General features: G+C 54.0%; 2 protein-coding genes and 1 pseudogene across 2 annotated transcripts; 2 read left to right on the top strand and 1 right to left on the bottom strand.

Moving 5' to 3' along the window:
* Positions 1 to 105,608: 105,608 nt before the first annotated feature.
* On the top strand, positions 105,609 to 225,144 carry ANO1 (anoctamin 1). The gene is made up of 27 exons (XM_068978801.1): positions 105,609 to 105,697; positions 127,953 to 128,125; positions 134,040 to 134,372; positions 151,198 to 151,296; positions 152,045 to 152,196; positions 153,701 to 153,755; positions 156,776 to 156,827; positions 159,892 to 159,947; positions 163,456 to 163,497; positions 169,718 to 169,782; positions 170,585 to 170,719; positions 175,515 to 175,675; positions 190,092 to 190,174; positions 192,537 to 192,548; positions 193,142 to 193,213; positions 195,473 to 195,550; positions 196,528 to 196,602; positions 199,809 to 200,010; positions 200,154 to 200,265; positions 201,284 to 201,341; positions 203,202 to 203,302; positions 204,245 to 204,390; positions 206,971 to 207,123; positions 214,099 to 214,151; positions 216,420 to 216,604; positions 221,269 to 221,374; positions 223,238 to 225,144. Exons 2-27 carry the CDS (start codon positions 128,018 to 128,020, stop codon positions 223,499 to 223,501), a joined length of 2,958 nt encoding a protein of 985 aa, XP_068834902.1. The 5' UTR covers positions 105,609 to 105,697; positions 127,953 to 128,017; the 3' UTR covers positions 223,502 to 225,144.
* A 14,837-nt stretch (positions 225,145 to 239,981) lies between these two features.
* On the top strand, positions 239,982 to 242,425 carry FADD (Fas associated via death domain). The gene is made up of 2 exons (XM_068978216.1): positions 239,982 to 240,366; positions 241,873 to 242,425. The coding sequence occupies exons 1-2, from the start codon at positions 240,081 to 240,083 to the stop codon at positions 242,214 to 242,216; spliced, it is 630 nt and encodes a 209-aa protein (XP_068834317.1). The 5' UTR covers positions 239,982 to 240,080; the 3' UTR covers positions 242,217 to 242,425.
* A 34,374-nt stretch (positions 242,426 to 276,799) lies between these two features.
* On the bottom strand, positions 276,800 to 278,513 carry LOC138084242 (adenylosuccinate lyase-like; annotated as a pseudogene).
* Between the last annotated feature and the right edge of the window lie 5,716 nt (positions 278,514 to 284,229).

Below are 284,229 nucleotides of genomic sequence, written 5' to 3'. Positions count from 1 at the left end.
TTTATGACCGAGTTTATTTAAAGGAGGAAGCGACAGTCAAGTACGACACCCAGGAAGTGATGAGCTGAGAGCTCCGCGGCAGACACTAAGCAGGTACCGACAAACGCAGGATGCGGTATTTACAACTCCCCCAGCTGACGGATCGGATGGCCAGCGGGCCAGACGCCGCTCAGAAGGGATGAAAAGAGCTTATTTCCTTCCTCCCGATAAACACGCCTGCAGCCAGATCCTTCCGGGATGATAAACGGTTTCTTCTGCCATCAGTGCGGGGGGTCACGCCTCTTGACTGGCCAGAACCTGTGATCCGGCAGAGGCCCCGGAAAGGGCAGCGGCAGGAAGACGCTCCTGCATCAGAATTCCCAGAAGCCTGGCCTGTCTCCAGGCACCCGGATGCCGCCTTGCTCTGTCCAGAGCCCCCACAATTCCCAAAACACCGGAAGATGCAGGGGGACGGCGGGGGGCAGGGGGGAGTGAGGCTGCGGCTCTGACATCCTGCCCGGGGCCAGGACTGTGGGATCGAAGGGCCTCCAAGCACAAGATTCTAGAAGGAAAGGCGCTGCGGGGCAGGGAGGCCACCTCCTTCGCTCCACGGATAGGGGGGCGCTCTGGGCCGTCCTTTGGGAAGCAAGAAGCCAGCTGTGACTCCCCAGGGCCAGGGACCCGCTTTGGCTGGAGTCTGAGTGCCCTGTCTGAGGGGTCGGGAAGCAGATGAGGCCGTCACCCTACAGCAGACGGGCATTGCGGCCCCCACTGGGGCTGTTTCAGGAGGAAACTGGCAGGAAGGCTTAGCAGAACATGGAGCAACCCCGCCTCCGCCTCCCCGCCCCACATGGTGCTTTCAAACAAAAATCCAACAAGGTTATTTAGAAAAGGCCAAATTGCTGGCAGATGGACCGCCTCCTGGGGCCGGAGGCGAGGGAGGGGGCGTCGGCCTCCTGGGCACCGGAGAAGCCTCTGTGCTTTCCGGTTCCCTGGGCTCACCTGGGGGTGGGCAGGAGGCAGGCCAGACCCCTGGGTCTTAAGAACATTCCCTTCCCCCGGGGACGGTGCCCTGCCTGCCAGCCCGGATCCCCAGGACGGCTTCTTGCCCTGCAGTGGGAGGAAGCGGGGGCGTGTATGAGAAGGGGTGGAACACCTTTCCGCTCAGTGCAAGCCGGCCTCCAAGGGCCTCACACCGCTCGATCCCGTTTATGTGAAACTTCCAGAATCTGCAGATCCATAGAGACAGAACGCCGGCTGATGGTTGTCCCTAAAGTTTGGGGTTAGAGAAAGTGGGGAGGGATTACTTAGTGGGTGCAGGGCTTCCTTTTGGGATGATAAAAATATTTTGAACTTGATAGAGGTGGCGGTCACACCACACTGGAAACAGATGACATGCCACTGAATTGTTCACCCGAAAATGATTACTTTTATGTTATGTGAATTTGACCTCCGTTTTTTTTCTTTAATGCAGGTGCGGGTCAGTGTGGCCTCTGGAGGCACCTGCATGGGGCTCGGACAGGGAGCCTCGCGTGCAGCCGTGGAGCAGAGGACACACAGAGACCACCTTTCCTGGCGGCCCCTCACTCATCGGACGGTCCGAGTTCTAGGCCCGAGAGACGGTGGTGCCTCTGTACTCAAAGCCAGCTCCGCTGCTGCTGGGAAACTGGGCCAGATGACCGGACTTCCGGAATTCTGTCTTCACGTCTGTAAAGTAGAATCCGCAAAGACGCAACGCCAGAAAGCCCAGGGCCCCGGGTCCGGTGTGAAGCTGGCTTCTGCTCACAGCTGTGAGTGAGGCCCTTGCTGTTAGCTAGCCTCTCCCCCAGGGGGTGCTTCTGACTGGGGTGTAGACGAAGAGTGTCACCTGCCAGATCCGTAAACAAAGGACGCTGCAGCCAGCAAGCTGCAGCCACTGTGGTCACCTCACTCCGACACACAGACCCTGTGCCCCCAAAAGGGCCCCGCATGGAGAAAAGCAGGCCGCTGGCCCCAGACAGCGAGGCGCACATCAGATGAGTAATTTCAGGGACCCCAGACCCTTGCCTCTTCCCGTACATAGACAAGCGCTAATTCATTAACGTGAGATGTCTGGTTTCTCTTTAATTTACTGTACTCTTTTGATGTACCAACTACCTGGGTTTTGTTGCAAAAAAAACCCCTCTATATCCCAGCTCCTCCCTTGTCTCTTCCCAGCAGTCCCTCTGAACTGAGAGGCTGCCTTGAGTTCTGTCTGAATAAAACATAAACAACTTTTAGGTTGTGCTATTTTTTTTTTTTTTTCAGGCGGCAAGGGTCCTGTCTTACCTTCCTTGCCAGACAGCCACAGTCCCAGAGACAGGGCAATGTCTGGTTCATCTCACTGTCCCCCACAGCCTGGGTTCCCAAATTCCAGGCTACGGACAGGCAGACTGTGTCAGCATTTCCCGGACTCCTGCTGAAAGCTCAGATTCCTCTCCTGCTTGACGGTCAGCCGCAGGGCCGCTGGGGTGGGGCCTGCGATCTACAGGTGAGCAAGTATCTCTGCACAACCAGGTTCAGGAAGCTTCTGTAACTGGGTGGGAAGGGGGACTAGAGGGTGCAACGCGTCCCCTAGGGCTTCAGCTGTGTGGACAGCTCTGTCCCCTGGCCGGCAGCGAGTGGGCCAGAAGAGGCCTCCAGGAACCCTGTTAGAAACGCTCTCACTTGCTTGGCCCTCAGCAGGGCCCCATCCTTGGCCCCAACAGGAAACGATCTTCCCGGAGACTGAGGGTTAAAAAAAAAAAGAAGAAGAAGAATTCTGTTTAAGAAACCTGTCAGGCAATTAAAAAAAAAAAAAAATACAAAAGGAATGTTCAGAGCCTTCCCGCCAAGGAATAATAAGATTAAGGGATTTAAGAGGTGGCTGGGATACATACACAATCCTCCTGGGAGGAGCCGCCGGGGGCCCCAGGGAGGGCCCAGCTCCCTCCTGCAGCCTCTCTCGGGGGTGGCAAAGCCGGCTGGGCTGTAACCAGAAGGACGATTCGCATGGTCGTCTGCCAGGCCCTTGCAGGCCCTTCCTACCCCTCACCTTTCTTGGCGCTCCAGCTGTTGCAGGACGAGGTAAGAGCAATAACAGCTGAGACAGACTGAGCTCCTTCCTCCTGGACACAGAGCCAGTGCCCGTGTCCCGGCCTCCCTGTGGTTAGCGTGGCCTCTGCCTGTGCGTGGAGACGGCCCAGGCCTGGCCCAGAGGGACTTCCCAGGGGTCCCCCATCCGCAGACGATCCTACAGAAAGACTCTGAAGCCCCAAGAGGACCACGAGCTGGAAGGAGCCTGGATCCCAGAGTGACTTCCTGGAACAGGCCCCTCCCCTCCCCCTTCCTGTACTGGGTTGTGACTTGAGAGAGAGAGAAACCGTCATTGTATTAAGCCCTCCACATCTGGGCTTGCAATGCCAGAGGCAGTGGCTCTCTCACCCTGTGAACTGGTACTCATAGCTACAAGCCGTCAAGCTCTTACCACCAAACACAGTCCGAGCACGTCTGGTGTTTATTAATACAAACTGTAAAAGATTCTTTTCCACTGTGGTTTTGCACAGGATGTTGAAGACAGCCCCCTGTGCTACACAGTATGGCCTTGTCTATCCATTCTGCGTATAATGGCTTCTGTCTCCCGTTCCAAACTCCCAGTCCTTCCCTTCCCACCCCCACCCCACCCCCTGCCCCCTGCAACCACGTGTCCACTTCATGGGTAAGTGCATTCGCGCCATATTTTAGGCTCCACACACAAGTGGCGTCATGGGGTATTTTGTCTTTCTCTTTCTGACTTACTTCACTTAATGTGATCATCTCTAGTGCGTTCATCTCTGCTGATGCAAATGGCATTATTTCATTCTTTCTCATGGCTGAGTGATATTCCACTGCGTGTGTGTGTGTGTGTGTGTGTGTGTGTGTATCTCACATCTTTTTTATCCATTCATCTGTTGATGGACATTTAGGTTGCTTCCATACCTTAGCTATTGTTAATAGTGCTGTTGTGAACAAGGGGGTCAGTGCTCTTGGTATACTGATGCATTCAATACCCACCCAAGGAAACAAAGCCCCGGAGGCTGGAGAGAAATAGGAGGCCTTGTAAACGGCCCAAAGCCACAGCGCTGGGAGCCAGGGAGGCTAGCCTGTGAGCTCCACCTTTGACCCCTCAGCTTCTCCAGTAGCGGAGAAAAGCAAGATTCAGCAAGATCGAAGGAGCTCCCCCAGGTTGCCAGCTGGTCATTCTTGGGGAGCAGAGGGCAGAGCCCCTGACCACTGGCTGTACTGCTGAGGGAGATGGGAGCTGCAGCCTGAGCTCCCCCCGCCCTGCTGTGCAACCTGGGGAGGGGTCTCAGAGCCGGAGGTACCAGCCCCCACCTTGCCACGGTCAGCTAAGGGTCTCTTTGGGAATGATCGACTCCCAATGGGGACAGGGTCCCAGAGAGCCAGGCCCCTTCCCATGGCACCTTTGGCTCCATGGGTGCCCCCCACCCTGTGCCCACAGAGCCACACGCTGAGGGCACAGCCAGCTTCTTCCTGAGTCCACGGCCTGGCCAGGGGAAGGGACTCGCCACTGGCCCAAACTCCTGGGGAGTGCCGCCCCTCCCCTCCCCCTGCCCCAGTCCGGCTCACCTCAGCTCAGACAGCAGTAGGGCCACCTTAAGGAAAGGGGACTTTTGCTGGGTGGAGGCTCAGCCTCCTCTGGGCCCGCTCTCAGGGGCCACTCTCTCTGCTTCCCCTGCGTGCCGCCCACCTCGCCTCCCTCCACGTGGTGGCCGCTCGCATCCCACTCCAACCTCACAGCATCCCTGCCTGGAATGTTCTGACGGTCCCCCTGGATGCCGCAGACGCCTGCTATGTCACCTGCGAGAAGCCTCCTGACCCCCGCGCAGCGGCCTGTCACCCAGCTCTCTCCCCCCAGGCCCGCTCTCTCCCCGCAGGTTCTCTGGATGCCACAGGTGCCCGCTCTGTCACCTGCGCGAGGCCTCCTGACCCCCGCGCAGCGGCCTGTCACCCAGTTCTCTCCCCCCAGGCCTGCTCTCTCCCCGCGGGTTCTCCAGTCATTGGTCTACTGTCCCCCTTCCGTGAGCCCCTCAACACCAGGAGCTTCATGTGTCTCTCATTGTGATGTGGCCACAGGACCCGGTCCTGCAGCAAAGGAGCACGTGCCAAGCGTCTCCCGTCTAAGAACCTGTTGAAATCGCCATGGCTTTCGTTACCCTGTTAGCGTCGCCCTCTGCGGTGCCAGGACCCAGGACCAGGGCTCTGGACACACCTCGTACTCGGAGGGCTCCTGCCGTGCCTGGCAGGATGGCCCGGTGGTCAGGGGACAAAGGAACAGGGAGCACCCTGGCCAGGCTCCAGGGCCGCCAGGTGTGGCCTGCAATCCAGCAGACGCCCCCACGAGACTGCGTCTTGAGCCACATGGAGCAGGCGGCCGTGCCTCTGATGATGGTTTCTGATGCCTTAAAAGCTTCATCAAACACCCCATAAAGCTGCCTGGCTTCATGCATTGCTTTATGCAACTGTCACCAGAGTTCCAGGCAGCTGGAGGGGGGCCCTGCCTGGCCCTCCCAGGACATCTGATTCCCCTGGTCCCCACATCTAGTAAGGACAAGGCCCAGTGATCAGACCTAGGCAGGGGGGGTATCCAGGGTCACAAGGCCACAGGCCGACCTCCCCAACACAGGATCTCGTCCCCAGAAACGCCCCTCCTGGCCTCCCAGTGTCTGATGGCCTGCCGCTTCCTCTGCAGGATGGTCTGAGCTGGCCAGGCCACAGCCTTCCCCGCCGTCCACGCCCTGCCTAATTCCGCTCCACCCACCTCCACCCTCCAGGCTCGCCGGGCCCTCAGCTCTCACACCAGGGCCCCTCTGCTTCCCAGTCTCATCTCCATGGGGTGGGCCCTTCTCAGCCGTCCAGTCCATAAGGAGTTAGGGTTAGGAGTTAGTTAGGCCACAGCCGTTCCCCCTCTCCCCGCTGGGGCCTGGGCCTGAGTCTGGGAAAGAAGACTTGAGCTGCCTGTGAGACTGGACTTTTTCTGTGGACCAGACTGGAAACTTCCATCTCTGAAAGGCAGTCATCATGGGTGAAGGAAGACAGTTCCTATGACCGAAAGGCACCAGAAAGCTACGGCCTCAAGGATTCTATGGAGATGAAGCGTACACTGTTGGCAGGGGAGAACTCTAGAAGGAAAAGAACATATGAGGGCAAGGGCGTGACTCATTAGGACCCCCTCAGCCACCCCTGGTCACCTTACAGCGTGTCCATCACATAAAAATTGCTTATTTTTGGCAAGCTTTAAGTCCTTCCTGGGCCCTCGGAAGCTCCCAGCAAGGAAGATGACCTGAAATTGAAGTTGCATTAGCTTCATGAAAAAGGTCAGGGAGGGGACATCTGACGGGGCTGTGTGAAGCCAAGAGCTGGGGAGAATTAAGTCCTTTCCTGGGGCCCTAAACTGGAGGCCAGTCTGTTCACCAGGCTGGTTTCTGTGGCTGTCTCCTTGCTGGTCCCCAGGACCCAGGATGTAGAAAGAGCCCAGGAGATGCCTCCTGTGTGTGAGCACACCCCAGGGCACCCCAGCATTTGGGGGGACTCACTGCTATGATGTATGCTCGGTTTTCAGCTTTGGCTGGCCCCATATCGTGGGCACATTCACCCAGAAACCCAGCAGGCAGCTCAGGCCACCTGGAGAGTGAATGCAGGACAATGGAAAAAGGAAAAGGAGGGGCTGGTCAGAAACCAGGGGTGGGATGGGCCCTCAGGGCAGGCGGGTCTCCCCAGGAGGAGTCCTGTGGGGCCCCTGGCCACCAGATTAGGGCCACCCACCTGAACTGCTCCCCAAGTCCTGAAAGGGATACAGAGTTACGCACATGGCACTTGCCTGCAATGAGCCCAACCTCTCTGGCTTAACTTCAGCCGGGGGCAAGGCACACCTGGTGAGCTTAACACCTTGGGCAGGTACGCAGCTGCTCGATGAGCTGAGCCTGCTTTCAGGGCAGGAGCCACACCTGAGCCTGCACACCTGCGCTTGTGTACCTTGGCTGGGGGCAGGTGAGGTGGTGAGGCGGGACACGGAGCTTCCCAGCTCAGCCTTGCACTTGCTTCCAGATCTCAGACAGCCCCTCGCTTTTCTTATCTGCACAATGCAGGGTATGAAAGCAGTGTGTAGACCCGGAGCTCTTGGGTCCAAGCACAATCTGGGGAGGGCGTCTAATGGAGAACATGAATGAATTTGGAGTTGCTGGGGGGAAGGTCCTGAGCAGCCGGAAGACCCACCACCTGGCCTCCTCCGTTCCCTTTTCTGCTAAAATGATCTCTGAAGCCTCCTGTCACCAGAACAGTCTATTTCCTAACAGAGGAAATGTATAATATGCTCCCCCAGCAAAAGACTGGCAGCACAAAACCCACCTGAAAAGTGCCCAGGTTTGCTTGACTTTTCCTTCTTTTAGCATCTGGGGGAGAAGGTGGGCTTCTGACCACCAGCCCTCCCTGGTCGCCTCCTGGGCAGGGCCAGACCTTATCAGAGCTGGCCAGACCCCGTGCTGCGTCCACGGCCGAGGACAGTTGCCCCCACCCCCCAGCCTCTGCGTGCAGGGCCAGGAGCAGGGCCAGCCAGGGTCCTGGCCCCTCCAGGCTCTTTAGTAACCTTTGCTTGTCCCCTTTAGAACCATGTCTCTTTCTTTCTCATGCAAGATCTTGAGATCCAGTGAGGGGTGGGGGTTAAGGCTAAGTTGAGAGATTGTGAATAAACATTTCAACTCTGCCTTCAGATTTGTAGCTTTATCTGATTCTTATGGTCCTGGGAAGGAATGTTGAAAGCAATAAATGGTGAAATGTTAACTATGCAGTTATATGCCCAAGTCCCGTTGATCTCAAACAGCTCATAGACCCATCCCTTACTGTACACCCCCTCCCACTCCCCACTTTCTGAGATGAGACCAAGGTCCTCTCTTGCTCCCAGACCACTGCAGCAGGCAGGCAGATCGGCTTTACCTCCCTTCCCATCCCTTCTAGGGCATTCTCCACACTGCAGCCAGGGAATGCCTGGGGCTTGTTTGGGTCTGCTGACAGCCAGATGCAAAGATGCAGTTTGACACAGAAGAGGTTTATTGATGGCGCCAGCGGGAGACAGAGCAAAGAGCCTTCGGAACACAGTGCAGGCCCGCTGCCTCTGAAAGGACAGAGAAGCACCAGGGTGGGTCCCCCCTGCAGCCTCGTTCCAAGAAAGGGGCAACCAAGCTGACTTTTTGGAGGGAAAAAGGCAATTAAAACCAGAAAAATTAGGAAAAAGAGAGAATACATACATACATGTACAGAATGCATACATGCTAAGCTGCTTTAGCCGCGTCTGATTCTTTGTGACCCCGTGGACTGTAGGCCCCCAGGCTCCTCTGTCCATGGGGTTCTCCAGGCAAGAGTACTGGAGGGGGCTGCCATGCCCTCCTTCAGGGGATCTTCCCAACCCAAGGACTGAACCCATGTCTCTAACGTCTGCTGCACAGGTAGGCAGGTTCTCTACCACTAGTGCCACCTGGGAAGCCCCATGTACAGAATGCCGCTAAGTCGCTTCAGTCGTGGCCGACTCTGTGCGACCCCATGGACTGCAATCCACCAGGCTCCTCTGTCCATGAGATTTTCCAGGCAAGGATACTGGAGTGGGTTGCCATTTAAGACAATACAAATAGAGAAACGAGAACAGAGAAAATGGAAAGAACCACAAAAGAATGCTTTGATCAACTTTATGCCAATAAATCTGTAGACTTGGATGAAACAGATTCTTTCTAAGAAACTGTAAATTAGAAGACTTAACCCCAGAAGCGACAGAAAAGAGGAAATGACCCAACTAATATAAAAAAATAACATTCTTAAATAGATAGTTCTAGCTCATGCCAAAACTGCACCAGGCTGTGTGGTTCCACATGGGAATTCTAACACAATTTTAAGGAACAGATTATTCCAATACCATTTAAACCGCTCCAGGGCACAGAAAAGGTAGAAAAGTCTCAAAAAACCTTTAGAAAAAGCTAGTGTAACACTAGTACCAAATTCAATAAAGATAGAAGAAAATTTTGAAAACCATTGACCATGCAAGAATCTGAAATAGAATATTACCAAACACTACAAATCCTAATATAGGGACAAAAACCCTCAGTGAAATACTGAATCAAATTGAGAAACATATAAAATGATTATACAGTATGACCACATGGCATTTATCCCAGGAATGCAGGGTTGGTTTGACATATGAAAATCGATCAACATAACATAAATATTGTTAGAATAAAAGATAAAACCACAAATTCACCTTGATAGATGTGGGGAAAATGTTTAACAAAACATTTTCATAATGAAATCACTCAACACACTAGCAATGGAGCTTCTTCAACATGTTAAGAGCATCTATGAAAAACTCACATCTAACAGCAACTTAATCTTGAGATCAGAAAAAAGACAAAGACTCTGACTCAACACAGTACTGGAGGTTTTAGCCAGAACAATAAGGCAAGAAAAAGAAATAAAATGGTTTCAGGTAAAGAGAGAAAGGACTCAGTCACACATACACATGTATCCATTTTCCCCCAAACTTCCCTCCCACCCAGGCTGCCACACAACACTGAGCAGAGTTCTCTGTGCTATGCAGCAGGTCCTTGTCGGTTCTCCAGTTTAAATATAGTGGTGTGTACGTGTCCATCCCTAACTCCCTAGCTATCCCCTCCCCACAGGGGATGGCTTAAATTAAAAAAAAAAAAAAACAGACAATGATATATACATAATGGAATATTATTCAACCATAAAAGGCATGAAATGTTGCCATCTACAGCAACGTGGATGACTTGGAGGGCTAAGAGAAGCAAGTCAGACAGAGAAGGACAAATACAGTGTGATATTGCTTATCAGCCAGTTCAGTCACTCAGTTGTGTCCAACTGTTTGCGACACCATGAATCACAGCACGCCAGGCCTCCCTGTCCATCACCAATTCCCGGACTTCACTCAGACTCACGTCCATCGAGTCAGTGATATTGCTTATAGGTGGACCTAAAACATGCAACAAACTGGTGACTATAACAAAAAGGAAACCGACCCATAGGTATAGAGAACGAACTAGTGGTTACCAGTGGGAAGAGGGAAGCGGACAAGACAGGCATAGAGGATTAAGAGATACACGCTACTGTGTATAAAACAAACAAGCTACGAGGATGTACTGTATAGCCAGTATCTTCTAATAAATATAAATGAAACATAACCTTTTAAAATTGTGAATCACTCTGCTGTACACCCGAAACACATATACATCAATTATTTCTCAATTAAAAAAAAAGAGACAGTAACAAATTTTTCGGAATCTTTGGCTTCTTTTTCCGACCTAACCCCAGGCACGCCCCACTCCCTGACGTGCACACACACACATTTCCCAGCAATACCCCAGCAGCCAGCAGCCTGACACCTACAGCTCAGGCAGAAGGAGCTGGTGGCCTCCCCCAACTGGAGATGAGGCTCTACAGACAAGACGCAGGCTCCCCCTGCCCAGCAGCCTCCAAACTCCCAGGGGTGAGCGGAGAGTTTAGATTTCACGTTCCTGAAAAGTCAGCCCATGCGTTTTCAGGCCCTGCTGCCCCAGGATCAACTTTTGGAAGCTCTGAACAACCATCTTCCCAGCTTTGAAATCGCTAAGTTCCCTCAAATGCCATAAAACTCAATGTAAACAGCTTTGCAACCCTAACCACGAGTGTGTCCCGGTCACCCCGAGAGGTTGCTAGGATATTATCTCGGGCGGGAAGTCTCTCCGCCAAGTCTGAAGACCAACAGCGTGGTTTCACAGCACAGAAAGTGGATGGATCTGCACGGAACAAATGTCCTGTCCTCCAGCCAGCCCTCCCGGGGCGTCTGGCCCTTCTGGGTGCCCACAGGACGACGCAGCAGGGCTCGGCTTCCCTGAATACCAGGGTGGGCTTAGCTGTGGGTCCCTGGGGGAAAGGCCCCCAAGCTGTTCCCTCGCACTGCCCCCTCCCAGCCCCTCCACCCAAGCAGCGAGCACAGGTCACTCAGTCCTGGGAGGGACTGCGGGGTGGCTGTGGTCAGGCTGCTGGGCAGACCCCAAGGCTTCTGAGTGCAGCCACCTCGGGCTGTTTCTGGCCACAGGGCGAGAGTGGGGGTTGTCCTCCCCACGCCGTGGGGCAGCGATCCCAGGATTTGCCATTTCTCATGTTGATGATCCGACTCCATCAGTGTTCTTCCCCCAGAGACAGACGAGGAAAAAGGCAAGATGAACGTGTGCTGGGGAGTAAGGGTGCCCCCGGGGGAGTGGGGGGACAAAGCTGCCTGGCAGGGCCGTCTGCGCGCGTGGGAGGGGGCTTTTTCCTCTTCCGTATTCGCAGCTCAGACACGTGGGTGTTCACCCATCCAGCAGGGACTCCCCAGGGCCTCTGCATACGCTGTGCCCTCTGCCCTGGTTGTCCTGGCCCACCCCAGAGCCACTTCCTGGGGTGATCCAGGTCAGGAGGCTGCCCTCTGAGACCCCCCAGGGCAGCAGGGGCCACGTCAGGATGTCACTGTCCAGGGCTTGGCTCTGTCCCCAGCGACAGGAACGCTTCCTGCCTGGCCTTCAGTTCTTACTCTGCCTTCTTTCTGCGGAGGCAGTCCGTATGCGGGTTGGAAAGGAATTTCCAGACAGAGAGCATTTCAGATGCGAGTGAGTTTATTAAGAACAAAGAGCAGAGATAATGTGGGCACTGCGAGCACAGCAGGCTGACCTCCTGAACGGCCAAGGGAAGCTGACAGTTTTCGTGGATTAGAAGCCAATTTTTATAGCCTCAAGACAAAGAATATTCCTGCTGGAAGGGTGGTGTTAGGTGATTGGTTGGGGCACTACAGGGTGTTTAGTGGAGTGGGCATCTTTGTCTAATTAGGAGTCAGGGAGCTTGTTGGTGATGACCAGGGGGGCTTTTGGCAATGGTTACAAAGAGGCTCAGTCAGTCTTGGAGGTGAGCTGGGTTCTGTGGCCTTGGTGCAAGGCCTGCAGCCTGGGAGGCAGGACTCAGCACTTTCCAAAACTGGAGCCCAGTGCCCACAGCAAATCTTTATTAAGGACGAGGGGGAAAAAATATTAAAGACGGCCAGTTCTCTCAGCCCCAGAGGACTAGAGAGAGTGCCACCGGGGCCCCAACTCCACGAACCAGTGAGGCTGAGGTGAGCTTCCCCCGGGGGAGGATCCTCACATCTGGGGCTGGGACAGCCTTTGTTGTGGGTTCTGTCCTGTGTCCTGAAGGAAGGTGAGCAGCACCTGTGGCCTTGCCCCCCGCTAGACCCCAGTATCACCCCCATTCCCAGTAAAATGCCTCCAGACATCGCCAAGTGTCCCTGGGGGATAAAATCACCAGGCTCCCCACCCCGCTGAGAACCACAGCCCCAGGGTGGCCAACCTGCCCCTGCCCCTCGGGAGGCCCACGGGGAAGGGGAAGGGAGAGAATGAGGGTCCCTCCTGAGGTCAAGCTCCCCTGCCCACGCCCGGCTGGCCGCGTGTTACTGTCCACTCCGCTCGACACGGCAGGGCCGCCCAGAAGCAAGTGGGGTGGGGTGGGGCCGGGCCGGGCTTGCCGTGCTGGGAGCAGCTGTGAATCCCGCCCTTGACCCCACCCACCTGTGACCTCCTTCCACGGGCCTGTGAAGGGTCAACTCAGACCGGACCATCCAGGGAATAAGAGAGCTTCACTGCACAGAGGCTCACGAAAGCCAGCTGCAGGAGGGCGGGCTTGGGAAACAAAGCCCCAGCGGGTGCCAGGCTCCCTGGCCTACCCAGAGGGCAGTGCCAGTGGGCATGAGACCGAAGAACAGCGATTTATCCCAGGTCCAAACCCGCACAGGCAGAGGCCCGGGGGGAGCCAGCAGGGCAAAGGCCAGGGCGACGAGGAGTGGGAGGCCAGCGGCCGGGCCCAGGCAGCGCTTAGGCTGGAGACCGGAGCTCAGGAGCGGCCCGCCATGACCTGGTCTACCTTGGAAAGGACAGCGACCTCCAGAGGCTGCAGGTGTGTCCTTTCCTGCCCTCTGCTCGCACACCGCCCCAGGGGACATCACCTCTCATCTGGACAGCCTCCCTGGCTTCCTACCTGCTCTCCCCACCTCCACTGGACATGCCCCCCCTCAGTCTTCACTCCACCTAAAAAGCAAACCAGCCACACCCTGGGCCAAAGCCCTGGGTGGCTTGTCTCCCATTCTTCCAGGCAGCCTTCAGATCTCAGCTCGAGCAGAAGGTCTCTGGGAGGTGTTCCTCAGCCTCCCTGGCAAGGACCAGTGCCGTGTGGCTCATCCTTCTGACTCCAGGGGCCTTGCCATCGCCGCAAGTCCCAGACGACGATGTTCCCTGGTCTCTGTGCTTTTCTCAACATCCATCTCTCCTATCAATCCCCAAGAGGCCAAGGCTGCGGGGCTTGGGCACATGTATAGCTCCTAAAGGATGGCTCAGATGGTAAAAAAAAAAAAAAATCTGCCTGCAATGCAGAAGACCCCTGAGTCAGGCGTTCAATCCCTGAGTCAGGAAGATCCCCTAACGGAGGGCACGGCAACCCACTCCAGTATCCCTGCCTGAAGAATCCCCGTGGACAGAGGAGCCTGGCAGGCTACAGTCCATGGGGTCGCAAAGAGTCAGACACGACTGAGTGAGTTTTTCACTAACCAATAGATGAATGAATGAAATTGATACAGATGAGGGCGGTCTATCTTCTAGAGGCAGAGAGAGATTCCAGACTACGGTGGCTATCGAGGCACTGCCCAGCCTGGCCACTGACCCCCCTACCCCAAGCAGCCTCTATTCTGGACAGTGAAGCCGGACCTGCCAGTTACACCTGGTGACCTCCGAAGGCTGGGCCTGGCAAACGAGGACCAGTGGGCAGGCCGGCAAGGTCCAGGAGTGTTGAGGACACACAGGACCCGCCCCAGAGAAGGGCAGCCACTGCTGGCCGTCGGGACGCCAGGTGAGCCCAGTCACTGCTCAGACCCAGGGGACGTGGGTGAGGCTGGTCTTGCAGGCAGGATGCAGGTCCTTGAAAGGATCCCAAAGAGTAGAACTTTGCAAGCAGAGTTCCTAAGGAGAGCGGGGTGCGGAGGAGCCCGGGAGGACGATGCCCATGGCCACGGGGAGTGGACAGTCCCACCCAGCACTTGATGGATACAGAGGACAGAAGGTTTGCTCGGCCCCCACGGCCCTCCCCCCTCCCCCCGGGGACCAGGCTGCAGGGGAGCGGGAGTCCATATCAGCGCGTCGGCCGTTTCCCACGCTGCCTCCTGCAATGAAGAGACCAGGTCCCCAGGGGAGGCTATTACAGGGACTGACCCAGGCCAGACCCAGAAGCCAGCACTGGGAGTCTCTCCAGGACCGGCCCCGACGAGCAGAAAACTCCCCCTGAGAGGCTTGGGTCGGCCACTTAGGTCACCGTGTGCCCCAGGCTGGTGGGGAGGGTAGGGGACCCTGCCCCGGGTGGGCCCACCAGGGCTCGTGGACCCTGGACAGCCCCTCCTAGTTCCTCACCTTTGGGCTTGTCACTAAAAAAACTTGAGACCTTCTTTCCCCACCACCCAGGCCCACCGTTTGAAGGTGGATCCAGGCAAGAGGCCTTCTGGATTCTCCAGCATCAGCAAAGGGGTCAGTGACCTCGTGGAAACATGGTGTTCTTCTCGCATGAGCGGGGGCAGGTTACAATCCATCTTGGTAGAAAGGAATCTAACCTTGCCCTGTTGTGCAGACTCCCGGTGAAGACACTGGGAACGTGTCCACCGCCTGACGAGGAAGCGTTTTCCTGGGAATCGCTGACTCCCTGTTGACACAGTCGCCAGCACCTGGGGAGAAAACACAGTCCCACGTTTGAATTCGCCGCGGGGGCCTGACATGGGTGGACCGGGCGGGGCCTGGGGTGCAAAGTGCTGGCATGAGGACCCTAGGTCCCCGCGTGGCTGGACAGGGCCCAAGGGGCTCCCAGCCCAGGTGGGAGGAGAAGCTGGAACTCGGGGGAAGCTGAGGCAGAACGGGCCGGCGCGGGCTGGGGAGTCGCAGTAAGGCTGCGCTTCTCCGTGGCTGGGGGCGGCCGAAGTTCCGCCTGTGCCAATTCAAGGCAGCGCGGGGCAGGCCACCCCCAACTGTGGCCAGGGCTGTAGGCCTGGCCTCCCCGGTCAGAGGGGCCTGGAGCTGGGAGAAGACAGAGGCCCCCAGACCAGCGGCCTCCAGCCTTTTTGGCGCCAGGAACGGGTTTCGTGGAACACAGTTTTTCCCTGGACCAGGAGCGGGGGGATGGTTTTGGGATGGTCGAAGTGCGTCACGTCTCTTTTGTTGCTGTTTAGTCGCTGAGTCTGACTCTTCTGAGACTCCATGGACCGGAGTCCACGGGCTCCTCCGTCTTGCATTTATTGACTTCATTCACGTCACATTCACTTTGTTTATACTCTCATTACATCAGCTCCATCACACGCCATCAGGCATTAGATTCCAGAGGCTGGGGACCCGTGCCCCAGACCAGGGAGGAATCTGCTCTCAAGACCCCCGCCTGCTCCTCTGGGGGTGTCCTGCTCCGGAGCCAAGCGGCAGGACCTCCTGGGGCACAATGAAGCGTCTTCCTTGGCACCCACCCACACCCTCTCCTGGGCCACCTCCTCCCACCTTCTTCAGGCGTCACCTCCGGTCGGGGATCAGGCTGGCTGTACCCACCGGCTTTCGGGCCTCACTTGGCAGAAGCCGAGTAGCCAATGAAACCTCAACTCACCACAGCTTAGATGGCTAAGACTCCCAGCGAGGCTGGCTCTTGCCCCAAAGAACCCAAAGTATGAGGCCACACAGCAAACATGAGCCACAGGAAGGCAATTCCAAATCGGAATCTGCGGAGGTCATAGGACTGGGGGCCGGCTCATGCTGTTCACCATTTCCCGCAGGCTGGTCCCTGGGAGGCAGGCCGCTGGCCTCAAGGGGCCTCAATCAGGAAAGACTCATTCCCTTGTGGAAGCTAATCAGGGTTGGTAGAGATGGCACCTGCCATCTAAGTAGCTCAGCAGCTACTTAGTGGACAGGAGGAAAGGAGGCGAGAAGGGCAGGAGATGATGAAGGGAGAAAGCGGGGAGGAAGGGAGGCTGGATTGCAGATGGATAGCTAAATGGATGGAAGGAATGGTGAAAGGAGGCAGAGAGCGAGGAAGAGTGATGGGTGGATGGATATGGGGTGGATGGAAGGATGATGGATGATGGATGGATGGATGGAGGGATGGATGGGTGGATGGATGAATGGATGGATGGGTGGATATGTGGGTGAATGGATGGATGATGGATGATGGATGGATGGATATGTGGGTGGGTGGATGGATGATGGATGGGTGGATGGATGAATGGATGGATGAATGGATGGATGGGTGGATATGTAGGTGAATGGATGGATGATGGATGATGGATGGATGGATGGACGCATATGTGGGTGGTTGGATAAGTGAGTGGATGAGTGAACCTCCAGAGAGGGGAAACCCAATACTACGGAAAGATGTTTCACGACAACGATGAACAAAAGGCTAATCAAAGTGGCCTTCAGGCGGCAAGATTGTGGGTGGTTTGATCTTCCCCTCTGAACTCTTCCATGTGTAACAAGACGGGACCCCAGGAGTAGGCTGAGGATTAGCACAGCTGCTCACCGCCCTGCTGGGCTGGAGGCCTTTATCTGTGCTAAGAGGGGAGAAGAGGCTCCAGTTGGGAGGCGGGCAGATGAGGGGGAGCTCAGCTCACGGCCCCGATATGAGCAGCTCAACAAGAGCATCTGGCAGAGAAAAGACATGTCTCATGGGATGCTGGAGGCTGTCTGCTCTGGGTGAGTGAGGCCCTGCCCTCATGACCTCCCGTAAACCTAATCTTGTCCCAGAGGTCCCAGCATCATCCCACTGGGGGTCAGGCTCCGACATGTGAATTTGAGGGGACACGGGGGTGTCTCTCCTCTGTTCCCTGTTGAAATTGTCCCAATAGCCTAGAAATAAAGCCACCAAGTTCGGAGTTCTCCTGGCCTTCCCTGGCAGCCCCGAGCCCACATCGAACGCCGTCCATGTGCTGCACACGGGCCTCATCCATGGTGTGGGCATCGTAGGTCTGCATGTTGCTAGGCTCTGACGGTGGATGGGGCACCTTCACCTGACCTGGAGGCCCCCACCGCCGCACCCCACAGCTGGACGAAAGGACACACATCCAGACTCAAGCATTTCCATGTTCTACGATTACAAAAAGAGATGAAATCCCAAGGAGGTTTGTGGTCCCCGCCTGGCATGCTGAACATTCTGGAACATTCCGGAATGTTCCAGAAACCCCAGTCGCTGATGTTCCAAGCATCACAATTCATGGAAATATCCCCAGGCTTCAGCTTGTACTTCTCAGTAAGCCCAGCTGACCTAGGTGTTCCCACCCCATCCCACCGTCCTCCCTAAGCTGACCCCGGGCACCTGTACTTTTAAAATCTCTCCAGATGACTCTGATTCACAGCCTGACTGATTCCCAAGTGAGGCTGCAGTTTCTCCCAACTGTCAGGCCAGCCTCCTTCTCACATGGTGGGCTGTGTATCACAGCTGAGCGGGGAATTCCAAGTCGACAGAGGAAGTCTCAGCAAGCACCTCTCCCCACCAACCTCCAGACAGTCAGGGTAGAAAGGCCTCCAGATTTTGCTCCCCTCCCCTCCACGAAAAAGTGGAGAGGAGGGCCCACCCCAGCCCTGCCCTGGCCTGTTCGGTTCCCAGCCCCGGGCTCTCTCTGCGCACATGAGCCCCGCCATCAGAGCAGCAGAGTGATACAAGTCCATGCCTGGGCCTGGCCACTGAGGGGCCCCTGAGTCACCGGTGTGCTTGGAGAACAAGGGCCTGAACCTCCAGGAGGCTGGAGGGATGGAGACACAGGGTGGATTGGGGTGGGGGTGGCGCTGGGGGCTGGATGGCTCTCTGGCATCTGCATGGCTGAGTCACCACGGGGAGAGTCGAGCGGGCTAGACTGACGGCAGGACAAGGAGTGGCTGTGATAAGGGACAGATTTCAAACAGAGAAAGCGCCGCCTCATGCCTGCGCCGCCCAGCCACGTCTCCAAAGGCTGAGACCCCTTCCATGGTCAGAGTGGACACGGCCCACGTGAAAGGGGGATCTGAGCACATTTAATGAAGGAAACTGTTGTGGTAGGTGTGAGCTGACACCAGAGGGGCTCGGGGAGCTGCCCAAGGCCCCCAGGGTGGGCATCAGTGGGTGGGGAGCCCGTATCCTCAGACCGAAGAGGTCAGGGAGGCACTGGAGCAGTGGGATGGGCCACGTGGGGAGAGGAACTCGGCCGCGGCCAGCAAGGAGCCGGGACTGACTCCTCGGCCTCTCCCGCCAGCTTCCGTCAGCCGCCAACGGTTCAACCTGACCAGAGGCAAGGGTGGGATGTGGGGGCCCGTGCCGCCCCTGCAGGTCAGCCCCCCAGACACGGGGCCGAGAGCGGTGCAGAGAGGCACTGGGGGACCCTGGGGAGTCTGACCACGCCCACCTAGCGTTCAGGACGGAGCCCCCTGCCCCCAGGAGGGTGCTGGTCCCTGTGACCTGCCGTGTCCTCTGGTGGAGGAGTAGGGGCCTGCTGAGTCCTGCTCCCTGAGACGTGGGATGCCAGGGTCCCCGCACAGGACCCGGTCCCGTGGGTGCATACAAGTCTGGTCCATCGGGCAATCTGCCATTAGCGCTCGCAGGCTGGGTCAGACTTGTTACACGGCAGCGGTCCCGAGGGTCGGGGGTCAGACACCCCACTGGGGCCTCAGACAGACCACCCCTCTCCTGCAGAGGGACCACAGGTCTATGGAGGATAGACTAGGGCAGGACAGCCAGACGCTGGGGGCTGGCATTCTTGAGAACAGATGGATTTCCCCTCCAAGTGTGAGGCGAGGCAAGTCCTTGCCTTGACCACAAATGGACTCCAGTCTGGGTGTTGCAGAGCTGGGAGGTTAGGGGAGACACCCATCATGGTCCCCAGGAGAGCCGGTGGAGGCCAGGTGTCAGGCTGCCGTTCAGCGCAGTGAGGCAGGTGAGTGACTGAGGTGTCTCGTAGGGCTCTTTGGAAGGTCAGGAGCCCTGGAGGGGGCTGGCTGAGCTCCACTGGGAGAGGGCTGTTTGCGCCAGAAGGAAATTCCATCTCTGTTGCTGTGCTAAACAGTTTGGGAGTTGCCAGGCCAGGCCCATACACGTGTCCCCTGAGAGGATATGACCAGCACCCACCTAGATACCGAAACTCACTTCCTTTGTAGTTTCCAGTTCTTTGTCCTGTCGTCCCCCATCTTAGCCAGAAGCCTAGAATCTTCCGCTCGAATCCTCCTCCACCAACGTGAAAGTCCAAGAACCTCACAAGCCCAAAGTGTTGCGTCTTACTCGGCATGCAGAGCCCACGTTACACCCAAATTGCCAATGACTGCAGCCATGAAATTAACAGACACTTGCTCATTGGAAGGAAAGCTTTGACAAACCTAAACAGTATATTAAAAAGCAGAAACATCACTTTGCCAATCAAGATCAGTATAACAAACCTATGGTTTTTCCAGTAGTCATGTACAGATGTGAGAGTCGGACCATAAAGAAGGTTGAGTGTTGAAGAATTGATGCTTTCAGATTGGGGTGCTGGGGAAGGCTCTTGTCCCTTGGACAGCAAGGTGACCAAACCAGTCAATCCTAAAGATCAGTCCTGAATATTCATTGGAAGGACTGATGCTGAAACTGAAGTTCCAATACTTTGGCCACTTGCTATGAAGAACCAACCCATTGAAAAAGACCCTGATGCTGGGAAAAGTTGGAGATAAAAGGAGAAGGGGGGCGGCAGAGGATAAAAGAACTAGATATAGTCACTAACTCAGTGGACATGAGTTTGAGCAAACTCTGGGAGACAGTGAAGGACAGAGGAGCCTGGTGGGCGGCAGTCCACGGACTCGCGTAGAGTTGGATGCGACTGAACAACAGCCTCTTCTGCTGCCACATGGCGTCGCTGTTGAGCACAGTCCCAGAGCGTCCCTGCTGCTTGCCTGGGCTGGGGTCCCCCTGCTTGGGTCCTGGCGGGTCTGGCACTCAGGAGCCCATGGAGTCAAGGGCTTGTCACTTCTCCCCAGCAGGAGCCCCACTGTGGCAGCCCCAGCTCCCTTAACCCTCAGGTCAGCTAGGGAGAATGCAGATGGGGGTCCCTTTGACAACTGGGTCGGGGGGGGGGCAGTCCTTGGTCCCTCTGTTGCCAGTGACCTCGGTTGGAACCAACCCCATCCACCTAAGAGCATCTTCAAGGGGGGAGGGCTTCCATTTCTCCCCTAGGAGGCTCCGGCGCCCTGGACATGTCTGCCCACCTTCCCTTCAGCACCACTCCTCGGGGCACTGGCGAGAGAGATGGCCCAGCCTCCCCATCCACTCCAGAGCCCACTCACAGAACGCTTATCTATACTGCTTCCCTCTTTATCCACATGGTCAGAGAAACAAGTGGCACTTTCCTCGCCTTAATAGCAATAAAAAGTGGCATTTCACCCCACTTGACACCCTGAACTCTCCAGTGCAGAATGTAATTGTTTGAATTCCAGGTACTGAGGGGGGGCTCTGAGTGTGGGGCAGAGTTGGGGGTAAGCATTGTGGTGGGGGGAGAGGAAGATGGCTTTTTCCTCATCTGTCTTCCAGTCAGGACTGGCCCATCAGGATCATTTGAAATGGGAGAAATGGAACCTGCGTTGGCAGGCAGGTTCTTTCCCGCTGGCACCACCTGGGAAGCCCTGGGCAGCCTCATCTCTCCCAATGCCCTCTTGCTCCACCCTCCCCAGGGCTGTGGGATCCCCTAGAGACCCTGTCCTCTCAGTGCTTTGGGGTGTTAGAAGGAAAGCATGCTGAACAAACTAATTTATACTATAGTGATAGTGGCTGATAGATCACAAAGGTAGGAGGGAGGGTTCAGGATGGGGAACACATGTACACCCGTGGCACATTCGTGTCAATGTATGGCAAAACCAACCCAATATTGTAAAGTAAAAAAATAAATTAATTAATTAAAAAGTAATAATAATAAAAGCATGTTTCCTGAGCCTAAGAGCTCACTAACTAGAGGGCATCACACCTGGGCCAAGTCACAGGCACAGCTCAGCGGTGACAGCGCAGGAAGAGGCGAGAGGAGAGAGACAGAGACGGAGAGACGGTGAGAGAGACGGAGAGATGGTGAGAGAGAGACGGAGAGATGCTGAGACAGAGATGGAGAGACGGTAAGAGAGAGATGGAGAGACAGAGAGATGGAGAGACGGTGAGAGAGATGGAGAGACGGTGAGACAGAGATGGAGAGACGGTGAGAGAGAGACAGAGAGATGGCGAAACAGAGACGGAGAGACGGTGAGAGAGACAGAGAGACAGAGAGACGGTGAGAGAAAGATGGAGAGACGGTGAGACAGAGACGGAGAGACAGTGAGAGAGATGGAGAGACGGTGAGACAGAGACGGAGAGACGGTGAGAGAGATGGAGAGACGGTGAGACAGAGACGGAGAGACGGTGAGAGAGATGGAGAGACGGTGAGAGAGACGGAGAGACGGGGAGAGAGAGACGGAGAGATGGCGAGAGAGACGGAGAGATGGCGAGAGAGATGTAGAGACGGCGAGAGAGAGACAGAGAGATGGTGAAACAGAGACGGAGAGACGGTGAGAGAGACAGAGAGACAGAGAGACGGTGAGAGAGAGATGGAGAGACGGTGAGACAGAGACGGAGAGATGGTGAGACAGAGATGGTGAGACAGAGACAGAGAGATGGTGAGGCAGAGAAGGAGAGACGGTGAGACAGAGAAGGAGAGACGGTGAGACAGAGACGGAGAGACGGTGAGACAGAGACAGAGAGAGCTGGTGAGCTGTGGAAGCCCAGGGCCAGAGCAGAGGTGGCTTCCTAGATGGGTTTCAGGCAGGAGAGGTGTTCTCTCTGAGAATCTCTGGTTGCAAAGGAGCAGGCCAGTGAGGAGGCAGGAAGGTCTTCGGGGCCGAGGGAGCAGCGCAAACAAAGCCCAGAGGGTGTGTTCCGATGGCAAGGGGTACCCAGTGGGAGAGAGAGGGGGTTAGCCCCAAAGAGGTCAGAGATGAGGCTGGAGTTGGGGGTGGAGGGGTGGAGGGACCTGGAGCCTGTCCAGGAGGGTGAGTTCAATCCCACAAATAGTGGGGAGGCACTGAAGCTGTGAGGGCTTCCCAGAGGGCGCTCGTGGTAAAGAACCCGCCTGCCAATGCAGAAGGCATAAGAGACCCAGGTTTGATCCCTGGGTGGGGAAGATCCCCTGGAGTAGGGGCAACCCACTCCAGTATTCTTGCCTGGAGAACCCCATGGACAGAGGAGCCTGGTGGGCTGCAGTCCCTAGTGGGGTGGGGGGGGTGACACGGAGTCAGACATGACTGAAGTGACTTAGCATGCAGCAGCACTGAGGCTGTGGGCAGGGGGAGCCTTTGGCAGGGACCAGCCCACAGCTGGGAGCAGTGGCCCTGCAGCCGGACAGATTCTAGAGACCACAGCGACCACCAGGGCCAGAGATGCGGCAGGAACCTGGCCCCAGGGCGAGGAAGGGGACTGAGTCTTGGAGGGTAAAGGCCATGAGCCCAGGGTGCCGGAGAGGTGGGGGCAGCAGAGGCCTCAGTGTTCCTGCCTGTGCGAGGGGCACCCATGGGCAAAGTGGCCTCAGCATCGTGGCAGGAGTGAACACATGCTGTCCCTACAGAGCTAGCCACCAGGGAAACGGACGTGAAATCAGCCAGGCACTGGAGCTGCAGGTGCTGGTCAAAAAGCAGGGGACAGGCTCACGGAAGCACCAAGCCACAAAGCCGTGTCTTTCCTCCGCAGTGTCTTTCTCTGCTTGTCGTGTTTTCCCCTTGCTCTTTAATGTTGTTGTGAAGTAGAGTTAGAATTTTTAATCATGAGCATGTATTTTACTGTGCGATCTTGTGTGGGGCCAGATTTGAATTCAGATATAAGAGCCTGTGACACGAAGACCCTCTGTGCATCACAGGGCTTCCCTGATGGCTCAGCGGTAAAGAATCAGCCTGCAGACAAGGGCTGATCCCCTGGGGTCGGGAAGATCTCCTAAAGCAGGAAGTGGCAAGCCCCTCCAGGATTCTTGCCTGGGAAATTCCGTGGACAGAGGAGCCTGGCAGGCTACAGTCCACAGGGTCACAAAGAGTCGGACACGACTTAGCAACTACACAGCTGTATAGCGTAGGGAACTCTAGTCAGTACTGTGTAGTAACCTCTCTGGGAAAAGAATCTGAAAAATCACAGACACATGTATATATACAACTGAATCACTGTGATATATACCTGAAGCTAACACAACATTGTTAAGCAAATATGCTCCAATATAAAGTTAAAAGACTTAAATACACATATATACATTATGAGCACCAAGGACCTACTGTTTAACACAGGGAACTATAATAGTCAATATCTTGTAATAACCTATAATAGAAAAGAATCTAAAAAAGCAATTCATGTATGTATCTGAATCACTTTGGTGCACAACTGAAACATTGTAAATCAACTGTACTCCAATAAAAACATGTATTGGGAGGGGAAGTGTATGTTAACATGTGCACAGAATCACGGAAACGACACAATTCGCGTCTCACAGCTCGTGCACGCGTGTGTATTTTTGTCCTCACCCGAGCAGTGGAAACTCTGCTCACACTGTCTGAAGTGTTCCTTTCCCCGTCTCCCCGCCTCCTACATCCAGGGTGTCGGAGTGAGCTGGGCTGACACGGGCGGTGGCTGGTGGAGGAAGCGGGCGACGGGCCTTGGCAGGGTGTGTTTCCTGTGGCTGGATGGAAGTTGTGCTCCCGGGGCCGTGAGGGTCCCACTTGCTCACAACAGGGTGGCCCCAAGCTCACGGGGGCCTCGCCTGCCTCCCTGTTGAGACACCCCACGGCTCAGGCTGCTGTGTGTTCACATGGAAGGCGAGCCTGCATCTGGGGCCTCTGCGCGAGCACATGCTCCACCAGACTTCACCTAAAAGCCCAGATTCAATAAGAGAAGAAGAATCGGAAGATAGAGGCCGCAGAGCCGAGACCGAGCTCGGGCTCTCCGAGCTGGCGGCTCCAGGGGACTGTGGGGCCCCACACCCCGAAGCCGGCTGTGACATCAGGCCCCGCTCCGCACCGTCTCTGGGAACCCTTGTCCTGCGCTCAGTGCTTGAGGCCGGAAGCCCCTGGGTTCTATCTGGGTCAGAAATCCTATAAACGGTCCACTGCCTGGTTAATGAGTGCAGCTCCTTCCCAAAGGGGCAAAATCAGGGGCACAGATTTAATTTAACATCTTCCTTTTTTTTCTTTTTTAACATCAAGATTTCTAGATCTAACTAGGTCTTATTTTAATTCAAATTTGCCTTTATCCAAATCCCCAAAGATGTCAGCCTCCTTCAGTTTTCTGTGCCCCCTCCAGCAGCCACCTGGGCAAAGATAATGGGGCCGGGTGGGATCTATAGGAGCTTCAGGGTAACTGAAGCAGAGGGTGGGCAGGGAGGGAGGAGAGAGTGAGGAGGGGCCACCACAGGGGTCCTGGTGCAGGAGGGAGGGTCATGGAGGGTCTGCACAGCCCCACACTCGCCCAGGGTCAGGCCGGGTCAGGCCAGAGCCCGCTCCCAGCAGGACAGATGAGGGGAACCGCCAGAGCCCCTGCTGGGCCTCCTGCACACTCCATTTTTAATGAGCCTGGGCGGGGTCGGGGTGGGGGGGTACTTGTGTTTGCAGAGGCCTTCATCAGCAGCGGGCAAGGCTTGAGACATTTATTTATCTTTTCAGCCATAATGCATGAGCTCCCGGAGAAGAGACTGAAGGTCTGGGCATTCCTGGACGCTGGCATCACTGCTAAGGAGCAGGCAAGGGCTGCAGGCACGGCTGTCACCAGGCGATAAATGGGGCCCCTCTGGGGGCAGGCCAGCTCCAGCCACCTCTGACTCCTGGAATGGCTTGGGAAGGAGAGTGCAGAGGGGGGCCCCCATTAGCAGGCACCTCTATGCCCTTGCCAGGCTCTTCGTGTCCTTACCACAGCCCTGTTAAGGACCAGTGACAGCTCATGTTCTCCCAGGTGCCGTTTTGAGCACTGACAAAGTCATCTGCTGTGCAGTCGCCCTGGGAAGGAGGCACCCTTATTATCCCAGTTTATAGATGGGCAAACTGAGGCAGGCAGGGCCAATAAGTAGTGGGACACCTGACACCCAGGGGGCACTCAGGGCCACGTGCCTGGGGTTGGACAACATGGCCCCTGCCTTACAGGTGAGCACACTGAGGCCTCAAGGCCACGAGTCCAGCCCAAGGTCACAGGTGGAGCTGCACCCTCGGCTGGCGGCTGCCAAGGGTGGGACTGCCCACTGGCCAGTAGAGAGGGCTTGCCCTTCAAAGAGGTGTGAACCCCTCGGCCACAGGGCAGAGGAGCACGACCCTGCTCTGCCCTCTCAGGGACCCCCACATGCTTTCTCTTAGCGGACAGACCCAATCTCCCCTTCCTCCCTGTCCATCAGCTGCTGCTAATTCAAACAGCTCCCACCCTGGCCCACAGCGCAGCTAAAATCTCCAACAGCCTTGCCATCTTCGGGTGCTTCTGATTGCAAGCAACAGAAACTTAACCAAATCTTAGAGACGAGAACCACCAGGTCAGATTGCTGTGGAGGCGAGGGCATCCACTAAGCCCCGCCCCGCTGGACCTGGTTAGGAAGTTGTATCTCTCTTCTCGGCCAACCCCTGCTCATCCCCAAGGGGCAGGTGACAAAGATACACCAGCATCTCCAGTCTGTGTCTCATCCAGGCTCCCAGCAACACTCCCAGGGCCAACTCACCCTGGATCAGTACGGGCCACCTGGCTTCCCTGGGCCTGCCGCTGTAGTTGCAGACAGCCACAGCTCGAGGCCGCCTAGGGGGCCGGCCCCTCCAAAGCAGGAGAGAGAAACTGGCCCCACCTGGGCCTCATGATCAGAGTGAGGAGACTGGAAGAAAGCTGGAACCTAAGAAGCAAAAGCCGTGCCTACATTCCCGAGAGTGCACACATGGTCTCTGCCCGCCGTGGGCCTGGGCGGACGTGGAAGGACAAGGAGTGACCGCTGCCCGTGACGAGGGGTTTGAAAATCCTTCACTGCCGGCTGTTACTGAAGCTCTGCAGGGCACAGACCAGAGGGGGCAAGGTTCCCAGCCACACCTGCTGACGTCACCCGCTTCTCCTCCGCGCCAGCCTTGACCTCAAAATCCTGCTATCTTACTCCTCATGACAAGACCGCTTGCATCAGAGAATCTGCAGAGGGAACCTTCTGTGGAAGGTTTCTCAGGACAGATGGAGAGGGTGTTTACTTCTCACACCCGGGGTGTTTCCCGCCAAGTCCAGCGAAGACGCGTGTCTGCATCCCAGGCTTCTCGCCCACAGCCCACCGCCTCCTCGCCAGCCTTCCCCATCCTCCCCCAAGACTGCTGCTGGTGTGGGACCCAGCCTCAGGCTCCTCACGCCTCCGAGGGATTTCCTAACTTGTGGCAAAGACCACCACACATAAAATTCAGCTTTTCCATTTGGACAATGCAGCGTCATTTGATGAATCCATGATGTTGTTCAACCGATTCACCATCTTGTTCCAGAATATCTCCATCTCTCCAAAGGGAAACCTTGAACCCATGGCAGCCAGCCCATTCCCCCTCGTCCTGAACCCTGGCACTCACCAGTTGGCTTTCGGTCTCCCCAGCTCTGGAATTTCTGGAATTTCACAGAAACGAAATGGTACCGTCTGCAGCCTGTGGTGATCACCTTCTCTCCCTGGGAGTCGTGTCCTCGCCGTTCACGGATGGTGTAGCCCATGTCAGAATGTCAGCCCTCTTTATGGATGAAGAGTCTTCCGTGTCATGGAGATATCACAGTCTGTTCATTCATTCCTCTGTTTTGGACACTTGCGTTGTCTCCATGATTTGGTATTGTAAGTAAGGCTGCAGTGAACCTTTATCTAAGATCTTTTGTTTGAACACGTTTAGCTTTGGGCCAACTAAACCCTGGACCAGATTGTGTGCAGGGTCTCAGGGGTGTAGGCACGGCTTGTGCTTCTTGGTCCCAGCTTTTTTCCCAGTCTCCCCACTCCGGTCATGAGGTCCAGGTGGGGCCAGTTTCTCTCTTCAGCTTTGCACGGGGCCGGCCCCCTAGGCGGCCTCGAGCCGTAGCTGTCTGGAACTACAGCGGCAGGCCCAGGGAAGCCAGGTGGCCTGAACTGGTCCAAGATGAGTTGGCCCTGGGTTTTTGGTGGTTAGCAACACCCTAGAAGTGGAATTGCTGGGTCGTGTGTAATTCCATGTTTAACTTATGGAGGAAGCAAACTTTTTTCAAGGAGATCAAGCCAGCCAATCCTAAAGGAAATCAATCCTGAATATTCATTGGAAGGACTGATGCTGAAGCTGAAGCTCCAATACTTTGGCCACCTGATGCAAAGAGCCAACTCATTGGAAAAGACCCTGATGCTGGGAAAGATTGAGGGCAGGCGGAGAAGGGGGCGGCAGAGGATGAGATGGTTGAATGGCATCACTAATTCAAATGGGCATAAACTTGAGTGAACTCTGGGAGATGGTGAGGGACAGGGAGGCCTGGCGTGCTGCAGTCCATGGGGTCACAAAGAGAAAGACACAACTTAGCGACTGAACAAAAACCTTTTTTCTATAGCGGCTACAACATTTTACAACCCTAGAAAGGGGTTTTGAAAAGCTGGCTTGTAAGGTTACAAGTCCCTGGCACTTGTAAGCATCCACTGGACAGTAAAAAGGGAGGGACATCCCTGGCGGTCCAGAGGTTAAGACTCTGCCTTCCGATGAAGGGGGTGCAGGTTCGATCCCTGATCAGGGATCCCACACGCCTTATTTTCAGGGCCAAAAAACCAGAAACATAAACCAGAAGCAATGATGTAACAAATTCAATAAAGACTTTAAAAGTGGTCCACATCAAAAATCTTTAAAAAAAATAAATAAAAGAGAGGTGGTCAGAAGTACAATCTGCACAGACACCGATCTACTTGCAAACTCTGGCAGGACTACTTGCAGGCTGTGTGCCCTTGAGAGAGTTACTCAAAGTCTCTGAGCTTCCCTTTCCTGATCCGTCCAACCAGGCTGTTTCGAGGGCTGGACGAACATGGCAGTGTCCAGGTTGGCTCCGGGTGCACAGCTAGTGCTCGGCAAGCCTCAGAGGTCTGTTCTCAGCTCACACATCTCATCTCAGCAGGAGGGGAGGTGGCCCAGAGAGGCTGAGGCGCCCGCAAGCAGCCATATCTGCCGGCTTCTCCCCAGCCACGTGCAACCTCCCCACTGCAGAAACGGAACCTTAGCCACCGTGCCGAGAGCAAGTCTTTAATGCTCATAAAATTCAAGGAACTCAATAATCCCAAATATGGTCTCCTATGCGTTTCTCCAGGAACCCAGCCCAGAAGCAGAATCGAAACACAACTTAGAAGGGGGAAAAAAGTGCCAGTCTCTATTCCTCGGGTCTCTCTTGATAAGACCACCGCGATCATATCTCGGGGCCCAAACAAGAGCACTTACAGGACGCCCGCCAACTCCTGCAGCTCAGAGCCCCTTGCTGACAACTCAAAATAACCCCATAACACATCAGAAAATGATAAGTGGGGTTCAGGTTTAACGGGCAGAAGGAAACCCACTATTCTTGGTTATCGGAAGGACTTGTGGAGAAGAAACTGCTCTCGGATCAGATGTCTGCATGGTGCCTGCCCCTCCACTTAATCGTCTAATAATGAGGATTGTTTTTAAGTTTCCAAAGAGATGTTTCTGGAAGGAGACCAGCCGGGCCGGGCCGGGTGCCCTCGGCCTCCCTAGCTTTGACTCTCCACCACATCTCAGCGCTACGACCAGCCTGGGAGACCCACCTGCAGGTCTCAGCACCCCCTTTGACCCATGGGGTGACTTCTGCCAAACTGCTTCATTTCTTCAGGTGTCAGCTTTCTCACCAGCCAAATTGGTGCAAGTGGGTTTCACCCTTGAATGAGAAAATGAGATTCTAAGAGGGCTGAGTACACGGGGAGCTCGCGGAGAATCGTCACCCTTTATCTTTGCCGTCATCCGGGCTGCTTCGACACATACAGAGGTCCCGCAAGCAGGTCTCTGTGCAAATCTCACGCAGCCAGTCCAGACCGCACGGCGGCGGAAGGGGCAGCTACCTGCAGGCCACTCTGCCCCCCTCCACGCTTCACCTGGCCCCAGCTCTGCACCCAGCTGCGTCCTAAGGTACTTTGTTCATTTTGTCCTGACTGCGTCCCTAGAAATAAGGACCATCACGTCACTTGGTACTGCAGAGAAAACCCGTGTCTAGGGAGGAGAAGCCTGTCCTTGGGCTATGGTGGAGGGTGTGCCCAGTAGCAGGGCTGCTCCCTGAAGGGCCTCGAGAGCCAAGCTCCACCTGCGGTGGAGGACAGCAGGGGCCAGGACCAGAGGCAGATGGCCCAGGCAGCTCTGTCTCCTTACCCAGGTTCATGCATTGTGGCCCAGTGCCTGGGGAGCTGAGAAAGCGGCCCCGGCTTGGGCACGGAAGCAGCCATCCTGGCACATGGACAGCTGGTCACTGCTGTCGCTTGCCAGGGCTCCCCTTCCCACCTGCAGAGAAGCGCCCGCGCCCTCCCATGGCCTGCACAGCCCTGCCTGGGCTCCTCGGTGCTGTGTCCTTTTCCCCCTGCTCCAGTCACGCTGGGCTTCCTTCAGACAAATTCCTTCACGTGTCGGCTCCTCCTGGCCGCAGGGCCTCTGCACATGCCTTTTCTGCGGGCTGGAATTCCTCTTGTCATCACCTCTTCACCTAGTTAAGTCACGTCTGGCCTTCTAGTGCCAGCATCAACTCCATTCCTTGGTGTAGGATGTTGAATAAGTAAGTAAGTGAAAGCCACTCAGTCATGTCCACCTCTTTGTGACCCCCTGGACTATAGCCTGCCAGGTTCCTCTGGCCATGGGATTCTCCAGACAAGAATACTGCAGAGGGGAGCCATTCCCTTCTCCAGGGGGGTCTTCCCAACCCAGGGATCGAACCCACATCCACTTCATTGCAGGCAGGTTCTTTACTGTCTGGGCCACCAGGGAAGTCCCAGATGCTGAATGGTGTCCCCCGAAAGACATGTCCAGGGCTAACCCCCATATCTGTGAATGCGAACTTATTCAGCAACTGGGTTTTTCAATAAGGGATTTTTTTATTGTTTATTTGTTTATTTTTGACTGTGCAGTCCTCGTTGCTGTGCAGGCTGTTCCCTAGTTGCAGCGAGTGGCAGCTACTCTTTACTTGTGGCGCATGAGTTTCTCCTTGCGGAGGCTGATCTTGTTGCAGAGCGCTGGCTTTAAGGTGCTCGGGCTTCAGTAGTTGCAGCCCCCCCGACTCTAGAGCTCAGGCCCAGTAGCTGCGGTGCACAGGCTTTGTTGCCCTGCAGCAGGTGGGATCTGCCCAGACCGGGGATCTAACCCGCGTCTCCTGCATTGACAGGTGGATTCTTTACCACTGAGCCACCAGGGAAGCCCAGCAATTGGGTTTTTGCAGTCGTAATCGAGATAAGGATCGGAAGATGAGCTCATTCTAGATTCAGGATGGATCAGGCCCTAAATCCAACAACAAGTGGCCTTTTAAGAAATAGAAAAGAAGTCACAGAAAGACACAGAGAGGAAGGGGACAAGAAGATGGAAGAGAGACTGGAGGGACGCGGCCACAAGCTGAGAACACCAAGGCTTGCCGGCAGCCCCCAGAAACTGGGACAGAGGCCTGGAAGAGCTTCTCACTCAGATGAGATCAGGTGTGTTCGGGGGGGTGCGGAGTGTGGCCGTAGACAGCTTCTCACTCAGAGCTGCCAGAAATGGCCAACCCTGTCCACACTTGATCTGAGACTCCTGGCCGCCAGACTGTGAAAGGACCCGTTTCTGCTGTTTTAATGCACCCAGTTTGTGGTCATTCGTTACAGCAGCCCTGGGAAATGAATGCACTTGGAAAGCCTGCCCTACGGGGACAAGCAACTCAGTTTACCCAGAGTGGAGGGCTTCTGGAGGTTTGAGATTGCAGGGCCAAAGCCGGGACAGTCCCAGGTGCGTGGGGAAGCCCCAGGGCATACAGTCGGTGCTCAGTTCTGAGAGATGCTTCTTGGCATGAAGACCTGGCCAGTAATGATCAGGCTGCATGTGAGGTGACCATCAGCTTGTCCCTGGGAGCATTCAAGCAGGGAGGCTGGAGGGAGGGGTGTGGTGGGGCCAGCCTACGCTGGGTAAGAGCTGCAATCAACAGTTTAAGATCCCCTGAGCCCCAGGGTTCTATAAGCGTCCCATTCTGCACACGAAGACCATCAGCCTAGGTGGAAAGGGTACAGTGCAGGGTTGGCGTGGGGAAGGCAGGCATCCGGGAGTATGGAGTATTGAATGGTGACAGTGAGCTCAAAGGAATGATTGCAGGGTTAGAGCAAAACGAAGGCCAATCATCAAAATAATAATAAAAGCTGGACCCATTTTAAAGGTGAAAAGGCAGCAGAAAGTTAATTAACTTGTCCTTGACTCTGGATAATGGAGCTCGGGGTCTTCATAGAGGATGAGATGGTTGGATGGCATCACCAACTCGGTAGGACATGAGGTTGAGCAAACGCTGGGAGATAGTGAAGGACAGGGAAGCCTGGCGCAGTGCAGTTCATGGAGTCTCAAAGAGCTGGACAGGACTTAGCGACTGAACAACAGCAACAATCTTTATAGTTCGCAAAATACTTTCTTAAATAAAATGGAAATGTGTTATTTTTCATATAAAAGTCCTGTGTATGTGATAAGAAACCATGCTCCTTGCTTTCCATGACCCAGGCTTCTTACATTTGGTGCCCTACTATGTGAAGGCTCCATTCCCCAAGCCACTTCATAGTCTAAAATAGCTGCTTTCACTCCAGCCATCACAGTTGTATCCCAGCTAGTAGGAGTGGGAGAGGAAAGGGAAAGGGCCTCCTCTCTGTAGGATGCTTCCCGACTGTTGCATTCTTGCGCACCATCATAATAAATAGTAGGTGCAATAATGATATTTTGGAATCTTGAGTAACATTTTCTCATTCAGTTATTTCATTAATCCCACCAACATCGTTTTATCACCTACCCTGTACCACTGGCGTCTCTACATACATCCATCGTATGTATTTCTCCCAACAGTCCTCTAAGGCAGGTCCCAGCAAGCCTGTTTCACAGATGGGGAAACCGAGGCTCAGAGGGAACCGACTTGCCCGCAGCACTCCCCCTCCCCAGAAGACACAGCAAGGCTGGAGCCAGAGCTCAGGGCCTTCTGATGCCAGGCCCGGCTCCACCACCCCACCCATCACACCAGGCACCAGAGCTTCCTTCCTGCTCCGGGCCACCCTCTGAGTCATCACCGCCCCTTGGTGTTTCCTCTTCGTTTCCTTGTGATTCACACTGTCAGGCCCACCCCAGGTCACTCCTTGGAAGGAACACCCAGGTGTGGAGAGCGGGGACTGAGCAGATGGCCTCCAGTGATGGCCGCCTTTTCCGTGGAGGCTAGACTTCCACGGAGGGACCATGGGGGCCACCCCCTGCACCAGGGGATGAGACAGCCGGTTCTGCAGGGGGACTTTCGCCAGGCTGCTCCTGGCGGAAGTCCCCTGTGTGGCTGTCACCAGGCTCTTGGTTCAAGGCCAGGACCCCAGCCAGCCATGCCCCAACAGACCAGCCTGCGGTCCAGCCCCTCCTCTGTGAGCACAAGGGCCACCCCACTTCAGCGTCCAGGATGTGTGGCCGTGCTGAGCCCATCAGCGTCCAGGACGTGCGGCCGTGCTGAGCCCAAGCCTGGCGCCCCAGCGACGTTGGCCGTAGCCAACAGCTCACTCTTTTCCTGCCACCCTGCATTTGGTGCACTCCCTGCATTTGGGGCGAGTGGTGAAGAACCCGCCTGCCAATGCAGGAGACATAAGGGATGTGGGTTCCATCCCTGGGTGGGGAAGATCCCCTGGAGGAGGGCCTGGCAACCCACTCCAGTATTATTGCCTAGAGAATCCCATGGACAGAGGAGCCTGGTGGGCTATAGTCCATGGGGTCGCCAAGAGTCAGACACGGCTGAAGTGATTTAGCACGCAGCACACACTGGACACCCCAGATACCCAGGACATCCAGCCTTCCTGAATCCTGCTCGGCAACAATCCATTTTCTTGTTTCAAATCTGTGCGTCTGTTTTGCTGTGCAGTCGCTCAGCCGTGCCCGACTCTTTGCGACCCCATGGACCGCAGCCCACCAGGCTTCCCTGTCCTTCGCTATCTCCCGGAGTTTGCTCAGTCTCATGTCCACTGAATCAATGATGCCATCCACCCACATCGATATAGACCTCAGAGACACGGGCAGTTCTTCTGACACCTGGTCCCGTGCACCTAGACACCTAGCCTGCTGCAAGCCCAGGGGGCCCCAGATTTGGGGAGCACGTCCCCTGACTCAGGAAGCAGCTCTGAAAGCTACACCAGAAGCCCATCAGGGCCAGACCCCGGAGTGGGGGTTCTGAGGCCCACAGGTGGACCAAGCCGGCACCTCCATCCAGGGCCAGATGGAACGAGGACTTCGATTCTCACACAGTCAAAGGCAAAGAGGCCTCTGCAGCCAATTCCTTGGCTCTGTGACCAAATAAGGCAATATTACATTTCACTGTTTACAGCGGCGGGAAGCGGGCGGCTCAGAGGGCATGGGGAGAAGCTGTCCGCCCCGTCCCTCCATCCTCATCATCCAATAACTCTGTCCAAAGCCAGTTCTAAGTTCCTTATAGAAACAACCATTTGTCATTTTTAAAATACACTAACAAACTCCAGAGGTGACCCCGTCTCGCCTCCAGGCAGCCGGGTGGCGGAACCCTGCTTTGAACCACCACGCGCATGATTTAAAGGTCCTCTAAAAATTTTATTCCAGGGTCTGAGCGAAAACAGAGACTCTTCTTAAAGAGCCAGCTTCAGAGCGTCATGTGTAAGGTGCCTTTTGGGCCCTGATAATTTATTTCAGACTTTCTTTTGCCAGTAAGACCGCAGCTGCAGCAAAGAGCCATGAGTGGCCTCCTTGTCCCGACAGTATTTATAAAAGGAGACACACGGTTGGCAGGGTTGACTCTTAGTAATTGGTATTAATAATAAGACAAGTGTAAATGTTGAAAACCCATTAGGAGGCTTTAAGTGCTAAACAAAGCTTCAGCGTGTTGGCATTTGCACCCTGCGTGTGGACCAATCTGACCTACAGCTGAGAAAATTGGACCCCTGGGGGGTTCTGCAGTGTCTCTGTGACCCGGCTCTGTCCTCGTAGAGTACATTTAGAGCCCAGGATGGGGGCATGGCTCTGGCAAAACGGGGAACAACAGAAGAGCACCAATCTCACCTCCCAAAGGGAAGTTTTGAACCTGATGTTCTCCCAACGAGACCCCCTGCACTGCCCCCACGCCCTGCTTGCTGTCAGGAACAAGGTTACTTTCATCTCTTTTCTCTACCCCAAAGTAGCCTTTCTGGACGCAGAAGGAAATGTTTCCTGGAAGGAAGAATGAATGAGTGAATGAATGAATGGGTGAGCGAGTGAACGAGGAATGAATGAGTGAAGTTTACTATTGCATCTCTCGCCAGTGGCAGCCTCTGATTTTCTGCCCTTGAGTCTCACGCGAGCTAGTACTGGATGGGTTTCCAGCGGCCAGGCGAGCCGGGACCAGCTTTGTGATAAAATTCTTGAGCCCAGAGTTGATTTCTGGGGAAACCAACAGCAAATCGGTCCTCAGCTTCCTGCCCTGCCGCCCCCGAGATTGCCCCTGTTGTCCCAGTCCCCCCCACCCCCACGTCGCCCGCCTGCCTCCCCCACCGTCCACACCCTCACGCCCGTCCTCCACTTAGGACAGCGACCGTCCCCCGGCCCCGGCTCTGAGTGAGGTCTGCGCTGACGGGGAGCTGGGACACCGGGCAGCTGGCCTGGGCCCGTGGGGGGAGCCCACTGGCACCCCCATGTACCGCTGCTTTCAAACCCGCCCTCCTAAAGCAAGTGTAACTCCCCCTCCCAGATGGTGAGTGCATTCTCAGGGGCCAAATCCAGTCTTTTTAGAGCTCTCATCCCTGGGAGTCAGACCCACCTGGGTGGAGACCGGCCGGCACCGTGCCTTTGGCCGAGTCACGCGACATCAGCGCTCCTCCAAAACGGCCGTGTACAGACGCGCCAGACACGCCGGCCAGCAAGCCAGGTGAGGATCCTTGGCCTTGAGACGTGAGAGGCAGCCAGCACTTACTGAGTGCTTACTGGGTGCTCAGAATTTTTCCTGCTCTGCCCCTCTTAACCCTCACCACGCCCTGCACTGCCGAGACAGCCCGGGGAAACAGAGGCACCACCAGCAGAAACAGTTCCTCCCGCTCTCATCCAGACCTGTCACTGGACAGCCACCTGCCTGGACCTCGCCCCCTCCCCCGTGAAACAGAGACACACAGCCTCCATTTGCAGGGCTGGTGAGAATGTTCACAGAGGGTGTGCACATCGCTGGTGATTGCCTGGCACAGTGTGGGGAACAGAGCAGACGCTCAGGGAAGCACAGCTGGGTGACCCGGAGGCGCCGCTGCTGGCCAGGGTTAGTGTTCACTGCGAGACAGGACCATTCTCCTTCAACAACCTTGCCTCTTCAGAGCTGAAAATGAATGGATGAAGGGGCAGGATCCCTGGGCACCAGTCCTCCCCTTGAGCAGATAATCAGACCAAGAGGACCCTGATGGGTGGGTCACCCAGGACCACGGGCAGTCAGGGCTGGTGGAGGCCGTGCGGCAGGGGTCCGTTGGGATCCCGGGGACACGTCTGAGCTGCCTGTTAATGATTAACCCACGCGCTCTGAGCCCTCTCACCAGCTGACTCATTTTGCAAACTCTGCTGGCCTGCTGGAGCGGCCTCTACCCCCTCACCTGAGATTCCAGGGCACAGGTGTCCCGACCTGCCGTGGGGAACAAGCACCCACCTGAGGCCCGCGCCCAGGACGCGCTCCGATGGAGGAGACGGCGGTGGACCTCCTGCTAGCGAGTAAGGAGTGGGCCCCCCATGGGATGGGGGGCTAGGGAACACTACTCCCTGCCCGACCCAGGCTGGACACCCTGTCTTGCCCTCTGAGACCCTGCGCAGGTCCAGGGAGGTCCCACAGACTCCAGCGTCCTGTGGTGCCCAGCCCAGCCGGACTCGGTTGCGGGGGGTGGTGCGCCTCCAGGGTGGGCAGGCAACAGTGGGAATGTTCATGCAAGACCCTCTTTTGGCGGGAAGCCCCTTCTTAAGAACAGGGAGCAGAGACCTGGCTTCTCCACCTGGCACTGTTGACACTCGGGGCTGAGTCACTCGGGCCGTGGGGGCTGCCCTGAGCCTTGCTGGGCGTTGAGAGGCACCCCGCCTCCACCCCCTGGAGGCCAGCAGCATTTGCCTCTGTGGTGATGCCTCCAAAACGTCCCCAGACGTGGCCTGGCGTCCCCATTGAGCCACTGCGCCGCCGGTATGAAGCGCTAACCGAGCACCCAAGGTTCTGCTGAGCACTCAGGCCCTCAGGGTTGGCTCCGATGCGAACTGTCTGACCCTCTGTGCCTTGGTTTTCTCATCAGTAAAATGGCCCAACAGGAACAGACACCCCACGGCACCCTGGGGTGGGAAACACTAGAGCTGAGATGTGCAAAGGGGGCTAAGCACGGGACCTGGTCCCCACCACGTGCTGTCGTGACCCCCTTTCACACGAGAGGGTAAGGCTGGGCCCAGAGAGGTGAAGTCGCTGGCCTGTGGGTCACACAGCTCATGGCCTCGGGGCTGGGAGGGACCTTCTCCGAGGCCTCGTGTGCTTGGAGGGGCTCCGTCTGCCTGGCGAGGCCCCACCTGGTGGGCAAAGACCAAGGATGGTTTGCCCCACCCTCTCAAGCCATTGGCATCCTTCCAGCGATCCTTAGGGAGGGCCTGCTTGGTGGGGCCAGGGCGCTGAGGCCTTCCTGGCAACCAGGGATTAGCCAGATGGCTTTGGGGAGGGCCTCTCTGAAGAGAGAGTGCTCTTCTTGCTGTATATGAAATCAGCCAGTGAAACCAAGCCTTGGATCTGTCTGACCCCTCTCCATCTTTGGATTAGTGAATGAATGAATGAATGGCATCACTCTGTCTTGAGTGAATGAATGGAGGTAAAGATGAGGAATGAGGAGGTGGACTCACTGCCCCCCCACCCTCAGAGGGAGCCCCAGGACCCCAGCTGGGGCAGCCTCTCCTGCAGGACAGACGGCACAGAAGCAGCTCTCAGTGGCCCCCATTCTGTGCTTCCATGTGGACGTCAGAGGTCAGAATCTATAGGGATTCCTTGGCCAAAGCTAAAACACCACCCCTCCCCAGGAATGGCTCTCTGGCCTCCTGTGGGAGACAAGTTGCAAGGGCAGAGGGGGACGGAGTGAGGTTTTGCAAAAATGAGCAAGTTAGCTGGAAAAGGATGAATTTTTATTTTTGGTTTGTTCTCAAAGTGTCTGAGAATCAAGCCAGAGGGAAGAGGAATGTGAGTTGAGCAATCGGATGTTCAGAGGGGCCCTCAGCTTGCTGCCAAGGGTCACCAGGCCTTGGAGATCCCTGCCCTGAGGTTGACCCGAGACCCACTTCCTCCTCAGTGGCCCCCATGGGGGCATTGCTCTGCCCTCCTGGTGGGAGAAGCCGGCCTGATGCCCACAGAGGAGCAGGGAGAGCCTGCTCCAGGAACTGTGGGAAGTGCCGATTCTCAGAGCAAGCACAGGAGACTTTGAGAGAGAAAGAAGAAAGAATTAGTCACTCAGTCGTGTCCAACTCTTTCCTACCTCATGGACCGTCGCCCACCAGGCTCCTCTGTCCATGGGATTCTCCAGACAGGAAGACTGCAGTGGGTTGCCATTCCCTTCTCCAGAGGATCTTCCTGACTCAGGGATCAAACCTGGGTCTCCCGCTTCTCAGGTGGACTCCTTACCATCTGAGCCACCAGGGAAGCCCCAGAAGCCTGGTATTCCCAGGGGGTCTCCCATCCAAGTACTAACCGGGCCCAGCCCTGCTCAGCTTCCAAGGTCAGACAAGGTCAGGCGTGTTCAGGGTGGAATGGCCAGATGAGATCACGGATGACACCAAAGGCAGGAAGGAGGGTCCTTTCAGGAGGGGTGCTTTCAGGAAAGGGCTGAGATGTGGTGGTCTGCTCCATCTATGTCTAGCGAAGACGAGCTCACTAGGGGCGCCTCCACTCTGCCAGGAGCACTTCTTCGGCAGAATTTCTGTCCAGGAGCTGCTTAGTGAGTAATACTCCTATGTTAACTACACAACCCATGGATTTGTGACCTGGCCTTATGTTTATCTTCCTGCTGACAGCACAGGGCTGTAACTTGAAAGGGTTCCCTGGGAAGACTTCTTGTCATGCTTTGGAAGCCGCATCCTTCCATCTCCATTCCTTTGTCACTAAGCTCTAGGTCCTCAGAGACCTTTATCAGAAAGCGGGTATCTCCAAAGGAGAACAGTCAGACATATATCAGTCAGTCACACCCTAGTATAAACAAAGTTAGCACCAGCCTTTCTTGGTAACTACTGGCTGTGTGGAAATGGGCATCACTGCAGGATATTAGACAGCTGAGGGACAATCTTGCTGGCTGGTGTGGGGGCTGTGGGGAGGGTCCCAGGCAAGGGGTGGAGGTGCATGACCAGCAGTGAGAAACTTTCCTTCTCCAGCTGTCACCAAAGACCCCGGGTTTCCCTTTCAGGACTGCATGTGCTGACTTCCTCCCAGGGTGGAGGCTGGGAAGGGCCGCAGGGGACCTGGTCTGAGTCAGGGCTGAATCCTACTGCCAGGACTGCCTAGCTGGCGTGACCTGGGGCTTCCCAGGGGCCGCGAGTGGTAAAGAACCCACTTGCCAATGCAGGAGACATAAGAGATGCCAGTTTTGACCCCTGGGTCGGGAAGATCCCCTGGAGAAGAAATGGCAGCCCACTCCGGTATATTTGCCAGGAGAATCTCATGGACAGAGGAGCCTGGCGGGCTCCAGTCCATTCAGTCACATGAAGTTGGACATCACTGAAGCCACTTAGCATGCACGGGTCAAACTCTCAGCTCCCAGCATCCTCGTCTGTGAATCGGGCACGTCCTCCCGCAGAGGCCTCCTCGAAGGACAGGACGTCAATGGCAGCATTCTCCCTGGTGATGTTCATCATCTGATACTGGACCCAGGAAGAACCACACTGGGTGGTTCTTCAGGGCCCCTATTTCGTCTCCGGAGTGAGGCCCTGAGCATCTGACTCTACTGGGATATCGTGTCCCTCTTTCCACTAAGTGGAGACGTCGTGAAATGCTGTTGTGGGGTCGTAGGGCAAGGACAAAGACAGCTAGGAAGCTCTGGGAGACACCGAGGCAGGAATATGACCAGGCTGAATGACGTCACTCCTCAGCAATCAGAGGAGGGGTCTCTGTGAGGAGGGAGGAGTCGCTGAAGGTCAGAGGCGATTATGGCGAGGGGGGTGCGCTCTAGCACCTTTAGGGTCTCAAAGAAAATCTATGCCAACAGGAAATGCAGACAAGGGAAGGCGGGAGGTGGTGACAGAAGGAGAGCGTAAAGGACCTTCTTGCTCCTGGGGAGCAAGCTTCATAGCAGAAGCCGGGCCAGAGCGTGTTGAATCTGTCTCCAGCTGCCCCAGAGGCTGGCCCTCCAGGGAAGTGTTTTCTCAGAGCCAGTAGGTCCCCTTCCGGCCCTACAGCGTGTCCCCGGGGAGTGGGGCGCAGAGCTGGGCTGACAGCAGCACAGTGGCAGAGGCCTTCAGAGTGTCACCAGCCTCATCGATCTGCGGTCACGTGAACACCCTGTCGGGAAATGTTCTTCAGGCCACGGTTTTGGCCGCCGCTCTGGAGGCAGGGCCTATTTGCTTTAGCAATCATCCTGTGCAGGTCTGAAGTGAGTGTTTATATAAGAGAAGCTCTGTGACCTCGCACAGTTCATGCCCCCTCTCTTGGGGTTGTTCTTCATCTTGATCATGATGAGAGAGTTGCACAAACAGCCACATGGCTTGGGGAGGAGAGCCAGGGAAAGTCTCTGTTGGTTCAACAGCAAGGGACTAAAAAAGTTCTCTATAAAAAGTGACTCTCCTATAAGAGAAGTCTGGAAGGGTTGGTAGGGAGCTTCATAAACTCATCAGAGACCCTGGGTCCCTCTCTCAGACCACTCTGCCATGCTCAGCAAAGGCATCCTCCTCATGGCCCAAGATGACTGCCTGAGTTCAAGCCATCAAATCTGCATTCCAGTACAGGAAAGAGAAATGGCAGAGAAGGGTACTTTCCCTCCATGGAAGTTACCCACACACTTTGACTCATTCCCATTAGTCATACCAAGCTGTAAGGGAAGCCTAGCTATGCCATCTTTTTCCCTGGGTAAACACACGCCAGTTAAAAAAAACTAGGAATTTGCTTATGGAGAAAAAGGCTAGGAATAAATATTGGGAGGCAAATGGGAGTCTGTGACGAGGTTCAGGGTGAATCCCTAGTCCTAGTGACAGGCCGTCAGCTGGCAAGGGACCTTGGTGTCCTCTCCTCACTCTGAGCCTTGGTCTCTCATCTGCAACACGGGACAGCTGGTCCCAGATGGCTTCTGCTTAGGATAAGTGACTCTGTTTGAAACAAAAGTGAGGGTGGATTCAGAGAAACGCTGGAATATTTGACTGATAGGCTGTGTTTGGAAATGCCAGCTTATCTCGGTCTCCAATGCAGAGTGAGTGAGCATGCCTAGGCTTTTTTTAAAGTGAGTACATAGCAATTTGGACACATATTTTCCAGTTTTGGCAAAATATGAGTGTTATTCCAAATGCACGGGCAGTAGGCACTGAATCAATTATGAGACAACTTCACAAACGGCTGAAGTACCTCATTTCCTGGGTAGGAGCACACACACTTGTGTTTCTCTCTGCTTTGGAAACTGTAAAACTCTGTCATTTTACTGCCACACATCACACGTGTCTTCATCCTGAACCTGTATGACAAGTCGTGTGCCTGCTGGATTTTCCTCTCGCGTTCACCCTGTTTTGTGATCAGATATTTCCATGTAACTATGCAGTATGAACTCTGACCTGCAGTATGCCTGAGGACGTGGCTCATAAATGCAGGAGGATTCCATGTCCTTATTCCTCATCAGAACTCCTGAGAGTCAGGCCAGTTGTGAGAATAAGGCGAGCTGCCCATGGGGCCTTTGGACGGCTGTTCTGGGCCCCGAATTGTTATTGTTGTTCAGTTGCCAAGTCATGTCCGACTCTGCGACCCCATAGGCTGCAGCACGCCAGGCCTCCGTGATCCTCACCGTCTCTCAGAGTCTGCCCAAGTTCATGTCCATTGAATCGGTGATACCATCCAACCATCTCATCCTCTGTTGCCCTCTTCTCCAGAATATTCTTCCTTAAATACCTGCACAATTTCCCCCCTCTTAGCTCAGGCCTCGTGCAAACACCCCTGCCTGTCCCCTGCCTATGGCATCTTGTCATCCTCACTCCCCTCCCTTCACTTCATTTTTCTTCAAAACCCCTCCCTCTCCAGCATAGCATCATTTGCTTATTCTCTCTCTCCTGCATAAGAGTGAGATTCCATAGCAGCAAGGACTTTCTCAAAGCCCTCTATCCTCAGCAGCTAGACTTGTGCCTGGGAAATACAGATTCTCAACGAATATTTATCACCTCACGTCATCTGCTTTTCTAAATATTTTTCTGTTAGTCCTTAGAGAGAGACTCTACTAAAGATGAAAATAGTTGTTTGGGGGTATCTACTTTTTAATTTATTTTATGGAAGTATAGTTGATTTACAATGTTGTATTAATTTCTGCCTACAACAAAGTGATTGGGTTACACATGTATTTTTTTTCATATTCTTTCCCATTATGGTTTATCACATATAGTTCCCTGTGCTACACAGGAGGCCCTTGCTGCTCATCCATCCCATAAAATGGTTTGCCTCTGCTGACCCCAGACTCCCAGTCCATCCACCCTCTTCACCCTCGGCAGCCACAGGCCTGTGCTCCGTGTCTGTTCATCTGGGTTGTATTTTGGAGTCTATGTGTAAGGGACATCATACGGCATTTGTCTTTCTCTCTGACGGACGTCATTTAGTAGGACACTCTCTAGGTCCATCCATGTTGCCGCAAAGCGGCTTTATTTCATTCTTCGTTGCGGCTCAGCAGTCTCCCACTGGGTACACAGGCACCTCCTCTTCTTTATCCTCTCATCTGCCCATAGACATCTACGTTGTTTCCATGTCTCGGCAAGTGTGAGAAGTGCTGCTATGACCGTAGGAGTGTATGTATCTTTTCCGGTTAGAGTTCTGTCTGGATATGTGCTCAAGAGTGGGCTGGCTGGCTCAAACGGCAACTTTATTTTTTAGCTTTTTTTAAGGAACCTCCGTACTGTTTTCCATAGTGGCTACACCAACGTCCATTTCCACCGAGAGTGTAGAAGGGTTCCCTTCTCTCCACACCCTCTCCAGGATTTGTGATTCACAGACGTTTTGATGATGGCCATTCTGACCGGTGCGAGGTGGTACCTCATTACAGTATTGACTTGCGCTTCCCTAATGATCAGTGATGAGCAGCATCTTGAAGATGAAAACGCTTTTGGCCCTCCAGCTAGCAGCGGTGGGGCATGGCTCTTCTTGGCTGCTACAGATTCTTCTCATGCTGGGTCTACCTGAGCGTAAGCTTTTAAGATTCCATCTTGTCCCAAAAAGATTTTAAGGTAGCTTACCAAGATCTGTAAAGTTTCTCAGAAATAAGATAACTTGAAAGTTTGCAAAGGAAAATGAAGCACAGGGAAAATAAGGTTGTGGAAGTACGATAATTAAAGATAACCTTCAGCTCTTCCTGAACAGCGTCTGTGAGCAAGACACGGCTTTCTGAGCTCTGGCTCGCTTGTGCTCCACGATGATGCTGATGTGTCCCATTTCACAGATAAGGAAACTGAGGCCCAGAAGGATGAAGGCTTTTGCCCAAGATCGCTGCGCTGGCAAAAGGCAGGAAGTGGGAGTCCACAGTCTCTCAGCACGTGGGAGCCCCCTCCCCCGCCCTATGCTTTTGGCCCCAAAGCCTGGATTGAGCAATGTGGGACCACCTCTGGGTGGGGGAGCCCTAAACGCCCGCTAGGGGGACCTCAAGATGAACTGCTTCTGGGCACAAGTGAAAGCTCCGCTTTCCGTGGGTCAGGATTCCCAGCTGCAAGCAACAGAGGCTGCGTCTGGTTCTCCATCTGGGACAAAGCATGATGCAAGGCCCTGTGGGGACAGACTGAGGGCCGCCTGGGAGGCCACGCGTGGGAAAGCCCGTGTCTTTCCCCAGCCCCCGCCCCTGCCACCAGGGTGTCCTGCCACAGCCCCTGGACAACTGCGCCGCAGCCTTCCGAGAGAATCCTAACCCTGCCTCTCTGGTCCACAGGCCAGACTGCACACGGGCATGTCTGATTGGCCAAGCCCGGGTCACCTGAGCATGGCCCAGTTGCCAGGGAGACAGACCCGGAGGACTTCCCACCCGCTTCCATAGGGGTGGCTTTTTATCCATCAACACCACACGCAGAAGATCTCCCAACAGGAAGGGAGGCTGGGTGCTGAGCAGCCCCTCCCTCAAATGACCAAAACCACCACATCCTCTCTGAGGAGTTCCCCAGAACAGCCTCCCACGGGGGTCCACTGAGAACCACAAGCTCTAACTGCTGGAAAAGCCAGAAGTGAGGGGCTGGTGCCTTTCTGGGTCAAGGAAGCCCCTGAGTTAAGGGGTAGGAAAACTGAGCAGACCCGGGGTGGCCCAGGACCCCTGTTCAGGTGCAATTTGGGCCCCTTTGTCACAGAGGCTTGTGGGTGCTTGGGGATCCTTCGGTCCTCGGCGGTTGCAAAAGCACCTTTATGGAATTTATCAAGAACTCAGCATCCTTAGGGTGCTGCCTGTGGACCCCCCCAACCCCCGCTGCTCTCCAGGACCAACTGCCCCAAACAGCCTGTCTGGTCCCAGAACCAAAGTCACCCCCCAGGCCAGCGCGAAGCTGGAGTTGTCTACCACGTGGGGTGACTTGCATTTTAGATTGTTCACTCCAGACCCACTGGCTGGCAGGGACGGAGCCACTGACCGGTTTGTTTGTTTGAGTTCATTTGGCTTTGTTTGGTTTGTTAAGCTGTCCACGTGGTTGGGGTCAAAGCGCTCATACAGGGTGCGCTGCGAGCCTCTGTCCGTCTGCCTCCCTCACTGCCCTGCTCCGCTGTGTGCCCAGAGAGGACGGCAGGGGCCAGGAGACCGTGTCCACTTGCCCCTGTCACCCTCTGGATTCTGGACGCAGCAGGCCACAGGGACCAGAGGACAGGAGAAGAACACTGATGTCTGTTCTCCCGGCCACTCCCGCCAGGCTGGGCTCACTGCTGAGGCCACAGTGCCCAGAGGCAACCCGTTCCCCCAGCCCAACCCCGAGGCTGGGCCCTCCCCTTCTCTCATCTCTGGGTATCTGCCTGTTACGAGCATCCAAGTGCCTCTCCAGCCCTTATGATTTACTCTAGCCTGACCACGCCTCTGCAAACTGTTCTTTCATTAAACTTGTTTTGGGCTGATCTGTGACTGCCCGCCTCCAAATTCATAAATGGGTACCCTGAGGCCCAGCCCCTCTGAATGTGGCTGTATTTGGAGACGGGGCCTTTAAAGAAATAAATAAGGTGAAATGGGATCACTAGGGTGGGCCCTAATCCCACAGGACTGGGGTCCTGATAAGAAGAGGTCAGGGCACGGATGCACATGGAGGGATGACACTGTAAGGACACGGGGAGGAGACGGCCGTCTGCACACCCACCCAGGAGAGAGGCCCCGGGAGGACCGGCCCCACCCACACCTGGGTCTCGGATTCCAGCCTCCAGGACTGGAGACAGCGAATCCTGTTGTTTAAGCAAAGCCCCATGTCTCACTGGAAGGAGCTGGCTGTTGGCTACCAGGCCCTAAATGGTATTAATACATATCACAGCAATTTCATATCAAGGGCTTAGAAGGTGCTGGGCTGGGTTCTTCCTACATGGATTCCCTTATCCTTGTCCCCACCCTCAAAGATGGGCACATTGGTGCCCCTGTTACCCCAAACCACAGAGCAGATACCCAGGCAGAGTCTGAGAAGGCTCCAGAGGGTGCGCGGCTGGGACCAATGCCCGCTGGACTCATCCACACCGCACTTCTCTGACCACGAAAGGATGGGTTGCCCAGAGTGAAAACATAGCCACCACATTCGCCCAAAATGGTCCTACATTCTTTAGACTGAAATTAAAAGAAGGGGCCAGAACACACCTCTGGGTACTTCTTCCTGACCTGTCTCACCATCCCTGGCACAGGTGATGACTTGAGGGTCCTGCCCGTGTGCATGGAAACGGCTAGAAGATGTCCTCCCATCCCCAAATACTTCAGCCGAGGTGATCAAAGGCCGCAAAACTGGTCAACATGCTGCCAACAGCTGGATGTTGTTCCAGACCCTGCACTGTGGCCGTCCGAGGGCTCGCCCTGCCCCCAGCACCCCACTCACCATGCAGGGCGCTGAGGGCCAGACCTGCCGCTCACCAGCAAGGCCACCTGTGCTGTGGGCAGGAGCTCGCTGACAGCTGCAGTGGGGGCGGGGTGGGTGGCAGGGCTGCCTTTTCAAAGGGGGACACAGGAACTTCCCTGGTGGCCCAGGGGCTGGGACTCCACGCTGCCAATGAGGGGGGCCTGGGTTTGATCCCTGGTCAGGGAAGTTAGATCCCATGCGCCACAACGAAAGATCCCGCACGCTACAGCCACAAGCAAGGATTCCGAGTGCTTTGACTAGGACCTGGCACAGCCAAACAGATTTTTTTAAAAAGCAGCCTGCGCGGCGGGCCCAACCGGCAGGCCAGGCCTCCATCCGACGCCCTCCTTCCAGTCAGCACGGCCCCAAGTCTCAAAGGCTGACCTCGGTTGATTTTTAAATCAAATGTTTTGTAACGGGGAGCATGGGGGCGGCCTGGGGACATGACTTACTCTGCTTTTCAAGGACAAAGGAGGCCGGCTCCCCATCGGCCTGGCCCCCAGATGACCGGCCCTGTGTGCCGTCGCCAGGCCATCGTGGGCGGAGTGTCGTCAAGGCCCTGAGCCCTTTGGAGATAGCTGGGGTCAGAGTTTCGCTTTTCCTTCTCAGATTCCCTCCCAACTCTGGGAAAGCGTTATCTTGAGGGTCTGTGAACAGTCCTCTCTCTGAGTGGCTGTCGTTTGCATATGTGGCTGAAAGAGGGGGAAGAAAATCCCCCCAGGGGCCTCAAGGAGCCCTGCTCTGGGAGGAGGTGGCCGGTGTCCCCAGGGTCAATGCCGCTGACGCTTTCTTTGGGAATCATCATCTCCCAGGCAACTCTGAAGAAGGGGCTGTCCTTTGGGAGATATCTGTCCCCTTGTGCGGAAGACCCCGCGCGACACCAGGGCTGCCCTGCGGTTCTGCGGAGGGGGGGCCAGTCCTCCAGCCATCGGACACGCTAACTTGCCCACAAGTACCAATATCAGATGGTGGATTTTATGCTTTCGCAGTCCAAGTACCTGAAAACAGCTGAGCCTTAAGAAACAGATCCCCTGGGAAATGACAGATGCCTTCTTGATTGTTTTATTTTTAAAATAAACTCTATGGGAAGCGATCCTTCTCTGGAGACCGTTTTACCCTGGACTCCTGAGTAAAGCTTGATGTCTCAACTGGGGTGTGTGTGTGTGTGTGTGCGCGTGCACAATAGTCACCCACTCATATGCGATTCTTTGCAACCCCATGGACCTTAGCCCACGAGGCTCCTCTGTCCATGGGATTCTCCAGGCAAGAATAATGAGTGGGATGCCATCTGCTTCTTCACTTTACTGAGGACTCACTGGATAGTCCTGGGGCGAGAAAGCACCAGGTGTGTTGAATCACAGCTACATCTACCATCCTCAGATAACTCCGAAATCATCTGGAACCTGTCATCTCCCTACCATCACCGATACTCCCCACCTCCAGTTTATAGCCAAGAGCCTTGGCATTGATACTCTTTACTCTGAAAAAAAAAGGCTGTTTTCTTTGATGGGGCATTGAGCGTAAATATTTGCACCATTAATTAGAGTCCGTTTAATTCCCCAAACTCAAACAATATGGGCAGCCTTTAAGGGTAAACAGACACAAGATGTTAGTCATACCTGGAAGATCACTGGCTGAGTGTCTTCCCTCCGGCCCTTCACCAACTTCATTCTGCAAGCAAACAAATAGACTAAGACTGAGGAGAGGCCAAGGAGGCCCCAGCGTGAACTCTGGATGTAGGAAATAAAAAGGGCTGATTATGGGTTCTTTTCTTTTGTTTCCATGGCCTTCTCAACCCATAATAATGTGTTGCAAGGAGCGTGGCGGGTCCATCCATGCAAATTCCAAATTCTAGGGAAATAAACGGGAGTTTGGTACGGGGCACTGGAAAGAGTTCTGGAGTTGACTAGAAATTTCTGGAACACATTGGACCTGGATATGACTCCCAGTTCTGCCACTTACTTGCTGTGAGGACTTGGGCAAGCCTTGGTCCCCCCTGAGAGTCAGCTTCCTTAGCCATGAGTGGGAAGCATAACTCAGACCTCATGTGGTTGAGGTCACATGGGTAAAGATAACTGTTGTTGTTTAGTTGCTAAGTTGTGTCTGACTCTTTGCGAACCCATGGACTGCAGCACGCCAGGCCTCCCTGCCCATCACCAACTTCCAGAGCTTGCTCAGACTCATGTCCATTGAGTCAGTGATGCCATGCAACCATCTCATCCTGTCACTCCCTTCTCCTCCTGCCTTCAATCTTTCCCAGCATCAGGGTGTTTTCCAATGAGTCAGCTATTCACATTAGGTGGCCAAAGGATTGGAGTTTCAGCTTCAGCATCAGTCCTTCCAATGAATATTTAGGACTGATTTCCTTTAGGATTGAGTGGTTTGATCTCCTTGCCATCCAAGGGACTCACAAGAGTCTTCTCCAGCACCACAGTTTGAAAGCATCAATTCTTTGGCGCTCAGCCTTCTTCACGGTCCAGCTCTCACATCCATACATGACCACTGAAAAGACCATAGCTTTAACTATGAGTGAATATTTAATCCCAGTGACTTGTGTTGCCTGAAATCTCTGAGGCCAAGGCTACTCTCCTGCGTCTGAGGGGGAAGATGGACAGCGTGGGTTCACAAAGCCTGTGTAATGCCCAGAAGCCATCAGTGTTATTTCTGGTATTTCCCCAGAGGCAGCCCCTGGGCCATAAGTCCTCTACAGACCTGCCTGAGTGCCAAGGGGACATGGGGAGAGGCCATGGGGAGAACGCAGTGTGGTCTTCACTCCCCTGGCATGTACTTGGGGCATGTCAGGGAGGAAATCTCAGTCTGGTGCCTGGAGCTCCATGCCCTCTTTACCAGGTGGTCTCCCGGGGACTGGCACCATGTCAGGCTCAGGGTCCCCGGGGCACAGACCCCAGGTCGACCTGAACATGGTTGTACTTTTATTGTCCTTTGTCAAACTGTCACCTTCTGTTCATGGCTGGTGAGTCTGATTTTCCATTTCCAATCACAGTATCGAGTTCTTTAAAAATACATTTGATAAGTCTCTAAGAAGGAAGCGTTTGAGTTCCAGCTCTTACCGTGGCATGACCTCAGGCAAGGGACTGCTCCTCTCTGAGCCTCAGTTTCCTGAACTGTAAAGTGGGGCGACAATAGAGTGGACAGCATAGAGCTAATAACTGTGAAGTGCTTGGAACAGGGCCTGACACACAGTAAATGCCATGTGAATGCTTGTTAAATAAACAGACACCCAAGGGGAAGCGCCAGGCCGGTGGCTGCCTCTGTCGGCAGGCCCCGGCACGGGTTAAGGCCTCAGACACGGACCCGCTTCAGCTGTAGTCCTCTGCATCCACGCAGGTGCGCAGGCTCACTCCAGCGACTACGTGCCACAATCGGGAGCCCCTGATATCAGCGGCAAGCAGCTGCCTCCAGTCCCCAGCTGCCCAGAAGGCTGGGCTGGTTTCTCCCAGCTCACCGTCCCCTCTCGAGTCCTCCTCCTCCTCCGGCTCCACTCTCCCCCTCCTCCCTCTCCCCCTGATCCCTCCTCCTCTTAGCCACTGAACTCTGCTCAGCCTTGCCCAGGGCCTTGGGCCATCTTGGGACCCCCTCAGTCCTTGCAGGCACTTTTGTGAGACACTTCAGTTCCCTTTCGTTCATTTATTTGTTTATTTTTGTCTGCATCAGGTCTTAGAGTCTTCACTGTGGCATTCGTTGTGACAAACGGGCTTCTCTGTAGTTGTGGGGCTTAGGCTTAGTCGCCCCAGAGAATGTGAGATCTCAGTCCCCCAGTCAGGGATCAAACCCATGTCCCCTGCATTAGAAGGCAGATTCTAAACCGCTTGACCGCCAGGGAAGCTCCCCTTCTCAAGTCCTTTCAAAAGGCTTCTTGGAAACAGCCCAGAGGACCATCAATGGATGAATATATAAACAAATGTGACCTCGCCAGACCGCAGGATATCATTCAATCACAAAAAGAAATGACATTCTGAAATGTGCTATAACGTGGATGAGCCTCAAAAACATCATGGATTTTTTTAAAAAAAGAAAATTATGAGAAAAGAAAGCCACTGTGGAAGGGATGAGACACAAAAGACCATGTGTGGAGCAGACCCGCTGATGTGAGGGTCACGGATGGATCCTCCAGAGAGGACTGGTGAGCTGACGGTGCCAGGGGCTGGGAGGGGCAGTGGCCCTCCAGGGTCCTGGGTTGTGCTCACAGTGATGGGCATGTTCTCGAACTACCAGGAAAGTCCCAAACGCCACTGAACTGGACTGTAAAATGGCTGATCTTATATTATGTGAAATGCACCCTGATGCTACATTTCCGCCCAAAAAAGGACTTGCTTGCTCAGGTCAGGGCAGCCGCCTGAGCACACAGTCGGCGGGCCCTGCCTTCAGACCCCTCCCGGCCCCCGACCCCATCACCTGCCAGGCCAACCTGTTAGTCACTTCTGTTCCTTTCCCGGGCCTCTCCCCTAAAGCCGCCCTTAACCCCCAGAAACCCCACCCACCCCAGTTGGCTCCCATGTCAGGGGCCGCTGGGGCTCCAAGATGCCCCCAGGAGCTGCCTCCCCTGCCTTAAAGCGCCGGCAACGTGGCCCTGCCCGCTCATCTGGGGACACAAACACCACCCTCTAATCCAGGGCTTGGGACGCGCCAGGTTCTGGGCTGGAAGTGTCTCTCTCCAGCTTCCCCAAACCCTCGAGAGGCAGCTCCTGCCAAGGCCCTGTTCACCGATACACACTGAGGGGCCAAGAAGCGGCTTGTCCATGGCTGGGTGGGCCCCTCTCCTTCCCTGTGAGGCCCGGGGCTTAGCGCCTCTGCCAGCTTGCTTATCTCCTCAGACTGTACCGGAGCTCGGGGGGTGGGAGACACCCCTTGCACCCTCACCTGCTACCAGCCCTGAGTAGGGGCCCTGGTCCCTGAGAGAGCGATGCTCAGAGAATCGGACTGGAAACAGACTTCTCGAGACTCAGAAGAGAGCATTCCGGCGCCCTGTGACCCCGGACGTGTTCCAGGGATGAGTGACAGTGGAGGCAGGGTGTATGTGACAGGCTGGGCACCTCCCGGTCTCTTGAGGGGCCTGGGTGACTGCAGGGGACACACAGGGGGATCTGCAGTTGGGGGGGGGGGTTGGCTGTAGGCCCCATAACACTGTCCATCCAGGCAGCTCTGGCCTCTGACCCGCCCCCAAGCAGAATTGGGGGCAGTGGAGACCTTGACTGGAGTCTGATAAGGTCTGGGGAGGGCTGAGCCTGTCCCAGCCGGGCCCTGGCCTTACCCTGCAAAGCCTATTTAAAACCAGCCCAGGGCCTGAGTGCTGGCCTTCGCTGCAAACTGCCTTCTCCCCCGCCCCCCCCTCCCATCCCCGCTTTGCCGAAAAGGGAAACCATTTTCCATAATTACAAGCATTGTGCTTCTTGATTACTGTATTCCGAAATGATGGCTGTGACAGCAGGCGCACCCCCTCCCCGGGACAGTCCACTTGCCCCACTCTGCTTTTGACATCAACATCTCCCTGACTGCGCAGGGGGTGGGCGGTGGGGCTCCCCAGAAGGAAAAGGAGTTGGGACCCAGGGCACCCCTTCTTCTAGGGCACTCACTCCCTGTCCAGGCCACAGGGGAGCCCAGCCTGGCAACATTTACCAAAATAGCAGCCGAAACCAATCTTTGTAAAAACGAGCCGGTTTGGGTACTTACTGAAATATCTTTTAAAACTTGATAGGATGAAATATCTTTTTTAAAAGGGTTTGGATCTCCGACGGGCTCTTTTGCATATGTTGGACGCAGCTGAAGGGTTTCATCAGAACGCAGCTTAATTGGAGCCAAGAAATGAAAAGAAGAAAACTGGCTTCGATCAGAATGAATCAACATCTATTAATGGCTGTTTAACATATTTCGGCTAATAATAATACGTTAAATAATGTGCGCTTTAAACCTGGCTAACTAGACAATAGCTCTTCTCTGCCCTCAAAAGGTAAACAATGATGGCTAAAAATAGCCCCAGGACCTATTTACATTTTTTTTCCTCCTGAGCGTTTTTTGGTTTATAGTTCATCATTCCAGGGGTTAGAATTCTAAAATTTTCTCTGTGTATTTACACAACGGAGCTATTGCTATGTATCACGTTGGCTATCAGACCTTTCCAAGAAAAATGAGTTCGTATCTGGACTCCCACACAACAGTGGTTTGGGTCAGCTGGAAGGGCTCTGGGAAATTCACGTGGCCCCAGCAAGGGCCCGGGCAGTGCCTTTTCTCCCCTGCCCTCCTGGGTATACATCTGGGGTACACAGCCTCTGGGCAGCCTCTGCACAGAGTGACCCTCCACAGCGGCCTTCCAGGTGCCTCAACGCCCAGTTTTTCAGTCCAGAGCAAAACTAGTTAAATACCAAGGACAATCCCAGGTCACCTCTCTCCCTGACCCCCTGAGAGGAAGGAGGCCTGAGTCCCCTCTCTGTACACAGCCCTTGGCGTAGGGAGCAGGGGAGAACTTTCCGGCAGGAAGCACTTCTTTGTGGTTTTGCTGCTACTAGAGCGTACACATGGGTACCAATCCCAGCAGGCCTGGCAGGGTTGGGGCGGTCGTCGGGGAGGACTGGTCATTTATTCTCAAGGAGGCATAGACGGTTTTCTAATGGATGTGGTCTGATCCCAAAGAGGGGTCAGATCCAGTCTCCTTCCCGAGCCAGCCAAAGCCGGGGGGGCTCACGGAGTGCTTACTTGGCAGGGGAGCTAGGGGTCCCCAGCCTGGGTGTGTGGGCTCTCAGCACCAGCCTGGCTCCTCCTCGGGGTGCAGAAAGTGGGAGGCGGCCTTTCAAAAGGTGAAGCAGTGTGCTCCTGTCCCACCACTGCCCTGCAGTGATCAGGGAGCAGCTTAAGTGAACGTTTTGTTTAAGGCAGTTCTGCCTCAGAATTGATGGTATTTATCCAGAGATGTCAGGGGTGTGAGGTCTGCAAAGACACAGGAGGCGCCTTGCCTGAGGCGCTCTGCGCACTCCTGGCGCCCACATCACCGCCGCCGGGGAGGATGCTGGCGTGTCCAGACCTCACCTTCTAAACAGGAACAGGGCTAGCGAGTGGTACCTCCGGCTCCCAGCCCTGGGCCAGCCTGCAGGACGTGGGGGAAGCCCCTGCCGGCACCCCTGGCTGAGTCCTCTTAGCCTCGCAGGCTAGAATCCTCAAATAACAGGAGTTTTCTCCTATTCGGGAACAGTTCTCACATTATTCAGACTCCCAAGTTCTGCATAGGTGAGGGTTCAAGTTCAAGCCAGCACTTGCGCTGTAACATCCTGGTCGCCTTAGCTTCGCTAGGCTGCACGACCTCCGGCCTCTGACAAGTTGAGTGATGACCTGGGGTCCCGCAGCCTGGGGGAGGGGGTAGCGCGCTCTCCGCTGACGCCCCACGCTGTGCGGGTCTCTCCGCACTGGGTCGTTGCCTCCTGTCCGCCACCCCCCACCCCCTACCCCACCCCCCCCTCAGTCAGCACCCCTTCCCGGGGCCCTATCTGGGGGCCCGCCGAGCACAGCGGCTCAGGGCTCCACTGTTCACCCCGACTGATAAGCGGGTCAGACAGCGGGTGGAGACGCTCCCCGCAGAGCGGGAGGCCGGGGCGGGCGGGACCCGCGGCGGATCGCCGCCGTGGCTGCTGGTCTCCAGCGTCCCGCGCGCTCCCTCGGTGTCCGGTGGCCGCGGGGGCAGTCGCGCTGCGCGCTGGGCGGGGCGAGGGCGGTGTCCGCAGGTGGCCCCGCGGGAGGGTGGGGGGCAGGGAGCGGGCCGGGACCCCCTGCCCGGAAAGCCGAGGGGGAGGAGCGGCTCGGCCGTGCGCGAGGGCGGCCAAGTTTGGCTCCGGCGCGCGCGGCTTCGTGTCCTGCGTCTGGGGAGGCGGAGGGGGACCGTCCCCTCCCGAGTTGGTTTCGGACCCCGGCGCTCAGAGCCGCTTCAGACCTCTGGGGGGCACTTTTGGTCGCCGCTCCTCTGCCGGATCCCGTGGTCCGGGGCGCACCGGAGCCGGGCAGTGAGCCGCGCCATGCTGGAGGACGACATCAGCCTCGAGGCACTGACCCCCAAGGAAGCCCCCGCAGCTGGTGAGTATCCAGGGCCGGTGCGAGGGACGGAGGACCCGGGTGTGGCTGCAGCGGCATGGGGTCTTTCGGGGACAGTGGCTTCCCAGGGACTGAGGGGCGTGCAGGGAGCGGGAGACAGAGACCCCTGTCTCCGGTGGCGCGGACGTCTTTCGCGAGCTTTTGGGTGGGGGCACTTTGTCGGACTCGGGTCACTGAGGGCACTCACAAACGGACAGCGGACAGACAGACCGCGAGCTGGGCGGGGTTGGGGGCGGCCGCGGCCCCCGGGCCGGCATCGGCGGCCGTGCGGTTTCCCATTCCCGGGACAGAATCGTCCAAGCCCTAGGCGGATGGAAGGTTTTCGGATGTTTTTACAGGCGCTATTAATACACATAATATTTCCGTGCTGTTCCGGAGATTTATTTGCGATATAAAGTAACTACTATGACTTGAAGTCATAATGGAAACTGCGTCGAAACTTGGAGGGGGGAGACAAGTGAGACTTGGACGGCAATTGGGAGGGGGAGTCCCTGACTTCCTCCGCCCCTCCCTGCGCATAAATCACGACCCTGGCTATTTTTGTACCAATAATTTTAAAATAAATGACCCAAGCCATGTTTCCTGGATGATTTTTTCCCCTCCCAGTTCAGAGGTTATTAAATAAATCTCGGAGAGGGACATTGACAAGGGGCTACAGCGGGCACTTGGCTTTAATTACACAGCCGAATTCCAACCGGGGGCGCCCTGGTTGGTATGCTGTGCCCGGTGGTCAAAGCCACCTGCAACCAGGAGCCGCTAAGGAGGAAGCCCTCCTCCTTGTTCCCTGGTGGCTCCTCCTTCCCCCAGCCTTCACCTCTTCTGGGGCTGGGGGATGCCCATGGAGAAGCTTATCCTGGTGTCTGCTTCTTAAACAGCCCCAACTGGACTTCTTTCTAGAAATGACACCGTACCCATCAAAGTCTTTCCAGGAGCAACAGAGAAGGCACTGCCAGCCAGAGTGGGGAGGCCAGACCTGGGAACTGGGAGGCTTGAGAAAGTCAGCCAGGAGGGCCTGGCTGTGCTGGCGCAAGGGGCCACCTCCAGCTCCCTGTGGACATAATGCGTTCATGAGTTCCGAACTCAGCATCTGTGAGTGGCTAAGCAAGCTCTTGCCTCCTGCTGGGCACCGAACTAAGCACTTCACATGTTTAACCCTCAGCCTAGCCCTGCAAGCTGGGAGCAGAATCATCCCCATTGTGCAGACAAAGAAACTGAGAGCACACAGGTAGCTCACGGGGCTACTGAGACTGGAGCCCAGGATGACGCCGGGGTCCAGCTCCCATGAGATTTCTGGTCCTTCCATACCCCCCACCAGGCAGAATCGCCCAGTGGTGCAGCTGGAGCTGCAATTGCTGCACACAGGAGTGTACTACCTGGGGGGAGGGGGGGCAGGGGGCGGGGCTTGCTCTTTGGTTTTGAGAGCCTTTAAATTGGGGGGCGGGCCGTATCGCTGGTGTGAGGATCCCTGCGGATGCTCTCAGGACGGTCTGGTTCAGACAGGCTCCACCCCTAGAGGAGGCTTTCTGCTCCTTTCACTTGCGTCCCCGCTCTGTGTGATGGGCAGGGGTCTCGCCCCTCTTCTCCTGCTCTGGGCTTCAGCAACGACAGGTCTAAGACCCTAGGACTAGGGCTCCAGCCTCCATTCCTGGGTTTGCCACAGGCACCCGGTTCTGCCACAGCCAGCATGCAAGAATGTGGGCGAAGTCAGCCTTCCTCTCTAGCTGCCTCAGTAAAGTTAAGGCCCAGAGGCCGCATTGGCATGCTCAGGTCCATAGGAAGTAATGAAGCCGCGGAGGTGGGGGATGGAAAGAGGCCTTAGCCCCCTCTTTTGTCTCCGAGCCAGGCGCTGAGGCCCTGACCGCAGACGTCCTCACGGGGGATGCAGCTGTGGAGAGGCTGATTCTGAATCCCAGCTTTGCTGCGTGCGGCTCTGTGACCTTGCTCAACCTACCCAACCTCTCTGTGCCTTAGCTGTCCACCTGGAGGGTTTGAGTCTACAGCCTTTTTTCTATTCCTGCTCTGCTGTGTGCCTGAGTACTGCCCCTCCCCCTTCATCACTACACGCATCAGTCCACAGCCCCAGGCGTGACGTCCTACCCAGCGTCCTGAGACATCCCAGGACCAGCTCAGCCTTGCTTCCCTGCAACAATCGCTACAGATGCTGCCTCCTTCTCTGCCTTCTTTATAAGCTCCCTCGTCGTTTATTAATAAGGTATTTATTCACAGGCCCATGGTCTGCACCTCCCACAAGGGCAGGTGGAGTTAGGGCGAGGTGGACACAGGCACCCCTCCCCCAGGACATGTCTGCCCAACTCACTCTTGCTCATCCCTCAAAACCCTGCTGGGATATCCCCTCCTCTTGGAAACCAGCCCATGTGCCTCTCTCCACTGATGGCTCCCTGGGCCTGGGGAGCAGGAGGGAGGGCTGGTGGGTAAAGATGGTTGTTGGTTGAGCAGTTTGCTGTGGGCCTGGCATCATCGCAGTGATCCTCACCCACTCTGTGAGATGGGCCCTGTTGTCTCCCCATTGGTGGATGAGAAAACCGAGGCATGGAGAGATTTCTGAAGGTCACAGAGCTGAGAAGCGGCAGATGCAAGATCCGAACCCCAGGCAGCCTGGCTGTGCCTGGTCACCACACGCTGCTCCCCACTCAGAGAGGATAGGAGGGCTGGTCCCCTGAAATTTTCACTTGCCTGTTCAGCAGACAGCTATGCAAGGGCTGCAGGGTGTCTGGCACTACACCCTCTGGGCTTGGGACACAGCAGGGGACAAAGCAGACGCAGTCCTGGCCTTCGCAAAGCTTTCTTGACCACATAGAAGAATTTGGCATCTCATATGCTGGCTGGTGATGACTCCAAGAAGAAAAGTGGAACAAAATCGGGGGCGACTTTCGAAAGGGTGGCCATATGCCCGCTTGGGCAGTGCATATACTAGAGAAGGTGGCCGGAGAAGCCCTCATCGGGAGGCAGCGAGGGACTGCGCACCTCAAAGAGCTGGAAGAGGGCGAGCTGGGCAGAGGGAAGAGCCAGTGCAAAGCCTCACGCCTGGAGTGCCCGAAACACCAGGTGGGCTCATGGAGTCCAGAGGGAGTGCGAGAGGCAGTCTGGATGGTCATGGGCCCCTGGAGCCTCTGGAAGGGTCTGGAGTGGATCCAGGTTTGGGCAGGATCCCTCTGGCCGCTCTGAAGGGGAAAGAGGGGAAGGCTGAGGCGGGGAAGGCAGAAGCCGGTCCGGAGGCTCTTGCAGTAATCCAGGCGTGAGTCGCTGGTGACAAGCGGAGGGCAGTCTCCGGGCGTGTTTTGAGAGTAGAGCAGACAAGAATTGGCCATGCATCACATGGAGGGTCTGAGAGTAAGAGAAAATTTAAACAGCAGCTGCAAGATTTTTGGATTGAGCAGGAGAAACAGGTGTGGGTTAGGGTAGGTGTGGGGCTCACCTTTTTGGGTTTTTTTTTAGTTGACATTAAACAGAGATACCATTTTCATCATTTTTAAGAATACAAATCAGTGGCATTCAAGTCCTTTTCGAATGTTGTGCAGCCATCACCACCATCTATTTCTAAAACTCTTCTTATCATCCCCAAATAGAACCTGTGTGCTCATTAGGCAATAACTCTCCATTTTCCTCCCCCCACCACCAGGCCAGGGTAACATCTCCCCTACTTTCTGTCTCTACGAATTTGACTATTCTAGGTACTTCAGAAGAGCGAAATCACACAATATCTGTTCTTTTGTGGCTGGCATATTCCATTTTACATGCTTTCAAGGTTCAGGGTATCAGAATTTCATTCCCTTCTATGACTGAATAACACTGCATTGAATGTGAGACCACATATTTCTTATCCATTCATTCAATGGACACTTGAGTTATTTCCCCCTTTCGGCTATTGTGGTTAAAGCTGCAACAAAAATTTGCATTCAAGTGTCTGTTTGAGTCCGTGTGTGTGGATGCTGAGTCGCTTCAATAGTATCTGACTCTTTGTGACCCCATGGACTGTAGCCCGCCAGGCTCCTCTGTCCATGGGATCCTCCAGGCAAGAATACTGGAGTGGGTTGCCATGCCCTCCTCCAAAGAATCTTCCAGGCCCAGGGATCAAACCCATGTTTATTAAGTCTCCTGCATTGGCAGGCGGGTTCTTCACCAGTAGCGCCACCTAGGAAGCCTTATTTGAATCCAGTTTTCAGTTTTTTTGAATATGTACTCTGAAGCAGAATAGCCGGATCATATCCTTAACTTTTTGAAAAACCACAGCTGTGGCACCATTTTACATTCCTCCCAGCAAATAAGAGGGCTCCTCTTTCTTTCCATCCTCAGTGCATGCTTAGTCACTCACTCGTGTCCGACTCTTGGCAACCCCATGGACTGTAGCCCGCCAGGCTCCTCTGTCCATGGGATCCTCCAGGCAAGAATACTGGAGTGGGTTGCCATGCCCTCCTCCAGGGGATCTTCCTGACCCAGGGACTGAACCCAGGTCTCCTGCATTGCAGGCAGATTCTTTACCGTCTGAGCCACGAGGGAAGCCCATATAGCCTTTGTTTATGTGTTCAATTTCTTTGCCCAGTTTTTAGGGGTTGTTTGTCTTCTTGTTGTTGAATTGTAGGAGCTCTTTATATATTCTGAATATTAAATCCTCGCCGTTATAAGATACGCAGATATTTTCACTCCTCCTCCAGCTGGCCTTTCCCCTCTGAACCGTGTCCTCCAACACACTTTACGCACAGTGAGTGTCTCTTCTCTGCTGTCACGTGACTCACGGAGGAAGCTGCCTGGCACCTGCAGTCTGATGCATAATTCAACTTAGAGGCAGATGGTGCTCCGTTTGGGGGCCATCTACAGTGCCGGGAGCTGGAGATACAGGGTAGCCATGGTCCTGCTGTCATGGAGTTTGCAGCCTGTGTTGATTTACGTTGTGATGTTCATTGTGGAAGGCGCTGATTCAGGCTGAGTAAGCCCTGTGTGCTGAGGACCCGCCCACCCAACTGTCCCACCACCTGCCTCACCTGAGCTGTCCCTTCCATCAGACACTCGACGGGTGGCATGGGTCACGTCTGCCTCACTCGATGGGCCCATTCTGTAGCCCCAGCACAGGGCTTGGTGGAGGGAATGGAGGATAACTGACGGTTCCTGACCACTCATCCTGTTTTAGGCACTGTTCCAAGCCCTTTACGTGCATCACTTCCTTTAATATTCACTTGATGAGTTGGTAACGCATTAGTAATATCACAAGCCCCTTGTGACAGATGAGGAAACCAAGGCACAGAGAAGTAACGTCCCCAAGCTCACATAGCCGAGGGCGCCCTGGGTGTCAGCGTGGCTGGAGGTGGGGGGGATCCTGAGACTCAGGTCAGTGCTGGGGCCGCTGGATGAGGATCTGATCTGGGTCCCCAGCTCCAGACGTGGGGTCCTCCCCAACTCGCTGATGCCTCCCCAGCCCTCTGACCAGGAGTCAGTCCTCGGGGTTGGGGGCTGGGAGCCCCGCTGCTGCTGGAACCCCCGCTGGGAGCCAGGTGTCTCTCAGCAGCTCTTCCTCTCCCGAGCCTGGCTTTGCCTGGCGTGGGCGCCCCCAGCAGCCGGCAGGGTCCTCTACCTCCAGTGCCGGGCACACGTGTCAGGGTTTTCACGCTGCGTAATGAAATATCAAAAGCTTTCCGACCTTCAGAAATCCATTTGACCGTGGTCACGTGGCCACTGGGTAGACAAATTACTAGGCTCATGCACTCAGCCCTCGGAGGGCCTGTGTGTACAGTAGACGTCTTGCCTGGTAAGCCAGGCTGCTCATTTGCAACCCAGGGGTCCCCTCACCTGCCTAGGGGTTTTGCACCTCAATGCAGCCCCGCTGGGCTCCGGGTTCCCACATGCACAGAGGAACCCCCAGGCGCCACCCCTGCCGGGCAGCCGGAAACTCCTCCCTCCGGCTGTCCCCCTGTTTGCCTCTCGGCATGGAGGGCAAACGTTCCCCTTGACACCCAAGGTTTAATCCTTTCCTTTTCACACTAAACCACAGTGATTGCTGCCCACGTACGGCCTCAAGCGTATAATGACTTTTTAATGCATTTACATGGCACTTCGTTGGAGAAGTCTGAACGCTCTGTTTGGGATGGAAATGGAGCTACTGATGTGAGCTGTTAGAATAAGGCATAATTGAGCATGCTTTTTTTTTTTTGAGCATACTTTTTATTACATTGTTTCCTGGTCAGAGAACGGCTGGGGACTGGGGGTTCCAGGGGAAGGAGAGTGAGTGAAAGTCTGGTCTGTCCGCGGGTTCCCATTGCAAACTCTGCTACTGAGGACATCGGGCTCCGGGCTAGAGTGGGGCCCGCAGAGTATTCCTTCCTAAGCCCAGCCCTGTCCTCAGTCCGGGGGGCTCAGATCGCTCCCCCTGGCTCTGCGTGGTGCTATCATTCTTCCGCTCGGCCCGCCTCCCACCCTCCCTTTACCTGGTCCGGTTGATACCAGTTCCCACGCACCCCTCAAAGCCTCCCCAGCTCCCCGCGTCTGTGCTACCCACTCCTCAATTCCCCTGTTGCCTCCAGGTTGGCCCCTCCTCCCCACTGCGCTGGACCCCTCCAGCCCTCACCTGGCCCACAGGTGAAGCTCACTGCCTCTCAAGGTTCCCTCTCACTCCCAGCCCTTCCCCTCGCTGTTCAGCTTCACTGACCTTCTTCTGGCCCTTCATCCCCTCTTTCCTGCTCCCTGGGCTCTTGGCCATTTCTCCCTCCAAGCTCCATCACCTCCTCCCGGAGGCCTTCCCTGACTGTGATGGCCAGTGGCGTCTCAGCACCTCTCCCCTGACCACTCACCCAGTCATCCCTGTACCCGCTGCTAGGGGTATCCTATCAGCATGGCTCTGCCTGCACTCTGCAGAGTTCCAGAAGGCCAGGCCTGAGCTGGGTTTTGCCAATTTGGTTTTACACACCCTGTTTGTCCTTAAACCCCTAAGACCAGAACTTGGAGGAGGCTGGGAGTGGGCAGGTGCCCAGGCCAGCTCAGGACACCTTTGCACATTGTTCATGGTCTCAGATGACCTCCTGGGAGTTAGGTGTATTTCACTTGTGTGCTCTATGAAGAAGGAGTGATTTTAAGCAAAAAACACTCCACTGTGGACACTGGTATAGCATGGGAAGATTTCCCTTTAATAATCTTATTAATTTATTCAATTCTGGCTCTGCTGGGTCTTTGATGCTGCATGAGCTTTTCTCTAGTTGTGGTACGCGGGTTTCTCTTTGCGGCGGCTCCTCTTGTTGCAGAGCTCGGGTGCTGAGGCATGTGAGCGTCAGTAGTTGCGGCTCCCAGGCTCTAGAGCACAGACTCAATAGTTGTGGCGCACAGGCTTAGCTGCCTCAAGGCCTGTGGGATCTTCCTGGACCAGGGATCAAGCCTGCATCTGGGTGCACCGGCAGGTGGATTCTTTACCACTGAGCCACCACGGAAGCCCCGGGAAGGTTTCCCTTTAATTAATTGAAAGGCAGCTGGATGATAGATGCATATAGTCAGGCAGATGATACAGAGATCACTCTACATAATGTGTTTTGTATAACATATACAATTTCTTTATATTGCTGTTGTTCAGTCACTTCCCTGCTGGTTCAGCTGGTAAAGAATCTCCCTGCAACATGGGAGACCCGGGTTTGATCCCTGGGTCAGGAAGATCCCCTGGAGAAGGAAATGGCAACTCACTCCAGTACTCTTGCCTGGAAAATCCCATGGACGGAGGAGTCCAGTGGGCTACAGTCCACGGGGTCGCAAAGAGTCGGACACGACTGAGTGACTTCACTTTCTATTCAGTCATTAAGTTGTGTCCGGCTCTTTGTGACACCGTGAGCTGCAGCACCCCAGGCTTCCTTGTCCTTCACCATCTCAGAGTTTGCTCAAACTCATGTCCATCGAGTTGGTGATGCTATAGATTTTATTTATTTTTTGAAATATTTCTTTATTTGGGTGCACCAGGTCTTAGTTTTGGCACTTGAGATCTCACTCTTCATCGCAGGACGTAGGACCTTTAGTTGCAACATGTGGGTCTAGTTCCCTGACTGGGGAATCAAACCCAGGCCTCCTGCATCAGGAGCACAGAGTCTTAGCCACGGGACCGCCAGTGAAATCCCCTGGGCTATAGATTTTAGATCGTAGCCATCAACCTATGAAACCATCTTAAGCTGAATTTACCACATTTTATCATATGCAGACTCTTTCTTAATTCGTATTTTAACATCAGCATGCCTTACACCACCGACAGTTGGTTGTGGTTATAAATTAAACAGTATGTGACTAAGAATACAAACAATTTAAACCTCTCTCTCGGCCAAAGCTCCAAGAGTTGTTATAAGTGTCCAGCTGAGCCATAACTTGAGTCTTGACCTCAGCTGACCACCTCATTCACACAGAGAGGCTCTCCAACTTCCATCTCGAAGGGGAAATCTTTAAGTAATTATGTCTTTGATTTTAGTAAATAGTCATCAGAACAGGTGTTCTTCTGCCCTCAAAGAGGCTAACAAATGCCCTGGATCCCCTCCAGGGACCCTGGAATGAGAAAGCCAAGAAACAGGGACTCAGAGAGGTTGCGTGATTTTCCTGAAGTCACACAGCAGTTTGGTGACAGAGGTGGGACCAGAGCTCCTGTTAGCTTACTCCAAGTCCAGCGCTTTCTCCCCTCTTCCCAAACCTAAGGAGGAGGTTAGAGTCGACAGATAATTAGCCTTGAAAGTCCTTTAGGGAGGCTGCACTGGGGACCAGACTTTAAGAAAGGCCTGGCGTCACCTGTGTCTCCGGCCGCTTTGGAAAGGACACCGTGTCTTTGGCTGGTGCCAGGCGAAGTTCAGCCTCTACGGTGCAGCGACTCTGGAGAATGCGCTTGGCTCCTCTGGGGCTGGGGTCCTGGGCGGGGGAGGGTGGGTGATGCCCGCGCGCTGAAAAGCACGAGGGCACGAGAGCTGAACAAAGAACAGCGGGTTCACCTCCCTGGACTCGGGCTCCCTGGGAGGCAGGTGGTGGGTGGAACGGCCTGCAGTCTTTGAACGTTTGCTCTTATCGCTGTTCTTTCGGGTGGGGAGGAGGGGATAGCCGTCGCAGTTGCAAACCCACCAGGAGAGCGGGGATGGCCCCCACATTCTGTTGCTTCACATTCTACCCTTAATCCTGCCTTTTGGAAAAAACACTCTCCTCTGTCCTCCCATCCCTCAAACAAAAGATTATCGCCAGTTTAAGGACATCCCTGGTGGCTCAGCAGTAAAGAATCTGCCTGCAATGCAGGAGCTGCTGGAGACACAGGTTCGATCCCTGGGTCGGGAAGATTCCCCTGGAGGAGGAAAGGGTAGTCCACTCCAGTATTCTTGCCTGGAGAATCCCATGGACAGAGGGCGCTGATGGGCTCCAGTCCATAGGGTCGCAGAGTCAGACACAATTTAGCGACTAAACAGCAACGACTACATAGAGTAAGATGCCCAGATCTCAAGTGCTATTGGTTTTAACAGAGCTTCCTACACCTGTGTAACCCATACCCGTTAAGATATGAAATATTCAGCGGCTTCCCTGGTGGCCCAGTGGCTAAGAGTTTGCCTTTCAGTCCAGGCGATGCAGGCTCGATCTCTGGTCGGGGAACTGGGCTTCCACTTGCCGCAGGACAACTAAGCCCGCCTGTCACCACAACTAAGACTCGACATAGTGAAATTTAAAAAACAAACATGAAATATTCCTATTGCCCCCAGACAGTGACCTCACACTCGCCTCCCATCAACTGCCCATCCCACCCCCACCATGGACGAATTCTGCCTGCTCTAAACTTCTTATAAATGAGGGCACAGGGTGAGAACTCCCCCACGCCCAGCTTCCGGCGCTCAGTACGATGCTTTGTGCAGGGCAGTAGCAGTTCTACTGCTGGGTCCGTCCTGTCATGTGGATGGACTGAAGGCTACTGTCCGTCCTCCTTGAAAGATTGGTTGTTTCCAGTTTGAAGCCTTTACGAATGGAGCTTCAAGGAACAGTGCTTTTTATGGTCATGCCTTCATTTCTCCAATAAATGCCTCCAACTGAAATACAGGGGTCGTAAGATAAATGTGTTTAACTATTTAAGAAACTGCCAGTGTTGCTTCGTCACTCAGTAGTGTCCAACTCTTTGCAACCCCATGGACTATGTAGCCCGCCAGGCTCCTCTGTCCATAGGATTCTCCAGGCAAGAATACTGGAGTGAGTTGCCGTTCCCTTTTCCAGGGGATCTATCTTCCCCACCCAAGGATGGAACCCCCGTCTTCTGCATTGCAGGCAAATCCTTTACTGTCTGAGCCACCAGGAAAGCCTAAGACGGGAAGCACCAGGGAAGCAAGAAAATGCCAGCTGGTTGGCTAGGGTGCTTCCCATCCCCCCAAGCAGGGGCTGAGAACTGTAATTGGATCTGATTTATTGGACTGACTTACTATGTGCCCAAACTCTGGGAGATGGTGAAAGGCAGGGAAGCCTGGGGTGCTGCAGTCCATGGGGTCACAAAGAGTTGGACAAGACTTAGTAACTGAACAGCAGCTATCTTCCCCTCCTCCTCCACTGATGTAAATGCCGGGTGGTCCAGGAGAGCATCTCTTGTGTGTCCTGAATCCTCAGCACACCCGCACACAGTCGGTGCTCAGTAAACCTTTGCCGAACGCACGCATTCCCACTTTTTCTCTGCTGCTGGTTGCCCAGGACCCGTGTGGCTCACTGAGGATCAAGTGGACCCGAGTCCCCATCCTTTTGTGAAAGAATCTGAGCGAGGGCACTCCCACATCCACTTGGATACACCTGGGTGGGGGAGGGTGTCTGATAACAGTGCAAAGGGTTTCCTCGAGGACAGAGAGCAGGGAGCCCCAAGTGTCCTGCATACAGCATAGCCCCCATTGTTGTGTTCTGAAAAGGCCCGGGGGCCGGGTGTAACCAGATGCTCACCTCTGCCAAAGCGAAGTCTCAGGAAGGCACTTAACAGGGAACTCCCGGCAGGCTCTCCATGACCCAACCTTTGTAACTGTAGCCCAGCCCAGCCAGGCTGGACGGGGATATTCAGTGGGGTCAGAGCAATGCACAATGAGTGCTTGGGGAGAAAGTGGATTGGCACAAGCCGCTCCAAGTCCTGTCTGTGTGTTTGGGCTAGACTTGAAGGAAGAAAATGAAACGTGCGCCGTTCCTGGGGGAAAGCTTATCAGTGTGTTCTCAGGAGAGAGGCTTGCTTCCCAAGAACCCAGAATCAGATCGGGTGACTGACGAGCATCTTCAAAGAAAGGGCCCAGTAAGCACATGAAAAAGCCCACAAGTTCATTAGTCATCAGGAAGTGCAAAGTGAAACCACAATTCGATACCATCCTACGCCCACCAGAGGGGCTAAAATGCAAAACGCAGACAATGCCAAGCTCAGGCCAGAGCACGGGGCCACGGCGCTCTCACAGGCTGCCCGCGGGGGTGGGAGCTGAGGCCGGAAACTGGAGAGCTGCAAGTCACTGAGCCAAGCAGACTGGGTGCTCTCCCCTTGAGACGCCCGGCCTTGGTCGTCAAGAGACACACACATGCAGATTCCTTGCAGCGGTGCACATGGCGGCCCCCAAACGGGAGCCCCTGGATGCCGACCAGCCCTGGGCCAGATGCTTACATGTGGTCCCTGCCCACCCCAGAGCCCTCTGTAGCCCTGGGGTGAACTGCTCACAGCTGCTCCCAACGTCGGGGAGGAATCACCAAGGTCGCGATGAACAAAGGACGCTGGACGCAAAAAGAACACACGCTGTGGAATGCTGTTTGTAGAACAAGCAGGACGGCCTCTGACCCCAGTTACAGAACGTACAATAGCGAAATGCATCTGAGCAGACAAGAACTGGGGTAGTGTTTTCCCCTTGGGGGTCAGGAAGGGGGCTCCTGGGTGCTGGCCGCGTGCGAGCACTTCGTTACCAAAAATGCATCGTGTGTGCCTGTCTCTGGCATGTGTGCGATGCTCCTATGAGATGGTTTTAAGACATCAGGAGAGGGCAGTGCAGGAACCCACCCCTGCTTCAAGCTGCCTCAGCGTTCTCGCTGACCATGTAATCCCACTGTGGAATGATGCCTGGCATGGCTTCTCTCTACACGGGGTACCCTGTGTTGAGCTTGCCGCCAATCCCTACACAAGGGTGAGAGACCAACGGCAGGGCGGTTAGGACAGATTTCAGGCAGCTTCTGGGGGCTTCTCCTGCAGAGGGTCATAGGAGAGCCTTGGTCAGAGACCTGCTTCTCAGGTACAACGCCAGTCTCAGAAACCCAAGCTCACTCCTTTCAAGCAAAGAGTTGGCACACTTTTTAAGTAGGGTATCCAGTAAACTAAGAGGTCTCTGCTAGTGGGATCTTAGAACGGAGAATACTGTGCCAGAGCCTTGAGTCCGTGAGAGAGAATAAGTCAACACAGATGGACTCACCTCCCAAAGCCACCATAAGAAGTACATTAGTTACCTTGCGCTGTGTGACAAACAACCTCAGAGCCTAGTGGCTTGAAATAACGCATATTTATTACTTCAGATTCTTTTGGCGGGGTCAGAAATTCAGAGATGGCTTAGCTGAGCGGTTCAAGCTTGGGAGTCCCTCATGAGGTTGTCGTCACGATGTCATCCAGGGCTGCAGGTATCAGAAGGTTGCCCTGGGGCTGGAAGATCAGCCTCCAAGACAGCGCACTCACAGGGCTGTTGGCGGAGCCTCAGCTCCTCAGCGCAGGAACATCTCCCCAGGCTGCGTGAGCATCCTCACAGCATGGCGGCTGGCTTCACCGGCAGCAGGAGGTGCAAGAGAGAGTGAGGAAGTGTCTGAAATGCCTCTGACGGCCAGCTCTCAGTTACATGCTGCCATTTCTACCTTATTCTATTCATTCGAAGCAACCCACTAGGCTCGGTCCATACTTAAGGGGAGGGAGATTGGGCTCCCTTCTGAGCAGAGAAACATCCCAAACTTTGAGGACGTAATTTAAAACCACCACAGTAAGACCCCAGAGACAGCAGTATTCTGGGAGCTTCTTTTGGCTTAAACTCTATGACCAACTACGAGATGGTACCAGCTGTCTCTAGCACCCCTCCCCCTCCCCAGTCAGAAAGTGGCCTCAGCTGGCTGTGTCTACAGGGCCTTAGACCTCTGGGTGTCGGCCACCATGTCCTCACTCTGGAGATCATACTCATTCTCCTCTAAGCATCACATGCCCGGAACCCAGCATCCTGAGCAACCCAGGGACCACACCCATCCTCGCCCACAAGCTGACTGCAGCACCAGTTTTTGAATATTAATTTATTTGGCCACACTGGGTCTTTGCTGCATCGTGCTGGGTTTTTTATCGCAGCATATGGGATCTTTGGTCATGACATGTGGGATCTAATTCCCTGAGCAGGAATCAAACCCAGGCCCTCTGCATTGGGAACATGGGGTCTTAGCCACAGGAGCATCAGGGAAATCCCAGTAGCATCATTTTTCGAAGCAATAGGACAAAAAGAGCCTTTGATTTTACAAAGTCTCAGCTAATTCTGATAAAGAGTGTCTGGTCACATTTGCTGAGTTTTTGGCAACTCGGCAGCATGTCGAAAAAATGGGCCCAATCTCACATACAGGCTCATTCTATGATTTCCAGGACACAATAGTAACAATCAGTTCATGTTCAATAGGCCAAAAGAGAACAGCCACTGTGTGGTTATCCACTGTTGCACAGTGAACCTCCCAGAACAGTGGCTGCAAACAGCCACCTGTTATCTCCCATCAGGCTGTGCATTGGGGGGCTGATTGGGGCCAGAAGTGTGGTCAGTCTCCAGTGGGGACACTCCTGCAGCCACAGTCAGCTGGTGGGTCAGCTGAGCTTAGCTGCTCAAGGGTAGCCGTGGTTCACGATGGACAAGCTGGCTGTTAGCTGGGATGGTGATGGGAGTCTCATCCTCCAGCAGGCTGGCCTGGGCTTGTTCACAGGGCAGTGGCCAGATCCAGGACAGAACGCAGTGCTCTCAAGGCCTGTGAGGCTTGTCACTTTGCCGCTTTCTGTTGGCCAAACCAAGTCACAAGTTCAGCCCAGAAGCTGCAGAGACACACTCTGCCTCTTGACGAGAAGCATCGCCAAGCAGCGTGGCAAAGGGGGCAGCCGCTGGCCAGGGCAGAAGAAGCATGGCCTCCTACAATCCATGACACGTGTCGTCTTCTTGACTTCCTGCTGAAGAAGACATTGGATAGAACTCAGCATTTTCCCACTGTTGTTATTGTTCTCTTGCTAAGTCATGTCTTACTCCTTGCAACCCCATGAACTGCAGCACCCCAGGCTTCCCAGTCCTTCACTGTCTCCTGGAGTTTGCTCAAACTCATGTCCATGGAGTCGGTAATGCCATCCAACCATCTCATCCTCTGTTGCCCACTTCATTGGATAGAACTCAACGTCTTCCCACTTGACCAGACTCTTTACCAACTGAGCTGTGAGAGAAACCCATCTTCCCACTAAAAACTCTTAAAAACCCAAAAAGCACAGCTTTGAAACAGGGTTAGGAACATCTATTTCAAGCTAAGAGCCAAAATCACACTGAATAGTGACGTGTTACAAGTGGTTTCATTAAAATCAGGAGCAAGTCAAGGATGCTGTGATCACCTCTGTCAATTATCAATGCTCTGAAAGTTCTAGAATGTGCTATCAGACAAGAAAATTCAGTAATAATTGTGGTTGTTGAGAGAGGGAAATGAAACGGCCACTTACTGAAGACGATATGACGGCCTATCTGAAAAACCCAGAAGTATCAGCTGAAACACGGCGATAATTAGCAGGACAGCTCTGTCAGGGAGTCAGATGCTAACAACTCTCCAGAGTCACTGTGTGGCCAAAGGAATCCGTGTAACTGCTGGAAACTGCAGTGGAGAAGGGATGCAATCCAGAAAAGCAGGGGGCAGGAGGGGAATAGAAATACCCTGTGAATAAACTTAAAAGGGTAAAATACCAACAGGCGCAAAAATGTAGAGTTCTCCTGAGGAACAAAGGAAGGGAGGGATGGTGGGGAGGGAACTCCGTATAGATGGGTGGATGGATGAAAGAACAGATGGATGGATTAATGAGTGGGTGGGTGGATGGATGGATGGACTGATGGACAGATGGATCGGGGATGGATGGATGGGGGGATGAGTGGATTAGTGAGTAGGTGGATGGGTGGACAGATGGCTGGCTGGCTGGATTGACAGGTAGATGGATAGATGGGTGGATGGATGAATGGATGGAGTAGTGAGTGGATGAGTGGCTGGATGGGTGGATGGATTAGTGAGTGGATGGATGGATGGACAGATGGCTGGCTGGCTGGCTGGATGGATGGGTGGATGAACAAAGGATGGAGTGAATAAAACAGATGTTTACACTCCAATTCTAAAAACATCTTCTACGTAATTGATTGAGTAGGAGCTGGGCAATGATTGTTTCCTCCAGAACAGTGACACGTGTTTGGAAACGGCCTAAGTGCGCATCAGTGAGGGCTGAGGTACAATCTGTGGACACCCCGCAAGGAACAGCCCTCCCGCCCCCCCGCCACCTTCCCCATCCCCAGGAGCTCATCAGGGGTTCGGTCCATGCCCCCCACCCCACCCCACAGCCATGCAGGTCCTCCTGGGGTCTCCTCATCACACAGGGTTATCCTCAGCCCCCCATCTCGCTCGGCTTCATCTCCTTGAGGACAGGGTGTGTTCCTGCCTCTTCAGCCAGAAATTTATTGAGTGTCTTGTATGTGCTGGGTGTGGGATTTACAGGGGTTAGTAAAACAGATGTGGTCCGGAACACAGTTAAGTGACAAGAGAGGAAAAGGGGCCGATTATAAAATGCTATCCCTCTTATTAATAAACACAACTCTGAGACAGATGGTGCATCGATTAGATGCCAGATGCTGTGTGCGCCCCTTACCAAGCAGGTGCTGCCACCTCCCGATTCACAGAGGAGGAGACGGTGCCGGTCACACGGTCAGCGAGTGGGGAGGGCAGGTTCACACCCACGTGGGGGGACCAGGCGCTTTGCCGAGCTCCGGCCACCTCTCCGGTGGCTGCAACAGGAATCATGCCTGTCTAGATGTCATGTAGCCTCCTCTGAGACTTAAGGCTTGTAACAGGCTTCTCCTTCTTCGTTGTTTTCTTAAAATATATCATGGAAAGACAGAACTATCCTTTTGGTGACTTCCCTGGTTTCTTTTAGACCTAGGAAATAGTGTTTCAGTGCTCCTAGGAGAGGTTTACCATATGGTCCCAAGGGAGGCCGACTTTCACCAGCAAGTCTGTGAATGGCCCTTGACTTGCAGAATCAGAACTGGTAGGGAAAAAACCTCTCACTGTGAGTGCCTTATGATTGTCGCCACTGGTTAGCGAGCATGTCTTTTGTCTTCAGAACCCTAGCATGGGTTTATGATCTAGTTTACTCCTCACAGCATCCCTGAAAGGTAGAGATCAATCATCTCTACACTGAAACTGCAGTTCAGAAAGGTTAAGTAACTTGGCAAAGGTCACACAGCTTGCACCAATCTCTCAGAGCAGGAAGCTTCTCTTTGCCAGTTTCAGAATCAAGGAGGAGGTGACGTTGCTTAAAATGTCAATGAGGAAAACATGCTCGTTGGCACCCTGTCCAGGGTTATTCTAGGAAAGTCTGTGAGAAATTGCTATGGTCTGAAATCTCTGCTTCTCTATGGAGGCAGCCAAACATGGCCTCGTCGTTGATCTTCAGAAGCATATTTTTAGCGTGAGGTGGGTCGTGTTTATTTTTCTGATGGATAGCAAAGATGAGGTTTCTATAAATAAAACCTTGGCCTCCCCCCCCCCATTTTACTTCCTGTGGACAATTCACAAGTGAGTTGACCAATCAAATGAGTTTACCAGCTCCAAAGAACTCAAAATGGAAAGTTCCCGTGAGTAAAGGGACCATCTCAGTCTTTAAAGAGCTTCTCCGTCTGGGGCACCACCAGGTGGCTTACCATGCCTGGTTAAGAGCAAGCCGGGGGTGCAATTTGATCATTTTAATGATAATTATGTGATGCGAGTACCAATTAAAGAATGTTTCTCTTTTAACTGAAAGCAACCCATTTTCTGAACTGGAAAGCATCATCGACCAAGTGATAAACCCATTTCTAGCTTTCAATCTGTGAAGCAATTGGCGCCAATGTGGGGTCCCGAAGTACCCAGAGCCCCCAAGACTTGCGCTGCTCTGAGTTCTGGTCTCCTGGGATCTGAGGCCAGGCCCACAAGGGATCACCTTCCCCATACTGAGCCTCTGTGCCCCCTTAGCACCACGGCCGTGGAAGACCCCGTGCAAACTCTCAACACATGTGACCGGAGGCATTTGCAGGAGCTCTTGCCTCATGCTGCCACCAGTGAAGGAACCAGAGACGATGTTCTGGGGAAGAGAAGCCTCTGGAGACGATTTACACCCAGCATTTTCAGTTCTTACTGCTATGGAGACAAGTCCTGGTCCCTCACCATGCCTACTCACCCCTCGAGCCACCTCCTCTCTCCCTGCAGGTGCGCCCCTCCTGTGCTCCGAGCCTAGCGCGTGGGGTGAGACTCTGGGAATCTACATCCAGTGTGGTACCCAGGCGCTCCCCTGCCAGAGCATGTGTCCCAGTTGCCAACCTTGCTCTCTCCCTCCCTCCATCCCTCGTGGCTTCTTCCTGCCTGCCTGTGTCTTCCCTGTATTAACTCCACCCCTGTGTGACCCCAGCTCCCTGAAGTGAACTTGCCAAGTCCAGGGACAGCACGGGGTGGGGCACTGCCAGTGTCCACACTGACCTCGGAAGTGAGCCCAGCACGCATCTCCCATGCCCACCCGACTCCTCCATTCTCCTCTCTGCCCGGCCCCCAGCGCACCTGTCCTTTCCCACACACTCTGATCCTCTGAAGAGCCTTTAGCTCTGGTAATAATATTGTTACAACAGACACATCACATTCCCCTCCTGCCCACCTTTGTGTGCACACTGCGGCAGTGTTAACTGGATGCGCACTGCAGCAAATCTCGCAGGCTTTTCATCCTGCCCAGCTGAAACTCTGCACTCACTGGACAGCTCTCCCTTTCGCCTGCCCTCTGCCCCTGGCGCCCACCACACTACCCTTCGCTCCTAAGAGTTTGTCTACCCTGAGTGCTTTGAGTAAAAGTGGCATGGGGCAATACTCGCGTTTTGGGGGCTGGTGTATTTTACTGAACGCTGGGTCGTTGCTGCTGAGCAGGCTTTTCTCTGGTTGCGGCGAGCGGGGACTACCCTTTGTGGCCGTGCACGGGCTTCTCTTTGCAGAGCTTCTCCTGTTGTGGCTTGAGGGCTCCAGAGCTCAGGCTCAGTAGTTGGCGGTGCACAGACTTAGTTGCTCTGCAGCGTGTGGGATCTTCCCAGATCAGGGATCGAACCCGTGTCTCCTGCGTTGGCAGGCGGATTCTTTACCACTGAGCCACCAGGGAAGCCCTGTCCTTCCCTTTCCAGGCTGAGTTACCTTCCAGAGGCCTCCCTGGTGGCTCAGACGGTAAAGAATCTGCCTGCAGCGCAGGAGACCTGGGTTCCATCCCTGGGTCAGAAAGATCCCTGGAGAAGGGAATGGCAACCCACTCCAGTATTCTTGCCTGGAGAATCCCATGGACGGAGGAGCCTGGCGGGCTATAGTCCATGGGGTCACAAAGAGTCGGACACGACTGAGCGACTAACCCTTTCACTTTCACTTTCCGCCTTCCACTGTGCGGACGGACCGGATCGTCTTCGTCCATTCGTCTGTCAGTGGACGCTAGGGTCGCTTCCACCCCCTGGCTGTTGTGAATCAAGCTGCCATGACATGGGGGGCAAACACCGCTTTGAGATCCTGCTTCCACCTCTTTCGGGGATGCACCCACAGGTGAGATTGCTGGGTCGTAGGACAGTTCTGGTCTTGACTTTCTGAGGAACCTCCATGCTGTCTTCCGTAGCAGCACTGTTTGGCACTCCCACCATAGTGCACAAGAGTCCCAATTTCTCTGCGTCCTCAACAACCTGCGTTATTTTCCTTTTTTTTTTTTTTGATAGTAGCCACCATAACGGGTGTGAAGTGATACTTTTGTTGTGCTTTCAACTGGCATTTCCTTGACAATTAGCGATGTTGAGCACCGTTTCATACGCTCATTGCCCATCTGTGTATCTTATTTGAAGAAATGTGTATTCAAGTCTTTCGCCAATCTTAATCAGGTTTTTTGGTTTTGGATGTTGAGTTGAAAAGTTCTTTCTGTCATCCGGATATGAACTCCTCATCAGAGGCCTGGTTTGCAAATATTTTCTCCCCACGTGTAAACGGCCTTTCACCTTATCGACGGTCTCCTTGGCTGCACAGAAGTTTCGAGTTTGCTGTGATCCCCTTTGTTTATTCTTGCTTTTGCGGTCTCTGCTTTCGGTGTCATATGCAAGAAATCATCGCTAGATCCTGTGTCGTCAAGATTTCCCCTATGTTTTCTTCTAGGAATTTTATAGTTTCAAGTCTTCTGTTCAGCTCTTTGATCCACTTTGAGTTACTTTTTGTATGTAATGAAAAGTAAGATTCCAGGTTCACTCTTTTGCTTTGGGAGATCCGGTTTTCCCCAACCCATTTGTTGAAACGACTGTCCTTTGCTCCACTGCATTAGGTGGTTCAGCCAAATGATCTTGTTGAAGATAGTTTGACCGTCTATGCAAGGGTGATCTCTGGCTTCTCTATTTTTTCCCATTTGTCTGTATGTCTGTCTTTCTGCCATTACCACCCGGTTTGTAAGCCTTGCCTTCATCTTTGGTGGTATGCTCTTTAAGCTGCTTCCACTTTGCCTCGAACTTTATTGCTATCTAATGTATTCTGCTGTGCCCCGTCTTAGTTGCCGCACGTGGGGTCTCCGATCTTCGTTGCAACGAGCTGGATCTTTATTTGCAGCGTGCAAATGCTTAGTTGTGGCATGTGGGGTCTAGTTCCTTGACCAGGGATCGAACCCTGGCCCCCTGCATTGGAAGCGTGGAGTCTTAGCCACTGGACCAGCAAGGAAGTCCCTTCCTTCAACTTTGAATGGAGCAAGTGCCCTTTAGAGTCGGTGGCCGGTGATGACCACGGAGACCTGTGCCAAGCGCCATCCTAAGTGCCGTCAGGTCACTATCCAGAGTGGAACCCCTCCTGACCTCCTGGCCCAAACCAGGAGCTGAGACACCACCTCCAGGAAGCCCACGTGGATGCAGTCCTCGGCATCCTGTGTCCTGCACATCTCTGTGAGGGTACGTTAAGGAATTGAGGGAGAGCCTGATCCAGCCACAGAGTCTCCAGTGAGACGAAGTTGCGTTCCACAGGAGATTAGCCATGGGCCCCTGGCGCCCAGACAGCCCCCTTGGGTCCAGACGCCATGGGTGTTTCCCACATGCACCCCAGACGTCTGGAAAGATGACGCAGCCCTGGCAGATTTCATTATTTCCTTCTCTTAACACCGGCCAGAATTCATGCCAGTTGGGGACCGAAGGACAAAAGGCCTGTGGAGCAGCCAGCGTGAGTCCTGACAGGCCAGGGCCACGACGGGCAGGGCCTCGTCCCGGTGGGGACTTCATCCAAGGGCTTCTGAGCAACCCTGGGTGCAGTTCTTTCCCGGGAGTCACGGCTCTGGCAGAACTGTCACTAGGAATTTCCACCCATCCCAGTGAGGCTCCAGAAGGGCCACAGGCTGCCCCCAGGGAAGGAGCGGGGCCGCTTCCTACAGGGGGACCGGTGGGCACCCCTCCTGGTGCTCCAGGGTGCCCACGTGAGAGGCGGGGTCGGAGGGCACCCCTCCAGGGGATTGGTTGCAGAATGAGTGCAGATGCTCGAACTCCGTAAACCCTGCTTCTGCCACTACTTTCCCCAGAACAATGGAGAGCCCCCTGCTTACTCTTGGCTTTCCAGAAGGAGACCCGGGAACCACCCCTGCGGCCCATATCCACAGATTCGAGCCTTAAGTTTCCTCAGACGTCACAAGAGTTAGGGAAGGTTACAAGTCATGCCTGTTTTTCGCCTTAAAGGAAAATGCATTAGTCAACCAGGGCCACCATAACGAAGCCCCACAGCCAAGGCAGCTTCGACAGCCCGATTCCCTGTCTCCTGTCCTGGAGGCTGGACTCCCAGACCCGGGTGTGGGCAGGGCTGGTCCTCCTGAGGCCTCTCTCCTGGGCATGCCGACGGCCGTCTCCTCCCCATGTCCTCACTGGGTCGTCCCTTTGTGTGTGTCTGTGTCCTGAGCTCCTCTTCCTCTAAGAACCCAAGTCCTCTGGGATTAGGGCTAGGGACCTCATTTTGACTCAATCACCTCTTTAAAGACTCAGCTCCAGATACAGCCACACTCTGAGGTGCTGGGGGTCAGGACTGCAAGACAGAAATTTTCTTTTTCTTTTTTTGGCTGCACGCCACAGCATGCGGAGTCTTAGTTCCCAGACCAGGGATCAAACCTGTGCCCCCTGTTTCCGGCAGTGGAAGTACAGAGTCTTAACCACTCGACCGCCAGGCAGTCCCCAAGGCAGGAATTTTGAGATGACAGAATTGATGCTTTCGAACTGTGGTGTTGGAGAAGACTCTTGAGAGTCCCTTGGACTGCAAGGAGATCAAACCAGTCAATCCTAAAGGAAATCAACCCTGAATATTCATTGGAAGGACTGATGCTGAAGCTCCAATACTTTGGCCACTTGATGTGAAGAATTGACTCATTAGAAAAGATCCTGATGCTGGGAAAGATTGAAGGCAGGAGGAGAAGGGGATGACAGAGGATGAGATGGCTGGATGGTATCACCGACTGGATGGACATGAGTTTGAGCAAGCTCTAGGAGATGGTGATAGACAGGGAAGCCTGGCATGCTACAGTCCCTGGAGTCACAAAGAGTCAGACAAGACTGAGCGACTGAACAATAAAAATTCAGCCCACACCGGGAACTTTCATCTCAGCCACACAGCCAGGGACCCTGCTGTTCCCTGTTCCTGCCCCCTTGCCCAGATTGCTTCTCGGTGCTTGTGGGTTGGAGTCTCTGCAGGCTTCTCCTGGTCCCCCTGCAGGAGCTGCTGATAACATGTGACCAGGCTGGGGATGTCTTTCTCCATCTTCACAGGGGACTGTCTACACTGCACAGTCATGGGAGGGGAAGAGGAATTAGACAAGCCGGGGCAAAGGCACTCTGGCTTCCCTCTGCAGGTGGGGGCAGGTGGCCAGCACACCCACATGGACTCAGCCAGTGTTTGGTCAAACCCTGGTCACCTGCCAGAAGCTGCTCTGAGCACCTCAAGGAAGTTGCACTGTCATGAGACAGACAGACAGACAGACACTCAAGAAACAACAGGCTGCTTGGCCATCCCTCCAACGCAGACCCCTCCCATCTCGGGTCCTGGTCCTTGCTGTCCCTCCTGTCTGAGTCGAGATGCATGAGCTCAGCCATCTCCCCTCCACCTTCCCACGAGAGGGCCCTCCCCTTCTCCTGGGTCCACAGATTGTTTGATAGCTGTTGACTACACCCTGCAGCTTCCCGGTGGCACTAGTGGTAAAGAACCTGTCCACCAGTGAAGGAGACACAAGAGGTGCAGGTTTGACCCCTGGGTTGAGAAGATCCCCAGAGGAGGGCATGGCAGCCCACTCCAGTATTCTGGCCTGGAGAATCCCACGGACAGAGGAGCCTGGCGGGCTGCGGTCCACAAGGTCGCAAAGAGTTGGATGTGACTGAGGGACTGAACACACGCACGCTCTGCATTCTTCACGGATATTACTGTTTCTTCCACTGGTGTGTCAGCCCCCTGGGTCAGGGGTTGTCCTGCTCATACCCGCTCTCAGTGCCTCAATACCTGTCTGCACGTAGTGGGTGCTCTGTGAATGTGCAGGAGCAGGGATGCGTGGGGTGAGCAGTGGGAGGGAAGTCTGATGGAATGTGTTGGGGGAATCCCAGGAAGGCCTCCTGGAGGAAGTGACAACTTCTAGGATGAGTAGGCATTAGTCAGATGGAAAGGTGCAGGAAGGGTGTTCTGGGTGGAGGGAACAGCATATGCAAAAGCCTGGAGCGGGGAGAGGAGGATGGAGGACCTGAAAGACACAAAGTTGGGCCGGAGGGTAGTGGGAGAGGTGACCTTGAAGAGCTAAGCACACGTTGCGACACCCACTGCCTCATCAGCCGTCCCCGCCTCTGTCTGACCCTGTAGCTCACAGAGGGGCACCCACAGATTTCTAACACTCACCACAGCCAGCGCCCTGGCACGTGCCAGCTGCCCACACACCCAGGGTGCGAGATCCAGAGTCTCACTTCCCCCAAGCAGGTTCTGGGAAACGTCCTTTATCCATTAAAAAAAAAAAAAAATTCTTTCTCCTTTCCACATAGCTGGAGTATTTTTTAGGTGTCTCCAAGCTTTAGTGCTTTAAAAACATGAATATTTAAAGAGGTTCACCATTTGCCCATCGATGAAATGCTGAGAGATGTATTCTTAGATCACCTTGTAAATATCCGCAGAGCACCAGAGTCCTGACTCATCCGTGCACCTGTAAGTTTCAACAGTTGGATTCTGTTGTAAATAGAATTGCTGCCTATTGGAGATAATTTTATTGGGATTGATATCTACCCATCCATCCATTTGTTCATAGATTTATCCATCGGTCCTTCCAATCATCCACCCATCCACCCACCCATCCATCCATCCATCCATCCATCCATCTATCTATGCAACTATCTATCCACCCTTCCAACCATCCATCTATCCAACAATCCATCCATCCAACCAACCATCCATCCACCCATCCAACCATGCATCCATTCATGTATCCATCCACCCATCTATCCATCCCTCCATCCAGCCACCCTTTCATTCACAGGGGGTGCTGTGGTCCCGCTAGAGAACAAGAACTCCCTGCCCTCAAGGAGTTCACAGTCTAGTGGGGAAGACAGACAAAAGGCAGCAACATTTCATACATTTCCAACTGGAAGGCGTCTAATGAAAGAAAAGCCTGGTGCTCTGAGAGTTTATACCAGATGACTCTCACCCAGCTCGGGATCAAGAAAGACTTTCCCAAGGAAAAACATGTTTAAGGCGGAACCTGAAGGGTGGGTAGGAGCGTGCCAGGAAAAAGGTGGAGAAAAGTATTTCAGGTGGTAGGACCAAAGGCAGGCCCTGAGGCAGGTAAGCGCTTGGCGTGTTCAAGCAGCTGGAACAGAGTCAGAGTGGCTGAGACAGCACGGTCTAAGGCTGTAGAGACCGAGAGGGCCTCGACCATGCTGTCTTCAAGACCGGATTATGAACTTGGACTTGATCTTAAGAGCAGAAGAGAGGCCAGGGAAGAACTACAAACAGAGGAGGGCTAGGACGGGGTTTGCTTTTTCAAGTCAAGTTTTAATCGAATACACCGTAAGTGGAGAAAAGTGCACGAATCCTAAGCACGCTAATTAGCTCAGGACGCCGTAACAAAATACCGTAGACCAGGGACCGTGAAGAGTAGAGATCTATTTCTCGCATTTCTGAAGGCTGGAAGTCCAAGGTCAGAGTCCAGCAGGGCTGGGTTCTGGCGCACGTTCCCTCCCCGGCTTGCAGATGGCCATCTCTCTGCTGTGGCCTCGCGTGGCCTTTCTTCTGTGTCTGGCGTCCCTGCAGGACTGGAGCGCCACCCTTGAGGTTAACGGTGTCATTTACCCTGAATTCCCTCCTTAATAAGGATTCTATCTCCAAATATATTCTGGCTAGGGGTTAGGGCGTCCACTAACGAATCTGGGAAAGATGCAATTCCATCCACAGCGGTACAACTCAGTGGACTTTCATAAAGGGAACACACCCAGGTAACTCACATTCAGGGGAGAAAAAGAATGTGACCCCTAGGTTCGCTTCTTACCCCTTCCCGTCCCCCCACCGCACCCCCAACAGTCCCCATGTCTTCCAACGTCATGGAGCGTTTTGCCTGGTTTCGAATCACTGGGCAGCGAATACTCTAGCTTCCAGCTTCTCTGGCTCAGCGTGTGCTGTGAGCACCATCCTCATATCCCATGCGCCGTGCAGCTCATTCATCCCACACCTCATGTTCCTGACAGTCCTACTACAGGCAGGCGGGCTGCTCTGGGGGCTACAGGGAGCGGAGTTCCACTGAATGTTCCGTGAAGGGCTTTCGGTGACCACGTGAGAGCGTCTCTGTAGAGAGTGAAACCACCAGGTCAAAGGTATGCACGGGTGGGGCTTTAGTAGATTACACCTGGACACTTTCTAAATCGCTCTCTAAGTGACAATCCCACCGCACTGGCTACATTGTGGGGACTGGGCAGCCGGGTGAGGAGGCAGCCTGGAATCCAGAGAGGGGGCAGTGGTCGAGGGGATTCGGACACAGGAACTGTTGACAGTTTGTAAGCCTTGCACCCAGGGCTCAGCAGATCTTCCTAATTTCATGAAAGGCCTGCTGTCCCTTAATTATAAAGCTTCGGGGCTCCGCTCCATCTCTGTCTCTTGATCATTTCACTCTTGGAGCCTCGGTTAGGTGTTTGTGGCTGTTGTTGCTGTAATTGTTCACTGAAAGGCTTAAAATCCTCAGGCTGAGGGGGAAAGCAGGAGGCACGCCAGTGAGTTAGCTTGGAGGGAATTGTTCCCCATGCTGCTTAGGCCCAGTTCCTAGACGCTGATGGATCGCGGGAGTGCTGTGCGCAGGGCTCTTCTGGATGATCTGGGGGACCCACATGTACACCAGTGGGGCGCTGGGCCCAGACCAGGGTGTGGCCCGGGAGGCGTCGAGCCCCGTCTCTTGCACCTCTGTCACCATGGGGAAGCAGCGGAACCCTGGCCGGAGGTTGAGGAGACCGTGGTCTCGGCAGTTCCAAAGGTGGATAGGACCTTGCTTTCCTTTGCCCTTTTTGCCGAGCTCACTGTGACTCTGGCTCCTGGTGACACCCGGACACAGCTTCCCACACAGCTGACTCGGCCACCCAGCAAGCTTCTGTCACTCCAACTCTGGTCCTGTTCATCGTCGAGAAGGTGGCTCCACTGCAGGGCAGCCCCGGCTCATGGCCCCTGCGGTCCGCTTGCCCTGTAGTCATTTGAGGACCGGGGAAAGGGGAAGGACAGGACAAGGGAGGAGCCACACGACCCCACAGAGGTCAGGAGACACGCCCACGGCCACACAGCTGCGTAGACTTTCCAAGCGATAGCTTACGGTGAGTGAGGTCAGATACGTGATCTCCAAAGAAGAAGATTTAGCTTTGGGACCAGGAACCAGTCTTGATCACTCAAGAGCTTTTGTGTAGCAGACTTTTGTTAAAGTCTAAAAAAGGACAGAGAAAGTTTCTGACACAGACATAAGAAGGGGGACAAAGAGTGCCCCCCTCACTAGTCTTCAGTTCAGCTCAGTTCAATCGCTCAGTCACATCCAACTCTTTGTGATCCCATGGACTGCAGCACACCAGGCTTCCCTGTCCATCGTCAACTCGCGGAGCTTACTCAAACTCATGTCCGTCAAGTCTGTAATGCCGTCCAACCATCTCATCCTCTGTCGTCCCCTTCTTCTCCTGCCTTTAATCTTTCCCAGCATCAGGGGCCTTTCCAAGGAGTCAGCTCTTTGCATCAGGTAACCAAAGTACTGGAGCTTCAGCTTCAGCATCAGTCCGTCCAATGAATATTCAGGGTTGATTTCCTTTAGGATTGACTGGTTTAATCTCCTTGAAGTCCAAGGGACTCTCAAGAGTCTTTTCCAACACCACAGTTCAAAAGCATCTATTCTTTGGTGCTCAGCTTTCTTTATAGTCCAACTCTCACATCCATGCATGACCACTGGAAAACCATAGCTTTGACCAGATGGACCTTTGTTGGTTTTTAATATGCTGTTTGGGTTGGTCATAGTTTTTCTTCCAAGGAGCAAGTGTCTTTTAATTTCATGGCTGCAGTCACCATCTGCAGTGATTTTGAAGCCCCCCAAAATAAAGTCTGTCACTGTTTCCATTATTTCTCCATCTATTTGCCATGAAGTGATGGGACCAGATGCCATGATCTTAGTTTTCTGAATGTTGAGTTTTAAGCCAACTTTTTCACTCTCTTCTTTCACTTTCATCAAGAGGGTCTTTAGTTCTTCTTTGCTTTCTGCCATAAGGGTGGTGTCATCTGCATATCTGAGGTTATTGATATTTCTCCCAGCAATCTTGATTCCAGCTTGTGCTTCATCCAGCCTGGCATTTCACATGACGTACTCTGCATATAAGTTAAACAAGCAGGGTGATAATATTCACCCTTGACGTTCTCCTTTTCTGATTTGGAACCAGTCTCTTATTCCATGTCCAGTTCTAATTGTTGCTTCTTGGCCTGCATACAGATTTCTCAGGAGGCAGGTCAGGTGGTCCGGTATTCCCATCTCTTTAAGAATTTGCCATAGTTTGTTGTGATCCACATAGTCAAAGGCTTTGGTGTCATCAATAAAGCAGAAGTAGATGGTTTTTTGGAACTCCCTTGCTTTTTTGATGATCCAACAGATGTTGGCAATTTGATCTCTGATTCCTCTGCCCTTTCTAAATCCAGCTTGAACATCTGGAAGTTCATAGTTCATGTACTGTTGAATCCTGGCTTGGAGAATTTTGAGCGTTACTTTGCTAGCGTGTGGGATGAGTGCAACTGTGCGGTAGTTTGAACCTTCTTTGGCATTGCCTTTCTTTGGGATTGGAATGAAAACTGACCTTTTCCAGTCCTGTGGCCACTGCTGAACTTTTCAAATTTGCTGGCATATTGAGTGTAGGACTTTCACAGTATTATCTTTCAAGATTTGAAATAGCTCAACGGGAATACCATCACCTCCACTAGCTTTGTTCATAGTGATGCTTCCTAAGGCCCACTTGACTTCACATTCCAGGATATGTGGCTCTACGTGAGTGATCACACCATTGTGATTATCTGGGTCATGAAGATCTCTTTTGTCCAGTTCTTCTGTGTATTTTTGACACCTCTTCTTAATATCTTCTGCTTCTGTTCAGTTCAGTTCAGTTGCTCAGTCGTGTCCGACTCTGCAACCCCATGAATCACAGCATGCCAGGCCTCCCTGTCCATCACCAACTCCTGGAGTTCACTCAAACTCATGTCCATCGAGTCGGTGATGCCATCCAGTCATCTCACCCTCTGTCGTCCCCTTCTCCTCCTGCCCCCAATCCCTCCGAGCATCAGGGTCTTTTCCAATGAGTCAACTCTTCGCATGAGGTGGCCAAAGTATTGGAGTTTCAGCTTCAGCATCAGTCCTTCCAATGAACACCCAGGACTGATCTCCTTTAGGATGGACTGGTTGGATCTCCTTGCAGTCCAAGGAACTCTCAAGAGTCTTCTCCTAGGTCCATACCATTTCTGTCCTTTATTGTGCCCATCTTTGCATGAAATTTTCCCTCGGTATCTCTAAGTTTCTTGAAGAAATCTCTGCTGCTGCTGCTGCTGCTGCTAAGTCGCTTCAGTCGTGTCCGACTCTGTGCAACCCCATAGACGGCAGCCCACCAGGCTCTGCCATCTCTGGGATTCTCTGGGCAAGAACACACTAGTCTTTCCCATTCTATTGTTTTCCTCTATTTCTTTGCATTGATCACTGAGGAAGACTTTCTTCTCTCTCCTTGCTATTCTTTGAAACTCTGGATTCAAATTGGTATATCTTTCCTTTTCTCCTTTGCCTTTAGCTTCTCTTCTTTTCTCAGCTATTTGTAAGGCCTCCTCAGACAGACATTTTGCCTTTTTGCATTTCTTTTTCTTGGGGATGGTCTTGATGACTGCCTCCTGTACAATGTCACAAACCTCTGCCCATAGTTCTTCAGGCACTCTATCAGATCTAATCCCTTGAATCTATTTGTCACTTCCACTGTATAATCTTAAGGGATTTGATTGAGGTCCTTCCTCGATGGTCTAGTGGTTTTCCCTACTTTCTTCAATTTCAGTCTGAATTTGGCAATAAGGAATTCATGATCTGAGCCACAGTCAGCTCCTGGTCTTGTTTTTGCTGACTGTATAGAGCTTCTCCATCTTTGGCTGCAAAGAATATAATCAATCTGATTTTGGTATTGACTATCTGGTGATGTCCATGTGTAGAGTCTTCTCTTGTGTTGTTGGAAGAGGGTGTTTGCTATGACCAGTTTGTTCTCTTCACAAAACTCTGTTAGCCTTTGAGTTGCTTCATTTTGTTCTCCAAAGCCAAATTTGCCTGTTACTGCAGGCTTCTCTTGACTTCCTACTTTTGCAAGGCCTTTTACCAAGGCCTTATATACTTTTATCAAACCCACTCCCACAACATACATGTTAAATTAACAAGATTCAGTTCAGTTCAGTTCAGTCACTCAGTCGTGTCCGACTCTTTGCGACCCCATGAATCGCAGCACGCCAGGCCTCCCTGTCCATCACCAACTCCCGGAGTTCACTCAAACTCATGTCCTTTGAGTCGGTGATGCCATCCAGCCATCTCATTCTCTGTCATCCCCTTTTCCTCTTGCCCCCAATCCCTTCCAGCATCAGAGTCTTTTCCAATGAGTCAGCTCTTCGCATGAGATGGCCAAAGTACTGGAGTTTCAGCTTTAGCATCATTCCTTCCAAAGAACACCCAGGACTGATCTCCTTTAGAATGGACTGGTTGGATCTCCTTGCAGTCCAAGGGACTCTCAAGAGTCTTCTCCAACACCACAGTTCAAAAGCATCAATTCTTCAGTGCTCAGCTTCTTCACAGTCCAACTGTCACATCCATACATGACTGCTGGAAAAACCTTGACTAGACAGTGTTACCAGACTCACTCCCACAATATAACAAGATGTTATCTTAAGATAACAAGATTAGTCAGAAGGTTCTTGTTAAAGAGGAACATGTCCTGGAGCAAGATACATTGTTATATTGACTAAGACAAAGCAATGTAGAAAAAAATCTGTCCTTTTCTCCTTGAGAGCCCCAGAGCCCTTTCTCCTTCTCAAGGGCTCCAGACCCCTTTCTCCTCCTTGGGGACCCTGAACTTCTTATCAACCGACCCAGGAACTGACTCACTCACAAGAACACATTCCCTTCCGCCCTGCCCCCTTTTTGTGGGGAGACAGGAGGGTGACCTGAGATAAGAAGACCTTCTTCAATGAACAATGCAAAGAAATAGAGGAGAACAGTAGAATGAGAAAGACTAGAGATCTCTTCAAGAGAAACGAAGACATCAAGGGAACATCATTTCATGCAAGGATGAGCACGATGAAGGACAGAAATGGCAAGGACCTAACAGAAGCAGAAGAGATTCAGAAGAGATGACAAGAATGCAGAGAGGAACTATACCAAAAAAAAGGTCTTAATGTTTGGGATAACCAGGATAGTGTGATCACTCACCTAGAGCCAGACATCCTGGAGTGTGAAGTCAAGTGGGCCTTAGGAAGCACTACTGGCAACAAAGCTGGAGCAAAGTCCAGGAGAGGGTGGAGGACAGGGAAGCCTGGCAGGCTGCCGTCCACGGGGTCACAAAGAGACGGACAGGACCTAGCAACCGAACAACAGGAGGGTGACCAGATGTCCCCTCGGAGCATCTGCTCATGTGATAATGACAGAGAGGGTGGATGACTGGGTTTCACTGCCTTCCCAATTTGCATTTTAGCAGAAATAAGATGAAGCTGAAGACAGGACTCTGGGGAGCAGAAAGAGCGACGGGAAACTGTGCCCGCTCGTCTGTGCCTTTGACGCTGGATTTGAAGTCCGAGGAGATGGCGCGAGTCTGCGCCCCTCTGCTGCACTTCAGTCGTCTGGCCTCAGCCGAAGGATGGGGGCAGGGCGGGGATGCTGCGGATGGAAAATGGCACGAGAGAGTGAACTGGGACAGCGCTAGGGCCAACTCCGCTCCTTCTGGGCCCGGGAGCCAGTGGCAGAGCCGGGTGCCTTCCCGCGGCAGCCTCCTTCACCTTCCTGCGTGGTTTTTTGCCCAGCTGTCAGGTCGGCGGACAAATTGAAGGGGATCAAGGCCCAGGCCAGGCCGGCAGTGCCCTGGACGTGGCGGGCAAAGAAGCAGCAGACGGGGCCTGTGGTGTGCAGTCTCTATGGTGTTCTGTTGGTGATCAGGACATTTCCGAACAGCGGCCTCTGCCCACTGAGCCCCCTGTCTGCTCCATCACTGCCTTTCACACTGTACATCTGACTTTCTTTTCCTGGTCTTTCTTCCCCACTAGAATACCCGCCACTGTGGGCAAGGACTTTTGTCTGATTCACTGCCTGTTTCCCTGGAAAGATGTGTGTGTGTGCGTACTAAGTTGCTTTAGTCGTGTCTGACTCTTGTGACCCCATGGACTGTAGCCCGCCAGGCCCCTCTGTCCATGGGATTCTCCAGGCGAGAATACTGGAGTGGGTTGCCATGGCCTCCTCCAGGGGATCTTCCCGACCCAGAGATCGAACCTGCATCTCTTAAATCTTCATAATTGGCAGGTGGGTTCTTTACCACTAGCACCACCTGGGAAGCCCCCGTAGAAAGATGCCTGGTGCCAAATCCTTGTCCGACAGATGAATTAACACACGGGCCCAGGTGTGTCTTGGGTCCTGATGCAGGGAGAGGGGTGTGGCTACTGTATAAAGCCATAACCAGGATGTGTTTCCTTGAAAGTACCCCCCTCCCCACCGACCCCAGAAGATGGCACAGCACCCCCCACTGGAGCATAAAAGCTAATTCTGTAGGATTCAAAAGCACTTCTTTTTAAACCCTGAACCTGTTCCCACTTGAATGAAGCTGTTTGCAGGTAAAACGGTATCTCTGTGCCCCTCCCCTCACCCAAGCCCCCTTGTTTCCTGCAGTTGCCAAGGGCAGACCCACCCCTCTGCTTGCAAGACACCCTCCTCCACCTGCTTCATGAAATCCCAGCTCCTATGACCAGGACCAGCTTCAGAATTAGTGGGGCCCATTCCAAAGTGAAAATGCCAGGTTTTGTTCAAAAATGATGAAGAATTTTAAGATGGTAACAGGGGAGAATTCAAGCCGGGGGCCTGGGAGCCTGTGCGGAACGCACCCCCAGAATGAAATCCACAGGACACCTGGCTGGTGCCACCCGGCAGCCTCTTGTGGGGAGCACTGGGCCGGGCCACAGGCTCCCCATGCTCCCTGGCTCTTTCTGCTCTGGACTGTGCCCACCCTTGCCCATCCTGCCTGTCCGTGTTTGAGGAATGAGCCAGGTGGCCTTTGGCGCTGCTCACTTGCAGGTCGCCCTCCTCCTGGGACAAAGAGGTGTGGGGCTTCCTGGCTATGGACTCGGCTGGCATGCAGGGAGTGAGTGGAGGAGACACGGTTCCTTCTGGGTGGGAGCGTTTCTGTTTCTAGACTCTGCTCTGACCGGTGCCCCATGATGTTTGGGGGCGGCTGCCCGCTCGCCCGGATCCTGTGTGACCATATGGGTCAGATGTGGAAGCTTTGAGTCCCAGCTCATTCATTGCTGGCAGAACCTACCTGTCTGACAAAGCCTCAGAGTAATCAGGAGACTGAGGACCGCCTGGAGCCCTGAAGCCCACCCCTGTTATGTTTATGCCATACGTCAATTACTCCCTTGGTCATCTGTTCAGAAATATTTATGGAGGGTCTGCTAAGTGCTGGGCTCGGAGCCAGGGCGGGGGACATGGCTGTTAATGAGACCGCTGCGGGATCCACCGTGAAGAGGCTTCTCTTACGGCAGGTCGTGCACGCCTGGAGCCCAAGGACTTGTCAAATGCCTGTGTATTAAGTGCTATGACGTCAACGGCATTGTGCCTGTGGGTGGCAGGGAGACCTGTCCTCACTGGGGGGCTGGAGAGGACTTCTTGGGGGAGGTCCCCCAGTCGTTGTGTTATTCCTTCATTCAATAAACGTGGAGAGTCGGATCTGCACAGGCCTGCGCGGTGGAGGTTTCACCGTGATCAGAAGAGCACGCGTGCTCTCACACACTTCGGGGTGGTGAGGGAGACGAGGATGCCCCCCTCCACCCCACAGACAGGTGCGTGCAGAAAATGTGAGGCAGGGAGGGGCGTTCTGAAGGAAAATAAAGCAGGGAGAGCATTGCATCCGAGGAGCAGGACTCCAGAGGGGCCAGCAGGAGATGTCCTGCGTTCTTCCCACAGGCCCTTCAGACCTCGGTGTACTGGGGCTGGCTTACCCCTGTTTGTGCCCACTCACTCTTGCTCACACCTGCTCACACTCACACCTGTTCACACACTCACACCTGCTTGCCTCCGCCACACCTGCTCACACTCACTCTCACCTGCTCACCAGAGCCGACTCTCTGCGTCTCTTCCCACCTCTGCATTCGGAGATGTCGCGTGGAACCTTGAACTCGGCAGCAGTGGGAATGTTTACACGTGGCCGTCAGCAAACACTGTAAATCAGGCCTCATCCGTTTGGTTCCAGGAGCCCGTTTACCACCCACCACCGTCTGAGGCTAGTCTTCCCAGCGCCCAGGGAATTCTCGGGCTGGCCCCGTGACTTTCTGGTCCCTGTCAGAAAAAAAGCTTTCCCAGCCCTGTTGAGTCACAAAAGCACAGTCTCCTGAGGATAATTAAAGTGTCCCGTCCCTTGTGAAATTTCACTAACCTCAACCCGCCTCTGCTTTCTCTCGTTTCCCTGCAGCCTCCCCCACCCCTGGGGCCCCTGGCTGGGCTTATACGTGAAGCTAACTCTTGAGGCTGTCTTTGTGGGTTTGAGGCCCTGTTGTAATGAAAGTGTCCCACTCAGACCACCCCCCACCCCTGTAGACACACAGGGTCTCGCAACTCCTGGCCAGCTCCCTCCCAAGGGCCCACTTCCGGTCCACAGGACACTCTCTGACATCCTCACCCCACTCAAGCCCTGCTGCCCAGGACATTCCAGCCAAGCTCTTGCCAGAGATGCCTTGAAGCACAAGCCGGACTTTGGTCCACCCTCCCCCCAATCTAGGGACCTGTCCACGCCCCCCGTGGGGCCTCCTCATTGTGTCCCCTCAGCCATGGTCGAGGGGTCACCTCTTCACTCAGACAGCTTTCTCCCAGGATGCCCTCTGTTCCTGCCCACGGTAACTCCAGCCCTCTTCCAGCCTGTGAGACAGTGTCCCCCTGGGTGTCCTCAAGCTGTCCTGGTCACCTCCTTGGCGAGTGATGGAGCACGTCGTTAGTCTAAATTAGAACGAGGCACACTGAAAGGCTTGATGATTCCAAGAAGCCAAGGGCGGCCCTCACAGGCGAGGCCATAGTCAATACTCCAGGAGGGTTTGCTGCTCCCGACTTACTGCTGGTCTGTTTTTCAGCGGGTGCTTTGCACCAGGCGTAGCCTTGACCTCTTCCCTTACGCACATGTCAGCCCTGGCACAAGGACATCCCCTGTGGGAATTAGTATTTATGTTTCAGAGAAGTCAGACGGTTCACACAGCTGCTGAGGGAGAGCAGGATTCAAACCCTGATCGTCCAGATTCCCCGGCTAGTGTTTACCCTCACCCTAATGCTGGGGAAGATCGAAGGCAGGAGGAGAAGGGGATGACAGAGGAGGATGAGATGGTTGGATGGCATCACCAACTCGATGGACATGACTTTGAGTGAACTCTGGGAGTTGGTGATAGACAGGGAAGCCTGGCATGCTGCAGTCCATGGGGTCGCAAAGAGTCGGACAGGACGGAGCTGCTGAACTGAACTCACCATGTCGCCATGGTGGAGGACAGTGATGGGACATCCTGCTTAAAGCTGAGACCCTCCCCTTCATTGTTAATTGCACTGTCAGTATCTCTTGGGCCCCACTGGGCACAAGGAAGTCCCATCTTCACAGGGCTCTTCTGACCTACATTTTATCCCCTACGTGTTCTTTTTCAAGCTATATATAAACTTCAGTTTTTAGAATAGGGAGGGGTTTTTGTTGTTGTTGTTGTTAGCTCTATCAGAAGAGATTAAACAGAGACAGAATGGAAAACCAAGTATATTTTAAAATAAACCAACAGCTTGGTTCACATTCTCCCCCGGAACCTGCGGCCTTTTTAAGCAGCCTCGTTATTTTTAATGCATCCACGTCCTCGGCCCGCTCACCCGCTCGGTTTTCCCATGTTAATCGTCTGCAAAGTCCCAGCGGGGAGATTTATCCAACGCTGGCCAGCGGCTGGGTGAGGCCCCTGGAGCCGGCTCTTGCCCAGGGAGGCTCCAGAGATGGGAAGTGGGAGCCCGTGAAACCGTGGGCTCCGCACACCGTGTGGCCCCCGCCACGCCCCCCGGCGGTGCTGACATCGAAAGCCAGGAGCGTGTGAACCAAATCCCAGAGGCTGCTCCGAGTATTTTAAAACCCAAGCTGCCGTCACGTGAGAGCTTGTTCCCCCAAAAGACTGGATGTCAGAAGAAGCGAGGGGACGGAATCAAGCCCAGGTGTGCCTTCACCACCCTTTGACACTTCATCTCTCTTTGAGGCAGAATTCCAGGGAAAAACAAGGGTTTCTGAGACTGGACCATGCATGGCTTAAGGGTGGTCAAGACCCCTGCTTTCCTCTGTGGCCCTTTCGGATTGGGCTCAGCCTCTGATTTGCTGTTTTTCAGTTGCTCAGTCTTGTCCGACTCTTTGGGCCCCATGGACTGCAGCACACCAGGTTTCCCCGTCCTTCACTATCTCCCAGAGTTTGCTCAAACTCATGTCCACTGAGTCGATGGTGTCATCCAACCATCCACCCCTTGCTATTCTTTGGAACTCTGCATTCAGATGGGTGTATCTTTCCTTTTCTCCTTTGCCTTTTGCGTATATCCCCCGTACAGAGTAGTCACTCAGTAAACATGTATTGATTGAACTGCTGCAGGAATGGCCCTAGAGACCAACCCCAGTTTCTTCTTTACCCACATTGGACATGTTCACACTTGGCAGGTGGGGGTGGGCAGCATAGTGACCTACCCAGGATGCCAGTGCTGATCTCTAGTACATGTGGATATCCATTATGTGTCAAGGGTACAAGTGGAACAGAGCCTGCTGATCAGCTGACCTTGGGGTAGTGGTTGGGGGGCGATTATCCTAGATGATAAGATTGGGGCCAATGGAATCCCAGGGTCCTTCAGTGCAGAAAGAGGAGGAGGCGGGAGGGTGGGTCAGAGCCAGAGAAAGTGTGACGATGGGGGCAGGGCTGCAGTGAAGCGTGGCTGACTTTGAAGATGGAGGAAGGGGCCACAAGCCAAGGAGGCAGAGCCTCTAAAAGCCAGAAAAGGCCAGCAACCAAATCCTCTCCTAGACCTTCATTGATTTTAGCCCAGCAGGACTCACCTCAGGCTTCTGACGTCCAGAACTATCAGCTATTAAATGTCCGTTGTTTTATGGTGACTTGTTACAACAGCTGCAAGAAGCTCACGCTGCACTAGGAATTACAAGGAAAGATGTCCTGAGGCTTCAGCACTGAGTTTATGCCCCAGGGAAGCCCACCCCCACCCTCAGGAGCTGGCCAGTCTGAGTGCACCTGCATTAAACCAAATTGAGTCTTTTTCTGGATAGCGTGTCTTCTCAAATGCTAACGCACTTGATGAGTGCCCGCAGCAAAGGTGCGGTGCAGATATGCCCACAGTTAGGTGACCAGGGGACACTTTGCATGGGGATGGGGTCATTTTGCTTTCCTCCGGGGTAGGGTTGGACCAGCACTGAAATGGCCCGGTTGCTGCCAGCACCAGGGCTTGGGGAGGTTGGCTTTTGTTCTCTCTGGACATGGAGTCACAGCCTCATGCCCAGACGGCAAGACGACCCAGCTGGGAAGATCTGTTTATTTTAAGAAATGCCAAATATTTAAACCATCACTAGATGGCTTAAAATAATAAAAGCTCTGTTAATGAATTCATGGAGAACTTTCTTTCCCAGCATCTTCATAGGAGTGTGTGTCTCTCCCCAGGCTGTCTGTGGGCTGAGAGTCAGAGAAAGACAGTGGCTGCTGGAAGGAAGAGGAGGAAGGAGACAGGGCTGCAGTTAGTTTGTGCTCTAAGTTTGGGGTTGTCCAGCAGACAGAGACTGTTCAAAAGAACACAGGTGGGTGAGCTAACCCATTGGTACTCTTCAGGACTGTTTGGGTTATAAGTGAAAGAATCCAGCCTCAGGCATAGCTGGATCCAGGGGCTCAAGGTCTCCAAAGCTCCATGTTTCTCCATCTGTTGGTTCTGCTGTTCTTTGGGTCCACCCAGAGGAAGATTCTCTTGGTGACCACATGACAGGCACACGTCCTGACCTCCACCTTGTACAGTTCCAGAAGACTGAGAAGATTTGTCCCTTGGGCCTTCCAGCAAGAGTTCCAAGGTTAGCTCTGATTGTACTGACTTGGTTTGGGTCTGTGATCATTCTTGAATGAGTCACCATGGCCTGGGGGATGCTAAGCTGTGACTGGCCAGAAGCCAACTCTTGTGGCCACTCCTGGAGTCCTGGTTCAGGGCATGGGGGAGCGTAGAGGGGATGTCCACTGACCCTGAACCTTGTAGGCTGAGGAACAGTCGTGGTTCCTCAAGGAAAACCAGACTGTCAAAAGTAGCGAAAGGCAGGGGATAGAAGCTGACCTAGGACATCCACGTGGGAGGCTGGGTCCACCCCATAGAAAATAACTTCTCTTCAGGGGTCCCTCAGACTGTGGCCAAAAGAAATATAATGACCCATATTTCTCAGGTCTGACAGGTTTGGCACTCTGTTAGGGGCTTCATGGATACTCTCTGCTTTAATTCTCACAACAACCCTGGGAGGTCAGGGTTCACGGCCTGCCTCGTGGTTTACAGAGAAGGAAACTGAGGTCCAGAGACATCTGTTCTGACCCAGGACCCCAAGTGCTTAACCACCGACATGACCTGTGTCTTGTCTGAGCTGCATCTGCCCAGTGGGGCCACTCTGCATAGAAACCCAGGCTCAGCTGACAGCCAGGTCAGCGCCAGGTGAGCCCCATGGCCAGAGCAGCCTCCATTGCAGAGCAGGACCTGGCCCACACATTGGTCTCTTGAGTCATATACAGAGGCAGGAACACCAGGGGCCACCAGTGACCCGCACGTGTATCTGAGGTGGCAGGGAGGGGCCAGACAGCTGCAAGGACCCCCTGATGAATTGCTGGGCTCCCCTGACAGAGGAAGAGCACCTGAGGGTCAAAGTTAGAGGGAAAACAACAGAAAAAATAAACTTCAGCTCAGTTCAGTTCAGTCACTCAGTCATGCCTGACTCTTTGTGACCCTACAGACTGCAGCACGCCAGGCTTCCCTGTTCATCACCAGCTCTCAGAGCTTACTTAAACTCATGTCCATTGAGTCAGTCAGGCCATCCAACCATCTCATCCTCTGTCATCCCCTTCTCCTCCTGGCTTCAATCTTTCCCAGCATCATTTACCCCAAGTGAAAGGTAAATCCCTCCTTAGATCCCCTTCACATTCTACCACAGGTCTCTGACACCGTGTTGCACCAGGATGATTATAGGTCTTCTCATGTCTGAGATGTCCCTAAGGGAGGGAACAGCCTCTTCTCTCTATAGCCTCCCATTTAGTGCAATGCCTGGAACACAGTAGGTGGTCAGTAATGCTTCGTTTGATGAATGATAGATGGACAGATGGGTGGGTGGATTGATGGATGATGGATGGGCGGACAGATGCATGACAAGAGAGTGGATGGATGGGTGGATAGATGGATGGATGGGTGGGTGGGTGGATAGATGGATGGACGGGTGGGTGGGTGGTTAGATGGATGGACGGGTGGGTGGATGGGGAATGGATGGATGGGTGAATGTTTGAATAGTTGGTTGGATGGATGGATGGTGGACTCCTTGGGTGGGAGACACTCTGCCTTCAAGAAACTTACAGTTGTTATGGAGCAGAGGTTGGCAAACTCTTACCCAGAAGCCAAATCTGCCTCCCACCCCTCCCGTTTTTGTAAATAAAGTTTTATTGAAACATAGCCACCCACAATCATTCACATATCATCTCTGCCTGCTTCTGTACTAAAACAAAATTGAGTCTTTGCAGCAGAGACCGTATACAGGACCACTTCATGGAATGTGACCTGTACAGGCTCATGAGGCTCTGCACTTAGAAGGGCCCCATGTCACCATCTTCATCATCCGTGTCACAGTCTTTCTTTATAAATATACTTCTCTCTTTATTAAATTTATTTATTTTTAATTGGAAGGGAATTGTTTTACAATGTTGTGTTGATTTCTGCCATACATCAGTGTGAATCAGTGCCCCCCCCCATATCTTGAACCTCCCTCCCACCTCCCACCTCATCCTACTCTTCGAGGTTGTCACAGAGGACCAGATGTGAGCTCCGTGTAGCACACAACAAATCCCCACTTGCCATCTATTTTATCTGTGGGGATGTATGTGTTTCTACCCTACTCTCTCCACTTATCTCACCCTCTCCATCCCCCACTGTGCCCACAAGTCTGTTCTCTATGTCTGTGTCTCAATTGCTGCCCTACAAATGGGTTCATCAGTACCTTTTTTCTCAGTTCCATATACATGTGTTAATATATGATGTTTGTTTTCCTCTTTCTGACTTACTTTACTCCGTTTAACAGGCCCTAGGTTCATCCACCTCACTAGAACTGACTCAGATTTGTTCCTTTTATGGCTGAATAATATTCCATTGTATATATATATATATATACACCACACCTTCTTTATCCATTCATCTGTCAGTGGACGTCTAGGTTACATCCTTGTCCTGGCTGTTGTAAATAGGGCTACAATGAGCGCTGGGGTACATGTGTCTTTTAGAGTTGTGGTTTTCTCAGTGTGCGTGCCCAGGAGTGGGATTGCTGGGTCATATGGGCTTCCCTGGTGGCCCAGACAGTAAAGAATCTGCCTGCAATGCAGGAGACCTGGGTTTGATCCCTGGGTAAGGAAGATCCCCTGGAGAAGGGTGTGACAACCCACTCCAGTATTCTTGCCTGAAGAATCCTCATGGACACAGGAGCCTGGCGGACTATAGTCCATGGGGTCACAAAGAGCCAGACACAACTGAGCAATTAAGCACATGGTAGTTTTATTCCTAGATTTTAAAAGAAATCTCCATCCATTCTCCACAGTGGCTGTATCACTTTACATTTCCACCAACAGTGCAAGAGGGTTCGCTTTTCTCCACATTCTCTCCAGCCTTTATTGTTTGTAGATTTTTTTATTATGGCCATTCTAAAGAGTGTGAGGTGATACCTAATTTAGTTTTGATTTGCATTTCTCTAGTAATAGGCAATGTTAGGTATTTTTTTTCCTGTGTTGATTAGCCACCTGTATATCTTTTTTGGAGAAATGTCTGTTTAGGTCTTCTGCCCATTCTTTGATTAGATTGTTTGTTTTTCTGATATTGAGTTGCAGAGCTGCTTGTGTATTTTAGAGATTAATCCTTTGTCTCTTGTTTCATTTGCAATTATTTTCTCCCATTCTGAGAGTTGTCTTTTCATTTCATTTATGGTTTTCTTTGCTATACAAAAGCATTTACGTTCAATTAGGTCCCATTTGTTTATCTTTTTCTTTTTATTTCCTTTACTCTAGGAGGTGGATTATAAAGGATCTTGCTGTGATTTTTGTCAAAGAGTGTTCTGCCTGTGTTTTCCTCTAAGAGTTGTATAGCTTCTTGTCTTATATTGAGGTCTTTAATCCATTTTGAGTTTACCTTTGTGTATGGGGTAAGGGAGTGTTCAAATTTCATTCTTTTATAAAATGTCCAGTTTTCCCAGCACCACTTATTGAAGAGACTGTCTTTTCTCCATTGTATATTTTTGCCTCCTTTGTCAAAAATAAGGTGCCCATAAATGTGTGGGTTTGTCTCTGGGCTTTCTATCTTGTTCCATCAGTCTATATTTCTGGTTTTGTGCCAGTACCATACTGTCTTGATGACTGTAGCTTTGTAGTATAGTCTGAAGTCAGGAACATTGATTCCTCCAGCTCCATTCTTCTTTCTCAAGATTGCTTTGGCTATTCAGGGCTTTTGTGTTTCCATATGCATTGTGAAATTTTTTGTTCTAGTTCTGTGAAGGATGCTACTGACAATTTGATAGGGATTGCATTGAATCTGTAGTTTGCTTTGGGTCATATAGTCATTTTCACAATATTGATTCTTCCAGCCCAAGAACATGGTATATCTCTCCATCTTTTTATGCCATCTTTGATTTCTTTCATCAGTGTTATAGTTTTCTGCTTACAGCTCTTTTGTCTTTTTTATATTCATTTCTTTAATTAATTTATTCATTTGGCTTCACCAGATCTTCCTTGCAGCATGCAGAATCTTTGGTTTCAGCATGTAAACTGTTAATTATGGGATGTGGGATCTATTTCCCTGATCAGGGAGGGAGCTTGGGGCCCCTGCATTAGGAGTGTGGAACCTTAGCCACTGGACCATCAGGGAAGTCCCACAATCTCAAAATTTCCAAAAATTTTTTACAAAAGGCCCTGTATTTTCATTTTCCTCTAAGTGCCATCAATTATGCCTTTGACCCATGATGCTTGCAATATTTGCTATCTGGTCCTTTAGAGGAAAAGTTGGCCAATCCTGGTCTGGAAAATAAGATAGGCACCCAACTCGGGGCAAATTCAAGGTAGAAGTGTTGCGTGCCATCTGGGAGGGCAGACATGGTGTGTCTAGAGCTCAAAGAGCAGAGAAATCCCTCCAAGCCAAGGGACCCAGAAAGCTCTATGGGCCCTTGGCACTGCAGCATCAGAGTTTGGGTGGGGAGACAAATGTGCACGGAGAACAAGGTCAGCTTGGGCACTGCTGTGCCAAGAGGGAGTCAACCTTCCTTCTTCCCTGATCAATGCAGTGTCCATAACCAACATAAATTATTCATCATACAAGAAAAAGGAAGCAGTTACACATTGATTTCCACCCACCTCCCCCGGCATTATTCTGCCATCACCGCCACAAGCTGGGCGGTCTCTACTACAGGAAAGAGGGCTGTCAGGACGACTGCTTTTGTGGACAGATCTGGACAAGGGTTACACATCAGAAGAGAAAAAAAATTCTCTAGAAGATGGACAGGGAGCAAAGACAATGCAAACTGTCTGCAGAAAAAGAGTTTCCACATAAGCAATTTTTTTCAGTGTTGGGGCTTTTGCATCTAATGGAGCATAAATTCACAGAAGTGAAGCGAGAGCCAGAAAAGCCCAAGCAGTGGGCAGTGGCCCAGGCCCAGCAGAGTGTGTGCTGCTTGGTCAATATTTGCTGAACTGACCGATGCGTTGTACTGGCTGCTTCCCAGACCAGAAAGGGGCAAGACAACAGGATCCAGTGGCCACAGCTTCCTCTCTGCACCCAAGCGGCCTAATGCGGGGGTGTTAGGGGACCCTGTGCTCTTAGACACTCTGATAGTTAGAGCAGGGCAAGCCCTCACTGACTGAGCCCCCCTGCCCCCAAGAGTTCCCGAGAAAGCCACGCACAGAGGGACAGTGGCAAGGGGGAAATGGGTCCCCCTTCCAGCCAGCCAAGGGCCCTGTCCCCTGCAGAGCTTCCTGGCAGCTGCATGGGAGCAGGAGTCTTGGGTGCAGATCTACAGGAAGCTTGTGTCCGGGGTGTAGGTTGCATCGCCAGGTTAGGAGGCCAGCTGAGGGCTGAGCTTGTGAAGGGCACACAGGGCCAAGTCTTTCCACCAGTTAGGACCTTTTCACTCATGACGACTGCTGTGTGCACGTCCTGGGGCCACTGCCAGACCAAATGACCACAAGTGGGGGCTCAAACAACAGGAAGTTATTGTCTCTGGATTCTGGAGGCCAGAAGTCCAAAATCAAGGTGTTGACAGGGCCCCGCTCCCTGCAGAGGCTCCAGGGGAGGCTCTTCCTGCCTCTTTCAGCTTCTGGGGCCCCAAGCTTCCCAGGACTTGTGTTTGCATGCCTCAGCCTCTGCCTCTGGCACCGCGTTGCCGCCTCGTCTCCTCCCGTGTCTGTCCCCTGTGTGTCCTCTCATAAGGACACCTGACATTGGATAATCTAGGCTGACTTCACCTCCAGATTCTTAGTTATATCCTCAAAGACCCTTATTCCAAATGAGGTCATATTCGCAGGTCCCAGGCATTAGGATGTGCACACACATTTTGGGGGACATCGTTCGGTCCATGCCCCTGCCCGCCGGTGACTGAGGCATGGCCAGTGACTCTTTCTTTTGGGAATGAAGAGAGAAAGGGCTGAGGACCCTCCCCGCACTCTGCCCTGCACCAGTTCTGACATTTGGCTGGACCTAGTTTTTGACCTGTTTTCTCTCCCAGAGCCCAGGAGCCCCATCTCAGGCATGTTTGCAGTCCCGCATCCCAGGCAATGATTGGTGCTTTGTTGGTGCTCAGTACACACCTGCTCAGTGAACAAGTGAATGAGTAAGTGAGCAACGTGGAAGACTCCTTCCCCCTCCTCCAGCACCTTTTGGTCCTGATACCGATACTCACATCTGACTCTGAGACCTCATGGACTGTAGCCCGGCAGGCCCTTCTGTCCATGGAATTCTCCAGCAAGAATACTAGAGTGGGTTTCCATTTCTTCCTCCAGAGGATCTTCCCAACCCAGGGATCAAACCTGCGTCTCCTGCATTGCAGGCAGGTCCTTTGCCACTGAGCCACCGGGGAAAGTGGCCCCTTAAATCACAGGCAGATTTCCCACCACAGTTCAATCTCTCTGTAAAAACTGGGTATTCTTGTGAGTGCCACGCTCATGTAGTGGCAAACATGAGAAACTAACGCTTTAGAGGAACCTTGACCTGCGCAACAGAGCACGGGGCTGTTCCCAAGCAGTATCTACTCTTTTTACTTGGCATTTAACATCTAGGTCTGTGTCATTGATTTCTCAGGAAGACACTTACAAATGTAATATTGAGATCTGAAATTTAAATTCACACACATCCAGCTAAATTCAGTCTCAGTGAAACACACATCTAAGCGACTGAATCATGCACTAAGTAATGGTGCGGAGAGGGCGACGGCGCCCACTCCAGTGCCCTCGCCTGGAGAACCCCACGGACGGGCGGCCTGGTGGGCTGCAGTCCACGGGGTCGCTGGGAGTCGGACACGACTGAGTGACTTAGCAGCAGCAGCAAGTAATGGTTAATGTGGCTGATTTTCATGCAGATGTTGGAGCTGTGTATTATTAAAATGGCCACATTCACTGTCATGAGAAAGGTATGACCTCAGGAGACACGGCAAGAACACAGGGACAGAGGTCAAGTGTGCAAGCGCCACCAAGGCAGGAACCGTGGTCGGGTTTTGGTAGCTGCTGACTCCTCAGCATCTAGAGTCTAGTATCCAGGAGCTCTCAACGCAGGTTTGTTGAAAGAGCAGTTTCCCTGTCCTTCCTTTTTTTTTTAATCAGCGGAAGGAAGTCTTTTTACTCGGTGACATTTCATTTTCACTTCAAGATAAAGGGACATAGAACTCCCCCTGAGGTTCCTGCTTATTTTCCTGCATCAGGGTTCCATTTCTATCTTTTAAAACCTACCAACAAACAGGAAGCAGTGAGCGCAACTGGCTACCTAGGTCTTGGCTTCTAAATAGCTTCCTCCAATACAAGGAATCAGGGCTTCTCAGACAGACTGCGGATTCCAGCGCTGGGCCCGGCAAAGCATGCAGTGAGGCCAGGCAAGGACATGCTCTAAGGTGAGAAGGGCAATAAAAAGACACAGGACAGGACTCGCAATGCCGACCACAACGGAGTGACAAGGCTCAGACTCGTCAGCCCCCACCCTGCCTTACACAGCTAGAAAGCCTTATAAAATCTATGACACATACAGCTAAATCACTTTGCTGTACATCTGAAACTAGCGCGACATTGTAAATCCACTTTACTCCAATATAAAATATTTAAAAAAAATTCTGGAAAGCAGTGTCTTTCACACGCTGGACAACAGGCGGCTCAGGACTATGAAAGTGAAAGTCACTCAGTCGAGTCTGACTGTTTGCAACCCCATGGACTATACCACCCATGGCATTCTCTAGGCCAGAATATTGGAGTGGGTAGCCTTTCCCTTCTCCAGGGAATCTTCCCAACCCAGGAATCGAACTCAGGTCTCCCACACTGCAGGCAGATTCTTTACCAACTGAGTTATCAGGGAAGCCCCAATAGCTTCAGGACTATGATTCCTCATAATAAGGAAGTAAGCTGGGTTGAACCCACGATAAATGCTCTATCATCCTTCCCGGGGGCAGTGATGAGGCTGTAGCGTGGGGAGGGGGGCCCAAACAGCCAGCAGTCTCACTGACTCAAGGTTACAATGATCAGAGGTGAAGGAGCCAAGATGGTTAAAATTCACAGAGCAGAGGATGGAGAACAGGATGCAGGAGAGAGAGACAGGAAGCTACAGAGAGTGTCCTTGCGTCTTGGTGAGTACTCATCTTCCCAGGTATGAGAAGAAACGACCTGAGGCTGCGGCAGAACCACCAGAAACAGGAGGCCAGGCAAGTCTGAGGACTCACAGGTGGCTGGGATTGACTCATGTTCCCACCAGCTGAAGTGGGGCATCCCGTGATACCTGGAGCATCACAGCACAGGGTGTTAGCTGGATTCCAGGCTGCTCTGGACCTGCTCAATCAAGGCATAGAAGCCAACCTCGAAAGAATTCAGCTGATTCTAAGCAGCCTCACTGCATGCCAAGACAGAGTCTAACACTAATTAAAGGAATAAGCAGAGAAATTCAGCACCAAACAGCATAAACCCATGATGTCTGGCATCCAACAAAAGAAAAATCTACCAGGCAAGCAAAGAGGCAGGAAAACATGATCCATAGCCAGGAGGAGAGTCAGTCAGAAGGCCCAGAAATGGTACAAATGATGGAATCAGAGGATAACAATGTGAAAACAACGCTTGAAAATACGCTCCATACATTCAAGAAACTAGAAGGGATCATTAGCAGACGAGGAAAAGAATGAAGATAAAAAAAAGATCCCAATAGAACTTCCAGGTTTGAAAAATACACAGAATGGGATGCATGACAGGCGAGATGCTGAAGAAAAAAAGATCAGAAGAGGCTGAAGATGCAGGGACAGAAGCACTTCCAAATCCACCCCAGAGTGGGAAGAGACTAGGGACGAGCCCCGAGCATAGGTGATCGGCGGGGCAATGTTAGGCGGTCCATAAGTGAGAGGAAAGTCCGAGAAATAGGGAAGGGGGTATAACAGAACAAGTAATTGAAGAGTCATGACCAAGAATTTTCCATCATAAATGAAAACCGCCAGCCTACAGATCTAAAAAATTCAGCAAATCTCAAGTAGAAAAAAACCATGAAAACACGTGAAGGCACATCCTAGTCAAACCACTGAGAACTAGTGTCGGGGTGACGATGAAGTCACTCAGCCGAGTCCGACTCTCTGTGACCCCATGGACTGCAGCCCGCCAGGCTCCTCCGTCCATGGGACTCTCCAGGCAAGAGTCCTGGAGCAGGCTGCCATGCCCTTCTCCAGGGAGCTTCCTGACGCTGGGATCAAACCCAGGCCTCCTGCATTGCAGGCGGATTCTTTACCAGCTGAGCCACAAGGGAAGCCCGTTATACAATTTACATAGGAGTAAAACGTATGATGACATTAGTACGAAGGGTGAGAGGGAGAAATGGAAATATGTAGGTGAAGGGTCTGTAACTGTGTATGAAGTGGTGAAACATTATTTGGAGGGAAACTACGGTACATTTAACATGAGTAAGGGCTTCCCTTGTGGTCTTAGTGGCTAAGAGTCTCCCTGCCGATGCAGGGGATGTGAGTTCTATCCCTGGTCCAGGAAGATCACACAAAGATGCTGCAAAGCAACTGAGCCCATGCACGGCAACTACTGAGCCCATGGGCCGAGAGCCCGTGAGCGGCAACTACCGAGCTGGTGCTCGAGGGCCCGTGAGCGGCTGCTACTGAGCCCGTGGGCCGAAAGCTCGCGCTCCTCAAAAGAGATTGGACTCCAAAATCACTGCAGATGGTGACTGCAGCCATGAAATTAAAAGACGCTTACTCCTTGGAAGAAAAGTTATGACCAACCTAGATAGCATATTCAAAAGCAGAGACATTACTTTGCCAACTAAGGTCCATCTAGTCAGGGCTATGGTTTTTCCTGTGGTCATGTATGGATGTGAGAGTTGGACTGTGAAGAAGGCTGAGCGCCAAAGAATTGATGCTTTTGAACTGTGGTGTTGGAGAAGACTCTTGAGGGTCCCTTAGACTGCAAGGAGATCCAACCAGTCCATTCTGAAGGAGATCAACCCTGGGATTTCTTTGAAAGGAATGATGCTAAAGCTGAAACTCCAGTACTTTGGCCACCTCAGGCGAAGAGTTGACTCATTGGAAAAGACTGTGATGCTGGGAGCGATTGGGGGCAGGAGGAGAAGGGGACGACCGAGGATGAGATGGCTGGATGGCATCATGGACTCGATGGACGCGAGTCTGAGTGAACTCCGGGAGTTGGTGATGGACAGGGAGGCCTGGCGTGCTGCGATTCATGGGGTCACCAAGAATTGGACACGACTGAGCGACTGAACTGAACTGAACTGAATTGTAAACCTAAGAGCAACCACTTTAAAAAGTAAAATAAAACAAAATTATATAGCTAGAAATCCAATCGTGCAGGTAAATGGAATTATTTAAAAAAATTCAATTCGCTCAGAAGGAAAAAATAAATATATAGCGAGATGTAGATTTATACTATACTTTATCGATAATTACATTAAATATAAATTGTCTACACACACTCCACTCCAGGGGCAGAGATTATCCATTTGGATCAAAAAAACAAGACTAAATTGTATGTTGTTGACAAAAGGGACAGAGGAATCAGCTTGAAGGGAGTATCACCGGCCAAATTCAGAACAACTGGACCATCAAAATAAATACTATAGTAACATAAAACATAGAGTTCATTACATAAATAGAAAACTGTGAGTCCATAGAGAGGAAGAGAGAACGGAAGATCTTCCTTATAGTTGAATACCAAATAATAAATATAGAAGTAGTTGAAGCTACTGTTGACAGTGAATGCTTGATAAAGAACATAGCATTTACAAAGTCATAAGGTTATCTCTCCACAAATTTCTTCGTGATTAGCAAGGGGGAAATAGTGACTGGCCCGTATTCTTAAAACCTGTTAAGATCCAGAGTGACAAAAAAGACTGGAGAACTCTTCCTGATCAAAAGACACTAAAGACATGTGGCAACAACATGCAGTGTTTGGTCTTAGACTGAATTCTGGATCTGCTGGGACGGAGGTGGTGATGCTGTTCATGATAGCTTTGAAACAGTGACAGAACGTGAATATACACTGTGGATTAGATAACATTGTATTCACGTAAAAATGTCCTGATTATCATCATACTATGGTTATGCAAGAGAATGTCTTTATTCTTAGGAAACACATGCGGAAGCATTTAGTCTCCAACTGACTTTCAAATGATTCAGGAAAGAAAAACTCTGCAGATACACACAGTCAGAAATAGAAATAGAAATGAAAGCAGGTAGAGAGCGATAAAGACAACCGACAGACAGAAATGACCAGTCAGTCTTCGTAAACGATATTCAAGTGTTCCTTGTACCATCCTTGAAACTTCCTCTATGTGTTTGAAATTAATCAATATTCAACTTTTTTCCAAAATAAAAAAAAAAAAAATTCAGCCCTTTGGGAATGACTGCTTCCTTTTTTGGAAGAAATGGTTCACCCCAGATGTGCTCTGAAAGCACAATTTCTGGAACTGGTTTAATGTTAAGAAGCCGTGTTCATGTAGAAGGAAAACAAATCTGAAGAATATGGCTATTTTAGAGCAAAAGATGTAATTGTCCTCTACTTGGCCCTAAGACTTCATAAGTGAGACCCAGAAAGGACCAGCAAAAGAATCAACAAGCATTCCAGTCCAGGCCACCAGGGCCAAGGTTCAGTCACTAATGAATTGATGGGGCCTCTGGTTTACCGGATGTGAAGCCGAGCGTGATTTACACAACGGATTGTTTTCAGTGTCTTATGAGTGAGAGGTTTTCGGGAAGAGCTTAGCTTTCCAGAGCTCTCTCGCCTCCACTCCTATCCCTGAGAAAAAGTATTTCTGGATCAGCACGCCCCCCCCAGCCTCCCCGCAACACACACACACACACATCTGAGCATCGAAACAGCACGCTGACTGGCTTCAGATGGAAAGAGGCCTCCTCTGTGTGTGACACAGAAGCTGGGCCAGTGGGGACACAGAGTGGTGAGATTTTTGTTCATTTGAGACCGGCCTTGGTCGGAAAAGCGATGCTCCTCCGCCCCTCCCCCCAGTCCAGTCTTCACTTGCTCTGGAGTACGTGACATCAACTTTGATGACCGTTCAGAAACCAGGTGCAGGAGAGGAACAGGGAGTGAGTTCAGCTCCCAGGTCAGAGAGCTGATCTATGAGTTGGTCTGACCATCACAAGCCAACATGGGCCACCCAGGGAAGAGCAAAAATCTCAGAATGCACAAAAAAGCCATGATGGATAACTAGGAAAAAAGAAAATGATTCAGCAGAAAATGCCCAGTGCCTGCCTGTGTTGCAGCGGCAACTTTCTACTCTTTAAATGTCGTAAAAGCACATGCCATCCCCGGTGAAGCAGATTCTGTTTGTCCAAGCATTGGGATGCCCCATGTTGGGGGGTACACACAGGAGCTGGTGTAACCTGACACCCACCCAAGACCATCTTTGGGAACACTTTAACGATATGTGTAGCTTGGGGATCTCTAGTCCTGAGAGCTTAGCAGAAATTACCTGGGCAAAGAGCAGGCAGTGAATAGTGCAAAAGCAGCTCAAACATTTGGAAGATGTAGACACAACCTGGCTTATTGTGATTTCCAGTTTTTCCAGCAATATGGCAGTTTAAGATAAATGAGACCACCTGGGATCCTGTGAGAACCAGATGATTCCAGATGCCCAGGTTAGGAAGGACTAAAGTAAGCCTGATGCACCTGATTTGCCAGGGAGCAAAGAAGTGTTCAAAGTCGAATGAGCGAGTCAGAAACAGCATCAGGAAGAATAATAATGTCATGTGATGTCCTGGATGGAATCTTGGAATAGAAAAAGGATATTAAGGGACTTCCCTGCTGGTCCAGTGGCTAAGATTCCATACTCCCAATACAGGGGCCCCAGGTTCGATCCCTGGTCAGGGAACTAGATCCCATATGCTACAATTAAAGATTCCATATGCTGCAACCACAGGGACTTCCCTGATAGCTCAGTTGGTGAAGAATCCGCCTGCAATGCAGGAGACCCCGGTTCGATTGCTGGGTCCGGAAGATCTGCTGGAGAAGAGAGAGGCTACCCACTCCAGTGTTCTTGGCCTTCCCTTGTGACTCAGCTGGTAAAGAATCTGCCTGCAATGTGGGAGACCTGGGTTCAGTCCCTCAGTTGGGACGACCCCCTGGAGAAGGGAAAAGCTCCAGTATTCCAGCCTGGAGAATTCCAGGGATTGTATAGTCCATGGGGTTGCAGAGAGTCGGGCACGACTAAGCGACTGTCACTGTCATGCTGCAACCAAAGTCCAGTGCAGTCGAATAAACAAACTAAAATACATTTTTAAAAAGGAAAAATGACACTAAGTAAAAACAAAGATCTCAGTGAAGTCTGGTCTTTATTTAATGACTATATATCGACATTGGTTCTTTAATTGTAACTGATACACCGTACTAATATTAGCTGTTGGCCACAGGGGAACCTGGTGCTGGGTATACAAGGGAGCTCTGTACTAGCTCCTCAATTTTCCTGTAAATCTGAAGCTATTTTAAAACAAACAAAAAATGTATGGAAAAATAAGAATAATGGCCACGATAGACTGAAAGACATTAAAGATATATGCCTCCATGAATGATCAGAGTGAAAGAGAAAGCTTACATGTGTGAGGGCAATTGATATAGTATGAAAACAGAAAAATAGGCAAAAATTAATTCTTTCTCTGCAGCTGAGAGTGGGGGGTGGGGGGGGGAGACAAAAGAAGGGCTTTCTATTAAAAATAACTTCTGTTTACTTTTGGGTCCCTGAAGACCTTCTTCTCAACTGGAAACAAACAAAGATGACATTTTCAGTACAGTTGTTTGAATAATAAGGACCTTTTATTGTAATTCAGCATTTCCATGCCACTTTTAAAAATAATTTTGGTAATTGCATATAAAATCATCATCACAAGTGAAAGACCGATGGTGGGGCGGGGATGGGGCGGGAGAAAACTCAGGAATGAAGAACTGGGAACTTCCCTGGAGGTCCAGTGGTTAAGACTCTGCACTTCCTATGCAGGGGCCATGAGTTTGATGCCTGCTCTGGAAACTAAAATCCCACATGCTGTGGGGCGCAACCAAAAGCAAGAAAAAGAAAGAAACAAAGAACTCAGCATCTGGTGGGGCGGCACCCTAGGTGTGACAATGCAGGATGAGCCTTTTTACCTGAGATTCGGTCAGAGGAGGAAGGGACGATGGAATTTCCCCTGGAGACACTGAGATTTTACAACCACCGCCTTTACCGGCAGTTTCTGGCTGGTTTGACATTTTTTGAAATAAATTGTATCTTTGTGGAATGAATGTTTTAAATAATAACCAAAGCCAGTTTCCAGTCCGGCTCCGGCTCCCAGGATTCTGCTGAAACCTCCCTTGCAAAAGTTACATGGACTCTAGGTAATCCAAATTAAAAATAAAATAACTTTTCCAAATATTTTGGTGAAAATAGAAACTTTCCGTTTTATGAGATATTATTTTTGTCTCCCCTCTGTACTCAAAGTAAAACAAAATATTAAGGCTTAATTCCATTTTATTCCAACTGTTTAACTTTGCCCCTGAACTTTTAGATAAACATTTACCCAATGGATGAACTGGTGGATTTGAATTTTTGAAACATAGTAAACATTTTCCTATTTGATAATCTATCTCGTTTCTATAAACTGTATCAATTTATTAGATGTTTTAGCTTCTTTGCAGGTTGAATAAAGTTTAAGGTTTGCTGGGGATTTTTTTTTTTAAGATGAGTTTATATTCTTCCCCATCTTGCTTTAAAAATGGTTATGGAGGCTGTCTCTGCTTGTGTTTAATCAAGCTTTTGAGGTGAGGCAGGAGTGAAGAGTGGCTTAATTGATTAGACGTAAGATCTAATCGGGACCTCCAAGAACAACAAGAGCTCCAAGACTTTAAATAAATTTTGTTCCTGGTTCTCATTCCCTCCCTCCCTCTCCTGTCTGTCTCTCCTCCTCTCCCTTTCCCCAGAGCAGGGCACAGATGGCAGTCACCTTGCTGGCCACTAGGTGCTGCGTAGCACACCCTGGAGTCCACCAGACTGGCAGCAGATCTCTATTCATCGGGAAACGCCACCACACCACAAAGTGGACAGACGGGATTCTGAGCGCTGTGTTTGCCAGCGGAAACAGGTTCTTCTTGAATGTCAAGGGCTATGCCTGGTTTCTTCGGGCTGGTTTTGTGTCCTGTGAACACCTGGGCATATGCTTCCCGGATGAGCAGGATATGTTTTCTTCCTGAACCACGACTGGTTTTCACAAGAGTCGCCACCGGCGACAGCCCCTGATTGATTCGGGTGGCTTATGTTGGGAGTTGGCTGCAATACCTGGAAGGTGAAAATCCCAGGTCTGAAAAGGTGCCAAAATCCAGCTCAGCAGAGTACGCCACAGCCTGGCAGGAAATAGGATCAGGGACGTCAGCTCCCACTGCCTGTACCTTCTCTTTCACCCAGCCACAGCAGGGGCACCCTGGGGACCTCTGCGCCTGCCACTCTGGCTTTGCAGTCCCAAGCCCTGACCTTGACCAAGTTACTTTGCATCTCTAAGCCTCAGTTTCCTCATTTGTCAAATGAGGCTAATACTCCCTGACTAGAGATTCTCCTGAAGGTAAACGAAGCAACAGGTGCAAAGCGTGATCAATGCCTGCCACTTAGTTGGTATGGAATAAATGCTAGCTCGTTCATGCATTCTGCAGATGCTGCTTTGATCACTTACTATTTTCCTGGCACTGTTATGCATACTGGGGATGGGTTTTCTAAATTTTAGTCTTGAATTATCTCACCAGACAAAGGTAGTGGTAAAAGAATTGATGCTTTTGAACTATAGTGTTGGAGAAGACTCTTGAGAGTCCCTTGAACTTGAAGGAGATCCAACCCGTTCATCCTAAAGGAAACCAGTCCTGAATAAAGCTAAAGCTGAAGCTCCAAAACTTTGGCCACCTGATGCAAAGAGCCGACTCATTAGAAGACCCTGATGCTGGGAAAGATTGAAGGCAGAAGGAGAAGGGGATGACAGAGGATGAGATGGTTGGATGGCATCACTGACTCAGTGGACATGAGTTTGAGCAAGATCTGGGAGATGATGAAGGGTAGGGAGGCCTGGCGTGCTGCAGTCCATGGGGTCGCAAAGAGTCGGACACGACTGAGCGACTGAACAACAACAAGTGGTAAAAATTCCGGAAGTAACTGAATGAACGAATGAGTGAGCAATATGTCCTCTTGCTGCTGCTGCTGCTAGGTCACTTCAGTCATGTCCGACTCTGTGTGACCCCATAGATGGCAGCCCACCAGGCTCGCCCATCCCTGGGATTCTCCAGGCAAGAACGCTGCAGTGGGTTGCCATTTCCTTCTCCAATGCATGAAAGTGAAAAGTGAAAGGGAAGTCGCTCAGTCATGTCTGACTCTTTGCGACCCCATGGACCGCAGCCTACCAGGCTCCTCTGTCCGTGGGATTTTCCAGGCAAGAGTAGTGGAGTGGGGTGCCATCGCCTTCTCCGATATGTCCTCCTAGTTCTCTACAAAAATGCACGCAGTTTTTATTTTAAGCAACAGATACATCCCCGGTGAAGGCCTCACGCCTTTCCACTGGGTTCCTACCTGGGGTGGAATTGCAGAGTTGGGGGTGAGGCGTGGTTTGTTTTGCTTTGCTTTCAGCTTACCTGGTGAGTGTGTAGGAGAATCTCCCTGCGGCATTGACTTGTGTTTCTCTGAGGACCAGTGGTGGTGATCACTACTTCACATGCATACAGGCCATTTGGAAAGCCTCTTTGGGGGAAGAGCCGAAAAGTTCTTTTTTTTTTTAATTGGGTTGTTTGTCTTTTTTGACTCCTTTGTGAGATGTGTTTGTGTACACTGGACGCAAGTCCTTGAGGTATATATGTCTTGCAAATATCTTCTCCTGCTTTGTGACTCACCTTTTGACTTAATAGCATCTTTCGATCAGCAGAAGTTCTTCAGTTTAATGGAGTCCAGGGTAGTAATCCTCTCCTCTGTGGTTATTGCTCCTTGTGTCCTGTTTAAGGACTGTCCGTCCGTCTCAAGGTCATAAAGGTAGCCCCCTGTGCTGTCTCTAGAAGCTGTGTTCTACTCTTTCTCCTTGGTGTGAGTAAGAGGTCAGGGCTCATCTTTCTCCCTATGGCTGTTCACCCCATTTGTTGATTTCACACCATGTGTTGGAAAGAACAACCCTCCTCCCAATGGCACTTGTGTAGTAAATTTACAAATAACAGTAGATAAGGTTTCCTGTCAGATAGGAGAAGTCCTCTAACCTGAACTCAGATTTCCTCTACTATTGTTGGCCTTTTACATTTCTATAAGTTCCACTATCAGCTTGTCAATTTGTCAATCATCTTCCTCTTTCTTTCTGTCTGTCTGTCTGTCTCTCTCTCTCTCTCTCACACACACACACACACACACACACCTTCTGGACATTTTGACATGGATCACACTGAATCTATAAATCACTTTGGGGAGAATCGACAACATATACCATATTGAGCCTTCTAGTCCATAAACACAGAATGGATTTCCTGGTTTCCTTTGTTGAAATCATGCTAAAATCATGTTTGTTCTTAGCAACTTCACTTGTTGATGCTATCTTAAAAGGCAAAAGTTTTTTAGATTTTGTTGATTCCTAGAATATGGAAAAGTAATCAGCTTTTAAATGTTAATAATGTAATCAATGACCTTGCCTAATACATTTCTTAACTCTAATGGTTTATCTGTAGATACTCCTGGGTTTTCTTCATTCAGAATTATTTTGGCTGTGGACAGCACCTAGGAAGATTACCATTTGCTTATTTCTTTATTTTGTTAATTCTAAAATATTATACCAACTTTACATTTCTGAAATAAATTCAATTTGGCTATAATATATTACCCTTGTTAATGGAATCTATTTGCTAATATTTTTGTTAATGTTTTTGCATATGTGCTTATAAGAGAGATTGTGCCTTGTAATGTCATTTTTAAGAATTAGTCTTTCTTTATTCTTGGAGAGTTTGTGGGAGATTGATGTTATTTCTTCCTGAAATATTTAGAAAATGTCACCAGTAGAACCATATGGACCTAAAATTCTCTTTTTAAAAAGGATTTAAATCATATGTCAAATGTATTTTATAGATATAGGCTATAGGGGTTGGGGTTGTTTGTTGGAGAAGACTCTTAAGAGTCCCTTGGACTGCAAGGAGATCCAACCAGTCCATTCTGAAGGAGATCAGTCCTGGGTGTTCTTTGGAAGGAATGATGCTGAAGCTGAAACTCCAGTACTTTGGCCACCTCATGCGAAGAGTTAACTCAGTGGAAAAGACTCTGATGCTGGGAGGGGTTGGGGGCAGGAAGAGAAGGGGACGACAGAGAATGAGATGGCTGGATGGCATCACCGACTCAATGGACATGAGTCTGAGTGAACTCCAGGAGTTGGTGATGGACAGGGAGGCCTGGCGTGCTGCGACTCATGGGTTGCAAAGAGACACGACTGAGCGACTGAGCTGAACTGAACTGATCTCTTGGTAGGAAGCCTTTGAGACGTTGTGTTTTTCTGGAATGTAACTTTTTCAACATGTTTCCGCACTTATGGTGCTCTCGTATTCTCTCTCTGTGTCCGTAGGGGCTGCAGCGATGCCTGCCTCCTCGCTCCCGTTGGTAATCATGGGCTTCCTTCTCTTCATGCCCCTGAGAGGGGCCTGTCCAGAACCTTCTTCTGCACCTGCCTTTCTCTGCTTCTCCTCCTCCTCACCCCTCCCTGTGGGGTGAAATCTCTGCCCACCCTGCACCCACACCCACTTTTGATACCATGCTTAAACATTCAGACTCCAAAAATCCTACCCAAATGGCCCCCAGCCCACTTCCGGAGCCTGCTTGAGCCCCTCGCTGGACCACCGTGGACCATTTTCATTGGAGTATAGTTGGTTTACAGTGTCTTTCTGTCGAATTGGTGTGTCATTATAAGACACCCTTTTTATCTATAGGAAAACTTCTTACCTTGAAATCTACCTTATTTCAAATGAATATAGCTATTCCAGCTTTCTCTCTGATTGTGTTTGCATGTATAATTTCTTCCATCCTTCAACTTGTGATCATTCTGAGTCTTTACACTAAAATGTGCTTTCTCTGAATTGTATAGAGTTGAAGTTTAAAAAAAAAATCTAATCTGATAACTTTGTCACTTAACTGGAGTATTTATATGTAACGTTATTATATATGTATAATATAATAATATTTCAATCCCTACAAGACACTATTATTTTCATAGTTGGAAGATAAGACTTTAGTTGGGAGATAAAGACTTTACAGTGTTGTGTTAATTTCTGCTGGACAACAGCGTGAGTCAGTGATATATATACAAACAGCCTCTCCCCTCTCAGCCTCTCGAGCCCACCCCGTCTCCGTCCTCTAGGTCATCACAGAGCATCCAGCTGAGCCCCCTATGCTATGGAGCAGGTTCCTACCAGCTCTCTGTGTTACACACGGTAGTGTATTTCTGCTGCTGCTGCTGCTAAGTCGCTTCAGTCGTGTCCGACTCTGTGCGACCCCATAGACGGCAGCCCACCAGGCTCCCCCGTCCCTGGGATTCTCCAGGCAAGAACCCTGGAGTGGGTTGCCATTTCCTTCTCCAGCATGAAAGTGAAAAGTGAAAATGAAGTTGCTCAGTCGTGTCCGACTCTTAGCAACCCCATGGACCGCAGCCTACCAGGCTCCTCTGTCCGTGGGATTTTCCAGGCAGGAGTACTGGAGTGGGGTGCCATCGCCTTCTCCGTGTGTATATGTATGTCAATGTTTTTCTTTCCATTTGTCCCACCCTCTCCTTCCCCCACTGTGACAAGACACTATTATTCATTTTAAACAATCTACATTTATTTAGATTTGCCCTTTCCTGTGTTATTGATTCCTTTTTACTTCCATTTGGAATTATTTACCTTCTGTCTAAAAAACTCCCTTTAGTATTTATTTCCAAGCAGACCAGCAGACAATTAATTCTCTTAGTTTTCCTTCATCAGAAGACATCTTTATCCACCTCCATGCTTTTCTTTTTTTAACTTATTTCGTAAATCTTTATTCGTTGTTGTTAACTCGCTCAGTCGTGTCCGACTCTTTGTGACCCCAGGGACTGTAGCACACCAAGCTTCCCTGTCTTTCATTGTCTCACAGAGTTTGCTCAAACTCATGTCCATTGAGTCTGTGATGTTATCTAACCATCTCATCTCCCGGCGCCCCCTCGTCCTGTGCATTCAACCTTTCCCAGCATCAGGGTCTTTTCCAGTGAATCGGCTCTTCTCATCAGGTGGCCGAATTACTGGAGCTTCAGCTTCAGCAGCAGCCCTTTCTTTAGGATGGACTGGTTTGACGTCCTTGCTGTTCAAGGTACTCTCAAGTGTCTTCTCCAGCACCGCAGTTTTAAGCATCAGTTCTTCAGCACTCAGCCGTCTTTATCATCTAATTCTCACATCTTTACATGACTACTGGAAAGACCATTGCTTTGACCATATGGACGTTTGATGGCAAAGTGATGTCTCTGCTTTTTAATATGCTGTCTAGGTTTGTCATAGCTTTTCTTCCACGGAGCAAGCGTCTTTTGATTTCTTGACTGCAGTCACCATCCACAGTGATTTTGGAGCCCAAGAAAATAAAATGTCACTGTTGCCACTTTTTCCCCATCCATTTGCCATGAAGTAATGGGACTGGAGGCATAACCCCCAAACCAACTTGAAACCCAGTCTTTATTCATAGGAAAAAATACCTATAATAATACTTTAAGGATATTTTCTTTTCTTTGCATTTCCGTGGCATCATGAGCAAGTTTATTTTCCATTTAGATCTTTCATATATTTACAGCCCACCTTGAAAGATACTTAGGATATAAAACCCCAAGTGGGCTGTTGTTTTCTTTCTGCAATTTAAATATGCCGTTCTACTGTCTTTGGCTCCCATTGTCTCTGCGGAAGTGTTAGCCATTAACCTTATTATTGATCTTTTGACCAATAAAAGCACCTCTGGCTGCTTTTAAGAACTTTTTGCCTGTCCCTTGTTCTCACCAGTTTCACTATTATATGCAGGCACACCTCAGAGATGTTCCAGGTTTGGTTCCAGACAACTGCAATAAAGTAAATATCACGATAAAGTAAATATCACAATAAAGTGAGTCACATGAATTTTTTGGTTTCCCAATGCATTTAAAAATTGTTGTTATACTATAATACACTCTTTTAAGAGTGAAAGAGCGGCATGTCTTAAAAAACAATGTAGATATTCTGATTTACTATGAACTATCCCGGGTGGCTCAGGGGTAAAGAATCTGCCTGCCAGTGCAAGAGATGTGGGTTCAATCCCTGGGTCAGGAAGATCTCCTGGAGAAGGAAATGGCAACCCACTCCAGTATTCTCACCTGGAAAATCCCATGGATAGAGGACCACGGGATCACAAAAGAGTCAGACACTGCTGCTACTAAGTCGCTTCAGTCGTGTCCAACTCTGTGCGACCCCACAGACAGCAGCCCACCAGGCTCCCCGTCCCTGGGATTCTCCAGGCAAGAACACTGGAGTGGGTTGCCATTTCCTTCTCCAGTGCATGAAAGTGAAAACTGACAGTGAAGTCGCTCAGTCGAGTCTGGCTCTTGGCACTACTTAGAGACTAAAACAACCACAGTCATCCAATTAAAATTTTTTTAACATTTTATTTCATGGAACTAACATATACGAAGTAAAAAGCCAAAGTGTCAAAAATTATTTTCTAAGTGCTTTCTTCTTTCTAGTATTTCCTGATTAATTTAATAAATATTTGTTTTACTCATAAGAAATACTTTAATGTTAAAAAGTGCTAACCATTATCTGAGCCTTCAACAAGTCATAATCTTTCTCCAGTAGTACCACCAAAGGTCACTGATCACAGATCACCATATCAAACGCAAGAATAACGAAAAAGCTTGAAATACTCTAAGAATAAGCAAAATGTGATACAGAGACACACAGCGAGCAAATGCTACTGGGAAAATGGGGCTAACAAACTTGCTCAGTGCAGGGTTGCCCCACACCTGCAATTTGTAAAAAAAAAAAAAAAAAAGTAGCGTCTGCAAAGTATGATCAGGTGAAGCACAGTAGAGCGAGGTGCGCCTGCAGTTCCCTGTGGTTTTCTTTGTGTGCCTCCACTTGAGGTTGCTAGAGCTTCCCACACTTATAATTAAAGGTGGCCTGCTATCTGTCAGCATTGTGGGAAATTCTGGGTTGAACTCTTCTCTTCTGACTCCTTTGTTTGTTTATATTGCTTGATTTTTTAATGGTTTGGCCCTGCTTCCTGGCACTTGTGGGAATGTCCCATTGACTCCTGGATATTATGTATGAAAAATGAGGTGGCTCTGAATGACCTTTGCTTCTCCCAGAGAGGGTTTTAGGTTCTTCGGCTCGTTCCTATCAGTGTTGGGGGTGACTTAGGCTGGACTTCAGGATTTGGGAAGGCTGGTCTCCCTCTGGAATGTTGTAGCCTTTCGGGGTTCTCGTTTAAAACCTTGATAGTTTACCAGAAACACCCCACCGCCCCCACCCACCGACCTCCTTGGTGAGCCCTGAGCTGCAGTTTTTGCTTTCCCAGAATCAAGAAACTGCCCACATCTCTGGCTGCCTTTGCATCCTCTCAGCTGTCACTCTCTGCCTCCGTTCTCAGCTGCTCAGCCTTGTGCATGAACAACTTGGGAACAGACTGAGCATAAATGTTGAGCCCAGTTCTCTGTGGCCTCCTCCTCTCTGGGATCTTAGCCCTTGAGTCCTGTCTGCCTCGGTTGTCCTCCAAGTTCTCCCAATGCCTAGAAGGTTTTCTGGTTGTTTTTTTCCAGTTTCCGTAGTTGTCCTTGGCAGAAGGATGACTCTGACACAGTCACTACACTGTTGTGGCCAGAAGCAGAGTCCCCATTCTGCATCTTACCAGCTGCCTCCTACAGATCCTTTTATGCCTTTGAGGGGCGTGCACACCGCGTGGCCGTGAGAGTTGGCGTTTTAGACTGACAGCAGGGGAGGAAGCCTGCTCTTGGGCTCAAGTGGTCAGGGGAGGGTCCCTACCTCTGCTGCTTCCAAATGCGCGACCTTGAGTGGGTCACTGGATCTGTTGAGGCTTCAGTTTTCTCATCTGCAAAATGGGTCTGATGATACTTGTGCCGTGTATACCATAGACTTTGTGTGAGGATGAGCCTTAGGGAATGCAGCCAAGAGTACTTTGAGAAGACAGATATGACTTTTTCTTCTTTAACTAAGAAGATGCGGTGGGCCCTGAATTCAGAACAGAATCAGGATGAGAACCTTTCACTGTGTGGAGTGCCTGAGAGATATTTATAAACATCTGCCAAGGACGGGTGTGTGCTCCAGATAGCCTTCCCCAGGGACCTAAATTCCAGAAGACCCTAAAGACATTTCCCAATCTTGAGAGCAAAGGCAGAGCCCCAGGAACAAACGTGCACGATCCTGAAGGGGTCAGGCTGGAGCAAGGTGGGCAGAGGGCCCGGAAGCCGCCCTCCCTCTGGGGCTCCATTCGCGTCCCCTCCACAGGCCTCCTGTGGACTCCGCACCTTCTCCATAAAGGGTTACTGGTCCCAGGGCACCACGGTCACCTGCGTGCGTGTCTGCTCCCCCGAGACCAGGTGGGTCCCAAACCCAGCTGCTCCCTGAGCCCTTGGGGGCAGTTGAGAATCTCAGAATGTGAAACCTGACTTCCCTGGGGCAGTCACTGCCACAGGCCCGAGTGTGCTTGGTGCTATGTTTGTTGAGGGGGTCAGGGGGTGGTGGGAGGCAAGAAGCACCAGGAGCCTTCCAGCCCCTCTAATCCCAGCAAGTTCCACCCCGGTCTGCTGCCCAGTAGCCTGGCAGCAAGAATGGGCATTTTTGCTGAGCGAGTCCTGCCTTTCTCAAAGATGAGATTACAGTTGTGCTAATGCAAGTCTTGCCGCACCACCTGGCATTAGTGCCCTTTGCTGGGAAGCCCAGCCACCCCCAGGTGTCTCACCCACCACTTTCTTGGTGTCTCGTTACCGGTGATAATGAAAATCGGGCATTCCGTACCCTCCCACCCTCGGCTTTGGAAACCCTTTGGTTCTGGAGAAATGTGACCAGCTCATAGCACATCTTTTTTCCCCCTTCTTTTGGTGTCTCTTTGACAAATCAAAGTCAAGCCAGCACAGTAACTGTATTTAATATGGTGGGGGGGGGGGGGCGGTCCTGACCGTGACCTCAGGGCTTTCCAATCCCTCTTCTCTGAGGCGCAGGTCTTTACGCCTCCGGGAATCTTGTGTTCTCTTTATTTCCCTTGTTCTCCTGTTTGGTTTTTTCCCACTCCCTTCCTCATTCCTCCTTCTTTACTGGCAGTCTCCACGCTTTGGAGTGGATTGGTGCGTGCAGGTGGGGAGTGCTTTCCCAGCACACAGAGGGAGGCTGGTCCCACAATGGGTACCTGGCAGATTTATCACTTGTTGAAGGAAGGAGGCTTCTGAAATGCCAGGCAGAGCCCTTCCTGCTCCCGAGATCATGCTGGGGTGGGGGGTAGGGTGGGGGGTGGAGCCCCAGCCTGGGGGGTAGATCTGGGCCAGGGTAAGGACTCACAGCCTGAATCCACAGAGCAGAAGCAGGACCATGCTTCGGGCACCATCCATTGTCCGTCTGTTGGGAAGACCCCTACGTGGCTCCTTCGCCTCTCTCCCACCCACCTCCCGCCCCCAGGGCTGGTTCTCTGACCTCAGCCCCACAGATGAGAAGGAACACTTCTTAAAGGCCAGATGCTTATCTGAGAAACAGGTTCCTCATCCCCATCGTGAGCCCTCTGTTGGGCCTCAGCACTTTTTCTCTGTTCTTGGTCCTATTTCTGCTCTGGAGAGATTTTTCAGCGGGATGCCCTGGACTGAGATGAGCTTTAAAATTGTCCCTCGAGGTCAGACAGAGGCGGGCCCCTCCCTGTTTACGCTGGCTTCCAGAGTTGAGGCGGTGGTCAGTGAAGGACTGGGTCCATGTCAGACCAACAGAAAATGAAGGGTTTCCTTTTCCCCTCTTCTCTCTGACTTTTCTTCCCTGTCCCTTTGCCATGCCTTGGTCCCTCCCCCATCCAGCCCCCACCCCCTTGCTCTTTAAAAGGGAGCAGCAAACTTCCCTGGTGGCTCAGACGGTAAAGCGTCTGTCTACGCTGTGGGAGACCCGGGTTCGATCCAAGATACCTTGGAGAAGGAAATGGCAATCCACTCCAGTACTCTTGCCTGGAAAATCCCATGGACAGAGGAGCCTGGTAGGCTACAGTCCATGGGGTCGCGAAGAGTCGGACACGACTGAGCAACTTCACGTTCATGTTCACGTTCAAGGCAATCATTAGAAATCCTTTCATTTGCATGGAAACAGAGTGGTTGTCAAAGTCTTCCCAAGGTCTCCCTCTCCTGAGTGGCTGTGCACGCCCCCTTCGTGGTGAGGCCACTGTGGCCGCTCATGGGAAGTTGCCTCCCCACTCTGTGTATGTCCCCTCGTAACGTCAGGGGGACTGGGGTGCAGCACTGCAGCCGGGGGTGGAGGGACACCGATGCGATGGACGAACCGGCGGCCCTCAGCCTTCCCCACTGCCCTCCCTCCCCTCGAGGCTTCGCCATCTCCTCTCCCAGACCCCTGGGGCCCTCACCTGCAGACCTTCCCGCTCCCTGGAGCAGCCGTCCGCTCCTCTTCATCCTCCTGGTTCCCGGTCACCATTTAGGGCTCAGCTGAGAACCACTGGCTCTGGAGAACTTTCCAGAACCTATCGTGATCTTTCTTTCTTCCTCGGGCTTCTCCCCTGGCTTTTTGACTTCCCGGGGTGACCGTAAAGCTCTGTGTGGGCAGATCTGTCTTCTTGCCTGTGTCTGGGGCTCACAGCTCCCTGGCCGCACACAGTGGGACCTTGACGGCACTCGGTCACTCAGTTGTATTCTACTCTTTGCGACCCCATGGACTGTGGCCCACCAGGCTCCCCTGTCCATTGGATTCTCCTGGCAAGAATACTAGGATGGGTTGCCATTCCCTTCTCCAGGGGGTCTTCCCTCTGCAGGGATCGAACCCACGACTCACGCGTCTCCTGCACTGGCAGGCACATTCCTCACCGCCACCCGGAAGCACTGATGCCTGGAGCCCAGCCCTGCTCCCTCCCTCCCGCAGGTCAGAGATCTGATGAGGGCTCCTCCCCGGGGTCCTGCACCTTCTGGACCAGAGGCCCCAGGACTCTCTCCCACGGCCCCTCCATCCTCCTGGCTCCTGGGGGAGAACCCATTTGTGAAGATTCCAGGCCTCCTGCAGCCAAGGCAGGTGACTCAGGGGTTGTTTGAATCAGATTAGAATTACCTGTTAGTCGCAACAGTGCTTGCTCTTCATGGCACTGGGGTCTGTGGACGCCAGCAAAGCACACATATTTACTCATTCACACTTTCTACAAATATTTTTACAACCTGCTGTGTGCTTTGGTGGGTGATGAGAACACCTCAGAGAGTGACCGATAAGGGCCCTGATTCTCTGGGATAAAGAGAAAGTCAACAAGTGCTTCGAAGCAAAGGGGCGGGGTTGGGAGATGGGGAAGTCCTTCTGGAAAGGTGATGCCTGAGCAGGGACCCGCTAATGGTGAAGCCATTAGCAAGTGTCTGGCCGTGGAGAGGGCATCCAGCCGTTACCTGAGGAAGAGCAGCCTCCTCTTACGGTCCCTGAAGTCCACAAGGCTATGACGGGAGAAGGAGGTGGGGCCTGCCACCTGGTTCCTCCCTTGCAAGCTGACCGCAGACGTCACGGCAGCCGCAGAGGTCCATCCAGCTCTGAGGCAGGGGGCTGTGTGCTGGAGTCACAGCCCAAAGCCACAAGTCACAGCCCAAGGCCCGTGTCCATTCTCAGGCTTGGGGGTGCCGAGTGGTTTCGTCTCCCCCTGGATGGCAGAGCGCCCCGCTCAATACACTTTTCCTCACAAAGCAATTGACGTGCATCTGCTCACGAGGGCCTGGACCCATCTCAGGACACCACGCGGAGTCTTTTCCCCCCTTGTTTTCCTTTTGAAATCATCAGGTTGGTGTTTTTCCCTCGGTTCTTTTCTCACCTTAGCAAAGAATTGAAAGGACAGGCCAGGACTGTTCAGGCAGGCAAGATTTGCTAAGCAAGCAGCAAGGAGCACATGCCAAGACAGAGAGCAGACCAACCCCCACGGGAGAGGTTCCGCTCTGGCTGCTGCTGCTGCTGCTGCTGCTGCTGCTGAGTCGCTTCAGGCGTGCCCGACTCTGTGCGACCCCAGAGACGGCAGCCCACCAGGCTCCCCCGTCCCTGGGATTCCCCAGGCAAGAACACTGGAGTGGGTTGCCATGTCCTTCTCCAATACGTGAAAGTGAAAAGTGAAAGTGAAGTCGCTCAGTCGCATCCAACTCAGCGACCCCGTGGACTGCAGCCCACCAGGCTCCTCTGCCCATGGGGTTTTCCAGGCAAGAGCACTGGAGTGGGGCGCCATTGCTGTCTCCATCCACTCTGGCTAGGTCTCCCTTTTTATGTCCTTTGTTCCCTCCCCTAAGCGTCCCCCGAACCCTGATTGGTTCTGTCCCATGCAAAATAGGGCTTGCACCCCAGACCAATCAGGGAAGGGAATGTAAATAAGTCATGTATTCAAGGCCAGTCAGGCAAAGGGGTGTGCTGGGCATGCCTTGCCCTGGAGATTCTCGCTCTGGCCTGTGGTGTCCCTTTTTGTGGACTTCCCCTTTCTTGGTTTGTCTTCTGCACGGTTCTTCTAATCACAGCTTCCTCTAACCACCATCTTGGACTCTTTTCTATTCTAACTGCCTAACAAAAGGAATTGGGAGCACTGATGTCCTCCCCAACAAAGGACCAGGTGGGCTCTCTCTTCTGAAAGGGGCTGGAAGGAACCAGGAGTGACTTCTCCAGGAAGAGGAGGGGTCTGGGGCTGAGGTCAGAGGTCAGCCTCTCTGCCAAATAGGGAGGAAAGCAGGAGGGAAAAGTGGATGGCTATAAACATCTCAAGGAGCTTGCCCTGAGAATAGAACTGTGGAATAAGACATCACTTAGTTAAAAGTTCCTCCTCCGAGGGGTTCTCCTGCCACGTAAGGGTGGGTGGAAGGAGCTGTTGTTGTTGCTGTTGTTCAGTCGTGTCTGACTCTTTGGGAAACCAAGGGCTGCAGCACGCCAGGCTTCCCTGTCCTTCACTAACTCCCAGAGCTTGCTCAAACTCATGTCCATTGAGTCATTGATGCCATCCAACCATCTCATCCTCTTTCGCCCCCTTCTCCTCCTGCCCTCAGTCTTTCCCAGCATCAGGGTCTTTTCCAAGCAGTCAGCTCTTCACATCAGGTGGCCAAAGTATTGGAGCTTCACCAGGGCAGGGGGCGAAAAAGAAGACATTTGGTTTTCCATAAAGCCTGATTTCAGATGTAGTAATTCTCGCACTCCAAGCAGAGAAACTGGCTCTCAGACACTGCTGTGGGAAGTGATGGTGTTGTAGGCCAGGGTGCAGGCACCACAGAAGGGGCGGGCCTGGGCCCTCTGAGATCTGCAGGGCTGCAGATCCTGGAGGATCTGGGTTGCGGTGGGGATGAACTTCTGGGTGAACCGTGTCAGTGTGAAGAAGTGACCTCTGTGGCCTCGGCCTGAAGCAGCTTGAAGTGAGGCATCAGTTTCCAGCCGGAGGTTGAGGTCAGGCCGCAGTGGTGAGAGCCCCGGATCCTAGCAACTAGACCAGTGGTCAGTGACAAGGCTCTGGCCCTTCGGCTTTGCAGAAAAGAATTCCCACAAAGATGAAAAGTAGAGAAACAAGTATTTATCAGAAGGAAAAAGAGTACCGTACTTACGCAGACACACGGGGCAAGTCACAGGGAGAGTCGTGCCCTTGTGATGGTTTGAATCACTTTTATGGGGCATTGCTTCTGGGTTTCCTTTGGGGCGTCTCTGGTGGCTGAGATGGTAAAGTGTCTGCCTGCAATGCGGGAGGCACAGGTTCAATCCTGGGTTGGAAAGATCCCCTGGAGAAGGAAATGGTAATCCACTCCAGTGTTCTTGCCTGGAAAATCCCATGGACGGAGGGTCCACGGGGCCATAAAGAGGCAGACACTAATGACGACCTTGCTTCACTTTCTTTGGCTTCATCTTGCTTTGCCTGGTTCTGAGTCCGTATTTGGTTTACCTCAGGAACCTCTCACATGTGCGTGAGCGTCTCTCAGCCAAGATGGATTCTGGCGAAGTGGCCTATGGGTAGTTGACATCACTTACTGAAGGGTGGTGTCCCCTCTCCTTTTGACCTCCAAGGAACTTCCTAGTTGGGAAGGTCTCCTTGACTTCAAGAATGAGAAATACGTGGTCTCTTATCTTTTACCTGGGCAGGGCCCAGCCTCCTCTTTCGATTGTCATGCAATTGATATGTTGGAGTTTCTGTCCACGGGGATGACCCGTCCACCTCCTGCCTCAGGGAGAGGTTACTCACTGTGGGCCCATTTTTAATGCTTTAGGATGAGTTGGTCTCTGTGTGACCGTGTGTGTGTGTGTGTGTGTGTGTGTGTGTGCGCGCGCGCGTGCGTGCGTGCATGTGGAGAGGTTGAAGGGGCCAAGTGAATTCCTCGTGGGTTACACAGACGCTCCTCTCTCTCACTCTCTCTCTTCCTCCAAATATTTTACATCTTAATAGAAAATGCTTCGGGGCCCACACTCACTGAACGCCTGGCTCAGTTGTGTTCCTTTGCCCTCGGTCCTTGTGGCTTACTTTCTGGTGTCATTTTCAGGCACGGAAATCTGAAGTCACTGAATGAATCATGACAAAATAGCCTGGAGCTGACATTCTAGCCAAGAGAGGGGGTGGGGCAGACTAGAACGGAGACAATGAAAGGAATTATGCAGTAGGTGGGGGGGGCGGCGAGGTGAAATCTGCAGGGAGAAACGGAAACGGATGGATGGGGTGGGCACCCAGAGGACGAGTGGAGGAATGGGCAAGCGGGTGAGGGAGTGGGTGAATGAATGAATGAGGGCCTCTGTGAATGAGCGAGTGAGTGAATGAGTGAGTGATTTGGATGAATGAATGAGTGCACGAACGATGGATGATTGAATGAGTGGTCGGATGAATAAATGAGTGAGTGAATGAAGGAGTGGGTAGGTCATGGGTGAGTGAATGAATGACCCCTCCTCCCTTCAGCCCAGGCGGTGCTATCAGAAGAGCCAGAGGCCAGGAGCCCAAGCGTCGAGTAGTCCTCTGGGCAGCAGGAGAAGACACCCCACCCCATGCTCTGGGCCAGCATCTCAGTCAACATCTGCTCCCATGCTTGGGTAGGGGGCACAGACAGCTCACACGTGGCTGAACTGGTGCTTAGCTTGAGGACCACGGAGGATGCCCTCCGGTGGGTCAGATGATGCTTCTCAGGTCTGGAAATAGAGAGTTCTCTTTCCTCCTCCACTAAAAAGCCTGTGTGGCCAGCCGTGTAATCAGATAGGTTTGTAATTAAAGACTAAACTGTCAAAATATTTTAGGAATGTGTCTCCAATTGGCCCTTAGCAAAGGTGGTTTTCTAAAGTGGCCATTTCTCCTCAATCAAAAGGGTCTGATATAACCCCACAGGCTGTATGGTGTCAGAGCTTTTCATAATAGCCTCCCTTTTCCTGGTGATAAAACTAATTTGTGTTCATTGCAGAAATCTTAGAAAACACAGAAAACATAAAGCAGAAATAACAGCCATCCAACTGCATAATAAGGAAAGGCTTCGTAGCTGGGCTGTTCAAGCCCTTGAAACAGGGCTTGTCTGAACTGGGATATGCTGCGTACGCATAAAACACACGTTAGATTTCGAATTCTTATGGGGCAAAAAGAATGTCAACTAGCTCTTCAACAGTTTTTATACAGATCACATGTTGAAAAGATAACATTTTATGGAACAAACTACATACAGTATTTTATCAGTTTCCCCTGATGATTTTTATTCTTGTAATACAGCAGAGGATGAGATGGTTAGAGAGCATCACCGACTCAATGGACATGAATTTGAGCAAACTCTGGGAGATAGTGAAGGACAGGGAAGCCTGGCGTGCTGCAGTCCATGCGGTCGCAAAGGGTCGGACATGACTTAGCAACTGAAATATTGCATAGCGATTTCAGCATTGCAAATTGCCAGTGGTTCACATCACGTTCCTACTGGACAGTGCTGTTGCGTAAGTCTCGAAAATCTACTCCTTTAGTGCACCAGAAAGTTACACCAGGAGGATGAGTTCCAGGGTGCCAAACCCAGAGGAAGTTCGAAGTTCTGATCACCAGCACCGGGACAGGAAGAGCTGGTGCCCTTGCTCATCTGCTCCTTCACACCTCCCCCCAAAATCGGGTCTTTGCTTTGGGCTAGGTGTCCAGCCGGGCAAGCCCCAGAACACAGTACGCAGTGAGTTTGTACACAAGAGAAGCTTGAGCCCAGCAGCTCGGCTGCAGGATGGAGGCTCCGGACCTAGCGGAGGATGGAGGCTCTGGATCTAGCAGAGGCCGTGACACAAAACAGAAGCTCTGCCCTGAACCCTCACAAATGAAGGCACAACCACAGGAACAGCGAGCTTTCCTGGGAAAGGTCGTGGCCCCACAAAAGCCCAGATCTTTTATTCTGACTGTGAATCTCACAGGAAAGCTCCAGGATCTTCCCATAACTACAGCTAAGCCTAGTCTTCCGTCCAGGGATTTCTGGTTTTGCTTGATCTTTGAGGAAGCCATGTGAGGTCACACAGGGTAGTCCAGGAGGATCCGCTCTAGAAGGCGACTCAGGTAGCCAACCCAGGCTGTGACATAAGGGTCTTTAGGGAAATAGAGGGTTGTATGTGGCCACTGAATGCAGGAGGCAATAATGCACGTGTGATGCCCTCGGACACGTGCACGTGTGCGTGTGGAAGAGGCAGGCGGCTGGGCTGTGTGGGTGAGAGCAACTCCCCGGTTCACACACTCCAAGGGCACTGGCTGAGCAACATCCCGGCTCTGCAAACTGGGGATTAGTGCCATCTTCTGCCCGGAGCACCTCGCTCTCATCTCTTAGGGGCTCCACGATCCTGAAAGCTCACCTGGTGTGGTGTGAGCCCAGATAAGGGCGACCTGTGCGTGGCACTTGGAAATCTTTTGTTCTCTTGGGGAGCGTTGAAGGGAAATGGCTGCTTCTTAGAGCAGGGCAGGCTGAAGCTATTTCATTCTTTCAAGCCCCAAGAAGGCACGTTAGGCCTTTGGATGGGGCTTTCATTTTAAGAAGCAGGCAATCAGCATACTGTGAGCAGAGTCTCCACACTCTGCCGGGCAGGGTAGTCCCGGGCTGGCCTAGTCGCATCCTGCATTCTATCCCTGGTGGGTGGGATTTCGGGTGCCCAAGCTTCATCATCATGGGGATTTGGGTCATGATACCTGTAGGATCACTAGTGTGAAGGGAACTGTTGGAAACTCAGTCTGGACTTTACCCCAAATCCCCAAAGAAAGGACCCCAGGCGGGGTCGGGGGTGAGGGGGGGATACATCTGTGTGAATCCACTTGCAACTGGTTGTAATCACTGTAAGAATGTGAGTTAATGTTTGCAGAGAGCTTAGCACGCCGCTGGTTTGTAGTAAGTGCTGCCCACTGCTTGTTAAATAAATAAACAAACAGGGAAATCTATATTGTGCCAAAGACAGGAGGGGTGGTGAAGAGTGCAGAAATAAAGCAGAGGCCTGAGGAGGGTGGAGTAGAAATGGGCTGGAGAGCCTGGAAGGAGGCAGCAGAACAGAGATGAGTAATACCAGTCAAGCCAGAAGGGCTTCCAGGAGGAGGTGAGGGGCTGGGTTCTAACTTACCTTGGGTGTGTTTTTAGAGTTCCTAGGAATTCTCAAAAGGCAGGCCTTGGGTTAACAAAACACTTAAAACGTCTGAAAACCTGCTGATGGAAACAACATCCATGGATTCTGTTGTGGGGGGAAATCCCCCAGACAGAACTTCATGCTTTGGCCACAGTCCAGAGCCCTGAGCTGGCAGCCTCCATGCCTGCGGAGTGTCCCCATCCAGCTGCAGCTCGCCAGCTTCTGCTCAGGGTTCTGACATCATTCGAGGGAAGGAAATGACAGGGGTCCAGTCTCCCGCCCACCGTATCTCAGTTATAAATGCCCCAGGCATGTCTCCCCTGGGGATAATTACATCCCAGTCAGTTTTAGCCGGTTAGGTCATATACCTGTAGGGCATTCATTTCTTTCTACAGGGATTGCCCGCCCGGATATTCCAAGACAAGGGGGGCAGGGGGCCCAGCTAGCGGAGGATGGGGGGGCCCTGCGCTCACAATAGCCCTGAGTCATGAGCTTCTCACTTCTTCCATGCTCCTCTCCCCACCCGGGAAGCCCATGACTCAGCAGCATTTATTTAGCACCACTGAGCACAGAGATCCATCCTGGGAAGAAGGCTCCCAGAGCAGGCGTGGCCAGAACTGAGGGGTAGAGCAGACTGGCCTGCCCTGGATCCTGCCAGCCCCTCCACCAAATGAGAGCAGCTCTGGGGGGCAGGGAGGCATCTGTGTATTTCATTAAAAGCAACCCCAAACTCCCACCTCGTGGGCCTCTAATAAAAAGCCAAGCATCTCACTAGGCTTCCGTCCTCATCAGAGAAACAGGTGGGAAGATCAACTTCCTGGGTCTCCCTTTGACGCCTGGGAGCAGGGTTCTCAACAGGGAGTGGTTTTGCCCCCAGCGGACACCTGACACTGTCTGGAGATGTGCTTGGCTGTCACACTGGGGAGGGAGGGGTGGGAGGGAGTCAGGGAGGCTGCTGAGCATCCTACAGGGCACAGGACCACCCCCAGGCAAATTACGGTCCAGCCCCAGCTGTGCTTAGAGCCAAGTGGAGAAACCCCATCCCCACCCACCCCATCCCGGCAGAGCGCTGTATCAGAGAGACCCTGGCGGGAATGACCCCTGCCTCGGGCTCACCATGCCCTCTTCCGCTTGCTCTGCAAAGTTTGATTTGCTCGCCCAGCGACGCTCAGACATGTGCACTAGGCAGGCAGACGGCAAGACGTTCTTGATCACACCCGACATCCAGGAGATGAAACTGATGTTCCAAAGCGGAAAGGGGCCCCGCTAGAGCTTCTTTCAGAGGAGACACTCAGCCGGCCGCACGCTAAGCCTCCTCTCCTGTGCCTCCTGTGTCACTTGGTGCCCGCACTCCCAGGGACTATTAGAAATGCCAGCAAAGCCGAAAGTGCCCAGTGGTGGGTGACGTCACAGGGACAGGAAAGGGCAGCACGGCGGCGGAGCACAGCGAGCCGGGAGGTCCAGAACTTCCCATAATAAAAGTTAATGAGGCCGGGTTTCAGTAATTCGTGAGTGAGAATGAACCCTGCTGCTGAAACCAGTCCCCGTGGATTTTTAACCGTGAGAATCAGCGAGTCAAAAAGAAGAAAACGCAAACTTGATGTAACAGTTTATCTAGAAAATCTGTTCATAAGCGATTAGCGACTCAGAGGAGAGACAGAACTCAACGTGACGGCCATGAGACAGCGGAAGGCAGCGAACCCAGAAGGAGAAACCATCACCAGAACACAAGGCACCCTTTAAAGTCCTTCCGGGCTTCCCAGGGGGACGCTAGTGGTAAAGAACCCGCCTGCCAGTGCAGGAGACATAAGAGATGCGGGTTCAATCCCTGGGTCGGGAAGATCCCCTGGAGGAGGGCATGGCAACCCACTCCAGCATTCTTGCCTGGAGAATCCCACGGACAGAGGGGCCTGGCGGGACACAGTCCATGTTGTCGCAAAGAGTCGGACACGACTGGAGCGACTTAGCATGCACGCGTGCGAAGTCCTTCTACTTTGAAGGTATCTCTCTAGAAGAATCCCATCCCCCTCTTCCTGATTTGAGGGGAATGTTGTTTTTACTTCTCATTGGTCCCTGGGATCCCCAGATCCAAGAACCACGACCCCACCCCCACCCCGGTCCAGGCCATAAGCAGCCCGGAGTCAGAGCTGATCCCAGCTGACACATCCTCGTACCTGCTCTGGGCACTTCCCCTGCTCTTGATGAAGCACCTCTACACCATCCTCCCAGGAAGACTAGGAGAGGGGGCAGGAGGAAACGGATGAGGGAGGGGAGCAGAACAGGGACATCTACTGATGTGCAGAGGAGGAATGGGATGCTCTACAGGCAAGCAGATAGCTTGAGCATGTGAAGGCATGAACCCCAGAAACAAGAGGAGAAACACAGGCTTTGAGGCAACCGCCGCAGGGAGCACTGTCCTGGGAGGACACAGGGAGCTGCCCAGCCTAAGACACGGTCCCTACCCTGCAGCCCCCAGGTCTCAGGCACAAAGCCCCAGAGCCTGTCCAGGGTCAGCGGTCAAGCGTCACCTCCCAAACATTTGGAAATGTCAATGTCCCCAGAGTTGAGGAATTACCTTTTCACTCTTTCTTCAAACACTATATATCATAGACTTCAGCAAGACTCTTTACCACTTGAAAATAAATTTAGAAAGATGGTACATTAGGGTTACACAATCTTGGTGGTTTACCAACAAGGATGAATGAAGTTACATAATCCTCTGTGTGTGTGTGTGTGTGTGTGTGTGTGTGATTAGTCTTCCTAACCCCCAAAACTTGAACTTTAAGGGGCAAGATCTCCCAGGTGTGGCAGAGACCGTGGAAAACCGTTTCTGGTGGGACCTTGGGCAGCCTAACGCACTTCTCCAAACCAACTCTAGCTGACCAAGGTGTAGCAGACAGAGTCCTTTAGGGCCACTCAGCTCCTGTTGGCAAGGCCAGCCCAAGGATGGAGTAACCTTCTTGCTTTTCTCCAAGTTCAAGAAATTGACAGACTTGAGCCTGATGGGGGAGGGGAGAAGGTCATGGCAATGACAAGATGACTGGAGTAGTGATCTTGACCATGGCTGCCACTGCCCAGCGCCCCCCAGCCCAGCACTGAGCTCACACACGCTAGACGTTCACGGGAGAAGATGGAGGCTCCATGAGGGTTAAGGAGACTGTCCCAAGGTCACGGGGCTGGACAGTGTCAGAGCGGGAACAGACCCCACCCCATCTCCCCCACCCCATCTTGTCTGATCCCAGAATCCGTTCTTGAAGCCAAAACAGGCTGCTGCCACCAGGACCTTATAAGGCAGCTTGTCATCATTTCTGTAGACCCCGAAAGTTCCTCAGTGGCCGTGCAGTTATTGAGCATCAACTGGTTGTATGAAAAATGATACTAGCGACAGTGCTAGTCGCTCAGTGGTGTCCAACTCTTGACACCGTGGACTGTGTCACAGTAGCAGCTGTAGGAACCCACTGCAAAACGAAGTGGAGAAAAGAAAGTGCTGTCGTCAAGGTATAGACACGTTCTTGGGCCTGAGTGATTAAGGGAGGGGCAGTCCAGGGTGGCTTTCTGGAGGAAGTGGCATTCGGTACATTCCTAGAGGAACAAATGGGAAATGGAGAGGCAGAAAAAAAGGAGACACCATCCCCACCAGGCAGGGTTGCTAGTGTGAACCCCAAAGGCCAAACAGGAGCATGGCTGCCTCTGGGGACCTTCATCCTCCTCCTGCAGGGACAGAGGATTAAAAGTGAACACCTACCAGGGGCTGGGCCCCTGCTAGCCCAGGGAGGAGAGATATCAAAGCCACCTTCCCCATCCCTCAGGGGGGTAGCAGAGACCACACAAGGAGGGCAGGCAGCTCTGCAGGGGCCCACCCCACCCCCACTTATTTGGCCTCTGAAGCCCCCAGTCCCCTCTGCGAAGGGAGGACCAGGCTGTGGGTTCAATGAGGTGAACTGTGTTCCAGACTCTGGTCATGCTTGGGCACAAGAGTATTAAACATTCAGTAAGTGGGGGCTCCGGGGAGGAGCTGGACAGGGCGGGCACGCAGCAAGCAGGGGAGGCTCCCTGGAGGAGGTGAGAGCTGAGTGGCCACCAGGAGTCAGCCAGGGGTGGAGCGGGAAGAGGCAGGGAGAGCATTCGTGACTCCAACCTCAGAAGCGTCCCTCTAGGCTGCAAGGTGACCCGCAGCAGGACTACCACGATCCGAGCCTTTTCTTGAAGGTGGGGGCTGGTGGACGCTCCCTCCCTGCTGTGACACCCTGGCCTCCCTCAAAAGCAGCTCGAGGGGCACTTTCCTCGGATAAAAATAAAACTTGGTGGGGCTCCGCAGGAATGGAATACTTTCTTCCTGTGTTTAAATTTCTACGGAAAATCTGACCCGCGTGGCCGCCGCCCGGGCATAAGCGAGCGCACAGCGCTGGTATCTTTCTTGAAGGCGAAGGAAGCCGGCAGGGCGTCCAGGCCCGAGCCGGCGCGGGACCCGCAGGGTGGGCGCTCCTGCACCGCGGCGCGCGGGGCCGGGGCCGGGCCGGGGCCGGGCGACGCGGGCGGCGGGCGGAGCGGGAGGCCCGGCCCTCTGCGAGCCAGCGCGCCCGAACGCCGCCTGTCCGCTTGCAGAGGCCGCCGGGGCCGTGGATGGGGAGGGCGCGCCGCCCGGCGGTCCCGGCGCACAGGCGGCCGCGATGAGGGTCAACGAGAAGTACTCGACGCTCCCGGCCGAGGACCGCAGCGTCCACATCATCAACATCTGCGCCATCGAGGATATCGGCTACCTGCCGTCCGAGGGCACGGTGAGTGAGGGCGGCCGCCAGCCGCGATCGCCAGGGAGGGCCGCGCACCTGCGCCGCGCCCGGGGAGGGTGGGACGGGAGGCGCCGGGTCCGCGGGGCTCTAGGCGCTTGGGGGGCGCCCAGCGGCGCACGTGGGCCCCGCCGCAGGCACGCGCCCACCCACCCCGCCCCAACCCCGGCCGCGAGTCCCCCGCTCGCAGCCGCTTCGCCCCCAGCTCGAGCGTGAGCCCGCTAGGGCCCCCGGGAGGGACGCTTCCTTCCCGCTGGTGCCGATTTGGGGCAACGGGTGGGGGTGGGGAAGCCGCCTCGCCCGGGGAGGGCGGCAGCCTCCAGGCGCCACCGCGCCGTCCACCTCGGGCCACAGCCTCGCGCCTCCGTGCGGGGTGCCCGGCCTGGGAGCTCCACACGCCCCGGGCAGCAGGCGCCAGGGCCGGTCGGTCTTTCCACGTTGACCCGGCTCCCCAAACCCCCCGTTTGCGCCTGGCCTGGATGATAGCCAGGCCGCGTGGGCCAGCACCTACCCTACCCGACCAGGTGACCACGAGACCCTAGCGGGTCTCCTGTGATCCCAGGTCAGAATTCGCCCGTGAGGGTTTTGGCTTAAAGTTGGAACAAAGTTTGCCAGATGAGGGAAGGGCTGAGACCAGTGCCTCAGCCAGGGAGCCCCGCTGACTCTGCTGGCTCTGGGGCCAGAAAATAGACTCCCCTGTCTCCCCCCTTCCCCCAAGCACCACCCGGGCCCCTCCCCAGGAGATGCGGAAGCCCCAGCTGCCCTGTTCTGCTCTGACCAAGCCCAGGGTTATCCCTGCCTGCCTCTGTAGCCTCTGCTGGAGTCGGTGGGGGCGTCCAGGGAGGTGCCGGTGGCGTGTGTGCCAGGAAAGGCAGAGACCCCCAGCCTCAGATCACAGCCGGGCTCCCATGGGCTGTGGGGCGTCTTTCACAGCTGGGCCTGCCCCAAAATGCTGGGACTGTTAGGGACCACTGTTGGTGGTGGCCTTGAAAGCTTAGGGGTTAGCGCTTCAGCCCACACTGTGTGTGTCTGCTGTGTGCCGTGCCGGGCCCTGTGGGATCCTGGGCACCCCCAGAGGGGACGAGACAGGGGACCCCGCCCAGCTGGGGCTCAAGGAGCAGTAGTGGAGGTTACCCAGGACAGCGACAAGGGACGCTTCCAGGGCAGTGGGCCAGTCGCTGTGTGTTAACTCATTTTGCTCTCTCAGTAGCCGTGGAGATGGGTGTTGTTCCTGCAGATGAAAAGTGGGGGCCGGAGGGGGGCAGATGACTGTCTGGTGTCACTCACCAGCTGGGAGGTGAGCTCGGAAGAGCCAAGACACAGAGGCGGGTTTCCACGGACAGCCTGCTGGAGGGACGGACATTCTGGAGGAGAGGGGGCCGGTTATATCCATAATTGGGTGGGGTGGGGCCTTCAGCACAAAGAAATGGCGTATATGAAGATTCACAGGTGGGAAGGAGGGGTGCATGGGTTAGGAGGCATGAGATAGGGGTGGCAGCCAAGATAATGAAGAGAAACAGACATTCCAGAGGTTGACCAGATTCAACTTGAGAGAGACAGGTTGTGAAATGAAAAATGGAGCTCTTAACAGATGGCTCCTGGGCTCTGGAGCTTTACTACAGGGACCCATGGCCCACCCCCATCTAGAACTCCCCTCTCCACTCCCCGCAAACCACAAAGTCTGCAGAGAGGCCACTCGGCCCTTCCTTCAAGGTCTCTACCATCCAGAAACAAGTAGATAAGCCCAGAGGAGACTGGTGAGTCTTCTTTGCACACAGCTCTTACTTTGGGGAGGTTCCAGGTATGATGGGCTTGAAGGGCTGTGAATCAGGGGCACATGGCCACAGGAAGGCGGGCTGAGCAGTGTCCCACCGGAGAGAGAGGGCCCCAGGGAGGCTGGACACAGCGGCTCCAGGAGCCGGGGGCCTGTCCGTGCTGCTGGGCAGGCCCTGTGCCAGAGAGAGCCTCCCAGGGCATCCCCAAGACTGCTCATGCCAATGATTGTTGTACATTCACTACCCTGAGTCACCCAGCGAAGGCGGCTCCATGCAGATGAAGCCCAGAGGGTGTGGACTGCCTTTCAGAAAGTCCCCATCCGGTTCCCAGACTTGCATCCCATACTGGGGGTGTCAACGTCATTTACATGGGCCATCAGAATAAACCCTGCCCCAGCCTCCTTGTCTGTGCCTTTCCTCATTCTCATTCCCAAGTTCAAGGGTGAAGGTCATTTCCTTGTTCCTATAGAAAGAGGTATAAGAGATAACTCAAAAGTTAGAGCCCAGATTGGTGGGTGCAACTCATTTCATGAAGTTTTCTTTGTGTTAATCTTTGAGTGTTTCTACTTTCTTCCTTCACACTGTGGGCTGTCAGTGGCCTTGAATCTATGTCTCAACAAGCCCAGACACCCCGGAGACAGGCTGGCATTTGCCTGCTTGCGAGATAAGAGCGCGTCCTCTTTATCTGCTGTTGGAGACGATCTGTTTATGGATCACGGAATTAGCCCATTAATCATAAGTTAATATGCAATGTGAGTAATTTAATTTAAAATTTTTTCGAGTAAAAGTGTTTCAGAGTGATGTTCAGGTTGGAGTTGAAATTCAAAGAGTCCCAAGATGGAAAGAAATTTTGCAGGTCACTGATTTCATTTTCCCCATTTTTGGAAAAAATGAATATAGCAGGTTCTCTTAGAATGATCCTTGAGACATGCCCTGACTTGGTCTATCGCACACAAATGAGTGAATTCAGTTCCTGGAGCTCCAACTCCAGGTAAGAAGCCAAATGAAAGAATGCGCTGGGTTCTGGGTATAGAGAACAGGCTTGTGGTTGTCAAGGGGGAGGGGAAGGATGGAGTGGGAGACTGGGGTTAGCAGACACAGGTTTTTAACAGCAAGGTCCTACTGTAGAGCACAGGGAACTATGCCCATATCCTGTGACAAACCCTAGTGGAAAATAGTATTTTGCAAAAAGACTGTATCTATGCATAACTGAATCACTTTGCTGTACAGCAGAAATTAACACAGCCTTGTAGATCGGCTATACTGCAATAAAAAAATAAGTATAAAGAAAGAATACACGGGCCCCAGTGCAGCAACCAACATGTGGATTCAGGGCTCCACTCTCCTCCTCTGTCCTTTTCTGAGAGTTTGGAGAGGCAGGTAGACTGCCCTCTCCCTGTCCCTGGTGCTTGGGTCAGGGCACACTTACTGTGAAGGGGAACTTTGGCCCCTGGCCTCTTTTCCTGTCACCTCAAGGAGCCATCTTTCTACCTTCCTTGGACTTCCCTGGTGACTCAGAGGGTAAAGAATCTGCCTGCAATGCAGGAGACCCGGGTTCGATCCCTGGGTCAGGAAGATCCCCTGGAGAAGGGAATGGCCACCCACTCCAGTATTCTTGCCTGGAGAATCCCCATGGACAGAGGAGCCTGGCTGGCTACAGTCCAGGGGTCCCAAAGAGTCAGACATGACTGAGCAACTAACACTTTCACTTTTCTTTCTGGGGCAGCTCAGGGGTTCATCTTCAAAATCCATTCAGTTCTCCCATCACACTCAGTCCTCACAAGCATCCCACGACCTCAGTCAAGGAGATGTTTTTGTCCCCATTTTGCAGATGGAAAAACTGAGTCTTAGAGCTCGGGAGTGGGGGTGTAGTGTCTAAACTCTGGTCTGACTGGGTCTCAGCTTCCATATGCTTGATCTGGTGGCCCCTACCAGTAGCAATGTGCAAAACGCATGTCTGTGTCATTCATTCACACATGCATACATTCATTCCAGAACCGTGCACTTAGTGCCGAGCATTTAAAAGGACAGGGAGGAGGGGAGGAGGCGTCCTGACTCCCGTGGGGGTCGGTGAGGGAGGAGACTGGGGAGGATGGTGCAGGCAGGAGACAGGATGAGCACTCCCACCCTCGGACACTGCACACAGCCTCTGGGTCAGCTCAGAGGATCTGAGTTGCCTGTTTGGAAAATAAGGAGGAACCCCTTGTAGAGATGCCGGGAGTCTGGTGTGCCCAGGATGCTGGCAGCAGGCCGTGTGCCCTTCAGCACTGCCTGCCTGGAGCCTGCGTGTCCACCTGGCTCTGACCGCCTCCCACGCGCTCACCCTGCCCGCCAGCAGCAGCTTCATTCCTGAGCACTGGCCAGTGTCTTCAACCTTCCCTGGGCGGCTTTCTGGCTTTTCTGCCCACCCCCTGTGCAAGGAGAGGAACCCCTTCTCTGCCAGCTCTCCGTGACAGTGCACTTCTTTGCCCCTCTTGGGATACCCAGGGGAATGAGTACCTACCGTCGGCACCGGCATGGGGGGCTGGGAGGTGGGATGGCCTCCGGGTGCCTGTCCCAGGAGTTAGAGAGGGTCCACCCAGACCTGGTGCTCTTTAACTCAGCGAGTCCTCCCGGCTGCTGGTGGGGGCAGCTTCTGTTATCCACCCATTTTACAGAGCTGGAAACCGAAGCCCAAAGCAGGTAGAGTGTCCCGAGGGCTCTCGTTGCCCTCAACCCACCTCCACCCTGAGCTTACCCTTCCCTGTGGTTCTGGGAGCAGGGGGCTGGGAACCGTGGCTCAGCTGGGCGGCTGCACTGACACGAACAGTGTCCAGTGGAGCAGCCTGTGAGGGGTCAGCAAGGGCAGCGAGGGCTGACCGCTGCACTCGCCAGAGCCGCAACTTCCTCCAGATCCAATAACTGTGATTACAGCCCTTGAGCAGGGGCTGCATGAGAGGGTGGAGCTGTGCTGGGAAGGAGTGTCACCCCGGGTCCCTGGTGCTGTTGGGTGGGGGTCCCTGGGTGCAGCCAGGACTCCAGGCTGGATGCAGCCCGCCCGCACTGTCGCCTCAGGCGCCCCTCACCAGGCCTCAGTTTCCCCGACAAACAGAGGTGAACAACTTTCTCCCCGCCCCCATGGCCCACCAAAGATGCTGGGGTGATCCGTGGTCTCTGTCCTTGGCTAGGGGAGGGGAGACGGGCCTCCTTCCGCCCCCCAGCCCCCCAGCCCTCCTGGCACGGGCTGTGGACCTGGCCTCTCAGCCCCAGCCCAGCTCCGAGGACTCTGAATGGTGCAAAGTGAGCCCTTTTCCCGGCATGATTTTATTTATTTTCTCTTATTTCCGAGACCAGCTTGCTGGGGAACCTAAGACCCTCGACAACCATCTGACTCCCGCAGGAGTTTGAGAGCCAGGTGTGATTTTCCACAGAAGCCACGCACTATGGTGCCCGTGGGGGTGCCTGGACTTTGAGCCCTGCCCCCCAGGCTCCATCTCCTTGGACCCCTGGACAGGCAGAGGGGGAAACTGAGGCAGGACTGCGTGTGCAGCTCCCCCCACCCCTGATGCCGTCTCTACCACCTCTGCCCTCGCTCTGGCCCCTGAGACCCCCCCGCTGAACACAAATTCTTGACTCGGGGTCTGGCAGTCGATCTGGGAGAACCCCAACTAACAGAGCAGGTGCCTGGCCCCTGACCGCACATTAGTGGCAGAGCCAGGCCAGGCGAGGGCCGGCGGTCACCTCGACATGTCGTCACCAAGTTCACTGGCCATCGGAGTCACGACCCGGGACCCTGTGTGACAGGAGCACCCCCGAGGGGTTGGCCCTGCAGATTCCACACCCTGTTCGAGCCGCTGGTCCTCCCCAGGCAGCCCACCCCCCTCCTCCGCAAAGCTGGGATGCCCTCGCACGAGAGCATCCAGGGTTGGCATCTGCAAGTGCTGTGAGCAGGGACAGCTCCTCCTGAATGCCAGGCCCTGGGAGGCAGGGCCTTCTGCAGTGTGCTCAGGCGTCTGGGCCCCTGCCATCAGAGGGTGGCAGTGGAGAGGGTGGGCGGGGTGGGGTGGCGGGCGGTCGGGTGGCCGGTGGCTGGCCCCTCCGCAGGCCCATTCCCAAGCCCCTGACGGTGAGCGGCTGTCTCCTCCCCACAGCTGCTGAACTCCTTGTCTGTGGACCCGGACGCCGAGTGCAAGTACGGCCTGTACTTCCGCGACGGCAAGCGCAAGGTGGACTATGTCCTGGTGTACCACCACAAGAGGGCCTCGGGCGGCAGGACGCTGGCCAGGAGGGCCCAGCACGGCGACGCGGGCCCAGCCGCCCGCAGCGCCCGGCAGGACCAGCCCCTGCCTGGGAAGGCGGGCCCCCTGGGCGCGGGCGAGCCCGAGCCGCCGCTGGACTACCACGAAGATGACAAGCGCTTCCGCCGGGAGGAGTACGAGGGCAACCTGGTGGAGGCCGGCCTGGAGCTGGAGCGGGACGAGGATGTAAGTGTCCCCGCTCCTGGACGGGCGGGGGCGGGCGGGCCGGCGGCCTCTGGGAGGCCCCACCTTCAGCTGCTCTCAGAAAAGGGCCGGTGCTGACACCCTCCTGGTTGAGTGGAGAGAGCCCAAACCCGCAGACGCCCCCACTGCTGCCCCAGAGGAGGGGCTGGGCTTCTCCGCCCTGACCGGAGGGGTCATTTCCTGCTCGGGTCAGTTCCTCCCCTGGGAAGCTGGGCAGAGGACGAAGCTCTCCCGGGAGCCTCCCTGGAGCTCGACGTCAGCTTCTCAGGGCCTTGGTTTCTCAACTTGTCGAGTGAGGAGGTTGGCCAGGCTGATCCCCCGCGGGCCCTGGTGCGCTGGACTCGGAGACCATCACACTGGTTTCCGGAGCTCCCCCCTGCTCCCCCCTTGGCAAAGCCGGAGAGTCTTTCTCAGGGGACGTTTCCCGGGCAAAGCAGAAGGTCACCTCACCTGGCCTGCAGGCCGCCCTGGTGGCGGAAAAGCTCGGCAGTGTGGAGATGACCTTGGTGACGGTGGGGACCATCAGTCAGCCCCCTCAGCTTCTCGGCAGACTTGCTGGTGCTCGTGCACCGTCCGCTTACCTCTCTGTGCATGAGGGGGTGGGGGCCCTCCTTCCGTGAACACTGAGGGTCAGGCCCCCAGCCCGAGGAACTGTCACTGTGCAGGTTAACCAAGAATCAGACGAAGTCTCTACAGCATGTTCAGAGCAGAGAACATAGTAAGCTGACTTAGGGAGCCATGAGTCCATTGAGAATATTCCAAATAGAAGGTGGTGTTAGTTTGCTATTTTATTTGATAAGTACCACCCAGTCCTTAAACGGTGAATGCTTTGGGTCTGGTAATGAGAAGGTTTTCGCGGTACTTAGACTAGTGACCAGGGAGCGGGTATGAACACCCTTTCATACTTTGATGCTACTTCGAATGAAAGCAACCAAACATGCTTAACGGCCCTCGTTCCACCTTGACCCCGAGGTCGAGGCCTCTTGTGCTCAGCAGGGACCACCCCTCTGGTGGGGCTTTGGTTACCTGGCAGGTCTCGGTGAGTTCAGCTGTAGGGTTGGTTCCCACTGGAGCCGTGAGGATGTGAGGGACTTAAAACATTCTGGTTGTCAGGATGCAAAGGATGGATTCTGACTGGGTGGCCGAGAGCCTGCCTCTCTGATTCTGAAGGCAGCAGCCGCAGACAGGCATACTCTGGTCCTTCAGGGTTTTCTGTTGCGCTTTGGCTTAGACCTGAACTGGGGCCACTCGAGAGAGAGGACAGTCATTCACACTGGCTTTTCCCAGTCCCACCCAGCCAGCCCTGTGGCCTTTTGTTGGAACAATGCGGCTACTATAGAGGCTTGATTTCAGCGTGTCCTTTATAACTGGAGGAACCAGTGGCCTCCGTCAGAGGCAGGAGAGGCCAGAGGGAGGCTGCTAGTGGAGCCTGTCCCTGGAACTGTGATCCTGGGTGCAGTGTGATGGGCGCCTTTTCTGTTCACCAGGGATTCACTGTCTGTCTCTGCCACTCTTTCCTGACTACAACTTTAAAATCTCAAGTTTGAAAGGACCCCCTACCCCAGGGTCCAATAATTCATACCCTCCTCGCCAGATACCAGACCTGCCTGTCCTTCGCAAGACATAAAGCTTCAGACTATTGTACAGTTGCACTCATTTCACATACTAGCAAGGTAATGCTCAAAATCCTTCGAGCTGGGCTTCAGTGGTATATGAACTGAGAACTTCCAGATGTACAAGCTGGATTTAGAAAAGTCAGAGGAACCAGAAATCAAATGGCAACATCTCTTGGGTCATAGAGAAAGCAAGGAAATCCTAGAAAAACATCTACTTCTGCTTCATTGACTACACTAAAGCCTTTGACTGTGTGCATCACAACAAACTGTGGAAAATTCTTTAAGAGATAGGAACACTTTACCTGTCTCCTGAGAAATCTGCATGCAGGTCAGGAACCAACAGTCAGAACTGGATATGAAACAGACTGGTTCAAAATGAAAAAAGGAGTTCGTCAAGGCTGTATATTGTCACCCTGCTTATTTAACTTATATCAGAGTATGTCATGTTAAATGCCAGGCTAGATGAATCCCAAGCTGGAATCAAGATTTCTGGGAGAAATACCAATAACCTCAGATAGGCAGATGATACCTCTCTAATGGCAAAAAGTGAAGAGGAACTAAAGAGCCTCTTGATGAGGGTGAAAGAGGATAGTGAAAAAGCTAGCTTAAAACTCAGCATTCAGAAAACTAGGATCATAGCATCTGGTCCCATTATTTCATGGCAAATAAATGGTAGATGGGGAAAAAGTGGAAACAGTGACAGATTTTATTTCCAAAATCACTGTGGATGGTGACTGCAGCCATGAATTAAAAGACGCTTGCTCCTTGGAAGGAAAGCTATGACAAACCTAGACAACGTATTAAAAAGCAGAGACTTTGCCAACAAAGGTCTGTACAGTCAAAGCTATGATTTTTCCAGTAATCATGTACGGATGTGAGAGATGAACCACAAGGAAGGCTGAGCACCAAAGAATTGATGCTTTCAGATTGTGGTACTGGAGAAGACTCTTAAGAGTCCCTTCGACAGTAAGGAGATCAAACCAGTCATTCCTAAAGGCAGTCAACCCTGAATACTCATTGGAAGGGCTGATGCTGAAGCTGAAGCTCCAGTACTTTGGCCACCTGATGCGAAGAGCCAACTCATTGGAAAAGACCCTGATGCTGGGAAGGACTGAGGGTAGGAGGAGAAGGGGACGACAGAGGATGAGGTGATCGGATGGCATCACCAACTCAATGGACATGAGTTTGAGCAAGCTCCGGGAGATGGTGATGGACAGGGAAGCCTGCCGTGCTACGATCCATGGGGTCACAGAGAATCAGACAAAGTTTGATGACTGAGCAACAGCAACAACAAAGCTTCACCATTTGTCAGAGATAACAAGAGTGTTTACATGACTGTGTGCATGCTCAGTTGCTCGTTCATGTCCAACTCTTTGCAGCCCTGTTGACTGTAGCCCCCAAGCTCCTCTCTTTGCGGAATTATTCAGGCAAGAATACTGAAATGGTTTGCTATTTCCTCCTCCAGGGGATCTTGCCTACCCAGGGATTGAACTCAGGTCTCCTTCATCTCTTACATTGGCTGGCGGGTTCTTTTCTGCTGAGCCACCTGGGAAACAAGCCATTACATCACTGGTTTATCCTAAAGTACTTCACTTAGAGTCTGGCACTCGGGAAATTCTCACTGGTGATATGAATATTCAGCTATATATCATTATTGCTCATATGAAAATGGAATGGCCATGCTCACAAACGAGAAAGAAGAACCTTTCCAAGTCCAATTAAATCCTTTGCCACACATATCTTTTTAAAAACTTCTTGACTTTGAAACAAACAGCAAACATAAAGACAGCAGTTTTGGCCACCAGAAAAGATCGAGCTGTACCAATAAGTGGCGAGGATTCTTCCCCCAATTCCAACATGCACGCGTTGTTTCCCCAGCCCCGCCCAGCACTTCTCTGACACCAGCTGGGGGTCCTGCAACCTAACTCAGTGTGGACACTGCCTATCTGGGGGTAGTGCCAGACCCCACAGGTTAAAGGCAAGACCCTCCCCTGACTCCAGCCATCATTTGCAAGCCCAGATGGTCACCTGCGCTCTGACCCATTGGCTACCGTTCAGAGGTTCTAATGACTTTGAGTTCTATTAATTTGTAGAGTGGCTCACAGAACTCAGAGAAGCATGTTGCCTGCTAGATCACAGCTTTATTGTAAAAGGTAATAAACTCAGGAATAGCAGATGGAAGGGGATGCACAAGACGGGGTGTGTGGGGGAGAGGCATGGAACTTCACGCTCTCGGAGCCTCACTTTCCCCAAATCTGCGTGTGTTCACCAAGCCAGAAGCTGTCCAGACCCTGTTTGGGGGGGTTTTTTGGAGGATTCATCACGCAAGCACAATTGATTAAGTCACTGGCTGTTCGTGATTGCTTCAACCGGAAGCCCTTCTTGCTTTCCCAGACACGGTTGGGGGGAGGGACTGGAAGTCCCAGTCCTCTAACCATGTGGTTGCTTCCCCTGGCAACCAGTCCCCCCACCCTCGCCTTGGGAAAGTCACCTCATTCACCTAACAAGAGACACCTTGACTGGGCTCCCCACTTAGGAAATTCCCAGAGTTTTAGGAGCTCTGTGCCAGGACCAGGGGACAAAGACCAAAAATGTATTTCTTATTATTAATACAAATCACAAGGTCACAGTGACCCCAAATCTCAGTGATAATTTGGTTCTATAGCCTTAAAAAGGTTTCAGCAGTTGATTGGACCTTTTTTTAAAAAAAAAAAACTCTGGGCCACACCTCACGGCATGCAGGATCTTAGTTCCTCAACCAGGGATTGAGCCCACACTCCCTGCATTGGAAGGCAGAGTGTTAGCCACTGGACTACCGGGGAAGTCCCTGATTGGGCCCTTTTTAGATGAACATGTTATTGTGGCGTAAACTCAACAGTTCAAGATTTCAAAGCAGCTGGAGCTGAGCGTGAACCATCTTCCTGTGGCATCTTCAGATCATAACCAACCTTTCCATGGCCCCTGCAACCCTGAGCTTCCCCCTGAGATGAGTCAGGCCCCAGACAGCCTGTTGCCTTCACCTGCTCCAGACCAGAGTCTATTCAGGGGCCGCCGGGAGGAGGCAGCATGCAGGGTGTGCGCGGGTCCACGCCAGCGCGATTAGCGGAATGACGCCCAGGATGACTCATTCCCGGGTGTGCTCTGATTACAAGAAGTGAGAGGGTTTGGGGAACAAGATAGCCTCGGAGAGAGCCCAGCCACGCAACCTTGCCCTGTGAAACAAAACTGGGGCTTATGCGCGCTTCCCCTGGGAGAAAGAAATCCATGGACTCCATCAGATACTCAAACAATGACCCCCAAAATATGAAGAGTCTTAAAGTGGGATTTCTCAGCCTTGGTGTTGCTGGCATTTGATATCTTGAAGCATTCCTAAATACAACCGAAAATGTCACCAGTATCCCCCAGGCCCCAACATGGAGGGCCAGCTGGACAGGCTGGACCAGGGGCAGGGATGAATGAAATGAAAGTCACTCAGTCGTGTCCGACTCTTTGCAGCCCCATGGACTGTATAGTCCATGGAATTCTGCAGGCCAGAATACTGGAAAGGGTAGCCTTTCCCTTCTCCAGGGGATCTGCCCAACACAGGGATCGAACCCGGGTCTCCCGCATTGCAGGCGGATTCTTTACCAGCTGAGCCACAGGGGAAGCCCAAGGGAAGCCCAGGGATGGGGGATGCAGAAGGACAGTGATGCAAGAGGCATGGGGGCAAATGAGCAAGTACACCCACCCCCGGCCCGAGGTGTCTGCTGGCCTGGTCATCTGCAGTTGTGACCAGGCAGGGTGTGCAGAGGTGTGTGACCCCCTTTGCTCCCCCAGGGCCAGTGGGTGTGTGGCTGAGCCACTCTGGGGCAACATGGGCTTCGAGCCCCACACAGACGGGGCCTCTGTGAGCAGCGCGAGACTTTCTCCCGAGTCAGGAGGCTTATTGTTGAGAAGACATCCCGTGATAACAGGGGACGACTGGCCTGGCTGAGGGCGCGGTGGGGGGCTGGATCTTAGAGACGCAGAACATTGAGTGTCCCGGATGGGGCTTCTGATACCCACAACCACAGACTGCAAGGAGCTTAAAACAATACTAATTGATTCTCTCCCAGTTCTGGGGGCCAGAAGTCTAAAGGCAAGGTGTCAGCAGGACCGGAACACCCTCAGGCTCTGGGGGAGCGTCGCTCCCAGCTCTTCCAGTTTCTGGGGCTCCAGGTGTTCCTGGGTTTGTGGCCACGTCCCCCCAGCCTCAGCCTCCTGCTTGCTCGGCCTCCTCCTCTCTGACTCTCCTCTTCTTATAAAGACACCCATCATTCTGCATAAGGCCCACCCAATCCACTATAACCTTATCTAACTTGATTTCATCTGCAAAGATCCCATTTCCGAATAAAGCCCCCTCGCAAATATGGGGAGTTGGGATGTGAGTGTCTCTTTTGGAGGGCACCATTCATCCCACCTCAAAGCTGAGCCTTTACACACGAGTGGTTATCCCAGGAGTCGGGGGAGCTCATGCAGGACCCCTCGAGGTGCAGCCGTGGGTGGGGAGGCACCGCTTGTGGTTGGAGGGCTGAGCAGGGCAGCCAAGCCTTGGCCTGGTTGCCTTGGTGCAGAGTCCTGGGGTGTGCACGGAAGCCCCTGAGGTTGTCAGGATGTAGGCTCTGACTCAGCAGGTCTAGGTGGGCCCCACACTGCGCTTCTCACCCTGGTCCATGCTTGGAGGCGTGAGGAGTGTGCAGACCTGTTTCCCCAGGAGCCGTTAAAAACTTCCCCAAGGAAGGACCCTCCCCCTCCACTGTCCACGCAAGTCCCCAATACACTGTCCAGTGCCCCGGGGGTACCCCAGACAGTGACCCGCACACACACTGGGTGCCCTGGGCCAGGAACCCAGTGGAGGGGGGAGTGGCAGGTCTGGAAGGAACGTGCTCATAACTTCGTGTATAGGACACATGGAGGCTGAGCCTGGCCGACTGGCTGTGATCACAGGTGACCCACTTGCCCCCCACCCTCCCCCAGGCACCATGGGCCCAGAGGAACTCAGCTTAAAAATTATTTCCCCAGCCACCCACAAGAGGGGCCCTGGTTGTCAAATCAGGATCTGATGCCTTGATCCAGAAGACGGCCCCTGAAGTCAGTTTTACACATGAGGGTCCAGGACGGGTGTCATATCAGAGACACCAGGGGCAGCAGACAGGATGGAAATGGTGGGGAAAGGTCCCGGAGGCAGGTGGCCCAGGCCTGCCTTCTGCAGGAGCGCCTCTTCCGCCCACCCCCCACTCCTCTGTCCCTCTGGTGGCATTGGGATCAGCGGCCAGGGTTCCCAGGAAACGGACAAGAGCAGCCTGTGGGCCAGCATGTTTCCTTGTAACTGAAACCCATCAGCATTTTTTAAGTCCAGCCTCAAAGCCAGGGCATTATTTATGTCCAGTGGTCATGGCCGAGAAGGCCACACAGTAAAATCCCGACTGAGTACTGGGGGTGACCGAGGCCCGCACTGCCCTGATGTTGAACTTGTCTCCAGCTTTGGCAGAATTGTTACGGCCACAGACCTGTGAACCCTACAGGGTCAGTTTGCTTTCAAGCTGCCGTTCAGGGCTCGCCGCCGCACCCCCGGGCTGGCAGGCTGTAGTTTCTCCTCGTTCCTCCCCGGAGCTGATGTGGGCCGCGGCGGCATCTGTTTCCCGTCTTTGTGGATGTTGTTTTTTGAAGAGCAGCGAGGAGCTGCCTGCAGGAGGATGGGAGCCCCCTCCACACCAGACTCCAGGACGCACGGTCAGGCCATGGTGAGGGTGCCTGAGCTCCCAGGGAGGCTCAGATCCCACCCAGACCCTCTGAGGCCATGTGTGCAGGTCTAGACCCAGCCCGGCCACTTCCTGGGGGCTGAGCAGCCTCAGGCGAGTAGTTTCCCCACTCAGGACCTCAGTTTTTCCATCTGTAGAATGGAGGTGATGGCACATCCTTCCTCCTGGGGGGGTGGGCAGGGTTGCCATGGACACGGGACAGGGGAGAGGGGCATGTTTCTTGCAGTTTCCAGCTGAGGCCTTGTGGGCATGAGCTGGTGTCCGAGACAGTTGGCTAAGTGCGGTGATGAGCATGGAGTTGGGCTGGGGAGTCTCTCCTCATGGCCTGGACATTGGGGTAGGGGTTCTCCACTTTGAGGCACCTGAAGTCTAATTTCAACAACTCCATATGTAAGGGCAGTGGAGCAAGAGATGTTCTCGGGGACTTGTCAGCCTGGACGCAAACCCCCATCCCCACCCCACCCTGTGTGGGCACCCTGACCTGCCTTGTGGTGCAGGGGTCAGATCCCTTTACAGAGGGAATGAACTGAGGCTCTGAGAGGTAGGGCAAGGAGTTCAAGGCCACTGGGCCTGACAGGGGCAGAGCCAGCACTGGAACCTGGGTGCTGGGTCCTCATGTCACACACTCTTTGCCCTGAACCACTATAACCAGACTATAGAGAGGGCTGAGCGCCAAAGAATTGATGCTTTTGAACTGTGGTGCTGGAGAAGACTCTTGAGAGTGCCTTGGACTGCAAGGACATCAAACCAGTCAATCCTCTAGGAAATCAACCCTGAATATTCATTGGAAGGACTGATGCTGAAGCTGAAACTCCAATACTTTGGCCACTGATGCCAAGAACTGACTCATTGGAAAAGAACCTGATGCTGGGAAAGATTGAAGGCAGGAGGAGAAGGGGACAGCAGAGGATGAGATGGTTGGATGGCATCATTGACTTGAGCAAGCTCTAGGAGATGGCGAAGGACAGGGAAGCCTGGTGTGTTGCAGCCCATGGGGTCTCAGTCAGACATGACTTAGTGACTGAACAACAAAATGTGGTCTTCAGCCCCATCTCACTCCTGCCTCTAGGCTAAGTGCCTATGCCATGAGCCTCTCCTACAGTGAGGTATCAGGGGCCATTGTCTAGTCCTAAAGCTGCTCATATCTTTATTCATAATTCCACCATTACACATTCATTTCTTTGGCTGTAAAGTTTTTATGTCTCTTGAGTCTTAAGTGCTGAGGCTTTTATACACCCCACCTAGCTTCCTTTGGGCCTCTCTTGGTTTTGTGGAAGCGTACCTGTTATCAAGTGAATTCTGGACATGTTTTAAGAGTCTTGTCTTTAAAGTTCCCCAAGGACAGCTCTGCCCGGGTTCCAGGTAGTCTGTGCCCCTCTGGCTGTGGTTCTGATGTCCTCCTATGTCTCTAGGCTGGCTGTGTGCCAGAGTCAGCTCTTTCTGGCTCATCGGGAATTCTGCCAGGCGGTGTTAACCCTTTGGTGCATGAATCAGGCCATGGCAGGAGTGTTTACACCATGGAAACTGGCAAATGACGCAGCTACAGATCAGGGTGGTTTTTCTTCCTGGAGAGCAGGGGGCTGGGCAGGGGGCTGCCTACATTATCAGCACACCCCTGCTCCGTGCCCTCTCGCGTCTCCCTTTCCTGAAGAGGTCAAGGGTCTTCAAACGTGTCTGTTGTATTTTCACTTCTCGTTATGACACTTTTTTATTTCTGCAAGTTCTGTTTGGTTCTTTTCCAAGTTGGCTGTGTCATTTTCTTTAATAGTTTCCTGTCCTTTGCAGGACCTTTCTATCTTGAGGTTTATTTCTCTAAACGAGGTGAGCTTAGCTGATTTATTGGATTTATTATCCATCTAATCCTCTCAGAATCCCAAAGCTGAGGGGGTCACTTCTGCTGGTTTTCCTCCAGCTGTCTTGCATTCTGGTGGGCCTGGCACCCTTCCCCACTGGCCACCACCCTTCCATAACCCGTGGGGCAGTTCCCAAGCCCAGGAAGAAGGTGCCCTTATCCAGAAAGCCTTGGCACTTGCATTGTCCACTCACCTGAGGACGTTATGGATAGGCCACCCTGAACCAAGGTCATGGGCTGACATGGCTGGACCCACTGGGGTCCTCACCTGCTCCTTCTCCTGCTCGGCACCAACACCACCTTCCTTGTGATTCCCGAGGCTGGAGGAGGGAGGCCCCTTCTGGCTCAAATGAAAGTGTCGTCTCCTGGGAGTCCAGCTCCATGGGGAGGGAGGAGTCTTCTGTTAGACTCCCCATCTTGGGCAGTTACTCCTCTGGGTCTTCTTTTTTTCTTTTTAATTGTTTTCCATGAGAGTGTGAATCTGAGTAACCTACACACCCATCATCAGAACAGCACTGTGAATGAATATGTGTCTTTTATTCCTTCAACAAGCCAGGCTTTGGGAGCCAGACCCTGTGCCAAGGGCTGAGGGGTAAATCTGCCCCAGCCAGGCCTGCAGCCCCAGCTCCCTCAGAGACCACGTTCTGGGTCCTGGCTCACTGGAGACAGTCAAGGGTATCACGTCCAAGATGTGCAGAAGGCATGCTGGTGCCAGCGCACCATGTGAGCACCCCCGAGTGACCACAACAGCTCCTCCTGGGAGGTACAGACATGGTCAGCAGGAACCACAGCACAGAAATGCCTCTGTGCAGACCCTTACCCAGGGACTGAGCTCTCTCCTGTCCCCTCTGGGAGCCGTCCAGGTGGAGGGCGGGCATGAGCAAGTCAGGGTCAGCCCCAGTGGCGGTCCCAGCCTGCCCCCTCGTCCATGAGTATTAAAGTGAAGCTGGGGATGCTGCCAGAGGTCAGGGAAGGACCACAGGAGAATCCTCGGCCAGCACACAGTAGGACCTCAGCAAGGACTGTCTCCCTAGCTCTCCTGCATCACTCAGCAAATATCATCAAGCTGGACTCCCGTGAGATGACATGCTCAGGTGACACAGAAAGGGCCCCTGTCTTCCCACCCAGGGAACTAGAAGGAAGGTGGTGCTGGTGCCGATCAGGAGAAGGAGGGGATGAGGCCTACCCCGTGCCAGACCCTCTCCCTCCTGGGAGGCACGTCAGTCAGCTAAGCAGATAGACCCAGCCTGGAACCAGCCTTCCAGCTCACACCCACGTGGGACCCCGGTGCCAACAGGAAGAGCAGGCAGGCACCAGGGCTGCCAAGAATGCACCCGGTCATTAGGGACTGACCAGGCATCACGTGCCTTGAACACATTCAAGGAAAACACGACCCCTCCCGCAGAGCAGCCCTGGCATCAGAGGCCCTCTGGGTGGTGGTATTATCCTTGGAGCTAAGGAAGCCAGGGGCACGGAGAGGGGCAAGCTGACCAGGCCTGAGTGGTGGTCAGACATCCGGCCGAGGCCTCCCGCCGGGGCTCCGGGGCTTCCTGGCCGGTGGTGCTCGGGAGTCGTCCTGTGTGTCCCTGCCATGCACACATGCTCCCCACAGCTCCTGCTGGACCGTGAGCTGGGGAGGGGTGCACACACAGGATGCCAGGGAGGTGCCCCAACCACCCCCGGGCCTGAGCACTCAGCACCCCCTAATTCCCTGATGGCAGTGACGGGGCCCTCTGGGGGGTGCAGCAGTACAGGGTCAGGGTGGGCTGGGGAGGTGTGCTGCCCGGGAGCCCTCTGGGGGCATCTAAGGACCCCATGCTCGGCCTCCCTGAGGCCAGCCTTCCAGCAACCTCGGAGCCCCCCCTTCAGCAGAGATGGGTGACCGTGACATCCACACGCAGGCTCAGGCAGCCGTGGGGACGAAGAGGGGCCCTTGGCATCCTCGACCACCAGGAATCCCCCCTACCAGGGATGTTTTTCCTTGTTCTGATTCCCTTCTTCCTTCTAAAAGGGAAGTGCCAGGAACGACTGGGGTGAAGTCTCCATATCTGTGAGTTGAGCTGGGAACGGAGGTTTAACCCTGTCCAGTCTGTGCTGGGCGAGCCTCCCCCCTCCCCTCCCCCACTTGGATGGCACAGTCCCTGTCACTTTTCTAGGCCTTCTTGGCTCTTTAGCAACTTTAAGGTATGACATTTGTTTTCTTATTGTATTTCTTGTCTTCGTCCAGCATTTGGTGGCAGTCCATTGCAAGGGCCCTGACCCCATCCCCTCCCTGAGCCCCTTGGCCCTGCCCATGCCCACACCAAGGCCCCCAGGGTTGTGTGGCCCCCAGACTCCCCACCCGAGGAGCCTGTCTGGACAGAAGCCACTGCTCTGGGCCGTCCGGCTGGGAGAGGGGACCGACGTCTCACGGTTTCTTCCCGCCGGGAGCAGACTGCTGTCAGGCCGGGCACCAAGGTTTAAAACATCCCATATGTGTCCTCGTCCAACGAGTCCCACGACTTCCCGATCCTGCCAGATGTTTTTCTCGGAGGGACCCTGTCACTCACGTAAACAGCAGAGCGTGTTTTCCCAGGGATGCCGGCCCGGGCACTGCTTCTTGACCACCGTCAAGAGAAATCTCCACGGACTCAGAGGAATATATTTTGGGTCTTTGCGTGCGGCTGAGCAGAGTGCACAGAAATAAACCTGGGCTGTAACAGGAAAGACAGGGTTGGCCGTATGGGGCCATCCACAGATATATCACAGCGCCCCCTGTGGTCAGCCCCACGCCCGGGAGTCCCCAGGCTGGAGGTGTTGCTGCCTCTTGGGTCTCGGTGCCCCAGGGCTTCCTAGGGTAGGGGAAGCAGCTTCCAGCTTCTTGGCAAAGAGAGTCTGTGCAGGGGTGGTCTTAGCGGCCTCAAGGTCGTGGAGAGGCGGAATGGCCCCAGCCACGGGGCTAGGCAGGGGTCCTGAGAGCACCAAGAACTCCCCTCAGCTGTGAAGCAAGTCACATATGGCAAAGATTTGCAGAGGAGCAAAAGGTGGGCTCAGAGAGGCTGAGTCACTCGCCAGAGACAACACAGCGGCAGACCGGACTCTGAACCAGGTCGCTTAAACCACGGCTCCCTCCTATGCCCATCCGACCTGCCCCTTGAGGGCAGCAGGAAGATCTGGGCTCCTCTGGCCTGAGCCCCTGGGCATGCCTCCCCTAGTCCGTGCTGGGATGTGTCCATTCCCAAACCCAGGTGCTGTGTCCCCCAGCCCTGGGCCGTCATGTCAGGTCTAGGCTCCCTGCAGGCAAGCCCCACGCCCACCAGCATGCCTCTGAGCCCTGCCCATCTGGTCCCTGTGCCCGAGTGTCCTGATCCTACCTGTCTTCTTGAGGCAGCCTCAGGACTGAGCTCCTGGAGCCCTGCTCCTTCAAAGCTCCCTGCACCACGCCCACTGAGGCTCTTCCCTGTGGCTTCATGACCAGCACGGTGCGCTGCGTGGTGGCCCCAAAGCTGCCCATCATCCTGTAGCCTGCAAAGGTGCCCTTAGTCCGATGACAGTTCTCAGCAAATGGAAGCAAGTTACTGACCGCTGCACCAGATCACCCGGACGCATGTGGACCCTAAATCCAATGACAGGTGTCCTTGGAAGAGAAGAGGGGGTGATCTGAGGCACAGAACCACCCAGGGGAGACGGTTTGTGCTGATGGACGCAGAGGTCGGGGTGATGTGGCCACAAGCCCAGGGAGGCCTGGGGTCCCCCAGGGCCTGAACCAGGCCAGAAGGACCCTCCCCTGGAGCCTCTGGAGGGAGCTCAGCCCTGCCCACACCATGATCACAGGTTTCTGACTCCAGAACTGGGGGAGAATTAATTCGTGTTAAAGCTGTCCAGTCTGTGGCCAGTGGCTGCAGCCGCCCTTGGACACTGACAGTGAACTTGGCGGTTCCAAGGTGAGAACAGTGGCAGGACCCGCTGCCCCCTCCCCTCCCCACACACACACACAACCTTGTCATGAGGTTAAACGAGTTAATAGGCACAGATGCCTGAATCTGGACTGACACTTGGATATCAGCCCCCTTCACCTTCTCCTCCTCGTCATCGTCACTGTCATTGTGAGGGGCCCTCATCCACTTGTTCAGTGGACACGCAGTGCTCCTGCAAGGCCCCGATGTGGGCAGTGAGGCCAGCGAGCTGGGAGGCTCCGCACAGGACTCACCCTGCCTGCTGGGGCCACATGGACAAGGCCTGTGCAGTGACACGGAGGCCCCAGGAGAGGCTGGATCCTCTGGTCATGGGAGGCATGGGGGCCTCAGCATCAGAGGTGGAGGGGAGAGCCGGGTTCATCCAGGGGTGTGTAGCCTTTCACTCAAAGTGCGGGAAGAACCCCACATGGCAACCAGTGTCTGGGAGGCTCCCCTTGCCCTGGCGGGCTGCAAGCACAGCCACAGATGACCAGGAGTCTGCATTTCAGGGGCCGAGGCTGGTGCTGAGTGAATGTGTTTGGCCCACTGAGGATTTTTTCTTATAAACCATCCTAAGTGACTTTGGGTCCGTTGCTTTTTGCCAAAAACCTACAGTGATCCCAAGAACTTTGTACACTCCAAGGGTGGTAACTGGACATGGAGCCCAGCACAGACCCAAGTCAGTCCTGCCCTGAGTCCCACAGGCCGGCCACCCCATCCCCCTCTCGTGGACAGGCTTTCTTCTGCCAGGATCCCCAGAATGGTGGAAAGGCAAGTGTGGCCTCAAGCTGGGGGGCCCAGCATGGGCTCTAAGTCCCTGGGGGTCCCCTTGGGAAGTCTGGTGGACCATAGTCCCCACTGCCGTCGGGCAGCTCTGTCTGGGGGAATGTCGTGTTTCTTTGCTTTTTGTTATGACGCAGCAGCCCAGTTATCTCAGGACAATTGGGGAGTGTGCTGGTGTTCCATGCGCCTGCCTTAGATGGGGAAACATTATTGCTACATTGATGCTGTTCATTGATACTGGGAATCTGCTAAACACAAATGGCAAGGGCAACAGAGAAAAACAGGAAAAGAAAAATGGAGAGTTGCTGGGTTGCTTCAGGTCTCACCTGTGATTAAGCATGTGTACAGCCTGCATGTGAACCCAGGTTCCCACACCCACCAGCTACAAGGTTCCAGGCCCTGATTTTAGACCCCCAGCCTCACTAAGGAGTCACTGACAGATACAGTTTGTGTGTATTTCAAGCCTACATTGTGATGACTTGATGCCCATAGACGTCATGAACTGATTGCCCAACACATCGCCTCACACAGTTGACTCTGTGTGTGTGTGTGTGTGTGTGTGTGTGTGTGTGTGTGTGTCCACCCATGTGTGTGGTGAGGATGCTTTGGTCTCTCAACACCTCTCAAGTACACAATACCATATTACTAATTACGGTCACCCCGCTGTTCATTAGGTCCTCAGAACTTCATCTTACAACTGAATGTTGGTCCCTCTCACCTACATCTCCCCATCCCCCTGACCCAGCACCTGGCAACCACTGCTCTAGTCCTTGCACGTGAAATCGGCTTTTATTGATTCTACACATAAGTGATACCATACAATGCTTGTCGCTCTGACTGGTTTCACTGAGCAGACTATCCTCCAGGTTTGTCTGTGTTGTCACAAACGGCGGGAATGCCTTCTTTATATGGCTGAATAATGCCCCACACCTTCCTGATCTGCTCATCCACTTAGACGTCTCTGTATCTTGGCTGTCCTGAGTAAGGCTGCAGAGAAGGCGGGAGTGCGCTTGTCTCTCCGAGATCCTGATGTCATTGTCTTGGGCTGGCTACCCGGAAGTGAGATGGCTGGGTCAGATGGTGGCTCTCGTCTTAATTTTCTGAGGAACCTAGGCGGTGACTTCATCTCTCCAAACCTCAGTGTCCCCATCCATGAAGGGAGCAGTGGTCCTGCCTTCCCCATCGAGCTCATTGTATTACCGAGCCCAAGCTTGTTCTGCTCGCCACAGGACAGGCCAATAAATGGGGAGATGAGTTGTTGGAACAAGGAATAACGACTTTAACCAGAAAGCTAGTAAACCGAGAACGGCAGACTAGCGTCTGAAAAAACCATCTTCCCTCAGTCCAAATTCGGGCTCCGTTTATATATAAGAGGGAGGGAGCGGGCCCCCTATGGCACTGACCAATGGCTGAGCAAGATCACGAATGATCGTGGGCTTGGGGGCGGGGCTTATCGTGGCACTGACCAATGGCTGAGCCGGACCACTAACGGTTGCCGGTCGACAGTTGCTCATTAATGGCCGCTTGCTAGGGGCGGGGCTTACCATGGCACTGACCAATGGCTGAGCAGGACCGCTAACGGTCGCTGGTGGACCGTTGCTCACTAACGGTCACTTGCTTGGGGAAAGGGCCCGTTGTGGTGCCAGCCAGTGGCTGAGAGGGGCCACGATAGCTCGAGCCTCCCTTGCTGCCCCTGCACCCGGGCAGAAAGGTGTGACACCAGAAAGCTTCCAGATCTGAGGAAGTGCCAGCCGCTCCAGCAAGGTCGTCCCCCGGCTCTCGGCAGAGAGGCCCACAGGCAGCGGAGAGCGCGGTGGCCACCCTGATACTGGGATCACTGTCTGAGGTGGCGGGCACAGTGGGCTCAGCCTGCCGCCGGCCCCACCGGTCAGCCCGTACACCGATGAGATGGCCCTAGAGCGGGGCCCCCGCCCTCCTGCCTGCTCGCACAGTGGGTGGACGGCAGGAGCGGCCGTCCTGGTGGGCTAGGGGCCGAGAAGTACAGGCAGAGCGGCCCGTGCCTCAGTGGAGTGCGGCCCGGCGCCACGGAGGGCGGAGGGAACAGCCCATCACGCGTCAGGTTCGGGCTGGGCTGGGGTGGCAGGGAGAGGCGGCTATTATCACTGGAGTCGGTCCTCAAAGTTCTTATCATAGCTTGTGTGGTTCCTGGCCCAGCGGCACTCAGTGACCTTCTGCTGCCTGATCCTGTCATTCAGACGCACTGGACCAGAGAGCAGTGACTGTCCAAGTTCGCAGCAGCTAAGGGTGATGGACTTGCACACGGGCCGGTCTCGAGCCCACTCACATTAGGATAAAGGCAGTGCAGACCCAGGGCAGCTGGCAGACCGGGAGGGGGGAGGGGGGGGGTGATTGGGTCCGGCCAGTGGTGTGTCCTGACCCACAGAGGTGCCTGGAGGGGACTGTCCACTGTCAGCTCCTCAGCCCTGCCTGGGGACACTGAATACACCCCCTCAGTCGAAGGGCCTGGAGTCTTGGATGTGAAAGGTCTTTCGTGGCTCAGACTGTTTTGGGGGCCCTCAGCCTCCCCCCGAGTACCTCCCAGGTGTTGTGGGGTCAGGACCTCCCTCCAGGCACCGCGCCCCACCCCCCATTCATCACTCCTGTGGGATGTCAGGGGCCCACCCAACCACCAGCTTTCTTGTGCCATCTGCAGGGGGTTCTAAGGGTGCCAGGGAGCATCATCAGAGGAGCCCAGAGTTGATGAGCAGAAGGAGCCCCACCTGCTGCCATCTTGTAAACAGTAGTTGCCCTGAAGGTAAAAATGGTTTTCAGCCCCAAACATCCACCCACGCTGACTGAGGCCCTCTCCCCTCTTTCTAGACAAAAATTCACGGGGTTGGATTTGTAAAAATCCATGCACCCTGGAATGTGCTGTGCCGAGAAGCCGAGTTTTTGAAGCTGAAGATGCCGACAAAGAAGGTCAGTGATGATGCTTCTGCTTCCAAGGGGTCCCCAGCTCTGTCAGGGAAGCCGGCAGGAGAACGACATCGGGAGGGTCTGGGTTGTTAGGAAAAAGCCCAAGGGAGCTTCAGCTGCCCCCACCCCAGGAGGGCAGGAGGGTTCCAGGGTCCCCCGGGAGGGCAGAGGTTACCGTCTGGGCCCCACAGAGATGGCATAGGTGCCCGGAAACTTCTCACAGACACAAACACAGGGAAACCTCCTGCTCCACCATTCCTATGCTCCGTATTTCAGCTGGTTCATCAGACTCCTTTCATGTGGTTATGCTTTCTGGATTGCTGGCGCTTTTTTTCTTAATCTCCGACAGCTTCAAGCTGGGAGCCCCGTATGTCCCAGGAGCTCAGGGAGGCCTCAGGGTTTTCTTGTGAGTGGAGAGTGAAACTGTTCTCAGGAATGTCAGCTCCCAGCTTCTCAAATCCACTAGCATCCTTTGGATTGCCTCTTTTTAAACAAATGCAAAGTTGGGGGAAGTTCCCTGGAATGTACTAGAATTGCCCTTTTGGCTGGGATCTCCTGAAACTTTGAGCTTTCAGAAAACCCCAGGCGTGGAGGAGGCATCCTGGCCCATCCCCACCCCCTGTTCCCAGGCCAGCCAGCTCCAGGGGCGGGGTGGAAGGCGGGGAGGGGCTGCCTCCCCGACCAGCTCAGAAGAGATGCCCGGGGTCAGGGCTCAGCAGATAACATACCCCCTGCCCTGCCTGGTCCGCAGCTGTATCACATCAGCGAGACTCGTGGCCTCCTCAAGAAGATCAACTCTGTGCTCCAGAAGATCACAGACCCCATCCAGCCTAAGGTGGCGGAGCACAGACCCCAGACCACCAAGAGGCTCTCCTACCCCTTCTCCCGGGAGAAGCAGCACCTGTAAGTGGGGGCCCCACCTGCCCACCCCTTCCCGGGGAGGGCGGGGCCTGCTGTTTGGTGACACCACCCCACGCTGGACTTGCCTAATGATACAGTCTGCAGGACCAACCAGAATTCTCCATCCCTGCCCCACCCAAAGGAGTGGCCACTTCAGCCCCTGGAGCATATTCCCATAAGAGCTTGTGGTTCTTGAGCACAGAAGGGGCCCTGGAAATAAACTCCGAGGTCACTATGAACTGAGGAATTAAGGGGACAAAAATCTCTTCTTCTGCTGGGTGACACTTAGGAAAACTAGCACAGGCCCAAGTGAGTGCAAGCCTGGGCCCCCTCCCTGCCTGACTCCATCCCTCTCAGGAAGTGTTCTGAGGAACTGGGCAAGGTTGACTGTAGCCCCTGAAGTCTGCCGAGCTCTGGGAGCTGAGAATTGGAAAGCAGCCCACTAGCCGGAGTTCTGGGGCCCAGGTCTTGCAGCTAGCAAGGGGGGCGCGGGGCTGGCAGGGCTGCACCTCTTCTGGAACCTTCCCTCCTCCCCCACTCCTGACGGGCAGTGGGGTGTAGCCACCTGGGTCATTGGCAGCTGCACAGCCTCAATGGGCAGAGCTGGAGCATGGGCGGGAGTAGGAATAGAAAGTTTGGAGTCTGGGAATCCTGTGGGGTTAGGATGACAAAGCTGTGGGGAGTAGGAGGCCCCTGGACACCCCTCGTCCCATGGGACCCACAGAACTGGGCCTCGGCTCAGAACTGGAGCTTCTGCTCTGGCCTGGGCGTTAGTCATAGGGCAAGGGCCACATGCTTCATCGCTGTTTCCCAGTCCTGCTGGGGATCAGACATGAGAGAGAGGAAGTGCCCTAGCCCAGCTTCCCCCTCCAGCTCCAGGCCCCAGGCCTCCAGGCATGAGAGGGAGACACCCGCCTTCCACCGCGCATAGGGCCCCGGCCTCCCTCGGCTATGCCCCCGCTGCCTCCCTCGACACCCCGTCTTGCAGGCCTGGCTCTCCTCCAGGCTCTGGGCCACCCCCACCCCGAGTAGCCCTCCCCAGCTCAACCCTGACTGTCTTGGGGAGTGGGTGATACATTCCAGACATGTCCCTTTGCCCTCTAGCCCTAAGACATCTGTGTGTCCCAAGACCTTAGGACCAAAACCATTTGGGAATTACAGTGAGACTGTCTCAAATGTTAAAATATCCAAGAGTATGGTCGCCCTGGTGTCACTGAAGCAGAAGTGAAATTGCCCCCTGAGGGTGTCCTTGAAGAGGGGGGTCTGTCCACATTTGCTGCTAGGATCACCTCCCCTACCCACACCATGACCCCGTGTGAGTCCAGTGGGTGAGGATGAGACAGATCTTCCAAACATCCAGGGTTGGGTCACACCCAGCAGGCGGACTGAGCTTTGCCGATTTCACGGTCACCGTTCACAGGGGTAGTGTGACCCCTTAGGGCCTTGGAAACCAGGAGAGCTAACTCCAATGAGCTGTGTCTCTTTTTTCTCCCCAATATTTCAACAGATTTGATCTGTCTGACAAGGATTCCTTTTTCGACAGCAAAACTCGGAGCACGATAGTAAGTATCACTCACTCATGGGAATCCACAGCTCCTCAGCAAGGTGGCCCCCGGGAAATGGGATGATAATTTCATTTCAGCTAAATTCCTCTGGGTGGGGGTACGCTAATTGTCTGTGATGGAAATAATGAGAATAATAAAACCAGCTGGCTGTGAGGAGCCCAGGGGAAAAACGGATGGATCCGCAGGAAGGAGGCAGAGGGACTCCAGACCCCGCAGGTTATTCCAGAATGTTCCCGTGTGTTCGCGGCTCCCCGCACCTCTCCTACCTCCTTTCCGCTGCCCTTATGGAATCTGTACATTCCTCTCTGCCTGGAGGGTTCTGAGCAGGCCGGCCAGGTGGGACTGATGGTGTGGTGCAGACAAAGGCATGAGGGTTGGGGCTAGATTTCCAGGGCTTTGCCAGACGAGCAAACTGTGACTTGAAATCTGACTAGGCAACTCTGCACTACTCCAGGTATTGGTTTAATGTTTATCCAGCAGCCACCAACTTGTCCACCAGCCATGCTGGGCTGTGCCCAGCTCGGGACCCAACTTCTATCTAAACAAGGATTAACCTGGCGGCCAAGCCGCTGCTTTTCTCTCTTCCCAACCTGGCGAGAAGAGGGGCAGGGCAGAGAGCAGGCAGCCGCTTGACCTTGAGCAGACAGCTGCCCCTCACAGCTGTATGTCGAGGCTGGCAGGCACCAGGCACAGGACAGGCACCATGCATGCTGCCCTGGCATGGGGAGCTCGGGCCAATGCCTGGACAGACAGACCCAGGTCCCATCCACTCAGTGTCCCCTCCCAGCCTGGCGGCTTCCGTGGCGGCCTCCTGCTGAAAGGGCTGCCTTGTGCTCCCACCGAGGGTGACCTGGATGCAGGGCCTACTGTTATTATTGATTGTGTTATTGGTGAAATTCAACCTCATTAGAATAAACAAGGAGGAATTCATTTATGCAAAAATGCCGGCGGCCGGTGTAGTTTGGGGTTGATATGTTTCCAAGAGAGGTAACTTCCTCTTGGCCACTGACTGCTTCAGAGAACTGGACCCAGTTGAACCTGAATGGTTTCATTTTTTTTCTTTGTCATTTTGGGATGAGGGAGGATAGGAATGGCCAGTGGGGAGACCTGGAAACCTGCCATTTCCAGATGTATGTGTGCCCCGGTTTTATATTACCGGGAATCACCAGGATGCTCCTGCAAGGGTAGGGTGTAAATTTGTAAATTCATTCTTGTTGTCAGGAGGTGGCCCGAGGTTGGGGGGCATATGTGAATGAAGGCTCTGGGCCCCATCTTGTTTAGGATCTGCTTTATAATTGAATTCATCCCCAAGTCACAGAAAGCTATTCTGCCAGAGCCAGTAGGGGTTAGCTGAATCATCCTTGACTCTGATTACCTCTGGGGTGGGGGTCACTGTTTCCCGGAGACCTTGAAGGCCAGTTTGTGAACCACCGATGCGCCAGAGAAACTCTTTGGTGACTCAGAACTCTGCCCATGGTTAGTTCGATCCTATGGTCTCAGAGACCCATCGTCATTCTAGACAAGGCTATGACAGTCCTTCCTGCCTCCTTCCCTGTGCTCCTGGCACTGGGGCAGCCCAGTGTGCAGGTGGGTAGGAGCCAGGATCATCAGGGAACCATGGGGAAGGGCCAGAGATGCTGGTCTTGGGACTTGAATCTCCAGCCTGTAGGCACTAGGGAGCCATAGATGGTTGCGGAGCAAGGTCCTAAAAAAATCACCACCAGTGGCCAGACATGGAAGAGGGTGGATATGGGGTCATAGTGGTGATGGTGAACCAGGGCTGTAACTGCATGTGGAAGGGAAGAGGTGATTATGGTAGAAGCAGCAAGGTCAGGATGAGGCCACCGAGGAGATTCAGAAAGTGCCAGGGAGGGAGCCAGCTCACTGGGTGATTCATTCATTCACTCATCAGTCAGTTGCTGAGCACCTGGTGTCTTCTCGAGACAAGCGGGAAGGGAGAGGCAACGTTGATACTTGGCAAGTGTGGAGGGATCCAGGACGAGAGAGCCGAGTTAGGGAACTCTCTGGCAATCCAGTGGTTAGTATGCCACACTTTCACTGCTGGGGCCAGGGTTCAGTCCCTGGTTGGGGAACTGAGATCCTACAAGCTACGAGGTACAGCCGAAAAGAAAGGGGAAGAGAGAGCAAAATTAGAAGGTGGAGCAGTGGGACCATGGCTCCTCGGTTGCCTGTTAGTTAAGGTGGCCCTGCAGGCACTTAGCTCTTGGGGGACAAGCGTTTCTGGTGAAAGGAATGGCCAGGGTGAACACCCTGGGGTCCCAGGAGAGGGCCAGTGAGTGAGGGGCAGACAGGAGGCCAGGTTGCTGGGACAGAGCTGGGCAGGTGAACAGAAGTCAGACGCCTCAGGGCCTGAGGGGCACTGGGATGCAGGACCTCGGGGGTGTCGAGGGGTTGGAGTGCTCTGACCCGAACACCTACGGTGCAGGGTCAGTTCTTTTCATCTCATTCTGCAGATGGGGAAACTGAGGCTCAGGGCACAAGGTAGTTGGCCCAAGACCCCACAGCTTCAAGGACTCAAATGCAGACAGGCAGACCCCCCAGGCCTGGGCTCCCAAGGATCAAAGTGAAGTAATTTGTTAAAGATGGTTGGATGGCATCACTGACTTGATGGACGTGAGTTTGAGCAATCTCCGGGAGTTGGTGATGGACAGGGAAGCCTGCAGTCCATGGGGTCTGCAAAAAGTCGAACATGACTGAGCAACTGAACTGAACTGAAAGGAGCTTGAGTCTCTAGAACATCCAGGGCCACATCAGGGAGCGGTCCTATGGGCAGGGCCCTCACACCTCTGAATTCCAACTCACCTCTCAGCCGGAGGGGCAGAAACATGCCGTGCACTGGACGCCCATACCCCTGGGCACCAGCTCGGCAAGGGCCTTTCAAGGTGACCTGTCCTGACACCATCCTAGGGGGGCGCGGGAGGCCCATCAGTGACCACCTCCCTTCCCAGCAACCCTCAATGGAGTAACTGCGGCCCCCGCCCCTGTCTCCACCACAGGTCTACGAAATCCTGAAGAGAACAACGTGTACGAAGGCCAAGTACAGCATGGGTAAGGGCGTGCTTGGGGCTTGAGATCAGCACTCGTCTCGCTGTGTGATCTTCCTCCCCACCTTTTCTGTGGGTGCTGGGCAGCTGGGCTGGGGCTTTCCAGAGAGTTTTGATTTAAGCCTATGTAACCATTTCAAGGCAGGAGAGCCGTTCCAGGACCACAAGGCGGTTTTACGGCTCTTTTAAGCACCAAAGGATTCTCATCTCTGGCTGGAGGCATCGGCGGTGGCCTGAGGCACCTCTCCTAGCAGAGGCAGTGAATCCTGCCTGCGGGAAACTGAAGGGGCCGCCAAGGGGTCTCACCCTGCTCTTGACCATGTCAGTCCAAGAGGAGATTGTTAGGGTTCCTGTGGGGGCACCATCCTCAGCCATTTGCCAGACACACATGCAGCCTAGAAGGTGCCTCCCCCGCCTTCCACCCCGGGCTGCAGCCCTGCTGGAAGGGGTGCCTGGATGCAGAACCTGCCACAAAACCATTGCCGCTGGGCTCCTCGGGTACCAGTTTACAGAACATCTGAACCACAGGTGCAAAACCTTTCTGACCAAAGCGTGCAGAGGGAACCCTCTCCCCATGAGGATCCCTTGCCCACAGCCCGGGCTGAATTTGCTAAAGCAAATCATTTCAGGACAAAGGGACGCCTTTCCCCAGCCTTTCCTTGCTTCTCCTGAAGCTGTTTTACGACCACTGAGAGCTGAGCTCACAGCACAGTCCTTCATGCTCTAGAAGCGTCTGAAGTTTCGTGGCTGGGGTTCAGGGGTGCGGGGAGGGTCTGGTAAGAGCCTATGCACCACGGGAGACCCCCTTCCCTATTGGCTTCCTGGGGGGGGGGGGTGGAGGCCGGAGTGAGATGCTCTCGGCTGAAGCCTGGGGCAGGCCTGGGATGCGGGGGAGGGGAGAGGATGCCACCTCCAGGGTCAGGTGGGTGCATGTCACCTGCCGTGTGTGGCCAATGGTCACAGGGCCACCCTCCTGGGACTGAAATCTCTAAGCCTGTGTCCTAAGTCACTGGGCAGGGGGGAATTCAGGAGTCAAGAGGAAGCCAGGAAAACTGACCCCATAGCCCAGTGTCTGATGGAGCAAGATCCTCCAGGGTGACCCAGGCCACCAGAGGTGGGAGAAGCATGGGTCTAGCCCCAGCGATGGAGAAGGAAATGGCAACCCACTCCAGTGTTCTTGCCTGGAGAATTCCAGGGACGGGGAAGCCTGGTGGGCTGCCTTCTATGGGGTCGCACAGAGTTGGACACAACTGAAGCGACTTAGCAGCAGCAGCAGCCCCAGCGATGCGTCTCTGACCTCAGTCTCCCTGGCAGGCTACAGTCCATAGCGTTGCAGAGTCAGACGTGACTGAGTGACTAAATGCAGGGGGTCCCTGCTGGTGAAGATTTGTGTGGTTGCTGTGAAGATTTGCAGAGTTCAGGGTTGGGCCCTTTTCACCCAGAGCCGACCCCACACCAGGCCATCCTGGTCGGGGGGAACTGTCTCTGTCTTCTGGCAAGTTCCATGGTGGGGCTGGTTCCCAGCAACAGTGACAGAGCAGACAGATGGTCCTTCTCTGCTCCCCATTCCACATTGGCACCTTGTCTGAAAGCCCTCCTGACCTCCAGATTCATAGATGGGGTCTGTTACCCACTAGCCTCTGGGTCAGGTAGGACCCCACCCTCAGGGAGTTTCTGCTCTGGAGGAAGGAGACAGATCAGAGAGAGCCAGGTAAACCAGAACATCATCTTGCAGGTTGAAGGGGCTGGGTAGTGAGGGGGGATTTAGAATCGGCGATCAGTGGTCTTTCTGATGAGGTGGTATTAGAGAGGTGGGCCTTCCAGATAGAGAGCACAGCCTGTGCAAAGACCCTGTGGCAGCACAGTGTTGAGAGAGCTCTGGGGACGATAAATCAGGCCCCTCCTTCACGTTTTATCATAGCTGAACTTTCCAGCCAGGGGATTTTGGCCACATGCCCCCACCTTACTCTGCTTTGGGTTTCCAAGCGTCCTCAAGTGCCCTGATCAGCCCAAATCACTAGCTGAGGAGATGGCCTATTTCTAAATAGATTTCACAGAAGGACTTTGCCACCCGTGCCAGAGCAGAGTAGTCATAAGTGGGACAACCAGGCCACTGAAATGTCTGACCCACTTACTACCTAGAACGGCTCTTAGGCCAGGTGGAGGGTTCTGTGACCAGCAAAGGGCTTCATAGAAACTCCTGGGCAGCTCTGTCTCCCCCAGATCAGATCTCCAAGAACCCCAGTCCCCATGCACAGCCAGGCTCTGCCTTCCCCCCTTACTCTGGAGCTGGGCATCTGAGTCCACACCTCTGGACTCTGGGAGGTGCAGGTGTGGCTATGTTTATCCTGCTTCCAGTGCAGGGCGTAGAGCAGCAAACTGGGGCCCGGCCATCATTCCACTGCCCCCCAGGAGCACTGGATGGCAAAAATGAACACCTTGCCCCCCAGACACAGCTTTGATCCTTTCGGGGCCTCATTCATGTATAACTAATAGCCGGATGTATAAACAGGGCAAGGAGAGGGAAGAAAGAAGGACTCTGCCCTTTTAAATAAGAGGCGCAAGTGTGATAGATACGGTAAGTGCCTCTGCCCCACGTGGGGCCCGCAGGCCTCCTCTTCAGCTTTTCCAATCAACCTAAAATCTAATTCCAAATTGTATGTGTGTTTTCTGACACCATCAATTTTCCCATCCATATTTTTCTCATGATTCAGCTTCTCTAACCACTTACATTCCACTTCCCTCATTCATCTGCAGGCTTGCCCTCAAGCAGGTGGGGGTAGCTGGTGAATCGCAGGTTTGGGGGTCCCTCCTTCCTCCCAGGTGTTACTTCCTCTTGGGGTTTCCTCTCTGTCTTTCTAATTCTGCCAACAGAGCATGTTTTTATCATCTCCCAGTCAAACCCGGGGAGGAAACCCCAGAAAGGTGGCCGGGCTCTGTGCGGCCAGGTGTGGCTTGCTTTGAAAAAATTCTCAATGATTGAGACAGTCCTGGGACCTCTCTGATGGAACCCGGAGCCACAGGAAACATGACTGGTCCATAACCATCTCTCTGCCTTTATTTTCAAGGCATCACGAGCCTGCTGGCCAATGGTGTCTACTCGGCGGCCTACCCCTTGCATGATGTAAGTAACCTGGACCCACGCTGTCCATCTCAGTGCGTCATTTGAGTCCCCAGGTCCCCAGGACCACACCACACCAAAGCTCCCCCAGGGAGCTCTTATCGTCCTGCGGTCTGGGCTTCCTGCTTTGGCACTCCTGTAAAAACGTCACCGGCTCACAGCCCTTCCTGGTTCCCTCAGGTGGGACCAGACTTACACGCAGAGCCATCTTTTCTCACTGAACCATTCCTCCAGGACAAGGGCACTATGGCAGCAACTCTGCCCCAGGTGTATCTGAACTTCAGGCCAGCTGCTTCACAAGAACTGTGCGCCAGCTCGGTCTCCCCACCCCCACCCGCTGCCCCGCTGGGCTCTGGCAGATTGGCCAGAGCTCTTCGTGTATCTGCTTCTGCAGAGCCAGTGGCCAGTTTCCTAAGCTACATCTCCAAATCCCACTGGTACCCCCTGACAAATATAGCCTGTGGCCACAGCCGCATTGTCTTGGCTTGCGATGGAGAGAAAGAGGAGTCTCTTCTTATTGTCTCCATGGAAACAGGGACTAGAGTTCAGCAGGGCACTGGGGATGGGCCATGGGGCCTGAGCAGTGTGGGAACCCCGGACAGAGGATCTCTGGATCTTTCCAAATGTGTGTTACTGCAGAGGCTAGGAGAAAAGGGGGGCAGGCTTGGGGGTCCAAGGACCCGGATTCTAGTCCTGGCCACTCCCTCCTCTGTGGCCTTGATTGGAGGCAGCCCAGGTCCCCTCTGAGCCCCAGCACCCCCATCTGCAAGTCAGGAATAATGCCCGCCCTGTCCAGTTGCCAGAGCTGCAGAGCATGTTGATGGGAATACAGAAATGGGAGGGCTTTCAGTGAGACACTGGGTTGGACAAACAGAGAGGGTCAGACAGCAAAGGGCCATCCACCCCAGACTGCTGACCTAGAAGGAAGGATGCTTAGCCGAGCTGCCGCCACCCCCTTGTCACTCACTGGGGGGGGGGGGTTGGGGATCAGCCCATCCTCCTTTCCCATCTCTGTGCCTCTGTTCCTGCTGTTCCTTCTGCCTGCAATGCTCTTCTGCCTTCTCTGCTGAGACCCTCGCCCAGGGCAGATAGAGCGACTGCCGGGAGAGCCTGCCTTTTCCCCTCCCCCGCACGGCTGAGTCCTCCTTTCCTCTCTGGGCCTGCCTGCTCTCGGTTCCACTAAGCAAACACTGTTTGGCTGTCATTCGCTGCACTTGTGGCACCTCCTACGTACTCAGTAAATGCGGTGTGGAATGAAGTCAAGTGGTCTTGACAATTGACCTATTGCTGGATAAATGTTTCCAGGACCAGGCTCAGATCCACAGGTTCCTCCCAAGAAGGGGCCTCACTCATCCACCCCACTGGTGCCTCTCAGGTTTGCTCCACCCCACAGGCACCAGGAACATATCCCTGCATGGCCTTCCAGCTGATCACCCCTACCAAGAGGTCAGGGACAGAGCCAAAACATTTCAGGGCCTCCCTGCCTGCTAGATTCAGCCCTTTAAGTCTCGAAAGGGAAAGGGGAGAAATTAATGTTTCTGAGCACTTAACTGTATGCAAAGAACCATGTTTAGTAGGAGCTTTATCTCATTTAATCTGGTGCAGACACGAAGGCTCAGAGATGTTTAGCAACTTGCCCAAGGTCACACAGCACCCCTGTTAGGGAGCAGGGGCCAGAAGACAGATGTGGTTGACAGGCTCTTCCACCCCCCATTGCACAACCACCTCCACCTTCCCTGGAGGCCGACGCACCTCCGCTTCTCAGGCTTGGCTGCTACATTTGTCTTAGGAACGGATTCTCACCGTAGTTTAAAGACTGACTAATCCACGCGGCACACACAAAGCCCTTCCAAGATCTGTATCTTGGAAATTCCTCTTGCATCATCATCTTTGTACCTGACAGGGCAGTAGGGAAGCCCATCATGTGGGGACTGTTCCCACTTTACAGACGGGGAAACTGAGACCGCAGCCATTCTTCAACTTGCCCAGGGGCACACAGCCAAGGGGCGGAGCCCAGATACTGGCTCTGTTTCCAGGGTTCTTTCCAGCCAGATAATGGACCTCGGTCATCTCGAGGGAATATGAGATTTTCCGTCCATGAATTTTCCGTGTAGCCGATGGACACACACACCATTAAGTGCTGAAGCTGAGGTTCAAATATTTGGGGCGATAAATCCTTCTGAATGGAGCCCCATGGACCCCATGCCTTAAATAGAGGATGCTGGCTGCACTGAGGCTGCACCTTAGCCTCTGGCAGGGGGCAGACTCCTGTGCGTGTATGGGTCTCACCATCAGCCTCTCACCCCTGAGCTGTGCTGGGTCGCATCTCAGTACGTGGCCCGGAGCACCGCACCCCCTCCAGGGCCTCACTTGTTCATTCATTCAGCAAGAGCACCCATCCGTCAGACCAGGTTCTGGGTCATGGCCAACCAGACAACAACCAGTTATGACTGTGTGTGGAGGATGAAGGAAGAGCCTTCCGACCCGTAACTGGCGTTCAACTCCGGAGAAGGACTTGGCATTTCAGCTGCTGCTGGACAGCTTTTTGGCTTCCTTCCTGGTTGGCAACTGCCCCCTTCCAGGTCACCAACTAACTGACCTCTGTGGAAATGGGGTGCTCCTGGAGTCCTGGGGCCATTTCAGCCAAGAGGGGAAAGCACTGGGGAGGCATAAAGGTTGAGGTGGGCGGGTGGAGGGGCAGTGCCTAAAGACTGAGGGGAATTTGGTTAAACTGCTCCCAGAGCATCTTCATTCAGAGACCACGGGCATTAGTGGTCTGTCTGGTGATCACGTTCTCACCACTGGAAGGGGCTAGCTGGGCTGGTGGGGCTCGTGAAAGGAGCTGGTAAGTGGAGCAGGCACCAGGACCCCCTAGGCCCAGCCTCTCCCACACTTCTATTCGTCTGTCACCCGTCTGGGAAACTAGGCTCCCTTTTGACTTTTAGGCCCTCCCTCTTTTCTGCTGGGACTGGAGACCTGGATCCAAGTCCCAGGTCTGACCACATCTCGCGTCTCTCCCAGGGAAGTCCGTGTGCTCCTCTGAGCTCCGGTGTTGCCATCTGTAGGATAAGGACATTGGCCTCACCGATCTAACTCAGCATCCTTCCTGGGACACTTGAGAGAGGGACACCTTGAGGTGCATCCTTCTTGAGAGGGAGAGGGGCACCACACAGGTGGGGCCTGGGGCAAAACAGCAGGACACCCCCTGGCAGGACGGGATGTTCACTGACCATCCTTCCAGCCCCCGAAGCCTCTTTTCTCTGTGTCACCAGTTCCAAGGGACTGACTGCTTGCCCTTCCTGGGTATCATCTCTACATCGGGGGGAAGGCGCTTCAGGCTTTCTGGGAGTGGAGGGAGGGCAGGCAGGACAGCCCGGGGCTCATGGCGCTTGTTATCATAGGAGGAGGGGACCTGGGCGCCCTTGCACACTGTACGAGGTTCTCTCCTGGGACAAGCCCACCTGCCTTGTGGAAGGGTCACAGGACAGTAAAAGCCTTTCTCTCTTGGCAGGGAGACTACGAAGGGGACAACGTGGAGTTCAACGACAGGAAGGTAGGTGTGCAGACCCGGGAGCCCGCTCCTTGGGGTCGGGAGTCCTGGGGCCAGCAAGGGGCAGGGGTGCAGGGTCCCAGAGCCGCAGCCCCACAGCTGGTGGAGAAGGTGGGTGAAGTTGCCTCATCGGACTATTTTCCTCATGCTGTGTGCATGCTAACTCGCTTCAGTCATATTTGACTCAATGCCTCCCTACGGACTGTAGCCCACCAGGCTCCTCTGTCCATGGGATTCTCCAGGCAAGAATAATGGAGTGGGTTGCCATGCCCTCCTCCAGGGGATCTCCCCACCCAGGGATTGAAACCCGGTCTCCTGCGGCTCCTGTACTTCAGGTGAATTCTTTACCATTGAGCCATCAGGGAGCTCTGATCCTCAGAAGCATCCTTGGCAGGCCGTCCGAGCATGTGAGGGGAAGGGAAGTGCCCCAAGCCTGCCCTTTTGCCCCATCCTTCCTTCATGCACCGACTGTATCTCACTGGAGCAGCGAGAACCTCCAGAGGTCTTTGCTGACATTTAGCCTAATCACCCCAGCTTCTGAGGAAATGAGTTTGGGAACAGCGAGGCCAGCCACCTGGAGTGCCCTGGCCCCCAGCATCACTCCAGTAGGGGACACCATGGATGGTGGTCAAGCCAGTGCTTCTCAAATTTAACCTGTTCTGGAACCCTTTTAAATGGGGAAGTTATGGAGCTAGTGTTCTGTGGGACACACTTTGGGAAACACCAAGTGACCCTTTCTGCTTCACTGGCTCCTAATCCCACCCACCCGTGCTCTCAGGACAGTCACTCCTGGCCACCACAGCCGCTTCTCCTCCTCCCCTCACTCGCCTGCTCCCAGATACCAGCCTCTACATGGCTTCCCTGGTGGCTCAGACGGTTAAAGAATCTGCCTGCAATGAGGGAGACCCTGGTTCAGTCCCTGGGTCGGGAAGATCCCCTGGAGAAGGGCATGGCAAGCCACTCCAGTATTCTTGCCTCAAGAATCCCATGGACAGAGGAGCCTGGAGGGCCACAGGCCAAGGAGTCGCAAAGAGTCGAACACACTGAGCCACTAACATTTTCTCTGCTTCTACATGAACTCCTCCCATCTCCCCAATAAGCCCAGCCCTCCCTCACCTCAGGGAGCCACCCCGCCCTGCATTCCTTCAGCACCCTGCGCCCTTCCCCCCGCCCCGCTACTTGCCTTGCCTCTTGCTCTAGTTGCCTTGCCTGTTGCTCCTGGAGAGTGGATCCTGCTGAGCTGACCGTGGAGACGCTTCCCTGAGAACCTCACAATGGAGGCCTTGTCCCCAATCACCAGGGCCCCAGCCTCTGTATGTGAAATGCTCTCCGCTCCCACCTCCCTCCAGCCCCCAATATGTGCTTTTAAATCTCTGGTACTTGATACAACTCGCCCACATGCACAGGAATCCAACTGAAGATGCTATCTGATTTAGCACAAAAATTACATATTTAGTTATTTTTAGTGGAACATCTGGCTTTCGTCTGCGAGCCCATGACTTACTGATCTCCCCAATCTGGTCCACGGGCCTGCCCTGCACCAGCCCTGGCCTTGGAACCCAGCCTCCTACATCCCTCTGCACCCGCTGCCACTGCCTGCCACCCATTCTGGCCGTTCAGCCTCCAGGTCCCAGGCCCTCCACCCCAGTCTCCCACCTTCCTCCCCATGCTCCAGCCTCACTGACTAACATTCTAATCATAGGAGACTTGACTGATGGCCACGTCAGTGCCAAGACTGTGCTATGCAGTTATTACTTAGGAACTATTTGGCACCACTGGGTGCCAGTCCAGCAGACAGCTCCAGGTTTATCTAGCCCCAGCCGTGTTCTCTGGCTGGAATGCTGCCTGCCTCTATTTAATATTATGTCCCAGCAACAAATACGAGGCCTGAGAATATTGGGTGAATGGATGGATGATGGGTGGGTGACAAATGGATTGACAGGTGGATGGACAGGTAGGTGGATGGATGGGCAGACAGGTGGATGGACGAGTGGAAGGATGGATAGGTGATGAGTAGTGGTGGATGGTGGAAGGAAGGAAAGACTGAAGGGAGGAAGAGGAAATGCCCCAGACACGTGTTTGAGTCTCAGCTCAGAGAACTCATTCTCCCATGAGCACTTCACCCTAAGTGATCTGGTTCTGAGTATTTTGCTTTTGCAATGACAAAATCTGTGGCATCCTGTCAGTGGCAGGATCCCCATGTGCCTGAGGACACAGGACAGAAAGAGGGCAAGCCAAGCCAAGGCCATTTTCCTGTGCTGATCTGACAGAGCAGGGTACAAGCAGGAGTGTTTCAGGGGAGGCGGGCCAGAGACGGGCAGAGCACGGCCACAGCTCGTGGTCTGATCTTTGGGCTGCAAACCTGTGATCCAAGAGCTCCCTCCTCTAGGTGTGAACTGAGGTGGTCCCTGGTGTGCTGTGCTGAGAGCCACAGGGCCCTGGCATAATGCTGAGAGCCGCAGGGCTCTCATAATGAGCCACAGGGCTGGCCCATAATGCATTTATCCATCCATTCATTCAACAATTGCTTGCTAGAAACTTGTCATGTGCCTGGTCTGAGAAGCTGGGGATGACACAGACCAGACTGGCCCTACTGGTGCCTCCATCCCAGGGGGAGATAGCAAGGGACAAGTCCATGTACAGTCACTACAGACCACCTCAGTGCCGTGACAGCCCCCCACCCCAAGCTGTGTGGGCTCAGGTGGGAGGTCTGGGCTGAAGAGATGCTGGTGGGTGGAGCCAGGATCTCTCTGAGGTCAGGTTCTGGAAGGCTCCAGGGCCACCGTGACCAGAGCCACCAGCCCCCAGCTAGCCTGCCCCCAGGGCCCCAGAAACCTCCCACCTGCTCACAGGCTGAAGGGCTCCACAGAGCTCTGCCAACCCTAGCCAGGAAATCTGTTTGATTTCCTTGTGCTGATGGCTGCAGGGTGATTGATGTTCTCTTCTTGGCAGGAAGAAAAGTCCACCAAGATAAAGTGGTTTATGTAGAAAGCTGGGCTGTACCCCCATCTGTCATGTCTACTGGTGGGTGATGGCCAGCCTGCTGTGTGACCAGTCCCACTGGGCAGGCCCAGGAACAAGGTGGCCAGTGTGACAAGGCCAAGCCTTCAAGTGGGTCTTTCTGTGCCTCCCCTTTCCATCCCAGGGCCTCTCTCTTCATCCCTCCCTCTGATCCACCTCCAGCGCGTCTAGGCTGTAAATTTCAGCTGAGGGGAGGAAGCTGCCTTTGGTGACGGCTGCTCTGTTTATCCAGAGGTGCTGTGCCATCTCATCGGAGTTTGCTGGCTCAGACCTCTCCCTTTAGGGAGTAAAACTGTAGGCTTTCCTCCTTTTCTGCATAATCAGACAGGTGACACATAACGAGCCCCCAGCACTCCACTTCACAAAGCCTTGGGTCTGTCTGAGTCCTCGCCATGACTTGGGAGGAAGGACAGGCTCCTCCCATATCAAGGAGACGATGGGACTCAGCGGGGAGGGTCTGCCCAGGACACCCACTGCGACCCAGTGGAGCCACCATCCCAGCCCGGCAGCCTGGCTCTAATTCCTGGACCCCTTCCGTTCTGAGATGGGGTCGGCCCCGTGCATCTTAGTCCCTTCTGCAGAAGCTCCAAAGGCTCCCCCACCAGCAACCAGACTTGCCATTAAGTCTTTCAGGACTTGGAGTCATGCTGAACACATCCTGTTCATGCCACTTACAGAAAGACTTAAAATCCAAAGAAAGCTCCTCTTAAAGAGGTCAGAGTAGGCAAAACCCAGGATTCTGACAGCAAGGCTCACTTGTAGTTTATTAAGAATGCATTTAGCTGTTCTCTGTTGTTTCCCTCCCTGCTTTCTCCTCCCTGCTTGTTTTGTCCCTGTGTGCTGACTTCTGATGAAATACAATGCTCGTGCTCTCCTGAGTATTACGCTCCAGCTGCAGAAGGAGAGAGGCAATGCAAAATGGAAAAAGAAAAAAAAAGGAAAGTTTGCTGAACTTGCTAAAGGTTCATTTCTAGGGATCCCTGACTCCTTGGTCTGTGGAAGCTGGACCCCTCTGAGTGAGCCTCTTGCTGCTGCTGCTGCTAAGTTGCTTCAGTCGTGTCCGACTCTGTGTGACCCCAGAGACAGCAGCCCACCAGGCTCCCTTGTCCCTGGGATTCTCCAGGCAAGAACACTGGAGTGGGTTGCCATTTCCTTCTCCAATGCATGAAAGTGAAAAGTGAAAGTGAAGTCACTCAGTCGTGTCCGACTCTTAGCAACCCCATGGACTGCAGCCTACCAGGTTCCTCCGTCCCTGGGATTTTTCCAGGCAAGAGTACTGGAGTGGGCTGCCATTGCCTTCTCTGGAGTGAGCCTCTTACACATTTTTGATTTTCAGAGGCTCAGTTGAAGGGATCTTTGTGTATGGAAAACCATCTCACCAGCTGTGGGTCTTCCAAGTCAGTGGGGGAGAATGTACTCACTCAGGCTGATGTAACAAAGTACCAGACGGGGCGGCTTGAATAGAAAATATTTTTCCTCATGGTCCTGGAGGCTGGAAGTCCCAGATCCAGGTGCCGGCAGGGTTGGATTCTGGTGAGGGCTCTCTCCCTGGCTTGCAGACAGCCGCCTTCCCGCTGTGTAGCTTTTCCTCCATGTGTGCACGAGAAGGAAGCCAGCTCTGGTATCTCTTCCTTATAAGGACACGAGTCCTGTCAGGGTCTTTTCTAGTCCCCTTCATGGATCACAGCCTGTCGTGGTGAAGGGGCTTGCATAACTCAATGAAGCTATGAGCTGTGATGTACAGGGCCACCCAAAACAGATGGGTCATAGTGGAGCCCTGATGCTGGGAAAGATCGAAGGCAAAAGGAAAAGGGGGCAACAGAGGATGAGATGGTTAAATAGCATCACCGACTCAGTGGACATGAATTTGAGCAAACTCTGGGAGATAGTGAAGGACAGGGAAGCCTGGCAAGCTCCAAGTCCATGGGGTTGCAGAGTCAGACATGACTTAGCAACTGAACAAGTCATATCAGAGCAAAACTCTGCTCTCATGACTTCATTTAACCTTAATTACTTTCATAAATATGTAGCCTCCTAATACAGTCACATTGGGCAGCTAAGGCTTCAACACATTTGTGTTTGGGGAGATACATTCATTCCATAGCATAGTGTATTGGGGGTGATGATATAAAAGGCTGTGTTTAAAAAAAAAAAAATAGAAAGCTATATTTGATGTATCTGGGGCCACAGCAGAATCTGAATATAAGAGACTCTCACAAGTTTTAAATTTAAATATTAAGGAAAGGGAAAAGGACAAAAGTCAAGCTTCAGTGTACAGGAGAGGCCCAGAGACCTTGGCAAGTCCTCACAGGAATCCCCATGCTGGCCTCCTATCCATTCCCCGAATGATGCCAGCAGAGACAGGCAGCCAAGGAACTGGGTTCCCAGCTGGGGCCAGCTTCCCCCAAGCCAGCAGGGTCACCATAGGCTTTGGGTTAAGGTTGATAGAGCATTAATTACCCATGTGCATGGGATCTCTTTATTAAAACCAGCAGTCCTAACCTGGAATCTTCTTTAAGACACCCTACATGTTCATACAGACATTTGAATATACACATTCCCACAAGGCCAAGCTCATTACCATCCTGCCCAAGCCTGGGGCGTAGTGGGTTTGTGGATCTCATTCATCTCGCTCAGCCATGTTAATCAGACAGCCTGTCTCAGGAGATCTACCCCGGCTTTTTTGCACCTCGTGAGATCTGTTAAAATCATACTATTGGGGTTTCTCTGCTCCAAAGCCTGGTGGGTCTGTCTTTAACAAAGAAAGGGAGGTGTCTGACAGTGGCAGGCCATTTTAAATCCCAGATCAAATAGTGAAGAGTCAGGATTCCATAATGATGCCAGAAGCTTCTTTCCCATCCCCACTGTCACCTAAAACCATAGGTCTGTTCTTGCTCAGAGATGCCACCACTGCCCACGGGTTCTTTGAGGCCCTTACCAGAGCTGAAACTTGGGACCCATTTTTCCATGTCTGTCTCCTCCACCAGAATGGGAGCTCCAGGGCTCAGGGGGGTGTCTGCGGTGTTCAGCTCACAGCCCATTGTCCAGCACAGTACCTGGCACAGGGCTGACTTTCTATATGAGCTTGTTGAATGAATGAATGACGTAGCCGTGAGCTGAGCACCTTGGCAGCTCTGTGTTCTGGCGAGGGACCTGAGAGCGGTTTACTTTTCCCCAGCCCTCACCACTTCCTTTTTCCCAGCTCCTGTATGAAGAGTGGGCGTGTTACGGGGTCTTCTACAAGTACCAGCCCATCGACCTCGTCAGGTAAGTGGGGATGCTGAGAGCAGGCCTGGATGGATAAACATCCCTGTGCATCTCGACCACACTGAGTGTGCAGAGCGTGGGCCCTTGCTCGAACTTGAAGAGCTTGTGCAGGGGAGCTGAGGTCTCCCAGCAGAGACTGGCAGCCTGGCCGAGCCTTAGATCAAACAGTTTGTTCAGATTCATTGCAGGACTGGCTCTCATCTGTCATGTTCACTGTCTCCCCCTAAATTCATAGTCTGGCTCGACCCAGTCGGGCATCTGGTGGAGTTTCTTTCTGTGTCAAAAGGAAGAAAAGAGCTGCCTGGGAATCTGTAAGAATTGCCCCCTCCGGACACTGTGTCCTCTCCTGAGAGACCTCTCTCCCAGGGTGGACAGACCAGGCAACGTGTGTGCTGTGGGGACACGTAGATCAGAGCCCAGCCCATGAAGAAGACAGAGATGCTCAATATATGGAGTCACTGGTGCCTCAGGGCTGGAGTTTTTCCCTGTTTTTAGGCTGCACAAGGCTGGAACACAGCTGACTGCCTCCAGGCAGCATCTCGCCCTGCTGCATGGGCCTTACAGGAGGAAATGCTCCCATTCTCAGGGCTCAGCAGAGGAAGGGTGGGCACCGTGAAAGCAGAGAGCCCCCCTAAACATAACAGCCTGGCTCAGAACCACCCCCCGCACACTCTCTGCTTGGTCGAGAACCAGGGGCCTCCGTGTGAGCTGTTCGTGCTGGGGAGGGGGCGTGGTGTAAATTTTGCCCCTGGAAAGGATTGAGAGTAAGCGTGTGTCTGTCTGGCTTTGCCCTGCGGTGCAGAAAGTATTTTGGGGAGAAGATTGGCCTGTACTTCGCCTGGCTGGGCGTCTACACCCAGATGCTCATCCCGGCCTCTGTGGTCGGCATCATCGTTTTCCTCTACGGATGGGCCACTGTCGATGACAACATCCCCAGGTAGGTGGGCAGCCCCTCTCCCCAAAGATGTCCTCATCTCACTAAGGAGCCGTGTTCCCCTTACTGCAGGAATAGAACTTCCTGGGACTAGGACCCCTCACCCCAAACCCGGTGCCCCACTCAGCAACCACCAGCCCCCCTCCAAACCGGGAAGTCACAGGCCAGGCCGGGCACAGTAAGGACCAGAGCCACCCCATCTGAAGGCTTTAACAGCTGTCTGAGAGCGTGGGCGGCCTTTGCAGGCACGCTCGCCCTAGGAGACATTTTATTGTCGAGAGGAAGACATAAAATAAATATCCGACTCCTTTTTGTCCTTTGAAGCTTTTTTTCCCATTCAGTCCTTAGTCATTATGTGACAAGAAAATTCACTGGTTCCCTGTGAGGTCAGGAAGTGAGGCAGGACCGTTCGGAGACCTCGGGGCGGTGCACTCGGCCGGCCGGGCCCTGTCTGCGCCGCAACCCCCCTCCCATGGTGTGGGGAGATCGTGCAGCAGCAGCTTGGTCTGCAGGGGCTGGCCCGCCACAGCAGACCCCGGCCCGTGCGCACAGGGCCGACAGGCCTGCCACTGCTCCTCAGGGAGCAGGCCAGGCGTGGGGAGCTCTGGGAAGGAGGCCGAGACCCCAGAGACAGCCTGGCCTCACGCCGGGTGCGCGTCTCCCAGACTGGTAGCCAGAGCGTGACTCAGGCAGTGGGAGTCTGAGGACAGCGTCTCCCCTCTTTGGTTGCTGTTCCCGGAACTTGCCAATCTCGACCCAGGGATAGCGGTTTATGATGTGAGCTCAGGATGCCAGCCCTGACTTCCATCAGGAACACTGTGCCTGCGGGCAAAGTGCTGGTTAGAGAGGCGGACGCCCCGCCCACCTCCCGGGAGCCAGTGGTCTGTCAAGATAGTCTTGGGACAGAGGGCAGGTTACCCTTCTTATGACTCAGCCCAGTGTCTCTGAAGCAGAGCCCTGGTTTAGGAAATTCATCCATGGGTCTGGTCAGAAAAGGGCCAATGAAAGAGTCTTTGACCTGGGGGAGAGACTGGCTCCTTAGGCCCCACTCAGTGGTGTAGAAAGGCCACGCGCGGTGAAGTTTTGTGCAATGGATGTTTGAATACATGTTGTTCTTGGTGGTGGTGAGTTGGTAAGTCGTGTCCAATTCTTTGCGACCCCATAGACTGCAGCCTGCCAGGCTTCCCTGTCCGCCGCTATCTCCCAGAGTTTGCTCAAACTTCTGTCCATTTAGTCGGTGATGCCATGCAACCATCTACGTGAATAACAATCAAGTACTCCACCCACCCAGAACCAGAAAGTTAAAGGAATCTGGCTTCTGTCCCCTCCAGGGTTATTTTGGGCACAGGCAGGAGAAAGCTTGTCCCTTTGTTTGCTAATGACACGAGTTCACTGTGCTCAGGGGTTTAATGAAGGCAGAGATCAGAGTAGCTTAGACGTGGAGGCGACTTCACTCCAAAGTCCGAGAGACTCTCGGCGAATGGAAGGTGGGGCGCCCCCAACGGGGACTGCTCCATCTGCCTCCCTCCCGGTCCTGGAGGGACAGCAGGGTTGGCGGCCCTGGATACCCTGGCTCGGGAGGCTCAGGCTCCCCTGCAAGGGCACTGACAGCCCCTGGCCGGGCCAGGCCAGCACTGTCACATGGCCAGGGTTACGGACACCGTTCACTGGGGACTCTGGGGCCCCGTCTGACCTCAGCCTCCGCTCTCTTGGCGCCTTGGACCAAGTGTGAAGTGTGTGTTCTGCTTGGAGCCTGGCCCGGCCAAGTCTGTAGGATGGCCAGTGCCCCCACGCCCTGCACCATGCTGCCCCACCGCCTGTCCCTCTGTCTGCTCCAAAGAGCAGGCGCCTGTTGCTCGTCTTTATTTTGGCTGAAGGCAGTGAAGGGAGAGGCTGAGGGTTTTAAACCAGCAGAAACAGGCTTTTTGTCTGGCTGGCATTGTTTAAGCTGGCAGGGCAGAGGGCTGGGAAGCCGTGGGGCTCACGGGCAGGCAGAGACGCAGGCCCTGGCCTCCCGGCACCCCGCCCCCCCCACCCTCAAGCTCCAGGCCCCCCACCCAGTGGCACCAGGCCACAGGCTGACAATGGTGTGTCCGTCCACCAGTCCCCTGAGAGGGGCCGGGGTCACACAGTGTGGGTGTCCTGCCCCTCTTCCTTTCGGGAGAAGCCCCCAGAAGAGCAGCTCAGGGAGGACGAGAGATGGGCCCCTCGAGTCGGCGCCTGTACCTCCTTTTGGTCACTACAGCTGCCATCGCTCCGTTCTTCCCACAATAGTGACGGTGAATGGGAGGATGGTTTAAATACCCCAGTGCCATTCCCAGGGCTTCCTGGACATTCCCTTGTTGAAGCCTCCTGACAACCCAATAACATGGGTTCTCGGGGAATTCCTTGGCGGTCCAGTGGTTAAGACTCAGCACACGCGTTCCCTGCCATGGACTACGGTTCAATCCCTGGTCAAAGAATTAAGATCCTGCAAGCCATGTGGCATGGCCAAAAAAAAAAAAAAAAAAACCCAATATACTCAAATGAAATGCCGTGGCCCTTTAAAAAACAAATGAGCTCTGTAAGTCTCAGCATGCCCGCTCTATGGATACGGAAACTGCTGCTGCTGAGTCGCTTCAGCCGTGTCCGACCCTGTGCGACCCCACAGACGGCAGCCCACCAGGCTCCCTTGTCCCTGGGATTCTCCAGGCAAAAACACTGGAGTGGGTTGCCATTTCCTTCTCCAATGCGTGAAAGTGAGAAGTGAAAGTGAAGTCGCTCAGTCGTGTCAGGCTCTTAGCGACCCCATGGACTGCAGCCTACCAGGCTCCTCTGTCCATGGGGTTTCCCAGGCAAGAGTACTGGAGTGGGGTGCCATTGCCTTCTCCATATGGAAACTGAGGTCCAAGGAGTTCAAACGACCTGCCCAAGGCCACACAGATCCCAAGCAGTGGAGCTGAAATTCACATGCAGAGCCGGCTGGCTCCCTAGTCCTTGCTGCCCTCTGAACTGTGTGTGCCTGACCCCCCCAACATACATGTGTTCACAGGCACACACACGTGGTCACACACACACACACACACACGCTTCCCCACATGCTCCGAGGCAATAGCCTTGCCCACCATCTGTCTTTCCATCCACCGTGCCTGACGCCGTGCCTGCCACACACGGCAGGCACACGCTTTCTTGGTGAGTGTTTGGGGAGAGCTACTGTGAGAAGAAAGTTGAGTGGAATACCTGCAGTGCTGCCAGAGGAGGGCCCCCGCAACCTCTTGGCAAATGCTCCCCAGTGGCTGTGGTCCAGCCAGGATCTGTGCATAAGCTCAGGTGCATCCCGAAGTTTTTCTTTAAAGCTATAAAGCAATCACCCTATTCACCCCCGGCCCTTCACCCAGAAAGCCATCTAACCCCTGGGAATCCACTCCTGCCTGTGCCTAATTATAGCTCAGCATCTTGTCCAAATAAGCAGGGAGGAGAGGGGCAGGGCAGGGCGCAGCTGGTAAGGCCGTTTGCTGGCCTCTCTCCTCATCTTCCAGGAGGAGGAACCGAGTCTGAGGCTCAAGGACCAGCCCCGGGCTCACAGAGAACAGAAACTGCCCCTCAAGTAGCCAAGCCAGGCCTCCTGGCCTCAGCAGGGAGCCCTCCTGTGGCCTCTGGGCGGCAGCTGAGAACTGGGCAGGGACAGACAGGCTTGACAGGGACAGAGCCCTGGACGCAAGCCCCACTCTGCTGTGTGGCCCTGGACAAGTAACGTCCCCTCTGTGGGTTTGCTTCCTGCTCTGTGAAAGTGGGATTGTAACAGCCCCAGAGTTGGTCCAGCCTGGGTGGACACTCGGTGCCCACGTCTCCTGCTCACATGGCTGATGGCCTTTAAATACTACACTTTTCAGTATTAGTAAGAGAGAGTCTGAGAACTGGCAGGGCGGAGGAGGAGGGCCCTGGGCATCGCAGAGCTCCCCACGGTCTCCAGACTTCACGTCTGCTCAGCAGAATGAAAACCTGCCCTGAGCAGGGCCCCATCCTGCTCAGGGGTCACCCCTCATTTCCAGGGTGAGCCCAGCCTGGTGGGACCACAACCCCAGGCAGGTTGTGGGTGTGTTCCTTCTGATCCAGCCACCTGCCTCCTGAGAGGAGGTCTGGGTGGACCACGTCTCCATCTTCTAATGGGTCCAGAGTGCCCAGCGAGGCCCTCAGGTTGGTACCCAGGGCACCCCCAGGGGTGGACTGAAGCCCGCAGGACTGGCACTGAGCAGGTGCTGGGTGCAAGGCCAGCACTCAGGAAGGGCATGGCATCCTCGCGCCTTGACTCCTCTCCTCTTTCGCGTCTCCTGGGCCTTGTCACGTCAGGACTTGGACGACATTCACTATTAGCACTGCTTTGACGGTGCCTGGTCATCAGAGGGAGGCTGCTGGGGACCTCAACTTCTAGGGGCAGCTCCAGGGCAGGCCGTGCATCCCACTGCCCGGGGCCACCCCAGAGATGAACGCTTATGCACCCTTGCCCCACCACACAGAAAGTCCCATGGGTCCACACCCAGGGCCACCCACAGAAGATGCAGGCTGGGGGCAAGATTAAAGTGTGGGACCCTGTTCAAAAGTCACTAAGACTATAAGGTAAGGGGAGCAGAGAGTGGGAAGCCAAGCTGGGGCCTTGGGTGGAGAAGAGAGACGTGGGCCCTGGTGGAAGCCTGCTGGCTAGCCGACCGAACCATGTCCACCCCGGCAAGGACAGCATGGCTCCGGAAGGTGCTGGTCCACGGGGGCCAGCGGGGCCCTGGCCGCTGGCCGGGGTGCTCTGGGCTGTCCTCTCTTCCAGCATGGAGATGTGCGACCAGAGACACAACATCACCATGTGCCCGCTCTGCGACAGGACCTGCAGCTACTGGAAGATGAGCTCCGCGTGCGCCACCGCCCGCGCCAGCCACCTCTTCGACAACCCCGCCACCGTCTTCTTCTCCATCTTCATGGCCCTCTGGGGTAAGCGAGTGCCACATTGGGGCAGGGGCGACCTCGGGTGGCCCCTCCCTTCCTCCCTCCCTCTCCTCGAGGTTACCCGCAGGGGCATGTGCCAGGAATGCACACGGGAGGAACGGTCAGCTCCCATTCCGTCTGTTGGGCAACCGGGGGCTATACTGGGTCACAGATACACACAACCATAGATGCGTCCAACCGGGCCAGGAGCCCCTCATAAAAAGTCTTGGAGGGTGATTTCTCCCGGAAATGGAGCTCTTTCCAGGGCTGGGCTCTGTTGGCTCAGGAAGGGCAGCTGCTTTCGAAGGAGGAAGGCCAAGGGTTCTGCCTTCCTTCCACCGTCCTCCCGATGATGCTGGGGAAGCTGACCCCGGCCAGGCTCTGGGGCACATCTCTCATCACCCCTCAGCACCCCTGTGGGTGCCCATTTCACAGATGATGACGTCAAGGTCCAGAGAGAGTGGGTGTGAGTTGTCTGGGATCACCCACCTCCTGATCCGCCATGGCCTGTGCCCTTAACCCCTGAACTGCATTGCCACCTGGAGTCCAGGACAGATGGCTCCTCCCCAGAGTTCTTCCGAATGCAGGTTCTACCTGGTACCCATCTCAGGCTTGAGGGGATGTGGGAGGTGGGTAAGTGGTGGCTGGATGAATCTCCGCAAACGGATGCATCTCTGTTTCTGGGTTAGCCGACAGGCCTACCTCCTCCTCCATGGCCCCGTGTGCAGCCTTTGCCAGCAGGGGATTCGGGGCTTGGGCACCCATGTGCTGAGCCACCACCCGGGTGGTGAGCCGGCTCTTGTGAGAGCTCCCGTCTCTGTGCTCAGGGGTCCCAGATAGTAGGAGATGAAGCTGCACAGAGAGAGCAGTAGAGGGAAGGGTCAGGACCTCTGAGAAGGGGCAGTCAGGAGGGGATGCCTAGAAGAGGCCTGAGCGTCTTGAGCTGGGCTCTGGAGGTATAAGGGGCAGGGGTGCTGAGACGTGGGACAGACGGACTATAGACACACAGAGGGCTGTGTTGTCACCTGCTGAAGGGCAGCCCCGGGCCCCGCATACTCCATGTGTCCTGGTGCTCTGTGGGCCCTGGTGGGCTGGGGGGTGGAGGGTGCCCCTAGCCAGCCAGGTGTGCAGCTCTTACCTGTCAGTGCAATTGAGATCCGCAAGGATCCCGTCAAACAGAGAATTCAGTACAAGCCTCCGTTACTAAGGGGAGTGGAGACCTGCCCTTGATCTGAAGAGGACCCCTCAGAACCTCAGAATCCTCTGAGCTGGGGCCTTGGATTCCCCTGCAAGCCAGGGGGAGTTTGGTGGTGACAAGAGAGAAGAGCCAACCTCCGCGGGCAGCAGAACAGGACTGATGCCCAGGCGGTGGCCTTCCGGGCCCTCACGCTTCCAGAACCCTCTCCCAGCCTGAGCCTGCCCTGCTTGGCCCTGCAGCCTCCCCTGCTGCCCTCGCGGTTGTGTTCAGTCTCCATCAGTGTTAAGGGAAGGCTGAAGGGGCTCAGTGATCCCAGCAAGCACCAGGTGCTGGCAGGGGGCTAGGGTTTGTCCCATTTTGGCCAAGGCTTCCTGGAGCCAGGGGCGTGGGGTTCAGCCCAACCTGTGAGATCTGGAGGCTGGTGTGTAGAGGAGCCGAGGGTTGAGTCACGGGTCAGGGGAGAGGGGGAGAGACTGGCCCGTCCTCTGGGCTCCTGTTCCAGCGTGGACCACCGGCCAGGCCCTCTGGTGTCCGATCACTGCCTGATCACATTTCTGCACTCGTTGGAAACCGGGGAGGACGGGTCCTGGTGAGGGTCTGAGCTGTAGCACCTCCTCTTAGAAGAGGTGCATGCGCCGACCACCTCACTCCCATCCCATCCCCATCCTCAGATCTGAAGAGGGGCTTGGTGTCCTCATCAGAGGCCCCTTTTGGGCATCTTCTCCACTGAGGTCTTGTGCCCTGGGCACGGCGTGCCTCTGCCTGCTTGGCTAAGGGGACCCAGTTTTCATAGCAGCAGGCTCTGCACACCACCGGCAAGCTCTGTTCCCTCATCCAGGATCCATCGGCCTGGGTGGTGGCCAAGCCAATGCCTACTGTGGTCTCCAGGTGACCCAAGAGCAGGCGTGAACATACGGTGCTCAGCACCCAAGCCACTGGAAGGTCATTCAAGGACACCCGTCCGGTTGGTCCATGTGTGCACTTTCACACCCCCAGGGGACTCCAGTGCAGCCCTACCACTGCCGCATCCTGTCATTCAGCCCTCAGCTTCCTCGCCTGTAAAATGGGTGTGGGATGATCTTTACAGCGGGCACAAAATCTCAGCCAACACTCAGCACGTACGTGGCTGACTCTCAATAAACAGTCTTGCCCTTGTGACCGCGAACCACTGGCGCGGCTGCCTGCCACACTGCAGGAGTGTGAGACCCGGTAGATGTGCCTGGTGTGTAGGGCGTGTACCAACTGGTATTTAAGTGTCTGTTCTGGGCTCTGGGGAAACCATAGGAGGTGAAAACCGCTGTGTCCACTGCCTTCACCCAGCCTACAGGAGGACATAGCAGTGCAGAGGCCCTGTGGCGAGGCTGCAGGCCTGTTGGAGGAGCCTGCAGGTGCAGGGAGCAGGCGGGACCCCAGAGGCCAGCACAGGCCCCAGGGGACTTCATGTTCACCAGGCGGACTAAGGAGCCAGCGCGGCCTCTGCTGTGTCAGAGTTTTTCTCGTCTTAAACTTGTGTCGGAGATGGTGACTGATGTACAGAGCAGCTGGGGAGGTGGTGGAAGGAGGCTGACCCGGCTCTGACGGGGGCGGCAGGGGGCTTTCACTGCCACCCGAGCTCCAAGGTAGACACTCACCCGCCCGCGGGTGACAGCGTGAAGCCAGTTTCCATGAGAGCAGACAGAGCAGAAAGGAAGACTGTGGGGACGCGCAAGAGAAGCAGTTAGGGGCCTCTCACCCCCTCCTTCCCTGTGCTGGGCTCCCCAGCAGTGCCCCATCTGTTCCCACTGTCCTGCCCAGACGCCTGGGAACTGCTTCTCCAAACTGAGGGCCCCCAACGGAGGAGACTGACCATCCCAAAGGGCTCTCTTGCCTGCCTTATTGTGAACTAAGGAGATGCCTTGGGCTTGGCCAAGCAGGTGTCACCTGGAGGTCGAGGGGTACAAATGACACCCCCCCCATCCCACATGAACATCACCCCGCATCCTGCCCACCTGGGCATGACCCGTGGCCCAGAGGATCCCCTGCTTTCCATCCACCTGCTGCGGCCCAGACACATTCACCTCTGCAAGCATCTCTGGGCAGCACGTGGCTTATAGGCTCTCTGTCCTTCTCCTCTGCAAACGTCTCCTCCTCCAATCGGAGCTCGCTTCAGCTGAGAGCCTGGGAGCCGATAAAGTCACAAGCCATTTGGACACTAATCACCCCATTTCCAGCTTCAAGAATGACCTTCCATGGTCAGCCCCAGGGGTGGTCTTGCTCCAGGAGCCCTGAGAGCTCGGCTGGATTCTGGCCACTGCCCATGTCTCAGCGAATCCTAGCGTGTCACACACCTTCCCTGTCACCTGCAGGACATGCCTGGGTGCTGCACCCACAGAATGAGCCTGGTCCTCAGAGCGCCTTCCTGTGCGGTCACCCTGAGTCTGAGAAGGCCCGGTTACTCAGTGCCCTGGTTGTTTGGGAAGAGGCTAGGGTGAGACTTGTCCCTCCCTCATTGGCTCAGCAATAGCCTGTAGCCCGTGGACACTCAGGTAATAGAGATACCAGAACCGTCCCTCCCCCAGGCTCTGGGGAGCTCCAGGCATAGCTTAACCATGAACTCAGTCATCATGGCACAGGCTGGTCCTCCCAACGAGGCCGAGAATGAGAGTCACAGGTCACCAACTCAGGGTAAGGGAGAGATTTCCAACAGAGAGTGCTGGACCAGGCTGGGTTGACAGGTGGTGAGCACCTCATTCCAGGAAGGTGAGGTTGAATCAAGCTGAGGTCGAAGGACTCCTTGCCAAGGCTGCTGCAGAACATGGGGAAGTGCCGTCTGTGTGTGGTTCAAAGTGGCTTATGAGAACATTCCTGACCCCACACCCTAGCTCTGATGATTAATTCTGGGATCAGTCTGACTATAAATGCAGGATTGATGGCCATCAGTCACTGAGCTGATCTGTCTGTGTCTGGCATGGGGCCTGATGCTCCTTGTCCTTCATTCCACTGCATCCCGCAGCTGAGAAGTTGTCCTCATTTCACAGGTGAGGAAAATGGGGCTCCACTGAGCCCGAGCCCGTGCCCTCCCCTGTCCATTCCTGTCTCTTTGGGCACTGTGTCCATCAGAACCATTCCCCGTCCCTTGCCCACTGCCCTCTGCTCACCAGCCTCCATGACTTTCCTCAAAATCTCTGATGGGCTCCCTTCTTCTCTGATCAGGGCCTGGGCAGCTCTGAGCTGAGGCTGGAGAACCTCCTATCTGAGCACAAAGTCTCCCACTTCCCCTGCTCCAGGGTAGGGTGGCTGGCCCTGCAGCAGGCACACAGTGGAGCCCACCTGCGCAGCTGTGGGCTGGGTGGTTTGGTCCAATTCAATGCCCAGCTGGGTTGGCTGTGTGCCAGGATGGCTCATCAGAGGGTAACAGTGCCAGCCACCGGCCAGACTCAGGCTCAAACCTCAGCTTGCTCCCCTAACAGCTGTGTGGCCCTCAGGCAGGTCGCTCCACCTCTCCAGGCCCCAGCTCCTCCACTTTTGAAATGGAGCTAGTGACCCAACCCACCTCAAGAGAGTGGTTGGGAAGGTCGAATGAGTCGTGCCTTGTGGTGTCTTAGGGCTGTACCTGGTGCTAGTTGTCACATTGTGCTAGCTGTTACATCCGATTGGTGGGCGCTTGCTTTTTGGAAATGTGAAAACGGCCTAGATAGACCCTGTGAGACTGGAGCTCAGACCTAACCTCTCACCTTGTGCCTGCAGGCCTCTGTGAATTGTAACAACACTGGCTTCAGCTGGCTGGTGCTACTGCGTGTCGGGCACTGTTCTGAGCTCTTGTATATGGAGACTCATTCATTCTCCCAGGGACTGTTAGAGAAAAACAGGCTCTGTTCCTCCATTTAGCAGATGAACCATTGAGGCAACTTTCCCAGAGTGACACAAGCTAACAAGAGGCAGAGGCAAGGGACTTCCCTGGCGGTCCAGTGCTTAAGACACTACGCTTCCAATGCAGGGGCACAGGTTCAATCCGTGGTTGGGAACTAAGATCCCAGTTGCCCTGTGGTGCAACATGACCAAACCTTTTTTTCAGGGTGAAGAGGCAAGACCTTGAACCCCAGCAGTCGGGCTCCCCAGCCCCACACATGTGACCCCTGGGCTCCGCTCCCTTTGCCAGTGGTACCAACCAGCTCTGGCTAACGTACGCCCTTATTCCTGGCAGCACGACCTTAAATTCATTCTCTTGCCTGGACTAGCTTCCCTCCCTCCCTCCAGGCAGTCAGGCTCCCTTCCCCCTCCAGAGGGTCACACAGAGTTCACTGGTCCCCACAACAGCCCTGGAGAGAAACCCTTTTATTCTCTGATGAGGACATGGGAGCACAGAGAGGTTAAGTGACTTGCCCGAGAGCACACAGCTAATAGATTCGTAACGGACACGACAGATCCATGCCCTGGCCCGCCTGCCTCCATGGTCCAAGCTAATGCCCTGGTCTCACCTCTCTGTCCAGATATTTCCCCGCCCCTTCCGTGACCTCCTGGGAAAGCAGAGATTTACCGCAAGCCAGTGGTGAGGGGCAGACAGGCAGCAATGCTGTTCAGCCCACCAGCATGGCAAGGAGCTGGTTGGATTTTGTGCACTCTCCATGAAGCCAGCTTGCTCACAGCAAACTTGTTTATTAAACATGTACTGTGCGCAAAGCAGTACCACCTCATACCCTCAAAGGTGCCGGCCAGCACTCACCAGCAGCCCCGTCCTTGGAAGAAACACAGACAGCTGCATCCTCCTCTATCCAAGATTCAGGGAAACGGGCAAGTCTGTGCTTCCACTGTCCACCCCCCTTCCTCCAGCTCCACTTCCGCTGTGGGAGACCACAAAGGTGCCTGTCTGTCAAGGGCAAGTTCGGTCTACATGTTCCTGTTTGGGGCGGGGGGTGAGGGGGAGCAAAAAAGCCAAACCGCTCCCAGGAAGCACTGAGGGAAAGAGGAGTTTATTATAAATCAAGACAAAATCAACAGGAAAGGGCCTGCTGGGCTAGGAGGTGCCCGCTGACTCCCCCCCCCCTGCCTGCAGGGTGGAGGAGACACAGTCCCTCTGTCCCCAGGCCTTTCACACTTGGTGTCAAGTGTAATTAGCAGCAAGCTTGCCATTGTAGAGTAGGTTTTTTTTTTTTATCCCTTATTCAGTTACTTGTTCATTACCCTCTAAAGGATCATTTTCGCACTGGCGTTTTTTCTCCCACTGTGTCCTTTCTTTTCCTGACCTCCAGCTGTGAACGTTTCTTCTCACTCAGTGACAGAGAGCGACCCCAAACCTGTTTCTGCCCTTGGCAGGGCTGGGTCGCTGCCCCAGGAGTCGCTGTGGCAGCTGTTTCCATCTTGTTTCTGCTCCGCCATGGGGTCTAGCTTGCCCAAGGGGGCGACCCGCTGGTCCTGGAACCCTGTGCTTTGGCTGAGCACTCCATTGCCTGGGATTTATAACAGTTCAAAACCAGTAAAGTGTCAAGACGAAGCAACTTTGAGCTCCATTTAGCTGTTCGCACCAGGATCAATTTTCTGAAATTATAGCATAATAATGGGGTGTTCAAGGCTTGTCAGTTCCAGGCAGAACAAAGCGGGTTATTGGATTTGAGCCCGGCTGCAAGGAGCTGTAAAGAGATGGTCCCAGCATCAGTGGAATGACAGGTGTGGTTGAAACCCCTCCCGGGGTCTACGCCCGAGGCTCTGAATGCAGTTGGCAGGTCACCGGCTGAGTCATCCGAGCGGGGCGGAGACAGAGACAGACTTAATCTCTGCTGGAATTCAAAGGCCAGCAGCAGGTTTGTGAGCGGACACTTGTTCAGGGGATTAAATAAGTAGAATCAGTGAGACCATGAAGGGTCAGGGCCTTTGTGCAGGTGGGAGCCCCAGCTCCCCTGTGGGCTGACAGGCAGGTTCACACCATCGCCTGGTCCCTGTAGCCCAAGGAGACCCATCCCTGCTCTCCACGTGCGGAGAACGTGCACTGTCAGGAGCCAGAGGTTGGTGAAGCTGTTCTCTGCTCTCGGGGACTGCACTTTAAGAAGGATGCGCCCTGCCTGCTCCAGTGCCCTGGCGGCTCAGGAGTGCCTGATCCAGGTTCAGAAGTTGAGACCCCCGGCCCACAAGGAGCTTGGGCCTCACAGGGGAAACGGCGCCGTTCTCTGGGCAGCTGCAGAAGCACCCAGCCTCGGTCAGAGCCTTCCCTCAATGGCCTCTGAGATTCCCATGGCAGCTTGAGCGGCCATGATGTCCCAGCAGAAGACAATGGGTAGGGGACTTCCCTGGTGGTCCAGTGGTTAGAACTGGGCTGCCACTGCAAGGGGTGCAGGTTCGATCCCTGGTGGGGGAACTAGATTCCACGTGCCGCAAGGCATGGCCAAAAAAAAAGGAAATATCCTGCAAAAAAGACAGTGGGAGGGCGGAACCAGGAGCATTTAATGACGCGTCCAAGATCGTCCTTATGTTAGTAGCTGTGCTTCAGGGGAGGAGGGTCTCAGGAAGGGGGGTCAGCAGCCAGCCACGGAGACATCAGAAACGGGAATTAGGGTTAGGCCTAGGAGTGAAGGCAGTTTGGACAGTTCAAGCAGGGCCCAAGGGAGGTGGGATGGGATGTGGCCTGGGAGGAGAGCCGAACCAGAGACACGGGGTAGCTGGAACGCGGGACAGAGAGGTGGGTGGAAGGGAGGGCAGATGGCGGGTAGGTCAGCGTGTCCAGACGCGTGTGTGCACAGGGCCAGCCTCAGAGCTCGCACAAGATGCAGACTCGGGGTCAGCGTGGTGCCCGGAGTATGTATTTGGGCAGGCCCCTGCCGTGGGGGTTCCAATACAGCCCACAGTCTGAAAACCCCTGGGGGAAATGGACAGCTTGCCCTCACCTGCTGTAACCTGGCGGGTGTGTCTTTCTGGTCCATTTTCTCTGCAGCCCCAGTGCGCAGCAGGGAATTTAAACACATAAGCAGGATCTGCGCCCATAGTTCCATGTTTTGCTTTCTAACTGAGGTGAAATTCACATGATGTAAATTAACTGTCTTAAGTGCCCTGTACAGGGCATTTGACACCTTCCTACGCCACGCCAGCCTCACCAGCACCCCCCGGGGGGAGACCCAGTGCCCGTTTAGCAGTCTGTCCTCCTCACCCTGCCCCCATCCCTGATAGCCACCAGTCTGCTTTCTGCCTCTGTGATGGATGTGTCTGTAAATATTCTGGATGCTTTGTATATACAGGACCAACCCTGTGTCAGCATCTTAATGAGAGGTGGTGAGATCCTGCAGGTGGGCCAGGTCATAGGGCCGCTCCTCTGTCCAGCCCTCAGCACTCGGATGCCCCACCCGAGGCCGCACAGTGGGCACTGTTATCAAGCCCATGGTACACACGCGGAGACTGAGGCTGGAGGGTGGGGGGCGATCCCAGGCCAAGCCCACACCTGCTTCTATCCAAGGAAGACCCAGTGTCCGTCGCTCGCCTGCCACCTCTGGGCTCCTCTACAAGAACGTCTTTTACCTAATGCTTCTCGTTAAGACATGTTCGCAGGAAGAAACTCAGCCACCCGCTTGCACCCTGGCCTGGGTTCGCGCTTCACTGCTTGTCTTTTGTGTTGCACTGCCTTCTGGGCTTGGATTTAGGGATATGAACTTGTTTCCTTGGCCCCCTTGTGTGGCTCCTGAAGTCGAGGGCCTCTCTTCTTGTCTTTAGTATCCTTGACCACGTTTGGCACATGGCTTGTGCTCATGTGGGTGGGAAGCCACGCACCTAATCCCAGCCAATCTTGTGGGGAGAAGTCCTAGACCCAGGTTTCTGCTGTGTATTAACCAATCACCTGACTCCTCAGGGTCTCAGTTTACCCATCTGTGCAAAGGGCTTGCAGGCTAGATGCAAGGAGGTCGCCCAGCACACCCAGCACCTGACACAGACATCAAGTTACGTCTGTGTGATGTAGGAGACCATCACTGGGCCCCTCGAAAGGAAGGGATGGGAGCTCAGCAGGACCCACATGTGTCCACACAGCTGCCGTAGAGAGGGAGGGCTGCTGGAACATAGCTGCAAAGGAAGCGCTCTCATCTTCCTTCCCACCTCTGCCCAGCCCAGCCCAGCCCAGTTCAGTTCAGTTCAGTCACTCAGTTGTGTCCAGCTCTTTGAGATCTCATGGACTGCAGCACACCAGGCCTCCCTGTCCATCACCAACTCCCAAAGTTTACTCAAACTCATGTCCATTGAATCGGTGATGCCATCCAACTGTCTCATCCTCTGTCGTCCTCTTCTCCTTCTGCCTTCAATCTTTCCCAGCATCAGGGTCTTTTCAAATGAGTCAGTTCTTCGCAACAGGTGGCCAAAGTATTGGAGTTTCAGCTTCAGCATCAATCCTTCCAATGAATATTCAGGACTGATTTCCTCTAGGATGGATTGGTTAGATCTCCTTGCAGTCCAAGGGACTCTCAAGAGTCTTCTCCAACACCACTGTTCAAAAGCACCAATTCTTCGGCGCTCAGCTTTCTTTATAGTCCAACTCTCACATCCATACATGACCACTGGAAAAACCATAGCTTTGACTAGACAGACCTTTGTTGGCAAAGTAATGTCTCTGCTTTTTAATATGCTGTCTAGGTTGGTCATAATTTTTCCTCCAAGGAGCAAGCGTCTTTTAATTTCCTGGCTGCAGTCACCATCTGCAGTGATTTTGGAGTCCAAAAAAATGAAGTCTGCCACTGTTTCCACTGTTTCCCCATCTATTTGCCATGAAGTGATGGGACCAGATGCCATGATCTTCGTTTTCTGAATGTTGAGCTTTAAGCCAACTCTTTCACTCTCCTCTTTCACTTTCATCAAGAGGCTCTTTAGTTCTTCCCTTTCTGCCATAGGGTGGTGTCATCTGCATATCTGAGGTTATTGATATTTCTCCCTGCAATCTTGATTCCAGCTTGTGCTTCATCCAGCCCAGCATTTCTCATGATGTACTCTGCATATAAGTTAAATAAACAGGGTGACAATATACAGTGTCGACGTACTCCTTTCCCAATTTGGAACCAGTCTGTTGTTCCATGTTCAGTTCTAACTGTTGCCTCCTGACCTGCATACAGATTTCTCAAGAGGCAGGTTAGGTGGTCTGGCATTCCCATGTCTTGCAGAATTTTCCAGTTTTTTGTGATCCACATAGTCAAAGGCTTTGGGGTAGTCAATAAAGCAGATGTAGATGTTTTTCTGGAACTCTCTTGCTTTTTTTTATGATCCAACGGATGTTGGCAACTTGATCTCTAGTTCCTCTGCCTTTTCTAAATCCAGTTTGAACATCTGGAAGTTCACAGTTCACTTACTATTGAAGCCTGGCTTAGAGAATTTTGAGCATTACTTTACTAGCGTGTGAGATGAATGCAATTGTGTGGTAGTTTGAACATTCTTTGGCATTGCCCTTGTTTGGGGTTGGAATGAAAACTGACCTTTTCCAGTCCTACGGCCACTGCTGAGTTTTCCAAATTTGCTGGCATATTGAGTGCAGCACTTTCACAGCATCATCTTTTAAGATCTGAAACAGCTCAACTGGAATTCCATCACCTCCACTAGCTTTGTTCGTAGTGATGCTTCCTAAGGCCCACTTGATTTCACATCCAGGATATCTGGCTCTAGGTGAGTGGTCACACCATGGTGATTATCCGGGTCATGAAGATCTTTTTTGTATCGTTCTTCTATGTATTCTTGCCACCTCTTCTTAATATCTTCTGCTTCCGTTAGGTCCATACCATTTCTGTCCTTTATTGAGCCCATCTTTGCATGAAATGTTTCCTTAGTATCTCTGATTTTCTTGAAGAGATCTCTAGTCTTTCCCATTCTATTGTTTTCCTCTATTTCTTTGCATTGATCGCTGAGGAAGGCTTTCTTATCTCTCCTTGCTATTCTTTGGAATTCTGCATTCAAATGGGTATTTCTTTCCTTTTCTCCTTTGCCTTTCACTTCTCTTCTTTTCACAGCTATTTGTAAGGCCTCTTTAGACAACTGTTTTGCCTTTTGGCACTTCTTTTTCTCAGAGATGGTCTTGATCTCTGCCTCCTGTACAATGTCACGAACCTCCGTCCGCAGTTCTGCAGGCACTCTATCAGGTCTGGCCCAGTAGCAGGTGGTTTTTCACACTGCTCACCGTGCCTGATTATGAACTGAGATCTTGGGGCTGCCTCCAGCTTGGTGTGGGCCTTCCCATTGCTCATGCCGCTGGCCAAGCCTGAACATCACAGCCCCACCTCTTTGCTCCAGAGCAGAAGTGTGACAAACTCAGCACCACGCAGTCCGCCCAGGCAATAGAGCATGGTGCGGTCTGCAGCCCAGAAGAGAAGGCATGCCCAAACCTTGGCTAAGGAGGCTTCAGACTTTTAAAGGAGAGATGAGAAGCCCACGATTAATATAAAATATCTGCATTTCCTAAACATAGCTGAGGCCAACAAGGCTGTCTAGGCACCGACTCCTTGGCTACCAGGTTGTGGCCTCAGGTCCAGCCTTGGTCCTGGTCAAACTGCAAATACTCCTGGGAGAGGGCCTTTGTATCTGTCTGAAGACATTTACCAGTAACATTCTAGCAAGAATGCCTGGGTTTCAATACCAGCTGCCTAACTGTAGGACCTTGGTCAAATTACTTACCCCGTCTGTGCCTTCGTCTCCTCATCCATAAAATGGCAATACAACTTTTGCTGTAACCATCAGACTTACAGCTACAATTGTTACTCCTTTAAAGAACGTTAAACATGCAGAAGGTCAGTCAATATAATGGTTAAGGGTAGACTCTGGGGTCAAGTAGAAGTCAGTTCAAACCCCACTCCTGCTGTTAACCTGCAGTCGACCTTGGGCAGAGCATGCAATCCTCTGAGCCTCTGTCCTCACGTGTAAAGGTGTGAGTGGAAATCATTCTCGAGTGCATCGCATTGTTTTGAGGGTTCTTGATGTTGGTAAGTCACTAGCACAGAGCCTGGTGTAGGCTGAGTCCTCATTAAAAGGTGGGGGTTACCACACTGCAGGCTGGTGAGTGGAAAGAGCAGAGGTCTAGGAGGCAGAGGTGGGGGTCGGTGAGCCTGGGAACGGGGAGGCATGGGGGAAGGGCGGGGGCAGGGGACGTAACCGGGCCAGCTCCCTGCTGAGCAGAGAGCCAGCCCTCCTCCCCAGCTCAGCCCAAGGTTGCAAAGGAGGCCTTGCCATGCGCAGGCAGAAGCCAGAGAGACACAGCTGTCAAAACACAGTGAAGGAGAGGCAGGCCTTCCAGAACTGGAGGGGGTATGGGAACAGGCCCCGACCAGGGCCCTCTGCTGCAGTGAGCCAAGGACACACTGAGAGGCGGAAGGAGACATCCTCACACATTCCTTCTCAAGAGGCTGTCGATGGGCCTGCCCCACTGGCCACATGCTTCCCCCCGGAGTCCCCGCCACCACGATGCCTCTGCTGAGAGAGCACTTGTGTCTCAGGGAACTACATTTCCCAGGCTCCCTTTCTGTCGGCCAATGGGAGGCCCCGATGGGGATCCGAAGAAGTGAGGCAGGGGAGAAACCAGGGTATTTCTCCTTCTCTCTCCGTGCTTCCAGGAACATCTCTGGCAGAGGCTTTGCCTTCCCTTGGTGGCTCTAACTCCCACCGGAAAGCCCCTCCCTCCGTGATCCTGGCTGCTTCTGGGCAGCTCCAGTGTCTGGCCCTGGTAACACTAGCTCCCATTGTTCCGCCGCCCCTAAATTGGCAGCAGCTTCTTGCAGTTGCTGATCTCTGGGTGGTCTCACCATCCCCTGCTTGTTGTCTCAGCTCTTCCGCTATCTATGTGGCCAAGTCCCAGGATGAAATTACCCCAGTCCAAAAGACCTAAGAGTTTCCTGTCTCCTGGCTGGACCTGGCTGGGGTGGTAGCTGATGCTTGACGTTTACCCATTATGTGCAAATATGTGCAAAACTGTTCTCACCTCACCTTAATGGGTGGGCACGTTCTCTGAACCAGGGAATGAGTCAGATTCATGCCTACTTATTGCCAGGTCCAAAGCCTGCATTCTTTCCTAGTGAAGAATGACACCAGGGAATTTGCACTGAAGTTCTTGCTGCGTTTCTGTCTTGACACCACCATTCATCATACAGGTCATTTAATTCCTCTGAGCTTCAGTTTCCTCATCTGTAAAAGGCAGTACGTTATAGCATCTCCCTCCAAAGATCACTGTGAGGTTTAAATGAGATTAATGCCAAGACAGTTGGATGGCATTATCGACTCGATAGACATGAATTTGCGCAAACTCTGGGAGATAGTGAAGGACAGGGAGGCCTGGCGTGCTGCCGTCCATGGGGTCGCAAAGAATCAGACACGACTGAGGGGCTGAACTGCACTGAATACTTCATGTATTCAGGCTCTTTGAACAGTGCCTACCGCGTAACAGCTCAAGAATCCAGAGCTCTAGTTACCGTTATGGTCACTCGTATCATTCTTCCAGCACCCAGACTCTGCTGACTTTCTGGTGTTGGGTGGAAGCATTAACGAAGAGTGATTCAGTCAGTGGTGTCCCAAGATGCAAGTGTGTGCTCTTACAAGCCCTTTGTGCATTCAGTGAGCAACCGTGAGGCACTTGTTTGTGCCAGACACTGGGCTTTCTGTGGAGGACCCAGAGGCTGAGACCCCATCCCTGCCCACACACCCCAGAGAGGCCACAGGACATGGGACAGGAATTATAAGGGAAGGTGGCACGGGCACCATGAGCATGAAAGGTCCCAGGAAGAGCTGGTTTTCTCCTGTCACTAAGGGAATTGATGAGAGGCTTCCTGGAGGAGGTGGCATTTGGACTGTGCTTACTCTGTTGGGAATACGAAGCAGGACGTAGCAGCTGGGAGCACAGTTCAGCAGGCAGAGCACCTGTAGGGCTTGAAGCTTGAGTGAGTGGCCTTGGCTCACCCTGCACTCTTTCTGATCTCAGGACCCCTTCCTGTGACTTGGGGTCCCCAAGATCAATGGAGCAGGATGGTCAAGAACACGAGTTCTGAGACCATCCTGCCCAGGCCCCTCACCGGCTGGCACAGTAAGCTTGCCTGGGACTCAGATTCCCTGTACCTCCATTTTCATCATCTGTAAAATGAGCAATAGACCATCCCTGCCTTTCAGAGTCAGTGGGAGAACTGAACAGTTTAATATTGGTCCAGTACTTGTTGCCCTCACCCTCCAAATGGTACAGGAGGGGAGAATGCTTTCATGTCACCCAGTATCATGGGGCTTCTGAGCCCCTAACCACCTGGTTCTCCTCTCTGCCCTTAGCTGCCACCTTCATGGAGCACTGGAAGCGGAAACAGATGCGGCTCAATTACCGCTGGGACCTCACAGGCTTCGAGGAGGAGGAGGTGAGTGGGCTTAGCAGCTGCGCCCCCTGTGTCCTCCCCCACCCCCACCCCGTTCCTTTCGGAGGGGGAGCTCACTAGGTCATAAAGTCCAGGCGAGGCAGCTCCCTGTCTGTTTCAGTTCATGTCCCTGATGTCTGAATCCCCCGCGGTTGCCAGGGTGACTGCTCAGTGTCCGCTCTAGTGTTTTAAATCTCCATGCTCACACGGACACACCACCCAGAAATGTGGTCGGGGACGCAGGCCAAGGCTCACCACACTGATCTCATCCAGTCTGGGAGCCGCACCACGGGTCTGGGGAGGGGGTGGCTGCAACCCACGAGGTTGAGTCCCCAGAGGCAGCCATGAGCCTTCACCCTGAGTGCCAAACCTGCGATTCCCGGAGCCAGCTGTCAGCCTGCAGTCAGGCGTGGCCAAGATGTGGGACTGATCCTTCACTAACAGAGGGAAGCCATGTGCTGGGCATCTTTGTGTGCCAGGAGAGGGGCATTCCAAGTTGAACAGCCACTGAAGTGGTGGGTGAACCCCCTTCCCCGGGGTTGCTCAGGAGACGCTTTGCTGCTGCCCCATCCTGAATTGCCAGCTCCAGCAGAATCCCTGTGGGATGAGAGGGAATGAAAAGGAACAAGATCCCCCGAACAGGAGAGCCATTAGGTTTGGCCATGCTGACCGTGGCTTTGTGTTACGGAATCTTTTGCTCAGCTCTTTTAAAGAGAAACCACTCGTGCATTTTCATTGTAATGTGAAAGCCTCTTTCATCATCTCTTTAAATATCCCTGTTACTATATTATATATTAATATATCCCTATTATTATATATTGGACTTCCCTGTGGCTCAGACACTAAAGCGTGTCTACAATGCGGGAGACCCAGGTTCAATCCCTGGGTTGGGAAGATCCCCTGGAGAAGGAAATGGCAATCCACTCCAGTACTATTGCCTGGAAAATCCCGTGGACAGAGGATCCTGGTAGGCTACAGTCCATGGGGTCACAGAGAGTCGGACACGACCAAGCGACTTCACTTCACATATATTAGGCCTTCCTGGTGGCTCAGAGGGTAGAGAGTCTGCCTTCAGTGTGGGAGACTCCGGTGCGAATCCTGGGTCAGAAAAACCCCCTGGAGAAGGAAATGGCAACCCACTCCAGTATCCTTGCCAGGAAAATTCCATGGACGAAGGAGCCTGGCAGGCTACAGTCCATGGGGTTACAAAGAGTTGGACACAACTGAGCGACTTCACTCATTATTGTATGTCCCCACACACGTGCCACCTCCAGGACTGAGTTGGTAGATCACTCTTCAGTCAACTGTGTAGCTGTGTGGGTTCTGAGCTGACAGACACGGGCGCTAGTTTGCTGGAAGAGGCACCAGCTTCGTGGTGCCAAGATGACCTCCAGGACCAGGTTGTCCTGTTTCAGCATCACCCTTGCTGTGTGACCTGGGGCAAGTTGCTTACCCTTTCTGTGCCTCATGTCCTCACAAACAGGGGTGGAAGAGTAGAGTTTGAGGGGGTCTTGGTAGGTCAGCAGGTACAGAGCACTTTGAGAGGGGTCCGACAGCTGTGAGTGCCCCCAACTGGCCTCCCACCTCCAGGTTCAACCTCTTCCAGCACCAGGTCTCATCGTGCTGTTTCACAAATGGCGGGGCCAAGGCTGACAGGCCAGCGAGACACGTGTCTCCTTAGGTGCAGAGATAGACATGGGTCGGGTGCTCCATCCCCCATGGTGGGCCCCAGGTCAGCTCTCTGCCAGAGCAGATTCAATAGATTCAAATAGGGTTCGTGTCATCTTACTAATTTGGAGTAGACTGAGAATGTGCTTTTCATGACGTCCTTGGGGTTGGGACAGTTCAACCTGTTGGGAACCTGCCCCATGAAGTCTTCACCCTGATGACTCAGGCACTAGGTAGTGGAGTGGAGATCAGAGCGCTGGACGTGGGCCCCGGGGGGCGTGAATGAGTCCCCGAGAGTGAGGCCCCCACACTGGGTAGGGCCTCTTCTGGGGCTGGTCACCTGAGACAGAGGGCTAGCCCCTCCATGACATGAACCCCAAGTGTCTGCTCTCGGAGCAGAAGGAAGCCTGTGCCCAGCCATCTGGCCTGAGTCTCCTGCCCTGAGTCTAAGACAGTTCAGCCCAGCACACCGTCAGGAATGCCTAGAACACTCCACCTGCAGAAACAGTGACACACGCAGTCACCCGAGGGCAGCAGCAGCCTTTGGCAAGCTCTCCTTGTCCACCCATGTCCATCTGCCTTCATCCTGATTTTTTAAGAGTATCACCTCTAAGAGGACTTTTTTCTTAAAAAAAAAAAAACAAACACAAGTAATGAAATCTTTTTGTTTTTGTTTTACATTTCTGGTTCCCGGAAGGAGGCTGTCAAGGTTTGGAATTTTTTGTCACTCGTCTGTCTCCTGGGAGAGGGACCTTCTGGCACACCTGCTCTATCTGTTTCTGCTGAGTGGGTCCCCGTACCTCTTCCACGGCGGGCAGGGGTCTCTGCTTCCTCCCCCACCTCCGGGTCTCTCTTAACCCCCGTTCTGTTCCAGTGCCCTTCGCTGACCTGCTCTGGGCCCCCCTGAGGCCCGGTGCCTCTGGTCTGCCCACGCTTGCTGACACTTAACTGCCATCTCTTCTGACCCCACGGCTCCTGATGGGATGTCCCCAGGGGCCAGTTCACGGCTGGGTGTTCAGAGTGGGCTGCAGGACAGGCTGTAGCCTAGCGCAGACTGACCCACCTCCAGGACCACAGAGCCTGACTCTGTGGCCTTCCCAGTGGGCTGGGCTTCCCAACAAGGGGGAGAAACCTGGATGAACCTCATTCAGGGAGCTCTGAATGGGAAATGGTGCAAACAGGAACTGGCCCCAACGGGTACCCCGAGGGAATGGCCAGGGGTGAATTTGCCACACGTGCTCCTGTTAAGGGTCGCAGACTCGCAGTTCACAAGACTCCTCGCTGACTTGGTTTCTTTCACAGGACCATCCCAGAGCCGAATATGAAGCCCGAGTTCTGGAGAAGTCTCTTAGGAAAGAATCCAAAAACAAAGAGGTATGGTGGCCGCTGCCAGTTGCCTTTCCCAGCAGTGAAGCATTGTATGTCCATCAGCATTACAGGCCAGGGGTCAGCACATGCTGTGCTGATGGAGGGGGCGGCCCCCAGATAGGGGCAGAGAGTACATGTTCAGGCCCTCCCTGCCTCTGTCACAGCGACTCTGCCATTGTAGGGGGAGAACGACCATAGGCAACAGGTGAAATGTGTCTGGCCATGTTCCAATAAAACTTGATTTATAAAAACAGGCAGGGGTTGGGGGGAGATTTGCCACACCCTGCCAGAGGTCAGCCTCCCCCTGCTGTCCTGAGGGTGACCTCAAACTTCAGCCAACACCTCAACATCAAGAAAACCAAGTGGTTTTGCAGCTTTTCTTGCTCTGGATGGTCTTGTCCAGCCCTCATGCTCTGCATTGACTGATGGATGGAAGGGTTTGCCCCAACAGGGCCCCTGAGCGGATGGCCAGCTCCTTGCCTCACGCGTAGAGGACGAGAACGAGAAAGCAGTGTTTTTGTGATCCTCCTGAGGCCGCCACCTTTCCTTAGTCTGCGATAAATGCCCTCCCTTCTCCCCAGAACCTCTCGTTTAAATTGGCAGTCACATTCACAGTCATGTTCTCACAGCCCTCTAGGGATGCTCGGCTGTTCTTTGTATCGGAGGGTTTTTTTTAATATGACATGGGGCAAGAGCCCCCAGGCCCTTGTCAACCTCTCTCTGAGGCTGGAAGGTCAGTTGCTGTAGGGACGGGAACAAGGGCAGAGTGGTCTTTCCAGACCCTGGCGTTCCTTGGCCTCTGGGAGCGACCAGCGCAAACCCCTGCCTTTGTCTTTTCTTACCATTGTGTTCCGTGGACAGAGTTGCTGGTACAACGTGGCCAGGGGTTCCAGTTACCACAGTCCCCCCACAGGGGGTGGGCAAAGTGGGTGCAGCATAACCCGTTCTCAGACCCCAGCTCCCATAGCAGAAAGAGAGCCCAGCTCAGCCCCCCGCAGCCAGAAAGCGGGTGCACGTCCTTGAACTCAGAGTCCAAGCGGGACCGGGGGTGCAGAGGAAATAACCACAAAAGCATGAGCCTTCACCATGATGAGGAGACTGTCTTTTCATTTAACCCATCGGAACGTCTGCCCATTGCGTCCCCATTGCCCTTGGAGCAGCCGCCTTGTGCCTTTGACCCCACAGCTCCGTCAGCGCCCTCTCCCCAGGCTGCGGCTCCCCTCCTAAAGGGAGAGGCGTAGGTGCTGCTGCTCTGAAGCCCCCAGGCCTCCGCTGAGGGCCATTGCACCCCACCTGAGGTGTGCCATCTGCACCCCCAGGCAGCCCACCCCACAGTTCTACGGCGGCCCCTCCTAGTGTGAGCGAGGATGAGGTTGCACCTCTTCCTAAGGGAAAAGGGGCTTAGTGGCCCGCATCACATCCACTGAAGTCAGAGGCTCCCCCAAACCCGAGCTCTGCGCCGTGCCGGGAGCACCGCCCCGATTCCCTGTCACCTGGCTCCTTGGCTTGGACCCGAGCTCTCTGACCACAAGAGCAGGAAAGGTTGGGGTTCATTTTCGCCGGCCTCCGATGGTGACCTCAGGCCCTGAAGGCCTCCAGGGGGCCATACCCTTGATTTTTTTCCACCGTTTCACTGTCTCCCAACTTAGTGGTTTTAATTTTTACCCCTGACTATGGCACCAAATTCGTTTAGGGGGAAAATAAGAGATCCCCCCTTTTATGGGTGTTAGGATGCAGAGTGTGGCTTCCTGCACGTTGGTGTCAAATGCGCAGGGTAACCCGCGTCTGCATAAGATGCACCGTCTGAACTACGGTCGCCGTCTGGCGAGGGGGCCCCGCGGAACCCGCCAAGCTTCCAGGCTGCTTCCGCTACCTCATTGCAGCCTCTGATTTAGAGTGGGCTTCCCAGGCGGCACTAGTGGGAGAGAGCCCACCAGCCAGTACAGGGGATGCGGGGAAAATCCGCTGGAGGGGGACACGGCAACCCACTCTAGTGTTCTTGCCTGGAGAAGCCTTTGGACGGAGGAGCCTGGCAGGCTACGGCCCATAGGGTCACAGAGTGGGTCACGACTGAAGTGACTTAGCACGCACACGCTCTTTTAGAATGTGGATCTCTGCCGTCCCCGATGGGTTTAAGACGCCCAGAGCCTGACTCAGCCCCAGCAGCCGCACAGCCAGGGAGGCACTGGCTTCCCCGGGGGGCAACAGGGACCTGGGCCGCGGTCTCACCCCACGGTGCTCTCTTGTTCCCTCCACCCGCCCCAGAAGCGCCGGCACCTTCCGGAGGAGCCCACAAACAAGTGGAGGCAGAGGGTTAAGACCGCCATGGCGGGGGTGAAATTGGTACATGTCGTGTCATCGGGCGTCGCGCGTCTTCAGTGTGTGCAGATGAACCAAAGTTCATTGTGTCTCCTCAGCCGACTCTTGACTGCTGTATTATCGTGTTAACATCCACATCCACGCTCCTTTGCCTTCCTCCACACCCTCGGGCTGTGACGTGTCGAGGTGTCTCTGCATGGCCACCGTGGGGTCGTGGGCGGGAGCTCGGCTGTCTCTGGGGCTTGTGAATCGTGCCTGCCACAGCTGCCTGCCAGCGGTCCCTGGTCTCATTAACATGCATGCCACCTTCCCTGGAATGCGTGGCCTCGGGGGTCAGGCCTGCCAGCATTCTTTGACCTCATCCATGCATTTTTTTTTTTTTTTGCGTTAAAGATCCACCCCATTCTAGAAACATCCCAGGTTAGTGACAAGCATCTATTTCAGTCCCTCCAGACTCCGCAGTCCCTGCGCCAGAGCCTTTGGGGCCGTGTGTCCCCACCGACCGCCGTTGCTACGCGGCGGGCAGCGTTTGAACTCGTAGTGCTGGTGGCTTGTCTCAACTTGCTCTGCAAAGGAAAATAACTATTATGGTCTGGGTGGCGGAGGAAAATAGCTTAGATCTTCTTGCCGTGCAGATGAGACTTTCAGCCAGGAGACGGAGGCCGGGCTTCTCCCGGAATGGGGCGGGGGGGGGGCGGTCTGAGCGTCTCATTTAGAAAAGCCTCTGGCGCCATCACACCTTGTACAGAGAAGACTCACATTTGTAGACAACTATTATTCCTGTCATTTCATAGCATCCTTTCATCAGGTATAAAGCCTGGATGTTTGCATTCATTTATCACCTGCAGGGTTTTTGTGTTTTCCCACCGTGTTTCTGTGGTCCACGTTGCTCACGCCCACACTCACATGTGCGCGTGCACACACACACACACACACTCACACACCACACCTGTCCACCAGGATGGTCCCCACTGCTGACCCAGCCCTGTTTCGTGTTGTAGACGGACAAGGTGAAGCTGACCTGGAGAGACCGGTTCCCCGCCTACTTCACCAATTTGGTCTCTATCATCTTCATGGTGAGTCCCGGGAGGCCGAGGGGGGCCGTGTACCAAGGCAGGCGGCGTTTACCTGGATGGGGTCAGCCGTCCACGTGGCAGTTGTCTTCATCCCAGGCAGGCAGGGGTGGGGGGATTCCACCCTAAAATGGGAAGGGGCCAGGGTTCTACAGTGACCCCCGGGGCTCCCTACACCTGGGGGATAGTCCCTGACACACATCTTTTGTTCTGAGAGTGACACATGTAGGTAACTTGTCATTCACACCCAGGAGTTCACAGGTATTATTTAAGACAAAACGGAGGGGTTTTAAAGAAGGCCACGAAATGAATATAGAGACAGGACAACAGTCAGGACTGGTCTGTGATGCCGGATTCATCCGGACCCTGTGGGTTTGAATAAACCAGCAACACACGGCCAGCTCTCTTTGGAGGCTTTAACGCCCAGGTGATTGGGCCACGTCCCTGGAAGGCCTCAGCCCATGTTCCCCAACAGGTCAGCGCCAGCTGTGGTCACTGTAGAAATGACCATCCCCTCATCCATCCCTGGAATTTTAGGTTAGGGTCTTAGCCCCTGACCCTGTGGGGGGCCCTCATGGCCGCTGTGGACCGAAGGTTGGGCTGTGCCCAGTGGCCTGAGGGGCTCACACCCACCTGTCCGCCTCCCCCACTGCTGGCGAGGACACAGAGGCCAGAGGTCTCTCCCTCTCCGCAGGCCGTATGCCAGGCTGGCCGTCCACCCTGAGGCCCTCGCTGTTCTCCGTGAACCTGGAGACATGCAGATGGGCTTGTTTTCCATTGGGTGTCAGGGGCGGCAGCTGAGGCCCTCTAAGCTGAGCAGCTAGAAGCTTCCCCTCACGGCCTTGCACACTGTTGAGGAGGACATCGCTGATATGAAGAAACCCATAGTGGGGCCCCCAGGACTGTGGAGCCGCTGTGCCCAGGACTCCTGGGCCTGCAGATGACTCCAGTGGCAGTGGGCCCAGCGCTGGGACACGTGTCCCAGACACACGAGTGGTGCTGAGGGCACCTAGGACAATGTGGGCCCTGCCCACAGCATTGCCAGAGCTCCCCAGCAGGGGACGGGGTACAGGAAATGGGACTCAGGCACCAAGGTTCAGCCCCTCCTGGCAGAGAAGAGTCAGAAGGTCCAGCGCAGGGATGGAGGAGGTGGGAGGCTGTGGGCCCTTCTGCACCACGGCAAGTTTGGACAGGGGCCCTCAGGTTACATGTCACTTCTGTGAATAGTCTTCAGGGAGTTTTGAGTTTCTTACGTAATAAGAATCAAGGTGTAGGCAGTGGAGGGCTGGCCCAGCACTTTCATGATTCCAACAGGCACTGACTTCTCTGGTCTCTGCCTGTATCCTCTTGGTCACAACATGGCTGCCCCACCTCCAACATCACTTCCACTTTCCAGGCGTAAAGGGGAAGAAGATGGATGCCAGTGGAGGCAGCCCCTCTTTGAAAGTGCTTTGCCACAGGGCTGCCCACGCCTGTGCTTGCATTGTGCTGGCCAGCCCTGTCTACACAGAGACTGGGAAATGGGCACAGTGTCATTCCCAGCAAAGGCAGGATAGTGGTGAGGGAACCAGCAGACCTTGAGGGACTGGGGTCCCCATGACAGATGAATCAGTCTTGTCCTGGACACAGGAGCTTCATTCTCTGAACAAATAGCAGCTGACCACCTACCAGGTGCCCCCATGCTCCTGGTCCTGAAGGTGCCCATGTGAACACTGCATCCAAACCCCGGCCCTGAGGCCCTTTCATTCCAGAGTGGGCATTGCACCCAGGAGGGGACACAGCTATAGGGTGGTCATGGGGGGACACCAGCAGGGAAAGGGGCACCTTGCTGAGTCTCTGCAGGCCCAGTGCCCCGTCTACACCTCCACACAAGGCAGGAGGGGCATCTCCAAGCCCAGGGCAATGCCTTCCCCTGGGCGTGGGGTGGGGCCTCTTGGCAGGGGCATGGGAGTTTCCAGGAAAGCCCTCATTCCGGGAGCTGGCAGGAGTGGTACCCACACCTCTCCACAGGGCAGCCCGTTCTTCGGGGTGTGGTGTGGGGTGTGGACGTTCCCTGGGCGGGTGTGGTCGCCATTCAGTTGCTCACAGGCGTGGGCAGCAGTGGAGTCACTAGCCGGAAATTTAAGATAGGAGCATCCTGAGATCCCCACCACTGTGGCCTTTCTCTGGGGTGAAGCAGGCAGAGCCCTGCCAAGCTGCATCCTGGAGGCACACAGCGCAGCCCCTGCCCTCCAGGGCTGTCCTGGGAGCCACGAGGGGCCGTCTCGGCAAGGGCAGGTCCCCTGCACACCCTCCATGAAAGTGAGACGCAGGGGCCAGGGTACGCAGAGGGCACGGTGCAGTTGGGCTTGGGTGACGGCCCTGCACAGCCGCCCTCCACCCTCAGGACTGCCTCAGGACTGGAATGCGCAGGCATCCTCACCCTTAGGGCAGGACAGGGTGCAGACAGGGTCTTCCCAGGTGAGTCAGGGCTTTTGAGGGTAAGGAAGAAGAGTCCGGGCAGGCAGACAGACAGCTCCATGCAGAACAGACTCATCATCCTAGCCAGTGCCCACCCCTGTCTCTCAAGCAGCCGCCCGTCCAAGCTTTAGGAAACGTTCTGGGGCAACGGTGGGTTTGGCAAGATGGGGGATGAGCTGGAGGGGTGTGGGGGTCTTCTGGAGAGATCAGGAGAAGGGACCCCATCCATCTGACCCAGGAAGGCCTGCAGCACTGCCAGGGAGACCAGACCACCACATGCCCCACCTGCCTCCCACAACAGCATCGAGAATGTCACTGCTTCCACTCAGGGTCACCCAGGCTGGGGCAAAGCCCACCCCAGAGTCAGCCTGCCAGCGCACAAGCCAGTTACTGGGGTTGCAGCCATCCTCTTGGGGACAGTGGGCAAGGCAGTCATGGTTCTCACAGCAGGCAGCTGCAGAGCCGTGCACTCCAGGCTTGGTGCACCCGCCAGGAAAGCCCCAGCTCGTGTGCTGGGTGACCTGGCCTGGTTACCCAACCTCTCTGAGCATCGGTCTCCTCTTCTGTAAAACAGAATATGGCCCCTCACTCATCTGTGACATTAACACCAGTAAAGCCCTTGGCATCTAGTGGGTGACAAGAAACACCTGTCATTGTTTTGAAGCTGAAGCGCTCCCAGGTGGGGGACAGCAGGGCCCAGGGAGCCAGAGGGTGTGGTCCAGCCTACAGTGTCCCTCCTCCCTCCACAGATCGCCGTGACGTTCGCCATCGTCCTCGGCGTCATCATCTACAGAATCTCCACGGCCGCTGCCTTGGCCATGAACTCCTCCCCGTCCGTGCGGTCCAACATCCGGGTCACGGTCACGGCCACTGCAGTCATCATCAACCTGGTGGTCATCATCCTCCTGGACGAGGTGTATGGCTGCATAGCCAGATGGCTCACCAAGATAGGTGAGCGCCCTGGCCGAGCCCCAGAGCCAGGCGGCCGCACAATGCCTGCCGTGGGCTGGTCGCTCAGCCCCTCTGATGGCCAAGTGAAGTGATTCGCCTGGACCGGGGCAGTGGCTCAGCGGCTTGCCTCTCACTCCCTCTAGAGGTTCCAAAGACGGAGAAGAGCTTTGAGGAGAGGCTGATCTTCAAGGCTTTCCTGCTCAAGTTCGTCAACTCCTACACCCCCATCTTCTACGTGGCTTTCTTCAAAGGCCGGTAGGGGCTGCTTTGGTGACTCAGACACACCGCCTTCCCTAGCTCGCGCCTCCCCGTCCGATAGAAGGCTTCCCGTCCCCCACCCTCGTCTCCCCACAGGCAGGAGGCACCCAGGCCCAAGGTAGAGCAGTCAGTGAGCTCCAGCTGCTGCTGCAGTCGGGCAAAGGCCTGGCTCCTGCGGGGCCCCCAGGGGGCAGGGACCCTCGGGAGGAGGGACCCCAGGCGCTGGGGACTCCAGACAGCAGGGGCTCCAGGCAGCCAGCTCCAGGGGCTCCCACACTGGGGAGGTGAGGGCTGCCAGAGAAGGTATGAAAGGGCAGCCGCTGGTGTTCTGGGCCAGTGGTGGAGTGAACCCCACACCCTGACCCTCTGGAGCTGTCCTGGATTTCTAGGGGCCTGTGGCCCACCCACCACGACTCCCCACTGTCCCCGCCCCCGCCAGGGCCTGGCTGGTCAGATCCCAGAACCCCTCCCAGAGTCTCCATCCTCAGCATCGTGCGATTTACATCCCAGGGTCCCGGAGCTGGGCCAAGGTGCCCAGGCCCCCCTGAGAGCACCCGCAGCAATAGAGCAGGCTCTCAGACGACCCTCGGCCACACACCCCACAGGGAACTGAGAGGCAGCCTCTGGGACCAGCCCCACTCCAGCCTGTCTGCGGTCCCCAGCATGGCTGTGAGACCCTGCTGTGGTGGGCATGACAACATCTGGGCTCAGACTCCTTTGCCTTTGCCTTCTCCCCTCCTGGGCTCCCTTCCTGGGCTCCCTTCCCTCCATCCACCCTTCGGCTTCTTGGTTTCCTGTTGAAGCCACGTCTTCTTACCCACCTGCAGGCTTGGGAATCACATGAATATTCAACCAACAGAAAGCCACTGTGGTCGGTTCTTAGATGAAGCTGGTAGGGAGAAAGCCTGTGAGACCCTAGCGCTCCGACCTGGGGACCCACGACGCTGCCCAGCTCCCACCTTCGGGGCCTCCCAGGGCCCACTCGGCCCTCTCTAACTGACCCCCATCATTGCAGGTTTGTCGGACGCCCGGGTGACTACGTGTACATTTTCCGATCTTTCCGGATGGAGGAGGTGGGTCTCGCTCTGCTTTCTCACCTCTGTTCACACAGTGCACCTCAGTTCCCAGCCTGCGAGATCCCTGCTCTGTTATCTAGCTGCTGGGGTGGGCTTTAGTCTTCCGTGGCGTGTCCATATAGTGTCACCTTAAAAGGAGAATGTCTCTTCAGGGTCATGGAAACCAAAAAAATTACACCCTTTTCTTTCCTTCTTCTTCTTTTTCTGTAAGACCTTGAATGTTTTTCTCTTTGGTTATGGTGGACTAGTGAGAAAAAAAAAAAAAAACTCAATTACAATTCTTTTACTTCAACACTGAAATGCTCATCTCTTGCCCCACCAATCATAATGCTGGTGGTCTTTGGCTTCTGCTCAGCGGCTCAGCCACTGTGAGTCTAGTGTGTGCGTCTGAGTCCTGGCCCCCAAACTTGTTCCACTGGCTCCATCAGACCAAGCCAGACTTCAAGGCCCATCTCAGGTCTCACGGGAACTACTCGGCTTTTGCAATTCCCAGAATAATTCATTTTATTGAGAAAGAAAGGCCTTCCTGATAAGATCGTGTGAAACGGTGGAGAGGATTAGGTACTGGGTGACCTGGCTGCCTGGGGTGAAGTCGAGAGCTTCAGCCAGCTGAGTGCTGGCCCCAACATTCCAAGGCCTCATCCGCAGTAGCGGATGTTTGTGAAAAGCCCTCCAAGCACACCCCCACTGCCTGACGCGTCCTTTACGTAGGGCGACACCCTGTCAAGCTCTCTAACTCTTGGAGAAGCCAGGGGAAATGTCTTTGTGAAATAGAATAAAGCATGTGAAGTCGCTCAGTCGTGTCCGACTCTTTGTGACCCCATGGACTGTGGCCCACCAGGCTCCTCTGTCCATGGGATTCTCCAGGCAAGAATACTAAAGTAGGTTGCCATTTCCTTCTCCAGGGGATCTTCCCAACCCAGGGATCGAACCCAGGTCTCCCTCATTGGCGACAGATACTTCAACCTCTGCGCCATCAGGAAAGCCGAATAAAGTGTAGAGCATCTTTATTTTTTTAATGAGATGGTGGCTCTTCCAGATAAATTTTTTGGCAATTTTTGGTATATGAAGTTTGGCCCAGGACTCAAAGAGGGTCACCTGTGCCCTGGAATGTCGCCCAGGGTCCCTTAGTTCCCACCACTTGGACAAGTTAAGCTTCTGTCTGCCTGCTCACGCCCCCGCCCCCACCAGCTTATGGCGGTACAAGCCCCCCGGGGACAGGGCGTTAGGCCTAACGGGTGGCCGGCTGCCTTACCGTGTGGCTTCCCAGCTGCACGGGCCCCAGCCTGTGAGACCGCTGCCCACCCCCTGCCGATGGGCTCTGTCTCCAGGCCTGGGGCCAGCCCGGACAGCCTGTCAGTCAGGCTGTACTAACCCCAGGGGCCACTGTCACAGGACGCCGTAGACCAGGTCTCTTAAGCGGCAGTTTTAAGCTCTCACGGTTCTGGAGGCCAGAGTCCAAAATCACAGTGTCAGCAGGGTTGTGCCCCTTCCGAAGGTTCTAGGGAGGGTTCCTCCAGGCCTCTCCCAGCTCTCTCTGCCACTGACCATCTTCGATGTCCCCGTGCCGACGGACGTGCCTCTCCAGTCTCTGCCTCCATCTCAGGGGGCCTCCTCCCCCCGCTCCCGTGCGCTCATGCGTTTTCTGTTCTTCAAAGGACACCGGCCACTGGAGCAGGGCCCACCCTACACCATCACAACTGCATCTTCCCTTGGTCGCGTCTGCAAAGACCCTGCTAACAAGTGAGGTCCCACTGTGAGGCTCCAGGGGCCGGGACATGGAGGACACAGCTCAGCCCCGGGGCCGAGGGCTGGCCTCCCCTCGCAGGTGGGTGCTGATGCGACCCTCTCTTGCAGTGCGCCCCGGGGGGCTGCCTGATGGAACTCTGCATCCAGCTGAGCATCATCATGCTGGGGAAGCAGCTGATCCAGAACAACCTGTTTGAGATCGGCATCCCGTGAGTAGCCCCTGGCCTCGGGCCTCAGCGGGCACAGGTGCGGGGCAGGCCTCCCGGCGGTCTGGGCGGCAGGCGACGCGGGGCCTGGACCAGCCAGGGTGGGGCACCAGAAACAGGGAGGTGGTGAGAACCCAGGGAAGATGGGCAGGAGCGACTGCCTGGTGGACGAGGAAAGGGACAAGGCCAGGTGACACCTCCTCTCCCAAATGGCCGAGGGTGCAGGATACAGGTTGTTTTTCTTCAGTCGCTCGGTTGTGTCTGACTCTTTTTGACTCCATGGACTGCAGCACGCAGGGCTTCCGCGTCCTCTACCGTCTCCTGGAGATTGCTCAAACTCCTGTCCATTGAGTCAGTGATGCCATCCAACCATCTCGTCCTCTGTCATCCCCTTCTCCTCCAGCCCTTAATCTTTCCTGGCTTCAGTGTCTTTTTCGACTCACTGGAAAAGGATATAGATAAGTGCCCCCAAATCCAAGTGCCAGCCCCCGTGGTCCAAGGCATCCAAGTCTGCTCAGGCCCATCCAGACCCCTGATACCTTGGAGCCCTCCCCCGCCTCCATTTCCTTCTGTCAGGGGTCCCCAACCTCAGAGCCAAGGACTGGTACCTCCTGTCAGATCAGCAGCAGCTGAAATTAGAAATAAAATGCACAATAAATATAATGCACTTGAATTGTCCCGAAACCACCTCCAGTCTGGGAAAAAATCGTCCTCCACAAAACCGGTCTCTGGTGCCAAAAAGTCTGGGTACCACTGCTCATGTCACAAACGAAGCGGTGAGGCGTGCCCTCCGCGTGCCCCCGGGGGGAGAGGGCAAAGGAGCCAGCCCGTCAACAGAGTGGTCACTGCAGACACGTCAGTTCAGGCTTTAAAACAGCCTGGAGGGGCCACCCCCAAGCCCGCCTTCCTGGGAGCCTGACCGAGGCGACGCCTTGCATCCTCCAGGAAAATGAAGAAGTTCATCCGCTATCTGAGGCTGAAGCACCAGAGCCCCCCGGACCACGACGAGCATGCGAAGAAGAAGCAGCGCTACGAGGTGGACTACACGCTGGAGCCCTTCGCGGGCCTTACCCCGGAGTACATGGAGATGAGTGAGTGACGGGGGGCCCTCCTGCGGCGGAGCAGGGTGGACATGGGCCAGCGGCCCCCCAGGGCTCCAGGGGACACCCCTAGGACTGAGCCGTGTCGCCTGCAGCTGTGTCTCAGGACGGACGGTGCCCAGGGTGGCCCAAGAGTCCCGGGACTGGGGCAAGAGAGAGAGCCAGCCAGCCGAGGCCACACGGCAGCCGCGTGGGGCCTCCCGGCCACCACCTCCCCCTCCCCTCCCCCGCTGGGCTGCGCTGGCCTTCCTGCTGTCGTTGCTGTTGTTGGTCACTCACTGGTGTCTAACTCTTTGCGAGCCCACGGACTGTAGCCCACCAGGCTCCTCTGCCTGTAGGATTTCCCAGGCAAGAACACTGGAGTGGGCTGTCATTTCCTTCTCCGGGGCGTCTTCCCGACCCAGGGACGGAACCCACATCTCCTGCGTTGCAGGCGGGTTCTCTGCTGCTGAGCCACCAGGGAAGCCCTCTCTTTCCTGTTACACAAATGCGTAGAAGTCATTTGAGCAGAAGCCTACCTCAGGGCTTTGCACCAGCTGCGTCCTGCCTGGAATTCGCTCCCCTGGTGCATCACTCACTCCTTTCCTCCAGGGCTCTGCTCAGAATGTCCCCACCAGAGGCGTCTTCCCACAGTGTGTGACGGGGCAGCCCGGCCCTGCTCTCTGCTTCTCCCCACAGCTGACATCTCTAGTCCCCAGCACTCTCTCGCTCCCCCTCCGTCTGTCTCTCCTGTGGAACTGACACTCTGTGAAAGCCGGCCTTTGGGTTCTTTTTCCTCTTCACTGCTGTATCCCCTGCACCTAGAACAGGTCCAGGTATACAGTGGGTGTTCAGTGCCTGCTCACTGAATGAACGGACAGCGAAGGTGGAGACTCAGGTAGAGGGGTTCCCAAGTGTCGTGCCCCCTGACCACCATGGATAGCTTAAGTGCCGGTTCCCGAGGCCCATTCCCAGCCTGTTGGGGTGGGACCCAGGACTCTGCATTTTAACAGGCACCTGGGCGAGCCAGCCAGGGACTGCTCTGCAGGGAGAGGTGGGTGGGGCCGGGCGGCCTTGGAGCGCAGAAGCGGTTCCGTTTAGTAGTAGACGCACTAGTCCCGTGGCCAGTCACTGAGTCACTCCCAACTTCTCAGATGACAGTGCAGAAACAGCCCTGAGACTCCCAACAAGGAGACCATGTGGGGTCCAGTGGAGTCCTCCGTTTTGTCCCAGAATCGACTCTGGGCTGAACCAGAGGCAGGCGGGCAGCTCCCTGCCCTGCGGGCACCGCCCACCCACCCAGGCCTGCCCCCTGCCTGCCTGCTGACACTCATCCTGGGGTCTTGGAGGAGGGTCTCCACTGCCGGCCGCCTGACCCCGTGGGAGGTGGACACAGAGAACTGCAGCCTGTGATCAACCAGGAGACCGCGGTCGGTTGTCGCCCCAGATTTTCCACTTTCCTGGTGGCTGGAGAGCTCAGGGTCCTCTGGGGTTTGATGAAATGAAATTCCTGGAACAGGCCCCCCCGCCTTGCCCATCAGGGAGCAGCCCACCCCATGCCCACAGGTCTCCGCCTCCAGGCTGACTCGGCTGGGATGGGGCGGAAGAAAGTCAAGTCCCTTCTGGGCCTGACAGGCCCTCTCCCCCGCCCCACCCGCACCTCCACAGCTCTCCCCCAGCCTGTCTGTCTAACAGGAGGCAGTGTCACTCCGGAGTCAGAGAACGTGCAGCCTTAGGGCTGAGTGGCCCCTGGCCCCCCAGGGGGCCTCCGTCACCTCCACCATCTGCAGAGGCTTCAGACAAGACCACTGCCCCAAAAGCATCCCACAGAGCCCCTGTGGGGCACGAGGGGGCAGCGACCCCATGCCGGGATGAAGCCTTACACAGAGCCCCACCCGCCCACCCACTGACAATGGCCACACTCAGCCTGCCAGCCCTGGTGACATTCTGCCGGCTTCCTTGTTTACTGCCTGGCACCGAGCACCCTTGGACAGCATCTGGCTGTACAATTCCTGAACCCGCTTCCCCCGTTTGCTTCCATTCAGCAACCTTTCCCTGACCTCCCCGGGAGCTGGGCCTCTGTGGGCTAGAACCTCGGAGGCCAAAGTTGCCCCGGAGTTGGCTGGTTGATGATGAAGATGAAAGATGGAGGGAACGAGGCAGAGGAGCAGGGTTGTCCGGGACAGTGGACGGTGGGCCCCCGCTGGCTCCCCAAGGCCCGATGGAGTGGACGCTGAGGGCTGTTGGAGGCGCACTGATGCTGGTGGGCCCCCCAGGTCCTAGAAGGCATTTGGGCCCCTTCCCCGCCCAAACACAGAGTGACTGAGTCTGGGCTTTTGTGCTCACAGGCACTCTTTCCCCATCACTGGTAAATTTTTTCATGATCAGACTATAAGTGAGTACACGCCCATTATTCAAGACGTAATGTGAAGGTTCAGAACCTGCCTCCTGGCCTGGGGTCACCCAGGGCCGCAGGGCCCATGCCGAGATCCCCTCTTACACACGGGAGGCAGGGCGCCCTCTGGCCCAGGGCGAGTGTCCCGCTGCGCTGGGCCGGGGGCCGCACGTGCTGACCGCCGCCCCTCTCTGCAGTCATCCAGTTCGGCTTCGTCACGCTGTTTGTCGCGTCCTTCCCACTGGCCCCGCTCTTCGCGCTCCTGAACAACATCATTGAGATCCGCCTGGACGCCAAAAAGTTCGTCACTGAGCTCCGAAGGCCGGTGGCCGTCAGAGCCAAGGACATCGGTGAGTGCCTGGGCCCTGGGAGCAGAGACCCTGGGTTTGGGGAAAGGATCGCACTCCCCGGAAGCCAGAGGCACAGCTGGCCAAGTGGGGCCCCGACTCCTCACTGCACCTGCCCTGGAAGGAGACTCAGACACGAGACAGGGGTGGGGAGATGCAGGACTCCAGCCCCTCTGCACCCCACCGGACCCCCCAACTCCTGAGATGTGCAGGCCACGGAGAACATTAGGGAACCCCGACCTCCCAACTCCTGAGATGTGTGGGCCACAGAGAACGTTAGGGAACCCTGACCTCCCAACTCCTAAGATGTATGGGCCATGGAGAACATTAGGGAACCCTGACCCCCCCAACTCCTGAGATGTGTGGGCCACGGAGAACATTAGGGAACCCTGACCTCTCAACATTAGGGAACCCCGACCCCCCAACTCCTGAGATGTGCAGGCCACGGAGAACATTAGGGAACCCTGACCTCTCAACATTAGGGAACCCCAACCCCCCAACTCCTGAGATGTGCGGGCCACAGAGAACATTAGGGAACCCTGACCCCCCCCCAACTCCTGAGATGTGCGGGCCATGGAGAACATTAGGGAACCCTGACCTCCCAACATTAGGGAACCCCAACCCCCCAACTCCTGAGATGTGCGGGCCACAGAGAACATTAGGGAAGAGCTCAGGTCTCGGATAACGAGGGGGCTCCCCAACCTGCTGCTCCAGCCGGTTCATGAGATGCATTTTCTCTGCTGGTCCCCAGCACCCCTGCCCCACCCCGAACGTCTGAGTGGGCCCAGAGCACAGAGCCAGAGCACTGGGGAAGATGGCGTTCGCGCCCAGCAAGTGTCTTCCTACACACACAGGGCGTCACGTAGTCATTTAGCACTCACCGGAGAGATGAAGGAGGGGGCCCCCCCTCTACCGATGAAAGAAGAGCGTTGTGTGACCTGCCTGGCGGGTCAGGGTCAAGAGCAGCCTGGGCCTTTTAACCCCAAGTCACTAAGGCACTGGGAGCTGTGGGACTGTACACTGAACATCAGGCATAACTTTCGAATAGTCAGAGACCTTAAAAATGGAGCCAGCTTCCTTGTGCAGTGGTGAGCTCCCTATCACCAAAGGCATGTAAGCAGACGAGGGTGCCCATCTGTCCAGGAGTGGGGGGATCTAGTGAGCGGGGCTCAGAGACCCACGCGTGCCTCGGCCAGAGCCAGCCCTCGTCAGCAAGGACAATGCCCATCTTATCTTAAACAGAATCACCTTAAACCAGGATTCAATTTTCAGGGTGAAAACAAAAAAGTCTTTATTGGAACTTTGTCTTGAAATGAGATGGAAAATTACAAAATGTATTCTTTTTGTTTCCTATTGAATACAATTTTAGTTAGAACAGCACCTGTGCCAGTTCTGTGCTGGTTCCCAAACAAACAAGATTGAGTTGTGTATTAGGGGTGTTCTCTGTCATTCTACCAAATTAAGGACTGCACACCAGGGAGACAGATCTTTGGGCTGGACCTTTACGTTAGTTGCTCAGTTGTATCCAACTTTTCGCAACCGTGTGGACTGTAGCCCGCCAGGCTACTCTGTTCATGGAATTCTCCAGGCAAGAATACTGGAGTGGGTTACCATTCCCTTCTCCAGGAGATCTTCCAACCCCAGGGATTGAACTCAGGTCGCCTGCATTGCAGGCAGACTCTTTACTGTCTAGCCCAAACATAATCCTGCAAACATGCAGGGCCATCATCACTCCTTCCAAAAGCTTCTGCTGCCCTTGGCATTAGGTCATCGCATCCCAGGCCAGGGCCTCCTTGGCCAGTGCTCCATCCTTGGAGTGGCCCCCACCGACTGATGGTGCCAGGCCCACCAATTCTCCACCATCAGTCCCCGATCCACCTGGAATTTTGCTTTACACAGTGCACCTTCTCAGGTCGTACCAGAAGAAATTGCCATTTTCACAATTCAAACACGCTCAGATATCGGTGATTTCACCTGGTTCACATTTGTGCCTTGGGATCCATGGTGTGACCTGCCGAGCTCAAGCTTAGGGTCCAAGAACACTTGCTGTTCCACCAGGAGGCACGTCTGAGCTCAGCTCCCGTACAGAGGTCATCGCCCTGCGTTTTGACACTTGAGTCTCCTTCCTGTCCGGGCGACCCAGACAACCAGTAAAGACTCAGCAAAGAGATGTCTTTTCCACCAGACTTTGTGGTTTTGAAAGATGTGAAAGGGTGTGAATTCTCTGGCTCCCGGGGTCCCTGATGCTGCCTCGCCTGTGGCTGTGGAGTGAGCCTCTGCCCCACACACCTTGACTCTAAGGGCCCTGGGGCCTGGTAAGAGCCATCCAGAGCAGCGGGCTTGCCGCTGTGCTGGGTCAGAGCCCAGCTCACACTTCCATGCGGGGCGGGAGAGCAGATGTTCTCGTCTCTGTGGGCTGTGAGGCGATGTGCAGAATTCTCACCGAAAGCTGAAGTTTCTCATGTGGCATCTTCTCATGAGGGTTCTTCCCTCCTGGGCCATCCAGACACAGGCCGGGCACTGCTCTGAGCCACCGGCTGGATCCACAGATCCTCCGACGACAAGAGGATGAAATGGTTGGATGGCATCACTGACTCAATGGGCATGAGTTTGAGCAAACCCCGGGAGATGGGCTGCAGTCCATGGGGTCGAAAAGAGTTGGACACAACGGAGCGACTGAACAACGACCTTGAGATTGAGGTGCTGTGAAGCCAGGGCTCTCTGAAGTGCCCCATGCCCTGCTCTGAGGATGCCCCAGGGAGCCGTGTCTGATGTTGGACTTTCTCTGGGGCTTTTTGCTGTTGTGTCCCCGAGGAGCCTGGTGAGGACACTAGGGTGAATCCTCGGTCCCAATTTCCAGATAGGGAGACTGAGGCCAGGTGCTGAGCAGAGCTGAGCTGGAACCAGATTAGCTCAAGCCCTCAGCCCCTCCCGGCACACTTCCGTGAGGGCAGGCCTGCGGCATGGACAGGGCGGACACAGCAGCCTGCCAGGCGCACCCTGCACGGTCCTTGGGAATTCTGAGCCCGCGCCCAGGGGCCGTGAGAGAGAGCGCTGCTCCTGCCCTGTGCTCCTTACAAAGGCCCGATTCTCGGGCGCCGGAGGCCCCAGGCAAGCCCACAGCGGCCACTGTTTGCTTTGGCATCCTGTGCCTGGCGGAGCCGCGGCCATGCCTCACTGCAGCACCCTAAACCCTGCAGCCCCCCGGGATGGAAGCGAGTCCCAGGACACCCCCCTCCCCGAGCCCTCCCGGGCCCTGGTGTCGTTGCAGCACCAGCAGGGCTTGGAGCACGTCCTCGGGGTCTCTGCTCACGGCTCCGCGACTCTGCTTACGGATCAGCTGCTGACTTCCTGGTTCCTGCCCTGTTGGTCGAAGCATAATCTGGGTTTGTTTATGGGCTCCTCCACCGTAACCTTTCCTTGAAAAGGCTTTTGTGCTCCTCCTGTGATCCATGCGGGGCCCTGAAGGGACAGGGGCCGCCGCAGCCCCCATGACCCACACCCAGAGCGCCAGGAGCATGTGGAGGGAGCGCCAGGAGCATGTGGAGGGAGCGCCAGTGCCGTCACTGCTCTGCTCGGCCTCGGAGAGGGAGGCGTGGCGGGTCGCTGAGGGCACCCCGCCCCGTGCACATGTGGGCGCCGGCTGCAGCCTCCTAGGCCTGACCTTTCACCCAGGGCCAGCATCTTCTTCCTCTCGGGCTCGCTCTTCAGAGCCTCCCAGGTGAGAAACCCTTCCTGCATTCAGCTGCTGGGAGCTGCAAGTCAGCAGGCACATCCCAATACCTCCCTAGACTGTTCTCCGGAACCAGGCTCGGCATTGAAGAAGGAGACAGGTGAAATGAGACGGAGCCCTGCGAGATGTCGTAAGGAGGCTGAGATTCGTCCGAGGCAGCTCCAGCCCCTTGTACTTTCCTAGAGGTCATCAGGACAGTGGTTCTTATCATGCGGCATGCGTTCGAATAATCCAGCGGGTCAAGACTCCAGCAGACACCAATCCTGTGGGCTGGGCCCAGCGTCCTGGAGCCCAGGGTTCTGGGGTGGGGGGTCACACAGAGAACCATCGGCCTGGGGATAGAGACACCGCAGGATGTGTCGGGCAGCCTCGGTCTCCCGCCGTGGAGCGCTCTCTCTGGCCCAGCCATTTCCCCCGTGCCATCCCCATTTCCTGCTGTCACCTCTCTCAGCTCATTGACAGACTCATTTCCTCCTGCTGGGCTCAGGATCCACCTCCCAAGGGAGCCCCTGCCCGGAGACCTCAACTTGCCGGACTGGCCAGCACTCCAGCACCCTACTCGGAATTCTCAAGCTCAGATTGTGCGGGACCCTGTGAATGAGTGGACAGGAGTGCCTGATCTTGGGCCCTTGAAACACTCCGCCCTTGGAGGGTTTTCTTCTCCAGGCTTTAGTAGGGTCTGGGTTTGGGTAAATGTGATTCTTGAAGTCACTGGTGGTGATCAAGGGCATTGCCTTGGTACAGAGAGCTGCAATCCGTGGTGGGGCCTGAAGGGGGCGCCACTGCCAGCCGCCACCAGCTGTGGTCACGGAGATGCCAGCTGGGAGCTGAGGCTCTTGCAGAAGCAGCTAGTCTAAATTTTTTTAAAAACACATCATCCCAATTTGTATACACCCATTGACATTGTGGGGCTTCCCTGCTGGCTCAGTGGTAAAGAACCCGCCTGCCAATGCAGGAGACGTAGCTTCTATCCCTGGGTCCGGAAGATCCCCTGGAGAAGGAAATGACAACCCACTCTAGTGTTCTTGCCTGGAGAATCCCATGGACAGAGAAGCCTGGTGGGCTACAGTCCATGGGGTCACAAAAAGTCGGACACAGCTAAAGGAGTAAGCAACAGCAACAGCATTTTTTAAGTAGCAGGCAAGATTGATGAAACTCCCCCGCACCTGGATGTGGCAACCTCTGCTTGGGCATGAAGAGTCTGGTTGGAAGGACTTTCTACACTCATATAGTCACTCAGCAAACACTTACCCATTGCCGATGCTGAAGCTCCAATACTTTGGCTACCTGATGTGAAGAGCCAACTCATTGGAAAAAGACTCTGATGCTGGGAAAGACTAAGGGCAGGAGGAGAAGGGGGCAACAGAGGATGAGATGTTTGGGTGGCATCACCTGCTCAAAGGATGTGAGTTTGAGCAAGCTCTGGAAAAGTTTGGAAACTCTCCCAGACAAACCTAGACAGCATATTAAAAAGCAGAGACATCACTTTGCCAACAAAGGTCCATATTTGGGGCACTGGAAATGCTTGCCCTTCTGGAGTGGTCCCTGGCCAGAGCTGGGAAGCTGCCCTTACACCTGCCCTCAGGGGCTGGGTCTGAGCCGGTGGTTTCCCAATTCTGGGGCACATGGGCCTGAGCTCCTGCTGTCTCTGCCGACCATTAGCATGCACCCCTCAAATGGGCGCTCACTGCAAGGGCAGGAACACCCATGCGCAGCCTTATGGGCCCTGGATGGAGAGCCCCCCACCCTGCCACTGTCCCCACCAGCCCTTTCTGTTGTCACCATCTCAGATCTGGCTCCAGGCAGGGGAAGAGGGTGAGTGGGACAGAGTTTCAGCCCCACGTCTGCAATGATGTGTTCCTGGCCTGATAAGATGCCGTCAGGGTGGGGACGGGGGTGGCCAGGGATGCTGGGGCCCTTTCCAGGAGCCATAGCCTTGGGGCCCTAAGGAGTGGGGCCGACTCTGGGCCCTCAGGCTTCCTTCCTGGGCCTCCTGATTCTCTTCTCTGCTGGGAGCAAGGCCAGTGGGGCAGCTGGCGATGCTCCAAGTGCTGTGTGGTCATCCACACTCCCCTGTGACTGGGTACAGCCCCGCGTCTCCTGCTGATGGACCAAGGGGGTGTCCAGACGGGCGTGGTTTGTACCTCACTGCTGCCCAGTCATGTTACCCAAGATGTGCTCCTGGCCGCACTGGCTAGGAGGCCCTGGCCAGGCTCCCGACCCTGGCTTGCCATCTGACCTGTCCCTAACCATGGTTTCTCTAGCACCATTGCTGCTCAGTCACTCAGTCGTCTCCGAATCCACAACCCCGTGGCCTGCAGCATGCCAGGCTTCTCTGTCCTTCACCATCTCCCAGAGTTTGCTCAGACTCATGTCCATTGAGTCGCCGATGCTATCTAACCATCTCATCCTCTGTCATCCCCTTCTCCTTTTGCCTTCAATCTTTCCCAACAAAGCTCTTTTCTAGCGAGTCGGCTCTTCTCATCAGGTGGCCAAAGTACTGGAAATTCACCTTCAGCTTCAGCATCAGTCCTTCCAATGAATATTCAGGACTGATCTCCTTCAGAATGGACTGGTTGGATCTCCTTGCACTCCAAGGGACTCTCAAGAGTCTTCTCCAACACCACAGTTCAAAAGCATCAATTCTTTAGCGCTCAGCCTTCTTTATGGTCCAAGTCTCACAGCCATACATGACCACAGGAAATAGCCTAGCCTTGACTGGACGGACCTTTGTTGGCAAAGTAGTCTCTCTGCTCTTTAACATGCTGCCTGGGTTTGCCAGCGCTTTCCTTCCAAAGAGCAGGCACTGCTAGCACTAGGGCTATGTAGAAGTTTCTGGACACCAAATTTTGTGGCTTCCGTCTCTAATTACTGCTGCATGGACGCTTTGGGGAGGGGGAAGCTACGTCTAAATTGATTCTTTGTCTCTCTAGAAAAAACAGTCAGTAGTTTACACAGCTTGACGGCAGATTGTTCAGAACCAGGAACCAGGTGTTTCTAAGCATCCCTCTGAGAATTTAGTTGGCTTACAAACAGCCACTGAGCCAGTACAAGCCATGGGCTCTGCGGTTCACCAGGTTGCCCCAGGCCCTCCCCAGACGACTCCCAGTTACCACAGGTCTGACCTGTCCCACAAGAGGGCCAGACCGGCCCCTGAGAGGGCCAGCCTGCTGCGGGTTTGCTCAAGTTACTAAGAGCCCTGGCAAAGAGGGTCTTGAACCTGTGCTTTTTGGCCCCTCCCCCAGGAATCTGGTACAATATCCTCAGAGGCGTCGGGAAGCTTGCCGTCATCATCAACGTAAGTGACCTGGGGACTGCAACTGGCTGAGCTGCTGCACAGATGGGGGGCCCTTCCGGGAAGCTGGTCTCTGCCTGCAGCCTCGGGCAGCCCCACTGAGAGAGCGCCTCCTGGTTCTACTGAGGAGTGGGGCGAGTTCCGGCTGGGAATGACACAGCTCCTCAGCCACGCCCCACAACCCAGGCAACACCCTCCACTGTGCCCACCTAGGCCTCTAAGTGCCCTTTCTCCCCAGAGTCCTGAGAGAAGGAGATAGAGGCGGACAGGGCGGAAGGGAGACCCAGAGGAAGAGATTCCACGTCAGCAACTCTTCTGCTCTTTAAAAAAGTTCATTTTTTCTCCTTTATGTGAAGCTCACACCTGCTGTTTGAAGAAGGTTTGGGAAATGAAACATGGAGAGAAGAGGAACTTACTAGCCAAATACATACACACACACAGACACAGACACATACATACACACGGACACACATACATCCATACACACAGACACATCCATACACACACAGACACAGACACATACATACACAGACACACATACACACACACACATACACACACACATACATACACACATACACAGACACACACACATACAGACACAGACACATACATACACACGGACACACATACATACACAGACACACAGACATAGAAACACACAGAGAGAGACACACATACATACACAGAGACACAGACACATACATACACACGGACACGCATACATAGACAGACAGACATGCATATACATACACAGACACACACACACAGACACATACACATAGAAACACACAGACACACAAATATACACACATACATACACATAGAGAGACACACACATACATACGCACACAGAGACACACACATATATACACACAGACACACACATACATACACAGACACACATATACACAGACACACACACATAGAAACACAGAGAGAGAGACACACATACATACCCATATACATACACACAGACACACATCCATACACACAGAGAGACACAGAGACACACACGCGCACGCAAGTCTGCTGGGAACAGCACCCCCTGTGACCCTGCCCCCGCGGGTCTGGTTCACACCTTCATGACACGTGAACCCCAAGTACGAGCACCTCAGGAATGTCTGCAGTCCTGTGGCCCTCACCCTTCCACCCACCGACCGAGTCTGAGCCCCCCAGAAGCTGCCACCTTGCATCTTGGTGGGGGCGGGAGGGCCAGGCAGACAGCCCCCAGGAGCAGATGGTCACAGTCGTGGGGCTGACTCCGTCCCCATAGCACAGGAAGTGATGCTCAGCCCAGACAGGGACCCTCAGAGCCCTGGGACCTGCTATCCCTGGGGACAGGCCGCCCCCATCAGCCACCCAGTCCTGCCAGCTTAAGGCTTTGAAACCCGTCCGTAAAGGGAGGCTGTGGTCAGAGCTCATTCACCCATCCAGGCTGAGCCAGGGGTCACGTTTTAAGGAGGAGGCGCTGGAAACACCGAGGCGCGGCCCCTCTGGGTGCAGCGTTAGCACCGGGGTGCTGTGAACAGAGCAGCTGGGGGCATACGGGGCGTCTCGTGAGAGCAACCAGCTGCGACGGCCACAGTAGCGGCCGCTGAACGTTCCAGACACTGCTGAGCCCTTTCCGTAGGCCGCCCACCGGTGCACACATGGGCCCTGGAGTCAGGGGCATTGCCCATCTTGCAGATGATACAGCTGAGGCACAGAGAGGTCAGGCCGCTTGCCCAGGGCCACCCAGCCAGCAAGAGGCAGAGCTGGTCTTTAGCCCAGGCCTTCGGGCCCCTGCTCTGACACCGGCATCGCACCACTCTGCCCTGGGGGCTGCTCCAGTACAGGGGAGCTGGGCCTGGACTTTCCAGTCTACAAGGCACCTTCCCTCCCTGCCTCATTCCCTTCCAAACAGGCCAGGAAGGAGAGGCACCCACCGTGGGTGCAGCTAGCCCTGTCTGACAAGAGGAAAAGCAGGCACAGAGAGGTCAGGTCACTTGCCCAGGGCCACCCAGCCAGCGAGAGGCAGCCAGCATGGTCCCCCAGCCTCCTCGTTCAGGGGCGCCCTGTTCCCATCCCCAGAGCTCTCCTCGGAATGCTGGAGGGGCTGATAGGAGTGCCCCTAACCCTTCATTTGTTTACTTGGCGAGCCGGGGCCATGGGTCACATTTGCCAGTGTGGGTCACTGGCTAGGCTCCAGGGCCAGCGCTGCCCAGGCTCAGGTGGGGCAGGGCCCCCTCCCCGCTGGGGGCCGCACTGACCGCTCCGTTCCCTGGCCAGGCGTTTGTGATCTCCTTCACATCCGACTTCATCCCTCGCCTGGTGTACCTCTACATGTACAGTGAGAACGGGACCATGCACGGCTTCGTCAACCACACCCTCTCTTCCTTCAACGTCAGCGACTTCCAGAACGGCACAGCCCCCAACGACCCCCTGGACCTGGGCTATGAAGTGCAGATCTGCAGGTACTGCCCAGCGACTCTCTCTTTTTTTTTTAAACATATTTATTTGGCTGCACCAGGTTTTAGTTGCACCATGTGAGACCTAGTTCCCTGACCAGGGATAAAACCCAGGCACTGGGAGCTCAGAGCCTGAGCTGCCGGCCTTCCAGGGAAATCCCTAACAACTCTCTTTAAAGAGCCTCCTTTGGTGGGCTTCTGGAAAAACCCCAATTCAAGCCAGAGTTCTTTCTGGGCAAATCACAGAACAGCTCAGTCTTAATTCAGAGAAAGAAGAGAGAGAGATTCCTGGGTTGGAGGTGGTTGTTGCTTGTCGCTCAGTTGGGTGTGACTCTGCAACCCCATGGACTGCAGCTGCCTGTCCTTCACCATCGGATGCAGGTAGGAGGTGATCTGTCATTTCCTTTAACTAAGAAGTCCACGAGAGCTTCAGGCACGGCTGGATCCAGGGGCTGCCCTTTGTCACCCAGCCCCATTCTGACACTGTCTCTCAACATGCTTCCTGCACGTTGGCATCGTTTTCTGGCAGGCAGAAGGGAATCCCCCAGCTGTCCTCTCTACTCAAAAATCCTGGTGGGAAGAATATTTCTTTCCCACAAGTCAGCATAAGTCCTAGGATTGAGTCTCACTGACCTGCCTTCTGTCACAGGCCCCTCCTTGAACCAATCACAGTTGCCAGAGTGTGGGGCCTCTCTTTGGCTAGGTCTGGGCTGGGTGCCAGGGTATGGGGTTGTGGCCATAGATTTGGGGGCATCTCGAGGAAAACTGGGGTTTTCAAACAAGGGGTCATGGATGCTAGGTGGGCAAAAGCAGCAGATACCTGAGACGGTCATTCAGAGCAGACAGGGAGAGCCCCAGGAGAGACGGGGGCAGGGGTGGGGTGTGGGTGGTGGGGGCGAGGGGTGCCCCAGGAGAGACGGGGGCAGGGGTGGGGTGTGGGTGGTGGGGCGAGGGGCACAGCCAGGCCTGGCCATTCACTGCACCTCTTCAATGGGCCAGCCTGGCAGGGTTAGGGGCTGGGGGCTTGGGTCTGGGGACTCAGGAACGGGCAACATGAACCCTGCTGTCCAGGGACCTTGTACAGGGGGCAGCAGAAGCGTAAACAGATCCAGTTAAACGCGTAATAGTAGCTGGAAGCCTAGGGGAAGGGTGGGGGCATGGGGGCCGTTCCAGGGAGAGGGCTTGTGGGTGAAAGCAGGGTGGCGGGCACGGGTGGGCTCTAGAGCGCAGAGCGTAAAGGCCCAGCGTGGTGGACAGTGAGACCGAGGGATCAGGCCGGGGCCCCATATCCCGGCTCAGGAAACAGGACTGTGGTGTGATGGGCCCCGGGCTGAGATGAGGCTGAGGGCAGGGGCAGAGTGGAGGCCGTGTGGCCGCAGCTTGGTTAGTATCCTCTGACAGTCTAAACCGCCTGAGACTCAGAACAGGAAGACCTCAGGGACCAAGACACGCGTCGCAAAGCCGGAGTGGTGAAGCGCGGCCCTTTCTGTGTAGGACGGAGTTTACTCCAAGCCTGTGTACTGTTACTGTGCACCTCGCTCTGTGAGGCCCACCTGTCTGTCTTCATACCCTTGACCTGGCAGCAGGCTGTGGAGGAGGCTGCCGGAGTCCAGGGTACTGACAGCAATGAGCAGTAGCTCATGGCTGCGAAAGAAAAACAAAACACAAAAACAAAGCAAACAATAGCAAAAAACAGGTCCAAGAAATGGAAAACAGCACACCTGGGGTCACTGGAACCAGCAGGCGGGCCCACCCCGTGTAGGTGCAGCTGATGACTTTGAACAGCACCTGTGCCCCGGTGACCACCCCCCACCCAGGGATTAAACTACAAGACGTGCTGTGTGTTCCGAGTCAGGGCAGGGACCGCACTTACTCTGAGACCCATACAGCAGTGAAAATGAACAAGTTGGAGCCAGGCCTGCCAATGAAAGAGGGCAGACGGCACGTAAATACCCAACACGACACGCTGCCTGCTGTTCAGAGGCCCACCCACCGCACGTTTCAGGGCACACAGATGTGAGCAAATACATCAAGAAGAGGCCGGGTGAGCTGCTCCAACTCCTGCATGGCCGCCGTGGGCAGGGTCGGCCTGGAGAGCTGGGGGTCCCTTCCTCCCCGTCGTCAGCAGGCCTCGGCTCCAGAGACCCCTGAGCTTCCAGTCCAGCCCCCTGCTCACCTCTCTTGCTTTGTTTGAATGCCCCACGCCAAGAACACGCTCAGGCTGACCTATTTAACTCAAAATGAATTTCAGAGAAGAATGATTTAGAACAAAGAAGGCAGGGAGATAGGTGGTCGTTTTATTATAAATCCCCTCCAAAGGTCAGTGTTGGTGTTTACAGGGTAAGCGTTGGTTTTCGAGAATGGGCCCCCGGGCACCCAGGCCTCCGAGGTAGCCCCCTATCCGAGCATTGGCAGAAGTCCTGACCACGCAGCAGGGGGCCAGCGGGAGGGCTGAGGAAAGAAGGCAAAGACCCCGGGGGTTTTGTGGGGGGTTGTTTTTCGGGTTTTTGGCCACGTCGGGTCGTAGTCGAGGCGTGCGGGATCCTCAGTCTTCCCTGCCGCATGCCGGGTCTTAGTTGCAGCAGGTGAAGTATAGTTCCCTGACCAAGGATCAAACCTGAGCCCCGAGCACTGGAAGCACAGACTCTTAGCTCCTGGGCCACCCAAACACCCCCTTTTTAAGTGAGACGCTTGCTACCTTTCCCCCACAGAGGTGGAAGGTCGTGGGCCAGCCCTCTCTGCTCCCTGGGACTCTGGCTTTAGTCAGGCCCATCTGTCTGTTGGCCACGATTAAGTCCTGTGAGTGCTGTGAGCTCCACGCTGCTAGCTGCTCCTGGTCAAGCCACCTCCCAGGGTAGTCGGCTGCAGGTGGAGCAGCACCCAGCCCAGCCTGCAGCCGTGGGTATAAAAAAAGCAGCTGAGAGCTGTGATCCCCGCTACCATTTATCACTACACTGAAACAAGCATGGCCTCATTGAATGCTCACAGCAGTTCCAGAGAGGGCGTCATCGTCCCCGGTTGGGGGAGCTTGCAGGCTGAGTGCAAGAGCTGAGCCAGGAAAACAGCAAGATCATCTCTGACAGAGATCAGTGCAAGTGGTGGGGCTTGGCATCTGGACACGTCTATGAGTGGGCTTTGAAGTATGTGTAGGAGTTTGCCAGGTAGCACAAACACATTTCCCAGCACCCTAGTGCAGCTGGCCCTGAGCACAGAAGGAAGAGGGAGGAGCAGGTGTGTATGGCTGCTGACGGTATGGAGAGCAGTGGCCGCTTGTTCCCATAGGAGATCAGGTTGTACAACTTCTGCACGGCTCAGCAGCTGGCACCAGAGTGTGCCTTCCCCGCCCGATCCTATCTCTGGGACTGGCAACTTAGTGCTGCGCAGGCTCTCTGAGACTTCTGTCCTGTTGCCTCAGAAGACACACAGCTCTGTGGATGAGGGGGCCTGTCTGTGCCCCGACCAGCCCTAACCCCTGGAATGGGGCCTGGTGTGCAGCACTACATTCTTGTGACGTGACTAAGTGAGGGAATGCCAGACCGAGGCCCAGAGAGGTCAAGCGATGCCACAGGGACATACAGTGAGGCGAGAGCCCAGTCTGGGTCTATACCAGGCCCACACCCGCAGAGCCAGGGGCCTCCTCTCCTGGGCCCCCAACGAGGCCCCAGCTTTTCAGTGACCGGCAGAGTGCACCTGCGGCCCTGCATCTGGAAACCGCCCTTTCTCGGAAAGAAGCCGGGGCTTTCTCAGATGGCTTTGAGGAAGCTCTTCCCACACAGAGAAGGTTGGGGTGCCCTGCTAAAACCGGGCACCCCAAATTTGGGAGCAGCTGGGGGCGCCTAGGTGGGGACAGAACCCCGGGTTCCCCTCCTTCCTCTGCCCCCACCTCGGGCATCTCTGGACCCCTGAGAAAAAGGCAGAAGTGGAGCCATGGGGGCCCCCACATTCCCGCTGTACAAGGGGCAAAGGTGGGCCCTGGGGGCCCTGGGAGTGAGCGCTGTCTCCCAGCGGGGCGTCAAGAGCCACGTCTAGGAGCCATAAGGAGAGGGCTGGGTGGATATTTTTCACAGGGAGATAAGGAGGTAACACTTGGGGGAGGTGCCCTTCAGGCACTGGGCTGGCAGGGTGGCAGAGGACAGAATGGACCTGAACGCACCAACTGTGTGTTTAACCTCATACATGGGCTACTTTGCAGAACGTTTCATTTTTTTCCAATAGTTCCCCCACAGAGAGGGGAAAGCCTGGAGAAGCGGTTTTCACACTGGATCTCACAGCACGCGGCCTGGAATTCTGTGGACGCAGGAGGGGGCGGGTGGGTTAAGGCTCTGGTTTAGGGACCCCAGCCTCTTCCACCGGAAGGCCCCACTTCCTGTGTGTGAGGAGTCTCCGGGGTGGGAGGGGGGTGCTTTTTGGTACCAAGGCTGCACTGCCTTCAGAGTTTGGGATCCCCGGACAATATGGTCCCAGAGCCCGCTGCTTATGGGGACACCCCCGCAGGCCTGCCCAGCCCACGTGGGCGCCGGGATCCCCCTCCGGTGTGGGGAGAAGCCCCGCACACTGTGTGAGCTGGCGGGGCTGGGGGCCGTCCTGCAGGCGGCCCAGGCTCTCCCGACAGGAGCCCTGCGGCGGGGCCGGACCCCAGCTCCTCCTGAAGACCTGCCTCGCCTCTGCAGGTACAAAGACTACCGGGAGCCACCATGGTCAGAACACAAGTACGACATCTCCAAGGACTTCTGGGCCGTCCTGGCCGCCCGGCTGGCCTTCGTCATCGTCTTCCAGGTGCGAGGGCCTGCTCGGCTTCCGGAAGGGCTATGGGCTGAGGCGCCAAGGATGCGCTGTTGCCCAGAAAAGGGTCAGGAGGGCAGGAACTGGCCGGGGTTAGGGGTTTGGAGGCTGGAGGACTCACCCTGGTCACCCCGGGGTGTGAGGTGCTGGTGACCCCAGGCCCTGGGCAAGGAGAGGCCCCAGACCCTCCTGAGTTAAAGGGCTGGCGGGGATGGGAGGTGGTCAGGGCTGGCGAGGTCCTGGCTGACACCAGCCCCCACCTCCAGCAGGCAGGGGACCTGGCCCTGCCAGGCCCAGTCTCCGGGGAGGGGAACTAACCCTGAGGCCAAGATCCAGACAGGGAAGCCAGCCGGCACGTGGCACTGGGACCCCAGCTGGGGAGGTCGTGCTGGGGTTGCCTCCAGGGTGTCCCCCTAGCCCTGGGATCCCAGGAACTGGGGTCAACCCCCAGCCCTACCCCTTCTACACATTGTGGCCCCCTCCAGGACCCCCAGCCCCCAAGGCCCCCCGCCTCAACCACCAGCCTTCCACAACCCACTGCAGTCAGACTAGTGTCTGGGGCCCAGTTCCCCAGAAGCTGAGCCTGAGATGAGGATTCTGGTGCAAACGGGTTATTGAGGGAAGGCCTTGTTGCGGGGCGGCGGGTGGGGGTGGTGCTCAGCAGGAAGGGGGCCCAAGCGTGAATCCTGCCACACAAGCGGGCCCACCTTGATGCAGGAGAGTGCCTGGTCTGCCCACGTGGCCCTGCATTGGCTTCAGGGAGGGACCAGGGAGACAGAAGGAGGCAGTTCCCTGCAGACAGGCAGCTGTGAGTGTCAGCGGCCACAGCTGAGGGCTGGAAATGTCAACCAAGAAAGAAGACGGGGGTTGAGGCGGGGCGGGGGGGGAACCGGCACCCTCCATGACCAGTAGACTAACTCAGTCACACGTGCTCACAAGTGCTGGTCAGATGGAAGTTTGAAAACTTTCCATCAGTCTGTGAAAGCCAACTCGTCTGCATTCTACAGACCAGAAATGTAAGCAGGGAGGTGGATGGCATGGATTCAGGGCAATCCTGGGAGGCCTGACAGGGCAGAAGGGCCTGCGGTGTCCTCAGAGATGGCTTAAGCCCCATTTGTTTTGTGTTCTTTGCATTTTAACTATTTTCCCTTGAAGCCTTAGCACTTGTTATATTTAGTGATGAGTAACCAATTCCCTGGTAGCTCAGTTGGTAAAGAATCTGCCTGCAGTGCAGGAGACCCTGGTTCAATTCCTGGGTCGGGAAGTTCCCCTGGAGAAGGCATGGGCTACCCACTACAGTATTCTTGGGCTTCCCTGGTGGCTCAGATGGTAAAGAATCCACTCGAAATGCAGGAGACCTGGTTTCAATCCCTGGGTCAGGAAGATTCCCTGGAGGAGGGACTGGCAACCCGCTCCAGTATTCTGGAGAATCCCATGGACAGAGGAGCCTGGTGGGCTACAGTCCATGGGGTTGCAAAGAGTCGGACACGAGAGAATGACTAAGCATGCACTGAGGATGGAAAGAAAGAGGAGCCCTCTTAACTGCTGGAAGGAATGTAAAAGGGTGCCTCGGCTACAGTCCGTGGGGTCCCAAAGCATCGGACACGACTGAGTGAGCACAACCAATCAGATCATTTCTTAAGCCTGGAGATGGAGAATCATGCAGACAAGAGGGCCCACTTCCGGTCTCATCTATGACCGCCCGGGAAACCAAGGCCGGGGAGGTGCAGGGTGTATCTGAGGTCACAGGGCTGGGGTGATGGGTGGGGCAAGGTGCTGTTCGTTGAGGCGCAGGGGGAGGTGGGAGCGTTTCCCGGGTCGCCCTTCCCAGCCCCCCGACGCTGACTCTCCTTCCAGAACCTGGTCATGTTCATGAGCGACTTTGTGGACTGGGTCATCCCCGACATCCCCAAGGACATCAGCCAGCAGATCCACAAAGAGAAGGTGCTCATGGTGGAGCTGTTCATGCGGGAGGAGCAGGGCAAGCAGCAGCTGCTGGACACGTGGATGGAGAAGGACCGGAAGAAGGCGGAGCCCTGCAACAACCACAGCCCCGCCCCCGCCGCCCCACCCCCGCCCCCGCCCCCGGACGGCCCCGACTTCCCCGGAGGCTCCCTGTAGCCGCTGGGCAGCCCCAGCCACGCGCACACTCTCCCTCCTGGGCAGGGGGCTTCTCACACCCACCTGGCCCCAGGGCTCCTGGGTTTGTGGCAAACCTGGAAAACCGCCTTCTAGTAGGACAGCGTTTCTCCATCTTTTTCTACTTTGTTTTGTTTTGTTTTCTCTTGTTTTTGCACAAAACCATTATGCAGGGATCCTGTTATGCTTAGTGTTCAGCGTTAATCAAAACGATTGCTGGGGACAGGGTGGCGTGCCGCAGACGCAGGTGTTTTGTGATGCTTGGAGCCTGGGGTCTCCTTGGCAGTTGGGAGGTGAGCCCCCAGAAGTCATCTTCTTTAAACCCTCCTGACGCCTTCAGAAAGCTGAGGTGGCATTCCAAGGCATCAGGCAAAAGCTGGTGAGAGATTTGAGGGCAAACAGAGAAATGGATGAGGGATAACGATATTGACACCCGTTCCAAACGACGTCACCTGTCTCTAGGTCGAGAAAGCCAGATTGTTTCATCGCCTTTTCCTTCCACGGGTTCAGAAACCGACAGACTGCTCAAAGTGGAAGGTGCCCTGGCTGTGTCGCTCAGACGGCCCGGGAGCCCCGGATTCCCTCAGAGAATCAGCAGGGTGCAGGTGTTCTGCGTAAGCAGTGACGGCCCCTCTGGGGTCCCCACCATCAGCCATGCACCTCCCCCCACCATAGTGAAAGAGGAGATGGTAGTTCTCAGTTGGTGTCTGACTCTGAGACCTCGTGAACAGTAGCCTGCCAGGCTTCCCTGTCCATGGAATTCTCCAGGCAAGAATACTGGAGTGGGTGGCTGTTCTCTTCGTCAGGGGACCTTCCTGACCCAGGGATCAAATCTGGGTCTCCTGCGTTGCAGGCAGATTCTTCACCGTCTAAGCCTCCAGGGAAACCCACAGGGTGACAGGAAAGTGAGCAGTGAGAGACTGTGGCCTCGGAGGCCCCTCTGCAGACAGCGTCAGGGTTTCAAGAAGTCTTAAGGCTTCCGGGGGTACTTTTGCAGCTCCAGCATATTTATTGGGTTGGTTGGTTTGTTTAAATCAGTTCTACAGCGGATGTAAGGGTTTTTTCTCTGTAGCTCACAGGTGGAAGGCGTTCATTTTATTAGCTAACCAAATATCATTGAGAGGAATTTAAACTACTGTTACTACCAAAGATTTTTATTAATAAAGGCTTCTATTTTGGTAACACTTCTCTATATTTTTACTTACAGGAATGTTACTGTTGGAAATTATTTTTAAAAACTTGTAAAAACAAACCTCATAGCTGATAGGGATGGTCTCAACTTACAGCCCCATTATACTAACTGATGATCTGAAATTTCTCAAGCACGCAGAGAAACGTAAGAGAAATGCTCCAGCAAAGGGAGGGGTGAAGACAGGAGCATGCTCGTCTTGAACATGTGGCTGGTGAGCGCGGACATTCCCGTAAGCTGTCAATTAGGAGGGACGTCCGCAGGCGTCATAGCTTTTTGTTATTTGCTAAAATCATGCCATCTGATGCTTCTGCTTTCTCTTGTACAGTAAGTAGTTTGAAATGGGGTTTTTGTATACAAACATTGTATTAAAAATGAGGTGATTACCAAATATCCTTTTATGGAAACCATTTCTTTTTTAAAAAGTGAATGTGCACAGATTCACAGAGACTGAACATGCATCTGAATAAATGTGTATACATGACATCTTCCTTCCAAACCCTGTCCACGTGACTTCTGCTCCCAGAAACTCAAGGGGCCAACCCCAGAGCCCCCTCATGATTGGACCTGCAAACTCAGGGAACTCGTAAGCCTCCGTTTCCTCGACGCAGGACACTGGCCCATTCTGATGTTCTTGGGACCTTGTCCGAGAGTGTGTGACGTGCATGGCTGTGTGGGTCTGTGCGTGCACGTGTGACTGTGCCTGCGTATGTGTCTCTGCATTGCTTTGTCTACACCTATGCACAGTTGAAGCCAGAAGGAGAAGGGGGTGGCAGAGGAAGAGATGGTTAGATGTCATCACTGACTCACTGGACATGAGTCTGAGCAAACTCCAGGCGATGGTGAAGGACGGGAAGCCTGGCGTGCTGCAGTGGGCCACAAAGAGTTGGACACGACTGACTGCCTGAACAACAGCAATGCATGCGTGTGCACGTATGTGGGGTGGGGGGTGGGCACAGCTTTCCAGCCGCCTCCTCCAAGATCCCCAAATCCTGACCCCTGGTCCCGCCAACCCGACAGAGCAGTACTGAAGAGTTCGTGGACCTAAAATTGCCCCCAAACCTTTAGGGGACCATCCCAGGATTGCCAGTGTGTTTTCTTTTTTTCTATTAATTTACTTATTTCGCTAGATCTTTGTTGTGGCATGTGGACCCTTAGTTGAGGCATGTGGGATCCAGTTCCCTGACCAGGGATCAAACCCAGGCCCCCTGCACTGGAAGCATGGAGTCTTAGCCACTGGACCATCAGGGAAGTCCCGCAGTGTTTTCATTTGGGCAAGTGGGGAACTTTTTCTTTAACCCATCACCTATAATCCCCCTCACTTCTTGAAAGAAAGACTCTCTTTTGCATCCAAACATCAGTGAGGCCTCAACCCGCAGGCCTGCAGGGCACCCCTGGTGCTGCTGTGTCCCCAAGGAAGTCTCAGCAAACCCGAGCCCAAGAGGCCCTGGCTGCCCACCATCAAAAGCATCCTTCTAAAGCTTGAGGGCGGCTCCCAGGGCCAGCATCAACCCTCCCCTCTCATGGGGACTCCCAGGGGCCTGAGAGGCTCACAGGGGACCTTTAGCCCCTCCGGGTTGTGAAGAAACCTCTCAGAGTGGGGTGGTGACCCCCCTCCAAGAGCACAGGGCTCCCTGACAGCCAGAGCTTACAGACACGCATCCCTGCAACGTTCAAGAAGCAGCCTTGAGCAAGGTCCCTCAAGGGTGACCTCTTGCAGCAGGCGTCAGATGCGGGGTGAGAAAATGCACCCCAGCACAGGATCGTCTCAGAGGAAGGAAAGGGTGCTGATGAAAATATGACAGGGGTGTGGCCGAGGGTCACTCAGAGCGATCGAGCTGAGCAGGAAGGCCCCCAGAGTCTGAGCAGGGAGGGGCCGGAATACAAAAGCCTGGAGAAAGGCCGGGGGTTCCAGCAGCAGCAGCAGCAAGGACAAAGGCCCTGAGGCAGCGGCGTGCTGGGCAGGCTATAGAGGCAGCGAGAAGTTCCTCACCTGGGGGCCGCAGGGCAGGAGGTGAGGAATCGGGAACCAGCACGCACCAGCGCCCCCTGCCTGCCCTGGCTCCCTGAGGGTTTCAACCTTGGCGGTAAGTCCTCGGCAGGGGCTGGCAGCCTCCACCAGGGCAGGGATGGAGCTGACTCACACATCTCAAGGTCTTGGTGGTGTGGGTGGAGACTGCAGAGGGGTTGGGAGCCAGAGAGGAGAGATGCAGAAATTCAGGTGAGCGATGTAGGCCTTGGACAAGGATGGGAGGAAGTTGGGGGCGGGGGGGCGGGGAGCCACCAGATTAACTTCACAAAGACCTGGGCTCTGGCAGCAAAAGGACCCCCAGAGATGAGCTGGGCAACTGGCACCATCGTTTCACAGACAGGCACAGTGGGGCCCAGAGAGGGTCAGGGCTCCACTCTGGTCTCACCTCAAGCTGGCCCCACAGGGGCCCCTCAGACCCAGGACCCTGGCACCTGGTGCTGAATGGTTTCTGCTCCTGGTCCCTGGAATGGAGTGGCAGGAGCGGGGCAGAGCTGAGCCCCGACCACAGACAGTGAAGGACTGTCTGGGGCTCATGGGGGCCTGAGGCCCGGGGCGGGGTCCCTCATGCCAATGATTGACCCTGAAGGTGAAGGCCGCCTTGAGCTGCGACCAGCCTAAGATACCGCTTAGGTTTGGTTCAGTGCTCGTTAAATCTTCTTAATTTAATATGCAAAGAGGGACTCCCTGGTGGCTCAGACGGTGATCCCTAGGTCAGGAAGATCCCCTGGAGAAGGGAATGGCAATGCACTCCAGGATTCTTGCCTAAGAGTCGGACACGACTGAGTGACTGATGTTTTCACTTTTCAGTATACAGAAAACTGCACAGATCTTGAGTATACACTCAACTGCCACAACACACACACACCTCTGTAACTGGCACCCCAGAAGCCTCCCTTGGTGCTCCTTTCTGGTCACCCCTCCTCACCCAACTGTGACCCTGGTCCCTACCCACTGTCCTGACTTCAGCAGCTGGTTTGAAAGAGGAGAGTGAAAAAGTTGGCTTAAAGCTCAACATTCAGAAAACTAAGATCATGGCATCTGGTCCCATCACTTCATGGGAAATGGATGGGGAAACAGTGGCAGACTATTTTGGGGGGCTCCAAAATCACTGCAGATGGTGACTGCAGCCATGAAATTAAAAGATGCTTACTCCCTGGAAGAAAAGCTATGACCAACCTAGACAGCATATTAAAAAGCAGAAACATTACTTTGCCAACAAAGGTCCATCTAGTCAAAGCTATGGTTCTTCCAATAGTCACATATGGATGTGAGAGTTGGACTATAAAGAAAGCTGAGTGCCGAAGAATTGATGCTTTTGAACTATGGTGTTGGAGAAGACTCTTAGAGTCCCGTGGACTGCAAGGAGAGCAAATCAGTCCATCCTAAAGGAAATCAGGACCCTGAATATTCATTGGAAGGACTGATGCTGAAGCTGAAACTCCAACTTTGGCCACCTGATGCCAAGAACTGTCTCATTGGAAAAGACCCTGATGCTGGGAAAGATTGAGGGCAGGAGGAGAAGGGGACGACAGAGGATGAGATGGTTGGATGGCATAACCGATTCAAGGGACATGAGTTTGAGTAAACTCCTGGAGTTGGTGATGGACAGGGAGGCCTGGCCTGCGGCAGTCCGTGGAGTCAACTGAGGGCTGAGCTGAATTGAACTGAATTTGCCTGGTTTCACTTGTGGGTGGCTGCTGCCCTCTGCTGGCTGCCTGTGGGAGCTGCACCTGGGGATGGACAAGATCCAGCACTTGAGTCCTTGTGTTGGTTATTTGTTTGCTGCCCTGCAAATGACCATGACCTTAGTGACTTACTACAGCAACGTACTGTCTTACAGTTCTGTAAGCCAGACGTCTGACACAGGCCTCACAGAGCTAAGATGAAGGTGTGGGCGGGGCTGCACGCTTCCCACCACCTCCAGCCACCGCAGCCAGTCCCTCCCACAGCTGTCTCTTCAGCTCGAGGCCCTGGCTTAGCTTGACTCCCTGGGATGACCCAGGGTGACCTCCCCCCACCTCAGAGTCCTTCATCTTCACCACACCTGCAAAGTCGTTCCCGCCACGTAAATTGACTCATTCACAAAGTCCGGGAATTGGAATCGGACACCTTGGGGCCATTGTTCTGTCCACCATGTACCCCCGCCGCCAGGGAAAAACCTAACTACCTCCAAGCAAAGCCCCCACAGTCCCCAGATATCTATGGAAAGGCTTCATCAGGAATGAGATCAAAACAAACAGGAGGAGGAGGAGCTTGGGGGGACACAGACGACACAAGAGAAGAAGAAAGAAAAGCAACTCGGTTCCTCACCCTTGGGAGTAAAGACCAATGCGCAGGGGAGTCCCAGCTGGCGCAGTGGTAAGGAGTCCACCGGCCGTTGCCCGGAGAGTCCCATGGACAGAGGAGCCTGGGGGGCCGTGGTCCGTGGGGTTACGAAAGAGTGGGCGTGGTTGAGCGCGCGCAGGTAGCGCGGCTCAGGCGTTTTCGGCGCTGCGCAGTGCTCCGCCCTGTGAGTGAGACTCAACCCACCGCCGCTCACTGCGTCTGCTTTGGTGGGCAACTTGCTGCAATTGCAAGCCACACTGCTGAGCTCTCCTGCATGAGCCGGTCACTGCGGCAGTTCCTCTAGGACGACTGGCTGCTTGTCTTTGAATGGCTCACAAGCTGGGAATGACTCGTATATTTAAAATGGTCAGGGGGAAGGGAGGAATATCTGTGAGACGAGAATATTACATGGAATTCAAATTTCAGTCTCTAGGAATAAACCATTATTGGAACATAAAAAAAAAAGACCAGTGTGCCTCCATGAAACCGGAAAAAAGGTGCTATTTTCTTTCTTTTTTTAAAGAGGCAATGCGAATGAAAGGAAAATACAAAAACTAGACTTCACCGAGATTTAAAATCTGGGGGGAGGGGGAGGGTCGGAGGATACCCAGCTGAATGAAATGGCAGTTCACAAAATGGGAGAAAATAATGGCAAATCCTATTTCTGATAAGAGACTTATATCTGGAATATCTGAGGATCCCCTACAACTCAGCAACAAAAAGACCAGCAACCCAGTTAAAAGTGGACAGAGAGCTTGACTAGACATTTCTCCAAAGACGTACAAATGGTCAATAAGCTCATGAGAAGATGCTCAACATCACTGGTTACCAGGGAACCAGAAATCAAACCCACAAGACAGCACGGCACACCCCCTAGGATGCCTAAGATCCAAACCAGAAGATGATAAGACATGATGGGGGCGTGGAGAAATGGAACCCTAGTGCTTTGCTGGTAGAAATGTAAACTGGTGCAACCACTGTGGGAAAAACTCTGATGGTTTCTCAGAAACATGAAACAGAAGGACTGTACGATCCAGTAATTTCACTTCTGGGTACATAAACAAAAGAATCTGGAGCAGGGACTCATCCCGGTGTACTCATGTTCACCTACGGCTTCACAGGGACTTCCCGATGGCCAGCTCACAGGCCAGGCGAAGACTAAGGCGTGGTCCATGGGTGGTTTCACACGATGCACTGACAGCCCCAAAGGTGGATGGTCCCAGCACGGCAGCCCCTCTCTGGGGCATCCCGGAGGGACAGTGGAGAGAGAGAAAGCCTCCCAGGGGGCAGAGCTTCAGTCAGAACACCTGAAGGGGTGAGAAGAGGTCTGGGAGAGCTGGGGGAGAGTTGTTCCAGGAGCCATTTGACATCTATAGACACATCACCCGATGACAGAATTTTTCAAGCACCCATGAAACACTTGCCAAGGCAGACCACATGCTGGGCCTTAAAACAAGCTCAACAAGTTTAAAAGAATTGAAACCATGCAGAGCGTGTTCTCTGACTGTAATGGAATCAACCTATAAAAGGGACTAACGACAGAAACCCATGCTGACTTACAGCTCTCTCGGGTCCGACTCTGGGACACCACGGACTATAACCTGCCAGGCGCTTCTGTCCATAGTATCTTCCAGGCAAGAATACTGGAGTGGGTGGCCATTTCCTCCCCCAGAGGATCTTCCCAACCCAGGGACTGAACTCACTTCTCCTGCATTGGCAGGTGAGTTCTTTACCAGTGAACCAACTGGGAAACCCGAATGGCAGAAAGGCAACAGGCAAATCTCTAAACCCAAGCAAATGACACAGCACAATTCCAAATAAACCTGGGCCAGAGAGGAAGCCTCAGAGGAGAGGAAAAGACATAGAAATAAATGAAAATAAAAACACAGCATCTCAAAATTTGTAGGACACAGCTAAAGCAATGTTGAAAATGCTTATCTTAGAAATAAATGACCTACATGCCTACCTCAAACAACCAGAATGAATAAAAAAGCAAAATAAATCCAAAGCAAGGAGAGGGAAATAAAATAGCCAAGACAAGACAAAATATGAAATAAAACTAGGGAAAGGGGGAAGAGAGAAAAATCGTTGAAACAAAAAACTGGTTCATTGCAAATAAATAAAATTGATAAACTTCTAGCAAGACAGAGAAACATAAGGAGAGAAGACGCAAATCACCAATTTCAGGAATGAAATGGAGGATTCATTAGAGATCTTGTAGCCATTAAAAGGATAACGCTACAGACCGAATACGTGCACACTAAGTCACCTCAGTCATGTCCCACTCTGTAACTCAACGGGCTGTAGCCCGCCAGGCGCCGCTGTCCACAGGGATTCTCCAGGCAAGAATACTGGAGTGGGTTGCCGTGCCCTGCTCCAGAGGGTCTTCCCGACCCAGGGATCGAACCCATGTCTCCTGTGGTTCCTGCATTGCGCGTGGATTCTTTCCTGGGGAGCCACCGGGGAAGGCACAGATGGAATGTATCCCTCCAAAACGCATATGTTGAAACTCTACCCTCCCACCCTGTGGTGGTGTTTGAAGGTGGGGCCCCCATGATGACATTAATGCCCTTAAAAACATCTGGAGAGAACTCACTTCCCTCCCTGTTTTTCTCCGCAGGAGACTACAGTGAGAGCTCAGAGGCTGCTCTCTGGCACAGGCCCTCACAAGACCCCAAACCTGCTGACAGCCTGCTCACAGAGTTCCTGCTTCCAGGTTCCTGAGAAATAATTTCTGTTGTGTATAATCCACCCAGTCAATCAGTTCAGTTCAGTTGCTCAATCGTGTCCCACTCTTTGCGACCCCATAGATTGCAGCGCACCAGGCCTCCCTGTCTATCACCAACTCCCAGAGCTTGCTCAAACTCATATCCATCGAGTTGGTGATGCCATCCAACCATCTCATCCTCTGTCATCCCCTTCTCCTCCTGCCTTCAATCTTTCCCAGCATCAGGGAATGAGTTAGTTCTTCACATCAGGTGGCCAAAGTATTGGAGCTTCAGCTTCAGCATCAGTCCTTCCAATGAATATTCAGGACTGATTTCCTTTAGGATGGACTGGTTTGATCTCCTTGCAGTCCAAGGGACTCTCAAGAATCTCCTCCAGCACCACAGTTCAAAAGCATCAATTCTTCAGTGCTCAGCTTTCTTTATGGTCCAACTATCACATCCAAACATGACTACTGGAAAAACCATAGCTTTGACTAGACGGACCTTTCTCGGTAAAGTAATATCTCTGCTTTTTAATATGTTGTTGAGGTTGGTCATAGCTTTTCTTCCAAGGAGCAAGCATATTTTAATTTTATAGCTTCAGTCACCATCTGCAGTGATTTTGGAGCCCAAGAAAATAAAGTCTCTCACTGTTTCCATTGTTTCCCCATCTATTTGCCATGAAATGATGGGACCAGATGCCATGATCTAAGTTTTTTTGAAAGTTGAGTTTTAAGCCAACTTTTTTACTCCCCTCTTTCACTTTCATCAAGAGGCTCTTTATTTCCTCTTTTCTTTCTGCCATAAGGGTGGTGTCATCTGCATATCTGAGGTTATTAATATTTCTCCTGGCAATCTTGATTCCAGCTTGTGCTTCTTCCAGTCTGGAATTTGCATGATGTACTCTGCATATAAGTTAAATCAGCAAGCTGACGATATACAGCCTTGACGGACTCCTCTCCCAATTTGGAACCAGTCCGTTGTTCAATGTTCATTTCTAACTGTTGCTTTTTGAGCTGCACACAGATTTCTCGGGAAAGCTATGGCACCTTGCTACAGCAGCGCCAATGGGCTAAGACACAAAATAAGGGAATTCTAAAAATCACTGTGTTCAGAAATCCTAAGGCTTTAGGAAAATGGACTCATCCTCAAAACTGCACAGACTACCAAAACTCAATCAAGATGAAGGAGACAGTTTGAATAGCCTTGTAACCGTCAAATCTGATGGATAATTTTGAGAAACTGGGCCTCATCAACAGTTAAATTCTGGACTTCCCTGGTGACTCAGTGGATAAGGATCCACCTGCCAATGCCAGACAGTGGATAAGGATCCACCAGTTCAATCCCTGGTCCAGGAAGATTCCACTTGCCTCGGAGCAAATAAGCCTGTGAGCTGCTCAGGCCACACCTGCTGAAGCCCACACGTCGTAGAGCCTGCGCTCCCCAGCAGGAGAAGCCCGAGCACCACAGCAAGAGAAAAGCCCCTACTCAGCGCAGCGAGAGAAAAGCCCCTACTCAGCGCAGTGAGAGAGCGGCCCTCACAGCAATGAAGACGCAGCACAGCCCCCAAAATCCACAAAAGTTACATTTTGTTTTGTGAAATATCTTGTAAAGAAGATGAAAAGATAAGCTACCCAGCAGGTCCTTGTCGGTTATCCATTGTGAATATAGCAGGGTGTATGTGAGATTCCCAGACCCCCTAACTATCCCTTCCCCCTCGGCAGCCGTAAGTTTGTTTTCCAAGTCCATGAGTCTCCTTCTGTTTACATGGAACTCTACGTGATATGTGCCAGCCTGGATGGGAGGACGGTTTGGGGGAGAATGGATCCGTGTATACGTACGGCTGAGTCTCTTCGCTGTTCACCTAAAACGACCACAGTATTGTTGATTGGCTGTGTGTACAGGCTTAGCGGCTCAGCCATGTCTGACTGTTTGTGATTCTGTGGACTGTAGCCTGGACTGCAACACACGGAGGCTCTGTGGGGGAGACAGAGCAGGAAGGAAAATGTGTAATGAGTCAAGAAAGGCTGCGCGCCAGGGCCAGAGGCGCACCGCGGCAGGGGTGCAGCAGGTGGAGCGTGGCCCAGCACCGCTCGGACCACCTCCCACCCCAGCCTCCTCCCCTGGCTCCATCACGTCTGCCTTACGATCAGACACCCCGTGGCCTCAGAACTTGCTCTTCTTTCAGCTCTCCCCCCGTTGGAGACTGCATCCTGGAGGTGCTGAAACAGAGCCAACCGGATGGATGGAGACAAGTGAGAAGCTTTATTCTAAGACTGGCTCACACGACAGTCATGGAGGCCAGGAAGTCCACCGTCTGCCATCCGCAAGCTGGGAACCAGGAAAGCTGGTGGGTAATTCAGCCTGAAGGCCTGATAATGGGGGCGGGGGGCCACGGGGCAATGGTGCTCCAGTGCAGACGGAATCCTCCCTTCCTCTGCCTTTTCATCCTACTTGGAGGATGCCCACCTGAACTGGGGAGGGTCACTCGCGTTTCTTAGACAATTCAAGTGCTCATCTCTTCTAGAAACACCCTCACAGACACACCCAGAAATATGTCACCAGATGGCTGGGCGGCCCTTAGCCCAGTCAGGCTAACACATATGACTAACCATCACAAGCAACATTTACTTGCAGGCTACTCCCAAATTCACGGGCTTCCCTGGTGACTCAGGCGGTAAAGAATCTGCCTGCAACGGGGGGGGCCTGGGTTTGATCCCCGGGTCGGGAAGATCCCCTGGACAGGGAATGGCAACCCACTCCAGTACGCTTGCCTGAAGAATTCCATGAACAGAGGAGCCTGGCGGGCTACAGTCCGTGGGATTGCAAAGAGTCAGACAGCACTGAGCGACTTTCACTCTCCCAAATTCCCTCTCCTGCCCAGATTTCTGTCCCAAACCCTGGCCCCGTGCATCCCATTGTCCGTGAACATGTCTAACAGGTTCTCCCCACATTCACCCTGGGCTCGGGTAGTCGCTGGGCAGCCACAGTGAGCAGCAGCTTGAAGTGGGATCTCGGTTCCCTGGGAATCAAACGCAGACCACGGCAGTGAGAGTGCCAGGCCCTAATCGTTAGAGCACCAGGAGCTCGTGGCCAGCAGCAGGGCCCTGGCGCCTGCCTGAGCGAAGGAAGAGCTCAGCAAAGAGAAGAAAGCAGTGAGGCAGGGAAACTGCTTATTATGGGAGAAGATCCATTAGAGAAAGCGCGAGCAGGCCGAAAGAGACAGACACACACCTCGGGGTGGCTTAAACCACTTACCTGAAGATCTGACTGCTTTGCTCCAGCCAGTCCCTCCTAAAGGAAACCAGCCCTGGATATTCACTGGAAGGACTGCTGCTGAAGCTGAAGCTCCAATCCTTTGGCCACCTGATGCAAAGAGCCAACTCATTGGAAAAGACCCTGATGCTGGGAAAGACTGAAGGCAGGAGGCGAAGAGGACGACAGAGGACGAGATGGCTGGATGGCATCACCGACTCAATGGACATGAGTTTGAATAAGCTCCGGGAGTTGGTGAAGGACAGGGAAGCCTGGCGTGCTGTGGTCCATGGGCTCACAAAGAGTTGGACATGACTTGGCAACTGAGAAACAGCAACAACAACTCACTTTCATGGGGGAAGTTCTTCTGGGCTTCCTCTGGCCAATCGCGTTGCTTGTCTGCCCCTGAGTCCATACCTTCTCTGATGCAGGGTCCTCCCCTGTGTGCGTGCGCATCATTTAGCCAAGATGGATTCCAGCGCAAGGGTCTCTGGGGAGTTGGTAGAACATATTATGGCCTAGCATCCCCTCCCTTGAGGACCCTTTCTGTGTGTGTATAGTCTGGGGGGGGGGTCTCCTTGACCCCAAGAATGGGAAGTATGTGGTCTCTTCATCCCTTCCCTAGGCAGGGCTCAGCCCCTTGCTGTTCCTGCCATTCCCGTCATCTTAAAGTGTCCACAGGAGACAAAGCCTGGCTGCTTATCCTGTTCCTGTTATTACATCTATTTTTCAAATGTAAACAGGAGGCTAGAGGTAAATGTCTAAACTGGGACCCATCTGTCTCCTGCTCAAACCCACCCACACCTTCCCCAGGTGAGCCAGTAGACATTCCACCCTTCAGACCCGACGGCATCCTCAACGCTCCTCACTTACATGCAGCCCAGACCAAAAGAAAGACGCTGCCTTCTCATCCCCTCCACTGCACCTGGTCCGAGAACCTTCACCTCTCATCTGCATTATTGAGGGGTCCCTTGGATTCTACCTGGTGATTCTTTAGAAATGTAGCTCAGAGCCCACAGTAGCATTATTCATAACGACAAAAAAGGCGGAAAAAACTCAAAGGTGCATCCACGGATGACGGAATAGACAAAGGTGACCCCCTGCAGGACAGGGTACTATTGACCCATCAAAAATGACTTTCCCGGTGACTCATTTGTTTTGAGGCTTCCCTGACGGCTCACTGGTGAAGAATCTACCTGCAATGCAGGAGACTCAGATTCAGTCCCTGGGTCCGGAAGATCCCCTGGAGAAGGAAATGGCAACCCACTCCAGGATTCATGCCTGGGGAACCCCATGGACAGAGGAGCCTGGTGGGCTGCCGTCCACGGGGTCACAGAAGAGTCAGACACGACTGAGTGATCAAACAGCAACAAGAAGAAAACCAGCTGTTTTGCTGAAAGTTTGTTTTAGGTTCAAGAGATTCATTAACAAAAGAAACCATTCGTTACACACAAACAGTTTCTATTTTTGTATAGATATTTGGCTTAATCTCAATATACGGTCATTAAAAGAAAAGAAATAGAAACAATAGAGAGAAGAAACACATACATCACCAAATTGGGCCAACAACCTACACCCAGACTTGAACGGCGCTGGGAAGCCCCTCATGAAAACCAATGTGGAGTCCCAGCTGGGCAAAGGTCCTGGGCAGTGTGTCTATCCCACGGATGAGACTTCAGATTCCAGTGCGAGGGGGCTTCCGCTTATCATCCCACTCAGTAAACGGAGATCATCATCAGTTTGCCTGCAAAATGCAGCTCTGGTTTTAACTTTTTTACAATATGGTTTGTTTCACCTTGTGAGTCATAGGATTTCATTAGACCCTGGGGGACTGGCCAGACCCTCAGGGGCTCAAGAGATTCCAGGACCCACTCCCTTTCTTACCTAAGGGCCATCTGATTTGCTGTGCTTGCGTGCAGGCACAGAATCTGGGCAGTATCCAGGCAGGTCAGGAGCAGTTCAGAGGCCTGGTCTCCTACTTCTGAAACCTGAACAAGACTTTAATTTCCCTAATACCAGTGGTTAAGAATCCGCTGCCAATGCAGGGGACGTGGGTTCAATCCCTGTTTTGGGAAGATCCCACGTGCCACAGGGCAGCTAAGCCCATGTGCTTCAACTACTGAAGCCCATGTGCCTAATTTTTGTGTTAGCCACTCTGTTGTGTCCAACTCTTTGCAACCCCATGGACTATAGCCCACCAGGCTCCTCTCTCTATGGAATTATCCAAGCAAGAATACTGGAGTGGGTTGCAATTCCCTTCTCCAGGGGATCTTCCTGACCCAGGGATCGAACCCTGGTCTCCAGCGTTGCATGTGAATTCCTTACCATGTGCCTAGAGCCTGCAACAGAGAGTAGCCCCCACTGGCAGCAACTAGAGAAAGCTCGTGCACAGCAGTGAAGACACAGCACAGCCAAAAATAAATAAATAAAGTAAAAAGAGGGCTTCCCGGGCGGCACTTTAGGGGCAAAGAATCCAACTGCCGATGCAGGAGACGCAAGAGATGTAGGTTTTTATTCCTGGAGAGGGAAGATCCCCTCAGGGAGGAAAGGGCACCCCACTCCAGTATCCTTGCCTGGAAACTTTCATGGGCAGAGGAGCCTGGGGGGCTACAGTCCATGAGGCCTCAAAGAGTCGGACACAACTGAGCACACACACGATATAAAGAGGAAGGAAGCACTGTCACAGGCTACAACGCGCGCGAGCCTTGAAGACGTCACACTCAGTTCAAGAAACCAGGCCCAAAAGGCCCCACAGCGTGCGCTTCCGCCTACATGAAACGCCCATCCGGGTCAAATCCAGGCAGACAGATGCCTACTAGTGGTTGCCAGAAGCTGGAGAGAGTGGGGGGCGGAGAGGAAGTGACTGCTGATGAGCACTGGTCGCTACAAAGGTGATGAAAATATTCTAAAATTAGCGAATGGTAGCGGCTGCACAACATTATAAATATGCTGAAAACCACTGAATTGTACACGTTTTAAAACACTGATGTATCCATTTGTCTGAGTCAGGTCTAAGTTGCAGGAAGAGGGATCTTTGCTGCGTCATGTGGGATGTTTCCTGCCGGACTGCGAGCTCTCTAGTGGCACCGTGAAGGCTGTCACCTCCCTGCATGTGGGATCTTAGTTCTCCAACCAGGATTCCAACCAGCGTTCCCTGCATTGCAAGGCAGGTTCTTAACCACTGCACCACAAGCAAAGCCGCTGAATTGTACACTTTAAAAGGGTGAGTTGCAGGGAATATGAATTATATCTCAATTTTTTCCCAACGTAACTCAGATGGCTTCAGGCTTCCTCTCACCCTCTGCAGGGGCTTAGGGAAGGTAAAGCTGGGTTCCGACCTGGCTCCTTCTAATTTGCCCCCTCCCCTCACCGACCACCCCCTGCCTTCCCAGCTCTGCCCCAGCACCCTGCGTCCTCCTCAGTGCTTCTGCTCTTGCCGTGGGCCCGCCTTTACGGCCCCCACACCTCTCTACCTGGCCCCTCACGCCTGCACATTGGGGCCTGCTCCAGAACCGCCTTCTCAACGTGTAGAGACCCCCACCTCCACACTCCCCACCCCCATGCCCTTGGCCCCTGGCTCGCGCTGACTTCTGGCTTAACGGCACTTTGTTATCTGCATGAGGTAACCTTGTGCACTGACGCTGCAAGCTCCGGGCGGGTGGGGCCTTCCACACTTTGTTCCTGAATTTGTCTCCAGGACCTACTCCATGGTACACAGTAGGCATCAAGAAACGCTAGTAAGCCTTCCACAATAACGACGATAACTTTAGAAATCACGTTTGTATCAAATTTTAAAAACTAAATAAAGCTCTTAAGAGTCTTTCCTGCACATAGATCTGCAGGGGTTACTAAAGGACATTCGTTGCTTAGTCGCTAAGTCCTGTCTGAGTCTTTTGCGACCCCATGGACCGTGACGCCCCATCCTCTGTCCACGGTATTTCCCAGGCAAGCACTGGAGTCGGGTGCCATGTCCTCCAGGGGATCTTCCTGACCCAGGGATCGAACCCGCCTCTCCAACATCAGCAGGCCGATTCGTTACCACTGAGCCACCAGGGAAGCCCAAACGACATGCATTTTCACAAATGTTCATAAATAAATTAACTTGTTATTAAGAGCACCCGCAGCGCAACGTTCCAAAGGAAACGGACGCCGCCTGCGCTCTGGGTTTAGGGGTTCAGTTCAGTTCAGTCACCCAGTCGTGTCCGACTCTTTGCGACCCCATGAATCGAAGCACACCAGGCCTCCCTGTCCATCACCATCTCCCGGAGTTCACTCAGACTCACGTCCATCGAGTCCGTGATGCCATCCAGCCATCTCATCCTGGGTCGTCCCCTTCTCCTCCTGCCCCCAATCCCTCCCAGCATCAGTCTTTCCAATGAGTCAACACTTCTCATGAGGTGTCCAAAGTACTGGAGCTTCAGCTTTAGCATCATTCCTTCCAATGAACACCCAGGACTGATCTCCTTTAGGATGGACTGGTTGGCTCTCCTTGCACTCCAAGGGACTCTCAAGAGTCTTCTCCAACACCACAGTTCAAAAGCATCAATTCTTCGGCGCTCAGCCTTCTTCACAGTCCAACTCTCACATCCATACATGACCACAGGAAAAACCATAGCCTTGACTAGACGGACCTTAGTCGGCAAAGTAATGTCTCTGCTTTTGAATATACTATCTAGGTTAGTCATAACTTTTCTTCCAAGGAGTAAGCGTCTTTTAATTTCATGGCAGCAGTCACCATCTGCACTGATTGGGACCCCTAAAGCTGCCGGTCCTCACAGGGAGAACGTCGTCAGGGCGCATGGACAGAGATCTTCCGGGTCCCCGGTCAGGGGCGGTGCCTGGCGTCAGCAGGGAGCCTCCCGGGCGGAAATGGCTACGGTTGGGCTTGCAGCGCATGCGCGAGTCCCGGAAGTTACCGCGAGAGGGACCGGCCCGGCGGGATACTTCCGGCGACGGGCTATCGAGCTCCCAAAACTGCATTCGCCGCCACTAGGCTGAGGCGCGAAGGGTGCGTGAGGAGGCGCGGCCCAGCCCGCGGGGACTCCTGTCGCCATGGACCCGTTCCTGGTGCTGCTGCACTCGGTGTCGGTCGGACTGTCGAGCAGCGACCTGACCCAGCTCAAGTTCCTGTGCCGGAACCGCGTTAGCAAGAGGAAGCTGGAGCTCGCGCAGAGCGGCCTGGACCTCTTCACCGTCTTGCTCGAGCAGAACGAGCTGAGCGCCGAGCGCACCGTGCTGCTGCGCGAGCTGCTCGGCTCCCTGCGGCGCGAGGACCTCCTGTGCCTCCTGGACGACTTCGAACGGGGCGCGGAGGCCGGGGCGGCGCCGGAGGAGCGAGGTGGGGGCGAGGGCCGGGGGCCGGGGGCCGGGGTGCGGGCGGGAGGCGTGGGGGCGAAGGACGGGGAGCGGGGGCCGGACGGGGAGCGGCGCGGGAGGAGAGGGGCGAGGGGTGCCTGGGGACCCTGTGGGGGTTGGCGGGGTCAGCTGTCGATCTTCCAGGCGCCCAGCCTTTTCCGGGTTCGGTTTCCGTGGGTTTTCCCTAAACAGCCCCGAGAGACGGGAACGTGGCCGCTTTGCGGACAGGAGAACCAAAGCTCAGAGAAGTTAACTTAGCCTAAGTTGCGGAGCGTGGACAACCACCGCCCCCTGCCCCATTCAGCCTCAGTGCTTTCTTCTCCACCCCTCTCCCTCCAGGAAAGTTAGAAGTTATTGGACAGAAGAAGACGTTGCTGACCTCCCGGGCGGGACAGGGGTGAAAGGACTCCAGAAGAGCCTCAGCAGAAAGGACGGGTTGATAGGGCGCTGCTTTTGTATAAGGGTTAAGAGTGGATTCTTCCTGGCTCTGCCATTCTGTGGCTGGCTGTGACCTCAGGAAGTGACTTGCACTTCCCTTCCCTGGGCCTCCATTTCCTGCTTTCTCCCAGTGGTCAGCAACACAGGTGCCCACCTCACGGGGCTGGAGGAGTTGGCACACAGGCTGACAGCGTATCAGGGGTTTGTGGCTGGAGATGAAGCTTTGCTTCCAAGAAGCATTTTGTCTAGTCTGATCTCAGGAGTGGCTTCTCAGCAGATGAGGACAGAGTAACCAGGGACTGAAGCCTGGTGTCAGTCAGAGCATCTTCCAGAGCAGCAAGTGGGCTGTTTAGGGCTGCCATACAAATGCCTGTGTCTCAGTGGCTTAAAGCAACAGAATCTGATGCTCTTACCTTTCTTGGGCCAGTGGTCAGATCCAGGTGTCAGTAGGCCATGCTCCCTCTGAGAGCTCTAGGAGAGGGTCCTTCCTCCCTCTTCTGGTTTCTGGGGACTCCAGGCATTCCTTGGCTTGTGACCACACCCCTCCAGTCTCTGCCTCCACGGCACATGGTCCTGTCAGTGGATTTAGGGCCCACTTGAATAATCTAAGATGATCCCCTCATCTCGAGATCCTCAGCTTACTCTCACATCTGCAAAGACCCTTTTCCAAGAAAGTTCCCATTCACAGTTCCAGAGACTTGACATGCATGTACCTTCTAGGGCCCCCCATTCAACCCCGTTGCAGGGCGGGATAGAGGTGCAACTCTACTCAGGCCTGAGTGGGCGTCTCCATTACAAGACCCCCCCAACCAGTAAGTCTTCCAAGCAGGCTGCGCCTTGTGGGTAGTGTTTCAGGGTGTGGCTGGCTGAGGCAGCATGGAGCTTTCCCTGGCCCTTCTGCTGCAGGGTGGCGTCCGCCTCTGTGGAAGGGCCTTTCGGGTCCCCAGCACCTGGGTCAGCACCAGGAGGCCCATCAGCCAGTGTGCGGTTATCTGTTTTCTAAACAGCTCCCCAGACCGCAGGTTACCACTCTGCCCTTTTGCCCCACCAGACCTGCGGGTGGCGATGGAGATCATCTGTGATAACGTGGGCAAGGACTGGAAGCGGCTGGCTCGTCGCCTCAGAGTGTCTGAGATCAAGATTGAAGCCATCGAGGAGAAGTACCCCCGGAACCTGGTGGAGCAGGTGAGGGAGCTGCTGAGGGTCTGGAAGAACAGCGCTAGGGAGGACGCAGCTGTGTCCTGCCTGGTGAGCGCGCTCCGGGGCTGCCAGCTAAACGTGGTGGCAGATCTCATCGAGGAGGACCAGTGGGCCCAGGCCCGCCAGAGAAGGAGCGCCAGCCCCGGGTCCCTCATGGCCTGGGACTCGGGCTCCGCTGCCCCGGGAGCCTCCTGACGACCCAGCGGCTCTTCCACGGGGACCGAGGGCAGCTGCACGGTCCTGACCACGTGCCGTCCGTGCCAGCCCCATGAAGACTCAGGGAGGCGGCTGTGGGCCCACACTTCTCTGTGCCAGCCGGGTGGGGGCCACTGTGTGTACCGTCGTCCCCATTAAATAAGCTCCTCCGGGAGGGCGTGTGGCGCTGCGCCCGGTACGAAGTAGGGGTCTGTGAAACTTGGTGCTCCCAGACACGAGAGGACGCGCAGCATTGAAGAGCGAGGAGCTGGAGGTCGTTGTGCTGGGGGTGCTGGGCTCCGGAACCCACGCTTGGAACCCCCGGCTCATTCTCCTGCCCCTGCACTTGCCAAAGGCTTGGAGGCTGGCAGTGCAGACCATCTCCAGGGCGGGTGGCGGGGTGAGGCGCGCCCTCACGGGTCTGGAAGGCAGCCCAGGCTCTCAGCGCTCGGGGAGCGAGCCCCCTGCCATGGGGCCAGGCAGCAGGCGCTCGGCACATGCTGGTTCTCAGATGAATCATGACTCCAGTTCCACGATGGATTGCTAACGGTCACTTTTTCTGATAACAAAAGTAGTAAGAAGCTGAATCCTCGGATTCTGAGAAGCACCTTTTCTTCCTGCTTGAAGTCCTGTTGAAGCAGGTGCCTTTGCAAGAGCCCTCCAGATGACGGTTTCCTCTTCCCACAGATGGTGAGCTCATTTTACAGGTTCTCAGAAGTCCCGCTGTAGCCAATTTCACTGTCCCTTGACGGTTATCACAGGCCCAACCTGTAGGAGGGTGCCTGTGTTTCCTATCAGCTCCAGGGACCACTGCCAAGGGGGGTGTTTACCGCGGTGGGCCATGATCTGCCAGAGGGCAGCCCTCACCTGCTGTTGGCCCTGCCTCCCTGCAGGAGGCATCAGAGAACCCTGCCGCGTACCTTCTAGCTGTGACCTTGGGAAAGCTCCTGACGTCATGCTGTGCCACCCTGACCTTGGGTTGCCGGCTGTGGGCCCAGCCTTTGGCAGATCCTGACTGCGCCAGGCACTGCTGGGAGCTGAGCCCAGGCAGCAGACGAGACAAACGTGGCCCTGCTCCGAAAGTCTGGCTGGAACACGGGTGTTAACCACGCGTCACAAGTTTGGGAGCTGAGCCCATTCAGCCCCAGAGCCATGGCCCAGCCCAGGGTGATGTGCTGAAGAGGCTTTGGGTCAGGGCGAGTCTGTGTGTAATAGTAACGTCACCACCACCAGTAAAGGCGGGGCTTGGCCAGTGGGTTGCCTTGGGAAATGGGTGGTCTGGGAAATGTGCCCACGTGTCTTGACCAGAGGCAGACTACGAGATGGTGCCCATCCCTCGTGGTTTATGGCAGATGCTACTACCAATGGGTGAGGATCCTGAGCATCCTGAGACCTGGCCTGCATCCCCATGTGGTCCTCCCAGCGGGGAGGGACCACCCGTCTGTCACTCCAGGTGTTCTCACGGACATTTGGACAACATGTGCTTACAGCACTCAGAGCTTTCCATTGCTTGGGCCCGGCGCTGCCACTGGCTCACTCCCGTGCTGCGTCCTCGGGGGTGAAGCACTGTCCCCCAGACACTGACATCTGGGATTGCTCTCCTGCCCTGGACGGTGAAACAGTTGGAACAGCCTCAGCAAACCTGTCATGTGACCTAATCACAGCACAGACCTGAGGTCGGGGCAGAGAGGCGCCTCCTCCAGGCACTGCTGTCAGCCTCCCTGGGGCCTGGAGGTGGCCTGCCCTGGCGCCTGTGGGCCACTGGGGCGAAGCCACAGAGCCTGGTGGCAGGCGAACTTGCAGAGGACACTGCCCCCGAAGGTGGGCTGCAGGCCGGTGGGAGCATCCAGGTGCTCCGCCATCAGCAGTCAGGCGGCTTCCACCGCAGCTGCCCTCCAGGCGCTGAGGAGAGACTGCACAGGCTGGCGGCATGAACGGACAGTGCAAGTGGACAGAGAGAGCAGCAGGGCCTGTCCGGGCCCCAGGGGTGGAAGGTACACAGAGTCAGAGGGCAGCTCTGGACAGTGTGGGCCCCGAGGGTGGAAGGTAGACAGCGTCAGAGGGCAGCTCTGGACAGTGCGGGCCCCAGGGGTGGAGGGTAGACAGCCAGCGTCAGAGGGCAGCTCTGGACAGTGCAGGCCCCAGGGGTGGAGGGTAGACAGCCAGCGTCAGAGGGCAGCTGTGGACAGTGCGGGCCCCAGGGGTGGAGGGTAGACAGCCAGCGTCAGAGGGCAGCTCTCTGGACAGTGCAGGCCCCAGGGGTGGAGGGTAGACAGCCAGCGTCAGAGGGCAGCTCTGGACAGTGTGAGCCCCGGGGGTGGAAGATAGACAGCCAGCGTCAGAGGGCAGCTCTGGACAGTGTGAGCCCTGGGGGTGGAAGGTAGACAGCCAGCGTCAGGGCAGCTCTGGACAGTGCAGGCCCCGGGGGTGGAAGGTAGCCAGCGTCTGGACAGCGCGGTCTTCGTGTGTGCTGTCTGTGTCCCCGCTTCTGTGGTGTGGCTTTCAGGTGTCCACCAGATGCGGCCCTGGGTGTCACAGAGACCATGGAGGCCACCAGGGGCTCTTCCCCTTGTGTCTCCACCACTCTCGGAAGAGACCATTGGGTAAATCGGAGGTGCTTGTCCGTGTCTGCAGTGCCATTCTCAGCTTGAAGACGAGCTGATGTCACCCAGCGCCCAGAGGGCTGTCCAGTGCTGTTCTGCTCTGCACGGCCCCTGACACTCGGCCTTGCTGTGCACAGAGGGCTCTTAGTTCCCCAGCCAGGGACCAAACTTGTGTCGCCTGCAGTGGAAGCACGGTCCCAGCCGCTGGACCGCCAGGGGAGTCCTGTCCTGGGTCTTCTCACTGCCCCTCCTGAGACAGACATGTTTGATCAGAACTGGGGCCTGGGGGCCAGTCAGTGACACCCCACCCGACGGAGCTGCTGCAGTTTCCAATAAACGTACACAAAGCACGCACACAAGGCGCAGGGTTGACTTGAAGCCGAAAGAAGCACCTTTTGCTCTCAGTCCTCCCCTGAGGACGGAAAGAAGGGCCCCGTGTGTGTGCTCTGCCGGAGATTTCCCGGCAGTGAAGGGGTGTTGAACAAGTGTCTGCTGAGATGAAGGGTCACCGTCTCCCGGCCCTGCAGGTTTCCCGGTTTCCCAGTCTGCCCTCCACCACACCACCCCCAGCCTTGCTTCTGGGCGCACACAGCTGTTGGTGACCACCCAGGGTCCTCACGCCCTCCAGACTCTTCCCTTGGGGTAGGGGGTTGACAGTCCCTCATCCATCTTACTCTCCCCACTAGCTCCCACCTGCTCCCCTTCCTCCTTGGCAGCTGCACAGGCACCCCGAAACAGCACCGCAGAGCGGAGGCCCCCAGCCCCCCCTCCCTGGCCCCTCCCCGTCCCTTTCTCAAGGTCCTGGGCTGACCCTGCCGTGCGAGGGGGCAGGTCACAGGTTCCAGGCACCACGGGGCCAGCCTGCCCACCACAGACCTCAGACTTGGCACCACAGTTCAGTGGGCCGCCCTCGGGCCCCACCCAGGCCCCTTCCCTGGGGCGTGCGCTCCCTTATAACAGCAGCGGCTCCCTGGACACGACCTCCAGAGCCTCCCCCCTCTCAGGACAGCCCCGGCCCAGCCCTCCCAAAGACCCCGCTCTGTATTCTGAGAAACCGCAGGCTCTCCACACGTTTCTCAGTTGTGTATTTTTATTTCCATGGTAACTGAGTCATCCTGCTGGCTGCTTCCTAACCACAGGGTTTCTGTGCCCATTGCACTTTGGAACCAAGACAGGCAGGCCTGACGCGGGCTAGCACACACGCGAAAGGGGCCAGTCACCCTCATCTGCTGGAGGGCAAACTTCTTACGAGGAGAAGTTGCAGGTGAGAACTGTTCGCACCGCAGAAGCCCTCGGCTCCGAGGCAGTGACAGTTAGGACTGTGGCAAGGGTCCCACGTGGGTGCCAACCACATTCATTATCCCGGGGGCACGGAGGCCAGCTCAGTGTGCGCGCGGGGTGCCCATCGGGTGGAGGCTGTCATGGAAGAGCATGGGCCACTTGGACACCCAGGCAGAGCCACGCTGCCCGCCCCACACCTGCCTGGTGACAGTCTAGACTCGGGCAACGACTCTTGTTTCAGCACACGTGTTCCGTGGGACAGAAGTTCTGTCTGGGGAGATGACAGAGTTCTCAAGACAGATGGGGTGATGTTGACGACACTGTGAGTGAAAAGGGTGAATTTTCTGTTGTGTATGACTGTGCTACAGTTTTAGAAATCCTACTTCACGGTAACCATTTAGTTACATTCTTAATCTAAATAGTTTCAAGTGTCTCTCGTGAATTTTGTAGGCCTTTTATGAGTTATGATGCCTAGAAGCATAAGTTTGTATCTGGCTTATGTGTGCATCAAAGCAACATTGTTATAATAAATAAAAACATGCCCGTCTCTGGGAGTCTGGCTACAGAAACCGCTCTGCTGGGCTCCCAGGTCCCGGGCCCTTGTCCCAGCTTTGTGAGGAATAGAAGGGGCCCCAAGCCCCGGGCAGCTTGTTCCCCAAGCGCCCACCCCGGTCCCCAGAGCCTGAGATCCGCCTCCAGCACCCAGTGCGGTGCGGCCTCGTCCAGCCCCACGGACCTGCAGTGGCCTCGGCTGCTGCGTTGCGCTTCCCCTCTCCTGCGGCCTCCAGAGCTGCCGAGGCTCACTGTGTGCTCGCTGAGCGGGTGAGTCAGCCAGCTGTGATAGAAGGCCAGGCCCAGGTGCCCAGTGCAGGGGGCCTGTCTGCCCATCGGGCCCTGCAGGGATGGAGGCCCAGCAGGTACCCTTCACACCGCCTAGTCCCAACAAAGTCCAGCCAGGGAGGCCCCCCACCCCTGAATTGCCGCCGGCTGCCCCAAGGGTCCCCTCCCCAGGCAGGGTTGATGGCACGTGCGGAAGAGCACACACATCTTGGGTCTGAGTGCTCCGAGATGTGTGGTCTGCTCACACACCCACCCACACACCCAAGTCTTCACTCAGTAGGTTCTCAGCAAAGGGCTGACAGCTCAGATGGGGTGGGGGGTGGTGCCCACTAGCTCCCTTCCAGCTCCTTGTCTCCCTGACAGCAACCCCCCCACCCAGCCAGTAGCTGCAGGGTCCAAGGAGGCAAGCGGTGGTGAGTGGCTGGAAGTTACTGGCATGTGGTGACGGTCACTGTGTCATTCTTGTAATTATCCCCAAGTGACTGTGTGTGTTTCAGATGACTTGCCTTTATACCAGCTTGTCTCGATACAAAACTCAGATCACACAGTCATTCCCCAAGGTCCTTGGAGGCATCAGGTGATGCCTGGGGAACCGGCTGTAATGCCTCTCACCGAGAGACACGTGACCCAGCCCCAGCTCCCGGAATCCTCTTGCAAGAAAGCGGAGTCCTCTGTCCTCTGGTCACACTGATGTCATTTGCAGCCCAGACCATAAACCACACAACTGGAAATACAGGTGAACGTAAGTAGGAGGACAATATGGGCTTCCCAAGTGACGCAGTGGTGAAGAATCCACCTACCAATGCAGGGGACACGAGACTTGGGTCAGATCCCTGGGTCGGGAGGATCCCCTGGAGAAGCAAACAGCAGTCGACTCCAGTATCCTTGCCAGAAAAAATTCCTTTGACAGAGGAGCGTGGTGGGCTACAGCCCCGCGGGGTTGCAAAGAGTCAGCCACAGAGCACAGGGAAAGAGAGATGGACAAGACTAGAGACTGACTCCTGTTCCTCACACGATGGGGGGCCTCATAGAGGCCAAGGACAACAGAATTAATAAGAGCGATGTGATAGGGATAGAGGACGGTGCCACTGAGAGGCATAGCGTCCCCTGGAGCCAACGGCCCGGGGTCGCGGCCGGGCTCTGCTGCTGAGCAGCTCCAAAGTGCTGAGATGAGCTCACCTACAAGACGGGTTACTATACGGCCTGCCTCAAAGGAATCGGGTGCTGGGGGGTTCTGCCGGCAGTTCAGAGAGCTCAGGGCGGGTACAAGGATACCTGCACAGCCTCCTGGCCACACGGGCGTTTGTGTAGCAGACAGCAGAGCCAGGAGCAAGCAGCGCGGTGCCCCGAGCGTTCCACCTGCGCTCCGTCACGCGTGCTGCCTTTCTTTATACAATTCTTGAAGACACTTTGGATTTTCTGATGCCCTGAAAAGCATCCGAGGGATCAAACGGGAATTTAGAACATAAAGATGGTGTGTCAAGTCAGTGAGGGAAAAAAATCTGATCACTGGGGTTAGGACAACTGGGAAAGGTCATTGCATCCTTACCTTTCTCCTACCAAGATAAGTCCAGGTGCAGACAAAATTCGGATATATATTTTTTTTAATAATGAAGAACCCTAGGAGAATTTATCATCTTGAAGAATGAGAGGGCTGTGAAATAAAAGACTGATCAAGTGATCCATTTGACAGCTTAGAAAACTAAAAATGTCAACTCGTCAAAAAATATTATCAAGACACCTGGGCTTCCCTGGTGGTCTCGTGGTTAAGAAACCGCCTGCCAGTGCAGGGGACGCAGGTTCGATCCCTGGTCTGGGAAGATCCCACATGCACAGGACAACGGAGCTCCCGTGCTGCAACTACTGAGGCCACCCTCCCCGGAGCCCGGGAAGCCTGAACGCTGCAGCTGGAGGGTGGCCCCGTACCGCCGCAGCTAGAGGGAGCCTCAGCGCAGCAGCAGAGATCCAGGGCAGCCAGATACATGTTTCCATATGTACGTATATATGTTCTTCAGTTGCTAAGTCGTGTCCAACTCTTCTGCAACCCCATGGACTGCAGCCCGCCAGGCTCCTCTGTCCATGGGATTTTCCAGACAAGAATACTGGAGTGGGTTGCCATTTCCTCCTCCAGGGGATCAGAGTTTGAACCCAAGTCTCCTGCGTTGCAGGCAGATTCTTTACCACGGAGCCACCAGAGAAGCCCGATATATATTATCAACAAGTTTAAAGACACGGCCACTTGTCTTTAAAGGAAATAAAGCTTTAAAAGCTAAAGGAAGTGAGGTCTAGGGTGAAGAGCCTGCCCAGCGTCATTTGCTCAGTCACTCGTCAGCAAGCGTTTGGTGAGCACTCAGCGTGTGCAGTGTAGACGTTAGCAGGACAGGAGCTGCTTCTGTTCCAGCAGGAGAGACAGTGCCCAAACCCCTCCCAGGAGGGTGACACTGAGCTGCCTCCTATACCTGCTGGGTCCCCAGAGCTGAGCTCTGAGTCCTTTTGGCTCTGAGCATCCAATGTCTGGACCCATGCAGGGGACAAGGCCTCACAGAGGAAGGGGTCACACCTTTGCCTGCAGGCACGCACTTCTTACTGGTATTGAACTCTCAACCCTGGATTTCCTGTGAGTAAATTTGGGAGTACTCTGCCTTCCCCTGGGGCTTCCAGAGGACAAGGTCATCGAGAAGTTAGTGCCGATCTATTATTACCCTGGCACAGTGACTGCCTTAGGCCCTGGGGAGGAAAGAGAGGGCTGGGATGAATAAAACATGGTGCTGATGTTCAGACAGAGAAACAATTACAGGTGGAGAAATAAGTCCTGAGAGAGTGATCTGCCAGGTCACAGGCAGAGAGAGGACGAGAACACAACCCTCCTGACTCCAGGGACCCTGCAATATCCAGGACATCCAACTGTGATTCAGACAAGGGGCCTTTTGAGCTGGGTTTCATAGGATTAATAGGAGTTTGCTAGAGGGTGCATGGTTTAGGCACAGGACAGCGAGTGCAAAGGCCAGGAGGCAAGAAACCGGAGGGCTGCATGTAGGTGAGTGGGGCTGGTTCCAGGCAGGATCAGGAAAGTTACAAGGGAAAAAAGTGTGCTGGCGGTAATTGTGCCTTAGGAGGAAGATGGCCCTGGTTAAGGCTACATGGCAGCTTTGCCTCTTGTTTTTGTCTCACAGAACTTTGAACTGTATCAAGAGAGGTTTTCCCCCAAGCGGAGGAGCTTGGTGATCAGCACGAGGTCTCCCGTCACTCTGCCAGACCAATCAAGTCAGCCGGGCCCGCAGAACTTTCTAGTCTCCACGCAGGCCTGGGGAAAGTGGCCCAGCTTGGGGTGGGGGGGAAGGCTGTGCTGTCTTCACCACAGGGCGGGAGTGACCCCAAAAGCTAAAATAAGGCTTGTGTGCTCCAAAAATACTCTGCTCCAAACACTGCAGTGCTGGAAACAGGCCGGTCCGCTGGCTTCCCGCCCGGGGACCGAGGCAGAGCAGGGAGCCACGCTTCTGTCGCCAGCCCTTTTTATTTGGGGCCATCAAGCCCTTGCCACCTGGAGCTGCCTCCGCCCACGGAACGCTTGCTGGGGGGAGTCCGGGCACAGATGCAGGGGCCCTTCTGGTGCCAGGCCCTGCTCCTGACATCAGGGCACAGCAGGGGGCCCGGGGGTGGGGGGGCAGATCAGGGCGGGCTCCCAGGACTGCGGGGACGCGGGCAGCCGACGCGGACAAGGTCATGAGTCCCGCCCGCATCGGTGAACCAGGACGTCAGACTCAGGACTGCCCCGGGCTTAGCCTAGCGGACCCCAGAAGCCTCTGACCTACCGACCTCTGACCTGGTCCCCTTTAACTTCACCGCCTCAGCTCCAAGCCGCCTTTTTCTTCTTAAACCCCATCGCAAGCCCCCACCTCAGCTCCTCCTTCCAAAGCGAACCTGCAGCCCTTCCTGGGTAGGCTTACCTGGTGGGGGGCGGGGGCGGTGCGGGGGTCCCTTCTCAGCAGGCATGTAGCCGCCATCCCCTACTTTACCCCCCCCCCGCCCCCCAGCCTGGCTCAGACCCTCTCAGCCTCTCTTCTGGGACAAACTTCCTCCCCAACTCCCCCGCCACCCCCGCCGGGGTCGCCCCTCCTGCAGGCCCCTCTCTACACCCCCCAGGCCTGAGATCCAGCCTGATCCTGAGCTTACCCCCCCCCAACTTCGTGTTTCCTTCTTCACAGCAGGTTTCCCAAGCGTCAGTAATTCTAAGGCCAGCTTGGCAGTTTGGGGGCGGGGGTGCTGCGCTGGGTCTCTCTGGTTGCAGCCAGCGGTGACTGCTCTCGCTGCAGAGCATGGGCTCAGTAGTTGGGGCGCACGGGTTAGTTGTCTGGGGGCGTGTGGGATCTTCCCACACCAGGGATCAAACCCCCACCCCCTGCATTGGCAGGTGGGTTCTCAATCGCTGGGCCGCCAGGGGAGTCCCCAGCTTGGCAAGTTTTGTCTTTGCTCTGTACCACCTGTTCTTTTATTTTCTTATCTTTTCCTCCAAAGTGGCTCTCTTTCCTCACCGAATTTTAAATGAAAAGGAACATAATTTCTCCATCACAGAAGGAAAGCAGTACATGGCAGACATGGCGGGGGTCCTCAGTATCTGTTCATACCTTCTCACTTTACACCACAGCCCTAACTTTTCACTGCCCGGATCCAGACTATATTTCCCAATATGACTTGTAGCAAGGTATGGCCATTTAGCCGAAGTTCTACAGATGGGCAGAAGTGGTGGTTGGAACTTCTTAGAAGTATTTTTTTTAAAGGGGGATGTGCACTTCAGCATCCCCTTCTTCCTTCCTTCTAGCTGGAATGCAGACATGATAGATGGAGCATGGGCAGCTATATTGGACCGTGAAGGAGTATAGCAGCAAGAGAGAAAAAGGCTGGGTTCCTGATGGTCACGGAACTTCCCTGCCAGCCTTGGAAAGGTCACCTCAGGACTGTATTTGTATGAGAGAAATGCACGGAAACCTCTGTGACTTGGGGATTTCAGATGTTTGCCATAAACCTAATACTGGCTGAAACACGGCATTACTTGGAGTAAGCAGAAGGTGACTATAACAACAAGTGCAGTGAAAAATAATATTCTAAAACTGTTGATAGATTTAGCCACCCTTGAAGGCTCTGAACCCAGGAGCTGCTCTTGTTTTTAAAAAAAGAATAACAAAAAAGGAATTCGTCATCATGACCTCAAAACGATCTCAGTTGGTTCAGGACTGCTGGTTAACTGGAAGGGGAACATCTTTGTCTCCTTGTGACTTATGCTGTTCAGCGCCAGGTCCTTCCCTCACTGCTGCCTGAAAGCATCCCACTGGACACACCCTGGAGGCCGTCAGCGCAGCACGAGGGAATGAAGCCTGTTGACACCCCTGCTCCCAGCCTAAACCAGCCTTCCGTTCCCTCCCCTGGGGCTCCCGGGCTCCGCCATAACCAGCAGCCACAGACGATGTTTATCACCCTCTGGAATTCCACTTCCTGCTGCCTTGCTCAACACCCAGCCACCACCCAGATATCACCCCGGGTCAGCCTTTAGTAGATGTTTCTCAAGCGCCCACTGTCTGTGGCTCCAAGCACAGGCTCCAGACCCAGACAGCCAGGCCTTGTCCCTGCTGGCTGGGTGACCTGAGCATGTCACATAGCTCCTCCCCGCCTCAGTCCTGCTCATCTGTAAGATGGGCATAAAGAGTTAGACTGATCAGTGCATGTCACGTGTTTGGAACAGAGCCAGCACTCACCCACCCCCTTGGACACATTAGCTGCTGTTGTTACACGTCAAGCAAGGGGGCTGCAGCAATGAGCAGCCAGGCAAGGAGTCCACCGTCCTGGGCAGGCAGGGTCCCCTGGTCCCCTTCCAGGGGCCCCATAGACACAGCGTCAGCCCTGCTGGCAGTACGACTCGCCCTCTGTGTTGGCTGTGTTCCCCCGTGATGGGGGCTGGATGGCGGTGGACCGATAGGGGCCTGTCTTACTCACTGGACCAGGGACAAGTGGTGGCAGGAACTTCAAGTCACGTTCGACTCTGAGCGCCTAGCTGAGCAGGAGTCTGCACACAGCGGGTGTTCCGGGAAGCAGTATCAACAAAGGGAACGAGCATGCAAGACACCAGATGGGTGAAGACAGGGGGACTGAGGGCAAGGCGCCCCTCTCAGCCCAGGTCTCTGCCCCCAGCCCAGCACTATTCCTTCTGTACCTGCCCCAAAGGCTTTGAGTGGCTTTTCAAAATTTTATTTATTTACTCATATTTTTGACAGCTGGGTCTTCATTGCTGCACGCAGGCTTTCTCTCGTGGCGAACAAGGGCTGCTCTCTAGCTGCGGGCCGCGGGCCGCTCATCGCGGGGGCTTCTCCAGCTGCACAGGCTCTGGGCACACAGGCTTCGGTGGCGCGGCACCCAGCCTTAGTTGCTCCGCGGCATGCGGGACCCTCTGAGAGCAGGGGTCATAACTGCGTCCCCTGTGTTGGCAGGCGGATTCTTAACCACTGGACCACCAGGAATGTCCCCTAAGTGGCTTTCTTCCTGGCCCAGACAACCTCAGTGACATGCATTTGTGCATACATTCAGGTGGAGAAAATGTTAGCTGTGTAGACCCTGGGCTGGGAAGTCATCAAACTGGGTTTGAATCCAGACTCTCCTGTTGGGTTGCTGTGCGGCCCTGGGGCAAGTTGATCCCAGCTCTCTTGAGCCTCATCTTTCTCACTAAGAAACTGGCTGTCGACGCCGTGATCTATTCCTGTATAACAGATGGCCACAACACGCAGTGGCTTAAAACACCAACCGTGTCTTGTTTCCCGGAGCGCCTGTGGGCTGGGGACCCAGCAGGGCTCACGGCCGGTTCTGGATCCAGGCCTCCAGGTTGGGCCTCCTCCCAATACGGTGGCCCGAGGGCAGCCGAGTCACCTACCGGCGCCTCCGAGTGGCTCAGGGATCCCGGCCAGCGTGAATCTGCAGCCCACTCAGGTTCAAAGGTGGAAAAATTAGACCCCACTCCTTGGTGGGGCAGTGGGAAGGTTCTAGAAGATCAGGTGGAATTGGAGATGTTGTCCTAACCATCTTTTGGAAAATATAGTCACCCCAGACGCTAACACTTCTGCCAGCCTCAGAGGGGCAGAGGAGGTTTTGTAGGAGGAGACCACTTGAAACGGTAGATGCTCCACGAGCAATCTCTGCAGTGGCTACAGCCGTGATTGACTGGCTTCCAAGGTCTATCTGCTCCTCCCCTCCCTTTCTTTGGTCAGCTTACACCCTGTTCATAATTCACAGGAGTCAACTCCCAGGAGACAGCTGGGAAAAGTAAGGACCTGTCGGTTCACTTGGAGTGGCCATCTGCCAGACACAGGGCACGTGGCCCAGGCCGGGTGAGCCTCGGCAGCACCTCCTGGGAGCTGAGCACTTGCAAGGGCGTTGCCCGTCGTGCCAGCTGAGCACGTGGTGGCCACACGTGCCCAGCCAGAGAGCTCCGCCTCCATCATCCGTCAGTGTGAGGCAGCCCCCCCGTAGAGGAGCCCCTTCCACATCCTGAGGGTTTTGTGGCTTGGTTTCCTCCCCCTCCAGCACAGCAGCGCCGAGTTAAGAATTTCTACTCACGGGGAACTGTGCACAGTTAGGCCCAGAGTGTGTACTTATTGGTCAGCCTTTCTGTCATCCCTGTCGCCAGCTCTCTTTGTTACCAGACTCCAGTTTAGCTGCTCATCACTCAAGAATCCAGTACTAAGAGGCAAGTGCTGGGAAGAAGGACAGACAGCTTTACTGAGGAAGCCAGGAGTCCTGGGGAGAAGGTGGACTCAGGACCCAAACCAGCTCCTCCCTCCCCAGATTTTGCTTAGAGATTTCACAGGGAAAAGAGGGAGAGGCTACATGCTGGGGAGGAGGTGGTGCGGCGTGTGAGACCAGCTCGTGGGCCTTCTTCTCATTGGTTGATAGTGAGGTAACTGGGAGTCAGCATCATCAGCCCTCTGGTTCCAGCCGGCCTGGGGTCTCTGAGCTCGTGGCAGCACACGTTTAGCTTCGCCTGGCGTGGGTTCCGTTGAGCAAAGCAGCTCAATGGCCACGGCTCAGGATACTGCCCGCCGCTCTGGAGAAGGAGCTGAAGGCCCTTACTTTGTACAGCGGCTGAGTTATCACTGTTTTCCCTTGTTTGACTATTTTCCTTTGTTTCTGCATTTTCTCATTTCTCTGATTAAGTTAAATTTATTCTTTGGAACTCAGGGAAGGCCTTGGCAGCTAAAACTTTTCTACCAACAAGAGGCAATCAGACCATGACCTTTCACGAAAGTAGACCCTAGCCTGGGGTCCCTTCCGTGATCCCCCCTCTACTGTATTCCAAGTAAATTTATGTCCACCTGCGACCCTCAAAGGGAACCTTGTTCGGAAGTGGGGGGTCTTTGCAGATATGATCAGATCAAGATGAGGTCATGTCGAACTTCCCAGGAGGCTCAGAGTCCTCCTGCCAATGCAGGGGAATAACAGGTTCAATCCCTGGTCCGGGAAGATTCTGCACACCGTGGGGCAACTAAGCCCACGTGCCACCGCTGCTGAAGCCTGAACACCGAGAGCCCGTGCTCTGCAAGAGAAGCCACCGCAATGAGAAGCCCGTGAACCGCAACCAAGAGTAGCCCCTGCTCACGGCAGCCAAAAAAAGCCCGCACGGCAACGAAGACCCAGTGCTGCCAAAAGTAAATGATACATGTGTTCTTAAGATGAGGTCGTATTGCAGTCAGGCGACTGGTGTCCCTCTAAGAAGAGGACATCTGGACAGAGGGACGCACGGGGGAATGCCGAGAGAGCACAGAGGCAGAGGTTGGAGGTTTGCAGCCACAAGACCGGGAAGACCAGGGATTTTCTGCAACCGCCAGAAGCTAGAGAGGGACTTGGGGCAGCCTCTTTCCCCAGAGACTCCAGAAGAAAGCAGCCCCGCCCACCGCAGACTCCGTGAGAATGTGTTTCTGTTGCTTTAAACCGTGCAGTTGCGGGGGGGGGGGGGGCCATTTGTTACAACAGCTGCAGGTCACACATACTCATCGCACCCTGCACTCCCAGCTACACCTGCCCTAAGGCCCTTCTGGTTCTTCCCACACTCACCCTGGTTCAGGTGGCCTATTCAGCTCCTCTCCCTGACTTATCCACTGTGGCAGACAAAAAAGAAAGATTTCTTTTTAAAGAAAGTACAGGGACTTCCCTGGTGGTCTAGTGGTTGAGAATCCACCTTCCAATGCAGGGATGCAGGCTCAAGCCCTAGTCAGAAGCACCCCACATGCCACGGGGCTACGGAGCCCATGGGTCACAACAAAAGATCCCTCGAGCCACAGCTAAGACCCAGTGTGGTCAAACAAATTAATAAGGTAAGTAATTTTTTTAAAGTATGTGTAACTATTCACAATACCCAGGACAGGGAAGCAACCTAAGTGTCCGTGGACAGATGGACAAAGAAAATATGGTACATAGACACAGTGGAATACCACCCAGTCATAAAAAAGAATGAAATATTCCATTTGCAGCAACATGGATGGACGCACAGATTATTGTACTAGGTATCTGGAGGTGATCGTGCTACAGGGAAGTCGGGCAGAGAAAGACAAATACGTCACATGTGGAATGTAAGACATGGTGCAAGTGAGCTTACCTAAAAACAGAAGCAGACTCACAGACGCAGAGAACAGACATGTAGCTGCCGAGGGGGAGGAGGGTGGAGGAGGGCTGGGGCGGGAGCCCGGGGTTAGCAGGGGTCTTACCAAGGTCTTACTGCGAAGCACAGGGAGCTGGGAACTGTATCCTACGATAAACCATCGTGGCAAAGAACATGAAAAGGTATATATAGATATATAATTGAATCTCTTTGCTATATAGCAGAAATTAACACCGTGTTGTAACTCAACTATGCCTCAATAAGATAAATTTCAAAAAATTAATTTACAATATTAAAAGTGTAAATTTAAATTTTGTTAATACTATTCCAAGTATTAACATTTCCAAGTATGACTGCTCTGCCCACCTTGTCATCTACTCAGGTCACAGATGCATTTGTTAAACGTCATGTCAGGGAATGAGAAGCAGGGAAAGGACTCTGCTTGAGTGGACGGTGCAGGGAGCTGTGGGGAAGACTCCCGAGCCCCCCAACCCCTCTGCGCGTGTCTCTCTTGCTGTCTCCCTCCCCAGCCCCTCCCCCACCCCCAGCCACGCGGGCATGGGGGCCTTGATTCCCCCGGACACCGTCCACAGTCCCGTCAGCCAGAAAGGCCACAGCTTCCCACGGTTCCCTTCCAGCTCGACCTTGAGGATCAGGACCGAGGGCGCTGAGCACCCCCACCCGCCTTACAATCGTGGTGAAATACACATGACACAGAATTCACCTTCCTAAACTGAGTGCACAGCTCAGGGACAGTCAGCACATGCCCGTCGCTGCCCAGCATCACCACCGGCATCTCTAGACCTCCCATCCTCCCAAACCGACACCCTGTCCCCCTGGCACACTCGCTCCCCACCCCTCCCCCAGTCCCCCCACCCTGCTGTCTCTGCCTGTGGATCTGATGCCTCTGGGGACCTCGTAGGAGTGGAATTCTTCAGGATTTGTCCCTTCCTGCCTGGCCTCTTTCGTTCAGTACAGAGTCCTCCTGGCTCATCCGTATTGTAGCCTGTGTACGAATTCCAATGCCCATTACTCAGCCGTAAAAAAGAACGGATCTGGTCAGTTGTAGTGACGTGGATGACCCGAGAGCCTGTTACACAGGTCGAAGTAAGTCAGAAAGAGACAAACAAGTATCGTGTGTTCACACACGCGTATGGAATCTGGAAAAACAGTGCTGGTGATCCTATTTGCAGGGGAGGAAAGGACTGGAGACTCAGACATAGAGAATGGTTTGGTGGACACAGCAGGGGAAGGAGAAAGAAAGAAGTGAAGTCGCTAAGTCACGTCCAACTCTGTGACCCCATGGACTGCAGCCTACCATGCTCCTCCTCCATGGGATTTTCCAGGCAAGAGTACTGGGGTGGGTTGCCATTTCCTCCTCCAGGGGATCTTCCCAACCCAAGGATTGAACCCAGGTCTCCCGCATTGCAGGCAGAGCTTTACCGTCTGAGCCACCAAGAAAGTAGGGCAAGCTGAGAAAGTAGCGTTGGCGTGTACACAGATACACTGCCTGTGTGTGTGCTGAGTTGCTTCAGTCATGTCTGACTCTTTTTATAATGAGCATCCCTTCTAAAAGCCCGTTTCATGTGCCTGAAAAGCAATGTGTTGAATGATCAGCACCTTGCCCCTGTCCCCCTCAAATATCCAGTAGGACCCACAATCACTGTAACAAGCCACCCATCACCCGAGGGTGACCCTCCCTAGGGGCACGCCTTCCCCCCACAGCCACCCAGAACACCCAGATGTCCCAGATGATGCTGGCCCTTGGGGAGCCCAGGGCTCTTTGTTCCTCATCCACTCCCCAAGTCTCGAGCCCCTAACCCCCCTATGATGGTTCCCCCCGGCCCCCACTGCAGATTTCATCCTCAGAAACAAATCACACATGTGCAAGGCCCCGAGGACGGAATGGACCCCACCCTCCACCTCTTCATAGGCTCAGCTGGCCACGCCTCATTAGCTTCACCACCATCCTTAGCCATCACCCTCATCTCAAAGAGATGGAGACAGGCCCAGGGAGGAGAGACTGGGATGACACTGATGGCATGCCTCCTGGGTGCTGCGGGCAGTGTGTCTCCTGGCAGACCTCGGGGAAGTCATCATCCCAGTTCACAGCAGGGGAGACTGAGGCTCAGAGAGAGGCAGGGAATTTGCTCTGGGGCATGTCACAAATTTGTCTGGTGAAAAAGCCAGCTAGGCCTCCTAATCCTAAGTCCGTGCACCCTCCCCCTGCCCGTGTGAGGAAGGGCAGAGGCGCTCAGACCCCTACCTCCCACGCGCACGGTGGCTGCAGGGCCCCTGTGAGCCACTGAACCCAGACTGCTCGCTCTGAGCCTGCGGGTCAGCGCCCAGTGCGGCCCGGTGCCACCAGGTGCCGCTGTGGCCACCATGCCGGCCGCGTGGGCAGGGCGGCACGTTCCTTCCCTGGGCCAGGAGGTGATTAATGACCGTGCGGCCGGGGTGAGCAGGTAGGGCCAGGTGCAGGCGCTGCAGCCCGGCTAGTTCCTCTGTTTGGCTCGTTTCTCAGCAGCTGGCTTTGTCCCACTCAGGAAAACCAGCTGCCTCGCCCCAGCCTCCTGCCCGCCTGGCTCCGCAAACACCACCTTTGCCCTGGCCCTCCGCCTGGCTCTCTTGCTCCCAGTCCTGCCCTTCGGAGCCGGCTGCCCCTGCCTGCTCCTGGGCCTGGCATTGAAGGCCTGGTGCCAACCCCAGCTCCGTCTGTCTCCCGACACCAGCCCACTCCTCTGGCCCACCCCGCTCCCGTCCCCGAAACGTGCCCCAGTGCGTCTGCCTCTGCACACTTGTCTGTGGTGCCCACCAGGACTGCCGTCCTCACCCCACTTCTCCTCCTAGGCTGAGATGGCAGCTCAGGAGTTACCGGAACCTGATTATAACCCTGACTTTGCCGACGTAACAAGCTGTGAGACATCAGGCAGGTTCCCAAACTTCTCTGAGCTTTGGTTTCTCCATTCAGTTCAACGCATAGTTATTGAGATCCTGTGTCCACAGCAATCCAGGAGCTTGGCAGTGGGGAAAATGCACTTTTCGCTGCCTGTCGTTTTGCGGACTTCCCTAGTGGCTCAGACAGTGAAGAATCTGCCCGCAATGCGGGAGACACAGGCTCAATCCCTGGGTCAGGAATGCCCACTGGAGAAGGGCATGGCCACCCACTCTGGTATTCCTGCCCGGAGAACCTCATGGACAGAGAGCCTGGTGGGTTACAGTCCATGGGGGGGAACCTCATGGACAGAGAGCCTGGTGGGGTACAGTCCATGGGGTCACAAAGAGTCAGACGTGACTGAGCAACACACACACATCCTTCTGTACCTTTTACATGTTGTATTATATGCAAATATTGGCTAATTAAAAATTTTAAGGGACCTCCGTGATGGTCCAGTTACTAAAACCCTGTCCTCCCGTTGCAGGGCCCTCCAATCTGATCCTGGTCGGGGAACTAGACCCCACAGGCGGCGAGAAGATGGCAGAGCCCGTGTGCCACAGTGAAGACCTGGCACAGCCGAATAAAACAGGTATTTCTTTAGAAAAAAGTGTTGAGAGACTTTTGGTAATCGCTTTTTGTGGCTATTTTTGTTTCATGGGAAATAGATGGGGAAACACTGGAAACAGTGTCAGACTTTATTTTTGGGGGGCTCCAAAATCACTGCAGATGGTGACTGCAGCCATGAAATTAAAAGACGCTTACTCCTTGGAAGAAAAGTTATGACCAACCTAGATAGTATATTCAAAAGCAGAGACGTTACTTTGCCGACTAAGGTCTGTCTAGTCAAGGCTATGGTTTTTCCTGTGGTCATGTATGGATGTGAGAGTTGGACTGTGAAGAAGGCTGAGTGCTGAAGAATTGATGCTTTTGAACTGTGGTGTTAGAGAAGACTCTTGAGAGTCCCTTGGACTGCAAGGAGATCCAACCAGTCCATTCTGAAGGAGATTAGCCCTGGGATTTCTTTGGAAGGAATGATGCTAAAGCTGAAACTCCAGTACTTTGGCCACCTCATGCGAAGAGTTGACTCATTGGAAAAGACTCTGATGCTGGGAGGGATTGGGGGCAGGAGGAGAAGGGAACGACCGAGGAGGAGATGGCTGGATGGCATCACTGACTCAATGGACGTGAGTCTGAGTGAACTCCGGGAGTTGGTGATGGACAGGGAGGCCTGGCATGCTGCGATTCATGGGGTCGCAAAGAGTCGGACATGACTGAGCGACTGAACTGAACTGAACAGTTGATTTTCCACGTGCGTTAGTTCCAGGTGTGCGGGAAGGCGGCTCAGTGTGTGAACACGTCTGTTCTTTCGGTTTCTGTTCCCTATGGGTCATTGCAAATCCTGGGCATGGGTCCCTGTCTATGCAGTAGGTCCCTGTTGCCTGTTCACAGCAGTATGTCTGTGTGATTCCCAATAAATGTTTTATTAAAACAATAATTACTAATGAAACCAGACTCAGGAAAGGGGAAGATGTCTTACTCCAAGGGCCGCTGTGAGGATGAAGGCAGACGACACACGTCAGGAACCGGGCCTAGCGTCCAGAAAAAAGGACGTGCTCACCAAATCGCAGCTTCATCCGAGATGCTGCGCTCTCAGCTGCTCTCCCAGGCCTTCTTCAGGCAAACCTGACCCCCACCTCCTCCAGGGTCTCACGACCCCCTTGTTCATCCTAGTTCATGCATCCACCCATTCATCCACCATCCATCCGCCATCCAGCCGCCATCCAGCCCACATAAAGCCATCCGCTCGGTTATTTAATGCGTACCCACAATGCGCTGTGCTCCCTGCCAGGAGGGCAGGGCATAACGATGGTGCAGCCCACGTGCTTCCCCTCCTGGGGACAGCTGTCAGGTGGGGGAGAGAGGCCATCACATCATACGTCCCACATGGCATTCCAGCTGCCAGACTGTGTCCCCCGAGTAAATGTGCTCCACAGAGCCCATGGTGGTGGCGCGTGACTTGCAGAAAAGTCAGGTGAAGGGTGGGAGGTAAGGCCAGTGGAGAAAGTGTGGAGAAAGTGGAGGAAGTGTGATGGAACGTTGAGCTTGAAATTGAGAGCAGGGCAGTCCTGGAGAGTTGACCAAGGACCTCTTAGTCATGTAAGGGATTTGAACTCTGTCCTAAGGAGCAGGCTTTGGAGGGCGTCAAGGACGGAAGGGCAGCTTAACGTTCTGATTCGGAGCCCTAAGTCCGGCCACAGCCTGGATGGTGGGCTGGAGGGGATGGGAGTCAGAGATGGGTGGGGATGGGCAGTGATGGTGCCAGGGGCCTCTGGAGAGCTGGAGCAGAGGCGCCCCAGCCGGGGTGGGGCAGGGGCGGCAGGGTCGAGAACAGGATGAGCTCAGAAGATTCCCCCAGCTCTTTTTGTTTGTTTGTATTTTTTTTTTATTTTAATTTTTTGGCTGCACATGGGCTTTCCCTAGTCTCAGGGAGCAGGGGCTGGTCTCTGGTTGCGGAGCACGGCTTCCCCTTGCCAGGTCCTGATGCAGAGCAGAGGCTCTATCTGCTGGGGCTTCAGTAGCTGTGTGCATGGGTTCAGTTGCCCCATGGCACGTGGGATCTTCCTGGGCCAGGGATCAAACCCGAGTGCCCTGTGTTGGCAGATGGATTCTTAACCACTGAGCCATCAGGGACATACCTCCCCCCCCCCCCGACCTCACCCACTGACCCCACCTCTTTATCGTGAAGTGTTTCACCCTGCAGGGAAGTTGGAAGAACTGCTGGCGACCACGGCCTCTGCTTGGACTCAACAATCATGGCCATGTTCCCCCCTTTTGCCTTCCTCCAGTAGACAGATAGCGAGAGGGGTCGATTTCTTGTCTCTGAACCACTTGGCGGTGCGTCATGAGTCCTTCAGCTGAATCTCCTGGCTCTAGGTCATCTTCCCCCGAACCACAAGACCAGTATCCCACTGCAGAGTCGACGGCTCGGCATCCGCTGTCCAGGCTGAGTTCCGATTTCCCCAGTTATTCCAGGAATGTCTTTCCGAGTTGAGTTTTATTTGTTTTGAGATCCAGGGACCTGTCAGGAAGTTTTCGGGGTTGCATCTGGCTGCATCTCTTTGGCTTTTAAGGAAGCTTTTGGAGGTGGAATGTGCAGGGCTGGGTGAGTCACTAGATGTCAACGTTGGGGTGGAGGGCGGGAGGAGTCAGGGGCTCTGGCTTGGGCGGCCCACATGAGATTCCCGGGATAAGGAGTTCTGGAATGGGGACAGATGTCCACAGAGGAGCGTGTGGCAGGCAGGGGGACATGCCGGGGTGACCTTCCAGGTCGCAGTGGGATACAGATTGGAGGCTGCCATAAGTGACCACAAACTGGGAGCCTTGAAGCAACCGAGCTTTATTCTCTCGTGGTTCAGGAGACCAGAAATCTGAAGTCAAGGTGTCAGCACGGCTGAGCTCCCTCGCGGACTCAGGGAAGGATCCTTCTTGCATCTTCCAGCCTTCGGTGCTTTCCAGTGATCCTGGGTGTCCCTTGCCTTACAGCTGCACCCCCCAGTCTCTGCCCCCTTCTGGCACTTGACCGTCTCCTCTGGGTGTTTTCACATGGTTCTCTTATAACAGCACCAGTCACTGGACTTGGGGTCCACCCTATTCCAATATGGCCGCATCTTAACTAATTACATCTGCAGAGACCCTGTTTCCAAATGAGCTCACATTCCGAGGTTCCCAGTGGACCTGAATCTTAGGGGAGACAGGATTCAACCCATTCCAGGGGCTGCCTAGTCAGGAGAGGGTGAGATGCCCCTGGGGATACAGATGGAGGGGCAGGCCCTGGGTGAAGCCCCATGCAATCCTGATGGTTAAGGGGGTCTCCATAGGGTGAGGAGGGGAGGGAGAGTGGGTATGGGGTCAGCAGGGCTGAGTGCTCCGGGTACCAAGTAAGACCCTCACCGAGCTGGGGGCTCTGGGTTCCCGAAAGAGAGCAGTTTGAGGGGAAAACCTAGATGGCCCGGGATTTTGTTTTTAACTTTCAATACTGGCCTTGGAGCCTTCTTTGAGGCCAGCGGGGGAAGTGCCTCTGTTTATGCATTGCTCTCTTGCCTGGAAAACTGCATGGATGGAGAAGTCTGGTAGGCTACAATCCACAGGGTCACAAAGAGTCGGACACCAATGGGCGACTTCACTTTCTTTTCTTTTTTCTTTCTCTGATGCTGTCAGTTCTCCACGAAGGACGGGAAGCCCCTCCGTGTGAGGGACCCTCGCCCGCAGTTTGTTCACTGTGACGCGCCCAGCCCCCAGGACCCTGCTGTCCGAGGTCCTCAGTGCTGGAGAAGGGGCTCCCGGCCACTATTCGCCCCAGTGATCATCACCTTCCTGCTCCATCCCCAGGACGGGAGCGCACACGCAGCCCCCAGGAAGGAGACCTGCCCTGCCCCTGCCCCTGGCCCTGGCCCCTGACTGAGGGAGCAAGGAGGAATACTGCGTAGTAACAACCACAGTCACACGGGGGCGGGGAGACTGCAGCCAAGGGACCCCTGCGGGCAGGAGGCGGCCAGCGACGCCACGCGCGGGGCGCTGCCCCTCGTCCACCGCTCTCCTGTGGGGAGTGTGGTCTCCGCTTCTGCTCAGCAAGCCCCCAGGCCCCCGAGGGCTCCCTTTGACTTGGCCATAGAGGAGTCTGAAGGTCCCAGGCTGGGCCTCCAGGGCGTCCAGCCTCCGCTGTCTGCGCTCCTGGCCCCATGGCCTTCGGCGTTGTCCCCAAGCACAGCCCCCCCCACCCCTTGCCCAGAAGCGCAGGAGACCCGATTTCCATCAACGACTTCAGACCCCTTCCCCTGAGCCGGCCCCTGACTCCTGCGGGGAGGGGCGGATTCTGGAGAACCCTCGTGGGATTGCCCTCCACCTCTTAGACCGCAGATAAGCAAGCACAGAGAGGTAGAGGCCTCTACCCACGGTCACACAGCAAGCGAGGAAGCCAGGATCCAGATCCAGACCCCCGTGCTCTGGCCCAGAGACACGGCGCCTCACAGAGCCCGAAGCTTGGGCTGACTGTCGTCACTTGCCACCATTGCGTGGGCTGGAGTGTCACAAGCTGACGGCCGATCTCAAGGGGCACTGTGGAAGCCGGCTTGTCCTGGCCTGTGCACCCGATCCAGGCTCCCTGGCCGTCGTCTCGGGTCTGGGCTCACTGGGGCCTGTGCCCTGGGCTCTGTGCGCCTGAGCAAGGGCCAGGGCACTGGGGGGTCTGAAGGCCAGGCGCTTCCAGACCTCCGTGTGGCCGCCAGGGTCCTTATATTTGCCCAGCAGGTGTCCTTTGGGCCCCGTGCCCTAGCCCTGCCTCTGCCTGTCAGCCTGCCCTTTCTTCTCCACTTCCGGCCCCAGGTGGGCTTAGCTCAGCCCAGAGTTTGGAGGAGTCACCCCCCAGCTCAGCCTGGCTGGCTGCCCACAGCAGTGAGGTTTGCTGGTCTGGCTGGGTTATTTTCTTGTTTTTATTAGGGGTCCTCATCCTTGTTCTCATGAGATACTGCAGCCTGTCATCTCCAGGCAGGTTGCTGCTTGGCCAGTGGGCGGGAGCCCGAGGCTCTGTTCCCACACCCCCTGAACCCCGGGGCACAGCTGTGAGGGGAGGAGCCTGCAGGCGTGAGGAGGGGCAGGGCCCACTCCTCCCAGCAGCCTGGCTTGGGGGTCCCCTCACTGCCGGGGGTGAGGGCGGCGGGGCCAGAGAAGGGTGGGAGGGAGGAAGCCGCTTCTCTGGGAATCCTGGCATAGCTGAGCCTGTCCCTCCTGCCTTTCTTTGAGAAAACAGGCTGAAGCGTCTTGCAGACGCCCAGCCTCAGGGAAGGCCCTGCCCCCAGGCTTTGCTCTGCCGCTCCCTCTGCCTGGATCTTCCTCCCTGCTCTCACTCATCCTTTCTGTCCCGCCTTCCGCGCCTCCTCTTCCAGGAAGACCACCTTGCTTTCCCCGGGTCAAGGGTGGTGCTCTCCCCGCAGGCTCCCTTCCCCTGCACTCTTTCTGCTCCCACAGAAAGAAGGTTCCTTGCGGGCCGAGGCCGTGTCCTGTCCCCACTGTGTCCTCGTCACCTGGCCCCACAGAACGTCACGGGCTTGCAGTCATTGAGGCAGGAGGTGGCGTGGTGACCCCGCCCCTCCTTCCTATCTCAGCACCTGGATTTGCAGCCCCCCTGCCTGAGGCTCTGGCCTCGCCCTCCCCACTGGGACCAGGGCCAGGAGCTGCACCTAGACACGAGGGGCGAGAGGGGCTGCTTGGCAGGTGACCTCCTGGAAGACGTGACTCCACGGCGTGAGAACTCAGCGATGGGGAGACGTCAGCCATGGGAGAGGCGAGGCCAGGGTGTTCTGGGCAAAGGGGAACAGCCAGTGCAAAAGCCCGGAGGTGGGAACCAGCCTGGCAGGTTCGAGGGCCGCAGGGGCGGCCAGTGTGAGTGCTGCTGGGCGAGCTGTGGATTCCAGCCCAAGTGTGTCAGAAGCCGGGGAGGAACCAGCCCTGACTCAGCCCACGTTGCAGTGGAGTCACGGTACCTGTTGAGTGGAGGGACAGGGCTCAAAGGCGATTCACGGTGGTCTCCACCCCGGCGGCTGCCCCTGTCCTGCAGATGCTGGCCATCGCTTGGAGATACTGCCAGGAGGCACAGCCAGGAGGAAAGCATCCGTGTGTGTGTGTGTGTGTGTGTGTGTGTGTGTGGGTGTGTGGTGGGGGTGGGGGTAGGCCGGATCACAGCTTCTGGCCCCCAGAGGCAATATCAGTATTGCATGGTGAGAAATCGGTCAAGGGCGAGAGAAAACCTGTTTTTCTGCCACCCACAGGCATAGATCCCTGGGTGTAAAGAGCACTCCAGCCTTCGGGCAAAGGCAGAGTGTCTTCTGTCTTAAGATATTTACACAGACGTCAAAGTTATATTGTCAATGGGTGTTAAATCGTTTGATGGAAAGGACCCCTCTTTTCCTCTCTTGTTGGCAGTAACCTGCACTGTCTCGGGACCGGCCCTGAGGGTCTGATGAGGTGTGCCCACCTGGACCAGGCGCTTGACTCTCCCCAGCATCGCTTATCCCCGTGTGAGCAGCCTGAGCCTCAGGCAGGAGTGTACAGAAAACAAGCTCAACACTGGATTCCACATCCTGGGCCCTCTGAAAAAGACGTCCATCCTGAAATAGTTCATTTATACAAGAGAACAGAGCTGAAACTCTTAATATAGTAATGCGGACGCCCAGGTCCCGCCGCCCACCGGAGGACTAAAACGCGCCAGGACGGATCACACCCCCCAGCGATCGCTGCCCCCAGCTCCCCTCCACGCCGCCCACCGGGAACCAGGGCCTCACCCTTCCCTCCATCTCCCCGTGGGTCTCCTGCTCTGCGGCCTTACGGCCACATGGATGTTAAGAGGGAGTGTTCATTATACTGATGCTAGTCTCCTGTAACAAACTGGACAGCGTCTTCCTTGAAATAATTCTATGTATTTATATTTTTCACTGCGCTGGGTTTTCGTCGCTGCGAGGGCTTTCTCTAGTTGCAGCAAGCGGGGCCTACTCTCTAGCTGTGGCACACAGGCTTGTTTGCTCCGCAGCATGTGGCATCTTCCCGGACCAGGGCTGGAACTGTCCAGTCCCCTGCACCGGCAGGTGGATCCTTGACCCCTGAGCCACCAAGAACACCCCCCACCCCCACCAAACTGGACGGCCTGAGACAACAGAAACGTATTCTCTCCTATTCTGGGGGCCCTCGACTTTTTGACCGAGTGCTTCCATCACCAGAAATCCAAAATGAAGGCGTGAGCAGGGTTGGTTCCTTTGCGAGGCTCCGAGGATGATGCCCTTCCGTGGTGTCCCCTCAGCTTCCTGTGGTGGCCCAAACTCCTTGGCATTCTTGGGCTTCCCTGGGGGCTCAGATGGTAAAGAGTTCACCTGCCAATGCAGGAGTCACAGGAGATCCCTGGGTGGGGAAGATCCCCTGAAAGAGGAAACGGCAACCCACTCCAGTATCCTTGCCTGGGGAATCCCATGGACAGAGGAGCCTGGAGGGCTACAGTCCATGGGGTCGTAAAGAGTCAGACACAGCTGAGTGACGCACGCACGCACATTCTTGGGCCACGGCCACATCCCTCTGCCCTCTGCCTCCATCCTCTCACACCTTCTCCCTGTGGGTCTGTGTCCCCTCCTCCTTTTATGGGGACACATTCACTCTATGTGGGGCCCACCCTAAATCCCGGATGGTCTCATCGTGACATCCATAAATGGATTACATCTGCAAAGTCAGATTTTCACGGGGACCAGGGGTGGAACATGGATGTTTCTACCCTCCACCGCATAGAGGAAGGTACTCAAAATGTACTTAGGGATGGGGGTGCTGATCCAAAAGTCCAGGGCGCCTTGTCGAGTGGGGCTGTTCCTGGCATGGCCTCTCCTTCGGGGTGAGAGCACGTCTTACACCTCGGGTCCCCCACTGCCCAGTGGGATAGAGGAGATGAGGTCTGGTCGGGGATGCTGGCAGCTCGCTCAGGTGCCCGAGCAGGTCTGTTCAGACAGGCCGAGCGTAGAGTTGGGGGGCAGCCAGGTCTCCCCACCTCCGTGTGGTTACCACAGCGCCGAGCTCTCGCCCACCATCCTTCCCCATCAGAGCAGCTCGGGGCCGCGCTGCCGCTGCTCTCAGCTCCCCCTGCTCCCCGTCCTTTCCCGTGGGGCATGTCTCACCATGTGATTGAAGAAATGACAGGTAATCCCTTCCTTAAGTCTTATCTCCTCCCCAGGATCCTGCCTGTCCAGTTCCTCGCTTCCTTGCTCACAGGCCCTCGAGAGATCCCTGAGCGCTGAAGAATGAGGTCGGAAGTGGGCGACCCGGGTGAGGAGCCTGCAGCGTGCGCTTGGCCGGTCCAGCGGGAAGGAACTGCTCCCCCCGGCTCCCAGGGGCCTTTCCACGGGCAGTGGTCAGCCCACAGGTGGGACTGCTCACCCACTTCATGCTGGGGATCGAGGCAGAGCGACAGGCAGGCGGACAGAGCACCACCAGGCCCTGCCTGCTGGCCCAGAGCACCCCGGGCCTTCCCTGCATCTCCCCCTCTGTCCTCCCCACACACAGGACCCGTCGCAACGTCCACGCTGCGAAGCCGGGTAAAGAGAAACCATGCGTCCCCATCCTGCCCAGTGTGGAAGCCCAGACCAGCCAGTGCCACGAATTATGAGGCCAGGCCTGGGGCTGGGCACTTCCCAGAAGCCCAGCTTTGGGAATCAGCTCTCGGAAATCCCTTGGGGCGGCACCTCCAGGCACAGCGTGGGCGGTTCTGTGCTCCAGGCGCCCTGCTCCCCCATGCTACCTGGAACCTTCATGCATTCACAGGCTTTGCTGCGGCCTTGGGTCGGGGGAGGCGTTACTCAGGGCTAAATATTTTGATCCAGATTAAAAAAAAAAAAAAATCCCCACCCCCAGTGCCCAGGAAATGGGCCTCATTTCCCTTTCTTCGTCCCGAACCACAGCCAGCGGGTTCCGAGAACTCTAGGTGGCAGGGGGCATGGTGGTGTTCCCTGTCGGCCCCTGCCAAGTCGTGGGCCACCCCTGCCATCACCATCTCATCGTCCCGGCCAGAGGGCTGGCTGGGCAGCGGGCAGCGGTGGAGTCAGGCAGGGCCGGGTGAGGAGGGCAGAAGCGGGCCAGGGCCCGGTGGGTTTTGAGCAGGCGGTCCAAGCTCCACTCACAGGAAGCAAGTCTGCCTCACACGTGGGAGATGCTTTTCTTTTCATATTGGTTCTGACTCATCTTATTACTGCGACCTGAACTTGCACGCCCTCTGGAGAAGCGGCCTGTAATAAGCATCAGATGTGAAGATCATTGCAGCACAAAAAAATCACGGGTGCCTCCCCTAGTCTTGTCCGGTCCTCTGAGACCCCATGGACTGTAACCCACCAGGCGCCTCCGTCCATGGAATTCTCCAGGCAAGAATACTGGAGTTGCCATTCCCTTCTCCAGGGGATCTTCCCTGCCCAGGGATCGAACCCACGTCCCCCATGTTGCAGGCAGATTCTTCACCATCTGAGCCACCAGGGAAGCCTAAACACAGTATAAACACACACAATTAGACAAAGCTAAAAGCCAGGTAAACACAGCTGCCTCTGGCCACAAAGGCAAGCGGTCACTGACACCTTACATCTCCACCAATGAGGCATAAAGAAATGACTCGAAAAGGCAGAGGAACCAGAGATCAAATTGCCAACATCCGCTGGATCGTGGAAAAAGCAAGAGAATTCCAGAAAAACATCTATTTCTGCTTTATTGACTATGCCAAAGCCTTTGACTGTGTGGATCACAATAAACTGTGGAAAATTCTGAAACAGATGGGAATACCAGACCACCTGACCTGCCTCTTGAGAAATCTGTATGCAGGTCAGGAAGCAACAGTTAGAACTGGACATGGAACAACAGACTGGCTCCAAATAGGCAAGGAGTGCGTCAAGGCTGTATATTGTCACCCTGCTTATGTAACTTCTATGCAGAGTACATCATGAGAAACGCTGGACTGAAAGAAACAAGCTGGAATCAAGATTGCTGGGAGAAATATCAATAACCTCAGATATGCAGATGACACCACCCTTATGGCAGAAAGTCAAGAGGAGCTAAAAAGCCTCTTGATGAAAGTGAAAGAGGAGAGTGAAAAAGTTGGCTTAAAGCTCAACATTCAGAAAACGAAGATCATGGCATCTGGTCTCATCACTTCATGGGAAATAGATGGGGAAACAGTGGAAACAGTGTCAGACTTTATTTTGGGGGCTCCAAAATCACTGCAGATGATGACTGCAGCCATGAAATTAAAAGATGCTTACTCCTTGGAAGAAAAGTTATGACCAACCTAGATAGCATATTCAAAAGCAGAGACATTACTTTGCCGACTAAGGTCCGTCTAGTCAAGGCTATGGTTTTTCCTGTGGTCATGTATGGATGTGAGAGTTGGACTGTGAAGAAGGCTGAGCACCGAAGAATTGATGCTTTTGAACTGTGGTGTTGGAGAAGACTTTTGAGAGTCCCTTGGACTGCAAGGAGATCCAACCAGTCCATTCTGAAGGAGATTAGCCCTGGGATTTCTTTGGAAGGAATGATGCTAAAGCTGAAGCTCCAGTACTTTGGCCACCTCATGCGAAGAGTTGACTCATTGGAAAAGACTCTGATGCTGGGAGGGATTGGGGGCAGGAGGACAAGGGGACGACCGAGGATGAGAAGGCTGGATGGCATCATGGACTCGATGGACGTGAGTCTGAGTGAACTCCGGGAGATGGTGATGGACAGGGAGGCCTGGCGTGCTTCGATTCATGGGGTCGCAAAGAGTCGGACACGACTGAGCGACTGAACTGAACTGACTGATTCTTCAGGAGTGGTAGTAAGGATATAATTAAAAAGTGAATATAATTTAAAAATGAGAGTCTTGGGTATTTCCAGATTCTGGGTTTTATTTTCTTTTTTTGTGGCTGTGTGGCTCGGGGGATTTTATTTCCTTCACCAGAGACCAAATGAAGGCCCTCAGCCGTGAACATCAACAGTCCTAACCTCAGGACCGCCAGGGAATTTCCTCCATATATATATGTCTTTAAATTTTATTGTCTTTATTTGGAGAGGGAGGGGAGAGAAAAACATTACATAATATTTGTTGTCGTTTCTCATTCACTCAGTTGCTCAGTCCTGTCCGACTCTGTGACCCCATGGATTGCAGCACACCAGGCTTCCCTGTCCTTCACCATCTCCCAGAGTCTGCTCAAACTTGCGTCCGTTCAGTCAGTGATGCCATCCAACTGTCTCACCCTCTGTCCCCTTCTCCTCCTGCCCCCAATCCCTCCCAGCATCAGGGGCTTTTCAGTGAGTCGGTTTGTTGCATCAGGTGCCCAAAGTACTGGAGCTTCAGCATCAGTCCTCCCAGTGAATATCCAGGGTTGATTTTCTTTAGGATGGACTGGTTTGATCTTCTTGCAGTCCAAGGGACTCGCAAGAGTCTGCTCCAACACCACAGTTCAAAAGCATCTATTCTTCAGCGCTCAGCCTTCTTTATGTTCCAACTCTCACATCCATACATGACTACTGGGGAAACCATAGCTTTGACTTGATGGACCTTTCTCGGCAAAGTAACGTCTGTTTTTTAATATGCTGTCTATGTTTGTCATAGCTTTTCTTCCAAGGAGCAAGCATCCTTTAATTTAATGGCTGCAGTCACCATCTGCAGTGATTTTGGAGTTCAAGAAAATTAAGTATGTCACTGTTTCCATTGTTTCCCCATCTATTTGCCAAGAAATGATGGGACGAGAAGCCACGATGGATGCCATGTCTTAGTTTTTCAAATGTTGAGTTTTAAGCCAGCTTTTTCATTCTCCTATTTCACCTAATCAAGAGGCTTTTTAGTCCCTTTCACTTTTGCCATAAGGGTCGTATCATCTGAATATCTAAGGTTATTGATATTTCTCCCGGCAATATTAATTCCAGCTTGTAATTCATCCAGTCCAGCATTTCACATGATGTACTCTGCATATAAGGTAAATAAGCAGGCTGACAACATATAGCCTTGACGTACTCCTTTCCCGATTTGGAGCCAGTCTGTTGTTCCAGGTCCGGTTCTGACTGTCGCTTCTTGAACTTCACAGAGGTGTCTCAGGAGGCAGGTCAGGCGGTCTGGAATTCCCGTCTTTTGGACAAATTTCCACAGTCTGTTGTCATCCACACAGCATAGTTTTAGCACAGTCAGTGAAGCAGAAGTAGATGCTTTTTCTGGAATTCCCTTGCTTTTTCAATGATCCAGTGGATGTTGGCAATTTGATCTCTGGTTCTTCTGCCTTTTCTAAATCCAGCTTGAACATCTGGAAGTTCTTGGTTCACGTACTGTTGAAGCCTGACTTGAAGGATACATAACATTATTAGTTGCTAAATTCAGATTCATTTTTAAAACAAGATTGTCAGTGGGGTAGAAGGTATGTTGCGATCCTTGAGTCGGCCCTGGCCATTCCAGCTTAGACTAGTCAACGGTCAGAGCTTGTAAATGGGAATGAGATAAGCAGGAAGCTAACCCGCAGGTGGGGAGATGGCCAGTGGATGTACATCACAGACGGCCAAGGACAGAGCTAAGGCCAGTTGTCACGGGCAGAGCTGTGCCCCTCACCAAATCAGGGGCCGGAGTCCTGACCCCCTGCACCCCAGATGTGACTGAGTCTGGAGATGGGGACTGTCAAGAGTTGATTAAGGTAAACTGTGGTCACCGGGGTGGGTCCTAATCCCACGCGACTGGTGTCCTTATAAGAAGAGAAGGTTAGGGCACGACGTACACACAGAGGGACGGCCCTGTGTGGACACGCGGAGAAGACGGCGTCTACCCACCAAGGAGAGAGGCCTCGGGAGTGACCAGCCCTGCTCACACAAGCTCAGGTTCCAGCCTCCGGGACTGGAGGCAGTGAATGTCTGCTGTGGAAGCCTTCTGAGGCTGTGGAATGCTGTTACAGGAGCCCTAGCAAACTAATATGCACCCAATCTCAAGCAAAACGTTTTTCAGCCCCTCCTCCCCTTTTCTTTTCTTGAAATGCCAAGCCTTTGGTCCCTGATTAACTTGGTGAAGATGGACACCAGACACTCCAAGGCAAAGATCCAAAATGCACACAAGACTCTTAGCCTGACACATGGATGCATCAGTTGGTCGACGCTGATTGCACGTCTGTCCACCTCTTTCTTGCTTCTCCCCCATGGAAGCTTATTGACCTCCCCATGTAATGTTAGGGGTCGGAGGAGCAGAAGGGCAGAGAGGACCTCAGGGCAACCTCAACGCTGCATCTCAGTGTAGGGAATCCAACCGATGTGAGCTGTTCTCAAGAGCCATTCCTGGCCACAGCACATGCAATTTTCAAACCAGAGGCAGTTTTCACTTACTCCTCTGTTTCTCTGCCTGGACACTCAGCTTGCCGACCTGGTTTATTGATGTATTTCCAGCGCCTGGCCCGGTGCCTGGCGTAAAGTGGCTCAATGTGATCATGTCTATTGAATAAATGAATGGAACGGGTAAAAACGGCAATGTCTCACAGTTGTCATATCATCCGTCAAAGTTAGAGTGATTTTTAAGGAGGTGTCAGGGAGAAAGAAAAAGCTTTCCCAACTGTGATGAGATCATTCACTCATTCAAGGAAAGAGCTCAGACAACACACCCGTTTCTCGGTCTGCCTCCTGGGGCTGTGGGGGCGGGTGCCGGTTGGCACAACCTCTCGGCGTTATCCTCGTTCCTAAGTCAGCACTCATGGAGTCCAAATTCCCGGCAGATACTCATCTTTGAGACTTGGGAACGAGGTATCAGAATTCCCCAAACCCTAATTACCCTGTATTTCTCCAAACACTGTAGTTATATGATTTCAATAATGATGGACCCTAATAAGCAGGTTAAACAGTTTTCTGTAAAAAAATAAAATCATATACTGTAGCTTTTGATTATCATAAACTAATAGATTTTGATGATATTGCATATTTTAATAGTGTGTGGAAAGGATCTCTATCTGATGTAGACACTGGGTAACAGAAAACATGAAAAGAAGGGGCTACTAGCAAATGGCAAATGCCAATTAAAAATCGTTTTAACGTGGATGGACCTAGAGATTGTCATGCTAAGTGAAGTTAAGTCAGGGCACGACAGATACCATATGATGCCACTTATACGTGGAATCCAAGAAAACATGATACAGAGAAACTTATTTACAAAATAGGAAGAGACTCACAGACCAAGAGAATACATTTATGGTTACCAAAGGGGAAAGATGAGATGGATAAATTAGGAGTTTGAGACCAATGTATACACACTACTATATGTAACATAGGTAAACAACAGGACCTACGTATACCACAGGCAACTATACTCGGTATCTTACAATAACCTGTAACGGAAAAGTGTATCGCTCGGTCGTATACCAGAAACTAATACTACTTTGTAAATCAACTCTTCTTCTATTTAAAAAATAAATTATCAAAAAATTTAAACATAATTCCACAAATATATGATACTTACAAGATTAACTGCTCTGTCTGACAGTCTTGAGCCATTGTTTCATGACAAATATTCCAGTCGTAATCAAACTTCTTTCACTTGATGTTAGTCAGATAGTAAGGAGTCCAAAGCATTATTCAGGTTGAGCAAGAGAAGAGTGCCAGTTGCTTTTTTAATTATGATAAGATATATAGAACATCAAAGTTACCAGCTTAATCCTTTCTATGTGTATAACTCAGTGGCATAAATTATATTCACATTGATGTACAACCATCCCCCACTACCCATCTTCAGAACATTTTCATCTTCCTGGACTGGAAACCTGTCCCCATTAAACACTTGCTGCCCATTCCCATAGCCCTGTTCTGGGTCCCCACCATTCTTCTTTGTGTCTTTATGGATTTAACTCATCTAAAAGACGCTTGCTCCTTGGAAGAAAAGCTATGACCAACCTAGACAGCATATTAAAAAGCAGAGACATTACTTTGCCAGCAAAGGTCCGTCTAGTCAAAGCTATGGTTTTCCCAGTAGTCATGTATGGATGTGAGAGTTGGACCATAAAGGAGTCTGAAAGCTAAAGAATTGATGCTTTTGAATTGTGGTGTTGGAGAAGAGTCTTGAGAGTCCCATGGACTACAAGGAGATCAAACCAGTCCATCCTAAAGAAAATCAGCCCTGAATATTCATTGGAAGGACTGATGCTGAAGCTGAAGCTCCAATACTTTGGCCACCGATACAAAGAACTGACTCCTTGGAAAAGCCCCTGACGCTGGGAAAGATTGAAGGCAGGAGGAGAAGGGGACGACAGAGGATGAGATGGTTGGATGGCATCACTGACTCAATGGCCGTGAGTTTGAGCAAGCTCCGGGAGCTGGTGATGGACAGGGAGGCCTGGCGTGCTGCAGTCCATGGGGTTGAAAGGAGTCAGACACGACTGAGTGACTGAACTGACTGACTGACTGAGGAACCTCCTGTGTGTGGAATTTTCCCCTTTGTACAGGCATATTTCACTTAGCACATATCCTCAAAGGTCGTTCACAAGGTCACTTTTCCCCAGCTTTTTCTCTCTTGTAGTTGCTTTCTAATCTCATAGTGTTGTGGTCAGAAAAGATGCTTGATATGATTTCAGTTTTCTTAAATTCGCCAAGGCTTGCTTCGTGGCCTCCATTGTGATCTGTCCTGGAGAATATCCCGTGTGCACTTGAGAAGAATGTGCAGTCTGCTGTTTGGGGACAGAGCACTATAGATGTTACTTGAGTCCATCTGGCCCAATACGTCCTTTAAGTCATCTGGCCTCATTGATTTTCTGTGTGGATGTTCAGTTCACTGATGTGAGTGGGATGTTAAAGTACCCCACTATTATTGTGTTACTGTTGATTTCTCCTTTTATATCTGTTAACGTTTGCCTTATATACTTAGGTGCTCCTGTGTTGGGTATATATATATTTACAATTATTCTATCTTTTTCTTGGATTGATCCCTTGATTATTACGCAGTGTCCTTCTCCGTCTTTTGTAACAGCCTTTATGTTAAAGCCTATTTTGTCTGATATGAGTATTGCTACTCCAGCATTCTTTCAATTTCAATCGTCAATGGAATGCCTGTTTCCATCTCCATGAGGTCACTTTTTTAGTGGCTAAATTGCATCTGCTTCACAAAACCATAGCTTACAGTGAATATTCAAACAGTGAGACGTGGCACAAGGTAGTATCGGGTGGGACTCAAATCACATGACACTGAGATCCCTGGGAAAGTTTAACAGCCTCACACAGAATCGCACGCTAAAATTACCAGTTTAAGGACTTGTTCGTTCATTCCTTAGAACACCACTCACAGCATGTGTGTGAAGTGTCCTGTGTGTATAAACTCTATCATATTTACTTTATTCATGAGAATGACTCATCCTGGCAGAGACAGGGCCCTGGGCAGGCGCTTACAATGTGCCGCAGCCATAAGCCAGACTGGCTCCGTGGTGGCCGATTCTGGCCCCTGTGCTTCTGACCTGGTTCCCGAATGTCAACCTTATCCTTCAGCTCCACATGAGAGCGCTTCCTGCCCTTGCTTTTTTTTTTTTTCTTTTCCTGTGAAAAGCAGAGTCCAACTACCATGCAATTTATTTCTGCATTGCAAAGCTGGGAAATATGAAAGCACCATGGGAAAACCACCGCTGTATTAATTTATGGTAGCAATTCTTGAGATAAAATACGGCACTAGAGTAATAGCTTTTATGACTGTGCAGGAAAAGTTAACAGAGCCAACAATGGCTTTTTGTTTAATTCTCTTCCAACTCTACAGACATAATTCTGCCTTCACCTGCATCACACTTTCCTGTGGTTTTCACAGGGGACACACCTCCTCTTCTGAGAATCCCTGTACCTGCCAGGATGCATGGCCAGTGAAAGAAGAAGGATCCAGTAAACAGTCCAGTGGGAGTGGACTGGACTAAAGTAGGCATCAGGCTGGGTGTGCTCAGTGAGGTGACTTTCACCCCCTTCCTGCTTGACCACGGCAGCTGCCTGCTGTGAGAGCACTCTGATTTTCTGGCAAGCCTGGCAGTTACCCCAGGCTTTCACCATGCCCATAATGATGTTCTCTGTGGCCGTGAAAGGCAGCTCCTGCAGAACGCACCGCTTGCTTACGTTGGGGTGTCCCATCAACCCTTCAGAAGTGTTCTGCAACATATTTAATACAGTATCTGCAGTGAGAAGGGCTTCCCTCATAGCTCAGTTGGTAAAGAATCCACCTGCAATGCAAGAAACCCCGGTTCGATTCCTGGGTTGGGATGATCCCCTGGAGAAGGGATAGGCAACCCACTCCAGTATTCTTGGGCTTCTCTTGCGGCTCAGCTGGTAAAGAATCTGCCTGCAATGCGGGAGACCTGGGTTCGATCCCTGGGTTGGGAAGATCCCCTGGAGAAGAGACTGGCTACTCACTCCAGTACTCTTGCCTGGAGAATCCCAGGGACAGAGGAGCCTGGTGGGCTGTCATCCATGGGGTCACAAAGAGTCGGACATGACTGAGCAACTTTCACTTTCTGCAGTGAGAAACGCCTCAGCCAAACTGACTCGTCAGTTGGCACGGTCATCGGGTGTGCATTCAAACTACTGCACAGACGCTGTCTGCAGGGGTTCCACGACGAGGGTCATCAGGAGACGGGCCAGGCTGCGGCGCCGCTCTGAGCGTGTAGGGTTCTTCTGGTAAGTGTTGCACTTGAGCCAATCTGCTGTTTTTCAAAGGATTCCTCCAACTCCTTGAGGTTTGCCAGGAGTCGTATGTCGGTACAAATCCTGTGCACCGATGCCCCCCAGCGAGTCAGCACAGAGAGCACCTCAACATCTACTTTTCGTGCACAGGTCTTCCCCGTGAAGATGAAAACCCTCTTGAATCCTGCCTTTTCTGTCACCATCTTGCCAAGCTGCTCTCTGTTTTGATCATCTCCCTCGGAGAGCTGCAGGGAGCTGGCCTGGGTGCCGGTGGCACCCTTCACGCCTTGGAAGCACAGCTCATCCCGGACACACTTCAGGTTCTGGAGACCCATGCCCAGATCCTGAATCCAGAGACAGCAACATTTCCCAACTGTGGTCAGCTGAGCAGGCTGGAAATGTGTGAAACCTAAGGTGGGAAGCTCGGCTCGTTCCTTGGCAAAGTCGGCAAGCTGAGAGAGCACCCTGGCAAGCTTTGGCAAAAGCAGGTCAAATGCATTTCTAAGAACAATGAGGTCTGTATTGTTTCCCACATAGCAGGGGGTGGCGCCAGGATGGATAATGCCAGCGGCTTTGGGGCAGCAGTGGGCAAATGTGTGCACGTGGACCATCAAAGCACGTGGTAACTGCTTCTCCTCCTCAGCTGCCATCTTGAAGTCGGGGTTGTCCAGGATAGATTTCACCTCCTGGATTTGTTCATCTGTGTTAGGTGAACCCAGTGTCTGCTCGGCCTCCGCCAACCACAACCAGAGCTGCTGCCAGGTCTGAAGTTTGTGCCTGTTACTAAACATGAAGCACATCTCCAGGCTGGAAAACAGGAGGCAAGCAATGAGCGGTAGCTGTCGTGCCTGCAGGCCGCCTCCCACCCACCACAGTTGCCCCTCTGCCGCCATCCCAAACTCTGCACCCCGCTGGAACTGCCTGCCCTTGCTTTTGACCTCATCAGTGAATTCCTTCCAACCAGTAACCTCTTCATGTCGACTATTTGATTCTCCAAAGAGAATGCTTTTCCTTTTGTCTCCATGGGATTTCTTTGGAAGGAATGATGCTAAAGCTGAAGCTCCAGTACTTTGGCCACCTCATCCGAAGAGTTGACTCATTGGAAAAGACTTTGCTGCTGGGAGGGATTGGAGGCAGGAGGAGAAGGGGACGACCGAGGATGAGATGGCTGGATGGCATCACCGACTTGATGGACGTGAGTCTGAGTGAACTCTAGGAGTTGGTGATGGACAGGGAGGGCTGGCATGCTGCGAATCACGGGGTCGCAAAGAGTCGGACATGACTGAGCTACTGAACTGAACTGAACTGAACTGAACTGAACTTGTCTCCATGTATTGACTGATTTTTCACACTATTTGGCACTGGCTAAAATGTAACTTTCCTGAGAAATTGTGGGAAGGAATTCCTTCCTGGAAACCCAATGGGCAGTGTCTCCCCCTGTGGCCTCAAGAAGCTGCCACAGCTTCCGGTCATATGTTCTGAAGGTCAGGGAGCACACAGAAAGAAGAACCACGAGACTTTCTCCCCACACTGTTCTCCTGACAGAGAGGGAGAAGAAGAGAAGTGAAAGTTGCTCAGTCGTGTCCGATTCTTTGCGACCCCATGGACTGTGGCCCGCCAGGCTCCTATGTCTATGGGATTCTCCAGGCAAGAATACTGGAGTGTGTAACCATTCCCTTCCCCAGGGGATCTTCCCAACCCAGGGATTGAACCCAGGTCTCCTGCATTGCAGGCAGATTATTTACCATCTGAACCACTCGGGAAGCCTGATGACAGAGAGGGAACCCCCACAAATGCCTGCACTCTCTCTTATGTGGTGTTGAAGAGATAAGGGTCCAGTCACTCTCTTAGCCTTTCAGGGGCAAAGGGCAATGAGATGTCAGAAGACTCAGCTGAATCGTGACTCTCTCCAGGGTGGATGGGCATGGCACGGATGAAAGGGACCACCTCGGGTGATAATTTGTTGTTGTTGTTGAGTCTCTCAGTTGTTTTCGAGTTCTGTGACCCCATGGACTACAGCACGCCAGGCTTCCCTGTCCTTCACTATCTCCCTCAGTTTGTTCAAACTCATGTCCATTAAGTTGCTGGTGCCATCCAAACATCTCACCCTCTGTCGTCCCCTTCTCTATCGCCTTCAATCTTTCCCAGCATCAGGGTCTTTTTCAGTAAGTCAGTGCTTCGCATCAGGTGGCCAAAGTATTGGAGCTTCATCTTCAGCATCAGTCCCTTCAATGAATATTCAGGACTGATTTCCTTTAGGATGGACTGGTTGGATCTCCTTGCAGTCCCAGGGACTCTCAAGAGTCTTCTCCAACACCACAGTTCAAAAGCATCAATTCTTCAGCATTCCGCCTCCTTTATGGTCCAACTCTCACATCCATACATGACTACTGGAAAAACCATAGCGTTGACTAGATGGACCTTTGTTGGCAAAGTGATGCCTCTGCTTTTTAATACACTGAGGCTTTTCCTCCAGGAACCAAGCGTCTTCTAATTTCATGGCTGCGGTCACTACCTACAGTGACTTTGGAGCCCAAGAAAATACAGTCTGTCACTGTTTCCATTTTCTCCTCACCTATTTGCTGTGAATAATAACGATTGCCCTATCCAACTTGCATAACCCTCCAAGCCACCCTATGAGGTGGTTCTATCATCTTCACTTTAGGGGTGAGGAAATCGAGGCCCAAGCAATTTGTCTAAGAATGCACAGCCATGGCACAAAAAAGCAGAGCCAAGACTTGAACTAGTCCACCGGGCTCCAGAGCCTGCATTTGTAACTACTGTGCAAAAGTGCCTTTCTAAAAGAGCGGCCTGATGACTGGCCTGGGCAGGGAGCCAGTGGGACCGTCAGGACAGCCACCTCTCATCTCCTTCCACGAGTCTCACAATGTCCCACTGTAATTATTCCTGTCTGCAGATGAAGAGGCTGAGGCTTAGCATGGGTATGGACCTCACCCAAGGTTAAGGTAGAGGTCAGTGCTGGGGTCCCAGCTGAGCCCTCTGAACAACCTGCCTGTACCGTTCTTCCTCCAATTGCTGGGTGTTTTTATTGGATCGGCTCTATCTGAAGCACATAATGAAGTTGTCAAGAGAAGCAAGTTGCAAGGAGTTTATGACTTGCTTTTAAAATATAATCACACAGATGCAAGACACAGAAGTCTTCATGCTTGTGTGGGAGCCCTGAGATCCTCGAGGAGCTAGTACCTCCCTGTGAGTGGCACTGCTGGGGCAATGCCAGGGAGAGGCTCACAGGCCCTCTGTGGGCGCCAGACTTAGTGCCTTGGTGGCCCTGCCCTGGTCTAGGGATCTTGTTCCCAGGTTTGGGGGCCTGGAGACTCTTTCTGATGTAACATCACAATAACTGGCTTTAGAGTCAGTTTGGGGTTAGCCCCAGCTTCTACTGAATCATGAACTGTGGGCATTGAGCCGGTAATCTGGTACCTCCACATCCCAGCGTTCATCTCCTTGGAAGGAAGGGTACATTGGGGAGGATTCAGTGAGGTTCTATGAGTAAGGGGTTCACTGTAAATGCTCTGTACAGGGGATTTTCTCCTTCAGGCTCTTGGGGATGAATGTGCACTGACCAAGCTCCCAACAGGCTCAGCCGTGGACCAGAACTGCAGCTAACTGGTTGACTGTGGGAAACAGAGTTGCCGTGGAAATGGCAACATGCAGGCCCGTGATCTTCCCTGCCTGGTGGCCACTGGGACCTCAGTTTCCTCCTGCGTGTAGTGGGAAGGCTACAGGAGCAGCCATGTGGGAAATGACCTTCAGAGCTAAATACACAAAAAGTCTTCTTTCTTTTTCTTTCTCCTTGTTTGCCCGCCATCCCCCACCCCTGATTCCCACCCCATTGGCAGGGATACGTGGGAAAGCCAAATAGGGTTGGTTCTAATGGTTAAAGTCAGGGAGCTAGTGAAGCCCAGGGCCCCTGCCTCCTCTGCAGGGGACAGGACCACTGGGACAGCACTGAGACCCACTGATAAAATGCTTAGTCCTTGGCGGTCCCTTCAAGAGACCATTCCTTCTCTCAAGTATAGTGGCTAGATCAGCAGTTAAGCCCCCAGTTCACTCAAGGTTCCAGTCCCAGCTCTTCTCAAATTAGCTGGGTGCTGCTGGGCAAATGCTTTTTGCATCTCTGAGCTTCAGCTCCTTCCTCTTGAATGGAGAGCCACAGCCTCCACCACCTGCCCTCAGCTTGGACCTATGCTCCCCTACCCTTCCAACAGTATTGCCTACTACCATTCAGCGGGGCTTCCCTAGTAGTTCAGATGGTAAAGCAACGCAGGAGCCCCAGGTTCAATCCCTGGGTCAGGAATATCCCTTAGAGAAAGAAATGGCAACCCACTCCAGATTCTTGCCTGCAGAATTCCATGGAGAGAGGAGCCTGGTGGGCTACAGTCCATGGGGTCACAAAGAGTTGGACATGACTAAGCAACTAACACACACTCACACACACACACACACACACACGATTCATTAGGTTGCTTTGCACATTCTAATAGACTTGGGATGCACTCAGATCTCTGTGACTGAGGCCAGGCCACACACTCATCTCAGAGAAACCCTCCTCCCGAGCCCCTTACATTTCTAGACAGGGTAGGTGGCCCAGGCCACGCTCAAAGCGGACATCTTCATCATCTAGAGAGTCAAGCTGGCAGGCACATTTGTGAAAACACAACTCTGGCCACAGTAAAAAAAAAAAAATTCTCCACACCTGTACCCCCAATATTTTATTGACTTTTAATAGAAAAATTGGAGAGAAAACATTTTCCATGTTCTTTGTTTTCCTGACTGAGCTGCTGAAATATTTTTCAGGTAGATACTTCCGGGAAAGAGTTTAGTTGAGTGATGTAAATTACTACATTGAAATGTCATCTGAGCTTCCTGAAAGCAATTTTCCATGGTTTGTTCTTGTCTAGATTTTATTAAAGTAACATTGGTGGGGGGTTTTCCACTAATGATAAAAAAGGATGTACAGTCATGATAAAGTATCTGGATAGCACAAAGAAGAAAATGAAAACTACCCACAGTTCCCCTCAAAGACAACCACTGCCAATAGGCTGACATTAACTCTTTCCAGGAATATCTATGTACGGGCATATATAGAGAAACATAAAAGAATTGGATACAGTAACAGTGTTTTCATATATGGATACACGTTTCCTTTTATAAACTCCAGACTAAAATTGAATTTTAGTTTTCCAAAATATTTCATCTCATGTAAAACTCATTTTACTAAAATTTTATCAGTTTGATTAATAATATTTAGAATTTTTCAGAGACAAGATAACAAATTTTACATAACACATACTTTATCTAAACACAGTTGTTTTTTTTTTTAATGTGGGCTTGCACTGTATATTCTTGTGTGTAACTTGTTATTTTTTTTTTAAGCTTTTTCCCATTTAAAAAGTAAGGGCATAAATAACATATGAATGCACAGTTCTGGGGACTTCCCTGGTGGACCACTAAGACCAGATGCAGCCAAATAAATAAATAATAAAGTAAAAATAAAATATCTAGAAAATGTTCAGTTGTGTGAGAGTTGATCAGCACGTGTAGCCATGTGATTACCATTACAATCAGGATAAGGAATTTTGCCTGTCATTTGGCGGTCATCTAAAATATACCATCAAGCTTTCTGTCATTTGCAGGGCAATAATTTAACCAGTGTTTTTTTGTTTTTTTTTTTGCTGGTCATTGGAGTTTGTTTACAATTTTCCTCTTACTGATTTGGCAATCTGAAGGAATGGAATGAATAAATGAAAGTGAGTGAAATCTGGGATTCTCATTTTCCTGCCGCTCTACCAAATGGTCTGGGCTTCTCCCTTCTCTGCTTGGAAAACTGCACATCCTGAGACCCAGCCCAGATGTTTCCCTCTGTGAAGCCCTCGAGATGCCAGACGGAGAGCTGGTTCCCCCTCTTCTGTGCTCCCAGGACACTCCGTCACACACTCTAGAGGGCCGGCATTGTGATAGTCGGTTTCTCTTCCCCGCTCCAGGCTGGGAGCTGGGCGAACGGTGGAGCTTTGTCAGTCTCCTGTTCCCTACATCTAGGCCGCGCCTGGTTCACCGTGCTCTGTAAATGTTCACGAGGTGAGTGAACATTTCACCCTGTGGACAGTTTCAGTATTGGGCTGATCTCTTAGGATGCAGGTACCTTCTGAGCATGGCTGCAATATGAATTCAGCTGGTAACCTGGGGAGAGCTGGATCCTTACCTCTATTCCAGACCCAGGATCAGGGGGTGCAAATTCATATTTATATGGAGTCTTTCAAATATTTATTGAATGAACAAATATATGAATGAAAGGTGTGGTCCTGGACCTCTTAGCACCTGTTCTTGGTAAGCTCACAACCGGAACTCAAGGAAACCACCTCGGAAGACTTCACACTTCCCCTCACCACTCCCCCCTCCCCTCCGCCCCCCCCTTCGCCCCATGCAGCCTTTTCTTAACAGGGTATCCTGGTGGCTTAGACTTAGCCAAGCAGTGGCCAGCATCGCTTGGCAACA

The sequence above is a fragment of the Capricornis sumatraensis genome, chromosome 8 (genome assembly GCF_032405125.1).
Source record: "Capricornis sumatraensis isolate serow.1 chromosome 8, serow.2, whole genome shotgun sequence".
Classification (NCBI taxonomy): Eukaryota; Metazoa; Chordata; class Mammalia; order Artiodactyla; family Bovidae; genus Capricornis; species Capricornis sumatraensis.
The sequence above is the reverse complement of the archived record's forward strand: the minus strand, read 5'-3'. Positions and strand labels throughout refer to the sequence as shown.

What these genes read in the sequence shown, in the direction of transcription:
- FADD (XM_068978216.1), top strand. Translation starts at nt 240,081, where the DNA reads ATGGACCCGTTCCTGGTGCTGCTGCACTCGGTGTCGGTCGGACTGTCG. An exon ending in GGCGGCGCCGGAGGAGCGAG is followed by an intron (nt 240,367 to 241,872) that starts GTGGGGGCGAGG and finishes TTGCCCCACCAG; the next exon opens with ACCTGCGGGTGGCGATGGAG.
- ANO1 (XM_068978801.1), top strand. Translation starts at nt 128,018, where the DNA reads ATGAGGGTCAACGAGAAGTACTCGACGCTCCCGGCCGAGGACCGCAGC. An exon ending in TGGAGTTCAACGACAGGAAG is followed by an intron (nt 163,498 to 169,717) that starts GTAGGTGTGCAG and finishes CCTTTTTCCCAG; the next exon opens with CTCCTGTATGAAGAGTGGGC. An exon ending in AAGAATCCAAAAACAAAGAG is followed by an intron (nt 193,214 to 195,472) that starts GTATGGTGGCCG and finishes CACCCGCCCCAG; the next exon opens with AAGCGCCGGCACCTTCCGGA.